A 288,358-nucleotide genomic window follows, 5' to 3' on the forward strand; every position below is an offset into this window, starting at 1 on the left:
GCTTCTCCCCTGGGGACTGGGACCCCTTCTCACCTGGGGACTGGGATCCTATTTCACCTGGGGGCAGAAACTCCATCTCCCCTGGGGACGGGGACTCCATCTCACCTGGGGGCAGGACTTCCATCTCCCCTCAGGAAAGGCACCCCACCTCCACTAAGAACAGGAACCTGATCACCCTGTGTGTGCCAACCTCACCGTCCTGCCAGATCATCCTGAGTGTGCCAACCTAACCGCCCTGCCTGGCGTGTCCTGTGCGAGGGCCCTCCTGTGAGAGCTCTTATCAGGATTTTACCCCACTGACTTCTCCCGCTACATGAATACATGGATGTGCTCCCACTACACGACTGACCCCTCTGTGTGCTCCCCCATATGTAAGGAAAAGGCTGCAGAGTATGATCTAAGGAGGAACTCTGATGTAAGGGGTGCACTTATATCAGAATCCACTGCATTCCCTGACTTCTCATACCCGGAACACATTAAAGTTTATCTGATCAGTACTCAGCCATTCATAGAAAGCGGTGTATGGTAGCAAAGAGTCAGAGGTTGTGACCTCATCAGCCTGCCTCTGTGACTTAGCTAATCAGAGGAAGCTTTGTGTATATTGCTAAAATAAATAGCTTTCTCTGAATGGATAAGCATCGATCGGATAGACTCTACTGTGTTCCGGGTATGAGACAGGAAGTCTTGGCTCAAACCTAGAACACAGTGCAGTATGCTGTATGTAGCCTCATCTACATACAGTTTATACAGCACATCCAGTGGCTTCACGTGCTAGTGAGGGACATCTCTCATTTGGGCCAAGCTGGTAACATGTATCAAAATCTAGAGTTCAGCTTTAGGCCCCTTTCACACTTGTGCAACTTGTCCTGCTACTTGGGATTGAAAAGTTGCATGACAAATCGTACCCCATGATTTCCAATGAGTACCATTCATATCTGTGCAACTTCAAGTCGCACCGACTTCAAAGTAGTCCCTGTACTCTTTTGGTCCGACTTTGATGAGAGGTGAGATCCATAGACCTCAAGTTTATGCAGGCATTCTCTGAAATCACGTCAAAATCGCATGACTTTGAAGTCGCAGTAGTGTGAAAAAGGCCTTGAAGTGACCCGACATGTCCCTATTCATGTAGTTACATGGTTAGTCAAAAAGACACAAGTCCATCTAGTTCAACCTACAGTATAAAAAGGGGGGAAAAAAATATCTATCTATATATATATATATATATATATATATATATATATATATATATATATATATACAGTATATATCATACAATCCCATATACACAATCCTATACCCACAGTTGATCCAGAGGAAGGCAAAAAAAAACCCCAGCAAAGCATGATTCAATTTGCTCCAGTAAGGGAAAAAATAATTTCCTGATCCCCGAGAGGCAATTGGATATTCCCTGTATCAACTTTACCTATAAACGTTAGTATCCAGTTATATTATGTACACACAATAAAACTTTGCTTTGAGAGTAACTTATTTTGAGAGCGTTTTGCAAGACAAGCAAAATTTTAAAATAAATGTTGACTTGATATACAAGCGATGTCTTGATATACAAGTAGTCACAACTGAGTATAAAAGAGAAGAGAGGTGCCTCTAAGTGTAGGAATATGGTTACATTTAATGAAAGTACAACATTTAGCAACATATTGCTACACTCAGAGCCAATTCACACAGAGGCACCCCGACTTGCAGCGCGACTCTGTAAGGCGAGCTGCACACGACTTCAGCGGCAGCTTGCAAAATGACTTCTGTATAGAAGTCAATGCAAGTCGCCCTGAAGTTTTCCCCAAGTAGTACAGGAACCTTTTTTTAAGTCGGAGCGACTTGAGTCGTTCCTATTAGAACAGTTCCATAGTACAGAACGAAATGTGACTTGTCAGGTGGCTGTCATCTGACAAGTCGCCCCTGCGTGAACCGGATCTTAGAGGAGCCTCTTTTCTCTTTTATACTCTGTAGCTCCTGTTGGATTTTGCTTCTAATCCCCTTGTAGAGGCTGACATTTGTGGATGGACATTTTATGGTTACACAATCTGGTCACTTTACGATAATCTTTTTATAACGACTATAAACTTAAGGATTTATGAATAAATGGTTGTGTAACGAATCATTTGAGTTTCCATTATTTCTTATGGGGAAATTTGCTTTGATATACAAGTGCTTTGGATTACAAGCATGTTTCTGGAACGAATTATGCTTGCATCCCAAGGTTTTACTGTATTATGTATTTTTAAGTATTTTTGTTACTTTTGCCTTTTTTTTCCATCAATATAAAAAATATGGCTTGCATTTCATATTATAATCTTAATGCATGGTGCATTCCTGCAGTCCTATGCAGCGTGCATTTCAATGAGCTCCAGTGCAGCTGCATGCATATCTCCATTTGCGCAGCAACTAATGTAGCAGCACTATCAAAGTCGATAAAAAAACGTAGGTGACTCTAACGTTTGCGTCATCTGACACAATTAGGTCACATACCATAAAACTTTTGAGGAGGAGCTTTCACTTGCCACAGTACAAGCACAATCCAGATGCAAGCAGCATTAAAGTTGCCACATTGTCACTCTCTGTGATATCCTCACTGCATGGAACAACCAAATACTGCTGTATTCCATTGTGTGCAAGCCTCATAAAAGCATCAGAAAGTGTTGTGGCAGCAGAAGGAGGAATCAAATACAGTATTAAGGTGAATATAGTGGAAAAAAAAAATACATCCTTCAGCGTTGCGGTTACCAGGGGAACATTACAGGATATAAAAATATACTTGTGCGAAAAATGAATCGATCAAATCCAAGTGCAGCGTCTCATGGTAACCATCCAGCGCTCTCGGAGAGACTGCCAGCGCTCTTCTGTATTGTGCACGCGTGTTACGTGTGATCTCTACATTATTACTCAGTGGAAGATTTGCAATGATTGCTGAGAGATTGTCTTATTAGGAAGATAAAGTTAATAACAGCTCCAGCGAGCTGCTGTCTCCGAGAGCTGTGCCTCTCTCTCTCCATGTCTCTCCCCCCTCTCTCTCTCTCTCTCCATGTCTATCCCCCTCCCCCCTCTCTATTTCTCTCTCCTCCAGTTCTGCTGCTCTGGCTCTGAGCATCACTCTGCATCCGACCACAGATATGGCGACAGTGGTCCAGCCCCTCACATTGGACAGAGGTAGGACTAGATCAGTACCTGCTACTGATGCTGCTGTGTGCATGTGTTTGACATTGCTGTGCATGATGGCCAGCTTCACTGGGAATGCTCTTATCATTATTCAATGGATCTAGGCAGAGTATAGTGTGAAACCATCTGTTTCTACAGCTCCTGAACATCTGAGTGTGTGTATTGCTGGAACAGTCACAGCCTGGAATCCATACTGGCCTGGAAAAGGGGATAAATGGCAGTGGGGAAGCTTTATTATAAGTACACCAGATGAAAGCAATCTGTAAATGATTACCTGGGAACAGGTTGCTCTCACCTCCAGCTTTTGTGGAGGGTGTTCTTTGCCCTATGACCTGATCATCAAAGATAATTATTTGAAAGAGCAGAGATGGATAGTGCTCTACATGTGTCTTGTATGACCAATAAGAAGTTGTGTTTTTTTTTTTGGATGTGCACTGGGTCAACCTAATTGACATTAGACGAGGGATTGGCTAGCCATCCAAGGTGCTGAAAGAGGCAGCAGCTCCTCCGCAGGAGAAGGATCAGCACCTGCAGAAGAAATGTGCTACCAGGAGCAAGGACAGACACAACCAGACTATGCCAGAAGGAAAGGGGAGGGAAGGCAGTTTTGTTGATCAGATGTTGCAACTGGAGCTGAAAACCATTAAAATTAGCGTAAAGAAGTTAGGAACGAAAAGCTCAAAGTCACAGTGAAGTATACAAGCTTCCAAAGGAGCTCAAACTGTAGAGTTGCCACCTCATCCCTTTAAACCCGAACACCTTTGAATTACGTTCTGAGGCTAATTAAATGCAGATAAGGCACCAAGTGAGTTTAATTACTACCTTAATCAGATATAGAACCTGTGTAATTAATATGTGTTCGGGGTTTAAAGGGATGAGGAGGCAACCATAGCTCAAAGTCCTGAAATGGTGTTTTGAGGCATCCAGCCAGGGAACGCTCATTGTTTAAAATGATCTTGACATAAACAAGGGCACCTGTGTTGGCTGTGCGTGCATGGTCATTATTATTATTATACAGGATTTAGCACCGACAGTTTATGCAGCGCTTTACAACTTGAGGGTAGACAGTACATACACAATAAACTTTAATACAGTAGGAATCAGAGGGCCCTGTCATGATGCTTTTGACCCTAGTTTTGGAAACGCAAAAGTGACCAGTGAGGAAAAATCTAAGTTGGGCTATCAGTTCTTTCTCTGAAAGCCTGGGGCTATGTGCACAAATTTAGTTCCTATAGGTATGAAATCATTTTCCGATCCTATGAAAACCATCTGAACTGGGTAATGACTATCTTCTGGTTATAGGATATGCTTAAGACACGTATAATATGTAGAAAAGCTTCACGTTATATTGCAAAGGTAATTGTGAGGTAATCTTCTACAGTAAGTAAAAATAAATAAATATGTATTATTAAAAAACTGATTTTTATGATATTTTCAGCCAAGTAAGGCACTTATGATACTTCACTTTACTTCATGCATTCAATACTATAAGCAAATGTAAATTCTGTTTTTTTTTTTAATCTGTCAAATAACAGTGTATTCATTAATTAATTCACTAACTATTAATTTATTTATGTAAAAATATGCAGACTTATTTTTGCAAAGTCTTTGCTCTTGTACACACGGTCGGACATTCCGACGAAAAATGTCTGATCGGACCGTGTTGTCAGATAATCCGACCGTGTGTGGACTCCATCGGACTGTTTCCGTCAGAATATCCGACCGACAAAGTTTTAGAGTAGGGCTATAAAATTTGGCAACAACGTGATCCGATCAGACTTTGTCCGATCGTTTGTAGAGAATTCCGATCGGACAAAGTGTCACTCATGCTCAGATCAAATTCCTAGATCAAAGCTATTGGCTACTAGCCTGAATGTAGTCCCGTTGTAACTAAGTAACGTCACCATGTTCCGAACGATCGGATTTCCCGCCAACTTTGTCCGACCGTGTTTATGCAACATCAGTTTCGGATTTTGTTGTCGCAATGTCCGACCGTGTGTACAAGGGCTTTGAGTGTAGCAATACAGCACCCATACTGCCATGTTATAAAGGTTACTTCACCTGGGAGCTTTGACTCTAGGGGGGATTTACTAAAACTGGCGTGTACAAAATCAGGTACAGCTCTGCATAGAAACCAATCAGCTTCCAGGTTTTATTGTCAAAGCATAATTGAACAACCTGAAGTTAGAAGCTGATTGGCTACCATGCACAGCTGAAACTGATTCTGAATGCTCCAGTGTTGGTAAATCTTCCCCTATGTGGCCCTATGCAGTTGTCAGAGATTTCAGTTGAAAAACTTCACGGACCTGTGATTGCCTATTGCATATAACTTGGCAATGGCGGCACAAATTAAAAATAATTACCAGTCTTTACTTCAACTTTGTGCACTTGCCTTATAAGAAACCGATTCAGCTTCAATGCCACTAATCATCTTTAAACTAAACTGTAAAATGTTGGTGTATGCTTTTAAGGAAGAGGTGTAGCTGACTTCTGAAAATGTGAGTTCTCCGACTGTCATGCTGATCTGATGGCTTCAGTACTTTCTAAGTTGCTGACTTGAGACAAGTATGCAAATCAGAAGTTGTGACTTTTCAGATCTGAATGATTGTTTCAGGTCAATTTTGAAGCCCTTAGGGTACAGAAAAAAGAAGAGCCTCCTACTGTTGATTTAGTGTCTTCTGTACCCCCTGAATCCCATTTAATGTTCCTCCTTGAGGCCCTTTTGTGAATAAGAGCTGTCTAACCAGGATTATACACTTCACTATAGATTTTTCCTTCCACTGCAGGCGCTAACATATTTTTTTAATCCAGTGCCTCCTACCTATACTTTAAAATGTGTTGAAGACATTTTTAAAAGACGAGGTTAGCATTGGCAGCATTAAGGTTGGATTTATGCTACTTCTGTTGCACTACTGTCTGTTGAAGTGCACTAAATGCACTTGATCTGACATACATTGACATCCTTTTTTGTTTTTTTTACACACTACAGTGTTGCTGTATATGCATATTTTTAACTTGTTGCATTCATGTGTGAGTTTTTGCACACAGCAGTAGCCAAAGTACATTATTTTTCTTTCCTTAACATGCATTGTATACAGTGGGGGTTATTTACTAAAGGTAAATCCACTTTGCACTGCAAGGGCACTTGGAAGTAAAGTCGCTGTAGATCTGAGGGGGACATGCAAGGAAAATAAAAAAACAGTATTTTAGCTTGCACATAATTGGATGATAAAATCAGCAGAGCTTCAACTCATTTCAGATCTTCCCCTTAGATTTAGAGCGACTGTACTTCCAAGTGCACTTGCAGTGCAAAGTGGATTTGCCTTTCATAAATAACCCCCAGTGTGTCACGCAGTGTTTATATGGAGACCATTATTTTTATACCCAGAACACAGCAATGCAATGTATTTATGTGCCATTATATGTATTTATAACTGAGCCAATTTTGGCATGTTATTGTATTTTGGTTATCCAATGCAGCCTAATGCACATGGTGTGTCTTGGGCCCTTAGGCTGGATTCACACCTATGCATTTTTTGTGCTTTTTGCATTTTGCAGATCTGCTCTACAGAACGTGTTCCATAGGTAACTATGTTAAATGGACTGCAGTGCAAATCTGAAAAATGCAAAAAGCACTAAAACTGCATAGGTGTGAATCCAGCCTTAGAGTTTTTCATGGTATAGTTTTCCTTGAAGTGAAAAACATTATTGTTAAAACAGCAGTTCAGATAAATGATAAATACTAGAGAAAGAATACTTATCTCGGTGAATGGAGTATTAGACCGATGCTGAGCTGTCCCCCGCCGTCTTTGCACTGAAAATCGAGCCACCAAACATCGCCAATGGCTTGGTTTTCACAGATCCCTGACAGGAGAGCTGCTGACTGTCAGTCAGTGTCTCTCCCTCCTCTCTGCTTCTCCATGCTCATTGGAGAGCTGAGCTGGGGAGGGGTGGGGAGTGTCTGTTTTAGCATCTCAGCAGCTCGATGAGACTGCCATCAGTCAAGGCAGCTGGCGGATCCAGACCTGGAAGTCGGGGTGACGTGCTGCCTTGACTGATGTCAGTGACGTCAGTGGAGAGTAGACTTCAGACCGCTCTTCGCTGAAAATGGGTCACAGGAGTACAAAATTAATTTACACTCCTGTGACCCAGAGGAGAAGCCCAGCCTAAAAAGCTCATGCTGGACTTCTCCTGTAAACCTTCATTCACTGCAACCAGACAGATGTAAGCTGTTTTTCTTGTGCAGACTATTTAATGAAAGCTCTTATCTACTTGACTGTTATAGATAATTCAGTTTTTCTTGTTATTGGCTTTTTTAATCAGCTAGTAAACAGTGTTGTCAACCTACCAGATTAAAATTTACTGACCTAAAATGTACTGGCACAGCCAAGTTTTTACTGGCATTTCCAAAAGTTACAAAATTGCAGTTTTAAGTGTAAATTACAGTATTTAGGCTAAAAACAAATACAGTATGCAATTGGCAATGTGATTTAAGGTACATAACAAGGCAAAAAACATATTTTTATTTTATTTTCAATCGAATAAGTAAGTAGCTCAGGAACAGGAATCAGGAGGGCAAGAAAGTAAAATGGGCGACACACACATAAAATTGACTCTCACAGTAACATGGACAGCAGTGTAAAGCAGCACAGATGATGATGATGATGATGATGACGAGACCTCACTAACACAACACATCACCTCCTGAGTCACAGTGACAGTTTCTCTCCAAGCCAAGTGGTCCATCCAGTCCAAACAGCAATAACAGTTCAGGTCCCAGCCCGCCTTGTTCCCATACCGCAGACCCGCAATGAGGCTCAGGCCACTCTGCTTGGCTCCATTACACCATAACATCACACGACATGCTCAGGTGCCGCCTCCGCCAGAGCCACCCGATCAAACTGTAGCAGGCACTCGAATGGTCTCAGCTGGCTCCGGACCAAGCTGAGAGTCACAGCCATATGTTTTACTAACAACCTTTTACTTTTACTGACAGGAGAAAATGGTGTGTTTTTTTTACTGGCTGGCAGTAAATATACTGACGGTTGCCAACACTGTTAGTAAAGTGTGTCCCAAAATGTTACATCCATAGACCAAACAATATAGTACTTTAAAACATTATATAAACTATGTTACTAAAAGTATTGGGATCCCTGCCTTTACACACACAAGAACTTTAATGGCATCCCAGTCTTAGTTTGTAGGGTTCAATGTTGAGTTGGCCCACCCTTCGCAGCTATAACAGCTTCAACTCTTCTCGGAAGGCTGTCCACAAGGTTTAGGAGTGTGTCTATGGGAATGTTTGAGCATTCTTACAGAAGCACAGGCTGGCTCGCAGTCTCCACTCTAAATCATCCCAAAAGTGTTCTATCAGGTTGAGTTCAGGACTGTGCAGGCCAGTCCAGTTCCTCTCTCCCTAACTTGGAGGGGGCATCCTCAAACTGTTCCCACAAAGTTGGGAGCATGAAATTATCCAAAATGACTTAGTGTGCTAACGCCTTAATAGTTCCCTTCACTGGAACTAAGGTGCCAAGCCCAACCACTGAAAAACAACCCCACACCATAAAAACCCCTCCACCAAATGATTTTAACCAATGTACAAAGCAAGGTCCAAAAAGACATGGATGAGCAAGTTTGGGGTGGAGGAGCTTGATTGGCCTGCACAGAGTTCTGACCTCAACCCGATAGCACACCTTTGGGATGAAAGAGAGCGGAGACTAAGAGCCAGGCCTACTTGTCCAACATAAGTGCCTGACCTCACAAATGCACTTCTGGAAAAATGGTCAAACATTCCCGTAGACATACTCCTAAACCTTGTGAACAGCCTTCCCATAAAAGTTGAAGCCGTTATAGCTGCAAAGAATGGGTCAACTCAATATTGAACCCCACGGACTAAGACTGGGATCTCGTTAAAGTTCATGTGCATGTAAAGGCAGGTGTCCCAAAACTTTTGGTAATATAGTGTATATTTGAATGGGATTGTGTCAATGAGGTATTGTACAGTTTACAAGTTTTATTCTGCTTTGAATGCCCCATGACTATAGTTTGGACTATAAAGGGTCAATACTGATCTACTTTCTGTCTTTCTACGTTTATGTAACATCTTCTTCCAAGCTTTCTGCTTTCTACTGTACATTCCTATACTTTTATAAAATCAATTATTAATGGCATAGAAACACTTGGTGTTGCAACGCTGAGCTTTTTTTTTAACACTGCTTCACCACTGTTTATATTTTGATGTGAAGGAAAATCAATACGAGTGAAATCAGTAGGCAACTATCCCATCATTGGAAAATACTCAAAGCATGTGTTACATCTCTTAACTTGCCCTGGGTCTTTTTCCTATACATCATTGTAGACTTCCATTTGTAAAACTATTGCTACTGTTATTACTAGATACTAGGTCATCAGTAATTTGCTAAAAAAAAGTACCCAAGTATCTTATTTGAACATATTCTGTTTTGTACCCAGGCAGAATCATGGTACCTGGTAACAAGTAAATATAGTAGATGTCTAGTTAACCTATTAGACCTGTGTAATGCTGCAACTTTATGTAACAAATACACCCATATAGCTGATTGCCTACAATTTTTTTCATCTATTGACATACTGAGAATAAATCTGCGGAGCTTTAGCCTGGATTCACATCTGAGCTGCATGCGGCTCACAGCAGGGGTCCGGTGTGTCCCAGTTCACTGTTTCAGGTCTGATTTCAGCCTGAATTTTTGGCTGAATTCGGACCCGAAAATGGACCAAAAGACGCACAGGACCCGGACCACTGGAGCTGCAGCGGAGAAATGAGAACTGGCGTCATAGAGAGCCAGTCACAATCTCCTGGTATTGCGAATTGGATGCGTGGAAACCACATCCAATTCGCACTAGTGTGAACCCAGCCTTATGCCCCGTACACACGAGTGGAAATTTCGTCAGAAAAAGTCAGCTGTGAGCTTTTGGTCAGAAATTCTGATTGCGTATGTGCTCCATCTGACTTTTGCTGGCGGAATTTTCGCCAGCAAAACATTGAGATCGGGTTCTCTATTTTTCTGTTGCAAAAAGTTCCTATTGGAAATTCTGTTCGTTTGTATGCAATTCCAATGTGCAAAATACCACACATGCTCGGAAACAATTTGACGCATGCTCGGAAGCATTGAACTTAATTTTTTCGGCCGTCGTAGTGTTGTACATCACTGCGTTCTTGGCGGTCGAAGGTTCAGAGAACTTTTGTGTGACCGTGTGTATGCAAGCCAAGCTTGAGTGGAATTCCATCAAAAAAACATCCAAGATTTTTCCAAAGGAAATTCTGCTTCTGTGTACGGGGCATAAGTTTTTTCAAACTGTTTTATTTCAGCATTGAGGTCCTGAAAAAAGTTCCTTCTGGGCTCAGTTTGCATAAAGTTGTTCTTAATTTTTTTTGCATTGGTTTTCTGTTGCAATCCAAAGTCACACTGGTAGGCAAGCTTCAGACAAACTGTTTGGTGTGTAATTTGTGTGTCTGTATGTTGTTGGTAAAGACATTAGATTGTGAGCACTCCCAAGTCAGTGCCAAAATGCAATGGTTCAGTATTACTGTAGATCCACCAGGGGTACAGCAGAGAAAGTATGGAGCCCAAGGTTCCATATTCCAATGTGCTGAGGTCCAGCTAAGCCTTTCACAAGGGCATGTGCATGTCTATCTGTCCCTTAAAGCGGGAGTCCACCGGGACTCCGCGTTTTTTTTTTTTTTTTTTAAAGCCAGCAGCTACAAATACTGCAGCTGCTGACTTTTAAAATAGTGACACTTACCTGTCCAGCGTGCCCGCGATGTCGGCACCCGAAGCCGATCTCTAGGTCGTCTGTCGGGTCCTGCCGCCGCCATCTTGGGTATGGGAATCAGGAAATGGAGCCTTTCGGCTTCATTTCCCGGTTCCCTACTGCGCATGCGCGAATCGCGCTGCGCAATAAGGACGCTCCCCGCTGCCTCTGGGATCTGTGTGTTTCCCAGCAGGCAGCGGGGCACTTGCGGGAAGGGGCGGGCACTTGCGGAAAGGGGCGTAAGTTACGCCCCTTTCCGCAGAGAGCTATCCCGGAAGTGGGTGCAGTTACCTGGATTATCCAGGTAACTGCACCCCCCTCCCCCTGAAAGGTGCCGATTGTGGCACCGGAGGGGGGGGAGGGTTCCGATGAGCGGAAGGTCCACTTTAGGGTGGACCTCCGCTTTAAGTGTATGCCTGGGCTCCTTTGGTTGGACATTGGGCTTTCAATCTGATAGTCTTGTTTGGCAGCCCATCAGCCAACTTTAGTGAGCAAATGCAGTATACTGAAAACACTACTGCATATTGATGAGGGTGGCCTCTTGCATAATTTCCCTCCATGCACCCCTTGTAGTGGGGACCGATTTATTTAATCAAAAGATGGGTACTTACAAAACAAAGGGATTAACAAGCATCAAGCATGGAACAGATCGTATGAAACCATCGATCCTTGACAATGCCCTGTGGGAGGGTGAAACATTGACGATCTGTTCCATGCTTGATGCTTGTTAATCCCTTCGTTTTATAAGTACCCATCTTTTGATTAAATAAATCGGTTTTTGATTGTACTTCACTATTATTTCCCCCTTTTGTTTGCTTCTGGGTACATGTCTATTTGGCTTAAACTCTTCATTGAGGAACCCTGGATCTGCTGACCTGGCTTTCTGCATACCATCATAAAGACATCTATACCAAGCCTGAATTGACCCTCCAGACTGAAAAGCTGGGGGTCATGTTGATCTGGTGAGTGGGGACTCTCAAGGGGGTGTTGTGCACCTGAAGTTTTTATTCACTTTGGATTGGAGCACTTTCAGTGATTTGTTCTTGGACTTCATGTTGGTTCACCTTATATATAATTTTTTTTTTTCTCACATATGTTTGCGAGCTCTGTATTTATATATTTTATGGTTTTCAAGTGATTAGCACTTTGTGTATAGCAGCTGCAATTGTTTTCACATCATTGATTTTGTTTGTATGCCATCAGCGCAAGTTTATATTTAGTTTATATACATTTTCCACTTCCTGACCAGGCCATTTTTTGAGATACAGCATTGCGCCATTTTAAACTGATGTCCTTTTTTTTCCACAAATGGAGCTTTCTTTTGGTGGTATTTGATCACCTCTGCGTTTATTTTTATTCCTGCTATAAATGAAAAAAGAGCGTCAATTTTGAAAAAAAATTAATTCTTTTACTTTCTGCTATAAAACATTTCCACAAAAAAAAAGTGAAAAAAACAAATGTATTCATCGGTTTAGGCCCGATATGTATTCGGCTACATATTTTTGGTAAAATAAAAAATCACAATAATATTGATTGATTTGCACAAAAGTTATCACAAAATCGGGGATAGATTTTTGGCATTTAAATTGTTTTTTTTTACTAGTAATGGCAGCGATCAGTGATTTTTAGCGGGACTGCAACATTGCGGCGGACAGATCGGACACCTAACTGACATTTTAACACTTTTTTGGGAACCAGTGACATTATTACATTAATCAGTGCTAAAAATATGCACTGTTATGCCCTGTACACACGGTCGGAAAATGTTCAATGGGAGCTTATTGTCGGAAATTCCGACTGCGTGTAGGCTCCATCGCACATTTTCGACACATAAAATTTGAGATCTGGATCTCAAATTTTCCGACAACAAAATCTGTTGTCGGAAATTCCGATCATGTGTACACAATTTTGATGCACAAAGTTACACGCATGCTCGGAATCAACCAGAAGAGCCGCACTGGCTATTGAACTTAAATTTTTTTTCGGCTCATCGTACGTCACAGCGTTCTTGACGTTCGGAATTTCCGACAACATTGTGTGATCGTGTAAACCCTTGGGAGAAATTGATTGACCGAGGAGGAGCGGGCAGACAGGGGATCTCTAAGATATATAGGACCTTAATATCTTTAATGGAGGATGAGGCGATACCGGCTTTTGGGAGGTGGGAAGGGGAATTGAATCAATCAATCCCAGAAAAACTGAAAGGGAAAGTTATAGACTATACCCACTCCACTTCAATAGATACGAAGATCCAAGAAATGAACTATAAATTATTGGTTAGATGGTATTATGTTCCATCGAAAATGCATAAGATTAACAAAGACTTATCACCCCTTTGTTGGAGAGAGTGTGGGAGGGAGGGAACCCATGCCCATATATGGTGGCAATGCAGTGCAATCCAGTTATACTGGGAAAAGGTGGTGGGTTTAATTAAAGAGATCGACGGGAAGGAAATAGAACTGGATCCCTGGAAATGTTTGTTTCACGCGGCCGAGGGCCCTAGGGAAAAATATAGAAGAGCATTAACTCCATTTTTGCTAAACGCAGCGAAAGTACTGATCCCGAGATACTGGAAAGTAAAGGAAACACCCGGGATAAGAGAATGGTTTAGGGAAATAGATAGATTGAGGATTATGGAAGAACTAATACACCTTCAACGGGGAGCCGAAATTAGATTCCAGGTGACTTGGAGGAACTGGATGGAATTTAGAAAATCCTCAATATATCTTGGAATTATGGGGGATGGAGAGGGCATCTAGGGGAGGGAGATAAGATGCATATACTTCATAGCCCCCTATAAAATTTTTTTATTTATTTTTTATAGGGGAGGGAGGAGGAGAGGAGGGAAGAAGGGAGGAGAAGGGGAAAGGATCCTTTCCCCCCCTTGGTTCTCCCCCCTTTTTTTTTTTTTTTTTTTTTTTTTTTTTTTTGCGTGGGGGGGAGGAGATGGGGGACCCCTTGTTCTGGGGCCCTTTAGGGGGTTTGTCGGGGGGTTTTTTTTTTTTTTTTTTTTTTTTTTTTTTTGTAGAAGGGAGTGGGGATGGAAGGAGAGGAATCCCCACCTTACACAAATCACAAATTGGAAGTAAGAAAAAGCGTCACGTGGGAGGGGTAATAAATATGGGTAAGATAAAATCACAAAAGGATAATTCTAAACACATGAAGAGAGGGGGAGGGGGCGGGCTTAAAACCTTTTTTTTTTTTTTTTTTTTTTTTTTTTCTTTTCCCTCCCTCTCTCTCTCCTCTTCTTCTTCTCCCCTTTTGGGATATTTAAGATCGATCCGGTTGGGCACCCAATGTGTACTTTTTTTTTTTTGACTGTTTGTTTTTATGTGAATGTTGAAAACACTGGAATAACATGAATGTTAGTCAAAGTGATTTTTAAAAGTATGTATAAGGAATATTTTGTACTGTTCTTTTTGTAAATGTGGAAAACGAAATAAACAATATTTAAAACATTGTGTGATCGTGTGTATGCAAGACAAGTTTGAGCCAACATGTGTTGGAAAAAATCCCACGGATTTTGTTGTTGGAATGTGCGATCGTGTGTACGCGGCATTAATGTACAAATGACACTGGCAGGGAAGGGGTTAACAGGGGAGATCAAGGGGTTAAATGTGTTCCCTGTTTATGTTTTCTGATTGTATGGGGGACTGTGTGACTGGGGAAACACACAGATCCATCTTCCTGCATTGCAGAAAGACAGGATCTGTGTGATCTCCCCTGTCAGAACGGAGATCTGCCTTTTGTACACAGGCAGATCCCTTTTTCTGTCACTGTGGGGAACAATTGTGGGTGGCCGGCGGACATTGAGTCCGCCATAACCGCTGATTGGCTGCTCTACTGGCCAATGGGAGCGCGCGCGTGCCCACAAAAGTGAGTTACCTCACTAATTTACAGCTATGGCGATTTGTGGGAACGAGCCACTTTGCCACAGTATAATGACGGTGGCTAGTCAGGAAGTGGTTAAAAAAGCTGCCAGGCACCAGGATCTTTGGGCACACTGGTGAGCATATGGGTGCGCAGAAACCCATGCATGCTCATGTGTATGCTCATGACTGATGTATTGCTGACTTCTGGGCTGCCATGACCGTACCTGTCTCCCACGTTATAAATAAGACACAACCACTTTAGAATGGATTTAAATGGCCATAGCAGCCTTTTATTAACAAACACATTTTAAACAATACATCTTTTATCACATTCCATGAAAACAAAACTTTACCCTGCTAATGTACATCAATAACAAACAATAAGACCCACATAGTACATTTCATGAATATCTAAAAGGATTATTTAAATCCAAATGGAATCAATGAAATTGCAATATTTATTAAAACGAATAAAATTAACATTAAAAAATATTATTAAAATATTAAGACTTATTAATAAAGGAATTAATATCCCAGTCGACGTTTAAGCCAAAAGGCACGTAGGATTTCATGTAAAAAATCCATCTAGTTTCAAGCCTGGAGATGGCTCTAACTTTATTTATGCCCCTCCAGTGGGGTTGAAGTTTATCCAAAGCTACAAAAAGAGTCCCTTTAAGTTTTTGTTTGTGGTATTTAGCATAGTGTCTAGATAAATTATGTTTACTAAAATCACGCTTGATGTTAACCACATGCTCAGAAAATGCACATGTAGAGCTCTCTTAGTGCGTCCAATGTATTGTTTGAAGCATGGGCACTGTATCATATACACCACACACTGTAATAAATGACTCTATATTATATACTTTATTTGTCCGAGTTGATTGAAAATCTTCACACCTCCGCCCTCAGAACGAATTGATTTGGCAAATGTCACATCTTCTGCACGGAAAAAAACCCTTCATAGTTTGAAAAATAAGAGATGGTTTTAGTAGGATCTTGATAATGTAGGGCGGCACAGTGGTGTAGTGGTTAGTACTCTTGCCTAGCAGTAAGAAGCATCGCTGGTTTGAATCCCAGCCACGACACTACCTGCCTGGACTTTGCATTTTCTCCCTGCGCCTTCGGGCATTTTCTCCAGGGACTCCGGTTTCCCCCCACACTCCAAAGACATGCTGGTAGGTTAATTGGCTTCTGTCCAAAAATTGGCCCTAGTATATGAATGGAGACCTTGGATTGTGGGCTCCTTGAGGATAGGGCCAATTGTAGACACTCAGGGTGGACTGGTGTCTTTATTCAACCTTACTAACAATGTAACTAATTTTAATAAATATTGCAATTAATTTCATTGACTCCATTTGGATTGAAATAATCCTTTTAGATATTCATGAAATATACTATGTGGGTCTTATTGTTTGTTATTGATTTAAATAATTTTTGTATAGGACTGTAAAGGTATTATGTATACTATGTGTTGCTCCACTGAACTTCTTACTTGCTGTTTTGTAACCCATCAGTTCATTATAATTTGTGGCCACAAGATGGCGAAAATCATTCCCTTTATTTATATGGCTTCCTTTTGTTTTGTCCATTCAGCTTGCCTAGGTAGCCAGCTGTTAATATGGCGGCGCCTCCAGGTTTCCATCCCTTTGTTTGGAGCGGGCAGTACTTAAGATTGGAGCCGCAGAACTATTTAAACCCCAAACATAATGACAGCGTCACTTGGCCAATCCCCAGACGACGTCTTATCACGACGAAACGCGTAGGGTGGAGCCTGTGACACTGACTTAATTATGTTTTCTTTTAGGAGATTGATGGGAAGCGAGCAAGCAGTAGGAAGCCTGTGGAGACGCCATGATCTCCATTTTTTGATCCACATTGTTACTACATTTATCTTTGTATGACATTTCTTGTAGTGCAACCCATTTTGCTTAACAAATTATCTTTCATGAACGATTACACTATGGGAATAATTTCTGCTTTTGTCTTTTGAGTGCCATGATTATAGCTGCAACTGTAGACGCCGGTATAGGTTCCTGGGAGACCTGAATTTCCCTGTGCCTGGTGAGACTACCTTAAGGTGGTCATCCATGGTCGGTAAGGAGTATTTATACTGACCCGGGTGTGTTATCATCTTGGATATAGGACCTGGTTTCACATACCTTCTTTTGGATTATTATCTTCACACTTTATTTGGACTTTTTTGATTCTTCCTTTTTTTTTTTTGCACTGTTTTTTATTGGAATGGAATTTTGTTTTCTTGTTTTTTTCTGTTCTTCAGTGATTTGTAAAACAGTTTTTCATTCATTCATTTTCATATTTGTTATAGACTTATTTTTTATGTTTTATCACTTATTATTTTCACTCATTTTATGTGGTATCTGTTTTAGTTTTGTTAGGTGAGAACTATTACCTTCATGCATCAGTTGATTCACATTCAATCTGATTTTCCTGTTCACTAGCCTATTAGAAACTATTGGTTCCTTACTCTGTAGTATTTTTGTGTGCGGTATCCACCTTAGTTTTCTCATTTGAGAGTTTGTTCACCATTACATTTTTCGATACAAGCATTTTTTTCCCAATTTTATTATATTAGCGCTGCATCTTTATTCATCACACTGCATTTGAGTTCTTGTATTAGACTTTTTGATGCTGGCTGCTTTTATTATTTATTTTCAATATATTTTGTTTTATTTCTAGTGCAGTATTAACCTTTGGGTTTTGTTTATAATAATATAACTATAACTTAGTTCTTAGTCATACCAATGGTGCAGAGCTGTAGCCAAACCTGGGTTCGGAGGTTAGGGGGATAGTTGTTCTCCGGGATTACACTGAGGCTCCCCATCCCTCCATCCACTCTGCCCCTGGACCCAACAAACCACTCACATCCATGGCAGCATTGGCCAATGCAGATAGACACCCAAGAGGATCCTTCCACCTGAGGACAGACATGTTCTTACAACCATTGAGACCTGTGGACAGCTTTTGGCTTACTGAGTTGGCAGAATTCATGTAAGTTTTAATTGATGTTCTCAATAAATCATTTTTAATAATCGAACTTTCAGAGGCTGTCATCAACTTGCGATATTGAGAACATTGATGTTTTTCTCACATATATATTTAACAATAATTAGAGTCTTAGCGCTTTATGGAACTTTCTGCTGTAGCAACTTCAATATTCTCCTTCCCAAGAGTCATTTCCAGCAGCTAAAACTCATTGATTTGTCATCTAAGTCTCTACAGCAGGCACCTGATCATTTTTGTTGTTTATTTTCCTATTTATGTAAGGCTACCAGTGAATATTATTTGAATATGACCTGCACAAGCAGAGGGACATCCCACCCAGCTACTGACTAGGTCAGCATTTCGTGTCATTGATGTACCACAACTACGTGGGACAGCAGGCAGGAAATGTTGACTAAACTTAATAAGTAAATACCAGCAGACAAGTGTTGGATAAAAAGTGTCGGTTCACACTGAGGCAGCACGGCTTGCAGCGCGACTGCCTCAGGCGACCTGGACACGACCGCTGCGGCGACTTGCAAAACGGCTTCTCTATAAAAGTCAATGCAAGTCGCCTCAAGTTGCCCCCAAAGTCGTACAGGAACCTTTTTCTAAGTTGGAGCGACTGATTAGAACGGTTCCATTGTACAGAACGGGACGTGACTTGTCAGGCGGCTAAGTCGCCTGACAAGTCGTCCCAGTGTGAACCGGCACTAAAGGCCGTGGTTGTTTATTATTGGTTTCAAATGTTTATAAATGAATTAAATCGATGAGGTTCACATATCATATATAAGCTTAAAGCTAACTTTAATATATATTTTATTTTATATATACATATATGTATATTTTTTTATTTTATTTTTTTAAACAAAGGTGACCTTGCCACATAATAACAGCCGTGACAGAAAATAAATAAGGTGGGGGTGGGGGGGTGGGGGGCACAGCTCCTCTTCTTAGGCAAATAACCCGCTGGCTACGGAACCCCTTTTTATAGCCCTAACTAGCTTAGTTCTATCCAGTTTAAACAGTTTTTTTCCCAGGCTTTTACACGAGACGTCACCTGTACCCCTCTCTAAGCCACGTGAGCCTACTATGTTCCCCCTGAGAGCGCCAGGCTCTGCACGGGGAACTTGAAACCGCTGCTCCCGCCGCTCTCTCATGAGGAAAAGGGGGGGCAAGAAACTGCCTTACCGCTTTTCCTATCATTTGTAACAAATCTTCCAGCCCTTCTCCTTAAAAAATATATATATATATATTTTTTGTCCTAGGTCAATGTACACTAGATAATATGTTCATGCTATATGAATTAATATTAATAATACCAGTAATTAAAAAGTAACAAGTTAAATATTTTATGAACAGTTGACTGCCAACTCTCGTCTTTACAGAAAAGCACTTTTTATAGTTGGCTATGCATCAAAGCAGTTGTTTATGGAGTCCTACATGTAGTGCTTTAGAATTAGCATATACCGTTTATCCTGAAATGTCACCACATGCATAATCCTCTTTTTCTCTCCTAATGCTAAGTAATTGACATGACATGCATTTATGAACCAGCATTTCATATATGCGTCCTTGTGGAATTATTTACTGCTTTCACTATATTTCCAAGTTTAAGAATTTCTTCACACAATAGACAGAAGGTTATTTATTGATAGAAAGATTTGTTCTTTTATAAATGTTACCCTGACATTTTCTTCATGTATTGAGCACATCTAAATATAAAGAGCTGTATATCCTATCTGTAGTCACTATTCTGCAGACTGCTAAATACCAAACAACAGCAGATTAACAAGTAGTGATATACATGTACAGACACACTATGTACACTATCTCACAAAACTGAGTACACCCCTCACATTTTTGTAAATATTTTATTATCTTGTATAACAGTGTAAATTTGCTGTCCCCTCAAAATAACTCAACACACAGCCATTAATAATAATAATAATAAACCACTGGCAACAAAAGTGAGTACACCTCTAAGTGAAAATGTCCAAATTGGGCCCAATTAGCCCCTTTCCCTGCTCAATGTCATGTGACGCGTTAGTGTTACAAGGTCTCAGGTGTGAATGGGGAGCAGGTGTGTTAAATTTGGTGTTATCACTCTCTCATACTGGTCACTGAAAGTTCAACATGACACCTCATTGCAAAAAATTCTCTGAGGATCTGAAAAAAATAATTGTTGCTCTATATAAAGATGGCATAGGCTATAAGAAGATTGCCAAGATCTTGAAACTGCAGCATGGTGGCCAAGACCATACAGTGGAACAAGACAGGTTGCACTCAGAACAGACCTCGCCATGGTCGAACAAAGAGGTTGAGTACACGTGCTCAGCATCATATCCAGAGGCTGTCTTTGGGAAATAGATATATGAGTGCTGCCAGGATTTCCGCAGAGGTTGACGGGGTGGGGGGTCAGCCTGTCAGTGCTCAGACCATACACCGCACACTGCATCAAATTGGTCTGCATGGCTGTCATTCCAGAAGGAAGCCTCTTCTAAAGATGATGCACAAAAAAGACCGCAAACAGTGTGCCGAAGACAAGCAGACTGAGGACATGGATTACTGGAACCATGTCCTGTGGTCTGATGAGACCAAGATAAACATATTTGGTTCAGATGGTGACAAGCGTGAGGAGTACAAAGACAAGTGTATTACAATCAAGCATGGTGGTGGGAGTGTCATGGTCTGGGGCTGCATGAGTGCTACCGGCATCGGGGAGCTACAGTTCATTGAGGGAACCATGAATGCCAACATGTACTGTGACATACTGAAGCAGAGCATGATCCCCTCCCTTCGGAGACTGGGCCGCAGGGCAGTATTCCAACATAACAACCACAAACACACCTCCAAGATGACCACTGCCTTGATAAAGAAGCTGAGGGTAAAGGTGATGGACTGGTCAATTATGTCTCCAGACCTAAACCCTATTCAGCATCTATGGGGCATCCTAAAACAGAAGGTGGAGGAGCGCAAGGTCTATAAATCCACCAGCTCGGTAATGTCGTCATGGAGGAGTGGAAGAGGACTCCAGTGGCAACCTGTGAAGCTCTGGTGAACTCCATGCCCAAGAGGGTTAAGGCAGTGCTGGAAAATAATGGTGGCCGCACAAAATATTGATATTTTGGGTCCAATTTGGACATTTTTACTTAGGGGTGTACTCACTTTTGTTGCCAGCAGTTTAGACATTAATGGCTGTGTGTTGAATTATTTTGAGGGGGCAGCAAAATTACACTGTTATACAAGCTGTACACTCACTACTTTACATTGTAGCAAAGTGTCATTTCTTCAGTGTTGTCACATGAAAAGATATAATAAAATATTTACAAAAATGTGAGGGGTGTACTCACTTTTGTGAGATACTGTATATATTTTCAGCCTTCACACATAGGTGTTTACCGATGTATTAGAAAGGAGCATTTACAGCAGGGGTGCTCAACCTTTTGAAGAGCGAGGTCCACTTAAGTAATTTGGTAGCCATCCGTGGGCCACAATGGAATGAAGCGATTCAGAATTTCCTATTTTTTATTATTAAATAGAATAATGAACGTTTTCCTCCTGCCACCACTGAATGCCATTGGGAGGGAGAGGAGGAGAAGACAACTTTTAGTAGTTACAAGAGGAAAATTGAGAGGATCAGTTCCTGTATACGCTGTCCCTCCTATCTAAGTATAAAACAGAATGAGACAGGGAGGTCACACATGTCCCCCTATAGCATGGGGCAGGGTCATTATTGATCCCTGACCAGTGGCGGTGTGTCCATAAGGGTGCACGGGCACCGCCCCCTCTCTCCAGCCACCCCTCTAGCACCAATAGATAGATTAATGCAACACATGAATCTATCTATGGCCGCCACTGCCACCCCATATTCAGGCGCCCGGCCCCTTTTCGGGTGTCCGGCGCCTGAGTTACAGCGACAGGGTTTTTTTTTTTTTGAAGCACCCGATTAGAGCCATAGGCTATAAAAGGCATCAAAAAAGGCGACCTGTGAGGGCGCTCGCAGGTCACTTGGCTGTGTTAGAAATGCAAATGAATATTTGCTTTCCTAACACTAAACCGCCATTCAGGTGCTCGGATCTGTTACTCGTCACCTGATTGGCTGAAACGACAGGTGCTGTGATTGGATGCCTAGGAGTCCTATCATAGCAGAGGGCGGGAAGAGAGGACTGGAGAAGACATCGAGGAGCTGTCCCACCGCCACCGAGACAGGGTAAGTACAGACGGCGGGCTGGGGGCACACTGACAGCATTTGATATGGCACAGTGGCTGCGTTTGATTGGGCACAGTGGGAGCATTTGATGGGGCACAGTGAGGCTGCATTTGATGGGAAACAGTGAGGCTGCATTTGATGGGCACAGTGAGGCTGCATTTGATGGGCACAGTGAGGCTGCATTTGATGGGGCACAGTGAGGCTGCTTTTGATGGGGCCAGTGAGGCTGCATTTGATGGACACGGTGAGGCTGCATTTGATGGTCACAGTGAGGCTGCATTTGATGGGCACAGTGAGGCTGCATTTGATGGGCACAGTGGCTGCATTTGATGGGGCACAGTGGCTGCATAAGATGGGCACAGTAGCTTCATAAGATAGGCACAGTAGCTGTATTTGATGGTACAGTGGCAGCATTTGATATGGCACAGTGGCTGTGTTTGATGGGCACAGTGGGAGCATTTGATATGGCACAGTGGTTGCGTTTGATGGGCACAGTGGTGGCAATTGATGGGCATAGTGGCAGCATTTGATATGGCACAGTAGCTGCAATTGATGGGCACAGTGGGAACATTTGATATGGCACAGTAGCTGCGTTTGATGGGCACAGTGGCTGCATTTGATGTTACTGTACAGTGGCTGCGTTTGATGGGCACATTGACTGCGTTTGATGGGCACAATGGATGTGATTGATGGCACAGTGAGGCTGCAATTGATGTGTTTTTTTTCCAGAATTTTTCAGTTTGTTTGCACCCCCCAAAATATTTTGAGCACCAACTGCCACTATCCCTGATGCTACACCAGTGGTTGGGGGGGTGTGGTAAAAACAGGTCTCAACTGTGGGGTTTTAGTGTCCCCCAAACAGCAAATAAAAATGAGCTCTTACTGTCTTGAGCCTCTGTAAGGCTACTTTCACACTGATGCACTGCAGTTTACCCAAACAGCAGGTGCAGCACAGTGCACCTGTGGTTTCCTGCAGGTTAGCTGCGCTTTGCAGAATTCTATTACATCTTGCAGGTGTGGTGCACTTTCTTAAAGTGCACTAAAATTACTGCATTCCGGAGTTTTGGTGAACTTTCAGAAAGTGCACCAAACCCACATGAATAATATTAGAAGTGTGCTGCCCTGGTTTGAGGTCGAGGGCCACACCAGAAGGCTCAGGGGGCCACATCAGGCCAGTGGGTTAAGGTTGAGCACCCCTGGTTTACAGGCTAAAAGTAAACCCATCACCAGAGTATTCAGGAGCAGAGCTTTTGGGCAGAAAAAACACTTGACATGTGTAAACGCATCTAAACTCGCTTAAATGCTAGAAGCATTTAGCGCTTGAGCATTCATTCATTCCAGTGGCCAGAATAAATAATTATTCCAAAAGTGCCTTTACACGGACAAGAAATTTAATGGCATCCCAGTCTTAGGCCGTAGGGTTCAATATTAAGTTGGCCCAGCCTTTGCAGATATAACACCTTCAACTCTTCTGAGAAGGATGTCAACAAGGTTTAGGAGTGTGTCTATGGAAATGTTTGACCATTCTTCCAGAAGCGAAATTGTGAGGTCAGTCACTGATGTGGCCTGGTTGACAGTCTTCGCTCTAATTCATCCCAAAGGTGTTCTGGACTTTATGGACCTTGCTTTGTGCACTGGTCCAAATAATTTGGAGGAGGGAGGATTATGGTTTGGGGTTGTTTTTCAGGGGTTGGGCATGGTGCCTTAGTTCCAGTGAAGGGAAAACTTAAGGCATCAGCATACCAAGACATTTTGGACAATTTAATGCTCCCAACTAAGGTTCCTAACACACATTTATACATTTACATACAAAGGCCAATTAACCTACCAACATGTCTTTGGAATGTGGGAGGAGACACAAGCAGGCACAAGAACATGCAAATTCTAGGCAGGTAGTTCAGTGGTTGGGATTCAAACCAAGGACCCTAGAGCTGCTAGGAAGAAGTGTTCACCGCCACTGTGCTGCACCTCTGTCAGACATTGTATTGCTGTCTCTGTCCTTTTAAGGAGGATTCACTCTCTCATTTGGTCCTGATGACCATTGTCTCCAATACAGAAAGTGATGGTTTTAAATTGTCAGGAAGTGTGCGGGCATCTTCCAATAGGCAAATCTGTTTTGGTTATATACTATGCAAATTTCAGCTGGTTCCTCATGAGCCGACTGGAAGTCACTGTTTGGGTGGCCCTGTCATCACTTTCTTGCCCGACATCCTTCGACTGAAAAATTGAAGGAGCTCTACTGTATAGAATGCACTGATGAATCTGTTCGATTGATTTATTTTTTGTTCGGCCCGCAGTCTGAAAGAAATAATTTAATAGCTTATGGCCAACTTAAGAGGGGGAATCCCCTTCTTTGGAGAGATCTCCTCTTACTTTAGCCTGCCCCTGGGGCAGGAAATTATAATAAATCTCCCTCACAGGACACGGAACTGTTAACCATTCACTACTCTATCTAAAACTAAAAAAAATGTTTTTTTGTCTTTGCATGCTTTTTAATTGTATTTTTATAATATGATACATGTAGTGCCAGCACAAATATGAGCATTTTTAAGTGTGTTTCTTTCTTTTTCAACTCATCTAGCCAAGTCCAGGCTTCGATCTTGCATAACACTATATCTGTTTTTAGGTGTATTCTCCAAAAGGCTTCATACTTACAGATTTTAGATGGCTTCTCCTGGTCATAGTCCACCATACTCCTAATCATTTAGCAGCTATTTGGGCATTTACAAATCTATGGTACCATCTGACAAGAGAAAGCTTCCTCTTTAAAGACCAACTTCGGGCAAAAGAAATGTTTTCCCATGCAGTATGGCTGTGTCTGCACTGCATGGGTCAGATGCTCATTTTTGTCTAGGGATTTGTAGAAAGCTTATACTCACCCAATCCTCTATTCTACCTGAAAAAGGTGCTTCCCCCACAGTCTAGCAGTAGACTGTTGCTGACATCTTCATGTCCAGAGCAGATCTTTGGGTGTGATGACATCAGGAACAGTCCACCACACAAGATCACTAGGCCACAGGGGGGTGCAGGAGCCACAGGGAGCGGCCTTGTAAGGGGAGGATTGGAGGATTAGGTAAGTAAATCTCCATTCTCCAATCCCCAAGACAAGAACAAGCAGTTAACCCGTGCAGTATGGGTCTGGAGTTGGGCTTTAAGCATTTTGTCTAAACCTTTAGAGCTTGCTTGCAGTAAAATTGTGTTTAGAGCAGGCAAGATACTGACAATTAAAATAGCCTACTCATTTCTTCAGTTAGCGTCAAATATGACTTATCATTTGAACTTGTTTCAGCATGTCTGATTACATTAATTTATCACTTACACTGTCACTAAATGGTATGGTGTCTGTGTGTGTTTATATGTAATTTTAAATGATTTACTTCTGCAATAAATACTTATCTTATGCAATAAAAAGTAAGTTTAGCTTTAATATAGTTATAAAATACGTGCAACAGTTTTGTCATTTTAATAACTTATTATGACATTGTTCTTTCCGATTATTGGTGAATGAGCCATTCCCTATGTAGAATACAATGGGAGTACGTGTCCTCTTTTAACCAGTATATATACTAGAATGAAATTTGTGGAAACCCTCTGCAATTAAAGTTAGTAAATGGGTAAGATCAAGTAGGGGTTGTACCATCATCCAGAAATTTTAGAAATAGAGGGGTTGGGAGCCTGGTGCCCAGCCAGGTCTCACCAAAGAAACATTGAATAATGCTGTCAGAAAACCCCAGCTGAAGAGGTCTCTTACCTCTTTCTGACATTTGGTTTATTGTTTCGTCCTAAATACATTTTTTGTCCCAAGTTCTTTGTTTCCGTTCAGACTATTTTGTGTAAAATTTACTCTGGGAAAACTCAGTTTGTGGTTGAAAATTCAGGAAAATCCCACCTTTTAGCAGAAGGCTTTTTCTGAACATTCTTGCATAAACATGTGGATTAGGTTTGCTTGAGGCTCCATGGTGTGCTGTAGAGTGTGTAAGGGAAAGAACCCGTTAGAACCCAGTTTAGCTACCATCAAGATTTTGAAATCATTTTTGTCACCAGAGGCACTTGAAAACACAGAATTTTCAGTTAATCAGCCAAAAAATATATGGCAGGCACATCAAAAGGAAAGGTGTACAAAGTTGAAAATTCTTCGGAAGGTTTTATTTTTTTGGAAAGGTGGCGTGGAATGGGAGGTTACTAATTCGGATGAGCCCCCAATATCTCCTGATACTGGATCATGGATATTCATCATCGACCATATGCTAAGTATGTTTGAGGTCATACAGCACCACTTAGCATATTAGGGTTCTGAAAAGGTAGACCAAAGCACCCTGAGGAAGTAGGAAAAACTGTTGTAACAGAAGGTAGGGAAGCTCGGAGGAAGCAGAAGGAACAGTGGCAGATGAAGTAGCAGAATACCTATTAGGAACATAAGGTAAACACCCCTCAAAAACTGCCTAAGGCGGAACTAAGCCAGTTGTGTGTGCTCTAACTGAACTGGTGACATGAACTGGTCAATTGCCTGGTTACATAAGTGATAAAACGTACAGAACCATGGTAGCTGCAGATCAGACATATGCTAAGATGGCAGCTTCCTTGGCGGTAAATTGTAGGAGGGTTTTACTTTCAATAGATTTTTATTGAAATAACAATGAAATACAGAACAACAGCAGATCTGTGCTCAAGGTGATAGCTTACAACAATGAGTTTCACATAGATAGAGAGCAAAGCATAAGGTTTGCTAAAACAAGTCTAGTATAATTGAGATGACTAAAGTAGGCATACAGACTAGTATACAAAAAGAATATCACGAGAGATACCTGCAGGGGTACATAACAACACTTGGGTATAAGAACCCATAATTCTAGCAGCTAAACAGTAGTGGAAGACCACTCGTGTCCGACACGCCAAATGGGATCACACTGTGTCGGACACCTGAAGGTTCAGACCCAATAAAAACAAAGAAAAAAGAATACCATAAGCCTGCAAATAACCTATCAACTGGTCTAGGTAGGGAAAAAAAAACCTTTACCTAAGCGAGTGAAAATAACTCGTATCAGGTAATTAAAGAGCTATTTGAACGAAAGAAAGGCAATTGCCATGAGAAAGTCATTAAACACATTTAGCATTGTAATGTTGTACTCTTATAGAGTATAGAAACCCATTGTTGAACCTAGATACGGTAGCAAAGAGAGCACTTGATATAGAAAAATAGTAAAGAGAGAGAAAAGATGAAGAATAGAGAGGAGAAGGAAAAGTAGAGATAGTAAGGAACAGTTGAGATAGAAGATACTAACGAAATGGACCGCTCTCACGTGGCTCATGGTCATTGCTCAGGAGTATGAAGACATTTGGTGGTGTATCTGATCCACGGATCCCATGTCGCTGAGTGTTTATCTACCTTGTCAAGGAAGATGCTCACTATCTTTTCTTGAACCATAATCCATGATATTTTCCTTTTTACCAATCCCAAGGAAACAGTGGGCTGCTTCCAGGCCCTGGCAATGGTAAGTTTGGTACCAATGAGAATAAATCTAATGAGATGTTGTGTTAATTTTGGAACACCCTGTAGAGGGAAATTTAGAAGGGCTATTTGATGCGTTTTGTGGATAGGCAAGGTTGTGATCTTCCGGATAATATGGAATACCTTATTCCATAGATTTCTAATTTTGGGGCACTCCCACCAAATGTGTACCATAGAGCCAATGTGACCACATTCGCGAAAACAGAGGGGAGAAGCGTTCGGGTATATTTTGGCTAGTCTCAGAGGAACCATATACCACCTCATAAGAACCTTTAAGTTAGCTTCAATAAGAGTTGTATTGAGTAAATCTTTAGCTGCCGCACGAGTTGCCATGTGCCAATCGCCTAAAGACCATTGCTGATGGAGATCATTTTCCCATTCCCGCATAAAAAGCGTTTTAGATTCTGTTTGGACAAGCGCACGATAAATCACAGAAATCCCCCCTCTCTGCCCCATGGCCTGGCCACCCCAAAGTTCATATTCAGTAATTGAGAGAGGAGAGCCTGAGGACAATCCTAGAGATTTGAGGAAATGAGAGATTTGTTGGAATCTGAATTTTTCCGAGACTGGCATGTGCAGTTTCCTCAGACAATGACTTAGAGAAAAAGGACCTGAGGGGGAGACTAGGTGGCCAATCCTATAAATGCCCTTATCGAGCCACCAACGAAATGCCTTAATGTCCTGGCCCGGAGGAAATAGAGGGTTCCTGAAAATGTGAGAGAGGGGGTTCCAGTTGGAGGTAATATGTGGATTTGCTTTCATGGAGTCCCAGAGAGCAATTGAGTGTGAGAGTGTAGGTGCTAGTATGGCTGGTCTGATCTTAGGTGCACACCAAAGAAGATAGTCAAGTGTAAAGTTGGGTACTGCCTGTCTTTCCATATTTACCCAATCCGGGTGAGCGGTTTTTAAATAAACCGTAGATAATTGGGAGAGTTGTGCCGCCTTATAATACCAGAGAATGTTGGGGACCCCAAGACCCCCTTGATTTTTCATACGGAACATAGTTTCCTTTGATAATCTGTGGCTTTTGGATCCCCAAATAAATTTCATAATTCTGGACTGAAAAATACGGATACGGTCCTTAGGTACAAGGATAGGTAGAGACCGAAAAAGATACAGAATACGTGGGAGAAGTGTCATTTTAACTGAATTCACCCTGCCTAACCAAGATAATTTAAGTGAGTCCCAAAAGACGAGATCTTCCTCCAATTTGCGAAAAGTCGAGGGAAAGTTAGCATTGTATAATTTGTCAATGGAGGCCGTCAGGTGTATTCCTAAGTAAGGGAGGGAAGAGTCTGACCATGTGAACTTGAAGCTAGATTTTACTCGGGAGACAAGTGATAATGGAAGGTTAATGTTAAGCGCGGAGGATTTAGCATAATTGACCTTAAGGCCCGAGATTTCACCAAAATCATTGAGAAGTCTGCAGAGAACTGGGAGCGATGTGGTTGGATAAGTAATAAAAAGCAGAACGTCATCCGCAAACAAGGCACATTTATGAGTTTGTGGGCCACACCGTACACCTGTAATGTCTGGGTTCGCTCTAATCGCTACTGCCAGAGTCTCAATGATCATGGCAAAGAGCAGGGGCGATAAGGGGCATCCTTGTCTCGTGCCCCTGAGAATCGGGAAAGGGCTGGAATAGTAACCCTGCATCTTAATTTGGGCTTCTGGGTTTGAGTAGAGGGCGTGAATGATATTCATAAATGACTTACCAAATCCCCATCTTTCCAGGGTAGAAAACAGGAAAGACCAGGATACCGAGTCAAACGCTTTCATAAGATCAAGAGAAAGGAGACAACCCTGTTGGGGGGGTCCCCCATCCCACTTTGAACCCAGGAGCGAAATTACGTCCACTGCCCTCCTAATCTGATCTGGTCCCTGTCTTCCCGGGATAAAGCCCACTTGGTCAGCATGAATATAAAGACTGATGAAGTTAGAGAGTCGATTAGCTAGGAGTTTCGTTAGGATTTTAAGATCATTATTGATCAAGGATATCGGTCTATAATTAGCAACACAACTGGGATCTTTTCCCGGTTTAGGGATGACCGTAACGAAAGCTGAGTTCAGGGCTTTATCCAGGGAAGAACCAGACCGGAGGTGATTAAAGAAGCGTGCTAAGTAAGGGGCCAGGACATGAGAAAAGTGTTTATAGTAATGAACAGAGAACCCATCCGGCCCAGGAGCGGAGTTGGTCTTTAGATTTTTGATGACCCCTTCTATTTCCTCAGCCGAAATCGGCGCATCCATTTCATCCCTATGGTGACCTTTTAAATTAGGGATTTGTATCGATTGTAGAAAAGAGTGGACATCATCAGGAGATGAGCAGGCTACCTTGCTACCGTAAAGAGAGAGATAAAAGTCGTGGAAAGCGGCCAATATTTTACGGGGATTCTGAGAGGGAGAACCGTCTTTCAATCTTATCTTGGGAAGAGAAAACAGTCTGGTTTTGGGGGTTAGTCTTTTAGCCAGTAATGTGCCTAATCTGTTACTTTGATGATAGAAGCGTCCCCCTTCCCATCTGAGATCTTTTTCCGCTACAGCTGTTAGTGCAAGGTTTAGATTGGTGCGGGTAGCATTAAGTTGGTCAGCAGTGAGTTTAGAGGGATGAGCTTTGTTTAATTTGCTTAAGGAGGAGAATTCCCTCTCAAGCCTGTCTATGTCTACTTTGCGAGCCTTGCGAAGTCTAGAGGAGATTTGAATAAAGGTACCCCTAATGGTGGCCTTATGAGCCGCCCAGAGCGACGAAGGGGAGATGTCGTCCACGTCATTGAGGTGGAAATAATCCTGTATGTGTTTCTCTATCTCAGTCACATGAACTGGGTTACTAAGTATGGAAGCATTCAGTTGCCAATGAAATCCAGATCGCGGGAGTGAGCCACCCTGGAGAGAGAGAAGAACCGCGGAGTGATCCGACAAAGCAGAGTCTTTAATAATTGCCCTTTGAACCAGCGGAATATGTTGTTGGAGGACAAAAAAGTGATCGATTCTAGCGAAGGTTTGGTGAGGACTAGAATAATGAGTATAGTCCCGAGTTCTAGGATTAAGTTCCCTCCATATATCGACTAGACCATAATGAAACAGTTGTCTAGCAACTTTCAGACTCTGCTTGGTCGGACGGACCCTATCCTTTCCTGGGGGACGTGATTTGTCAACACCACAGTCGAACGCAAGGTTAGAGTCCCCACCATAAATGACAATACCTTCTGTTATTGGAGCCAGGGTATTGAACATGGATTGAAAAAACTGCGCTTGTCCTTTATTCGGTGCATAGTAGGAAATAAGAGAATAAATTTGATCATCTATGAGAACCTTAACAAGTAGGAATCTGCCTCCAGGGTCTCTAAAAATGGAGACCTCCGAAAACTGAACCCCACGTGCAAAGAAAATAACCACCCCTTTCGTTTTATTGTCAGCGTTGGCTAAGAAAAATTTGGGAAATTTGGCATGAATGAAAGATGGTTGGTACGATTTAGGGAAGTGTGTTTCTTGAAGGAATAAGATATCAATTTTTTGGCCGTGATATTGTTGAAATTTTTTTTTACGTTTGACCGGGGAATTAAAGCCTTGGGCGTTATGAGAAGCTAGGCGTAAGGAAGGACCATCACTGGGGGGATTAGCCATGGAGCAGAGAGGTACCGAAGGCAGGAAATCTCTGTAAGCCTACCTTCGCGCTAAATGCCAGATGCGAGTTCCAGAGAATCCATGAAATCCACCAAGCGTCATTTTGTGTGTCACAGGTGAGAGGGTCCACTTCTAGAGCTGCAGAAAGGGAAGAAGAGAAGGGGTAAAGAGAGAGAAAATAGAAAGAAGAGATAAAAATAAAAGAAAAACAGTGGATCCGAGACGGAGGAAAGGACAGAATCCCTCCGCCCGAGGCCACCAACCACATAGTCCCCCCAAAGGAGGAATATCCCATCCTAGGTAAGAACACTCCACTAGGGAATTCCTCACCCGGGATAGAGTGAGTGCGCAGGAGGTACGCCCCAACCCCCACAACACCAATGAATAAGCATGCGTTAAAATAGAGAAAAACTGAACACCAATATTCAACATTTTAAAGACTAAAGACCAAATAATGCAAATTAAAGGCCTGAGATAAGGCCTGAACTGAGGTGTAATAATGACCAATGGGCAAAAAACCCATAATAAAAAAGAAAAAAAAAAAAAAGAAAAAAAAGGAGAATTTTTCAAAAAGTTTTTAACTGGCCCTGAGGCCCATGGTCAGAGTGAACTCTGCCCAAAAAATCTTGTTACAAAAATAGGAACCCGGGAGAGGAGAGTCTCAAATTCATGGAGGAAGTCCATCCTTCGCTTTCTTGTGCTTGGGCGAGATCCAGAGGGAGGTGAGCGGGCTAGATGGTGGTGGTCGCTTGGACATCCCAGAAGAGGAGGTCTGCATAGGTGAAGGAGGATCCGTGGGAAGAAGACACAGCTTTCGTAGCAAATGTTCCCCGTCCTGCAGTGAAGAGAAGCGATAAGGTTTACCATTAAAGTCAAATTTCAGACCAAACGGGAACATCCACCAGTATTTGATATTCTTCTGCGTCAGGATCGTTAGCAAAGGCTTGAGGGAACGCCGCTTTTGAATGGTGGAGGGAGAGATATCTGCGTAAATTTGTATTTGATGACCCATTAACAGAATTTGAGGCGAGGACCGGGTCCTCTTCATAACCTCTTCCTTAACGCTGAAGTAGTGAGGTTTGACTACAATATCGCGCGGGAGTCCATCTTTGCGGGGAGGACCCAGAGCTCTATGTGCACGGTCTAATTCCAATCTGTGTGATCTTATGTCAGGTATAAGGGACTTGATAAGAGAATGCACTGCTTCATGCACATCAGTGACAGACTCAGGTAGTCCTCTGATGCGAAAGTTCAGTCTGCGCGACCTATTTTCCAAATCATCAATTTTGGCGTACGCCCCTTCGAGTTGCTCATGTAATTCTTGAAATCGATCAGTATTCTGGTTCACCCGATCAACTGTGGCGTCCTATTTGAGTTTAATATTTTCAATTCGGTTCCCCAGCATATGAAGATCAGCTTTGATATCAGAAGTGATTACAGATGCAGTCTGTGCTAGCCCCCTGTCAAGCATTTCAGCAAATTTAGAAAAGAGCACTGACATGTCCTGTGCCTGAGGAGACTGGGATGGCTGAGGGATGAGCAGGGCTGCCTCCTTGTAAGACAGTGTATTCTGAATCCTGCCTGTGTGTTCCCCTCCAGGGGAAAGCCCCTGAATTTCCTCCAGCGTCTGGTTAAGCAGGGAGACAGTGGTAGCAGGGGATAAAGGCCCTCCCTGGGATAGGTGTGAGAGACCCCCTCCGCATACCTCCTCATGCAGTCTGTCACGCCAGGGAGATGAGCCTGAGGAGCCTGTGTGAGCCTCGTGAGGCGGCCGCTCCGCCGCCATCTTGGATTTTTCGACCGCTCCCGGGAGTCCCTCAAAACGGGAGCTTAAACCCCTCCTGACGGCCCCTCCGTTCATTAAAAAGTGCCCCCGTGTCAGCGGGCACCTCCGCAAGCAATTTGGTCCCGGTCCGCTGCGGTGTTCGGCCGCTAAGTGTGCGGGCTGGCTGGGGCGGTGCGGAGCCCTGTGTTCAAGCGTCCATCACAGGGCGCCGCGCATGCGCACTCTTGTAGGAGGGTTTTATTTCCAGATTAATCAACCATGTCACAAATGAACAATAATTCCAGTGACAATCATTGAATAACCTAATTACAACTAATGGATTTAAAGCAGGACTTTACTCATAAAAAGGTGTTTTCATGTAATGTTTAAATTAATTTAGATACCTAATGTTTTTTCTTTCTGAAAAAGCCGCAGAAGATCTTGGGTATCTGACATTTTATTGTTTATTTCTGAATAAGAAAACACCAGGAAGTTCTCTTATCTGTCACACTTTATAATGTCAAAAAGCTATTTTTCTTTTAGTTTTTAATAGTGCTGAAGAGTTAGAATTTATGGCAGCTTTTTATTGCTATCTATGTTTCAACTGGGCTGATTCACTATCTGTATCTGTCCTTGTGATTATAAGTGCCATTGTTTTTGCACTCTTTAAAGAAAAGCTGTACTGAGAAATTGTGAGATTTCTGGATTCTCCTTCTACAAGCCTTGCTGTTTGGCTGATATGCTGATCTAATAATGTCTTGCCCTAAGACAAGTATGCCAATCAGATGTTTATGGCCCAATTTTCAAAATAATATTTTCTTATGCTTTTACATCATTGGACCCACAAAGCAGGCCAACCAGGTATAGTATACCATCACAGTATTGGCATACATTTGATGCTTGCAAAGATGTGCACAGCTTTGACAGCATACATACATAGGTCTAAAAGTAAAAAAAGCTATAGAACATGCTTCGATAACCTAGGTTAATAAAGTACACTTGCCATAAAGTGCATGCATAATTAATTCAAGCTATAAAAACAGCCTTATTTTATGCTCAATAAACACTACAAACGGGAGACTCAGTGTATACGTTTTGGAGAAGTGTATTCTTCAAAAGATCAGTTAAGGGATTGTACACGAGCTGCACAAAGTTGTATTACGTATTTAGCACCCCTCACCCCACTCCAGCAGCTACTTGCTTAGCTAGTTCCCATGGCAGTGCCTATGCTTACACCAATGCCGCCTCCGTCGGACAATTCGATCGTGTGTGGGCTCCATCAGACCTTTGCTTGCCAAAAATCCGGCAGACTTTAGAAATAGAACATGTTTTAAATTTTCCCGCCGGACCCAGTTCCTATCGAGAAATCCGTTCGTGTGTATGCTAGTCCGACGGACAAAAAACGATGCTAGGGCAGCTATTGGCTACTGGCTATGAGCTTCCTTATTCTAGTACGGTCGTACGTCATCACGTTCAAATCCGTCGGACTTTGGTGTGATTGTGTGGGTCCAAGTCCGTTCATTCGGAAAGTCCGCCGGAACTCCGCCCAAAGTCCGTGGGGAAGACCGTCGGACCAAGTCTGTCGAAAAGTCAGGTCGTGTGTACGTGGCATTAGGTTCACACTCCACTTCCAAAAAGGCCTTGTCAGGGAACTCACACTTTGCATCATAAATTAGTTCTGTCAAAGGCCACACCACAAACCTGGCCAAAATATAAAAGGGTCACAGGTTAGAAGGCATGTGGTCCAGGAGACCTGTCATCACCACCAGACTAGCCAACCCTCTTTCTCCCTGACTAAGCCAGCTATTAGGTTCACTCTCTCCAGGATGTGTGTTAGGCCGCGTACACACGGGCGGACTGTTCGCCCAACTTTGTCCGCTGAACAGTGTTTCAGCGAACAGTCCGCTCGTGTGTGGGCTTCAGCGGACAGTTTCAGCGGACAGTCTAACGAACAAAGTTTTTCGGAATTTCCGTAAAACTGTCCGCTGAAACTTGGTTTGAGCGGACAGTCCGCTCGTGTGTAGGCTTGTTCGTCAAACTAAGTTCCGCGCATGCTCAGAAGGTATTTACACGCCGAAGGTTGCATTGCAGTGTATAGGACGTCGTTTTTCTAGTCCTGTCGTACGTGCCGTTCACGTCATCGCGCACGGTTTCAGCGGACTGTTCGTTCATCGTGTGTGGTCAAGTCCGCTCATGCTAATTTTGAGCGGACTGCTTGTCAAACTGTTTGACGAACAAGGTTGGGCGAACAGTCCGCGCGTGTGTACGCGGCCTTACTGTCTCCAAGAGACCAGATAACCAGTCCATAGTTTCATAGTTAGTAAGGTTGAATAAAGACACCAGTCCATCCAGTTCAACCTGAGTGAGTGTCCACAATTGTCCCTATCCCTGCACATTGCACTGTCAAGGAGGCCACAATCCAAGTTCCCCATTCATATACTAGGGCCAATTTTGGACAGAAGCCAATTAACCTACCTGCATGTCTACCTCCAGCATATTGAAAGGCAATTTTGCCAACTGTCTGCTGCCATACAGCAAACTAAGCCCATTATACTGAACAACTGAATGGCTCACAGACTAAACAGCATAACAAGTTGCAAAAACATGGTAGAATCTATAACATAAAAATGTCAATCTTGTATGTTACTTGGTCACGGTCAGGTGTCTCTGGAGGGGTCCTGTGGTGCACAAGATGCTATGCATGATAAACTGAGTACTTCACTGTACTCTTCTCTCCTGGACTGCAGACCTGAGGTCTATCTGCTTGTCCCAGAAGGGGACAAGTGCACACATGTCTGTTTATACATCCTCCCACCTATGACAGTCCAATTTGACTGATAACCAGGGACATTGCTCTCTTCCCTAGGGTGGAAGCCCACTAGAGGTCTTTTATATAGTCTTAGTCCTGCCCAGCCCACCAGAAAAAGTCTTACTGCATTGGGGGGCAGCACTGCTTCCTGAGAGGAGTGAACACTTGGGTCTTTTCACCACTCATATAGTACTGAGAGGTCCTTGCTTTCTTCCTTTGCAAGATTCACTGACTCCTCCTACCAGGTCCCTGTTTATCTGCCAAAGTCTGATAGACATATTGGCTATCTAGCAATGCCTAGGCGGGACTACCCTTAAAAGAAACCCAAAATAATTGCATAAGAGAAAACCCAGGATGATAGCATCCCAATACCCTATTGCAGGCACATATTTTTATTTTCTTCAGGAAATCGGGGCAGTGACTCAAACGTTGAAGTGAGAGAGTTAGGATTTTTCAATGACACATGGGGATCTTGGGGGGCTGTACACATTGTGATCCTGCAGATTATAATAACCACTGCTAGGGCCAGGACTAGAGGAGGGTAAGAGAGGCAACAGCCCTGGGTACAGTGTCTTTGTTGGAGGGGAAGCTGCAAGCTTGTAGAGCACATTCAACTTAGCTGGGAGCCATTCTTCGCTCATTTTATCCTTTACTGACCCACCCTGCTGCCATACCTGACAGAAGGAGCCCAAGCAGAAAGGCAGTGATGTCTCCTGTAGTGAAGACTATTGTCTGTACCAATGGTGGTCAGTGGGAGTTGCTGGTCAGTATCCCAACTTTTATTTTTATTTTTTTTAAGTAATGCCACATTTGACATGTCATTTTTTTGGGGGAGGAGCAGGTACCCTGTTTTTACAGACAGCCAGCTCCCACTTCTGGCAGCGCCAGAAAGAAAATCCATCTCTCCCCACTCCCTCTAATCTTCTGGGACATGTCACAGCATGCAGCGCGGCTCACACATGTGCAGTGCATGCCTGGCTGTGAAGCCACAGCCGGGCGCCCACAGTAAGAATCCCGGCACCTCGGAGAGGAGTGAGGCTTCCTGCACCCGCATCGCTCTGAGTGTCCGATTATTAAAAGTCAGCAGCTACAGTTTTGGCAGCGGTTGACTTTTAAATGGGTGGAACTCCGCTTAAAGTGGTTGTAAACCCTTACAAACCACTTTGACCTACAGGTAAGCCTAGATTAAGCCTATACGGTTTAGGAGATATTTACTAAAAGACAGTCACAGCTGTCTACCACGCATGTGCCATAGACAGCGGCGCACAGACGCACTATCGCTGTTAGCGGCATGCCGCTGCTAACGGTGACATGCCGTTAGTGGCGGCTCCCGTGCGCATGCGTGGGAGTGACGTTATCACTGCTCCGGCACTGTGAGTGGCCGAAGCAGCGATACCCGGAAGGAAGATCGACGCTCCGGACTACAGGGGACAGCGGTGACATCGCTGGCTCCTGTGTCAGGTAAGTGACACATAATGGGCTACTATGCAATGCATAGTAGCCCATTATGCTTTACCTTTGCAGGGAGACAAAGAGGAAGTAAACCCATCAGGGTTTACTTCCTCTTTAAGTTAGAAAAGTGTTTTTTACATACAATACAATATAGAAGAAGAAGAAGGGGGGATTCCAGATAGTGTAGCATTTAAATCCAATACTTTATTGTTAAAAAATCAGCTAAAGTACTCACAGCTCTATACATATCAAGATAAATACACCACAAGTGGCGAGCTCGTATGCTGACGTATGTCTGTCCCAGCGCATATTGGCACCGTCACGTGATTTCATTTTTTTAACAATAAAATATTGGATTTAAATACTACACTATCTGGAATCCCCCTTCTTCTTCCTCCTCTATATTGTACATATATTTACCGGGAGAGAAACACCATTGCCATCACCGGCCCCAGAGAAACAGATACATGCCATCACACTGAGAGTGTGTTATTAGGATATTGCAAACACTTCTGATATCCATTATATATATATATATATATACACATACATACACGCTGTTACCTTACAGCAGTAAGGTAAGAGGCCATCCTACACTGAGTGTGTTACACAGAAGAAGACAAGTCACTTTGCATCTATTTGCACAAAAGAGGACAAGTCACGTTATATGGTACACCTGTACCCAGCTGGAGAGGGAATCCAGCACCTGATCTTTTCTTTTCTTCACCGTATGTTATTCATTCATTTATTTTGTATATTTTATCATGTGCACACTGCTACTTTCAGTACTCTATTGACTTTTTCACTGCTGGATACTTTTAATGCATATTGCCTAGTTAGCATTCAGTACTTTTGCTTTATTTGGTCTGACTATTTACCTTTAATAACAGCGCAGCACCATCTAATAATCGAATAATCAAATTTTATATGACTTCCTATATTAGAGTGCCCTCACTCTGGATGAAGGCGCACAAGGGGTACTTTTTGACAGCAGCATTTTAAGTCTCGAGGAGGAGAGTGCTTGATGTACTAACCGATTTAGATGCACTAACAAATTGAAGTTCACACTCTAGCTCACACTGCAGTTACACAAGCAGTTCAATTTTATCTTTTGAGATAAAGGTTTTTACATGAATAAATAAAAGCTGATCATTGTAAGCACCCCTGTCAGTGGTAAATGTTTTTTTTTTTTTCAAACTGATACAGTTGAGAGGAGAGGGATTAGAACACCTGTCCATTTTATTGCTGTGTCCCCATTAGGGAGATTCACCCTCTCTATTTGTCCTGTTTACCATTATCATTAAAAGTGAAAGTAAAAGAAAATCCCAAATATTGGGTTGTCCCCAGAAAAACGGAGGGAGAAATCTTCCAATGGGGACACTAGTTCTGGTGACCTTGGGGTCCCTAAGGAATTCCCTTAACTATTTAGGCTCTCACACCTATTTACCCCTATGGACCAGACCATATTTTCATATTTCTGCTATGTGTTTATTCACCAGTCTATAACTTTGTAATTACTTATGATACAGAAATGACAAATGCATTTTTTTTGGGGGGGGGGGGAGTCTTTCGTTTGAGCATAAGGTCCTCTGAGGGTTTTCTTTATTTATTTGCATTTTAAGGGAAAAAAAGGTTAGAAATTTGAAAAAAAAAAAAATAATTTTCAAGTTTGATCAGTAATATTTTGAACACAAGTACCATTACTGTGGGGAAAACATATACGTTTTATTCTGCTGCTTGTCCTACTTACTGTAACATTAAATTGACATCTTCGGTACAAAGCATGTTAAAGTTATATAGTAATTTATAGTTCTTACTGATTTAAAATTAAATAGATATACTCTAAACCACATATTTTTTAACAGTAGCAATGTATATATGGGCTGTAATTTTTAATTTTTTCTAACAAATAATTTTAAATAGAAACCGGATATTAAACTGTTAAATAGTGCTTATACAGAGTAATCTAACTGAAATGAATAAGGACATGTCCTGGTAATTAAGAGTTAATTCCCTGTGCACACAATAAACATTCTTCTGTTAGCTGCAGCTCTCTCACTCACAGATACTGTCTGTTAGGGAACCAAGATAAGACAGCTAGTGTGTTACTTTTGTTATTGTTTACACTGAATGATCATTGTAATTGGCTGTCACAGTGATCAGTCAAGGAGGAAGACTTCTGAATGGCTCCCAGTCATAGGTTTGGGAGCTCATCTTTCTACAGACACCAGGTCTTACAGACAGGAGGGAGCAAGAGAGATAAGAAACTGCAGGCAGTCTGCTGGACATACAGTAGACGCCTTGTGTACAGAGGAGGGGGTTTTATGGATGTTTGTAACATGTCGAAGTTAGGCAACTGGTTAATTTGCAGGGATTTCGTCTAACTTCCTGTTTTGGCTATGGGACAGGAAGTGAAGAGAAATCTCTGCAATATGACACAGATAGTGAAATAAAATCTGACTGGGGTTATAACCCTCCCTTGCTCTATCCAAAATGAAAAAAAAAATGCCTATAGTTCTACTTTAGGGCTTTAATGCTTTCAGGGTCTTTTAAAATTTCAAAGCCATTGAATATTTTTATGTCCATTCTTGTGTGCACCCACTGCATCCATGTACAAGAATGACATGCTTCCTTAGAGCACTGATCACAGTTGGTTGGCAGTACAGATACAGCCTAATTATTTACTTCAAAGGAGCCAGGTCTGTTCTGTTATAAGAAGGCTCTGCTGTTCTTTTTCCTACTCACCATATCCTGTCTGCTTATATATTCTCTAAGCCCTTGTACACACGGTTGGACATTCCGACTGAAAATGTCCGATCAGACCGCGTTGTCGGATAACTGGATATAAAATTTTCCGACAACATGATCCGATCGGACTTTGTGCGATCGTTTGTAGAGAATTCCGATCAGACAAAGTGCCAGGCATGCTCAGATCAAATTACGAGACCAAAGCTATTGGCTACTAGCCTGAACGTAGTCCCGTCGTCACGAACGAATGTCATCACGTTCCGAACGATCGGATTTTCCGACAACTTTGTCCGACCGTGTGTATGCAACACCAGTTTCGGACAAAATCTTTTGTGGTCGGAATGTCTGACCGTGTGTACAAGGGCTAAGACCCCTTTCACACTGAAGCGTTTTAATAGCGCCTGAAAAGCATCTGTAAAGCGCTACTGTCACTACCCGAGGGCTTTCACACTGGAGCAGTGCACTGGCAGGACGTCAAAAAAAGTCCTGCAAGCGGCATCTTTGAGACGCTGTAGGAGCAGTGCATACAGCACCCCTGCCCATTGAAATTAATGGGTAGCACCATTGAAGCACCGCTAGTGGGGGGTCAAAAGCGTTGCTAAAGAGCCGCTAAAAATAGCGGCACTTTACTGCAGATGCCCCCAACACCCCAGTATGAAAGGGCTCTAAAATGTAAGATAAATGTAACATTAAAGTTTATAATTAAGTAATATACGTATAGGCCTTTCCATAGTTCTGGTATGCTATAGTCCCTTTTTTCTCAAATAAGGGCGATATGACTGTGGAGCCTCATTTGACTGTAGTTTTAAAACTATAATGCATATGATGACTTTTACTCATTTAGGCTGTATTCACACCTATGCATTTTTAGTGCTTTTTGCATTTTGCAGATTTGCACTACAGAACTTATTCCATAGGAAACCATGTTAAATGGACAGTATTGCAAATCTGCAAAATGCAAATAGCACTAAAACTGCATAGGTGTGAATCCAGCCTTATCCCCGTAGCAATGCTGTAGGAAAAACAGGCCAACCACAAGCTGTCCATGGTACTTGATTTCACCGTACCATGCTATAAATAGAGCTGGAATGAAACTATGTACATGAAATGAGTCCCTGAGATGTAGTCGTGTGGACTTTCAGAGAGGAAGAAAAATTGATCAAAAAACAATTTTGTCCAAAATACCTTCAAATGTGTATATTTACTGCCAATAAAATATTTGTGTCTAGCTGGAAGACTGACTACCGAAACATCGCATTAATAGTCATATGGTTCAAGCATTTGCGTTCTGGCTGCCTTAAGCAGGATCTTGTTTTTAAATTTCCATAGGAGCGTTCCGTAGACAAATGCCTCAGTACGACTTTGTATATTCCAAGGTGTATTATGTGTCATCTATTTTTGTTTCATGCTTTTGCAGACTACCCATGGATGTCTTGTTTTGAAAGTAAAATAGGCAGATTTGCGTGCAATTTGTCACCTAAAATGATGCTTTTTAAGAACTGCTGTGCATCTGCTACTAGATTACAAAAGTGGGACTCTTGTGTTATGCCAAGTCTAACAGCAAAACATAAATACAATCTGTTCATTATTGAATACTCTATGAATCATGAGAGAAGTTGGTGTGAAAAGAAAAATGTGCAAATTTCAGTGAGTTCACAGTTGTTTGTAAAGTTTTGAACTAATAATACTGGGGATCATGCAACAATGAATTATACAATATCCTTTGATTCATGAGTTCTTTGTTTGCCTTTCTCTTTTAGTTGCATCATTTGTTTGATTTTCAATTGAGTTACAATTACTAAACCCACAACAGTAAAATCAGCCTATATATGCAGTAAAGCATGCTTGTTATACTCACTGTGGGACCTAAGGGGTAAATCCTCTGCATTGTGTAAAAAGGCTATTTGATTCTGTCTTCTTTGATCCTCCCCTTTTTTTTCTGTCCACAATCCATCTCCTGATAGGTCAGAACCATTGTAGTCACTCTGCACATGCTCAGTTTGGTGTGTATTGCTAGAGGTTTTTTTTTTATTTTTTTCTTGGGTGGGTGCATGAGATCAGCACTGTTCAGACAGAGGGCCAGCGGTCCTGCAGCCTCATAGGGCAGTCAGAGGGGAATGGAAACTCCTCCTACAAGCTTTATCCAGACACTGATAGAAGTCATACGACTGCTATATATCGCTGATGAGAAAGGGTATTTAGCAGTTTAAATTTACTAAAACAATTGCATTTCCTGGAAGTGAATAAAACCTGTGCAGTCTTCTTTTAATAGAGTTACTTAGAAGGGTCGATAATACAATAATAAGGGGAAAGGTGGTGTATATAAGAAGGGGCAGGGATAGAATTTGATTGGAGAAGATATGCAAAGTGTGGATTTATACGGTCGGCGTGGTACCCGAACTTAAAAAGGCATAGCAATTCTGTGACTGTACTATATTAATTATGCTAGAGAAATTGGGAGGGGGGAGGGGGAGAGAGCGAAGGCAGGGAGGGAGGTGGGAGGGAAGTGGATTGCATGTATGTATGTAAATGCATTTTGATGTTTTTGTATCAAAAAATCTTTGGTATATTTAAAAAAAAACTAAATAAAAATATATGGAATAAAAAAATAAATAATAATAATTACATTTCAATCTTCTGTGTACTGTGGGAGACCAGATATAGTGAATGCAGGGTCCTGGGTTTAGTAACACTTTAAGATTCCAAATATACATTTTCTCATTTCTATGGACTAAATAGTAACTATTGTAATGCAATGGCTTTGAGCTTCAAAGAATGGCCTTAACAGAGCTACAGATAAAACATGAATTGTTTAAATTGTTTTTTAACCACTAGTTGACCAGAGCACGATAATATATGTTGGCACAATGGCACAGCTGGGCAAATGGGCGTACAGGTACGTCCCCTTTAAGACGTGGCATTGTGGGCGCGCGTGCCCGCTGCGTGCTCTGTGACCGTGCCCGCAGGTCCCGCTGACTCAATGAGCTATGAATAAGCACTGCTGTTAGTGCGAAACGTCAGCTATTTTTGCCTGCTGTGATTTCCATCTTTGATTTTTTTGATGTGAATTTTCTAAATAAAAGAAGGCTACTTTTTAAGAGTGCGGCTGTTCAGAATCTGTTCCTGTTTATTGCCCGCAATCGTGTCATGGAGCAGAAGAACGAGGAGAGGCCTATGTAAACAAGGCATTTCCCCGTTCTGCCTAGGGCCATGACAGAGATCACTGCTCCCGGACAGTGGAAGCCCATCCCCCCCTACAGTTAGAACACTTCCCTAGGACACACTTAACCTGTTGATCGTCCCCTAGTGTTTAACCCCTTCCCTGCTAGTGCATTTTTATAGCACTGATCGCTGTATAAATGACAAATGACAATGGTCCCAACATGGTGCCAAAAGTGTCCGATGTGCCCGCCATAATGTTACAGTCACAATAAAAAAGCAGATCACTGTCATTACTAATAAAATAAAATGAATAATAAAAATGTTTTCCGACAACAAGCTCACATCTAACATTTCCCATCATGAAATCCGACTGTGTGTACGCAGCATAAGTGGCCAACCTCTGCATTTTGGTGGAGACCTCCAACACATTCTGGAGCCTCCATATTCCCTTGTCTATTTAAGGACAGTCTATTAAATTACAGTTTAAGGAGTTCCAGCACATATATTCTATTATGTTGAATTTCCCACCAGTTTGACATAGCTGTAGAGCCGTGTATACATGATCAGATTTTCTGATGGAAAATGTGTGATGACAGGCAGTTGGTGGAAAATCCGACCGCTTGTACGCTCCATCGGACAATTGTTGTCGGATTTTCCGCAGATAAATGTTAGATGGCAGGCTTTAAAAAATTTTGTGGACAAATGTCTGTTTTCGGATTTTCCAAGCATGTGCACACAAGTCCGTCGAACAAAAGTCCAAAGTACAAACACGCATGCTCCGAAGCAAGGACGAGCCAGAAGTGGTCGGTCTTGTAAACTAGCGTTCGTAATGGAGAATTAACATTCGTGATGCGGCAAATTCTGAAATATCAAATGCAGCGCACATTCTCTTCTTCTTTAATGGGATAATAATGAAGCTGCTTTGATGGTGATACTGATGGAGTTATGGCAAATGTATTTTAAAAGGATTTTATTTTCTAGTGATATCAAGAATAATATTATTATGCTTTTTTTTTTTGGGCAAGTTACCACAACACCATTACCCCGTACTTTTTAAGATCAAAGATACAACTATGTTGGTGTTCTTTGTCAATTTTCCATGTATTTTTTTAAATGTAACTGCCTACTTCCAAACTGTCATTTTGAAGTAAAACACATAACCAGGTATTCTCCACAAGTTCTTTTTATGTACATTAACCACTTGACATCCGTGCTATGGCCAAATGACGGCCACAGCACGAATGTGAATTCCCGGGAGGCCGTCATATGATTGCCTCCCCTGTGCACGCTCCCTGCGTGTGGCCTACAGGGTGCACGTGGAGCACGCTGTGATCACTGAGTCACTGAGACTCGGGTGATCACTGATCCGAGTAAGGGGCGGGTCCTGACCCCTTACCACGTGATCAGCTGTCAGCCAATGACAGCTGGTCATGTGATCAAAACAAAAGCTCAGGGATCGCTTTTTTTCCCTCCTCGCGCTAACAGTGGAGTAGAAAAAAAAGACAATCACTGGCTCATCTTAAAGGGACATTGGTCCCGAAACGGAAGAGGCAATTATGCCTCATTTATGCCATATGAAAGTGCCCACAAGTGCCACCTATCAATGCCCACAAGTGCCACCTATAAATGCCCACCAGTGGTGCCAATCAGTGCCACCTAGAAGCGCTGCCTATCAGTGTAACCCATCAGTGCCCATCACTGCCACCCATCAGTGCCCATCACTGTCACCTATCGGTAAATATCAGTGACGCCTTATCAGCATACATCAATGACGGACAAAAATTACCCGTTTTAAAATTTTATAACAAAATAATAAAAAAAATTTAATTCTGCATTTTTCCATTTTTTTAACAAAAAATAAAAATCACACGGGTGATCAAATACCACCAAAAGAAATCTCCATTTGGGGGAAAAAAATTATAAAAATTTCATTTGGGTACAGTTTTGTATGACTGCGCAATTGTCATTCAAAGTGCATCAGCACTGAAAGCTGAAAATTGGCCTGGATAGGAGGGGGGTTTAAGTGCCCAGTAAGCAAGTGGTTAAAAAAAGAAAACAAATAAAATTACACATACTATCTGCCAATAGAACTTAACCAAAAAGTGCATTCTATGCATCCAAAATTATAGAAAATATACCAAATCAAATCATTATTCAACCAAAAAATAAAATAAAAGCCTCATGCATGTCTCCTGCTTCTTAATATAGGGGGCCAACAATGGCAAGCATTGATGAAAGCAGGGGTCCGTCACCTGGACATAATTCCAAAAATCATCCGGATTATTCTCCTGGAGCTCTCGCAGGAAAGGCATGTGACATAATAGGTCACGATTAATAAAGCAACCAATTTTTGGTACAAGAAATCCCCCTCCTCCTCTTCCTGGACTGGACTTGGGTCAAAGCAATAACTACAAGGCCAATAATAAATAACACGTTATTTCCTCCGATTCCGCAACATGTCTGGTTGATGAATGGCTGTTCAGAAACGAACTGAAAAGAGCAAAATGAAAAGCGCGAAATGAAAAGCGCGAATCAATACTCACCAAACTTCTACTAACACAAAATTAGCAGAAGGGGCCCAAAGGGTGGTGCTAAAGAGCTGAAAAACCACATAATACGTCACTATGTTCGTGTTTGTTGGCTGACAATTCCTTGCCTTTTATATGCAAGACAAAATCCAGGCACACACCTTCAGACAAAAGTCAGAGGTTTTGTCTGTGGAAAATCCGATCGTGTGTACGAGACTTAAGAGGTCAAACACAGCTTTTCAATAAACCCACTAATATAAAAAGCCTAAGTGATCTCTTTATATATTCCTAAAGAAAATACATGAGAGAACAGCATTCATGTGTCTTGAATGCTTTTTTTTTTTTAAGTACCTTATTGCATCTCTTGTCAAACTGCACACAAAATTATCATACATACTACCACCTGGTTAAAAAAAGACTCGATTCTATCAGGCACATTCACACTGTATCCAGATTTTTTTTTAATTACCTGCCATTTGCAGTAAGTATGTAATTGCTGCTTTATTTTGGCAGCTTTTGGTTGCTGCTTCAAGCTTCCTTTTTTAACAGCAGTTACACTGTATATTTTAATAACTCACATAACAGATTGGATTATAAACATTACCCATTTACTGTACATTTAAATATTTTATCAGTTTATTTTATTTCCAACAGTGGGCCTGAATTTCAAGCAGCAGCAGCAGCAGCAGCAATAGTGTTGAAAGTTGTGTAGTCGCACGCTAATGCGTTTTATAATCACATCTTATCAGAGGGTGAAGACGTGATGATGAAACAAGTTAGGGGGTGACTGCGCGACTTTCTACACAGTCTGCAGCTTGTAACTCTACTCGGGAATCGATCAGGAAATACCAGGGAGCAGTGTGTGTACATGTGAGCTGTACACTACCAGTTGTGATGATCAAAGCTTTGTTTTATATTCTGTTTTGTAAGTGCAATTTTAAGGGGGTGGGCATTGGGAATATTTTTTTATAACAGAATTACGGTATGTAGCTTGTTCCCCTTTTTTATGGTTTGAGAGAAACTCTGATGCCCCGTACACACGAGTGGATTTTCCGTCGGAAAAAACTTTTTCCGATGAAATTACACTCCAGCTTGGCTTGCATACACTGTCACACAAAAGTTCTCTGAACTTTCAACTGCCAAGAACGCGGTGACGTACAACACTACAACAAACTGAGAAAATTAAGTTCATGCGTCTAATTGTTTCCGAGCATGTGTAGGAATTCTGCACCTCAGAATTTATACAGACGATCGGAATTTCTGATCGAAAAATAGAGAACCTACTCTCAATTTTTGCTGGCTGGAATTCTGCCAGCAAAAGTCTGATGGAGCCTACACACGAATTTCTGACCAAAAACTCACATCCGACTTTTGCTGGCAGAATTTCTGATCGTGTGTATGGGGCTTGATTGGAGGAGGATTGTGCATTTGGTGAGACTTCATGCAAAACAAAAGGACCATAAATACAAGGTGCATTGTATTTGGAGATCTGGTGAGTTCATTACCAAAGGGGGGTGGACTTCCCGAGGTGTGGTGATGGCATTAAAACATCTTGCTTTTCCTTAATCATCCTCATTGGGATCTACGTTGTGTGAACTATCCCTGGGATACTAGCAATTATAAGAAGTTTTATATTTTGTACTGTCTATAAACACACAGAGTGTAAGACACTAGAGGAGCGTTGCTAATACTCATGCTTTTAGGCTAGGAAGCTGAGATCATTTTTATATTTTTTATCTCAGGCTTTCCAGCCTAGAGGGACTTATAGACCCAGATCTCGCTGTAAAGAGGACCTGTCATGCCCTATTCCTATTACAAAGGATGTTTACATTCCTTTAATAGGAATAAAAGTGATCAAAATAAAAATACAATTAAAGGGAAAGTTGAAAAAATAAATAGATTTAAATAAAATAAACAATTAATTTTTTTTTAAAGCGCCCCTGTCCCCTTGTGCTGGCACGCAAAAGCAAGCACATATGTTGGTTGCGTCTGCATATGTAAACGAAGTTCAAACCACACATCTGAGGTATCACCACGAATGTTAGAGGGAGAGAAAAAAGTCTAGCACAAGACCTCCTCTGTAACTCTAAACTAGTAACCTTTAAAAGATTTTTAAAGCGTAGCCTTTGGAGATTTTTAAGTACCAAAGTTTGGCATCATTCCACGAATAATTCCAGTATTAAAGCTTGACATGTTAGGTATCTATTTACTCAGCGTAACATCATCTTCCACACTATACAAAAAAATTTGGGCTAACTTTAGTGGGTTTTTTTTTTTAATTCATGAAAGTTTTTTGATTAAAAAAATATGGTGTTTGAAAAATTTCTGTGCAAATAGCGTGTGATATGAAAAATTCCAATGGCTGTCATTTTATTCCCTAGGGCAGTGATGGCGAACCTTGGCACCCCAGATGTTTTGGAACTACATTTCCCATGATGCTCAACTACACTGCAGAGTGCATGAACATCATGGGAAATGTAGTTCCAAAACATCTGGGGTGCCAAGGTTCGCCATCACTGCCCTAGGGTCTCTGCTAAAAAATATTTATAATGTATGTGGGTCCTGAGTCATTTTCTAGCAAAAAAAAATATGATTTGTACATGCAGGAGAGTAATGTCAGAATTTGCCCAGTATGGAAGCAGTTAAGTCACTATAGCCCTACAAAAAAGTTTCACAACCGCATAGAATAGGTGCTTTTTTCATTTTCGTGCTTCCTTGATGTTAGATGAGGTTTTATTTTCATAGTGGTGTGGGAGGTACAGCGTAGTACTGTGGCAGTAACTCACACTCAGTCCAGTTGCAAATAGAACTTTTATTTTAGTTTGAATATAACAATTCGCAACAAGTACAGTGGAAGGCAGCCCAACCGGGAATAGTCACAGGTGAACAGCAGATCGTAGCACAGTAAGTGCCCGTTCACACTACCGCGACTTGTCAGGCGACTTAGCCGCCTGACAAGTCGCGTTCCATTCTGTACTATGGAACCGTTCTAATAGGAGCGACTCAAGTCGCTCCGACTTAGAAAAAGGTTCCTGTACTATTTTTGGGGCGACTTCAGGCGACTTGCATTGACTTCTATACAGAAGTCATTTTGCAAGTCGCATCTGAAGTCGTGTGCAGGTCGCGTCTGTGAGTCGCGCTGCAAGTCGCGTCGCCCCTGTGTGAACGGGCACTAAATCTCATTTGAACTGACAGCACCTGTCATGAGGGGCAAAACGCGGCCTGGCTTGTCCAAGCCCGAGTGAGGGTGTTTCTTTCCCTGCTCATCTGAAACCTTTCCCTGTCACTATTACTGTCTCTGAAAGATGGTGAGGGTGACCTGTCCCTACATTACCCACACACTAAATTCTCACGCAACTCAGCAGCCAGGGTCTTAAATATACTCTGCCTAACCCAAGATGGCAATCAGTCTCACATGGGCTGTCAGTATCCAACCGGATCATTTCCCCAATGGCCCAGGAAACCATAGAGGAATCATGTTCCACTTGACTTACTCTTCCTCTGCACTGTTGCTGGGGTTGAGCACCACCTGCAGTGGAGAAAATAGACTGCACCTGCCTACAGTGGCATATACCCATTACTGACCTAAGGGTTCTGCCCTTATACACTAACACTGTGCTTTATCACAACACAAAGGTGTGAAACCAGCTAGGTTCACACACATGCATTTCCTGTGCACTGGGTTTGCGTAGCCCCTGCAGCTCTTTCATTTGAATAGGCTGCTGTACCTGCGGGGAAAAGGCCCCCAATCCTTTTCCCAAAATGCACACATAGGACAGCTGCATGGCACCATGCAGTTTCATGGTCCCAGAATGCTGCATTTTCCGATGTGTGGGAGTACCATTAAGAATCAATGACACCCCTGTGCGTCTGCTTAAAGGGATTGTAAACTCTCAAGGTTTTTCACCTTAATGCATTATATATATTAGGTGAAAAACTTTCTGTGCTGCAGCAGCCTCCCAGAGCCCCCCTTTTACTTACCTGAACCTGATTGTTTCAGTGTCAAGGATGAGCCCAGCAGCTCCAGCCACTGTCTCTGGTCCTCATTGGAGAGATTGATAACAGCGGGGGCCATTGGATCCCACTGCTGTCAATTAGATCCAGTGACACTTGAGCCGGGGGCAGGGCTGAGTCCTGCTGTTTGGATGCAGCAGCAGGACTCAGGAGCACTCCCGCACGGGTGCCCCCATGGAAAGCGGCTCTCTGAGAGGGCTCTCAATGAGGAAGAAGAGCCAGGAGCGCCACCCGGGCTCCCCAGAAGAGAAGGATTGGGGCTACTCTGTGCAAAACCCTTGCACAGAGGAGGTAAGTATGACATGTCTGTTTTTTTTAAATCACTAAGAGCAGCGTGTTTTGGCTATTGGAGCTCACTGATGTGGGAACGTATGTGTTTTACGCATCCTCCCGCACCCACAATAGTTTGTCTTTTTTTTTTAAAGAGGACCTTCAGTCCCCCCCCCCCCCCCCCCCAGTGCCACCATTATAACCTGGGGGCTCTGCCCAGCCCTCTGGCACATCCATGCACATGCAGATGATTTGCCGTGTATGCATAAAGACGATTAAATGTTGGGACCTCCCTAATAGCCTTCGGGGAAACTCGCGCATGTGTAGATGTGCTCGGGACCCAAAGTCACAGCACAAGTAAATGTAACCAGTTAGGAAAAAAAATAATTATCATTTATGGTGAAGGTCAATAAGAATTACAAACCGTTTCTACCCTCCCCTCTGTAAACTGACCACGGCATATCATGGCTTCTGAGCCCTGCCACCGTGGTCAGTTTACGTGCCTGTATTATCTGCAGCCTGCTATTTGCTCTCCTCTCTGCTCCTGTGTCCTCCTTCCCCATCCCCTCTTTGTCTGTGTGTGAGCCACCCCACCCCCCTCCTGCTGCTCTCATAACACTAGCCTGTATACACCATCAGCACTGCCCCCATTGCAGTGTCCCCCTCTGGGAATGATTCATAAATATAAATGCCATAAATACCTAATTTAAGAGACAATATTGGGATCACATGACCAGCCAGCTCTCTACTCTCCTCCAGACTGAAATCAGTGGGGGAATCTCAGCCCCTCCCACTGCATCTCTCAGAGAAGGAAAGGAGAAAGTTGGCTGGTCATGTGATCCCAATCTTGGCTTGAAAGTAGGTATTTGCAGCATGTATTTTTATAAATCACACACAGAGGGGGATACTACATTAGGAGGCAGTGCTGATGGTCTATACAGGCTTTAAAGCGGTTCTCCACCCTAAAGTGGAAGTTCCGCTCATCTGATCCCTCCCCCCCTCCGGTGCCACAATTGGCACCTTTCAGGGGGGAGGGGGTGCAGTTACCTGGATAATCCAGGTATCTGCACCCACTTCTGGGACGGACCACTGCAGATGCCCCCCCCCCCCCCCCGCTGTGTTCTGGGAAACACACAGTTCCCAGGACACAGCGGGGACCAGCAGAGACGCGCAGCGCGACTCGCGCATGCGCAGTAGGGAACCGAGCAGTGAAGCCGCAATGCTTCACTTCCCGATTCCCTCACAGAGGATGGCGGCGGGGGCAGCAGAGAGACGAGCGATCGCTCGCCATCTGCCGCCGACATCGCTGGACCCTGGGACAGGTAAGTGTGAATTTATTAAAAGTCAGCAGCTGCAATATTTGTAGCTGCTGGCTTTTAATATTTTTTTTAAAGGTGCAGAACCGCTTTAAGTCATTATCAAGTGAATCCATTTAGTTAGCATCCTGTTTAGTAAGCAAGCTAATATGTTTTTGTGTAATATAATTTTTAATAATTGTATATTTTTCTAAAAAAATCTCTGTACAAATCTTTAAACAGGAAAAACAAAAAAATATGTTTATGCTAAACCAACAAATTAAATGTATTCAAAATGATATCACAAATGCATGTAATTCTTTTCCATTTAGTTTTCAGACACTTCTGTCACTGCATCTTCCATCATACATGCCCTTTTGGGAATTACAAATATAGTAAGTGCACTGCACACTGAACCTTAAGCAACAAAGTTTATCCACTGCATCTGAGATTGACATCTGCTTAGATATAGGTCACTGACATTTGCAGAGACCGGAACAGTTGCTTCTTAGGTCAGAAAAATGCTGCCCAAGCACTATAGCCAGCAATAAGGGTTATTGGTGTACGGGGATTTAAAGTGTTAGTGCAGGAAGGTATAAAAATCTTTATCAAATCTGATTTGTGTATTCATTAGAAATTGCTGATATGCATTTTTAAATAGTACGTTAATCTATCTTTGTGCTAGCCTCCTATAATCCTCTATTTATTAGCATTCACACTGGGAAAGAAAGGAAAAGAACTGTAAGGCCGCGTACACACGGGCGGACTGTTCGCCCAACTTTGTCCGCTGAACAGTGTTTGGGCGGACAGTCCGCTCGTGTGTGGGCTTTCAGCGGACAGTTTCAGCGGACAGTTGGACGGACAAGGTTTTTCGGAAATTCCGAAAAACTGTCCGCTGAAACCTTGTTTGAGCGAACAGTCCGCCCGTGTGTAGGCTTGTTCGTCAAACAAAGTTGCGCGCATGCTCAGAAAGGATTTTCACGCCGAAAGCTATAATGCAGTGTATAGGACGTCGTATTTTTCGTCCCGTCGTACGTGCCGTTCACGTCATCGCGCACGGTTTCAGCAAACTGTTCGTCCGTCGTGTGTGGCCATGTCCGTCCATGCTAAGTTTGAGCGGACTGTTTGCCGAAACTGTTGGACGGACAAAGTTGGGCGAACAGTCCGCGCGTGTGTACGCGGCCTAAGCCAGGCAGGCTCTGCTACATTGTACATTGCTTGGAATCTAACAAATTACCAAATTGTTTAAGTCCAACTGAACCTTTTCATATAAATACATTCCAGGTGCATTAAAAAAAGGGTGTGCAGTTTATTTTCTTTAGAAGCAGCCACAGCCTGAATAGAAAGTCTGTCCCCTACCAGCATGCTACAGAGAAGGACCATTGCTCCATGTGTGAAAGCAGTGGTCTCCGTGCTGATATCTGACACACCCAGGGGTGTATCTACTGTGCGGCAAACAAGGCGCTAGCCGTGGATGGCACTTTAAGAGGGGCAGCGCCACCCCCAGGCAGAAGGGCAGAGGCTACACTTTAATCACCTTTTGGTGATTGTAGGCTGCAGCTGCAGGCATCGCCCTGGTATCATTTTTTAGAGCCGGTGGTCAGCGCCCTTGTAATAGCAATCAGAGTGGCGTACGAGCTGCTCGATTGCTATTACAAGCAGTGAAATGGGACGTACCCCCCTCCTGCTGCCTTCCACGGCTCTCTGTCTCTCTCGTCCCACCTGGAGACTTGAGCGACCAGCCGACACTTCAACCGGGTGGTCGCACAGCCAAGCAAAGCCGGGATTGGCTTTGATCAGCTGTTCATAACAGTAAACTGGAAGCGATTAAATAATGAAAATTTCAGTTTACTAGACTGGCACCAGTTTTTTTTTTAAATGACAGTATTCAAAAACACTGATCTTGGTGTTTTGAATCATTTAGTAAGAATAATAGTGCACTAATCCTTACAAATAGTGAATTAAAATACCCCAAAAAAGTACCCTGGAGTGAACTAATTAAGTTTTATCACAGAGGAATTTGCATAATAATTTTGGATTGCATGTGGGCTCATTATATATATATTTTGCACATCTTTTCAATATTATTCCTTACATTTTTTCGCATATTTGGCGCCTTTTTGTATATGTGGTACCATCTATTCACACAATTACCATATGTGTTTTGGGGTATTTTAATTCCCTATTTGTAAGGATTAGTGCACTATTATTCTTACTACATGATTACTATTGAATAGTTGCAGCTTCGCCATCAGACCCTGAGACAAGAACGGTATACCGCGCCTGGGGTAGGACAAAGTTAGATGGGGGTGGGACAAAGTTAGTCTTACCTAGGGCAGCACAAAACCAAAATTCACCACTGGACACACCCCATGCTGAGTCAAAGATAGAGTTCTCCAATCAAAAGGCCGCATGAGCTTTGCTGATTGGCAAGCTCTAGCTCTAATTCAGAAAGGGGCATCCAGCTCCTAAATTCATAAAGCAGAATATGAAGAAAGGATACAGGAACCACTGGGCTTGCACCTTGAGAATACACCAGATTGAGCGTGTGTGTTGATTGAATCAAGGTGTGGAGCTGCAGATGGAACATACACATGCCTAGAAACATCAGTTTAAACACAAAGGCCACATTTACACTTCTGTGTTCTGAAGTGGTATGTTAATGTCTGCGCATTATGACATGCGCCGATGTGCGTTGTGTTAAAACTGGTCATTTATTGGAATGGGTTGCTAATGTACTACAAGGGACTTAAAAACAAATCTGCACCGTTTTTACTTTAGGACATTAGAGTGTCATTAAAAATGAATGGCACCAAGGGACGTGTGCTGATGTGAGCGGCGGCGGATGTGTTTGTGAGGAGCACCAGGTATCCTGAAACTAATCCTCTGCCATCCATGCATCTGCCTACCTGAAACAAGCTGATACCCTGCCAGCCTGTTCCTCTCTGTCCCCTGTAGTGTCCTGGGCCAGTATTGTGGAGTGGCTCTGCCTGTGGTCGCCTGCACGCCATAGTCTCCATACACCTGTGGCCGCCGCCATCTTGCTGGCCTGTGACCACCTGGCAAGAATTGATCCTGGCCTGCCTGGAGGTAAGGGACTGTCATTCATCCTCACCTTCCACCCATCCACCTACCTGGCACGGTCCAGAGGCCTACCTGGCTGTCCTTGGCAGCCGCAGCTTAGTCCGGCATAGTGCGGCCTAGTGAGGCCTGGTGATCACTACCTTTCCTAAGCCGCTATCCCACGGGGGTGCGCCATGGCTGGTCCGGCCTGAGCTCTTGAGTGTGGACCTTTTGTCTCCATCCACACTGTCATCCCTCCATATCCCTGCCACAGCCTGATGTGCTGCCAGTGTGCTGCCAGAGACTGCTTGTCTGGGCGATAGTATCCTGGGGCCTAGTGTCTCCTGTCTTCTGCCACCCTACTGCCTCTGTCCCATTACACTGGGCCTTCCTTGCCCTTGCACTCCCTGCCTCACATCCTGACTACCCTGTCTCTGCCTGTGTGTCTGCTGCAAGGTGAGGGGCTGCTGGTGAACACTCACTGCCTGTCCAGCTTGTGATCTCCCAGGGCTAAAAACCTGCGGCTAGCTTGGGTCGCCCCTAGCTGCCTCCTGGATGCTCCTCTGGGCACAGACGAATATCCCCTCTAGTGGTCTGCCTTGGTGACTTATCAGATGTCCTCCTTCTCCAAAAAGGGGAAGAGGTATTCCAAAGCCTCTAAGACCTCTAATACCACCGCCCTTTTCCCCGTGAATGGATCCCATACTGGTCAGTCAGGTTCGGGCCTTGCTGGCTGACTTGGGAATGGATCCTAGAGAGACTCCAATGGCAGAGAGGTCAGCCCCACTGCCTCAAGACAGTACGGCCATGATCCTTGCTGAGAGCAGAGTAGGACCTCCCTGCTGGTGCGCATTTACCATCTTGCTGAAGATCTTTATTTCTTTAAAGAAATCAAGAAATATGAAAAAATCTGGCATCTGTGGACGGACTCAGAGTCCACAACAGATGATCAGCCTTCAGGGGATTAACCCAGATAGATTTCCTCTGTATCTACTTGACTCTGCTAAGAGCTGAGGTCCAGAACCCAGAGAGATAGTCGGAGGTGTAAGCCTAGAAATCAAAATAACCACACTTATTCTTAAATGTTCCAATAGCATCAAAGGCCGATACCTAAAAGAGAGATGTGGTCCTCCAAGAAACAATATCTCCTATTGCAATCCTAACATGTAACCTGAGCGATTATTGTGTTGTGTTTGATTAGGAATGTGTAGTTATTAAGGCAATCTGTTAGTTATACTTTGTCATGCACATGGCTATGTGCACCAGTATGCCCCAAAGGCACTGTTGAGGTACCTCAACAGCAAAAAAATAAGTTTTTCACAAAAGAGAATTAAAAATAAATAAATGAATGGCACCTAAACACACTGCACCATGGTTGCCATGCGTTGTGGTTACGTGCATTAAAACACATAAATGAAACCAATGAATATGAAGCTGGCCATAGAGAAGACTGCAAGAGCTACTTAGCTGTGAGCTGATCTTTGCACCTTCACGATGCAGTGACAATCAAGACTGAGCTATACTTATGAGACTACAATGAGAAAAAATAGGCATCTGATTCGGAAAAAAAAAATAGAAATAGAAAAACTGGCTTCACTTACAGATTTACAGATTTTTTTTTTATCCAGTAAGAAAATTCTCACTCACATTTTACTGCTGTGTATTTAGCTGTTTATCTAAACTTACACTTAAAGACAAAAGTGTTGGCAGATATAAAATAACAGTATTTCACTTAATTATGTATTCATTAAAAACATCCGTATTTTTAAACAGCATCTCAGCTTGCCTTTGTATTGTCCTCTTGTAGCTTCATGTACAGAATGAGAGGAAGATGCAGCACCGTAAGCCTATTGTAGTTAACTGCATTGCACAGTACACAGTAAGTTGGCTGGGAGAATGGAAGAGCACAGGGCTGACCTTACTAGTGTTGCTTCCTCTTTTTATAATGCAATCACAGGCTGGGGTGGTGTAGCACCCTCCTAACTAGGTTGCCAATAGTTTGACGCAAAATTAAAATGGAACTGCAGTCTGCTCACAAAATATGTAATTAAAACATCTTTGCCATTCTGAAGCTTCCCTCCAACCAATTTGCATATTATTTTATATATACTGTGATTCTGTACTTTTCAAATATGCTGCAGAAATCTCCCTCCACTGAGTCTGGCTACAGCCATTTTAACTGTGGGCAGCTAAAACTGCTGCCTGTTCACTTCCTGGATTTACACAGAGGCACACCTCCAGCTCTGCAGCTCTCATTGGCCCTCTTATGACTCACCCCCCCCTCCCTTCCTGGAAAACTCTCACGAGAGTTATGCTCTGTACACACGGTCTGACTTTCTGATGGAATATGTGCGATCGGACTGTGTTGTCGGAAATTTCGATCATGTGTGGACTCCGTCAGACTTTTTCCGTCAGAATTTCCGACACACAAAGTTTGAGATCTTGTTCTAAAATTTTCCGACAACAAAATCCGATTTTGTTGCCGGTTGCTTAAATTACGATGGTGTGTAGACAATTCCGACGCACAAATTGCCACGCATGCTCACAATAAATTACGAGATGAAAGCTATTGGCTATTGGCCTCTTTATAGTCCCGTTGTACGTGCTGTAAGTCACCTCCTTCTGAACGATCGTTTTTTCTGACAACTTTGTGCGACCGTGTGCAAGACAAATTTGGGCCAAAATCCGTCTGAAAAAATCAGACGGATTTTTGTCGTAGGAATGTCTGACCATGTGTACAGGGCATTAGAGTAAGAGAGCTGTGAATGATGTCATTAGCCTAGGCTTTTTACCAGACAAGAAACAGGAAGTGGGCTGTATAAGGTATTTACTGGCAGAAAAAAATCTTTTTACTATCCAAAGTTAAAAAGCAAGGGCAGAAGATTCAACAGATGAAAAGATGAAAGAATTACTGAAGTTCCACTTTAATTTGTTGGTTCCCCTGTAGCCAGTGGAGCGAAGTTTGATTGCTTTGGGCTGTTCTGGGGTCTGCAGGTTGTAGGCTCTGTTGCTTTCCCATGGATTCTGCTAAGTTCCAGAATTTAGTGGGTGGAGGAGGCAGACCCTTACCTGCACATTTATGTAGCCTTAGCCAATCCATGGCAGGAGGAATGGCCAGCAAGAGGTGTGTAAAAATATGCTGTGGCCTCGAACAGCAGGGTAATTGTTCTGTGGGAAGAGACCTAGCCTGGGAGCTGTGGCCCTCTGGGCACATACATAGCTGAAGTTTTGAAGAGGCCATCTGGATCCCAGCTCCTTCTAGAGCCAGGGGACCCATGTCCAGAGTTCCTAAAAGCAGTTGAAGAAGGAGGTACGGAGTACAGAAGTTGGCTGGTACTGGAGGAAGGCATTTAACCCCTCGAAGCCAGTGCCTCCTGGCCCATTAGGGATTTAGGATGCTATGAGATGGGGTTTGTGATCATGTGACTGCTGTGATTGGCTGTCATGGCGGTTACATGATCGGAAAGCTGCCTGCAATCAGGAACTTTTTGTTAACTACCGGCAACTGTGCCGGGAGCGGGCTCCTCTGATTTTGCACTAATGCATGCAAATATGCAGCCACCTGCCGAGAGGCCGCATATATGCATGCGGCCGGTGCTAATCGGTTAAGTACCCTGGGTGCAATGAGTACAAGTTTGAAAAGATCCTTTTTTTGCCAACCTTTGGGCAAGCTAATTCAAGTTGCCAGCTCAGGCTTTACTTTCGCAATGGAGTCCCTTGAGCTGTGGTTCACTATTCACTAACTTTAAAGTACCATACACACTATCAGATTTTTCTGCTGATTTTTGTCTTCAGATTTACCAAAACCATGTAGTGCAAGGGCCTGCCTGATTGCATACAAATTGAAACTCCTAAGGTTTGACCTCATATTATGTGGTTTTAAATGCATGGTTTTACATTTTGACCATATACTCTATATGCTTTAACAAGCACCAAAGAACTTTAAATTAGGTCATCCCTGACATCTAGCTGCTTTAAATGTGACGTTATTAAATCATCAAAGATCACAAGACTCTGAGGTTGGATTTCAGACAGTTTCAAGCAGCTTAGGGCTCAATCATCCAGGTACATAAATCCGTACACCCATGCAGAGGGTTGTGTTTATCTTCTGGGGAGGCGCAGGTGCTCTGTGCAGCCACGTGCAGCCATCCTGTTAATATAAATGACAATATGGATCTTCACGCACAGCCATGTGTGCCTCTAACCGATGTATGGCTTTGAGTGCAGTCTATCAGTCTTCTTAGGATAAGATGTTGTTATGATGAAGCAGATGTCTTTAATGGATTCCCCATCACTTTACCTAAAGCCCTTTGGGCTCGACCTCCCACTTCCACCCAGAAAGGGCCCCAGAGTAAATATGCATGAAATTATAACTGTCTTAACGACAAAAAAATTGCTTTTCTAAAGCTGACCCAACACAAAACATCTAACCGATTCTGACATCCACACAACAGAGCACTGATGGACATGTCTCCCGCTGTGGCTATTGTAGCTTGACAGCTGTCAAAATACTAGAACAGTGCTGACTGGATACAGACACTGTTCTACTGATAATTTTTTTTTGTGATGTTGGTTAGGAGGCGCTCAACGGGGTGACCCTCTGTGTAGACTCTTGGTTGGTTCATTAGGAACCAGCCAAAATTTGATGCGTGTATGGCCACGCTTTATTGAGATTCTAAACTCTCATTCCTCTTCTAATGCACAGACCCCAAACTGGTCCTGAGTTCTTTTCCTTAGTAAGTGCAAGCATCACTGCACACAGTAGCTTTTCAGTCTCTCGTCACAAGAACAAGGCAGAAAGTGTCTTTTTTTAGATTCTATGCTTATTAACCACTTACAGACCAGAAGATTTACCCCCTTAATGACCAGGCCATTTTTTGCAATACGGCACTGCGTCGCTTTAACTGAATTATTGCGCGGTCATGCAAAGCTGAGCCAAAACAAGATAAACTCAACCCTCTGCATGGGTGTACGGATTTATGTGCCTGGGTGATTGAGCCCTAAGCTGCTTGAAACTGTCTGAAATCCAACCTCAGAGTCTTGTGATCTTTGATGATTTAACAACGTCACATTTAAAGCAGCTAGAAATGTCAGGGATGACCTGATTTAAAGTTCTTTGGTGCTTGTTAAAGCATATAGAGTATATGGTCAAAATGTAAAACCATGTATTTATTTTTACATTGTATTTCAAGTATCTATAGGCTACACCTATTAATCTGAATGATCTTGTAGTTCGCAAACTTACTATGTGAATATCCCCACATATTCTTTGAATTTTAATTACAATGCCATGTAAGTAAGCACTGATATGTCACACATTTCACAGAGCCTGCCTTGTGAACTACAGAGGTGCGGAGAGGAGTTTCAGGAGACGGAGTCAGTACAGGTATCACTGCTTGCAGGCAGCAAGGTACCATGGGATATGTAGTCCTTAAAAATTGAGTAAACAGCAGAGGAGAAGCTGCATGGAACCCTGGAAGTTTCGGAGAGAGATGGCTGGCAGAAAGGCAAGGCTCACAATATGAAAGGGTATTTTTCAAGTAATCTTACATTGGATTGTCAAAAATAACTACTGTTTGTATGTTTATTACAATGTTGATATTATAAAATGAAAGTGCATGCTGTGACCATAGATTTCTTTTAAGAAGTTGTAAATAGATTATTGTCCATAGACTGGGCATATGTGCACCTAAAACAAAGTTCAACTCAAAAGTGAAACTTCTGCTTTAAGGACTCCTAATCCATTAACATGCCACATTTGGCATGTTATTTTTTTGACAGGTACCCACCTCCCACTTCTGCTCAGGCCGCCTAGGCAACTCGAGCGGAAGTTCTCCCTTCCCCCTCCCTCTCTGCAATCTTCTGGGACACGTCACAGATCCCAGAAGATTACCCATCCATTAAGAGAGAGTAGCGCGTCTCACACATGTGCAGAACGCACCCGGCTCTGGAGCCGCAATCTGTCACAGCCAGGTGCCCACACTTGTGATGCCGGCATCGGAGAGAACCAAGGGAGAGAAGCGAGGGTTCAGGCGACAGCAGCACTGGACCGTGGGACAGGTGAGTGTGTGTTTATTAAAAGTCAGCAGCTATACTTTTTGTAGCTGCTGACTTTTAATAAACACAAAACAGGATAGAACTTCACTTTAAAGCCTGCACTGAACTGCATGAACACAAATTACCTGTAATTCCTATATTTATGGGTTGCACATATATTGTATTATAAACATTATGATAATCTGGATTATGGATAATTCAATAGTATTAATGTTTTGTTTCCATACTTTTCAATAATGACAGGGTGTACACTTGTGCAGGCTACACTATGCCAGTAAGGCAGCCCTTTCATGCCAATAGGCTGCCCTACCTGTAGAAATGCAGAGAAAGAAGTCCCAGACTCTTTCTGAAAATTGTGCCACACTGAACTAATGGCAAATAAAACCAATGAAAATTCCCAACTTACTGATCAGTCTGCAGCCAACCAAAATATCCTGCCTAACTGTATGCATTAAAAACAGGGGTTTAGCTTACACACACAGCACTCCAATGCGGAGGCTCTCAAAATTTAGAGCTAGGACTGTAGATAATATTGGGGGGCCGTGAAGTGGCTCTGCAGCTTATGCACCTATTTGAAAATGTGTGCAAACTAAATCCCTGTTTTTAATGCATTATGTTAGATAGAATAATTTGGTTGGTTGCGGACTGGACGATAAGTTGAGCTGGGAATTTTCTTTGGTTTTGTTTGACATGTGTCGCCCTTACATTTGCTCCTTGCTGAAAAGGCCAGTTATAGGTGGGGCAGTGGCCATTTGTTTGTACTGTTGGAGCACGGAACTAATGGCACCCCCTGTGTTTCTGCTAAACAGCTGTTTCTCTTGCGTGTCGAGAATATGTGCGATTGTGCTTGCATGGCTATCACGCTATAGTGTGAACTTAGCACTCAGTTTTCATATATATTTTTTACTTGTTACTTTCCCTATAACATTTACTTGACTAGCTGAATGTTGTACAGTAAGGCTGTACAACTATAAAATGATAAATAATCTTTCATGCAGGTTATATAATATACTGTTAGAAATGATAAACTGATAAAATGCACAGCTTTAGTAAGAAGCCAGATAAGCTCCAAGCTGTAATATATCTCACCTGTACTTTTACTAAACATTGTATCCTCTAATTAATAAAGATGGCTTCATTATGGAGCATCTCTTTGAAGTGGAGGTTCTTCATATTAATAAAGCAATTTGTATTCTCTGCAGTGAAATCTCCCGAGTTTCTACTCACTCAACAAAGCAGTGTGCTATAAATAGATTTTTGCTTTTTTCCGTAGAACAGCAGTGTTCCAGAGCTCGTACACAGAAGAGGATAGTGTGATTATTGTCACATATTTTGCAGTGTACTAATGCGGTCCTGTGACCATCACAGTGACCGACATTGATGCCACGGAGAGTTCTTGGATTCAGACCAACGACTAGAATTGTAGAATGTTAATTACTGACAACATTGGCTCTTGTGGGCTTCCACTCTTTGAATGGACAAATATGCAAATTGCCTTACATGCCCTAAACCATTAACATTGGCATCTAGTTTTTTTTTAGTTTATTCCCTCATGTAGCTTAAAGGCATGCTTCTGTCAAAGTGAAAAATGAACATTGAAATACATACAGGGGTCACAGCATTTTTGCCTAGAGCTTTTGTCTTTTATTCGTGTGTTGCTTTAGCGCATTGGCCCATGAAATGTATGGAAAATACAGAAAATGGTAAATTGAGTGGCTTTTCTAAATTTTTGATTATTTACAGTGATTTCTAGACAGAATTAGCAGGTAATAAAATTATTTCAAAATAAAAGTGTGTTACGCTACAGTGTTTTGATATTACGGAAGAAATCCTTTTGTTGATGAAACCGGTTGGGCTGAGCTATTTGTTCCTGCTATCACATATTTTTATGTGTCTGGATGCTCTGTGGCGCCACCTATTTTACAATGCAATGCTATTTTCACTATGGATACTTGTAAGTGCAATATATTGAATTACAACCCTTGAGCCCTTGTACACACGGTCGGAAAATGTCCGATCGGACCGTGTTGTCGGATAATCCGACTGTGTGTGGGCTACATCGGACTGTTTCCATTGGAATATCCGACCGACAAAGTTTTAGAGCTGGGCTATAAAATTTTCCTACAACATGATCCGATCGGACTTTGTCGTTTGTAGAGAATTCCGATCGGACAAAGTGCGGCGCATGCTCAGATCAAATTCCTAGACCAAAGCTATTGGCTACTAGCCTGAACGTAGTCCCGTCGTAACAAAATAACGTCATCAGGTTACGAACAATCGGATTTTCCGACAACTTTGTCCGACCGTGTGTATGGAACACCAGTTTCGGACAAAATTTTGTCCGACGGATTTTGTTGTCGGAATGTCCGACCGTGTGTACAAGGGCTAAGAGGTTTTACCCTATCTAGCGTTTTATGTATTATTTGGATCTGGCTGCACGATCATTATTTGGGTGGAGTCCCCTGGATATTCTGGAACTGATCCTGACATGGTTCCTTTACACATCCTCTACTGATGAACTCTACTGGGATATATACATTAAGCCTGTTTGACCCTTAGTAATAAAGGGTCCAGACTCTCCGGTAAGAGTCCAACTTATTGTGGTGGTGGCGTGTTCACTTGATGAAGGAATTGGATGCATCTTATCCACAATTGAATCACAGAGTTTTGACCATTGTCCATCATGGTCCATCTGAGAGACTGATACTTTTTTTGGACTATTCATTTGTACTTTTTTTCAATATTTTTAATATCAAACTTTGTAGCGCAACACACTTTTATTTTATTTCTTTTTTAATACCTCACATTTCTGATTCTGCTTCTCTTCACACGGAATAATCTTTCACAAGCGCATTATTATTTTTGTACTATTCTCAAACTAAATGATTTCACCTCACGTCTTTAAAGAAAACTTGTGCATTGCCCATGCAGGACAAAGCTACAAGATTATTTTAAAGTGACACTAAACAATATCCTTATCCTTATATCCTTATCCTTATCTCCAAAAATAACCCACACACATCCTCTCCTTCCTAGCCCTTTAATATATTTTAATGAAATTGTTTCTTACTGTGTTTTCCTGCCTCCGTATAACATTTTCCTCTCCTTTTCCCTCTCACTTCTGTTGGTTTAGAACACGCAGTGCATATTAGTTACTGTTATGTGCAGGACTTTATGTATACTATAAACCCTTTAGTCCATAATTCATAGTCCATTTTAGGAGAGAGGAAGAGATGGTGGCTATTATTATTATTATTATTATGCAGGAGTTATATAGCACCAACAGTTAAGCTTCTACATACAGTGAGATTATGGAGAATTAATGTAGCCACCCTGTGTCAAGTACCTGGTGATGAAGCCATCTTACACCTCTGGCTCAGTACTCCTGGTAATGAGGAACAAAAGAGCTCGGAGTGGCATGAGTGCCTGACAGTTTTCACAGTGACAGATACGGATGAGTAGTCTGTTTGTATCTAGATGGAGGCTGGACTGTGGATGTCGAGTTGTCACTGGCAGACAGTCAGCAGGCATTTGGCAGGCTAAGGGATGGCTGAGGACAGATGAAGCCACACAGGTTCAGGTTACAGAGCAGAGTCAGGCAAGTCAGTAACTGGCAGGCAGGTCAGAAGCAAAACATATAGGAAAGTAATAAGAGTCCAAGCCAGACTCAATAACGATGAGATAAAAGGAACAGGCTGAAACCTGGTCCAGAGACAATCCACAGATTGATACAGGCAGAGTTCTAGCATGTTCAAGGCAGATTAGGTTGGAAACAGGAGATCAGATACAGGAACGGGTAGCAAATATGCAGGAAACTCTGTAGACCATAAGGTAAGGTTCTAGTGCATTAGTGCTGTTTAAATAGCCCTCTTGGCACCTTAGACATGCGCACTCTTACGCACTTGTGCATGAGTATGAGCATGGCCAACAGGGATTTTGTGCTTGTGTATACCTATGCACCTGAATGCTTTATGCCTCTCCTGACACCCTCCAACAGTGTCATGATCAGGGGTCGGGCTTGAAGACCAGTTACTATAGCAGTAGCGGGACTTCCACTGATCAGCAGGATAGGTATACAAGTGGGTCGCCCTGGTGGATGGCACAGGCTCACCTGAGGTGCAGATCCTAAGTACTTACCAGTGTTCACCAGAGCTCCTGATGGTGGAGACGGATTTAGCTACATGTCAGTACCAGGTGGTGGTCCTCAGGATCCCCCCACCAGGAGGTGAGCAAGCTGGGGTCCAGAAGCGTATATAGTAGGTAAGGATCAAACAGAAGCATAGCCAGTAAACAAACCTAAGGTCAGTAACAAGTAGTTGCAGGTTGAGCTCAGGCATAAATGTAGTAGAGAAACAAGCCATGGGTTGGTAACGATTGGTATCGAAGATAGGGATGGCAGCAGGGAAGACAGAGCAGGTTATTGGCTGGAGAGAGCACAATAATCTGGCAAACAGGAGAGACATGGCTTAAATCAGGAAGTTCATGGGAGGAGCAAAGAGTTCAAGGTTCAGCAGAAGTCAAGTCACAAGGGAGAGTTGTCCAATGGATCAGACGGGGTGCTGTCCAGCATCTCTGGTAGCTCAGAGAGAACAGTCGTTGACAGATGCAGCAGAGGTCCAAGGGTCAAGTCCAGGCTCTGACAAACAGGAAGTTAGATCACATCAGAAAAAAATAAATATGGACATTTGGAGGCAGCTGATTTGAAAGATTTTTTTTAAATTTAAGAATACATTTTTAATGTTTTTATTTTAAAATAGAGTTTAGCATCACTTTTTTGAACAGCACATACTTACCTTTCCTTCACGTCCCTGCCTTGCCATTCAGTTGCTAAGAGCAAACAAAGGAAGGTTTAGGTAGGGACCTATTTGCCAAAGGGACAAGACAACTTCCTCTTTTGGGTCATGCAGCATCCAATGCATGCATTGTCATATGCTCTGTGTCACATCACAAATGGGGGAATGCTAAGTAACAAAAAAATCTTGCAGCTGCATCAGTGAACTCTCTGTGTGTCTGTGAATGCTGTACCTGCTTGTATCTATCATATCTAATTATTGAATCTGCACCAGTGCTAGACTAAGACTAAGGGATTATGGGATATCTAGTTTCTTCATAGGAAGTGTCTGTTCTTAGAATAATGTACCGCTACCCCTGCAGGAGCCGCTGGTAAATATGGGTATCTCCCACCCTGCACAGCCAGGCACACAGAATTCCCCACACATGCTGGAGTCAGGAGTCAGTCCTTGAAAATTTGTTTGAGTATTTTATTTAGGGGAGTTGAACTTGGATAGGAGACAGGGTAATATTTGATGCCCACTTGATCAGCACAAAAATAATTCTTCAGGGGAACAAACTATATACACACACAGTATATACACTACTCCTTCTACCTCCAGCACAATCTTGCTTGTAGAACTACCAGGACCAGCCAGCACTGTCAGGATAATCCAACAAAAACTCAGTTAGATCCGTAGAAAATGCCGTTTGCAGGCAGGGACCGCGGGCCCCTTTGGTAGTGTAGCAGAAAAGACGTCCCAGTGCTTAGCTTTCCTATGTCTGTGGCTACTGATCCCTGTACCTCCAGTGCTCAATTTTCCCAGGCAGCCAAAATCCCCCAGTCTGGCGCTCGCTAGATCGATTGCCACATTGCTCACCCATCGCCTGCCAAGCCTGCTAGCTCTGCACTTACCCCATCCAGGTCGTGGCTTCCCCCTGCGTCTCCTCCCGAGTCCCAGTGCTCACTTCCCCTCCCGGCCAATCAGGACTTAGGACTTGCTTCCTGATTGGGCAGAAGGAGACACAGGAAGACATTAGCTAATATTAATTTGCTAATGTCTCATGACTGGGTGGGCTCTGCGCCTGGATCCCACCCTTTTTTGAAGCCAATTAGAGCCTCGGCCTCTAATCATGTGCTTTGCAAAAAAAAGAAAAACCCCATTGAAATCCATTTGTCTGGCACCCTACATGTAGATTAGGGGCCGGCGCATGGATTAGGGAGGCGGCGCACCTGCGCCCTGCATGAGCGGCTGTTACTGCTTCAAGCACTGCCAGCCCACCTGGCTGCAGCTGCCCCTTTCACTAGCCCTCCTGGCTCCCACAATCCTCCTAGCTGACTCTGCATCTATCCCAGACTGCTTGCACCCAGTCCCTTCAGGCATGCCTCTCAGTCCTCTGACTGTACACTTACCAGCCCACCTGGCTGTCTTCCTCCCTGGAGACTAGAGGGTTACTCTCAAAGGCTTCCGACAGCCTAGCACTCCATCTCCAGCTTCCACCCGACCCCACTGCCCCAGCTGGGCTGACCCTGAGTATTTGTGGGGGCCTGCCCCCTGCCAACCCATCTGTTGGGGAATTTTCAGGGCCCTCAGAACACTCCAGACAGCTCCACCTTACTTCCCCTCCCATTTTTCTAGAAGTCTCCAGTGAGTTCTAGAAGTAGGGGGGAGGTCCCAGGGATGCTGCCTGTGAGTCACCTAGACCTCCCTGGATTTCTGCCCAACCCAGGAAAAATACACAGGCTTGGCCAGCCAAGCCTGCACAAATGTATCCATCCTACCAAAATCTTAACTCTAGAACAATACATACAGATGTCAGTGGTGGCTGGTGCTCAATTTTTTTGAGGGGGGCGCAAACAAAGCCCCAACCAACCCCATTACCCCCCCCCCCCGTCACTCACCCACAATAGGGCCTACAGATAGATAGACACTGGTTGGGAGAGATAAACAGACAGATAGATATTGGGTGGGTGGGAGATAGATAGATAGATAGATAGATAGATAGATAGATAGATAGATAGATAGATAGATAGATAGATACTGGGTGAGATAGAGACATAGATAGACAGCAGTGTTGGTGTTCCCCTCCATCCAGCAGAACTTTTCCTCCCCTCCCCCCCAGCACTCACCTGGCAGACAGACCAGGACAGCCCAGCACAGCAGTGAGCCTGGCTCCATCCTTCTCCCTGTACACGACTGAGACAGCTCCATTCACCGGTGCTCTGCGGACATACTCCGGCTCTCTCACTCTCTATGGCTCCGAGGTAGCATTGTCTTAACTCGATGTGACTGTGTAGTCACACAGCAGTAGAGGAGTCCGCTCCTCATGCTTCCTCTGCTCAGGCACACTGGGAGATAAAAGCAGAAGTGACATCATAACTCGAATGTCACTCAAAGCACCAGATATAGTAATGTATATAATATAATATGCGGAAGCTACTCGGCGTGATGGATCATGTCACAAGGCGGGTTAAAAGCCCGTAATTGAAGCTCTGTGTCTGCAACTTTGTGATTGCATAGATGTGCCACTTCCTGTAGTGCACTGCGTCCGGCACCCGAACACAGTGCACTTATGGACCTTTTTTTCGATTTTTTTTTTTTTTTAAGGGACATTTTTTTTTTTTTCATTTTTCATTTTTTTATGTTACTGTCCGGGGGGGGGATGGAGCCACTGACAGAGGTCATGCATTAATCTGTGCAGTGCCATACGCCATACGGCATGCCTCATGTTTGAATGCAAAACAAAAATTGCTGGCAAAGAAATGTGAAGAATTACTCTACTATTGGCTGTACGTACAGAGAAACAAATAACACCATAAAACTACATGATCAATGCACATCTTATGCAAGTAAAAAACACAAGGTTCGGGTTTATAATGCCTTTGAAATAAGAGATTTACTAAAACTGGAGCATTCAGAATCTGGTGCAGCGGTGCATGGTAGCCAATCAGCTTCTAACTTCAACTTGTTCAATTAAGCTTTAACAATAGGCTGTAAACCTGGCTGTAAACTGGTTGGATTATATGCACAGTTGCACCAGATTTTGCATGCTCCAGTTTTATTAAACCCCCCTCTGTTTTGGGTACTAAGTTACTGAACAGAAACAAACATTATGATCAGGAAAGTCAGAGAAAATTCAGAAGTACTTTTCTGCATACTTCCCCTGGAACAATGACTAAAGCAAGTGGGTCAGACTTACAACCAGGTAGGGATGAGCTTCGTGTTCGAGTCGAACATACGTTCGTCTCGAACATCGACTGTTCGCCCGTTCGGTGAATTCCGAACGTTATGGACCGTTCGCGCCAAATTCGTGTGGTGCTCACGGCCCACAATGCACTGCGTCATCGCAGTGCATTGCTGGCTCATGATTGGCCAAGCATGCACTGTGACCCCGCATGCTTGGCCAATCACAGCGCCAGCAGCGAGGAGAGCCATGATTGGCCACAGGCAGGGTGCCTGTGGCCAATCATAGCTCAGGCTGTGTAGTACACGCCCCACACTATATAAGGCCGCCAGCGCGGCGGCCTAGTGTAGTGTGTTGGCGTCTGAAGCAGTTAGCGGGTGTTCTGTGTACCTTCAACACAGTACACACCGATCGTTTTCGGCCGATTTTCGATCTTGCTGTTGTGTAGTGGTTGTTGTCTGTGTGCCCTGACCGCAGTATACACCGCTATATTCACCTCACCTATATAGCTAGTGATCTATCTTTTATAATAGAGCTTGCAGTCAGTAGTGTTAGGAGCTTGTGCATGATGTCTGCGTGCTCTGTACCCAGTACACACCGCTATATCCACCTACATAGCTCTTCTCTATTTGAGCCCACTTGCCATCTGCAGGAGTTATTGGAAGTTGTGTGTGCCTCCAGCACAGCATAGTATACATCTGTATATACCCCTTTATCTCTGGTGTTCTATAAAAAAGGCATCTGCAGGAGTTAGTGGGTTTTTTGTGCCTCCAGCACAATATACACCTGTATCTACCCTTTATTGCTGTTCTCTAATAGAGGCATCTGCAGGGCTTAGTGGGTGTTGTGTGACTCAATTACAGTATACCCCTTTATCTCTGGTGTTCTATAATAAAGGCATCTGCAGGAGTTAGTGGGTTTTTTGTGCCTCCAGCACAATATACACCTGTATCTACCGTTTATTGCTGTTCTCTAATAGAGCCATCTGCAGGGCTTAGTGGGTGTTGTGTGACTCCATTACACTGCTGTTTTACCCAACTCCCTTCAGGCCATTACCATGTCTGGAAGGCCAGCAAGGAGAGGCAGACAGGCGCGAGCCGATAAAAGAGGGCAAGCAGGCTCTGTGTCTAGAGACAACAGTGCTGGTCATGGACGCGGTGCATTGTCATCAGCGCGTGGTCATGGGACACGCTTGTCCTTCTTTTCGGCAGCTGGACATGTTGAACCGCAACATGCCAACGACTTGGTAGAGTGGATGACCAAGCCCTCTTCATCCTCCTCATCCTCTCTCACCCAGTCTCAGGGTACTAGCAAAGCAGCTGCCAAAGCATCGTCTTCCCTCCTCTCAATGTCATCATCAGTGACTCCTTCCCTAGACCCACCACGTCCTCCTGAGGAGTCTCCTGAACTCTTTGAGCACAGTGTTGGGTACATGCTCCAGGAGGATGCCCAGTGTTTTGTGGGCTCTGATGATGACACTCAGCTAGAGGAAGGCAGTAGCGTGAGCGCAGAGAGAGGGGATGCTCAAGAAGGACAGCAATCTGGCAGTCATGTTCCACAAGCTGCAGCATACTGCCAGGTTTGCTACAGCGATGAAGAAGGAGGGGATGATGAGGGCACTGACTCCACGTGGGTGCCTGGAAGGAGAGAGGAGGAGGAGGAGGAGGAGGAACATGTCCAACGAGGCAGGATGCCCTCCGGGGGCCAGCTTAGGGGCAGCACACCGACTGAATCACACCGCAGAGCTCCGCCTGTGCAGGGCGCTGCCTCTGCGCGTTATTCTAAAAGTTCTTTGGTGTGGGCCTTTTTTGAGACGAGTGCATCAGATCGCACCGCTGCTATTTGCAGCATATGTCTCAAGCGTATCTCGCGTGGCCAAAACATCAGCCGCTGGGGCACCACATGCTTGACCAGACATATGTTGACCTGCCATGCAGCTCGTTGGCAAGCGTACCTCAAAGACCCACACCAAAGAACAAAGCGGACCTCTCCTTGCTCCTCATCAGCTGGCATCTCCAACCCCACTAGACCTTCAGTCCTCTCTGAAACCTGCTCTGAGAGGAATGAAGGTGTAGAATTAGGTGTGTCACAGCCAAGTGCTTCCGGGAACTCTTCTAGCGGTACACCCACGTCCGGTTATAGCAGGCAAATGTCCCTGCCCCAGCTGCTGGACCGGCGAAAGAAGTTCACTCCCAGCCATCCACATGCCCAGCGGTTGAATGCTAGCTTGGCTAAATTGCTAGCACTTCAACTGCTGCCTTTTCAGTTGGTAGACTCAGCCCCCTTCCGTGAGTTTGTACAATGTGCGGTTCCTCAGTGGCAGGTCCCCAAACGCCACTTTTTCTCACGGAAGGCGATTCCAGCTCTCTACCGGCATGTGGAAGGCAATGTCCTTGCCTCGCTGGACAGGGCGGCCAGCGGTAAGGTGCATATTACCGCTGACTCATGGTCCAGCAGGCATGGACAGGGACGTTACCTGTCTTTCGCGGCCCATTGGGTCACTCTTCTGGCAGCTGGGAAGGATGCAGGACAAGGTGCAGTAGTGTTGGAGGTTGTTCCGCCACCACGCCTCCAAAATGCTACTATTGGTTGTGACACACCTCTCTCCTCCACCCCCTCCTCTTCTTCTTCCTCCATGGCCTCTTCCAGTGCTCTGTCCTCAGAACCAGCGGTGCTCCGTAGGCGTTGCAGGGGCTACGCAAGTACGCAGGCAAAACGATGCCATGCCGTGCTTGCGCTGGTTTGTTTGGGGGACAGGAGCCACATTGGGGCGGATGTTTTGTCAGCTCTGCAGGGGCAGGCCGAGAGGTGGTTGACGCCACGCCAGCTTAAGCCAGGAATGGTGGTTTGTGACAATGGCACCAACCTCCTCTCCGCCCTCCGACAGGGACAACTGACCCATGTGCCCTGTGTAGCTCACGTCCTTAACCTGGTGGTGCAGCGGTTCTTGGGCAGGTACCCCGGCTTACAGGATGTCCTGAAGCAGGCCAGGAAAGTCTGTGTGCATTTCCGCCGATCATTTAATGCCTGTGCTCGGCTGGCTGAGCTCCAAAAGGAGTTGAACCTGCCCAAGAACCGCCTTATATGTGACATGCCCACCAGGTGGAACTCAACGTTGGCCATGCTGCAGCGGCTGCACACGCAGCAGAGGGCCATCAATGAGTACCTGTGCGACTACGGCACCAGGACAGGGTCAGGGGAGCTCGGTTTTTTCTCACCACGCCAGTGGGGCATGATCAGGGATGCATGCACTGTCCTGTCACCGTTTGAGGAGGCCACAAGGATGGTGAGCAGTGACAGTGCATGCATCAGTGACACTGTACCTCTTGTCCACCTCTTGGAGCATACGCTGCGTGGAATAATGGACAGGGCACTTGAGGCAGAACAGAGGCAGGAAGAGGAGGACTTCCTTGCCTCTCAAGGCCCCCTTTATCCAGACAGTGTTCCTGCTGTGCCACCCATCACACAGGAAGAGGATGAGGAGGAGGAAGAGGGGGAGGAGGATGATTGTGTCAGCATGGAGGTGGAGGCTGGCACTCAGCATCAGCATCAGCAGCAGCAGCAGCAGCAGTCTTGTAGGGATGATTTACAGTCCCAAGAAACCCGTGGACTTGTACGTGGCTGGGAGGAGGTAGCTGCGGATCATGTTGTCCTTAGTGACCCAGAGGACTCCAGGCGGAATGCCTCAGCTAACCTACGCTGCATGGCCTTCCTGATCCTGCAAAGCCTGCGGAAGGATCCTCGTATTCTTCGGATCAAGGAGAGGGACCATTACTGGCTGGCCACTCTCCTTGATCCACGGTACAAGGGTAAGGTTGCCGCCCTTATCTTGCCATCGCAGAGGGAGCAGAGGATGAGACATCTCCGGGAGGCCTTGCAGAAAGGTCTGTGCAATGCGTTCCCAGAGACTGGGAGGTTACAAACTCCTGGTCCTGGACAACGTGTTGCTGAGGCATCGGTCAGAAGGAGCGGTGGAGAAGGTGGCCGTCTGACTGATGCTTTCAGACAATTTTTTAGTCCGCAGCCCCAAGGTATGATCGGTTCCAGCACCCATCGCCAGCGTCTGATTTACATGGTGCAGGAATACCTAGGGGCAAGGTCAGACTTGGACACCTTTCCCACTGAAAATCCTCTGGCTTACTGGGTCTTGAGGATGGATCACTGGCCAGAGCTTGCATAGTATGCAATTGAGCTACTGGCCTGTCCTGCATCCAGCGTTCTTTTGGAACGCACCTTCAGTGCTGCTGGTGGCTTTGTTACCGATCACAGGGTGCGCCTGTCCACCGAATCAGTTGATCGACTGACCTTCATCAAGATGAATCAGTCTTGGATCACCCACAGCTACCAAGCACCTGAAGCTGATGTAACAGAATAATTTTTTTTGAAATATCACATCCCTTCAAGACTGCCTATGCTGATGCTGAGTGACTGTCCTGTTATGTTGATTGTCTATTCTCTTCCTCCTCCGCTGATATGTTGGAAGAACATTTCTGGTTCTGGGTGATGCCATCAGCCCAATTTTTCTGCCCCTGTTTAACAGGGGCGTTTAAGTACAATTTTTGATGCAATGCTTTGCAGCAGGGCTAATTCCTGCAATCAAACAAGAGTATATGGGAAAGGTTGCAGTGTGGTGGCACCAGCACCAGTGCCTAAGGCCCAATTTTTCTGCCCCTGTTTAACAGGGGCGTTTAAGTACAATTTTTGATGCAATGCTTTGCAGCAGGGCTAATTCCTGCAATCAAACAAGAGTATATGGGAGAGGTTGCAGTGTGGTGGCACCAGCACCAGTGCCTAAGGCCCAATTTTTCTGCCCCTGTTTAACAGGGGCGTTTAATTACAATTTTTGATGCAATGCTTTGCAGCAGGGCTAATTCCTGCAATAAAACAAGAGTATATGGCAGAGGTTGCAGCGTGGTGGCACCAGCACCAGTGCCTAAGGCCCAATTTTTCTGCCCCTGTTTACCAGGGGCGTTTAAGTACAATTTTTGATGCAATGCTTTGCAGCAGGGCTAATTCCTGCAATAAAACTATAGTATATGGAAGAGGTTGCAGTGTGGTGGCACCAGCACCAGTGCCTAAGGCCCAATTTTTCTGCCCCTGTTTAACAGGGGCATTTAAGTACAATTTTTGATGCAATGCTTTGCAGCAGGGCTAATTCCTGCAATCAAACTAGAGTATATGGAAGAGGTTGCAGTGTGGTGGCACCAGCACCAGTGCCTAAGGCCCAATTTTTCTGCCCCTGTTTAACAGGGGCGTTTAATTACAATTTTTGATGCAATGCTTTGCAGCAGGGCTAATTCCTGCAATAAAACTAGAATATATGGCAGAGGTTGCAGTGTGGTGGCACCAGCACCAGTGCCTAAGGCCCAATTTTTCTGCCCCTGTTTAACAGGGGCGTTTAATTACAATTTTTGATGCAATGCTTTGCAGCAGGGCTAATTCCTGCAATAAAACTAGAATATATGGCAGAGGTTGCAGTGTGGTGGCACCAGCACCAGTGCCTAAGGCCAAATTTTTCTGCCCCTGTTTAACAGGGACATGTAATTACAATTCTTGATATAATATTTCACAGGAGGGCCCCTTCTTGTGGCCACCCAGAGTAACGGTGAGGACTTATAGTGTTGTGGCACCACTACCACAACCACCAAAGGTCAATTTTTCTACCACTGTTCAACAATGGCATGTAATTACAATTCTTGATATAATCGTTCACAGCAGGGCGCTCCAGCGCCCACCAAGAGTCACTTTGAGGGCTTACAATGTTGTGGCAAAACCAACACCTTGTTCCGCCAGTTCTGCAGAGCATATAGGGCAGGCCCCTACTTTCAAACATCCAACTTACAAACATCTCCTACTTGCAAATGGAAGGAGACAACAGCAAGTGAGATGAAAAAAGATGGACGACAAAACAAATTATACAGGGGTGATAACCCTTCCCTATGATTTCCAAAAAGCTTAAAAATAGTTTTTTTGACTGGAGCTACACTTTAAAAATTTACCAGTTGAAAATTACAAACAGATTCAACTTAACACAACAAACCTACACAGTCCCTGTCTTGTTTGCACCGCCTGTATACTGCTGTTCTGAGTATATAGGGCCTGGGGGCCACACGCATTTCCTTTTTTTAATATGGGTACAGGGTTCCCCTTAATGTGCGTACAAGACCCAAATAGGCTGGTAATGGGCAGGGAGGGCTACCCATGCCATTTTTCTCAATGATTTTCAACCATATTGCAGGAACCCGATATAACATTAAAACCGCAAGCAGTTTTAAATGGTGTTATTTCCGTTTAATGTCATTTTGTGCAGGGACTGTTCTAAACACGGGAAACACGTGGCACTTCACAGGCATACTACAGACACCCCCCAGGCACCATATTTAAAGGAATATTTCACTTTTTTTTCACTTTAATCGTCATTAAAATCAGTGCTCCCGCCAAAACGGCCGTTTTTAAAACTTTTTTTGTATTGACCCATGTCCCCTGGGGCAGGAGTCAGGTCCCCAAACCCTTTTTAGGACAGTATCTTGCATATTAGCCGTTAAAATTAGCACTTTTAATTTCGAATGTTCGAGTCCCATAGACTTAAATGGAGTTCTAAAGTTCGTACGAATTTGGGGTCCGTTCGAAAGTTCTGGTGCGAACCGAACCGGGGGGTGTTCGGCTCATCCCTACAACCAGGCAACTTTTCAGAACTTTTCTTTATTTTTGATGACAGGTTTTCAGGAAACATGGTTGTTGGCATGGCTTTGTACAATTATAACTAAAAAGAAGTTTACAGCAAGTTTAAACCCTCAAAGTGCTTCTTGACGATAATAAATGTACAGTATATAAGCAGAAAATAAATAAAAATGATCTTAGATAAGACAAATTTTGCAGGCCAACATTTTGTCATCATAATTGATAGTTGCACTGCAAACAAATGTGGTTTAAAACATTAAGCAGAACCTATTGATTAAAAAATACATATACAATATAATTGTATCTGTCGATGAAAAGAGTGGCCAAACTATGTACCATTTTCTTATCATATTTCACATGCAAAACTGTCAGGATATAACAGGTAACTATTATTTTGGACTACTCAAAAGATATACATATTGAATGTGTATAACTGTGCGGCCACAAAGATCTGTAGTCATAGCAACGGCACGGAAAAAATGCCAATACATATTAGATGGAAGCTGTTTAATGCCTTTTATTTTGACAGACTCTGTGACAGCTGAGTAGAAGGGAGTGAATGAATGATTGCAGCGGTGAGGTCAAAGGAAAAGTCTATCGTCTATGTTAGAAACCTTCGTCTGATAGGCCATTGTTCTGCTGCGCCAGTGAAGAAAAACGCATGGTACCACAGTTAATAGCCTAAGCATATTCTCTGATTCTGCATATTTCTGGTTGAGAAGAAAAAGTATTTTAGGTGGTTTGATTTATTATCAACTTGTGCCCACAATCTAATATCTATAATATATAATGGTAGCTGAAACAGAATCCAGCAGGCCAGGTGAATACACCATCTCAGATGGAAGGCTTTAGTGAACGATGAATATACCTTTTTTTCTAACTTTTGTTATTAAAAAAGTTTGATTTGTACCTGATTTATCAACCACACTAATAATACTCTTATTTTAATGGATCAGACTGGCCTTCTCCAGCTGTTGTGTACATTGGCCACTTGGGTAACAGTAGAACTGGATGTTTCTTTTTCCATATGAATATGTACAGAAGCAAGTAGTAGTGTTCATGAATCAACTGACTCGCCAGGGAAAATATGAACTCAAATTCTCTGTGTGCTTACTGCAACTTCAGCCTAATGGGAGAATTTTAAGCATTCTTGAAAAAAGGAGGTTTATCAGTGAAAGATTGGAGAACAGCTATAGTGGATCTACATGTCCCTGTTTGACTCTAAAAAATACTGTTACCGGGGTAATTGTTAATAGTCCCTTATACACACGTAAAAGTCTATTCACAGCATGGTGGTAATCCCTGGGAAATTAAGCAAATTTGTTTCCATATTGTTCTTTTTGGAAAATTTTGTATGATACATCAACCCTGTGCAGCTCTCTGAGAGTCCATTCACACAGGGGCAACATGTGTTCCAGTGCGACTTTTGGAGGCAACTTGGACATGACTTGAGTATGAATAACAGCATGATTTGGAGTTCAACACGATTTGGGGCGACTTACAACACAACTTTAAGTCGCCCCAGGCCAGGCAACTTTGGCCGTGGCCAATCAGAGAATAATCAGCTCTCGAGGAGGAATGCCACGCCAAATTTTAAATAAAAAAATGGCATGGGTTCCCCCTCCGGGAGCATGCCAGGCCCTTAGGTCTGGTATGGATTTTAAGGGGAACCCCCTACGCCGAAAAAAACGTGTGGGGGTCCCCCCAAATCCATACCAGACCCTTATCCGAGCACGCAGCCTGGCCGGTCAGGAAAAGGGGTGGGGACGAGCGAGCGCCCCTCCTCCCGAACCGTACCAGGCCACGTGCTCTCAACATGGGGGGTGGGTGCTTTGGGGAAGGGGGGAGCCCTGCCCCCACCCGCCCTGCCCCCACCTTGTCCCCACCTTGTCCCCATGTTGATGAGGACAAGGGCCTCTTCCCGACAACCCTGGCCGCTGGTTGTCAGGGTCTGCGGGCAGGGGGCTTATCGGAATCCAAGAGCCCCCAGATCCCGGCCGCCTAGCCTACATTGTACCCCTACCCATTCACCTGGGGAAAAAAGTGTCAATAAAAAAAACAACACAGGTTTTTAAAGCAATTTATTAATCAGCCGGGTCTTCTTCTGACTTTGGGGGTCTTCTTCCGTCTTCTCCGCTCTGTCTGGCCTCTTCTACTGGTGTCTGGCCTCTTCTTCCGCTCTCCGGCGTCTTCTTCTGATACAAACAAACCCAAGAATAAACCGAGCAAAAAAACCAAGCCTTACTTACCACCAGCCCAGAGACTACCAAAGCACCTACCCCCCCATGTTAAGGGCATGCAGCCTGGTATAGTTCAGGGGGGGGGGGGGGCGCTCGCTCATCCCCACCCCCTTTCCTGACCGGCCAGGCTGCGATAAGGGGCTGGTATGGATCTTGGGGGACCCCATGCCTTTTTTTGGCGTAGGGGGTTCCCCTTAAAATCCATACCAAACCTAAGGGCCTGGTATGCTCCCGGAGGGGGAACCCATGCCGGTTTTTTATTTAAAATTTGGCGTGGAGTTCCCCCTCGGGAACTGATTATTCTGTGAGAGAGGCGACATTGTCGCTTCAATATAGATGAAGATTGGACTTGGAGGTGACTTCCATTGAAATCAATGGTTACAAGTCACCTAGAAGTCAGATTGAAGTAGTACAAGAACCTTTTCTGAAGTCGGAGCGACTTCAGTAGTGTGCATTAAGACGGCTATCATTCACGTACATTCATTTTTACATGTAGCGCGACTTGAGGTGACTAGGGGCGACTTGGGGCGACTTGAAGTCAGATACAAAGTTGCCCCTGTGTAAATGGAGTCTTATGGAAACAGTATTTCCACTTTTGCAGACTTTTTGTTTATTGTGGGATGCCAGCTGTGAGTCCTTGTGGCTTCACAGCCAGACTCTGACTGTGCATTTCCTAGTCTTGTTGAACTTTGTGAATTTTTCTGCAGCCTCTTGGGACCTGTGATGTGTCCCAAGATCCAAGATAATGCAGGCGGGGGGGTTGGAGAACTTCCAATAGCAACACCTACACCTTGTTGGGGGGGCGGGGGGGTTTTAAAAGAAAAAGTTCCCCTTTAGCGTGAAGTTTCCTTTTAAGTGTATGTCCAGCAAAACACTTTAGAGTGGAGTAGGATTGGAACCCCTTTTGAGTTCATACTACTATCCAGGATTTTGTTAGTTTCTGCACTTCTTTCTGTACTGGTGACAATGGTTTTCACCAGAAAGGTAGTGAGGGACAATCTGCAACATGGACAGGGATAAAGCAGTCAACCTCATCATTCACTGGGCATAAAAAGTATGTAAGTCATTATATATCTGTATTAAAATTTCCAACATAGAAAAAATCCACTAGAGATTGAAGGCAGTAGTGTTTCTTTAATTCTATAAAGTAGTAAAGTTAACATTGAGCTTTATTGTTGTGTCTCTAGATCGCATAGTAAAATCATAAAATAAAAGCGCAGAATATATAAACAATCTTTTTTATTGGTTTTCAACAACAGGAAAACATACAGAAGACTGACATGCTTTACACTCGCACAATTCAGTATAAATACAGAACATTCTTAAGTGTAAAACAATGCCTATGAATTATGTCATTCCAAAACATTAAAATAGGTCAGCCAGTTCAACTCAGTATAAAATGACTTGAAGGCCAGGGTAAGACGTACCACAGAGACTAAACAACAACCAAAGAGAAATAAAACACAAATAATCTTATATCAAATATCTTGGGTCCTCACTAATTGTAAAGGTAAAAAATGACCTTAGTCCCAAATTACAGTAAATTTTATAGTTAAAATTTAGTAACCAAGAGTTCATAGGAACATTGAACATGTAAACTCTCTAAAACTTCCGCTAGGGTTGATGCTATCTATCTATTTCCTCCACTAATCGTTATCATGAGTCGAAGTGCAATTAGGATATGTATAACCACCGTGTGGAATTGTTTAGGAAATTTCTCTATAGGCAGCCTGAGCAATGCCAGCCCACAGGAGGAAGGAGTAAAATCTTGTTATAGAGGATTTTAACTTGTGTTACTGAGCCCAGGACCCTGCATTCACTATATGGTCTCCCACGAACATGAAAAAATGCAATTATTTTAGTAAATTTAAACTGCTAAATGCTTTTTCTCATCAGCAGTTAGAGCTGTCTTGTGACTTCTATCAGTGTCCAGCCAAGCACTGGTTAAAGCTTCTAAGAGGAGTTTTCTAGCTGACCTATGAGACTGCAAGACCCATGACCCTCTGTCTGGACAGTGCTGATTGGCCCTATGCTGATCACATGCATCCTCCCAAGAAAAAAAAAAACTCCCTAGCAAAACACACCAAACAGTTTTTGCTGTTTTTTTAATTATTAGGAGTCAGTAGAAGGATGGGAGGATCAGAGAGGCCAGGATCAAACAGCCTTTTTTATACAATGTGGAGGATTAACCCCTTAGATTCCACAGTGAGCATAACGAGCATGCTTTACTGCATATACAGACTGATTTTACTGATGTGGGTTTAGTAACACTTTAAAAATGGATTTCCAAAAACTCACAACCAACATACAATACCATAATATATATGGAGTAAGTTACCTTGCTAACTACAATGTTGCCAACAATCAGGAGCGGTATCACAGTACATTAGTATGTTAGATAGGTAAGCAATCTTTAAGGCGGGGTTCACATTATTGCGAATTGGATGTGGGTTTTGCCAGTGAGAAACACAATGTGTGACACTATATGTGTATATAAAGGCATTATGATTGACCTAATTCCTCTTCCCATCTTATTAAAGAAGGGGATTATGTTAACTGGTCTTGATACTGCAGTTGGGTGTAGAAACTGGAAATTCTGCCTTTCATTTCAGACTCTGTTTGATAATAATGACGTGACCATTCATCTAATTGTATGAAATAAACTCCCAGTGAATGACTAAAGTGCTTCATTTGGATTACTTCATAGGCCTCTCTATGATCTAGGTCTGCAGAAATATCCGCTAGGTGATATACCCTTTAGCTAGCCAAGTTTGCACACAAAAGTACAAAAACTCACTGAGAATGAAAGTGTGCTCCTTGTTTATTTACTAAATGGCACCAGGCGTCTACAGTGGCTGCTAAAAAAGAGTGGTCCGGTAGTTGTAACGGTAGTTTCGTCACAACAGCTATTAATAAGGCCTGGGGTTCTCTACCCTGGACCATAGCCCTCTCAATGAGTACCCATTGTTTAACATGGGGGAGGTGCGAACAATGCTTTCAATTGGTCTAACAAAGTCGACCTATGATAATTCTGCAGCACAGGCAATCCAACCCCCTCTTTGGACTTGTGTTTAGTGAGAGTAGAGAAAGAAATTCTGGCAAAAGTGCAAAATGTAAAAAGGAACTTTTATATATCTTTCTGTTTTAATTATATTTATTGTTTTCAACAAGAAAAACAAACAGGCTCATGGCATGACAGATATTCATACGCATACCAAACACAGACTTAACAACTTGTCTACCAGGCCAATTATGACACTTCTCTCATATATGTAAAAATCTGTGAGTTTTTTTTTTTGCTAAAAAATTACACTAAAAAAAAAAAACATAATTTTTTTTTAGCAGAGGCCCCAGAGAATAAAATAGCGGTCATTGCAATTTTTTATGTCACACGGTATTTGCACAGCGATTTGTCAAATGCATTTTTTTTTTAAATACACTTTAATGAACTAAATAAAAAAATATGAAAAAAATGTAAATAGATACCTAACATGATACCCAACATGTCATGCTTTAAAATTGCGCAGGCTCATAGAATGACGCTAAGGTACGGTACTTAAAAATCTCCATAGGCGAAGCTTTAACAATTTCTACAGGTTACCCATTTAGAGTTGCAGAGGAGGTCTAGTGATAGCATTATTGCTCTAACACTGACGTTCGCGGTGATATATCACATGTGTGGTTTCAACACTGTTTACATATGTGGGCATGATCTAAGTATGTGTTCACCACTATACACAAGCACAGGGGGTGCGGGGCACTTTAAAAAAAACTATTATCGGGGGGGCGTGGCGACCGAGCGCTAAGATGGACGCTTGAGCTGAGAGCTCCGTTCGACCACCGGAGAGAACAACTCTATAACGACTCCATTGGTGACATATTTCCACATAAACCTATCCATAACGTAGGGTAGACACCTTCGCTTCTACCGAAGATGCCAAAAAATAGAAAGAGTCAGCAACCGCCGCGGAAACTTCCGAACCTTTTCAAGGCGCACGGAATCTCACAAAATGGCGCCGGTTCGTGCATGACTGAAAATCAAGAGCAGGCCTCGCAACAATCTCACCTCCGAACGACTTCCCTCAGCGATTCCTCCTCAGGAACGAATAGCCCCACGACTAGAAGCCCAGCCAAACAAAGGCAACGGATATCTTCTCCTGAGGTAAACCGAGCGGACATGGAGGTAAGCGGATCCGCTCCCATAGGCCACGCTATACATCCACCGGCATCCGACCTGATTGCGGCCTACCCCACATCCGATCGTCCGGTCTCAGATACGGTCCTTAAGGAGATGCTTATGTCACTCAAAGCCTCCATACAAGCTGACCTCACTGTAGAAATCACTAACTGCCATAGAGAAGTATTGGCACTAGGTAATAGAGTGGACCAAATGGAACGTAACATAGGGGAATGCACAACTTCTTTCAATACTTTAGTAGAGGCCCACAAATCCCATGATGAAGAAATAACATGGCTAAAGAGTAAAGTAGCAGACCTTGAGGACCGCTCTAGGAGGTGCAATATTAAAATCAGAGGTATTCCTGAAGCCATACCTCCAAACCAATTATTGCAGTATGTACACACGCTATTTTCCACCATTATCCCCACATTATCTCCTCAGGATCTGACCATTGACAGGATTCACAGAATCCCCAAGCCAGCATTTCTACCTGAAGGTACCCCTCGGGATGTTTTGCTCAAGATGCATTACTATCATATCAAGGAACAAATTATGACTGCGTTTCGTACTCGAGGCAACAACATATCTCAATATGCTGAATTGATCCTCCTCCCTGACCTATCAAGACATACTCTGCAATTGCGCCGAAACTTAGCAACCATCACTAAGGCCTTACGCAACCATAATATACCACATAAATGGCGTTATCCAGCGAAATTGTCCATCTCACATGATGGTACCACGCACACAGTTACTACTTTAGCTGAAGGTATCGCACTCCTGCGTCAATGGGGCATACTTCCACAACAAAACCCTCTGGAACCACCTACAACACAACTACGCCCTATTCCGGATGAGTGGCAAGTAGTTTCACACAGAAGAGCCCCCAAAAATGTCACTGATGGCAGTAAATAATCACACACCGTTGACAAATATGTTCTCTCTCTGGGCACAAGGATTTCTTCATCTTTCCTTGTTCTTACCCCTGACATTTGTCATTTTTGCAGCTTTGTTTGCATATGGATCGCTTATATGATTCTATTTTTATTGTTCTATATGTTATTGTTTATTTTTGTGGTTACACCCTTTGTTCCATTAGCACTGGACCTACACGTGATGGACTCTTCATCCCCTGTTCTACTACATCTCTAAATACCATAGCGGCATCTCTTCTGTCAATCGCCTGGAGCTCAGATGACTCTAATAATTCTCGAAGGATTCTGTGAGTACACTTACACATCTTTTTTTCTTACCTGAAAAATGACCATTACCTTTGTTTCCATTAATGCCAAAGGCCTCAACCACCCTGTGAAACGCTACTCGCTGTGGACAGAAGCTCAGAAATTAAAAGCGGATATTTTATGTGTACAAGAAACTCATTTTCAACAGGACAACCATCCTAAATGTACACATAAAAACTACCCACATATATTCCTGGCAAATAACCCGAATAAAAAAAGCGGAGGTGTCCTTCTTGCCATCCGTGACACGGTCTCCTTCCATCTCAAGAAATCCATCACAGCCGACAATGGTCGCTATATTATTCTTCAGGGTGATATTAATTCTAAACCGTACACCATTGTATCTTTATATGCTCCAAACACCCGACAGATTCGGTTTTTAAATAGACTACTCCGTAAAATACAACCTATCCAATACGGCAGTCTCATTCTTTGTGGCGATTTTAACCTCATTGTTGACCCACAACTTGACACTTCTAATGCTAAACGCAACAACAACAACTGCCTAAATACGATCCTGCACTCTGAAAAACTGTACGACGTCTGGCGATGCACACATGGCAACGAGAAAGACTTTACCTTCTTCTCCCATGTACATGGGTCTTATTCCAGAATAGACTTTTTTTTGTCCGATCAATGGACCTTACAAAATGTTTCATCCTCTGAGATACATGATATTACGTGGTCTGACCATTCTGCCATATCACTTTCTATACATGAGAAGGGTGTCTCTTCCTCTTCACCCATCTGGCGCTGCAGTGTTAGATTACTACAGGACCCCGATACCAAAGAACTGATTTCTAAAAACCTTAAAACATATTTCCAACAAAATGAACATTCAGTAGAGAGTCCCTTCACACTCTGGAACGCCCACAAAGCGTTTATTAGAGGCGTCCTTATCCAGCTAGGAGCTAGAGCTAAAAAAAAGTATACTGCAACCATAGACTCCATTACTTCCGATATCCACAATTTAGAAACCCTCAACAAAGCATTTCCCTCTCACCAGCGGACTACCCAAATAACCTCTCTTAGAGAAAAATTGAGAGATCACTTGGCCCAAAACTATGATTTCTACCTTAGACGTTTGAAGTTACGTACCTATGCCTGTGCGAATAGAGCAGGTAAATACCTTGCCAATAGGATTAGAGCAATACGCACCAAAACTAGGATTTCCCATCTGATACATCCTACATCCCTTCATAAAGTAATCAATCCTCAAGAAATCGCAAACCAATTTGCACAATATTATAGTGAGCTTTACAATCTTAACACCGACCCCCACACTCCTCAACCCACTGTTCCCAAAATACAGCATTTTCTCAAAGATTTAGATCTCCCTAAACTCTCCGAATCACAGCTTGAATTGCTGAATTCACCGTTCACAAACCATGAAATAACATCAGTCATTACTTCACTCCCTCATGGGAAATCCCCAGGTCCTGATGGACTAAATAATGAATATTTTAAAACCTTTTCCACTATTCTTTCCACATATCTCCAAAAGATGTTCACACAGGCAGCACACTCAGCATCCTTTCCAAATGAAATGTTAAAAGCATACGTGACCACTATACCCAAACCTGGTAAAGATCCCACTACCCCTAGTAATTTTAGACCTATTTCTCTCCTGAACACAGATATAAAGATCTACGCCAAACTTATCGCCCTTAGACTATCAGAGTTTATGCCTTCTTTAATTAAAAGTGACCAGATGGGCTTCATCAAGGGGAGACAAACTTCTGATGCTACAAGACGTATTATTGACATTGTTCATTATGCTAATTTAACTAAAACTCCTTCTCTGCTGCTCTCCATAGACGCAGAGAAGGCGTTTGATAGGGTGGAGTGGTGTTATATGAAGGAAGTTCTACAAAAATGTGGCTTTCAAGGTTTTATCTCTAACGCAATGTTGGCTTTATATTCCAATCCCTCCGCCCAAGTCTTAACAGCTGGAATGCTTTCTACACCTTTCCCTATTTCTAATGGCACTCGTCAGGGGTGTCCATTATCTCCAACCATTTTTAACCTTATGATAGAGCCTCTGGCGGAGGCCATTAGATCCCAGGCCGATATTGCTGGACACGTGTTTGGATCTCGTAACCACGTTATTAACCTGTTTGCCGATGACGTTGTACTGATGCTGACGAACCCGACCAGATCTCTCCCCTTAGTCCATGAAACTTTAAAAAACTTTGGTGAGATTTCGTACTATAAAGTTAACTTCGCCAAATCATTGATTCTAGATTTAGGAATTGACAAACGTACCAAACTCCAACTTCAAACCACTCTTCCATATGTATGGAAAGAAGATGGCATACCCTACTTAGGTATAACAATTACTAATTCCACGAAAACTCTAGTCTCCGTCAATATTAAGTCATTGCTTCTAAAGATAGATGAAACGCTCAAATGTATAGCCAAGACCGAATTATCCTGGATGGGCAGATTGGCAGCATGTACGATGTTAGTTCTCCCTCTCATATTGTATATGTTCAGATCCATACCTATACCTATCCCAACCCATTTCCTTAAAACCTTGTCTACTACTCTGTGGAAATTCATATGGAATGGTAAAAAAGCTCGCTGCTCTCCTAGCAACCTGATTCCGCATAACCGAGTAGGTGGAGTAGGACTGATGGAAGTTTCTGATTATTTATGGGCATCTAGACTGGACCAACTCCAACACTGGTTCAAAACTATAGATTCACCACCTTGGGTTGAGCTGGAAAGGCATATAGCCCCAATACCAGATCTAGTGGCATTACTCGCGAGTGATGTCTGGAAACCCTGGGCTCTCCATTCCATGGCTCCCACCCTTATAGCCTCCCTACAAGCATGGAGGTTCTTCATACATCATACCCATAACTCTCAAAATGCTGTGGAATACAAATTTCCGCTTAGCCTGCTCGAGCATAAAATCCCTATGCTGTCCCTAAAACAGTTCCCCAACCACGGTATACATACCATACAAGACCTATTGTCTAATGGTACAGCTCTTTCCAGCACACAGATTATGGTTCAATACAATCTCCCCAATAAGTACCAGTCTACATGTATCCAAGTGGCACATTTTCTAAAACGTAACCCTCCCCCTACTATAACAATGCCATCCAGTGCGTGGAACTTCTTAACTCGAGAACGCCCCACCAGGAAAGGCATTTCACTTTTTTACTCCCTTCTACATGCTAAACAATCTTTTGTGAAAACAAAACCGATTGCTAAATGGGAGACGGATTTAGGGAAATCATTTACAGATGATCAGTGGACAACCACATTTCGAGAAATCCAAAAAGCCTCCCGTTCTATTAATCATTGGGCAATGACTATTAGAATAATTAACAGGTGGCAATACACACCGTGTAGACTGGCAACATTTTTTCCATCTGCCCAAAATACATGTTGGAGAAATTGTGGACAGCTAGGACATCTACTGCACATGTTTTGGGAGTGTCCCAACTTGGTTAGTTACTGGAATCAAGTTTTCCAACTTATAACATCGCTCACGGGTATTGTCACTCGCCCCAATCCATCCCTAGGAATTTTACATATGGGTATTGAACAATTTCCGCATGATATGCGGATTGTTATTTCCAACATCCTTCTTTCTGCTAGATCCATGATATTACAACATTGGAAAACTGCCATGACGGTAAACATCTCTGACCTGATTAGAAGAGTGAACCAACACCACACTATAGAGCGTGCTCTTGCCATAAATGCATTGAAGTGCGATCTATTTGATAAGCAATGGAAAATTTGGACCAACAAATATAAGAATTCTGTGAACTAGATCTTAACCCTGATAAGATGTTTCCTGTGTAGTAACCAGTATTTGCATTACTGTTTATGTAACCACCTACTTACCCGTTTCTTTTTCACCCTTTCTTTCCCTTTCCCCTCTTCCCTCCCTCTATTACATTGACTGTTAATTACAATTGTAAATGTCAACATGTCCTGTACCACTCACCTTTGTATATCCTTTATAAACTAATAAAAATGTATTGAAAGAAAAAAAAAACTATTATCTATTCTGTTATTTTATTTTTATTTTTTTACACTGTCCCTTTTCATTTTTCTTTTTATTATTATTATTATTATTATTATTATACAGGTTTTATATAGCACCAACAGTTTGCTCAGCGCTTTACAACATGAGCACTTTTCTTCCTATCCCAAAGAAGGTAAACATCCCTGATAGCAATAAGCAGTGACAGGTCAATAAGACCCCATATCTCTCCTCTACAATGTAAAGCTTTAGAAAAAATGATCTAATGCCTTGTTTACAGTGGGCCGAAACCAGAAGTGACGATGGCGTCACTCTGGTCCTCCTAGACCATTGAGATGAGCGGAGGCCTTCCTTCCTCCACTCATCTCTGTCACCAGCCACTGTAACTGTTGTATCAGTTCTCGGGCTACGAATCATCCAGGTAAGCCTGGGAACCACCACTTCTAAAAGTGATCGAGCAGCTAATCAGCCTCTCGGATCACTTTTAGATGTTGGAGAATCCCCGGCTGAAAAAAAAAAATACCGGGGTTATGGCATTTTGCTGCAGCCATAACCCCAGTATTCCACTTCTGACTGAGGATGTAATTTGTCAATGTCCCAGTCGGAAAGTAGTTAACCCCGGACCATTTGGCTGGCCGAATACCAGACCACTTTTTGGGATTCTACACTGCGACGCTTTAACTGACAATTGCGCAGTCGTGCGACGTTGCTTATAAACAAAATTGACGTCCTTTTTTTCCCCACAGATAGAGCTTTCTTTTGGTGGTATTTTATCACCTCTGCGGTTTTTATTTTTTGCGCTATAAACGAAAAGAGAGTGCCAATTTTGAAAAAAAATCATTATTTTTAACTTTTTGCTATAATATCCACAAAAAATATATAAAAAAACATTTTTTTTCCTCAGTTTAGGCTGATACATATTCTTCTACATATTTTTGATAAAAAACAAAACAAAAACACAATAAGCGTATATTTATTGGTTTGCGCAAAATGTATAGCTTCTACAAAATAGGGGATAGTTTTATGGCATTTTTATTAATACTTTATTTTTACTCCTAATGGCAGCAATCAGTGATTTTTATCATGACTCAAGTCCTTTCAACCCCTCCACTCTTTTTGCATTTGAATAAGGCATTTAACTTGGATCTGTCTGGCTCTTTGAATGTAGGAATCTGCAACTGACATCTAAATGTTTACAAGAAAACTTGAAAAAATCAGATACAGAAACCGGCAGGAAACTAGCTTTTTAGAAATGTGAGCATCCGTAATTCTCCTATTACAGTCTATTACAGTTAGGATTGAGGAAATGTAGGGAAAAGTGTACTCAGCAGGTACACATTTGAATTGTTATCAACTGACTGGAATCTTTACATTGCTCTCCTTTGGTACAAGCCTTTCTATTCTTAAATGCTGATTAACCACTTCAGCCTGGGAAGATTTTACCCCCCTACTGACCAAAACACTTTTTGCGTTTCGCCACTGCGTCGTTTTAACTGACAATTGCGCGGCCGTGCAATATTACACCCAAACAAAATTTTTGTCCTTTTTTCCCCACAAATAGGGCTTTCTTTTGGTGGTATTTGATCACCTCTGTGGCTTTTATTTTTTGCGCTATAAACAAAAAAGCGCGACAATTTTGAAAAAAAAAGCAATATTTTTTACTTTTTGCTATAATAAATATCCCCCAAAAATATATAATTTTTTTTCCTCAGTTTAGGCTGATATTTATTCTTCTACATATTTTTGGTAAAAAAATTCACAATAAGCGTATATTGACTGGTTTGCACAAAAGCTATAGCGTCTACAAAATGGGGGATAGTTTTTTTGGCATTTTTTTTATTATTATTATTTTTTATTAGTAATGGCGGCAATTTGTGTTTTTTATCATGACTGCGACATTATGGCGGACACATCGGACACTTTTGACACTATTTTGGGACCATTGTCATTTATACAGCGATCAGTGCTATAAAAATACACTGATTACTGTGTAAATGACACTGGCAGGAAAGGGGTTAAACACTAGGGGGCGACAAAGGGGTTAAGTGTGTCCTAGGGAGAGATTCTAACTATGGGGGTGATGGGCTTCCATTCACATGACAGCGATCCCTGCTTCCGATGACAGGGAGCAGTGAACTCTTTCATGTCATTAGGCAGAACGGGGAAATGCCTTGTTTACATAGGCACTTCCCTCTTCTGCAGCTCCGTGACATGATCACCGGGACACCGGCAGACATCGAATCCGCAGGTCCTGTGGGCACAAACACACTGTATGCTAGCACCCGCTACCCCCGTCAATTAAAGGGGATGTACAGGTATGCCCATTTGCCCACTGTTGCCATTGTGCCGACGTATATCGGCGTGCAGAGGTTGGCAAGTGGTTAATCACTATAGTGTGAAAACTAGGGTTGCCACTTTTTCTTCAAGCCAACCCCGAACACTTTAGCAGTGCACAGCAATATTTTTTTTCTGTAGTATACACTATAGGATAACAGACCTAGGACACCTTTGGGCATTCCAAAGAGAACAGTTATGCGGCATGCATATTGCCCTCTCACCCTCCAGTCAAACACGGTTCTAAGCCATATTCCTGTCTGCGTATTGTGTCTGGGTTTCAGGCAGACTAAAACCCGGACACATGATTCAAAACCCAGACTGTCCGGGTGAATCCCGGACAGGTGGCTAACCTAGTAAGAAATAAGAACATGTGTTCCTGTGTATAAGCCATAATTATATGTACACATGGAGGCAGCCATATTGGCTCATTAGATAGTAAGCTCTGCTTACTGCTTTTGTACACAATGGATTTTCTTTACTACTTTTTCTCAAAATGCAAGTCTATAAGTGGGCTGGATTATTGTACTTATTATGTTATTGAATTTTAACAGGCAATAAGAAGAAAAGTTGAATGAAGCTGATTCAAGCATAGAGCTCACTCTAGTGGTCAATATACAAGTCTCTATATTTATTAAAGAAAAAAAAAAAGATGAAAGAGAAAGCAGGAAAAATCTCACATGAACATATATAGCGTGAAAGACACATCACTAGAAATAAAGCATACTCTTTTTTTTTGTATTATTTTTTACTTTTCTTTGTGTGTGTGTGTGTGTGTGTGTGTTTAACTTTTGTGAATGAGGCTGATTCAAACATAGAGCTCACTCTAGTCTATAATTTACAAATCTCCAAATTTATAAAAAAAAACAAAAAAATAAAAACGAAAGAGAACGAATGAAGAATCCCACGTGAACATGTATAGAGTGATAGATATAGCCCTGGAGGTAAAACACACTTTTTTCTCTAAAGTGCATGTAATTTATTTATTTTTTTGGATGAATTTGGATGCAGTGTGGAAGAGTTAAAAGCTCTGTCATGTTTTTGTTACTGTCTGTGTTACCTTCTCTATTTGATGGGATAGTTGTTAAACGATAGGATTTTAACCCCCGCTAGCGGCCAAAAAAGGGTTAAAACCACCCGCAAAGCACCACAGCAGCGGCGCTTTGCCGGCAGTATAGCTGCGCTGCCCCATTGATTTCTTTTTTTTTTCACAGTCAAAAAAGGTTTTATTGAAAGTATGTTCAGGTTTACAATTAGCATAGAATTATAAATGTTATCAACAATGGTATGTATACAAAAATTGATACAATTAGGTAGCATTAGTGTTGTAACTTAGTATCTCAATTAGAACGAAAAAAGAAAGCAAAGACAAATAGAGAAGCGTATAAACTAGTGATATCACAAGGTAGGTTATGTATTGGGGGAAGGGTGAAGGGGGGTACAGGATAAAGGGGGTTGGTAGTCACGGGGGGGTACCATCGCACTAGGGTTCATTTCCTTAGGTCCAGTGTGTGTCCAATAGAGACATGTATAACACAGCCCTCCTATTTCCTCCTTACTATTACCTTTTTCTCTGTAGAGTAATGGATAAGGGAAGTTCAGCTCATGAGTAATTGGTAATCTGGCGAAGTGTGTAAAGGCCAGCCAAGGTTGCCAAGTTCTATTGAAGGATATGCTGTTCTCTTTTTTCATTGCCACTATTTCCTCCATTTTAAAAATGTATTGTACCCTATTTAACCAGTCCTTAACTCCTGGGACTGTGGAGGTTTTCCAGTGGATGGGTATGAGCGTTTTAGCCGCCACTAGTAGGTGTCGAGAGAGTGATTTTTTGTAGCGACTTAAGGTAGTTGGGACTAAATTGATCAGGCAGGTGGCTGCGTTTACTTCTAGATTGGTTTCCGTTATATGTTTTATCCAGGTCTTAATTTCATCCCAGTAGGCGCTAATGAGAGGACATTCCCACCAAATGTGTAGAAGTGAGCCTATGCAAGTTTTACATCTCCAGCATTTATCTGAGGTGGGGAGAGACCATCTCCCAGCCTTTTGTGGTGTCAGATACCATAGAGTGAGGACCTTATAGGAAATCTCTTGGTATTTGGAGCTTAATGAGCATTTGTGTGTCAAAATACATGCCTTTTCCCATTGCTTTTCAGAAATGTTCATTTTAAGATCATGTTCCCACTTCCTTTTGTGTTTACTGTTATCGGCGTATGGCATACAAATTAGCCATGAGTATGCAAGGGATGTGGTGTGGGCTACCGGTGATCTGTTTAAGCATATGGACTCCAACTGCGTCAACGGGAGGCAGAATTTGGATTTGTGTTTACCGTTTACCACAAAGTCCCTTAATTGCATGTAAAACCACAGGCCAGGAAATGCCTCGCCCACCTCAGAGCTAAGTGCGTCAAATGTTTTGATTTTTGAGTTTGTCATGCAGTGGTGAATAAGGAGGTTATGTGGTAGTTTATGGTGCATGCCTGGTGGGAAATCAGGGTTATTGGCAAGTGGTGTCAGTGGACCTGGGATGGATGCGATTTTGTGTAGACTAGCTGTTTTGTGCCAAATAGTGATTGTGTTTTCAATCAGTGGGTGGCCTATCTGTTTATCTTTTTTGGACTGTTTGGACCATGGATAGTAAAGCGTTTTATGTAACGTTAAATTGCTTTCCAACTGGACCCAATCTTTGTTAGGGCCATGGCAGTGCCAGTCTATGAGTCTGGTGATATGCGCAGGCTGGAAGTATTTCTTAAAATCCGGGAGGCCTATACCCCCTTTGCTTTTGGGAAGCGTTAGTAGAGCAAAATTGATTCTGGGTTTTCTATCTGCCCAGAGGAAGTCTCTCTGTGGTTTAAGGAGAGTGCTAAAAAAGGTTTCCGGGATTCTTATGGTGAGGCATTAAATAGGTATAAAAGTCTGGGTAGTATCGTCATCTTCAGAATGGACGCTTTACCAAACCATAAGAATTTTTTTGGGTGCCACCTTAGTAGGTCTTTTGTTATAGTGGATAATAGTGGTTTATAGTTGGCGTTGTATAAGGCGTCGAGGTTGCTAGTTAAGTTTATACCTAGATATTTGAGTGCGGTTTGTTCCCATTTATAAGGGAAGTTGTCTTTCAATCTCTGGAGTTGGTCAGGGGGGAGGGTGAGGTTGAGTGCTTCAGATTTTGATTGATTCACTTTAAAATTGGAGATGAACCCAAAGGTTTTAATCACTTTCTGAAGATTTGGTAAGGATATATGTGGATTGGTGATGAAGAATAAGAGGTCATCCGCATATGCGGCTATTTTGTATTCTCTATTGTTTACTGTGAAGCCCTGAATATCTCTATGTAAGTTGATTGTTCTTATCAGGGGTTCTAGGGTGAGAATAAAGAGAAGTGGAGATAGAGGGCATCCTTGGCGTGTTCCATTGTGGATCGAGATGGGGTCAGATAGTGTGTTATTTACTTTAATATGGGCTTGGGGTTTTTTGTAGAGTGCTGAGATCCATGACAGCATGTTTTCCCGTAGTCCGATATGGGCACAGGTGTCCATCATGTAGTCCCAGGAGACTCTATCGAAAGCCTTCTCTGCATCTGTAGAAAGCAATATTCTGGCTGTTTTAGAGTTTTGGGCAAAATGGATTAGATTCAGCGCCTTAGTAGTATTGTCCCGAGCTTCTCTACCGGGCATGAATCCCACTTGTTCAGGGCCTATAATCTGTGCTAGGAGGGGTTTTAATCTGTTGGCAAGTATTTTGGCCAGGATCTTGAGATCAACATTTAGAAGGGAGATGGGTCTGAAGTTTGCGCATTCAGAGTGGTCTTTGTTAGGTTTGGGGATCACAGCTATGTGTGCCATTAGGAATGAGTTGGAGTTGTTTCTGTTTTTTTGCTAGGAAGTTAAAAGCAGATTGAAGGGGTTTCAAGAGAGATATTGTGTACATCTTATAGTATTGTGATGTAAAACCATCAGGGCCAGGGCTCTTTCCTGTTTTTAAGTCGGATATTGCGTCTGAGATTTCTGATATAGCTATAGGGTCATCTAGTTTGTGTGTGTCGTCGCTTGACAGGGAGGGTAATTTACTATTTTCCAAGAAGTCTTTGATTGCTTCTTGTTTTGTCTGTGTTATATGGGGTGGTTTGTGTTGAGCCGGCAGATCATACAATTTGGCATAATAATTGTGAAACAGGTCTGCCATTTCTTTAGATTTGTACTTCAGAGTCCCCTCTTTATCCTTTATGGCATGAATATGGCTTGATAGTGTTGCTTCCTTCAGGGCCCTAGCTAGTTGTTTCCCACTCTTATCCCCTTGTTCGTAAAAAATATTTTTTTTTTAAGAATGGATCTTTTGATTTTGAGATCTAGTAGAAGGCATAATGCCGTTCTGCATTCAGTCAGTTGCTCTTCTACCCTGAGAGATTGAGAATGTTTGTGTTGCAATTCCAAGTTAGCAATTTGTTGGGCTAATTTTGTAATTTCTCCTTCTCTTTCCCTTTTCTTCCTGGCGCCCCATTTTATAAGTTCACCCCTCACCACTGACTTGTGAGCTTCCCAATTATTTAGCGGGTTCGTGTCAGTGTCATTGTTGTTGTGAAAGTATGTATTAATCGTGTTGTGGATGTCATCTTTCACAATTTGATCAGTAAGGAGTGTAGGGTTGAGTCTCCAATTAAATGCAGGTTTGCGGTGTGCACCCAGTTCTATTGAGATAGCTGTGGGTGCGTGGTCAGAGAGGGCAATAATTCCTATCTCAGCTGCGAGTAAGTTGCCCAGGTCCCTTTGTGAGACAAAGATCATGTCAATTCTTGAGTATCGTTTGTGAGGTGCGGAGAAAAAGGTAAAGTCCCTCTCTGATGGATGCACGGATGTCCATGCATCAACCAGAGCCAGAGACTGTAGTAGCGATTTCATTCGTTTAAGAAGCCTATAACTGACATGGGTGTGTCCAGAAGAAGTATCCCTGAGGGGGGAAAGAGGGATGTTAAAGTCTCCACCCAAAAGGACACATCCCTCCGCAAACCATTTAAGTTCTTCAATTATTTTGCTACAGAATGGCACATGGGAGGTATTCGGGAAATACACATTAGCAAGTGTTACAGGGGATCCCTCCCAGGTGCCCTTCAGAAACAAATACCTTCCCTCGGAATCAGTAAGTTGGTGCTTCAGTTCAAAGGGTGCATCTTTGTTCAGCAGGATGGACACTCCTTTCGTTTTGGCAAGAGGGTTGGTAGAATGGTAAACTTTTGTGAATACATTGTCAGTGAGTTTAGGAATACTCTTGTCTTTAAAGTGGGTTTCCTGTAGAAATACAACTAATGGGCGCACTTTTTTAAGTTCTCTCAACAGTTTAGACCTTTTTTCAGGTATATTCAAACCATTTACATTATGTGAGATAATAGTTGGTGTCTTCCCTAAAAAAGCATATGCCATCTTGGCCGTTGGGCTAGGAAGGGTGTTTTCTGGAGAAGCTGCGTCTGTGAATGGTTTTCACAAGAGATATTGGTGACTTAGAAAGTGTTAGGGTGGAGTGTTTTGGGACTGAAAAGGAGAGTGCATACATGCGTGGAGGAGGAGAGAGAGAGAAAAAAAAAGGGGGAAATTGGGGGGGGGGGGGGGGGGGGGTAAAGTATGGGGGGAGGGGGAGGGAGGATGTAATTAGTTAAGGGATAAGAAGGAAAGTACCCACTAGTCACCAGTTGGTGGTGGGTCAATTTGGGATTTAATTAATGCGCATAAGTGTTATTATTTTCCCTTTGGGGGAGAGTGGGAGGTGATCAATGAGCAGTCTAACAGCGTATGTTTCCTTTAACTGCTCTGTAGCAGTAATGGAGGTGACCAATAGAGGAGCCCGGCACATCTCACGGTTCTAGACCCCATCAAGAGGTTAACTGTAAGCAAGGTGTCTGAGACCATCTATTGGCATTTATTATAGACTATAGAGGACTTGAGTAAGGGGGTGGAGGGAGGAGAAGGGGTTGTGCGAGTCACAATTAACCAGTTTGCAGAGGAAAATAACATTATAAACACTTTGTAAAACCGTTCCTAAGAAACTGTGGCCTAAGCGCCAAGCTGTATAACAGATATTAGCTTAAATAACTGTAAACTTTTAACCCATATCCTGAGCATTTAACTTCAACTCTCCTCAGCACATAGTGAGGAGTAGACACCCCTGTATATTTGAGGGGTAGTCTAGTCCCTATGCAAACGGTGAGTGTTCCACATCATGCAGGGGAGTCACGTGAGCATTAACAGGTGTGTCAATTTCTGCCGTAAGGCGCAGTTTGATTTCCGTCCCGTATAGGCCCTATCCACTCTTACAGTCTTAGAGCAAAATATATCATAGCGAGGCAGGGAGTGTTATCTACGTTAGTAGTTTCCGGGGCTGTACGTAGAAAGGTATAGACAAGGTGCATTAAATGGTGTCCTTAGGATTAGCCTGTCGCTACTTCCTGCGGTGAGCTTCTAGGATATGTCTTTCCCCTTTTTAATTTTTGGGAGGGAGAGGAATGTAAAGCGGTGTCTCGGGTAATGTTACTCACAGTTCCGCAGTCAATAGAGAAACACCATCTTGAGGGAAGTAGGGGAGTGTCATACGTGCAAATGGCGGTATTCAAGCCACTTAACAAATTTGCCATTCTCAGAACCTAAATAAAAGACAAAAGTTAGAGCATAACAGGATAGAAGTATACGGTGTTGCCGCAGGTTATTGTAGTCTCTCTGCAGGGTGCGGGATTCAAACCTAGTTTGGGGAAGAAAGAGGTAAACAAAAAACAAAAAGAAAAAAAAACCCTCATGTAGATAGGTTGTCATAGGTGCAGATAAAAGTCTCAAGGAGTAGCCTCAGAAGTTTAACTTTTAACCTTTAAGGTAGTGTGCCCCCTCGTTACCATAAAATTGTGACAGCCGTCTGGATGGGATAATGGGCGAGTTTTCCAAAAAACAAAACAAATGGGTTGCATCATAGCAAAGACCGGTATTGGGGAACTGGGTAACAGCAACTCGCATCAGGCCAAGATGTATATTGCAGAAGGTCTCGGGCTCCTAGCACTCTTAGAGGATGCCGGGGACTCAAAGTTGTTTCTGTCAGTACTTCTGCTATGCTTGCCTAGCTGGTAAGGCGATCGTGCGTGGTGGGGTTCCGCTGAGAATTGTGGGTTGTTAATTGCTGGTGGTGTGAGGAATTCAGCATACCAGTCCGGGAGGTCCATCGGTGTGATTTGTAGGTCCTCACAGAATTTTTTGAGGTCATCGGGGACTTTTAGCACATGTTTCCCCAGGAAGTTTGCTTGCAGTGCAAATGGGAATTTCCATCTGTAGTTGATACCTTTTTGTTTCAGCACTTCTAAAAGTGGACGTAGTGCTCTTCTATTTTTAAGTGTGATGGGTGAAAGGTCCTGAAAAAGTTGAATCGTGGCTTCCTCGTGCATTATCCTTTCTTTCATCCGCGCTTTTTGGAGGATATCTTCTTTCAAGCCAAAGTTAGATAGACAACATATGATGTCTCTTGGGGGGATTCCGTCTTGTGCCCTGGGTCTGAGAGCTCTGTGTGCCCTGTCAAAGTCGATGGGAGATTGTTCCGGCCGTTCAATGAGAGTATTAAAGATGGCTGTTAGAGCTGGTCTAATTTAGTCCGGGGGCACCGTTTCGGGCACTCCTCTGATTCTGATATTATTTCGTCTACCACGGTTGTCCAGATCTTCAATTTGTCTGTTCATATCGATCAAATGTTGGGAGTGCGAATTCGTAATATCGTCCAGTCTGACCAGTGCTCTGTCCCTCCTTTTCCCAGCTCTGTCTGAGATTGCCATTTGGTCTGTTAGTCTCATTAGCTCGGTTTTAATATCTGTTATTGCTGCCGCAAAAGAACTTTTAATATCAGCGGCAATGTCTGTCATAGCTGCGTAGGTAAGAAGTTGGTCTGTTTTACCGTTGCCAGCGGCTGAATCTTCAGATGCTGGTAGGGAGACTTCGTCGTCATCCATATCCTCAACAATATCGTTTCTTTGTGACAGTGCCATTTTGGAATTTTTACTCCCTTCACAGTATTTAAACTTGCTAAGGTTTGCTGTTGAGTTCTTTTTTTTAGTCTGGGGTGTCCCCAAAGAGCGGAGGATGTGGCTGTGCGTGCTTCTCCTTGATTGTGTTGACATATTCGTCTGTCAGGTCTGATTTCAGTGCACAGGCCCCTCTGGTCACCAAGGTTCCTCTACATTACAGTCATGTGCGCCGATCACCAGGCCACTTCCCCTGTAATAATGTTTGCCAGTTCTTGGGTAGTAGAACTGTACTGTTAGTGGGGTGTGCACCGGTATTGGGGTTATGCTGGGGTAAGGTTAGGTGATTACAGTTCGAGCGGGGCTAGTTAGGGAGGTGCAGGGTGTAGTTGGAGTAGCAAGATGGCCGCTGTCTCCAGTAGGTAGGCCGGAGCCTCAGGCTTTCCTAACTCTGGTGGCCGTATAGCTGCATTCCGCCCTATTTGCTTCCTATGCCCCCAGGCTCTGCCCCCAGGATCTGCAGGTGTGTAGGTTCCCACTAAATATAGTATAAAAGAGTCCGCTGTGAGGGGGGCGCCGTGGGTGTACTCACTGCGGCCTGTTGTTAGAATGGGCCGGTTCCTAGGCCTGGATGGTCGCGCCGTCCGTATCCGGGAATGTGCTGGATGCTGCGCCCTGCTGTTCCGGCCGTGCAGTCCCCGGGTGAGCGGCGGCGTGTGTCCGCCCAGAGTGCAGCCTCCTCGCTCCGGTGGCGCTGCGGTAGAGGCTGGCGCGGACCGTTGATTTCGTAGGCCGCAAGATGGCGCCGGATGATCCGCTATGTGGCCGGGTGTGCTTGCGCCGTTAAAGATGGATATATCCCATCCGATGGCCTCCGGGAGACAGCACCGCAATCCCCAGGTTCAGCACAGGTCTGGCGTGCTACTATCCTTAATTGTAAGGGATGGATGGCGGAGGATGGCGGTGAATTTCTCCCATCCGGTGTGGAGCTCAGCCGCTGCACGTCCTCCTTGCTCCGCGTCCGGACACGTCCCCTGATTTCAACCATTTCATTGTATTCACCGCTCCTTCACCGATCCAAAGATGCGGCTAGCAGGAATTTTTTTTACCGTCCTGCTAGCGCACTAGGCTTTCACACTGGAGTGAAAGGGGCCAGATTTTTTCAGGCGCCCCAGTGTGAAAGGGGCCTTAGGGTCTCAAGAAATTAAATGGGCCACCAGTACTTCAGGTGTGATCAATTTTCAGATATTGGCACCATAGTTTGTAGACTCTATAACTTTCACAAAGACCAAATAATATACACTGATTTGGGTTATTTTTACCAAAGATATGTACCGATATAAATTTTGCCCAAAATTTATGAAGAAAAATTACTAATTTACAAAATTTTATAACAGAAACTAAGAAAAAATTTGTTTTTTTTACATAATTTTCAGTCTTTTTTCTTTTATAGCGCAAATAAAAAAAAAAAAAACAGCGGTGATTGAATACCACCAAAAGAAAGCTCTATTTGTGGGAAAAAAAGGACAAACATTTCATATGGGTACAGTGTTGCATGACTGAGTGATTGTCATTCAAAGTGTGAGAGCACTGAAAGCTAAAAATTGGTCTGGTTAGGAAGGGGGTTTAAGTGCCCAGTGGTTAATACCACTTTAATTTGTACAGCCTTAAGAAAAGGAGGGGGAGGGGGAGGGGACATGATTAAAACCTTTAAATACGAGGTGTAAATAATCAAATTGTATTATGGCTTGCATGTACACACAAGATGTTTTCCCAACAGACCATTTTTGTCTGTTATTGGTATATACTGTACAACCAGCATAAAGGGCTATAGAAGGAAGTTATAAGGCCACTAGTATAAATGTGTTCTCGTATCCAAAATGCTTTTTTAATATTTAAAGAATAAATTTAACAGCCAAGGCTCAAGATAAATGGCAACCTACATAAAGTTTTACTGTGTCGCCCCCTCCTCCCCCCTATCTTCAACATGAAAAAATCTTGTTTCCTTTTATTGGAAGTATAGCTAATAAATTTGAATTACTTGAAACAGTTATTTGCACGAAGTACCACCTCATAATGGCTACTGTAACTATATTTTAAAAACTAATTTTCTTATACATGGTTACTAGTGTGGAAAATCAAGCAGTACATTTCCCCAAGAGAATGGCACCATGGGGTTTATTTACTAAAGGCAAATCCACTTTGCACTACAAGTGCACTTGAAAGTGCAGTCGCTGTAGATCTGAGGGGGACAGCAAGTAAAATAAAAAAAAACAGCATTTTTGCTTGCACATGATTGGATGATAAAATAAGCAGAGCTTCCCCTCATTTCAGATCTTTCCCTCAGATCTACAGCGACTGCACTTCCAAGTGCACTTGTAGCGTAAAGTGCCTTTAGTAAATCAACCCCATTATGTGATTACGTGTTCCAAGTTGCAATTTAGTGCAACCAGCTATGGCAGCTGCAACGGAGCTTCATTTTATGGCCAGCATGCTTTACTAACATCTTCAAAATCAGGGGTCTCCAAACTTTCTAAACAAAGGGCCAGTTTACTGGTTTTCAGACTTTAGGGGGCCAGATTGTGCCCAGTGGGAGTAGAAAATTCCCCATCTTTGGTATTAGGAGGGGAAATAGTTGGTGTCAGTAGGAGGAATAGTGTCCCGTTGTTGGTGTCAGTGGCAGGTATTATCTCCCATTGTGGGTGATATGGGCAGAGACAATGCCTCAAGTGCCAGATAAAGTTAAGCAAAGGGCCGCATCGGGCCCTAGGGCTGCAGTTTGGAGACCACTGTTCTAGATGATATTACTGTACAGCTCCAGCCATGCACTTCAAAATACAGTAGAAGCTCTCATATATGAAATTTTTTACCTGCCAAACGATATGCTACGTTTTTTTATTTTTTTTTATAATGGTCTATAGCATAGCAGGGGACATTTGCTAGTGGTAATAGTCTACTTCACTAATTACTAAGTCAGTGGATAACAGCTGGCTCCCAGAACAAAGTCAGGTAGGTAAGGTGACATAACTGTCACAGCCATCTGGCTAACCAAACCTCTAAGCTTTGAAACATAATATATGCCAAATGAATCCTCAGTGCAAGTGCTTGTAGTAGCAGGATTCAGAGGGAAAAGACTGAAAAATACATAAATGTAAGCACTTTTATTGTTAGTAATTATATGACTTTTGTGCTGCTTTACAATATATTCATTTTTCAATTTTCGGTAGCAGTTTATTCAAATATACTTTCAGCTTTTCGAAAGCACAGTCTGTGTGACAATTTGCATTTTGTGCCTCAAACTCTCTGTGTATAATCCATGAGTTATTGCGAATTGTAATCGTCTTTTCCTCTGTGCCAGTCTGCTTTGAAAGGTTCTATATTTGCTTGCTTGTGCATAGTAATTTGTTTCTTGGTTTATTCATTCAGATGTTACCCGAGCTATACAATTGCTGGAGAAACTGGAGACATCTGGGGAGGTGCCAGCACACAAGTTACAGAGTCTAAAGAAAGTACTCCAGAGTGAATTTTGTACCGCCATAAGAGAGGTAATTTTTGTATTTTATCTTTTTATTATTTCAATTTCTTTCATCAATATTCAATACATCAATAAAAAAGGAGAATCAACTTGCATAGAGAACAATGAAAAAAAAAAGGATATTTTCATGCCCCCCCCCCCCCCCAGAAAAAAAAACAAAGACACAAAAATACCCCTATCTCACCCCCCTCCATTCTTCCAACACCCACAGGATTATCTTATCTTCCATATTGATTGCAGGGTCTAGGCCTTCCTTCTGGTCCCCACTGTCCTAGCCTCGGTCCTCATTCTCAACTATCCAGCATATCAATATAGTCCTTAGATTTTTTTAAATTTGCCTATCTCTACCAGATCACAAGATACTTCTCCAAGGAGTCCTCCTCCCTATACATTGTTTCTTCAATGGCTCCAACCCACTCTACCTTTGCAACCCATTCCCGAATGCTCAGGACATCTGATATTCTCCAATACCTTGGTATTAGGCTTTAGGCTGCATTTAATAAATGCGAGATTAGAGTGGTCCTATATTGAGCTGCTGCCGTTTTTTCCATGTCATGGTTCAAACAGCACCATGGATCTGCTTTTATGCATTCACCTGTAATTTGATATATTGCCTTAAGGCTTCATGCACACGAGACGCAGATGCAAACGCTGCTGGACACATGTTGAAACCGGCGTTTAGAAACGCGCGTTTTGCCGCGATTTTTACCGCGATTTAGCTGCGTTTTACCGCGTTTTACCGCATTTGCGTCTAGAAGCGTTTAGTTAAGCTAACATCATAGACCCTCCCCAGCTCAAAAAAACTGTATTATTAACTATTTCAGCAATTTTGTGAGACCAGAGTGAGTAGCAGCAGCTGTGAGAGCTGCAGTGTACTTGTATTTAGCGTGTCACTTGCCACGGCACCTGCCACAAGTTGTGGATTGTCCACTTGCCACGTCACTTGCCACGTCATCTGCCACAAGTTGTGAATTGTCCAACTGCCACGTCACCTGCCACAAGTTGTGGATTGTCCACTTGCCACGTGACTTGCCACATCACCTGCCACGTCACTTGCCACGTCACCTGCCACAAGTTTTGGATTGTCCACTTGCCACGTCACTTGCCACGTCACTTGCCACAAGTTGGGGATTGTCCACTTGCCACATCACCTGCCACGTCACCTGCCACAAGTTGTGGATTGTCCACTTGCCACATCACTTGCCACATCACCTGCCACGTCACTTGCCATGAGATGTGGATTGTCCACTTTCCACGTCATCTGCCATGCCACCTGCCACAAGCTGTGGATTGTCCACTTGCCACGTCACCAGCCACATCACCTGCCACAAGTTGTGGATTGTCCACTTGCCACGTCACTTGCCACATCACCTGCCACGTCACTTGCCACATCACCTGCCACAAGTTGTGGATTGTCTACTTGCCACGTCACTTGCCACATCACCTGCCACGTCACTTGCCACGTCACCTGCCACAAGTTGTGGATTGTCCACTTGCCACGTCACCTGCCACGTCACCTGCCACAAGTTGTGGATTGTCCACTTGCCACGTCACTTGCCACGTCACCTGCCACAAGTTGGGGATTGTCCACATCACCTGCCACGTCACTTGCCACATCACCTGCCACAAGTTGTGGATTGTCCACTTGTCACGTCACTTGCCACGTCAGCTGCCACGTCACTTGCCACAAGATGTGGATTGTCCACTTGTCACATCACCTGCCACGTCACCTGCCACAAGTTGTGGATTGTCCACTTGCCACATCACCTGCCACGTCACTTGCCACGAGATGTGGATTGTCCACTTTCCACGTCATCTGCCATGCCACCTGCCACAAGCTGTGGATTGTCCACTTGCCACGTCACCAGCCACATCACCTGACACAAGTTGTGGATTGTCCACTTGCCACGTCACTTGCCACGTCACCTGCCACAAGTTGTGGATTGTCTACTTGCCACGTCACTTGCCACATCACCTGCCATGTCACTTGCCACAAGATGTGGATTGTCCACTTTCCACGTCACCTGCCATGCCACCTGCCACAAGTTGTGGATTGTCCACTTGCCACGTCACCAGCCACATCACCTGGCACAAGTTGTGGATTGTCCACTTGCCACACCACTTTCCACGTCACCTGCCACGTCACCTGCCACAAGATGTGGATTGTCCACTTGCCACGTCACTTGCCACATCACCTGCCAGAAGTTGTGGATTGTCCACTTGCCACACCACTTTCCACGTCACCTGCCACGTCACCTGCCACAAGATGTGGATTGTCCACTTGCCACGTCACCAGCCACATCACCTGCCACAAGTTGTGGATTGTCCACTTGCCACATCACTTTCCACATCACCTGCCACAAGTTGTGGATTGTCCACTTGCCACATCACTTTCCACGTCACCTGCCACAAGTTGTGGATTGTCCACTTGCCACGTCCCTTGCCACGTCCCCTGCCACGTAACCTGCCACAAGTGGATTGTCCACTTGCCACATCACTTGCCACATCACCTGCCACAAGCTGTGGATTGTCCACTTGCCACGTCACCAGCCACATCACCTGCCACAAGTTGTGGATTGTCCACTTGCCACGTGACTTGCCACATCACCTGCCACATCACTTGCCACATCACCTGCCACAAGTTGTGGATTGTCTACTTGCCACATCACTTGCCACATCACCTGCCACGTCACTTGCCACAAGATGTGGATTGTCCACTTTCCACATCACCTGCCATGCCACCTGCCACAAGTTGTGGATTGTCCACTTGCCACGTCACCAGCCACATCACCTGCCACAAGTTGTGGATTGTCCACTTGCCACACCACTTTCCACGTCACCTGCCACGTCACCTGCCACAAGATGTGGATTGTCCACTTGCCACGTCACCAGCCACATCACCTGCCACAAGTTGTGGATTGTCCACTTGCCACATCACCTGCCACGTCACTTGCCATGAGATGTGGATTGTCCACTTTCCACGTCATCTGCCATGCCACCTGCCACAAGCTGTGGATTGTCCACTTGCCACGTCACCAGCCACATCACCTGCCACAAGTTGTGGATTGTCCACTTGCCACGTCACTTGCCACATCACCTGCCACGTCACTTGCCACATCACCTGCCACAAGTTGTGGATTGTCTACTTGCCACGTCACTTGCCACATCACCTGCCACCTCACTTGCCACGTCACCTGCCACAAGTTGTGGATTGTCCACTTGCCACATCACCTGCCACGTCACCTGCCACAAGTTGTGGATTGTCCACTTGCCACGTCACTTGCCACGTCACCTGCCACAAGTTGGGGATTGTCCACATCACCTGCCACGTCACTTGCCACATCACCTGCCACAAGTTGTGGATTGTCCACTTGTCACGTCACTTGCCACGTCAGCTGCCACGTCACTTGCCACAAGATGTGGATTGTCCACTTGTCACATCACCTGCCACATCACTTGCCACATCACCTGCCACGTCACCTGCCACAAGTTGTGGATTGTCCACTTGCCACATCACCTGCCACGTCACTTGCCACGAGATGTGGATTGTCCACTTTCCACGTCATCTGCCATGCCACCTGCCACAAGCTGTGGATTGTCCACTTGCCACGTCACCAGCCACATCACCTGCCACAAGTTGTGGATTGTCTACTTGCCACGTCACTTGCCACATCACCTGCCATGTCACTTGCCACAAGATGTGGATTGTCCACTTTCCACGTCACCTGCCATGCCACCTGCCACAAGTTGTGGATTGTCCACTTGCCACGTCACCAGCCACATCACCTGCCACAAGTTGTGGATTGTCCACTTGCCACACCACTTTCCACGTCACCTGCCACGTCACCTGCCACAAGATGTGGATTGTCCACTTGCCACGTCACTTGCCACATCACCTGCCACAAGTTGTGGATTGTCCACTTGCCACACCACTTTCCACGTCACCTGCCACGTCACCTGCCACAAGATGTGGATTGTCCACTTGCCACGTCACCAGCCACATCACCTGCCACAAGTTGTGGATTGTCCACTTGCCACATCACTTTCCACATCACCTGCCACAAGTTGTGGATTGTCCACTTGCCACATCACTTTCCACGTCACCTGCCACAAGTTGTGGATTGTCCACTTGCCACGTCCCTTGCCACGTCCCCTGCCACGTCACCTGCCACAAGTGGATTGTCCACTTGCCACATCACTTGCCACATCACCTGCCACAAGCTGTGGATTGTCCACTTGCCACGTCACCAGCCACATCACCTGCCACAAGTTGTGGATTGTCCACTTGCCACGTGACTTGCCACATCACCTGCCACATCACTTGCCACATCACCTGCCACAAGTTGTGGATTGTCTACTTGCCACATCACTTGCCACATCACCTGCCACGTCACTTGCCACAAGATGTGGATTGTCCACTTTCCACGTCACCTGCCATGCCACCTGCCACAAGTTGTGGATTGTCCACTTGCCACGTCACTAGCCACATCACCTGCCACAAGTTGTGGATTGTCCACTTGCCACACCACTTTCCACGTCACCTGCCACGTCACCTGCCACAAGATGTGGATTGTCCACTTGCCACGTCACCAGCCACATCACCTGCCACAAGTTGTGGATTGTCCACTTGCCACATCACTTTCCACGTCACCTGCCACGTCACCTGCCACAAGTTGTGGATTGTCCACTTGCCATGTCCCTTGCCACGTCCCCTGCCACGTCACCTGCCACACGTGGATTGTCCACTTGCCACATCACTTGCCACATCACCTGCCACAAGTTGTGGATTGTCCACTTGCCACGTCACCTGACACAAGTTGTGGATTGTCCACTCGCCACGTCACTTGCCACATCCCCTGCCACAAGTGGATTGTCCACTTGCCACGTCACTTGCCACGTCCCCTGCCACAAGTGGATTGTCCACTTGCCACGTCACTTGCCACGTCACCTGCCACAAGTTATGGATTGTCCAATTGCCACGTCACATGCCAGTCACCTGCCACAAGTTGTTGATTTTCCACTTGCCATGTCACCTGCCAGGTCACTTGCCGCGTCACCTGCCAGGTCACTTGCCACGTCACCTGCCACAAGTTGTGGATTGTCCACTTTCCACGTCACTTGCCACTTCACCTGCCACGTCACTTGCCACAAGTTGTGGATTGTCCACTTGCCACATCACTTGCCACCTGCCATGTCACTTGCCACAAGTTGTGGATTGTCCACTTGCCACGTCACTTGCCACCTGCCATGTCACTTGCCACAAGTTGTGGATTGTCCACTTGCAATTGCAATTGTTTAAAATATTTTTCTAATGGTTTTTCATCATTTGCAATCATTTTTGAGATTTTTAATGTAAAAAAAAAGGTCACCTTTAAAAACACATATAAACGCAAACGCGGCTAAACGCGGTAGCGGCGTTTTGCCGCGTTTTGCCGCGTTTTGTGTCTGAAACGTGGAAATGTTTGCTTCTGAACGCATTTTTTTGCTTCTGGAAAAACGAGATTAAACGCAACTGCATAAAAACGGAAAAAAACGAGACTGTGTGCATGGACACATAGGATAACATTGAATGAGTTCAGGGGCAGTTGAAAAAACTGTCCAACTGCATCTGAACGCGCGTTTAACTGCGTCTCGTGTGCATGAGGCCTAATAATCCCCTCCCAGTAAGGCTGTATCTTTTTACATTCAGACTACAGATGCGCAAAGGTCCCCATATCATCATACCCTCTGCAACCTGTTGGGGGCGTGTATGCTCCAAACTTCTACGCCCTCTGTGGGGTAACATATCATCTCGCCAGGAGCTTAACGCACATCTCTGAGAAGAATAAGAAAACATGTTTTTAAGAGGAAAAATCTTACCAATTTGAAATTGATGATACCTTGTGTTAGATGGTGCTGCATATAGTCCTCCCCAGGCAATGGTTTCCTATGGACCGCAAGCTCTAAGTGCAACAGGTGGACAATTCATAGAGTAGGTCCTAAACATGTAGGTATACATGAACTGAATTATAGGTGTCATAAGTTCTAAGGCCAATAATGATTGCAATTAAACATTAAACTGATATGTTACACCTTTAAAAATTGACATTGTAAATGTACATATATATATATATATACATTTGATTCCACTTGCACACATGTCTGTAAGGCTGCATTCACATGAGTGTTCAGCCATGGTGTGAATGCTGCTGGGATTGACAACTATGTGTAGATACCAACCAAGCCAGTACACTTTAATGACAGGCTTTCAGTGGCCGCAGCTAGTCGTACTTGTTTGTGCAGCCATTGATCACCTGCATTGATCACAGCTGAACGCACATAACTATCAGTCCCATGTAGATTCCTGCCACTGGGATTTACACCATGGCCTGTACAAATGCAAGCTAAATCAAAGTCAAGATATCACCATCAGATCAGTCAATAAACATATACATAATATGTATAAGAATGTGCATGCAAAATGATACATTTTGTGGCGATCCATGTAAGAAGTAAATTCCCTATCATAAAGAGATATCCACAAGTCCTATGTATAGGTACAGTTGTGCTCATAAGTTTACATACCCTGGCAAAATGTATGATTTCTTGGCCATTTTTCAGAGAATATGAATGATAACACAAAAACTTTTCTTTCGCTCATAGTTAGCCCTTGTACACACGGTCGGAGATTCCGTCGTAGCGTTTTGTCGGATATTCCGACTGTGTGTGGTATGCATTGGACTGTTTCCGTCGGAATATCCGTCGGACCAAATTTTCCAACTTGCCGGAAATATTTTCCGACAAACTGCTCCGATCGGACATACTCCGATCATGTGTAGAGAATTCCGATCGGACAAAGTGCCGCGCATGCTCAGATCAAATTCCTACATCAAAGTTATTGGCTACTAGCCTGAACGTAGTCCCATCGTAACGAAATTACGTCATCACGTTCTGAAAGATCGGATTTTCCGACAACTTTGTCCGACCGTGTGTATGCAACAGTTTCGGACAAAATCCAACGGACAAAATCCGACGGATTTGGTTGTCGGAATGTCCGACCGTGTGTACAAGGGCTTAGTGTTTGGCTGAAGCCATTTATTATCTATCAACTGTGTTACTCTTTTTAAATCATAATGGCAACAGAAACTACCCAAATGACCCCGATCAAACGTTTTTCATATCCCACTTCTTAATACCGTGTATAGCCCCGTTTAACATCAATGACAGCTTGAAGTCTTTTGTGGTATTTGTGGATGAGGCTCTTATTCTTCTCAGATGGTAAAGATACTCATTCCTCTTGGCAAAAAGCCTCCAGTTCCTGTAAATTCTTGGGGTGTCTTGCATAAACTGCACATTTGGGATCTCCCCAGAGTGACTCAATGATATTGAGGTCAGGAAACTGAGATGACCACTCCAGAACCTTCACTTTATTCTGCTGTAGGCAATGACAGGTCGACTTGGCTTTAGTTTTGGATCATTGTCATGTTGGGAGGTCCAAGTACGTCCCATGCTCAGATTCCTGGCTGATGAATGCAAATGTTCCTCCAGTATTTTTTGATAACATACTGCATTCACCTTGCCCACAATTTTGACCAAATGTCCTGTGCCTTTGTAGCTCACATATCCCCAAAACATCAGCGATCCACTCCGTACCTTTCATCATAGGCCTTGTTGATTCCTCTCCAAATGTAATGTTTATGGTTGTGGCCAAAAAGCTACATCTTGGTCTCATCACTCCAAATGACTTTGTGCCAGAAGGTTTGAAGCTTGTCTCTGTGCTGTTTGGCGTATTGTAAGCGGGATGCTTTGTGGCATTTGCATAATAATGGCTTTCTTCTGGTGACTCGACCATGCAGCCCATCTCTCTTCAAGTGCCTTCTTACTGTGCCTCTTGACACAGCCACAACACATGTTTTTAGAGTCCTGTATTTCACCTGAAGTAATTTGGGTTTTTTTCTTTGCATCACAAACAATTTTCATGGCAGTTGTGGCTGAAATTTTAGTTGGTCTACCTGATCGTGGTTTGGTTTCAACAGAACCCCTCATTTTCCACTTCTTGATTAGAGTTTGAACTCTGCTAATTAGAATTCTCAATTACTTGGGTATCTTTTTATATTCCTTTCCTGTTTTGTACAGTTCAACTAACTTTTCCCACAGATGGATTCTATGACAATTCTTTTGCTTTCCCCATGACTCAGAATCCAAAAACGTCAGTGCAGCACTGGATGAAAGATGCAAGGGTCTGTCAGGAGTCCAAAAACTCAGTGACCTTTTATATACACACAATAATTACAAGCAAACAGATCACAGGTTGAGGATGGTTACCTTTAATAGCCATTCAAACCCCTTTGTGTCAACTTGTGTGCATGTTATCAGGCCAAAATCACCAGGGTATGTAAACTTTTGATCGGGGTAATTTGGGTCGTTTCTGTTGCCATTATGCTTTAAAAAGAGTAAACACAGTTGATTGATAATAAATGGCTTTAGCCAAACACTAACCATGAGCGAAAGAAATGTTTTTGTGTTATCATTCATATTCTCTGAAAAATGGCCAAGAAATCATAAATGTTGCCTAGGTATGTAAACTTATGAGCACAACTGTAATACATGCTTTCAATTGAAATATAACTGTTGGTTCCACTTAGGAATGAGGTTCGTGTATTTTTAAAAATAAATTTTAAAAACCATAATGCACTGAATAGCCTTTGAATTATGGTCAGTAGGTGTAAAGTTATCCATAAAAGGGGGGGGGCATAGGACAGCTATAGTGTTAATGTAATAGAAGTTTCTGTAAGAAATAGACATGGAAATCTGAAAAACAGCATCAGCAACCAATGAGTCATAGTCAAAATGACAGAACATCAATGCCATGTCAAGTTCTGTATTGTTGCAACCTTGCTTTTGTCCCTATTACAACTAACAGTATGTTTTAGTTGGTTCTCAGCTAAAAGACTGTTATGTGCAATCGTAAGCTTGTGCCTTTGCCATTGTCCTAAATAAAGAATAAACAAAAGAAAAGAAAACAGGCATAGGGAGAGATTAGGGTCATTTAGAAAACTGTACACTAATTCTGATTGATAACTCTTTGGCCAATCAATTCCTTTGTTGTATTACTTGTTCATTTTATTTTGTGGTTGATGTTTGATCAGCGATCACTTTTAGCTGCAAGGCATTTGATTTTTTTTAAATTCAACTTTTGTTTCAGAGGGTGGTATTTTGGGTTTTTACATTTGTTTTCATTTTGTTATTTTATATTGATATTTATGTTGGGTTAATCTGTTTTTTTTTTTTTGTTGTTTTTTGCTGCACGGCTTCTATTTAGAAAAGTAGGATTGTGTTTCTGGGGTGGTATTTTGGGTTTTGTGGGATTTTACTTTTTTTTTTTTTTATGTTGATAGGACCTTTTTATGTTTAGGATGCACACATTTAAGTATTCATTTGTTGCTGGTCATATAGTCTTGGAGCTGTCTTGTTCATAACATGCTGCTGCATCTTTTAAAAGAAACAGGTGTGTGCACCTAAAACCCTAAACCACCTCACATTATATCACCCACATTCAACGCACACCTCGATCCCCTAACCCCCCCCCCCCCCCAAGTCCATAGATAAGATAACAGTTAGACATAAACTGCATATTGTCCCTGATTAAAGCTGTTCTGCAGTTTGCCAGTTTTACACTGCTGTATCCTCTGCTATATTTTACTTCTTGCAGTAAAACCCCAGCCTAGGCTCTTTTATCTATAGTAGATTGAGCCCTAGCATTTCCCATTAAAATTGTCCTGCTGCAGGACAATTTACCCCTGCTTGATCATCTAAGTCTCATAATTCATAGAGTAAAACATCTGCCAGTACTCTTTGTCACTAGTACATTTTGACCTATTATTTCTGATTAATAATGTCCTGCTACTGATCAAATTTCCACTGTTGTATTCTCTGCTATAACTTAAATCATGTATTAAAGTTCTACCCTGTGTTCTATGTCCCTATTCAATTTGAGCCTAACCTTGCTATTTAAAATTGCCCTGCTGCTAGCCAATTTTATAATGCTGTATCCTCTCTAGTATCTTAATTCTCTAGTAAATTTCGGCCAATTAAAGATATGATGGTATTGCGCTGCCCCTATATTAAATAACCCTCCGAGGGTGATAAATATAATGCCTAGTTACATAAATCAATAGTGTAATATAAAAATATATATATAAATGTCTACTGAATAATATCAAAAAGTGCAAAGTGCTACATTAAATAAAATAAAATAAACACACCCACAGAGGTGATAGAATCCAAATAAATGAAAATCAAGTGAACAAAGGTAAGTAACTAAAAACAGTCTCTTAACCACTTAAGGACCGCCGTATTGCCATTATACGTCATCAGAATGGCACAGGCAGGCACAAGCACGTAGATGTACGTGCCTGCCTTCCAGCGGGTGGGGGGTCCGATCGGACCCCCTCCCGCTGGATACGGCGGTCCGTTTCCCTCCAGCAGCGATCCGTGATGAGGGGATGGCCATTGGTTTCTGGCCACCCCCTCTGGATCGCTCCTGGCCAATGACGAACTTCCTCCCACTGTGTATTGTTTACACAGGAAGGAGGAAGTGATGTCATTCTCCTCGGGGCGGTCTTTTTGACCGGACTACGAGGAGAAGACTAAAAGTAAGTGTGCACCAACACTACACTGACATGTAGGTACACACAGGTACACAAACCCCCCCCCGCTAGGTACCCCGATATACTACCCAATAATGGTTTTAACATCCTGATTGCCCCTAGTTAACCCTTTCACCCCCTTTTGCCAGTGTCACTAAGCGATAATTTTTCTGATCGCTGCATCAGTGTCGCTACTGTCGCTAGGTAGCTAGTTATTTTTTTAGGTTCACCGCCAGGTTTTTATAGCGCTAGGTACCCCGATACACTACCCAATAATGGTTTTAACATCCTGATTGCCCCTAGTTAACCCTTTCACCCCCTTTTGCCAGTGTCACTAAGTGATCATTTTTCTGATCGCTGCATCAGTGTCGCTACTGTCGCTAGGTAGCTAGTTATTTTTTTAGGTTCACCGCCAGGTTTTTATATCGCTAGGTACCCCGATATACTACCCAATAATGGTTTTAACATCCCAATTGCCCCTAGTTAACCCTTTCACCCCCTTTTGCCAGTGTCACTAAGCGATCATTTTTCTGATCGCTGCATCAGTGTCGCTACTGTCGCTAGGTAGCTAGTTATTTTTTTAGGTTCACCACCAGGTTTTTATAGCGCTAGGTACCCCAATATACTACCCAATAATGGTTTTAACCCCCTGATTGCCCCTAGTTAACCCTTTCACCAGCGATCACAGTATAAGTGTCACTGGTGACGCTGGTTAGCCAGTTAGTTATTTAGGTTCCCCGTCAGGTTTTTATATAGCGCCAGGGACCCCCATATACTACCTAATAAAAATTTGAACCCCCTGATTGCCCCTAGTTAACCCTTTCACCACTGATCACCGTATAAGTGTTACGGGTGACTCTGGTTAGTTTGCTTTTTATAGCATCAGGACACCCACCATTTATTACCCAATAAAGGTTTAACCCCCTGATCACCCGGTGGGTGATATCAATTAGGTTTTAGGGTCAGGGTCTGCGTCGCCCCAGGCAGCGCTAGGTTAGTGCCAGTACCGCTAACACCCACGCGCAAAGCATACACCTCCCGTAGTAGTATATAATCTGAACAGATCAATATCTGATCTGATCAGATCTATACTAGCGTCCCCAGCAGTTCAGGGTTCCAAAAAAACGCATTGTTAGCGGGATCAGCCCAGATACCTGCTAGCACCTGCGTTTTGCCCCTCTGCCCAGCCCACCCAAGTGCAGTATCGATCGATCACTGTCACTTACAAAACACTAAACACATAACTGCAGCGATCGCAGAGTCAGGCCTGATCCCTGCGATCGCTAACAGTTTTTTTTGGTAGCATTTTATATTTAAATCCGGAAGGCAGTGCTTGGTTTTCGGGGTCCCGTACGTGGCTAGGCTCCCAAAAAGTCCCCCACATGTGGTATTCCCGTACTCGGGAGAAGCAGCAGAATTTATTTTGGGGTGTAATTTGACTTCTGCCCATAGCATGTGTGAGCAATATATCATTTAGTGACAACTTTGTGCAAAAAAAAAAAAGTTTGTAATATTCCCGCAACTTTTGGCAAAATATAAAATATTCCATGGACTCAACATGCCATTAAGTAAATAGCTTGGGGTGTCTACTTTCCAAAATGGGGTCATTTTGGGGGATTTTGTGCTATTTTGGCATTTTATGGCCTTCGAAACTGTGATAGGTAGTGAGAAGTTAAATCAAAAATTTGCACCCTTAGAAATCCTGAAGGTGGTGATTGGTTTTCGGGGTGCCGTGCGCGACTAGACTCCCAAAAAGTCCCACACATGTGGTATCCCCATACTTGGGAGAAGTAGCAGAATATATTTTGGGGTGCAATTCCACATATAACCATGGCATGTGTGAGCAATATATCATTTAGTGACAACTTTTTGTAAAAAAAAAAATTTTTTTTATTTTTTGTCATTATTCAATCCCTTGGGACAAAAAATTTTTTTTCAATGGTCTCAACATGGCCCTCAGCAAATAGCTTGGGGTGTCTTCTTTCCAAAATGGGGTCATTTTGGGGGGTTTTGTGCCATCTTGGCATTTTATGGCCTTCAAAACTGTGATAGGTAGTGAGGAGTTAAATCAAAAATTTGCACCCTTAGAAATCCTGAAGGTGGTGATTGGTTTTCGGGGTGCCTTATATCACCTCTGGAGAGTGTTTACTTATTTGCACATTTATAAGACGCACTTGGCACTTTATGATCAATTCGCTGTTTTTTGGCTTTGCACTCAATTGAAGCAGTTGTGTTTCCGTGGAGGTTTTCAATTGACTTTGTAGTGCGTTTATTTTTTTTTTATATTTTTTTTGCATTTTCTCTGCACTTTATCAAAATAGTAATTTCTTTAAGAGACTGTTTTTAGTTACTTACCTTTGTTCACTTGATTTTCATTTATTTGGATTCTATCACCTCTGTGGTGTGTTTATTTTATTTTATTTAATGTAGCACTTTGCACTTTTTGATATTATTCAGTAGACATTTATATATATATATATATATATATTTATATTACACTATTGATTTATGTAACTAGGCATTATACTTATCACCCTTGGAGGGTTATTTAATATAGGGGCAGCGAAATACCATCATATCTTTAGTTTCATATTAAGTGGATACGGTGTGATCCATTCCGGTAGTAGCAGCAGCCCTTCACATTTGATAGATCACCAGTGGTAGCGCAGGAATAAAACACTATCATTTCGGCCAATTCCCCCTCATGAAATATGTACTGCCGCTGGTCAATTTTACACTGCTGTATTATCTACAATCTCTTAATAGGAGCTTGATAAAGGTTAGCCAGTGCCTGGAAGGTTTTGCATTAGCAAAAACAGCCACAGCAAACCACTGCCCAATTTCTATCTGACGGTCAAAGCAGGTCTGTTACCATTTGACGAAAAAGCAATCCTATGTACTAAGTAGTCCCTAAATGACCTAACTCTCCTATTCACAATCTTAGGGGTACTGGAATAATCTTGTCATGTTTGAATACCAATGCCAATTTCATATCTCATGTACTTTGTGAGCAATAAATTCTAAAAACTCAATGTATCCATACCAGGATTACATCTTGGACTGATGATGTTCTCTCATCAGCAAATAAAATATATTCCTATTCTCAGAGATACTAGTTTGCATATTCAGGGGCATTGTTTAAACCCACTACTGTTCCTTGGATAATAATACTCATTTCCAAAGTTAAAGGCGAAGTTCACGTTTTAGAAAAAAATAATAAATTAACATATTTCAACATAAATCATTTATTATTTATTTGTGTAGAAGACTAGACAACATTGCACCTGTGATCAGTAGATCACGGGTGAAATACCAGGCTACTACAGACTCTCAGCTGTCTGCCCATACCGCCCATACTGGAGGACAGCTACTAAGGAGCAGGAAGAACAATGAACTATAAGAGCACTCTCCAGCACCCTGACAGTTCATTAAGAACTACAAGCCGCCTGCTGCAATAGCAAATAGTAGTAGTTGTAGTTTATTAATTCACAAAACTCTGTGAAATAATGATATGGCTGTGTGGGCAGAGCCCTGCACAGACATGCTGTTTTTAAATTGTGACAGTGCCTGTGGAGAAAAGAACCCTTGCCCGCTGTTATGGGGAGGGGGGCATGTTACACCCTAAACATGGATGTAACATGTGCCCAAAGGTGAACTGATCTTTCCTCTAAGTGTTTTGTGTCCATTTTTGGAGCCTCAACATGGGTAGACAGTTGTAATATATGCCTCACTTGGGAGGGTAATGCTATGGCAAATAATTGCAAACGTGGTTCTGTGGGGGGGGGGGGGGGATTCCTGACTGATTAGGATAGGATGGACTGTCAACACACCCCAGTGCACAGGTAACTACACCCTTTTTTTGAGTTTGTAGCCTCTTGAATGTTGAAATGTAGGTATGTTGCCTTGTGCGTTGGTGTATGTGTGTAGGGGGACATTCATGGAACCAAAGCTTACATAGCGTGGATTTCCACATTGCTGTTTTGAAGGGTTAATGCAACACAAATCTATCATCCAAGTCTAATGGTGTGTTTCACTTATTGGTAGGGTCATGTTAAAGAACCCACTTGTTTAATTTATAAGTGACTACACCAGGGGTCTCAAACTGGCAGCCCTCCAGCTGTTGCAAAACTGCAAGGCCCATCATGCCTCTGCCTGTGGGAGTCATACTTGTAACTGTCAGCCTTGCAATGCCTCATGGGACTTGTAGTTTTGCAACATCTGGAGGGTCCGCCAGTTTGAGGACTGGACTACATGCTTTCAGACAGAAACTTTATTTTGGTGTCCTATAAAATCGACATATTGCAGCATAACATTTTTACTTTTACTTTATAAAATTATCTCTGGTCCGTTATTTTGGCTTTATAATGCATAAGTTCCTGAAACCCTAATCAATGTATCTCCTTTATCCCCCGTGCACATTTATTTATTTATTTTAAGGTTTTTTTTTTTAAAGAAAATTGAGATATGAGGCTGCAATTCAGCTTTGGGTATCACCCTGGCTGTAAATATATTTGATTTTATTGGTTTAACCAGAACTATAGGGCACCAGGGCTACTCCTGGCATATTACTAATTGTATCATTATTTTAGTTCATTTCATAAATTCATATCACAGCAGACATGCTGTAATTCTTAAGTTCTAATTTTCGTAAGCAAAATGTGAAATTGTAATATCCAGGCCTTGGGGCAGTTAGGGGCCATGTGTCAGTTTCCTATAATCCAACATGCTGCCTGAGCTGTCATAAACAATGTAGAGTACAAGACTGGTAAATAATATATTTGATAGAAGCAGCATTTTGTTCATATTTAAAATCTTAAAAATGCTGGAGCTACTAGTCATTCTGTCCATGGATCTAAAAAACTGTAAATAATTTTATTGTGTGGGAGCTAAGGCAAGGTCTATTGAAGAAATCTCTGTACTGCTTGGATGTTTGCTAGATCACTGATTGTTTTCTAATGCACTGACTTCACAACATAATGAGTCACAATAAAGAATAAACAGCATCCCGTACGTTTACTATGTTCTTTTTTGCCGTTGAAACCTGAAATGTAAGGTCCTTCTTTAAAAGGTTCTGCTGAAAAGGAAACATCACAATTTGCTTGCAATTATCTTTAATAGACAGAAAAAGCTTAAAGCAGTATTAAATTGAAAAATAAAACAATATTTTATTGCTTTTTTTAGGCTTGTTTTCCTTAATTTCACCTGGTGATCCAGTCAGTAATACACTACCACCCCTAGCCCCTGTGCACACGGTCGGAAATTCTGACAGAAAAGGTCCGATCGGACCATGTTGTCGGATAATCCGACCGTGTGTGGGTTACATCGGACTTTTTCCGTCAGAATGTCCGACCAACAAAGTTTTCTGACAACATGATCCAATCAGACTTTGTCCAATCGTTTGTAGAGAATTTCCGATCGGACAACGTGCCATGCATGCTCAGATCAAATTACGAGACCAAAGCTATTGGCTACTAGCCTGAACGTAGTCCCATCGTAACGAACGAAACGCTATCACGTTCCGAACAATCAGATTTTCCGACAACTTTGTACGACCGTGTGTATGCAACACCAGTTTCGGACAAAATCCGTTGGAAAAAATCAGACGGATTTTGTTGTTGGAATGTCCGACCGTGTGTACAAGTGCTTAGGGTGTCTGCATTCTGGATGAATTAGTAAAGCAGACATCTTTGGACAGCAGCACTGTCAGTCTGGAAAGAGAGCAGACTTTTGCCCTGTACACATGGCCGGACATTCCGATGACAAAATCCATCTGATTTTTTCCAACGGATTTTGTCCCAAACTTGTCTTGCATGCACACGGTCACACAAAGTTGTCGGAAAATCTGATCTTTCAGAACGCGGTGACGTACAATGCGTATGACGGGACTATAAACAGGCCAGTAGCCAATAGCTTTCGTCTCGGAATTTATTCAGAGCATGTGTGGCACTTTTCGTCGGAATTGTCTACACACGATCGGAATTTAAATGATCGGATTTTGTTGTCGGAAAATTTTAGATCCAGCTCTCAAACTTTGTGTGTTGGAAATTCCAACGAAAAAAGTCAGATGGAGCCCACACACGATCAGATTTTCCGACAACACGATCCGAACGCACATTTTCTGTTGGAAAGTCTGATGCCGCCTACACACGACCAAGCTATCACCTGGTATGGACTTAAAGGGGACGCCCTATGCTGAAAAAATGGCGTGGGGGTCCCCCAGGTCCATATCGGACCCTTATCCGAGCACGCTACCCGGCCAGTCAGGAAAGGGGGTGGGGACGAGCGAGCGCCCCCCTCCTGAGCCGTACCAGGCTGCGTGCCCTCAACATGCGGGGGTGCTTTGGGGAAGGGGGAAGGGGGGCCCCAAAGCACCTTGCCCCCATGTTGATGAGGACAAGGGCCTCTTCCCGACAACCCTGGCCCCCTACCCTATGTGAATGAGTATTGGGGTACCATGTACCCCTACCCATTCACCTGTGAAAAAAAGTGTAAAAATAAAACACAACACATGTTTTTAAAATGATTTATTGCACAGCTCCGTTGGTCTTCTTCCATCTTGGGGGGTCTTCTCGCCGGACTCCTCCGCTAACTTCTGCTAGCTCTTTTACTAGCAGAGGAGCCCGGCCTTCTTCTTCGTCGCTGCCCGGGGGTCTTCTTCCGACTTTGGGGATCTTGTCCCCCTCTTCGGTTCTTCTTGCCGGCCTTCGCTCCTTCTTCCAGCTCTTTTACTGGCGTCTTCTGTCGCCGCCTTCTGTTTTTCTGTTCTTCTCGCCTTCTTCCTTGAGATGTTGACTCGTCACTGTCTCTGGCCGGCATCATGACATGACTACAGTTTGTTTGCAAGTGATCGCTCCGTCAGGGCCGCCACTCCGGAGCTAGGCCGAAGCTGCGGCCTTTCCTAAGGCCGAGGCAGCGGAGCGGTCCGTGGATCGCAGGGTGTGCCGATCCAAACAGGTTGACCCGTTCGGATTCCGGATCGGTGACGATCCATTGCACCCCTAGTTCCAACTACCATCAAGGGTAGTATTGAAAAATAAAAATGATAAATGTGGCTAAAGAACCAATACACAGCAGATTAGCATTAATCACACTCCTATAATCTGTGAAAAAATATATAAATAAAATAAAATGCAGCGATATTAACCTTACTAGTGTAAATATAAGTATCAATAAATTATACTGTGAACAATTACATCCAGGTTATGAGAAAAAAAATAATGTATACACCCTGTTCAAAATTATTATGCCAATGATATTTTTCTCATTTACCTAAATTACTGATGTAAACAGTCATCATAATTCTCATGTTATCAACTAGAGTACAATTCAAATTTTATTGAACAAACCTCCTAATGATAACAGGTTTAAAAAAAAAAAAAAAAAAAAAAACTTACAATGCACTGTTCCAAATTACCATGCACAGTAAGTTTCAAAACACTTTATAGGTTGTAAAGAACTGAAAATTGTCATTTGCAGCATATTTACTGAAATCAAAAGCTATTTCAATCAAACTTTAAACAACATTTTAACTTTTTAAACATTTTAACAGGTCACGTTACATTTTAACATAGGACCCCTTATTTGATAGCAGCTTCACAAGTCTTGCATCCATTGAACTTGTGAGTTTTTGGACAGTTTCTGCTTGAATTTGTTGTTGAAGATGTCAGAATAGCCTCCCAGAGCTGCTGTTTGGATGTAAACTGCCTCCCACCCTCATAGATATTTTGCTTGAGGATGTTCCAAAGGTTCTCAATAGGATTGAGGTCAGGGAAGGATGGAGGCCACACCATGACTTTCTCTCCTTTTAACCCCATAGCAGCCATTGATGCAGAGGTATTCTTTGCAGCATGAGATGGTTCATGGTCATGCATGAAGATGATTTTATTATGGAAAGCATAGTTCTTCCTTCTGTACCAGGGAAGGAAGTGGTCGGTCAGAAACTCCACATACTTTGCAGAGGTCATCTTTACACCTTCTGGGACCCTAAAGGGGCCGACCAGCTCTCTTCCCATGATTCAGGCCCAAAACATGACTCCACCACAGCCTTGCTGATGTTGCAGCTTTGTTGGAACAGGGTGGCCGTCCACCAGCCATCTACTACTCCACCCATCTGGACCATCCAGGGTTGCACAGCACTCATCAGTGAACAGGACTGTTTGAAAATTAGTCTTCATGTATTTTTCTGCCCAATGCAGCCGTTTCTGCTTGTGAGCATTGGTTAGTGGTGGCCGAATGGAAGGTTTATGCACAGTTGCAAGACTCTGGAGGACTCTACACCTTGATGTTCATGGGACTCCAGAGGCACCAGCAGCTTCAAGTGCCCTGAGACACAATGCCATCCATAAGTTAAACTGAAAAAAAATATTTAATCTTTGTGACACTGAAATAGAATTTGCATAATAATTTGGAACAGGGTGTAAATAATAAAAAAAAAAAACATCTTTGTGTCAAGCAAGTTCACAGTGAAATAATTCACTAATATTGTATCATCAAATATCAAAAAATTCTCAATTTTCAGCAAGTCCACAGTCAAAAAGGTATATATTGAAATAATATATATTGAAAAAATAAATCTAATAATGTCCCATAAGGTAACTCATGTGATTATGATCCAGGTAATAAGATCTGTGACTTCACACATGTGCCCCCCCCCCACACCCCCCCCCCCCCCTGTGTGACCAAGGCCTACTTCAAGGTGTGTGACCGCACAATCAAGTTTGGTCTACAAATGCAGCCAAACCACCTCTAGGCTTAGCTGGCTTTGCAGGGTCCCCCAGGTATAATCCAGAGATGTTGTCCTCAATTTAAAGTAAGAAAGAGGCTGGATAGTGCATTATCATTTGAGTATAAATGTATTATAGGTAAAAAAACATCAGGGCACTCACATTTCACAGGTGCTACCAGTGCACCAAACTATAGAAATCATTCAGTATAAAAACCCTCTCCAAACGGCTTGCAAACTTGTGTGTATCAGCACCTTAATCAGAGAGCATGTAACTGTCTTATCCACCGTCCTGGCCCCTCCCCTGTGCATAACAACACATGGCTAATCATGTGTCTTCCTCAGGGGGATCTGATTGGATGGTGAAAGCTGCTGGAATATATACTGTGTTGGTGGCCATTAAAGTGAAGCCACGATATGCACCATTTTGTTGTGGGTCTGTCTGAACAATAAACTACAACCGTGGCTATGTTAATGGAGGCGCGGACCACCAATAGTGTTGCTGGCTACAAACTCCATAGAAACACTATGGCAGCCATGATATTGAAGCCCCAACATGTGCCATATGATTGTGGGATAGCTCAATGACCCTAGATCAATCTAATGCAATAATATCACCATAAATTGTGACAATACCAATCATATAACCAGGAGCATGGAGGGAATAAACAAACACAGAGTCACCTCACTTTAACGATTACTTAGAAAGCACTGGAGGTCAAACTCCTTGTTCAGACCTCCCGCCATTGAAGACCCCATTTGGTATATCCATCAGGACTCCCTCTTACTAATTTCTCTAATATAATTACAGCCTCTCCAAGGATGTTTACGGGCCTCTATCCCCCAAAATTGCATCCCTTATTGTGCTTATCCCTAAAATGAATGGACAGATGATGTTTATCAAATCCGTTTCTTATATTCCTTATGTGTTCTTCCATTCTAATGCCGCATACACACGATCGGAATTCCGGCTAGAAAAAGACAGATGAGAGCTTTTCATCGGAAAATGCGACCATGTGTATGCTCCATCGGAATTTAGCTGTCCGAATTTCCCCCAGCCAAAAATTGTTAGCATGTTCTCAATTTTCCAGACGGAAAAACTTTCTATTGGAAATTCCAATCGTGTGTATGCAATTCTGACAGGCCAAAAATCACGCATCCTCAGATTCAACTACGAGATGGAAGCTATTGGCTACTGGCTATTGAACTTCCTTTTTCTAGTCCCATGTGACCATGTTTAGGCAAGACAGCTTGAGCGGAATTCCGTCGGAAAAATCATCAGAGCTTTTTCCAACAAGAATTCTGATCGTGTGTACGTGGCATGACTTTAAAAGCCCTCTTTGTTCTACCATGTAAATTAAGTTACAGGGACGTTTGATGGCATAAACTACTGGTTTCACAGGAAATGAAATCCCTAATGGTATATACATGGTCATTTTTAGGATTGATAAAGGTCTTTACTTTCTTAATACTCTTTGGGACTCTGACACAACTATAGCAATGATCACATCCATGAAAGCTCTTGATGTCCCAGAACATCAGTGGTCTGGACGGTGGGGTTTATACCACGTTGTGTATAATCCTGTCCCTCAAATTAGGGGCCCTTTTATAAACAATCTTTCGTTTATCAGACAAAGAATTACATAATAATGTATCCTGCCAATACTTAGTAATAATCATTTCGACATCCTTATTTTGTAGGTTATAATCTAAAACCAAACAGGTCTCATTACCTAGATTCCCCTCTTTACCAATACTGTCCTCCAGTAACCTTTCTCTAGCCATATCCCTAATTTTGATCCTTTCTCTCTCCAGAAAGTTGGCTTCATACCCTTTATCCCTAAACATCTTGGTTAATTTGTCTGTTTGTTTATCAAAATCTCCAACCCTTGTGCAATTCCTCTTTATTCGCATATACTGTCCCCTGCGGATATTGATTATCCAGGGTTTATAATGTTAACTCATCGTGGGGATATAAGAATTTTGATCTGTATCCTTAAAGTATGTGATCGCCTCTATACCTTGTTGGGTGTTCCTGATCTCCAAGTCCAGAAAATGTATCTTTTGTTCACTAATTTCCCCATGTCATTCTTACATCTCGATCATTATAATTCATTGTTATTTACAGAGATTCCACATCTTTTTCCTCTCCTTCCCAAACAATAACAGATCGTCAATAAAAATGTTTGTATAATAAAATTCTAGGGTCTGGGTTTAATAAGACACCCTCCTCCTCCCACTCTGCCATATACAAGTTAGCGATTCTGGGTGCAAACTTTGCCCCCATTGTGACCCCCCAACCCGTAAATAATAAATATTGTTGTACCAAAAATAATTATGTGTCAAACAGAACTTTAAACACTTTAAAATACAATTTTGTTCCTTCTGTTCAAAATTCTGACTCTTTTTTAATGCCCACTTGACAGCTTGTAAAGCTCCCTGGTGGTCTATATTAGTATATAATGATGCCACATCGAGCAATATTATACCACCTCCTGCATCACATTTTTTGAGCAACTGTAACGTGTGTTTGGTATCTTTGAGGAATGCTTTGGAGACTCTCATTAAGGGCTGTAAATGGGACTCAAGCCCACTAACAATGGGTCTACCTGTGGGGTTCACCTTGTACTCATGAATTTTCGGAATATAATATACAACTGGAGTTCTACATGCAGTGGGTACTAAACAATTTTCCTCATCCTTTAGTATTTTTTTAGTTTAGTTTTATGTTTTTCCCTACTCCATATTGGACTAGCTCTTCTAATTCTTTCTTATATTGCTTTATAGGGTTTGTATTTAAAACTTCATATGTTTCCCTGTCTTCCAATATTTTGTTAGCTTCTTGTTTATATTGGTTAATAGATAATACCACAATCCATTGTCCGCTGGGCGAACAACAAGGTCTTTTCCTGTCTCCAATAGTTTAACACCTTTTATCATGTCCCTATGTTCATATTATACTTTTTTTAATCAGTAATTTCTCCAAGTCTGCTGTGACCAGACGTTTAACCACTTAACAACTGGCCCATAGCTGAATGACGGCTACAGGGCAGTTGCTTAACTCTGGGAGGACGTAATATAACGTCCTCCCAGAATTCCACTCTCACGCTCCCCCTGGGGCGCACACTCGAGAGCATTTGTGACCTCAGATCACGGTAAACAACCGCTCATTGCGGCCATTTACCAGGTGATCGCTCTGTCAAATGACGGAGCGATCACTTGTAAACAAACCGCCGTTCGGTACAGTGAGAGGGGAGAGATCAGTGTCAGCAGTGCTGTGGGCTAGATCTGCAGTGCCCACAGTGCTGCTCGCCGACAATTAACCCTGCAATTCCCTGCCAAAACTCCGTAATACCCAGCAATGCCCTGCCAATACTCTGCAATACCCTGCCAATACTCTGCAATACCCTGCCAATACTTTGCAATGCCCTGCCAATACTCTGCAATGCCCTGCCAATACTCTGCAATGCCCTGCCAATACTCTGCAATACCCAGCAATGCCCTGCCAATACTCTGCAATACCCTGCCAATACTCTGCAAGGCCCTGCCAATACTCTGCAATACCCAGCAATGCCCTGCCAATACTCTGCAATACCCATCAATGCCCTGCCAAAAACTCTGCAATACCCAGCAATAATCTGTAATACCCAGCAATACCCACCAATAGCCTGAAATACCCTGCCAATACTCTGCCATAAATTGCCATACCCAGCAATACCCAGCAATACCCAGCCATACTCGGTGATACCCAGCCATACTCAGTGATACCCTGCAATACCCAGCCATACTCTGCAATACCCAGCCATACTTAGTGATACCCTGCAATACCCAGCCATACTCTGCAATACCCAGCCATACTCAGTGATACCCTGCAATACCCAGCCATAGTGGGTGATACCCTGCAATACCCATCCATACCTGGTGATACTCTGCAATACCCAGCCATACTTGGCCATGCTCAGCCATACTCTGTGATACCCTGCAATACTCAGTGATACCCAGCCATGCTCGGCCATGCTCAGCCATGCTCGGCCATGCTCAGCCATGCTTGGCTGTACTCAGCCTCTGTATGTGGCCAGGCTGTGGAAGTCTCACACACGTGTTATCTCTGTACTCAGTAGGAGAATCTATTTTGGAGTGTCATTTTTGGTATGTACATGCTATGTGTTAGAAATATTGTATAAATGGACAACTTTGTGTTAAATGTGTTAGATGTGCCAAGCTAGTCTTCATAAGAAAATTAACATTTCCTTATGAAGAAATATATATATATGTATTATCAGTATTTGTATTACATCATACATGCATACATTTGCTACACTGTTGTATTTATGTCATAGTATAATTTTTATATATGCACTTTTATCTTTGTATACAATAATCATAATTTAAAATCTATTTCTGTGTACTTTGTTATCACTGTTTATACATTCTCTGGATTGTTACTAGGTGATGTGCTTGCATGCCAGAATATAATATAGAAACATTCCAAATACACAGTTACACATAGTTTTTACCTTAACTCATTTAGAAAAAAAAATTAAAATAAACATTTTTAAATATAATTAATTATATAACTAATAAATAATTAGTGTAAGAAATAGGCCCCAGTCTGCTTGATAAACAGTACACAATATTTATTGAAACTTTATTTTCGTCAGGATGATGTTATCAATATGCTGCAGAAATTGAAAAAATTATAATGAAACTGTTACATCATTAATTAGACAAAATATTGTGCCTAAATAAGTGTCAGTAAATCTATTAATGAACACTAATCAGAGAGGCCAAAACAATTATGTTTGGGCAAGTTTGAAGCTAATTTGCCATGAAAGCCAAACAACATCTCTCCAACTGGATTTCTGCCCGTATTTCCTAATTTGAAGCCCTTTCCAAGCTTTGCTAATCAGTTAGAAGCCTGATGCCTAGTTGGTCAACAAACTGAACCTGCTAAGCATTATTTTTGTGTGCAACATCTATTCTTATAATTTGGTTCTGCTCCTGAAAAATTTAAAATACAGAAAAACTGGTTTTGTAAAATAAAAAAATGTATAAACTGCCACCAAATAATTTATTTTTATTTCTCATGACTGAGATCAGTTTTAATGTGAAAGAAACTTGGATATGATTCATGTTTAACAGTGCATGTACAAGAATCCTGTACCAAGACAATATGTACTCTTGCTGCATTGCCATACTGAACCTCCTGCTTTACTACTTATGCCCCGTACACACAATTGGACTTTCTGACAAAAAAAAACAAGGATTTTTGTTCGAAGGATGTTGACTCTAGCTTGTCTTGCATACACACGGTCACACAAATGTTGACCAACAATTACGAATGTAGCGACGTACAAGACGTATGTGATCTCTCCATTATGAATGCTAGTTTTACAAGACTGAGCGCTTCCGGATCGTTCTTGATTTCAAGCATGTGTGATCTGAAAGTCCGACAACAAAGTTTTGTTGGCGGAAAATTTGAGAAGCCGCTAGCCAACATTTGTTGGCAGAAAGTGTGACAACAAATGTTCGATGGAGCATATACACAGACAGACTTTCAGCCAACAAGTTCACATCCAACATTTCCCATCGGAAAATCCGACCGTGTGTACGCGGCATAAGAGTTACTTTACCTGGAACAAGTATTCTGTTAAGGACTTTGGACTTTTTTCTGACTTTGCTTATCTGAATTTTTATTCTTGGCCAGAGCCAGTGGGTCAGTATAACAATCAAGCAACTATAATTTTTCCAAATAGCAATAGAAACTCCGGTATTTTTATAACTTTAGGGCAGGCTATTGACAAGTAGAAAAATGTATGATCTGTCAAACTAACATTGTTTTGATATTTCCTACAATTGTGCCATGATTTCAGCAAATTTCATGAATTTTTTAGTTTTGGAATTTTCCCTGCACAGTACGTGCAGTACGTTGCAGGTGGGCAGTCCCTAAGTGGTTAAAACAATACTGTGTGGGTGACCAGATATAGTGAATGCGGGGTCCTGGGTTTAGTAACACTTTAAGCCTTAACTTTTAGTCCTAGTTGTACTGACTGCTTTTCTGTACTGAAATGACACACGGTCGGACTTTCCGACGGAAAATGTGCAATCGGATCTTGTTGTCGGAAAATCCGACCGCGTGTGGGCTCCATCTGACTTTTTCCGTCGGAATTCCTGACACACAAAGTTTGAGAGCAGGATCAAAAATTTTCCGACAACAAAATCTGATCGTTTAAATTCCGATCGTGTGTTGAGAATTCCGACAGACAAAGTGCCACGCATGCTCAGAATAAATTACGAGACAAAAGCTATTGGCTACTGCCCTCTTTATAGTCCTGTCATACGTGTTCTACATCACCGCATTCTAAACGATCGGATTTTCTGACAACTTTGTGCCACCATGTGTATGCAAGACAAGTTTAGGCCAAAATCCGTCAGAAAAAATCAGACGGATTTTGACGTCGGAATGTCTGACCGTGTGTATGGGGCACAACTCTGATTTCATTGCACTTTATCAACTTCTTTGAGTGCGCAGTAGAGCTGCAGCCAAAAGTCAAATATCGTTTGACACATTTCCTGGCTGGAGGGCGTCTAGCATTATCTGGTCCTTTCTACTCCAGCCTGAATGTCCCTGCCCCCTTTTCCATGTCATTCATTGGATTTCAGTTATTTCAATCCTAGAGGTTAAACATCACATGTGAGTTGTTACCACAGCTTCCTGTTTTCAAAGTCCTTCCCACCAGCCATGATCTACTTGCATTGCATAGAGAAGCACAAAGACCTAGCAATGACATCGCTGGGTCTAAAATAAGGTATAAAATGAAGATGGAACTGTTTTATTGAATCATTTTGTTTAGCATGCGGATGAGACAGTAACAAAGGTAGCAGGGGGGGGGGGGGGGGGAATATAAATTTCGACGTGTTCTTAAAGTAAAGCTGTAAAAGACGGGCAATTCAAAACAAGCATATTATGTAAAATGCCTAACCTTCAGGGAAAACCACATGTGAAAATAATTGATAGATTTGGAGACATGGGCAACTGAGTATATATGCAAAACTTTCCTTTTTAAGAAGCTGGGTTTAGTCCAGGCCATCACACCTCCTGAGCCTCCTTATTGTTGTTTTATTGACCACTGGCCAGTAGGAATGCTCAGGAGATGGGTAGGTGCAGAGGCAACTTAAAAGGGTTCAGGTAAATGTTTTGATTTTCATATAACTTCAGCTGAAACATCATATGTGTTACTATAGGACCACTTTCACACTGCAGCACTTTTCAGACATTTTAGTGATAAAAATAGTGCCTGAAAAGCGCCTCTCAAGCCACCCCAGTGTGAAAGCCCGAGTGCTTTCACACTGGGGCGGTGCCCTTGCAGGACGGGAAAAAAAGTCCTGCATGCAGCATCTGTGGGGCAACACGGAGCGCTTTTAACTCTTTCTTCGGCCGCTAGCGGAGGTTAGAAGTGCCCCAGTAGTGGCCGAAAAGCGCTGCTATAACAGCGGTAAAGCGCCGCTAAAACTAGCTGCCCTTTAGCGCTAACGCCCGCACCGCCCCAGTGTGAAAGGGGTCTAAATGGCAACATCTAATACATATTGTTGACAAAAATGTACACAATGTATAGGTGTTAAAAGTTCTTGTAATGAAAATGTTTAACTTTGAAAGCCAAAACATTTTCATAATAACATGCATATAAAAAAAAGAAAGAGGGCTTGGCAGCACAGGACTTGGGTTACGATGGTAAAGGAAAGTGAGTTTAGCATCATCTTTTCCAAAATACAATAACACTTTATAATAGAAACCACACATCTTCCTTCCTACTTACCATGCTCCGCGTTTGCCAGTGCATAACAGATGCACTTTACTTTTCATTAATGTTTGTAAGCATAGATAGTTTCTACGTCGGTCCACTCAAGTGAATCAGTAGACACCAATACAGAATAAAGAGAACATTTGCTCTTAAAATTTTTATATTCTTTTACTGTTTCCTGTTTCAGGTTTACCAGTACATGCATGAAACTATTCCTATAAATGGCTGTCCAGAATTCCGTGCTCGGGCCACAGCAAAGGTAAGATACTAAGCTCATTAGAATTGTTATTATAAAAAATGGCTAATTAAATATTCAAACTGTATTTATTCAAAGCCCAGCAATATCATATTTGAATGATTTCAAGACCTGGATCCACACCATCAACTACTTGATTTCATATCACGCTCATCAAACTAAAGAAAATCATTGTATACCATTAAATAATTTAACGAATTAATAGGTAAAATAGATAATGTAGCATGAAGCTTAACTGTTGAAAATCTGTTGTAAAAGATTGATTTTAGCACTCAAGTTACAGAGTCTATAATAGGCTATCTTTAGTTCATCCACATACAAAATGTATAGTGAGATCCAAGAAAATATAATTATTATTTGATAAAAAGTAAGGGGATGAGAACAAATTTAAATTATTATTATTATTCAGATACTTATGATAAGTTGGCAAGGCTTCTTGTGGACCCTTTTGAATCCAACCATAATCACCACCTGCCCTGGATTTGGTGGGTCATGTGTGTTAACACAGTAAGAACCCTTTCACACTGGAGGCATTTTTCAGGTGCTAAAGGGCTAAAAATAGTACCTGTAAAGCACCATAAAATGCCTCCGCTGCAGCCCCAGTGTGAGAGCCCAAGTGCTTTCACACTGCTGCGGTGCGCTTGCAGGTTGATAGAAAAAGTCTTGCAAGCAGCATCTTTGGGGCGGTGGAGGACACCACTCCTAAACTGCCCCTGCCCATTGAAATGAATGAGCAGCGCTGCCGAAGCACCTGAAAAGTGCTTTTGGCAGCGGCTCTACACGGGCGCTATTAACCCCTTTCTTCGGATGCTAGTGGGGTTAAAAACGCCCCACAAGCACCCAAAAAGCGCTACTAAAATGACAGTAAAACACAGCTAAAATGCCGGTAAAGTGACTCTAAAATGAAGGTAATACGTCTCTAAAACTAGCAGTGCTTTACCGCTAGGGCAGAGTGATACCAGTGTGAAAGGGGTCTTAGGGGAAAGTTCTCAGTGTTATGCAGAAGTGCCTGATTTTCACAGGAGCACCCAATGGGGGTAATGGAAGATCCTGCAGAACAACTCCTATTGTCTGACACCTCAGAATTTCCTAGCTAGGGATAACTAGCAATTCATACTGGACCAAGCGACATACCAAATAGGGAGAGTCGTAGTCACATCAGGCCAAAGCTGGTGGCAGACAAGCCAAATCAAAGAATCCGACAAATAGTCAGGCTGTCTCAAGCCAAAGCATACGAAGGGATAACTGAGAAAAGGGAGTTGTCAAAAAGCAAGCCAATTTCAAACAAGAGCTGAAGGTGAGGTAGGGGGATGTATCACAGCTACCTTTTTTTAGACACTTAGACTACTTTCAGACTGAGGCGGGTGTTGGCGGTAAATATATATATATATATATATATATATATATATATATATATATATACATATACTATACCAATATATCGTAATTTTAACGGCGCTATTCGGCCACTAGCGGACGGATTTAACTCCCGCTAGCGGCCGTAATTTGCCACTGCTTCAAAGGTTTGCCAGCGATTTGGCAGCACTGCCCCATTGTTTTCAATGGCAGGGGTGCTTTAGGAGCAGTGTATGCACCGCTCCTACAGTGTTGCAAAGATGCGGCTTGCAGGACTTTTTTTTACCATCCTCCAAGTGCACTGCTCCAGTGTGAAAGCACTTGGAGAGCACTTGAAGAGACAGCAGAGGCTCTTTACAGGCTAATTTTAGAGCCTGTAAAGTGGCTCAGTGTGAAAGGGCTCTTGGGCATTGTAGTGAGCCAGACCTAAAGTGGACCTGTACTCAAAAAGTAAAGATTGTTAAGTTATACGGAAGACCTAGAAATGTTTATTGTTCCTAAACAGGGCCCTAAAAAAAACATTTTGTACAGAATTCCTGAAATTCTGGGCCCTTTCTGTGCATAGGCACTCCAGAACCCTTTGAGTTAAATAGCTGTATATATGCAGTATAAAATTCTAAGGCACTGTATGCCTGAGACTGCTAATTTCACAAGATGTGGAATGAGATGTGGTGATGCCACTACTGTGCTGCTCATTTCCTTCTGTGAATCTGTACTTTCTGAACCTTTCCTGCTGCTTGATTATTGCTCCATCAGTCAACAGGAAAATAAAAGTTAGACGACATACAAGGGATAGCTCTATTATCCCTAAATAAAACGGTCCTGCTGCTGGTCAATTTTACACTACTGCATCCCTTTCAGTATCTTACTTCTTGCAGCAAAGCACCAGCCTGCAATCATTGTCTCTAGTAAATTGGGGCCTAACATTGCTCATTAAAATTGTCCTGTTGCTGGACAATTTTAAATTTCTGCATTATCTGCAATCTCTTAAAACAGTGGTCATCAACCCTGTCCGCAGGGCCCACTAACAGGCCAGGTTTGCAAGATAACTGAAATACATCACAGGTGATATAATTTGCTGCTCAGTGATTGCTGTATTCTAGTCTGCATCTCCCCAAGGTAGTACATAAAACCTGGCCTGTTAGTGGGCCCTGAGGACAGGGTTGATGACCACTGTCTTAAAGTATAACTAAAGGCAAAACTTTTTTTTCTTAAGCCGCGTACACACGGGGCGGACTGTCTGGCCAACTTAGTCCGTCAGACAATCCGACGGACAGTCCGTCATACTTTCGAATGAATGGACTTGACCACACACACCACTTTTTGAGCGGACTAATACGGCGTACCAGCGACGTCTCCTTCGTGGGCCCCGCCTACCTGGATACCCGCTCGAAATGAGCGGACTTTTCTCCGGGCGGGAAAAGTCCGCTCATTTCAAAAGTACGGCGGACTGGCACACACACGGGCGGATTGTCCGCCGAAATGCGAGTCCGACGGACAGTATTACGGAAATTCCGAAATACTTAGTCCGCCAGACTGCATGCTGAAAAAGTCCGCTGAAGCCCACACACGAGTGGACTGTCCGCTGAAATGTGTTTTGGCGGACTAAGTAGGCCAGACAGTCCGCCCGTGTGTACGCGGCTTTAGTTTTGGATAGAGTGCAGGGGGATAAGAACGCTTGTCAGTTTTTATTGCTGTCTGTGCCCCCATTAAGGAGATTCACCTTCTCTATTTGTCCTGTTTACTATTACTATTGAAAGTGAAAGTAAAAAAAAATCACAATTTTGGGTTTTCCCTAGAAAAGTAATAAAGGGGAAGTCTTAGGTCCCATTGGGGACACTAGTTCTGGTGCCCTGGAGGACCCTACAGTGTTCCTTTAATTTACAGGGACTTCATCTCACTTCTTGTTCAGCTATGAGACAGTAAGTAAAGGGAAATCTCAGCAATGGGACACAGATGGTGAAAAAAAAAAAAATCTGACAGGGATTATAATCCTTCCTTGCTCTATCCAAAATGAAAAAAAAAGTTTTGCCTATAGTTCTACTTTAGTTCTTGTAGTAGAACACCTGCATGCACTCCGATTACTCGATCAACTTGGGTACAACCAGGCTGCTGAATTCTCTTATTGCTAGCTGGCTGCCACCCACCCCACCCGCCAGAAGAAGACAATAGCTCGGCAGGAGGGATTCCCGCATCAAGGTTGTCTGTTGATGGGGGAATCTAGCAAATGTCTTTCCTGCAACCTGTGGTTGAAGAAAAGAGATTTTCTCCATGTATGGCCAGAGGACTGGCAGGAACACCAGCAATTTCACCCAAAGGAAGCAATACAAAGAGAACAGGATACTTTTTTCATACAAGTACATGGTACAACTAGTACATAACAAGAATAAGTAATATTGGGTTTTTAATGTTGCCCTGAAAGCAATACAAAGAAACCTTCTCCCCTCTGTACTGTATTTTTTTCTCGCACCAGTACATGTTCTGGCAGTCCAGCAGAGTCCAGCCTTTTATATTTTTCTTGTTTGTTTATTCACGCTAAACATGGAAAAAGTTAGAATTTAACCCCCCCCCCCCGCACACACACACACACACACACGCACACCTATAGATTTTTGTAGCATTTACATCTAAATATGGGTTCACAGAATTCCAAACAAGATTTGTAGAACCTTTGGTAAATCGAACTGGACAAATTTTTCCCTTAACTAGAAATGACTAGGATCATTTACCATGGAAACAGACAGACCACAAGTTATTATACTACTGTCATACAGGATCCTTAAAAAAAATAGCCTAGTTAACAAAGAGACAGGATAATATGTTTTAGTGAGATGTAGTAAGCCTTGAAATAATAAGGTAGTCTGAGGTCTACATTCTGACACAATGAAAATGTTAATATATTGTTCTACAATTAGGTTTTTAGAAAAAAAAGAGTACTAACTACAGAAGTCTGTTAAAAGTATAGTTAAGTTTCAGTTGTAGAGGTTGCTATGATTAAGTATGATTGGCACAATGGTATAGACCTAAAGGGACCTTGGAACTATTCAAATGAATATATGTTTCTGGTTCACAAAAAAGCATCTGTATAGAGACATTTGGAATAAACGGAGACGGTTTTAATGGTAAGAACACAATTATAAAAGATTTTAATAACAGGCTGCACATTTCAGTACAGTAGTTCTGCCTTTTCAAGTAGAATTCATAAGAATCATAAAAAATGAATGTTGAGAAGCTTTTTGCATCAGAAGACTGTGGAGAAATATAGTGTATGACAGAGTTTGAAAATAAATCTCACACTGAAAGCTATAATTGGCAATTTATAAAGTGATACATTTGCAATTATCTTAAATAACATGAAGGCAGGACAAACGTTAATAAAGTATATCTTAATGTCATTGAATGTAAGTTTCCAGAGTCCCACTGGCATACTTTCTTTTCTGTCTAGAATTTCTTTTCACAGAAAATTTCACTTAATTACTAGGGAACAGGTGTGATACTGTCTTTGTTGGAAAAGACTATTATCTTACATTTTGCATACATCTTCTCATTTCTTTGTTAATCACGTACAGTAGCAGCACAGGAGCTCATTCAAAGTAGCTCTAGTTTTGTTCTGTGGTTTAAAAAAAAAATTTTAGAATGGAAATGAGCAATTGATCTGCTTTAAAGTATAAATGTACTTTTAAAACATCTTAGATTTTTTTAATAGCCAAGCAAATCAACCAAATTTGTAAATGTAACATTTCCCTTTCTTCTGCTGCTCTTAGTGAATTGGACACATCCTTCCGGTTCAAATTGTGAGCTTGCTTCTTGCTTCTTTGTGAGCATGTTTCTGCAATTATAACTTACTGACAAGACCATTGGTGGTTAGATCTAGGTTTCTTCCTATTCTTAGCAATTAGTATGACCTTTAAAGAAGTAAAAGGATTAAAACGTGGTGACATGTAACACAACATAACAAGTTATTTAAGCCTAGCAAGTTCATCAACTTGTTGTTTGGTAGTTTATTCTTTTCATAAATATGAATGGAAGGGCAACTTTTTTAAAAGAAGCAGTATGGTCCTAAAATGAAATTCAACTAGTAGAAAGACTCTCCTTTGCAAGTGTTCGGATACATTTCATAATCTATTTCATATTTTGTATACTCATGCCATACTCTAAGGCCTTGTCCCATAACAGAAAGGTAAAGAGATTTACTGGTAATAGAGTTCCCACTCAACCCTGGAATATTGCTGGTAGAAAGCCCTTTAAGGTGGTATGATTATTTCAGATTTTAGCTGCTGAAAGCGGTACAATTATTTTGCATGAAAATTTGGCGTTTTATATTGTAGTCCTGTAATTCTTAGGAGTAACTCACTTAAATCTGTCCATACCAGAGTCTAGCAGACATCCCGGGTATGATAAAGTTTGAAAAATAAAATCATAAATTATAATATAATAAATAACTATAAATAATTATACCAAATAATAATATAACAATAATAAAAATTATTCAATAATGTAATCAAATCAAAAACACTGAAATTTGCTCAGTTGCAGAATTGTCACTGTCATTACTTTTCAATATTTGATGACGGATCTTCCCACAAATCACTATCGCTCAATTCTGCGAGTGATTCCAATTTATTATCGCTGTTTTCTAGCTGGTCTAAAATCATTTTTGATGTAAAGGGACAGTTTTGGTTGCTATGGACAATCTCCAGTTTCCAGGCATAAAGAACAGTTTTTATAATATAAAACTGCATGCAGGGCACCGGGCAGACCACTAGGGACAAAGGGGATGTGAAATTATTACATACAGCAATGTAATCTATAAGATTACATTATACTGTATGTGTACTGTGTGTTTGACTTTTTGGATTTGGCGCCGTTCTCCATCCCCGTGCGTTGCAACGCTCGCAGGGAACGGAGATCGGCTCCGTGATGAATCGAGCAGAGGACGAGCCGCTCGTACAGCGGGGGGACATCGCGGATCCAAGGGAGAAGGTAAGTAAACCTCCTCCTGCATTCAGCGATGTGGTCCCGAGTCTGGCTCGGGGTTACTGCTTTTGGTATAAAACTTCAACCCCAAGCCAGACTCGGGAATACCGCCAGGGGGGTTAATACTGCTGGTGTGCTGGCTTCACTATCACTTATAATTGTATATGTGGTGCCTCCACTGAAGTGTGATTTCCTATCTGCACTGAGGTTTGTTTGGTAAGTACTTAATAGGACCTCACAACAAGGTAACTGGTCAGTTCAGGAGTTCTAGTCCTGGAAGAGTCACACAGCAAGGGACACGTGATGTGACCTTTAAAATCAAAGTTGCAAGAACAGGTTCCTGTTACCCTCTAAACTAGCTCTTAATATAGTCAATTTTGTATTATTATTGTAACTGTTATGCAACACATCAATCCTATATGAGTTTTTGCCAGTGCTGGATTTATTTTATATTAAAAGTGTTATCTGTGTTTTTTTTTAAATCTTTCTTGAATTCTGACTTCTTATCTAAAGGAGTTATTCATACTAAGCATTTTGCATGCTGATTGCCTTTTATGGATACTCTGATTCTTAGAAACGTAATTTACCACATTGTTGAAAGAACATCACCTGCCGTGAAAATCTTCGACACATTTACTAACTGAAAATAAAATGTCATTACCATTGTATTCTCAGAAATAACCCCACTCAACCTACAGAAAACATTAGTACTTTTTTTTTAAAATCTTATCATTAGTATGTAGAGTGCTAGGCTTTGTAGTGTTTAAGGTGTCTAAGTTTTCATGACAGATGTTTTGGTGCAACATTTTAATTTTATGTTGAGATTAATGAAAGGTACATCATAGGGCTTTGTTGATTACAGATCAATGTGTAAAGTTGGATGCATGACTTGCTGGCTTGCAAATAGTTTGACTGGTGTCGCTGATTAAAGTAGTTCTAAACTAATTTACAAAAATGTCATGTAATCGTAAACTTGTCAGTTGTAAATTTAGAAGGTGCTTTCATTCATTTTACATAAGCAGCTTTCATTAAAATAATACCAAGTGATCCAGCTAGAAAAGTCTTTTTCTGTTAAATGGTGACAGCTCTCTTCCAATTGTCACTCTGATTTAGACTACAAAGGACCATTCATTACATACTACACAGTCAACTTTTATTGTCACTTTTAGTAAACGGGGCCAGACCTATAATATGCAGATAAAGATGGAGCTTTGCATGAACACATGAATGGTCTGCACTGAGGTACAGTGTTTTAGCAAGTAAATGTATTACAGTTCGTGGTTGAATAATCTTTAGGAAATTACTGAATAAAAGTTGTTTCCTAGCTTTGTTGGAAATATAATGTGAAAAGCCACTAATTACTCTTTAGGGTCTTTAAAGGTTTTGTCCATCTAAAAATGATGCCTTGCTTATGAATGGAATAAGGTGGTCACCTGCTTCTGTTGTAACTTAAAGTAGAACTATTGTCAAAACTTATTTTATTTTATTTTTATTTTGAATAGAGGGGAGATCATAACCCCAGTCAGTTTATTTTTTGCCTTCTATGTCTCATTGTGGAGAATTCCCTTCACTGCCTGTCCCATAGCCAAACTAGAAAACCAGAGGAAATTGCTGCAAATTAAGGGATTCCCTTGGGGACCCCCAGGTCACCAGAACTAGTTTCCGCATTGGAAGATTTCCCCTCTATTACTTTTCTGGGGACAACCCAAAATTTGGAATTTCCTTTTACGTACTTTCCCTTTCAATGATAATGGTAAACAGGACAAATATAGAGAGTGAATCTCCTTAACGGGGACACAGATAGCAATAGAAAGTGATAAGTGTTCTAATCCATCTCCACTTTGTCCAAAACTAAAAAAAGAGTGGTCCCTTTACTTTAATGACTCAAATGGCAAGATCTCTCCCTGCCACAGTTTCATGCTTTCTGTGATCATATCCCCTTGTTGCACATTTTTGAAACAAAATAAAAAAATTCAACAGGACAGTGGGGACTGCATTATATGTGTACACCTAAAGAACTTACAGTGTTTCTAAAAGGTAAAAATAGTTTTTTTTCTTGCAAAAATAACAAATGTGTTATACATACCTGCTGATATGGTATTGCACAGAGCAGCCCCAACCCTCCTCTTCTCGGGTCCCTTGTCAGCACTTCTGGCTCCTCCTCTTCTTCTAGTGCCCCATAAGAAGCTGCTTCAGCATCTATAGACACAGACAGCAGGGAAAAGCCCCGCCCCCCACTCCCTTGTCACAAAATGTGATTGACAGCAGTGGGCGGGAATGGCTCTTGCTGCTATGGGTCTGCCCTGTGAAGAGGGATAGAGCTGAAAGAGACGCTGCTCTCATGCACAGCGACTGGATAGCGATGGGGCTCAGGTAAGGGGGGACTTTGGAAGGGAGGTGGATACAGAAGTTTTTTTTATTTTCATGCATAGAATGCATGAAGGTAAAACATTTCAGCCAGTTTAACAACTTTAAGCATAAAGACCTCAGCACTGGCGTTCTTAGGAGGCATGGTACAAAGTTGGGGGCTTTAACTCCACCAAACATTGAAATATTTTGTTTCGGTGGACTGACCCTTTAGCCTCTCGATCAACACCCTAATAACATTACTTTTGTAACTTTTGATAATCCTAAATTTGGAGTCAAAGCCTTTCATAAGATGCTCTAGATAAAAACCCAGCCCTGAGTCATTTGTATACAAATAATTTTATTTCAGGCTACAGTTGCTGCATTTGCTGCTAGTGAAGGCCATTCTCACCCTCGTGTTGTGGAGCTGCCAAAAACTGATGAAGGACTTGGTTTTAATGTCATGGGAGGAAAGGAGCAGAATTCCCCAATTTACATCTCTCGCATCATTCCAGGAGGAGTAGCAGAGCGTCATGGAGGACTCAAGAGGGGAGACCAGTTGCTTTCTGTGAATGGAGTGGTATGGCTAACTTACTTTGTTTTTTATTTTAATTATATTTTTTATGTATTTCTTGTAGCCATTAGCAGTGGAGAGCATACACCAGACATTAGTGCTATTCCTATACAAGTATTCAGTCTTTCTGCATGTCTACAGGTATTACTTCATCTTTGAATGTCCTTAGGGGATCAGCTCATTTCTGATAAATCCATATTGTTCCTGGTATCAGCACTCAAGGGCCCACTCAAATCAGCCATTCAGAAGAACAAGGGCTGTTTAAAAATGTTCAGTAATGATGTAATGAACACTTTACTGGATGCCATTTAGTATACTTTTCAGATACAAGTACATGCAAGCATTCATACAATCCATTAGGACTTCCATGCTTATATTTTGTCCATCATGTGGCTTAAAGTAGACCTCTCAGTAACTTCAAAAGTCTAAAATATATAAAATATTTTCCTGTGCAGCTACCCAACACTACAAATTTCCTGTTTGTAGACTTAATTAACACCAAAAAGCACATCACAAATAAATTAAGTCTACCGGTAATTTATAAAATAAACAAGTGGAACATTCAACTTCTTAAGTCGCGTACACACGAGCGGACTGTCTGGCCAACTTAGTCCGTCGAAACACATTACAGCGGACAGTCCGCTCGTGTGTGTGGGCTTCAGCTGACTTTTTCAGCGTGCAGTCTGGCGGACTAAGTATTTCGGAATTTCCGTAATATTGTCTGTCATACTTTGGTTTCAGCGGACAATCCGCTCGTGAGTAGGCTAGTTGGACGGACTAAGAATGGCGCATGCTCAGAAAGGATTTACACGGCGGAAGGTTGCATTGCTGTGTATTGGGCTTCCTATTTCTAGTCCCGTCGTACGTGCTGTATACGTCATCGCGCAAGCTTTCAATGGACTGTTTGGCTATCCGTGTGTGGTCAAGTCCGTTCATTCGAAAGTATGACGGACTGTCCGTCGGATTGTCTGACGGACTAAGTTGGCCAGACAGTCCGCCCGTGTGTACGCGGCTTTATAGTGATGATATTAAAATGTACATGTATATGCACCAAAAAAATAACTCCTAAATCTCTAAACTAAAAACATTTACATCAAATAAATCACTATAAATTCCTGACATGTCACAACATAAAGCAAAACAGCTCTTTAAAAATATGAACCTTTCACCACTGGAAAACAGTCCTTGGGCTCTAGTCAAGTTGCTTTGATAGGCTGAGACGGTCTCATCATTCGACTGCAGGCAGAAGGAAGCCTTTATTCAGTCAACCCTTTAGCAGTGATCAGACTGCAACATTGTAACTTTAAAGCAGGTCACAATGTAAATGCCTGCTACAAGGGAATAATCCTTCTAAAACAACAATAAATGATCACAGCCCAAAACTGTATAGCCCCAGCCCCCCCCCCCCCCCCCCCCCCCCAGCATTTACATAATTGTGTCATCTCTGAGCCAGCAAGTCCACAAAATAGATGGGGACCTTGGATAGTTCTTGAACAAAGTTGGTTCCATCTTTCATTGTCAAGGGAGTAGTGTGATAATAATGACCTGTAAGTGGTCAACTTACACATTACATGCACATACCTAACACAAAAAAAAACTGTTGCTAGGTTTGTTTTAATGGTAAAGGAGAGCTCACTGAATAACTATATATTCTGGTGGATGTCTCAGTGCCCAAACATGGCTCAATCTGATTGGACGCAGGCATTGTTTGGCTGGCAATTTTCTACAGAGCTCTTTCAATTTTTCTCTCAGGCAGAAAGGTGCTGACATGGCCACCCAAGAAGCACATTTGCGGCTCGTTCTGATGCATTTGATTAGTGTATTGCCAGCTTTACAGATAATGATACTGTATACTAAAACTGATTTTGGTAAAACATTTATTACAGAGGAATTTATACTTTACTGAAACATTCCTTTTCTGACTACCTAGAAAATGTGTTAATTGAACTAAGTAATGCCAGTTGTTTTCTTCTCATGTATGCAGAGTGTGGAAGGAGAACATCACGAGAAGGCAGTGGAGTTGCTGAAGGCTGCAAAAGACAGTGTTAAGCTGGTAGTTCGATACACACCTAAGGTGTTGGATGAGATGGAGGCTCGTTTTGAGAAGCTGAGGACTGCTAGGCGCAGGCAGCAACAACAGTTATTAATTCAACAGCAGCAACAACAGCAGCAACAACAGACACAGCAAAATCATATGTCGTAGGTGAGAGTTTTCATTGCTTTCACTTCTTATCTGAGAAAAGCTGTATAAAGGTATATCATGACTGGGAATAGTGGATAAGATACATTGACTGCTGTCGTAACCCACCTGATATACTGCATATTTGAAGCCCCTTGCAACATATTCCAGGTGGTTTATGACTTGAGTAACTCAGAGGAAATGTATTTCTCTTTTATTCACTGCAGATTGTAAAAGGAGCTCTTAAAAAGTTTCTTGGGCTTACTTTATACTATGTCTTAAAGCATATTTCCATATTTGCATTAAATTTTGAGAACATCTCACTATATTTTCGTTGTGTTCCCATTCACACAGCATACCTAAAAGTGTTTTTTTTTTTATATATTTATTAGTTGCTTCTTTGGAGCAGGCCTTTGGGTAGACTGCATGCAATCTGAACAATTCCAAAGTGCAATAAAGAGAAACATACTGGGGACAGACGGTGTTTCCTCTCATTAACATGCAATGCAGAACCTAAGCCCTAAGATCTTAAACTCTTGGCTAGGACAGACAGCGGTCACAAAAAGTGGAAAGTTTCAGTTGTGGAGTTTACAGAAAACAGCCAAAAAATAAATATATATGTGTATATATATATATATATATATATATATATATATATATATATATATCTACAGTATATATGCACAGTATCTCACAAAAAAGAGTACACCCCTCACAGTTTTGTAAATATTTTATTATACCTTTTCATGTGACAACACTGAAAAAAATTACACTGTGCTACAATGTAAAGTAGTGAGTGTACAGCTTGTATAACATTGTCAAATTTCTGTCCCTTCAGAATAATGCAGCACACAGCCATTAACGTCTAAACCACTGACAACAAAAGTGAGTACACCCCTAAGTGAAAATGTCCAAATTGGGCCCATTTAGCCATTTTCCCTGCCCGGTGTCATGTGACTCGTTAGTGTTACAAGGTCTCAGGTGTGAATGGGGAGCAGGTGTGTTAAATTTGGTGTTATCACTCTCACTCTCTCATACTGGTTACTGGAAGTTCAACATGGCACCTCATGGCAAAGAACTCTCTGAGGATCTGAAAAAAAGAATTGTTGCTCTACATAAAGATGGCATAAACTATAAAAAGATTGCCAATACCATGAAACTGAGCTGCAGCACGGTGGCCAAGACCATACAGCGGTTTAACAGGACAGGATCCACTCAGAACAGGCTTCACCATGGTTGACCAAAGAAGTTGAGCGCACGTGCTCAGTGTCATATACAGAGGTTGTCTTTGGGAAATAGATATATGAGTGCTGCCAGCATTGCTATTGAAGTTGAAGGGGTGGGGTGGAGGGGTCCGCTTGTCAGTGCTCAGACCATATGCTGCACACTGCATCAAATTGGTCTGCATGGCTGTCATCCCAGAAGGAAGCCTCTTCTAAAGATGTTGCGCAATAAAGCCTGCAAACAGTTTGCTGAAGACAAGCAGACTAAGGACATGGATTACTGGATCCTGTGGTCTGATGAGACCAACATAAACGTATTTGGTTCAGATGGTGTCAAGTGTGTGTGGTGGCAACCAGGTGAGGAGTACAAAGACAAGTGTGTCTTGCCTACAGTCAAGCATGGTGGTGGGAGTGTCATGGTCTGGGGCTGTATGAGTGCTGCTGGCACTAGGGAGCTACAGTTCATTGAGGGAACCATGAATGCCAACATGTACTGTGACATACTGAAGCAGGGTACGATCCCCTCCTTTTGGAGACTGGGCCACCACAGGGCAGTATTTCCACATGATAACAAGCCCAAACACACCTCCAAGATGACCACTGCCTTGCTAAAGAAGCTGAGGGTAAAAGTAATGGACTGGCCAAGTATGTCTCCAGACCTAAACCCTATTGAGCATCTGTGGGGCATCCCCAAAGGAAGGTGGAGGAGTGCAAGGTCTCCAACATCCACCAAATCAGTGATGTCCTCATGGAGGAGTGGAAGAGGACTCCAGTGGCAACCTGTGAAGCTCTGGTGAACTCCATGCCCAAGAGGGTTAAGGCAGTGCTGCAAAATAATGGTGGCCACACAAAATATTGGCACTTTGGCCCCTTTCACACGGAGCTGCGGACAGATGACGTTATATACCGCAGCTAAATGCACACAATGCTTTCCTATGGCCCCATTCACACACTGCGTTTAGTGACAGTTTTGTTACATGTGATTTTGTGCAGATAGAAAAAATAAAGTTGACTGCGTCCAGGAACGATTTACTGCAGCTATCTGCACATAACTGCAGGTAATCGCAGTGTACTATTTTTCCTACAGATAGCAGCGGCAACAAGGAAAGAAAAAAAAAATAGGAAGCACATCAGAAATGGCAAGAATTTTCCAAACGCAGCTAAATGCAGACGCAACTGCAAGTGAACGCTGTGCCAGGATTCTCTGAATTTCAAAATAACAAAACATGCTTTTAACAGCGGCAGAACAGCCGTCCGTGTGAAAGGGGCCTTTGGGTCCAATTTGGACATTTTCACTTAGGGGTGTACTCATATTTGTTGCCAGCGGTTTAGACATTAATGGCTGTGTGTTGAGTTATTTTGAGGGGACAGCAAATTTACACTGTTATACAAGCTGTACACTCACTACTTTGTAGCAAAATGCAATTTCTTCAGTTTTGTCACAAGAAAAGATATAATTAAATATTTACAAAAATGTGAGGGGTGTACTCACTTTTGTGAGATAATGTATCTATATGCTGCCATTTTCAAAAATGTTTATGTTATGCAATGTGAATGAAAACATGTAACAAATATAAAGTAGGTACTATCCCAATTTGACTGCAAAAGTGAAAATACACTTTATAGTTTTCATGCCGATTTACACTAGGATCAAATTAACAGAAAACTAAAAAAAGTTTACTATCAGCCTTGCAGCAAGCAGAATTGAAGAGTTGTTAACCACTTAAAGACCTGGCCTATTTTTCAAACTTGTTGTTTACAAGTTAAAATATTTTTTTTTTTTTGCTAGATAATTAATTAGAACCCCCAAACATTATATATAGATTTTTTCAAACACCCTAGAGAATAAAATGGCGGTCGTTGCTATACTTTTTTTTACACCGTATTTGGGTAGCGGTCATAAAAGTGCAATTTTTGGGGAAAAATACACTTTTTGGAATTAAAAAATAGGACAACAGGAAAGTTAGCCCAATTTGTTTTATATTGTGAAAGATGTTACGCTGAGTAACTTGATACCCAACATGTCAAGCTTCAAAGTTGAGCCTGGTCGTGGAATGACGACAAACTTTTACCCTTACAAATCTCCATATGCAGCTTTTTAAAAATTCTACAGGTTGCATGTTTTGAGTTACAGAGGAGGTTTAGGGTTAGAATTATTGCTCTAACGATCGTGGTGATACCTCACATGTGTGGTTTGAACACCGCTTTCATATACGGGCGCTACTCACATATGCGTTCGCTTCTGCACACAAGCTCGATGGGATGGGGCGCATTTAAAAAATGTTTTCTTATTTATTTTCCCTTTTATTTTTTTATTTTTTCACTGTTCTTTAAAAAAAATAAAAATAATGGTGTCACTTTTAGTTCTATTGCAAGGAATGTAAACATCCCTTGTAATATAAAAAAAAGAATCACAGGACCTCTAAAATATGAACTCTAGGGTCAAAAAGACCTCTGACCTCATATTTACACTAAAATTCTATTAAAAAATTGTTGCTTTAAGAGCTATGGATGAAAATGATGCTTTGACATTGCTTCCGCCCTGCAATGGTATGGAGGCGGGTGGGGGCCATCTTCCCCTTACTCAGCTCCATACCTGACACGGAAGAGGACTCGATTGTCTCCGCCATTGCCAGCGGCTCCGGTAGGCGGTAGAGGGCACCGAAGCATGCCAGAAGGGGGCCCTCTCCCACTACCAATAAAAGTGATCTTGTGGCGAATTCGCTGCAGAGACCAATTTTATCTGAAAGTGGACCACATGCTGAAAAAGAAGATACCGGGTTTATGGCAGCTAGCTGCTGCCATAACAATTATATTCTGTATAATGACAGTGGTCAGTCCAGAAGTGGTTAAGAAGAGTTTGGCTGGCCCAGAGAGATGATGAGAGTGACATCACCAGCTCACCTGTATAGATTAGTGGGCAGAGAAATGGTACAGTATGGAAAGGAACTGTAGTGTAGTGCTGTTACGGTGCTTAGTCTATATAGCTGTGAATTCACTATACAGGTAGTTCCCGAGTTATATAAATCTGACTTGCATAAGACTCATACTCACAAACGGAGGGAGACAACAGGAAGTTAGAAGAAATCTACCCGAAGGAAGGGACATTCACTCCTGTAAGAGTCATCATGGAAAAAAAGGTATCTCCAATGAAGCTTTATCACCAATCCTTTCCATGACAACCCCAAATTTTCAAAATCCAATTGTCACAGGAACTAAACGTGAGGTGTGTTCTTCTGAACAGGGGCACAGGCAGCAAAAACAAACATTGCAGGGGTGTTAACCCTCCCTATGCTATCCAAAAAACTTCAAATTAAGAACAAACCTACATAAACAATCTTGTTTGTAACCCTGCCTGTATGATGAGATAGACTGATGGGTATGCTTAATATTTTGTATTCTTCAAACTACTCTTTAAACATTTACAGTTAGGTATATAATAGATATATAAGTGGTGAGTAGTTAGAACAAATTTCAGATTTATATTGCTGTCTTTATGCCCTTGAGAATCATTTCCCAGAAATGAAGGGTCAACGAGATAGAAAGTGAGGGTAGAGAACTAGGCAAAAAAAATATTGAGTGGGAAAGGGTTACAACTTCTGCTAGATTTTTGCTCCTGTGGATGTCCCCATTGGAGAGATTACCTCTGCTTTTTCTCCAAGTGACAGCAGTCACCAGCAGAAATTGAGAGCAATTAAGGAGACTTCACTGTAAACGGGACCTAGATAGCATTAACAAAAGTTCACTCAAAAAAAAAATCTTTGTCTGTAGTTACAGGCAGTGCTGTGACAAGGTCATACGGTGCCCAGGGCAAAAATGTGAAACCCCCGGAGTGTAAAGAAAGAGTCAGTGTAATTTCAAAACAAGAAAACAAAGAACAATACACACATTTTAATTACTGTATATGTATTTTTATTAGAGCCACTTAAAGTGTTTTGAAATAATAATGCAGCAAATGTACTTGTAGAAAGGCCCTTTAACAATTTTTTTCGGTCAGGGCCCGTGTGAACATACTAAAGTTTTCAGTTTGCATTTTTTTTGCATAAAGTAGTGCCCAAATATTCACAAAAAATTTTGAAAAATGCAATTTGTACCACCCAAGGCATCCGTCCCTTCTGCCGCTGCCTTGTACCGGCCCTGGTTACAGGTTCACTGCAGCTTTATGTTTGCAGCCAAATGAACTGTGTGGTTAGGATGTGTTGAATCAAACCACCCCCAGGTAATGTGCATTACATCTATTGAAGTATGTGTTTACTGTACATAGTCTTTGGCTGTGATAACTAAGTTTATTCTTCTATGGTAAATCTGATGTCAGAGGGACGAGGAAGGTTGATGTTGCTCCTTTCTCTGCTGCCTCAGCTGCACAAGGCAGTAAATGAATGGGAAGTGCTCTGTGCTGAGTGCTTCCTGTCCATTCACAAACTAAACACAAAGTAAATAGTAAAACAGTTTACTATACTTCAGTTATGAATAGACACAATGAACGAGTGTGTTCTCTGTATTCATTTAGAAAAGGAAGGGGCTGGTAAATTACATATTTTCTAGTCCCTTCCCCTACTCTCCATCCTGAAACATACTCCACAGCATCAGGGAGAGGAGAGAAGCCAGCAGCACTGCAGGGTGGAGGGGCCAACAAGGGGGGGGGGGCAGTAGGGGGAAGCGTCATGAAACATAGTGATTAGGGTGTGCCCAGTCACACCTGGCACACCTCCTGCACACGCCTATGGTTTGCATGTTAGTATTTCATGCATTGATTTGTTTGGTAGTGTTCCTATGGTTAAAAAAACTGCATAAGGCCGTGTACACACGGGCGGATTGTCTGCCCAACTAAGTTCGTCAGACAATCCGACAGACAGTCCGTCCAACATTTGAATGAACGGACTTGACCACACACGATGAACAGACAGTCCGCTGAAAGCTTGCGCGATGACGTGTACAGCACGTACGACGGGACTAGAAAAACGACGTCCAATACACTGCAATGCAACCTTCGGCCGTGTAAATCCTTTCTGAGCATGCGCCATACTTAGTCCGTCCAACTTGCCTACACACGAGCGGACTGTCTGCTGAAACCAAGTTTGGACGGACAAAACCAAGTTTGGACGGACAAAATTACGGAAATTCCGAAAGACTTAGTCCGTCAGACTGTCCGCTGAAAAAGTCCCCTGAAGCCCACACACGAGCGGATTGTCCGCTGAAACACGGTTCAGCGGACTAAGTTGGGCAGACAATCCGCCCGTGTGTACGCGGCCTAACACTTAACTGCAAACAAATACAGAACACATAGGCCTTCACTACAAACTTTGGGGGAGATTCACTAAAACTGGATCATGCAAAATCGTGCGCAGCCGTGCATGGTAGCCAATCAGCTTCTAACTTCCACTTGTTCAATTAAGCTTTGACAATAAAACCTGGAAGCTGATTGGTTTCTATGCAGAGCTGCACCAGATATTGTACTGTCCAGTGCTAGTAAATCTCCCCCACTGTGTCTCTTCAAAATATAGGTATAACTTGTGAAAACAAAGTAAAAGCTGATGCATCAATGTGATGGCATGAAATCTTTAGGTCTCTGGAAACTATATGCAGTTCAAAAATATATGTTGTAGGTGTCCAACAGGAAGCCAATGAGAATAGTATGGTGACTAATACACACTATTGTTATTGAATATACATTGTAAACTATGTGATCATGTCATGTTCACTTTGTGTATATAAGCCATAAAGCATTCCCCTACACTCAACAACACCAATCACTGCCTAATCTGACCAACAGGCCTACCCTATTCCTTCGGATCAGATCATTTATAGCCACACCCTTCAATAGCATAGTGCCCACAATGATCAGCAGACAGCAGTAATTTGGTGTATAACACTGCCCACTGGTTTCAGAGACTATTGGCAAGGTCATATTTTAAAAAATCACATTCTCAAAGTCAGTATGGACTATCTATATCTATATAGGTTGCATTGAGGATTGCAAACTCCATTCTCTCCTGAGTGAAGTTGTAGGATTGTGTCCAAGTACCACTGCAGATACAGCTTGCCAGGCAGCTTCTGTTTGATCTTGGCGGTCTCATATTAATGTCTGACATTGCTTTCAGAAGTAGCTTAACCATGAGCCAGCTTGAGCTAACGTGGAGTCACATGAAAAAAGTGGAATGAAAGGGTGATACAGAAAAGACAGGATGTATGGGTATGGATAAAGGGTAACCTAATAGAATCCTGAACAAAAGTAGGGTGGCATGAAATGACATATCATTGGAAAATGTAAAGGAACTGGAATAAAAGTGTGTTGACATGAGATAGAAGAACAGAGTTATAGGATTACATTATGGAAGGCAGAATTAAAGGACATGACATGGAAGAAATGAACTAGAAATTGGTTTAGAATAAAGATGACAAGGTAATGCAATGGAAGTAGAATGCAATGGAGTTCTATGTGATGGCAACTAAGAACCCCTAAAAAAAGTTTCAGGGTCCCTTTCTTCTGTTCCTGTTTATGTTTCTGTGGGACCCAAAGTCTGATGATATGTTTATATGATGTACGCTCTGTCATTTCTAAATCTACTTTGTTTAATTTCCACTGGCTGCCACAGTGGCATCTGTCGGGTATGTAGAAATATGCACATCACTTTTGTGTTTACAAGGCACAGTATATTCTACTGATGTTACACTTGTTTTTGAAAAAAAACAATAGGCTCCAGGTTCTGCTAGTGTATGTCTTGTCAATGCATTTATAATATTTGCATCCAAAGTGCCAACTAAGATATTGTACAGTGGTGTGAAAAAGTGTTTGCCCCCTTCCTCATTTCCTGTTCCTTTGCATGTTTGTCACACTTAAGTGTTTCGGAACATCAAACCAATTTAAACAATAGTCAAGGACAACACAAGTAAACACAAAATGCAATTTGTAAATTAAGGTGTTTATTATTAAAGGTGAAAAAAAATCCAAACCATCACGGCCCTGTGTGAAAAAGTGATTACCCCCTAAACCTAATAACTGGTTGGGCCACCCTTAGCAGCAACAACTGCAACCAAGCGTTTGCGATAACGTGCAATGAGGCTTTTACAGCGTCCTGGAGGAATTTTGGCCCACTCATCTTTGCAGAATTGTCCTAATTCAGTTACATTAGAGGGTTTTCGAGCATGAACGGCCTTTTTAAGGTCATACCACAACATCTCAATAGGATTCAGGTCAGGACTTTGGCTAGGCCACTCCAAAGTCTTCATTTTGTTTTTCTTCAGCCATTCGGTGGTGGACTTGCTGGTGTGTTTAGGATCATTGTCCTGCTGCAGAACCCAAGTTCGTTTCAGCTTGAGTACACGAACAGATGGTCGGACATTCTCCTTCAGGATCTCTTGGTAGACAGCAGAATTCATCGTTCCTTTTATCATGGCAAGTCTTCCAGGTCCTGAAGCAGCAAAACAGTCCAGACCATCACACTACCACCACCATATTTTACTGTTGGTATAATGTTCTTTTTATGAAATGCAGTGTTCCTTCTACTCCAGATATACTTGGACACACACCTTCCAAAGAGTTCCACTTTTGTCTCATCGGTCCACAGAATGTTGTCCCAAAAGTCTTGGAGATCATCAAGATGTGTTGTGGAGAAATTGAGACGAGCTTTGATGTTCTTTTTGCTCAGCAGTGGTTTTCTCCTTGGAACTCTGCCATGCAGGCCATTTTTGCCCAGTCTTTTCCTGATGGTGGAGGCATGAACGCTGACCTTAACTGAGGCAAGTGAGGCCTGCAGTTCCTTGGACGTTGTTGTGGGGTCTTTTGTGACCTCTTGGATGAGTCGTCGCTGCGCTCTTGGGGTAATTTTGGGCGGCCGGCCACTCCTGGGAAGGTTCACCACTGTTCCATGTCTTCGCCATTTGTGGATAATGGCTCTCACTGTGGTTCGCTGGATTCCCAAAGCTTTGGAAATGGCTTTATAACCCTTTCCAGACTGATAGATCTCAATTACTTTCTTTCTCAATTGTTCCTGAATTTCTTTGGGTCTCGGCATGATGTGTAGCTTTTAAGGATCTTCTGGTGGACCTTACTGTGTCAAGCAGCTCCTATTTAAGTGATGCCTTGATTGTGAACAGGTGTAGCAATAATCAGGCCTGGGTGTGGCTAGAGAAATTGAACTCAGGTGTGGACAACCACAGTTATAGTATGTTTTAACAAGGGGGGCAATCACTTTTTCACACAGGGCCATGATGGTTTGGATTTTTTTTCACCTTTAATAATAAACACCTTCATTTACAAATTGCATTTTGTGTTTACTTGTGTTGTCCTTGACTATTGTTTAAATTGGTTTGATGTTCTGAAACACTTAAGTGTGACAAACATGCAAAGGAACAGGAAATGAGGAAGGGGGCAAACACTTTTTCACACCACTGTATTATATTTATTAAAGTAGAACATTACCCTCCCCACCACCTTTATATCAATCTCATCCTGCCCCCTCCTCTAACAGAATTGGGTGTTTAAAAAAATGAAGATGAGAAATACATTTTTTGGGAAACCTCTTCTCGCACTTCTTTATTTCTGGCCGGGGGCAGAATTATGTGTACATTGCCTACAGGCGTGGCACATGCGAATCATCGCCTGGCTGCTGCACAACTCAAAAGGGACACCCGACACCCCCTGGTGATGGTAAAAGAAAATGGTGGCATGGAACTACATGTGTTGTAGTGAAGTGGCCCCCTGGTGACATTAAAAGAAGATGGTGGCATGGAACTACATGTGTTGTGGCAAAGTTTTCTCTCCCCGCACTTCGTTTTTTTTCTGGCTTAGGCCATAGTGGCATGTATAGTTCCCTCAGTCTGCTAGGATGCCCATATCACAGGTCGCAGGAGGCCATGCAGTACTCTACAGTGCATGTGCCATGCCATGTTTTCAGGGGGCTGACTATCTATTCATGTTTTTGCAGCTACCCCTTGATGTGCATTATTATAGTAAAAACAATCTGATAGGGGTTTTAACTCTTTCCTAAACTATCCAAAGAGTAAAATGTCTTTAGATATTCTTTAAGGCATTAATTACATTTTTTTCATGCAAGAGTCATACAACTTTCACCCAGGATTCACACAAGTTTCCACTTGAATCTTGTAAAGTGTGTGAATCTTGGGTGACAGTTATGTGAATCTTGTGTGAAAACATTTATAAATACATTATATTTATCATTATGTATACATGCATAATGATATATAGAATGTATCTATTATGAAGAAGTGTTCTGCCATTCCATACTCCTCAGTCAAAGTAGTAGAAATCTAAAAGGTTGCATAATTTTTTTCAAGTGTGCTAGACATGTGTAGCTTAAGTGTTAAACTGGAAAAATCTCACCAAGGTAAGTAAAGCTTCCAAACCTTTTACTGCATTCAGGTCCATTCTTATCCCTACTGTGTTTGATATGAAAACATTTTTGCCAAAGCACCGGAGGCAGGGAGTCTATAACACTAGCAGTTCCGAATGCACTGTCAGAATCAAAATAACACTAAGAAAATAAACTCAAAAACGGCAAAAAATATTATACTATTGATAGTAGAATGCTTTTTACTATTTCAGAGCTGTCTTTCTCTTCTCTCAAAGACAGCTCAGTTGCAACTAAAAAAGTCAAAGTCAAAGTCAAAAGTCAAAGTGGTCTTCCTGCAACTGATCTATTATGACTTGTTTATATTTGCATTGTCCTCTGAAGTGTGATCTGCAGTGATGTTTGACAGGTGGCTGGGAAGTGATATGACATTTCCTATCTGTCTGTTTTAACCCTGTAAATCCTGAACTACTGTGCTGCAAGGTTGCAGGGTGGAGGCGGCATGGCCCTATTCATGCTGGGTGCATAATTCTTGCCACTGTGGCAAGGCAAAGCATCACAACATCGGTATGTGTACATTCCCCTCTGACCACTGTGTTTAGTTAAGGGAGTGGTTGGAAGGCAGTAAAAACACAATTTTTTTACCACCCCTTCCCTCCAGCCACAAGTGTAAACTAGCCCTTACCATGTCTTCTTCTGCATTGTTTTCCTTCGTGGAGGTGGCCATCTTGGTAGAGGCAGGGCTTTGATTCCGCATGTCAAAGCATCCAGTAAGGAGAACAATGAGCAGGAAAATGGTCACACCACCAATTTTCGCTTCAGGGCATCAGGGCCAGTCTCACACTTCAGAAATACAAGTATGACAGAAGTACGCAGACATCCACACATGCTAGGGAATGCATTGCTTTTTCAGGTGCCTGTTTCATGGTACTGCTTATGCACAACTAACTTTATTAAATGTTCAGGTCCACTTTAAAGGATATCTAAGCCCAAGAACAAAAATGCAATGTAGTTCAGCTTACAGTCCTTAGATGTGGTGGCTACACTAGTTTCCGGGCCAGAAACATTTTCAGCAAGTGTGGAAAATACCTGTTGATCCTGCCCTAAATACAACATCCTTGTCACTTCCTGTGAATTGCACTAAAAGTTATATCCTTTCCTATTTGTAAACTACCACATTGCAGAGTAGTGCAGTGGTGTACTTACAATGTAGGAAGGGAAGGAAGGAAGAACTAATAAATTAATAAATTATTGAGTTATATTCAATCATTAATTTCAGATTAGAATATCAGTGGATCTCAAAGGTGAGATATAATTTTAACTCTTTCAGCCCCCTCCTTTCTGGTATATACAGTATCCTATCTTTGCAGTGGTCTGTATATTAACCCCTTCACCTTCCTTGTACTATACATTTGTGCATTATCCCTTTTTCCTACATCCCCCCCACTGTATGTGATCGGAACACTAACCCCTTCACCCCCCCCCCCCCCCCTTCCCATGTATGATCTGCATATATAATGTGACTAGTGTACCATTACTGAGCAGTATCCTTTACCCCTTTAATACCAGAATGTTTCTTCATTTCCCAAAAAATTGTGGCAACAACTTAGATTGGGGTGTCTACTTTTCAAGAAGGGGTCATTTTGGTGGTTTACATTAAGTCCTGCTACTTTTATTTGATATGTTTTATAACAGAAAGTAAGAGAAATATTTTTTCTTTCATTTATGTTCTTTTTTTCTTTTATACAGTAAAAAAAAAAAAAAAAAAGGTGCTCATTAAATACTAACAAAAGAAAGTTCTATACTTCATATAATGACATATAATGTATTTGGGTACAGTATTGTTACAGTAAATTGCCAGTCAATAAAATCACTGCACTAATAATAAAGGGGTGTTGCAGGCTAGTACTCACTTGGTTAGGAAAATAATGGGGATTCACCAAAATGGGCGCACACAGAATCTGGTGCCAATCAACTTTAACTTCAGATTGTTCAATTAAAAGGGTAACTCCACTTTTGTGGGGAAAAAAATAGCAAATAAAGAAAAAATAATATAGCGCGTACAATTGCGATACAAGTCATATTGTAATCGAATGTTATTAAAAACGACCTTTCTGTTTCAATCTGCAGCCGCTGTAATTTTATATAAATGTAATGCAATATGGCTACATGGAGTTGTTCTGTACACAGAATGTCCACTCCCCAGAAACATAATTTCTGGCTTGTGTGATTGGCTCACCAATTTTCTCAGAAGTCTGCCTAAGATACAAGTCAGATTTCAGGCATTCCCTTCAACAAAAATATAATTTTTGGTGAGATATTTCCAATAGGAACACGTCTAAAGGGATGCAGGTCCAGCAGCTTTCCTTATTAGTTCCCTGCAGGTACACAGCTGATTGATAATTATGAAATCACTCCCATTAGACCCACTGAGCACAGAGGCACAGGGGAATAAACAGTGACTTCTTCAGAATAGCAAAAGGTAGGAACTGAAACAAAGGTTGTTACAATCGTTTGAATGTACATAGATCACCCGGGGGGGGGGGTTTCTTAACAAAAGTGAAGTTATGCTTTAAACTTTAACAATAAAACCTGAGCTGATTTGGTTACTATTCAGAGCTGCACCAGATTCTGTGTGCACCAGTTTTAGTAAATCTCCTCCAATATAATTTTACTTGGAACACTTTAAAAAAACTGCTTTTAAATTATAGGCCAGGAATATGCAATTAGCGGACCTCCAGCTGTTGCAGAACTACAATCCCATGAGGCATAGCAGTACTCTGACCGCCACAAGCAAGACACCCAGAGGCAGAGGCATGATGGGAATTGTAGTTTTGCAACAGCTGGAGGTCCGCTAATTGCATATCCCTGTTATAGGCTGCCAAGTGCCAAATGCACAAACATTTAAAAAACAACAACAAAAAAAACTGATTGTTTTAGACCCCCCCCCTTTCACACTGAAGCACCACTATAATGGTGCTAAAGTGCTGGTCATTTTTGAAGTGCTTTAGCGGTGCTTTTGCAGCACCTTTTGGTTTTTTAAGGTCACGTGATAACATGATAAAAAAGGAAAAAATACCCTTTTTGCGGCACTTTCAAAGCAATGCAATGAATGGGAGGCAGCTTTCAGGCACTTTTCAGAGGCTATTTCTAGTGCTAAAATGCCTGAAAACTTCCTCAGTGTGAAAGGGGTCTTTACCTTTTTTTTTTTTTTTTTAACCGGTTCCAGACCAGCGCAGGCTGATGTACATCAGCAGAATGGCACGGACAGGCAAATGGGCATACCTGTACGCCCCTTTAAATTTGCCACCCTGCCATCGCGAGCGCGTCGCCGGCGGCACGCTCGTGTGCAGGTCCCGCGGACTCAATCGCCGCGGGGATACCCACGATCGTCTCACAGGGCGGCTGAACAAGGAAATGCCGTTGTAAACAGCACCTCCCCGTTCTGCTTAGCAACTAGTGATGCTAATCTCTGCTCCCTGTGATTGGAGCAGAGATCAGTGTTCACCAAATTAAAGCCCAGCCCCCAACAGTTAGTAACACACCCCTAGCAACACTTAACCCCTACACTGCCACCCACTGGTTAACCCCTTCACTGCCAGTGTCATTTACACAGGAATCACTGCATTTGTATAGCATTGATTGCTGTATAAATGACAATGGTCCCAAAAATGTGTAAAAAATGTCCGATGTGTCCGCCATAATGTCGCAGTCACAATAAAAATTGCTGATCGCCGCCATTTCTAGTAAAAAAAATAATATTAATAAAAATGCCATAAAACTATCCCCAATATTGTAAATGCTATAACTTTTGCGCAAACCAATGAATAATCGCTTATTGAGATTTTTTTTACCAAAAATATGTAGAAGAATACGTATCAGCCTAAACTGAGTGAAAAAAAATATTTTTTAATATTTTTGGGGGATATTTATTATAACAAAAACTAAAAAATAATGTGTTTTTTTCAAAATTGTCGCTCTATTTTTGTTTATAGCACAAAAAATAAAAACCGCAGGGGTGATCAAATATCACCACAAGAAAGCTCTATTTGTGGGAAAAAAAGGACATCAATTTTGTTTGGGAGCCACATCTCATGACCGCGCAATTGTCAGTTAAAGCGACTCAGTGCCAAATCTCAAAAAGTGGTCTGGTCTTTGACAAGCAAAATGGTCCAGAGCTGAAGTGGTTAATTATAATTTAGATGGTGGTTGACAGTTACTCTGTTAATACATAGCACCTCAGAGGAACACTGCAGCCAGAAGATGGCAGTGCAGGCTGAAGGTTTTCATTTTTATTAGTGGAGCCTTCTTATTGGTTTCTGATGCTGCCGATTCCTATCTTTACTAGCAAAGATATATATTTATGGGTAAAATTAACTACATCTTTAATATGCCATGTTTTTGTTCTCTTGTTCATACACTTAGTAAAACTCAGTAAACCTATAAATCCTGCATCTTCTTCATACTGCTAAATTGCTTCTAGAGATAATATTCCAAGATATCATTATAACTAACCAACATCCTTACTTTGAGATAAGGGCAGGACTGAAGCTTTATGCCGCGTATACATGACCAGACTTTTTGGCAGACTAGGTCTGACGATCTTCCCGACAGAATTTCGGTGGCGTTCCGACTGACTTTCAGGACGGACTTGACTACACACGAAAGGACTAGGTCCGTTCAAAAGTCTGTTCGTTTTGAACGCGATGACGTAAGATGGGACTAAAAAAGGAAGTTCAATAGCCAGTAGCCAAAAGCCTCCCTTGCGATGGTTTTCCCAATAGGAATTGAGTCCATCGAACAGATTTGAATATTTCTAGGTCAGTTTTTTTAATGAAAAATGATCGGATTAGCCCACACATGATCGGATTATCTGACGGACTGATTCCGTCTGACCTAGTCTGCTGGAAAGTCCAGTCGTGTGTACATGGTATTAGGCCCCTTTCACAGGGGACGGATCAGTAATGATCCGCCGCATGATGATCCGCTTGCTCAGCGGGGATTGCTCCGTTGTCCCCGCTGAGCCGGTGGATAACAGGGTGGTCACAGCACACTATGCAGGGACCGCCCTGTCAGCTGTCCACTCTCCTCTATGGGGGATGGGCTGAACACAGACCGTCTGTCCGTGTTCATCCGATCTGCTCTGCAGACGGATAGAAAAATAGGATTTTCCTCCGTCTGCAGAATCGGACAATAGCAGAGGCGGACGATAGCGGTGTCTGCGGACACCCGCTATCCCATAGGGATGCATGTATGTCCACATTTCATTTGCAAACGGATGGATGAAATATGGACATAATGTCCGCATGTGTGAAAGGGGCCTTAGAGTATCAAGGAGGAATATCCATGGCATAGAAAGAAAGAAAAAAAATGTACTCTACCATGTTAAACTGGTCCATTAAAAACAGTCCAAGGGAACTGCTCAATTGGCTTTTCATACAGTAAGATGTGATAGAAGAAGTAGAAGAATAAGTGATAATATGCAACAACCCAAATTGTTTTTTGAGATAATATTCCAAAATATCATTATAGCTAGGGTCGCCAATATTTTTAGTTTGAAATGAGGGACAGGACTGAAGCTTCGGAGTATCAAAGAGGAGTATCCATGGCATATAAGAAAGAAAAAAAATCATTCTACCATCCTAGACTGGTCCTTTAGTATTTACTATTAACTATTTACTATTAATATTCACACTATTGCAAATGTGATGCAATTCACATTGCAGGAGATTGCTCTCTATGGGGCCAGTTCACACATCTCCGCAGCGGCTCTTGTGTGAATTGCACATGGGTCCTGTGCATCTTTTGGTCCATTTCAGGTCTGAATTCAGCCAAAGGTTTAGGCGGAAATTGGACCTGAAACGGTGAATGGGGACATCCTGGACCCTTGCTTTGAGCCGCAGCATGCTACAGTGTGAATCCAGCCTTAAATCTTAAACTTCCAAGAAAACTGGTGAATTGTTCTATCATAAAAGAAATGTTATAGAAGAAGTAGAAGAATAAGTGATAATTTACAGCAAATTAAAGCATCCAATCAGGATAATAAAAGATGAATTCTGCTTAGTTGCTATAATGTATTTTAGTGGGCATTTTGTCCCATTGAATCAGTAATATTATCATCTGTTCATGTTAGCTTGTTTTATCGCATTTATATTTAGTTCAGGAGCACAGTTCAATTTTCTATGTATTATTTTTGTTCACACAGCCAACAGTACTTCACTTGTTTTCCTGCTAGTTTGAATCTCACACTGGCAATTTATTCTTTTGCTCTCAGTTCTTTTGCTCTTCACCTCTATTGCAGGATTTTCTCAAGAAAGAAACGCCACTAGAACAATGACTATGGAGCAATGCCATCTCCAGGAGCCTGCATTCCCAAGGATCAGACAAGATTTAGTTCCCGTTATCCAGCAAACAGGTGGATGAGCATCCTTTGGTGAGGCTATTAATAAGTTTTCCCTATAGAGGTGATGTTTTTGGTAGATAGGAAAACTTCTTTGTTTTGGACTTCCTTTCCAATATTTAATGTACCCATTTAATTTAGTATTGTGTAAAGAGGATTATAGAGTCCGTCACCGTCACTGATGAGTTTATTCCTCTAGTTGGGTCTAAATGCCTGGGATTAGGTCTAGAATTCTTCATTGTTCACTGGACACAGAAATGCGTCTGCTATCTAGGGCACTAACAGATCAGCACTTGTACACAATGAATAATACAATTCTGTACTGTAAATTGTATAATTTACAACTTGTTGTTTGTAATAAGATTTAATATTTTTTCCTTACTATAGTAAGTTATACATTTATACGGTTTTATGTTTTTAGACACAGCAGCATTATTACCTTTTGTGTTTTGTATGTTGCACTCGAGCAATGTTAGGTACTGTAGCTGCTGCTGAATTAGAAATTGAAACTTGTATTTTACATATGATGATATATGTAGCATTATTATCCATATTGTAAAAGAAAGAGATATTATTTGTCCTTGCGTGCTGTTAAAGGTTTTTTTTTTTTCATATTTTTTTTGTTTGAAGAACTGCTACTTAATTATTTATACACTTTGTTATATTAAAGTTTATCCAGTGTTTATAGTACTCATTTATTGTCAAAATTAAATATTTTCTAATAAACTTGCCTCATGTATTAATTTTAAAATGTTCAGATAAAGAAGCACAAAGCAGTTACATTTAATTAATTTTTATTTCTGAGCATGAAGAGGTATTGATAATATCCATGTTCAATTATCTACATCAGCCTTTCTCAACCCTTTCAACACAGAGGAACCCTTGAAATAGTTCTTCAGTCTTGGGGAACCCAAGAGAATCTACAACTCCTGATACATTAGTGTGATGGTCAGTGAGAAGAATGGTCCTTACATTTGTGGTCATTGGGAAGAATTACCTCCTTACAGATAGCTAAAAAGATCAATGGTGTTGGTGGGAACTTATCCGAGAGGCAGAAATTGCCCAATGCTGAAGGAGCCCCTAGCAACCTCTGGAGGAACCCTAGGGTTCCACGGAACCCTGGTTGAGAATCACTGATCTACATGATATTTTACCACACTGATTACTTTGTATATTTGTAGGTATTGATAAAAGTGGAATGACTGGAAAACAACTAATTGCATTGTGTGCATATATTGTGAACTGTTTTGCCTGGCTTAACTAGGTAGATATCCCCTTCTTTTCTTTTGGAAGACGAAGTCATAAGAAATCTACAATCTACAAGTACACAAAAAAACAAGTTTTTAGGAGAGGGATAAAAAGCCCTGGTATGTAAACAGAAGAGTTAGCTCTTTGGTTTCAAAGGTCTCAGAAGTTTTTTTGTTTTTTTTAATAACTGGTGAATAGGCAAGGGAGGAGATGGTATAGAGGTATTGAAGGAGAAATACCTTCCTGTGGACATGGACTTTAACCACTTGCCGACCGCCGCACGCCGATGTACGTCGGCAGAATGGCACGGGCAGGCATAAGCACATACATGTACGTCCTTTGCCTCCCGCGGGTCGGGGGCCCGATCGGGCCCCCGCCCGGTGCCTGCGGCGGTCGGTTTTCGTTCGGGAGCGATCCCGGACGAGGGGACGGCCATTCATTCATGGCCACCCCCTCGCGATCGCTCCCGACGAATGGAAATCCCCGGTGACATCACTTCCTCTCCTGTAATGTAAACACAGGAGAGGAAGTGATGTATTCTCTCCTCCGTGTCGGTATTTTTCGTTCCGACACGGAGGAGAGCGGATCAGTGAGTTGCACCAACACATCCCACACACAGTAGAACATGCCAGGCACACTCACACCCCCCCTTTACCCCCCGATCACCCCCCCAATTACCCCTGCCCCCCAGTCACAGTGACACCAATGTCATTTTTTTTTTTTTTTTTTTTTTTTTGCATTGGTGTCATTTGTGACTGTAATAACTGTTAGGGCAGTTAGGGTTAGCCCCCTTTAGTTCTAATGTACCCCCCTAACCCCCCCAATAAAGGTTTAACCCCGTGATCACCCCCCGTCGCCAGTGTCACTAAGGCTGGGTTCACATTGCAGCGGTTTATGAGAACGAATGTGATTCGCACCGCACTGCAGTGCAAATCACATCCGATCTCTGTGCGATTCGAGTTCAGCCATTCGCCGCACCCGCCGCACCCGCCACACCCGCCGCACCCGCCGCAAATTCGCACGGGACCCTTTTTTTGGCCCGCAGCAGAATCGGATCGCATGGGTGTTCACACCATGCGATCCGAGTTTGCAGATCGCACTGCGATATGCGAACTGATCTGGGGGTGTCAGTAACATTTCACTGACACTCCCAGCAGTTCGCATAGGGCAGTGTGAACTGCCGCCGGGAGGCATGCAATGCGGGAACCCGCCGCGGATTCGCGGCGTTTCCGCATCGCTCCAGTGTGAACCCAGCCTAATAAGCGATCATTTTTCTGATCGCCGTATTAGTGTCACAGGTGACGCTAGTTAGGCAGGTAGGTATTTAGGTTCGCCGCAGCTTTTTATAGCGCTAGGGACCCCCATATACTACCGCATAAAGCCCCCTGATTGCCCCCTAGTTAACCCTTTCACCAGTGATCACCATATAACTGTTACAGGTGACGCTGGTTGGTTAGTTATTTTTTTATAGTTTCAGGGCACCCGCCATTTATTACCTAATAAAGGTTTAACCCCCTGATCACCCGGCAGGTGTCATTTGTGACTAATAACTGTTAGGGCAGTTAGGGTTAGCCCCCTTTAGTTCTAAGGTACCCCCCTAACCCCCCCAATAAAGGTTTAACCCCGTGATCACCCCCCGTCGCCAGTGTCACTAAGGCTGGGTTCACATTGCAGCGGTTTATGAGAACGGATGTGATTCGCACCGCACTGCAGTGCAAATCACATCCGATCTCTGTGCGATTCGAGTTCAGCTATACAGATAGTATGGCTGAATTCGTGTCGCACCCGCCGCACCCGCCGCAAACTCGCACGGGACCCTTTTTTTGGTCCGCAGCAGAATCGGATCGCATGGGTGTTCACACCATGCGATCCAAGTTTGCAGATCGCACTGCGATATGCGAACTGATCTGGGGGTGTCATTAACATTTCACTGACACTCCCAGCAGTTCGCATAGGGCAGTGTGAACTGCCGCCGGGAGGCATGCGATGCGGGAACCCGCCGCGCATTCGTGGCGTTCCCGCATCGCTCCAGTGTGAACCCAGCCTAATAAGCGATCGTTTTTCTGATCGCTGTATTAGTGTCACAGGTGACGCTAGTTAGGCAGGTAGGCATTTAGGTTCGCCGCAGCTTTTTATAGCGCCAGGGACCCCCATATACTACCGCATAAAGCCCCCTGATTGCCCCCTAGTTAACCCTTTCACCAGTGATCACCATATAACTGTTACAGGTGACGCTGGTTGGTTAGTTATTTTTTATAGTTTCAGAGCACCCGCCATTTATTACCTAGTCTCACTAGTGTACCCCTAAATTTAGGGGTGTCTACTTTCTAAAATGGGGTCATTTGGGGGGGGGGGGTTTGTGCCATCTTGGCATTTTATGGCCTTCAAAACTGTAACGCCCTTAGAAAGCCTGAAGGCGGTGCTTGGTTTTTGGGGCCCCGTACGCGGCTAGGCTCCCAAAAAGTCCCACATATGTGGTATCCCCGTACTCAGGAGAAGCAGCAGAATTTATTTTGGGGTGTCATTTCACATATGCCCATGGCATGCGTGAGCAATATATCATTTAGTGACAACTTTGTGAAAAAAAAAAAAAGTTTGTAATTTTCCCGCAACTTGTGGCAAAATATAAAATATTCCATGGACTCAACATGCCTCTCAGCAAATAGCTTGGGGTGTCTACTTTCTAAAATGGGGTCATTTGTGGGGGTTTTGTGCCATCTTGGCATTTTATGGCCTTCAAAACTGTAATAGGTAGTGAGGCGTGAAATCAAAAATTTACGCCCTTAGAAAGCCTGAAGGCGGTGCTTGGTTTTCGGGGCCCTGTACGCGGCTAGGCTCCCAAAAAGTCCCACATATGTGGTATCCCCGTACTCAGGAGAAGCAGCAGAATTTATTTTGGGGTGTCATTTCACATACGCCCATAGCATGTGTGAGCAATATATCATTTAGTGACAACTTTGTGTAAAAAAAAAAAAAAAATTTTTTTTTTGTCATTATTCAATCGCTTGAGGCAAAAAAATAAAATATTCAATGGGCTCAACATGCCTCTTATCAATTTCCTTAGGGGGTCTACTTTCCAAAATGGGGTCATTTGGGGGGGTTTTGTACTGCCCTGTCATTTTAGCACCTCAAGAAATGAGATAGGCAGTCGTAAACTAAAAGCTGCGTAAATTCCAGAAAACGTACCTTAGTTTGTAGATGTGACAACTTTTGCGCAAACCAATAAATATACAATTATTGACTTTTTTTTTACCAAAGACATGTGGCTGAATACATTTTGGCCTAAATGTATGACTAAAATTGAGTTTATTGGATTTTTCTAATAACAAAAAGTAGAAAATATCATTTTTTTTCAAAATTTGCGGTCTTTTTACGTTTATATCGCAAAAAATAAAAATCGCAGAGGCAATCAAATACCATCAAAAGAAAGCTCTATTTGTGGGAAGAAAAGGACGCAAATTTTGTTTGGGTACAACATTGCATGACCGCGCAATTACCAGTTAAAGCAGCGCAGTGCCAAAGTGTAAAAAGACCTCTGGTCATTTACCAGCAAAATGGTCCGGTCTGAAAGTGGTTAATAAGGAGATACAATTTATACAAAACCAACCACTATGGATTGCGTTTTGAGCCTTTCCCTATGTATTAGTTTGATTGACGTTTTAATTTTTTTTTAATAAATTAGGGCTAGCACTCTGTTGTAGGAACCCTATAGTACAGCACCACGACTGACCTTTTAAAGATACTAGATGACTGTGTCTTGAAAAAAGCTTGCAGCAAATAAAGTCAAAGTGAAGACAGAATCCTGATTGCTGTATTTATTCCAGGTCAGTGATTTGGAGGTATTAAAGCCACTAGATAAGCAGTGACAGTCAAGTAGGTTGCTTTTTTTTTCTTTTTTCTTTTTTTTAGTATCATTGCCTGTGATGTCCAAATGTATTAAACTTTCTAAAGCTTATGATTTTCTGTAAGCTTTGATAGTCACAAGCAATGTTCAGTTTTTAAACGGAAAAATATTTCCAGAACTGAAGGTGTATTTGGTGCATATCTATGAGAAATATTGTATGGCTTTTACTGATTAAAATTTTCGTGTTCGATAATTTTTTTTTTTTTTATCGATTAATCGACTAATTTTGATTAATTATAACACACATACAGATCCAACTACTTTTAGCTGATCTCCTTGCATTAAAACTCTGCATTAGTCAGTGGTAAATGTGGTATACACTATATACAATCACCCGACACTAGTTAGTTTCCACAATCCATGACTTAACTTCATAGTTCACACAAATACATTTTAAATTCAAACTGTAGCAGATGATACCAGAGTAGATACCAGAGAGAATTCTGAAATAAAGTAACCAAGGGTGGAAGGTGAGATGATTTTCCATGACTGTGAATCCACCTCTCTGATCACCTACCAACAGGCTGTCATTGATTATAAAGGAGTCAATGGGACACATGGACCCAGGCCATGCTGAACAATAAGAGAGAAGCACCAGTGCAGCCTGCAACCATCTCTCCATATACAATCATCAGGCTTCCCCAACTTTTCTCAATGCATGCTGATCCCCCCTCAGTTCATTTCAAGGCTCCTCCATACACATGGGACCGTTTGCAGAACTTCATGCCATTCACAGAAATCAGCTCCACGATGAGTCCAATGGATCAGCTAGAAATGCATTGAAAATCCCACTGATCCCAGCAGTGTTTACATCCCGAGTGGAGCCCAATCAGCCCCAAATCTGCCCTACTGCTGAAATGTTTGATAAATAAAGCAGTATTCGGTGACCCTCCCCCTACTGTAGAGCATTTTGCAGGAAATGAGTGCATTGTGTCTGGATCAGAGCCTGAGAATGCACAGAACCAAGAGTAGGGGAGGAGAAAAGCAGAGAAATGCAGGGGGGCGACCCTAGTGCAGACACTTACCTGGGCACAAGACACAACTGGTCTGACTATGCACATCTCACTACTGGAGGAGCCACTCTTTGTTACCATACCCTGAGGGAAGGGGGGAGGAGTCCAGTGATGTCGATGTCTGCAACGTTACCTGATCTCTGACGGAACTCCCTGAAGACCCGGAAGCTGGCGGAGAGGTGAGTACCGATCAAAAGAATTTTGATTGATCAAAAAAATTAACAATTAATCAAGGAATTAATCATTAATTTCCGCAGCCCTAAAAAATTGTCATAAAGCTTCAGGTCAAATAATTCAAAAGAACATTTACTGAACTAAAATGATGCTTATGCAATACTGGTCTATTAAAAGGAGTAAAATAATGATAAATTCAACCTAAAAAATGTATTTCAAAAGCTGTCAGTTTTTGTGTATATTTTTGACCCACTGACCACCCACAGTGATATTTAACACATTTAGTTGAAGTCTCTTGTTATTCAATTTATGAAGTCTTCAGGTATTTTGGATGTATTTTTCCATTAGTTACAGTACGTTTGCACATGGCTTTTTTGTAAGCCTTTGTCGTTAGAAATATTTTTCCATTTAACTTACAATTAATTCAGATTTGAAAGCTGGAATATAAGAAGAAAAAAACACCTACATTGTCAGCAGGCATCACAATAGCTGTGTCCAAATTCTTGATGTATAATTGAGCGATGAGTCACAAGAAAAATATTTAAGTACAATGGTTAAATATAACAGCACATCTTCTAAAAAGGTCACTTGGGTGACTTTTAAGACCTTAAGTGCAGATAACAAGATGAGTCAGAAAAGGGATACAGACTAATCTAATGAAGGGGTTCAATTTTGAACATGCCATGTTTGTAATATGTTTCCTTACACCTTTCTGCCACAATTCTTATCACCACGGGGGTTATAACAGTATGCAGAAGTAAGAGGATGCTCCTTCTCTGTATTATTCACATTGTTTTGCAAATTCTGCTTTATTAAAAGAGAGGAATCTTTTCTTTTTTTTTTACTTACCTAAGTGGATGCAGCATCGGTCCAATGCTGCATCTGTACCCCGGCACCTCTAAAACTGCCAAAACCACTGATCAGTTAATTCTCACAGCTGCATAAGCAAAGAGCTGCTGGCTGTCAGTCAGCAGCTCTCTGCTCTGCCCCCTGCGCTCACTGGAGTGCTGGGCTGTGAAGGGGGCTCAGGCTCTTAGTGGTTTGAGCCGGGTGCCAGTCCAGGCATGGGGACTCCAACTCCATTGTCCTGATCTTGCCAGCTCCGGGACATCAGCCGACAACAGGCTTCAGCATGCTGGCTGCTGAAAATGGGTCACAGGAGTAGGGATGAACCGAACACCCCCCCCCGGTTCGGTTTGCACCAGAACTTTCAAACGGACCTAAAATTCGTGTGAACTTTAGAACCCCATTGAAGTCTATGGGACTCGAACGTTCGAACTAAAAAGTGCTAATTTTAATGGCTAATTTGCAAGATATTGTCCTAAAAAGGGTTTGGGGATCTGTCTCCTGCCCCAGGGGACATGGGTCAATGCCTAAAATGTTTTTAAAAACTGACTTTTTCGAGGGCACTGATTTTAATGACTATTAAAGTGAAAAAAAAAGTGAAATATTCCTTTAAATATCATGCCTGGGGGTGTCTATAGTATGCCTGTGAAGTGCCACGTGTTTCCCGTGTTTAGAACAGTCCCTGCACGAAATTACATTTAACGGAAAAAAAAGTCATTTAAAACTGCTTGCGGTTTTAATGTAATATCTGGTTCCGGCAATATGGATGAAAATCATTGAGAAAAATGGCATAGGTAGCCCCCCTGCCCATTACCAGCCCCTTTGGGTCTTGTATGGATATTAAGGGGAACCCCGTACCCGTATTAAAAAAAGGAAAGGCGTGGGGCCCCCAGGCCCTATATACTCAGAAGAGGCGTATACAGGCGGTGCAAACAAGACAGGGACTGTGTAGGTTTGTTGTGTTAAGTAGAATCTGTTTGTAATTTTGAACTGGTACATTTTTAAAGTGTAGCTCCAGTCAAAAAATCTATGTTTAAGCTTTTTGGAAGACATAGGGAAGGGTTATCACCCCTGTATAATTTGTTTGGCCGTCCGTCTTTTTTCATCTTACTTCCTGTTGTCTCCTTCCGTTTGCAAGTAGGAGACATTTGTAAGTTGGATGTTTGAAAGTAGGGGCCTGCCCTATATGCTCTGCAGAAATTTGTGCCTAAGGTGTTCTAATTTGCCTAAGGCTGTTCTATTTGCTGCATAAGGTAAGCCCTCAAAGTGACTCTTGGTAGGCGCTGGAGAGCCCTGCTGTGAATAATTATATCAAGAAGTGTAATTACATGCCATTGTTGAACAGTGATAGAAAAATAGGGCCTTTGGTGGTTGTGGTGGTGGTAGTGGTGTTGGTGCAACAACACTGTAAGTCCTCACAGTTACTCTCGGTGGGCACAGGAACGGGCCCTGCTGTGAAATATTATATCAAGAATTGTAATTACATGACTCTGTCAAACAGGGGCTGAAAAATTGGGCCCTAGGCAATGTTTGCTGTTGCCACAACACTGCAACCTCTCCAGATACTCTAGTTGGAGTGCAGGAATGAGCTCTGCTGCAAAGCATTGCATCAACAATTGTAATTACATGCCCCTGTTAAACAGGGGCTGAAAAATTGGGACTATACACTGCAACCTCTCCCATATACTCTAGTTGGAGTGCAGGTATTAGCCCTGCTGCAAAGCATTGCATCAAAAATTGTAATTACACGCCCCTGTTAAACAGGGGCTGAAAAATTGGGCCTTAGGCACTGGTGCTGGTGCCACGACACTGCAACCTCTCCCATTTACTCTATTTTTAGTGTAAGAATGAGCCCTGCTGCAAAGCATTGCATCAAAAATTGTAATTACACGCCCCTGTTAAACAGGGGCTGAAAAATTGGGCTGGTGGCATCACCCAGAACCAAAAATTATCTTCCAAGATATCAGCGGAGGAGGAAGAGGATAGACAGTCAACATAAGAGGACAGTCACTCAGCATCAGCATAGGCAGTCTTGAAGGTATGTGATATTTAAAAAAAAATTATTCGGTTACATCAGCTTCAGGTGCTTGGTAGCTGGTGGTGATCCAAGACTGATTAATCTTTATGAAGGTCAGTCGATCAACCGTGTCGGTGGACAGGCACACCCTGGGATCGGTTACAAAGCCACCAGCAGCACTGAAGGTGCTTTCCGAAAGAACGCTGGATGCAGGACAGGCCAGTAGCTCAATTGCATACTGTGCGAGCTCTGGCCAGTGATCCATCCTCAAGACCCAGTAAGCCAGAGGATTTTCGGTGGGAAAGGTGTCCAAGTCTGACCTTGCCCCTAGGTATTCCTGCACCATGTAAATCAGACGCTGGCGATGGTTACTGGAACCGATAATACCTTAGGGCTGCGGACTAAAAAATTGTCTGAACGTATCGTTGTCCAGGACCAGGAGTTTGTAACCTCCCAGTCTCTGGGAACACGTTGCACAGACGTTTCTGCAAGGCCTCCCGGAGATGTCTCATCCTCTGCTCCCTCTGCGATGGCAAGATAAGGTCCGCAACCTTACCCTTGTACCGGGGATCAAGGAGAGTGGCTAGCCAGTAATGGTCCCTCTCCTTGATCCAAAGAATACGAGGGTCCTTCCGCAGGCTTTGCAGGATCAGGGAGGCCATGCACCGTAGGTTAGCTGAGGCATTCGGTCCGGAGTCCTCTGGGTCACTAAGGACAACATGATCCGCAGCTACCTCCTCCCAGCCACGTACAAGTCCACGGGTTTCTTGGGACTGTAAATCATCCCTACAAGACTGCTGATGCTGAGTGCCAGCCTCCACCTCCATGCTGACACAATCATCCTCCTCCTCCTCCTCCTCCTCTTCCTGTGTGATGGGTGGGACAGCAGGAACACTGTCTGCATAAAGGGGGCCTTGAGAGGCAAGGAAGTCCTCCTCTTCCTGCCTCTGTTCTGCCTCAAGTGCCCTGTCCATTATTCCACGCAGCGTATGCTCCAAGAGGTGGACAAGAGGTACAGTGTCACTGATGCATGCACTGTCACTGCTCACCATCCTTGTGGCCTCCTCAAATGGTGACAGGACAGTGCATACATCCCTGATCATGCCCCAATGGCGTGGTGAGAAAAAACCGAGCTCCCCTGACCCTGTCCTGGTGCCGTAGTCGCACAGGTACTCATTGATGGCCCTCTGCTGCGTGTGCAGCCGCTGCAGCATGGCCAACGTTCAGTTCCACCTGGTGGGCATGTCACATATAAGGCGGTTCTTGGGCAGGTTCAACTCCTTTTGGAGCTCAGCCAGCCGAGCACAGGCATTAAATGATCTGCGGAAATGCACACAGACTTTCCTGGCCTGCTTCAGGACATCCTGTAAGCCCGGGTACCTGCCCAAGAACCGTTGCACCACCAGGTTAAGAATGTGAGCCACACAGGGCATATGGGTCAGTTGTCCCTGTTTGAGGACAGAGAGGAGGTTGGTGCCATTGTCGCAAACCACCAATTCTGGCTTAAGCTGGTGTGGCGTCAACCACCTTTTAGCCTGCCCCTGCAGAGCTGACAAAATATCTGCCCCAGTGTGGCTCCTGTCCCCCAAACAAACCAGCGTAAGCATGGCATGGCATCATTTTGCCTGCGTACTTGCGAAGCCCCTTGAACGCCTACGGAACACTGCTGGTTCCGAGGACAGAGCACTGGAAGAGGCCATGGAGGAAGAAGAAGAGGAGGGGGTGGAGGAGAGAGGTGTGTCACAACCAGTAGTAGCATTTTGGAGGCGTGGTGGCGGAACAACCTCCAACACTACTGCACCTTATCCTGCATCCTTCCCAGCTGCCAGAAGAGTGACCCAATGGGCTGTGAAAGACAGGTAATGTCCCTGTCCAACACTGCTGGACCATGAGTCAGCAGTAATATGCACCTTACCACTAACCGCCCTGTCCAGCGAGGCAAGGACATTGCCTTCCACATGCCGATAGAGAGCCGGAATCGCCGTGGTGTTTGGGGACCTGTCACTGAGGAACCGCACATTACACAAACTCACGGAAGGGGGCAGAGTCTGCCAACTGAAAAGGTAGCAGTTGAAGTGCTAGCAAATTAGCCAAGCTAGCATTCAATCGCTGGGCATGTGGATGGCTGGGAGTGAACTTCTTTCTACGGTCCAGCAGCTGGTGCAGGGAAATTTGCCTGCTACAATCGGACGTGGGTGTACTGCTAGCAGAGTGCCCGCAAGTACTTGGCTGTGACACACCTAATTCTACACCTTCATTCCTCTCAGTGCAGGTTTCAGAGAGGACTGAAGGTCTAGTGGGGTTGGAGATCCCAGCTGATGAGGAGCAAGGAGAGGTCCGCTTTGTTCTTTGGTGTGGGTCTTTGAGGTAAGCCAACAAGCTGCATGGCAGGACAACATATGTCTGGTCAAGCATGTGGTACCCAAGCGGCTGATGTTTTGGCCACGCGAGATACGCTTGAGACATATGTTGCAAATAGCAGCGGTGCGATCTGATGCACGCGTCTCAAAAAGGGCCCACACCAAAGAACTTTTAGAATAACGTGCAGAGGCAGCACCCTGCACAGGCAGAGCTCTGCGGTGTGATTCAGTCGGTGTGCTGCTCCTAAGTTGGCTCCTGCCTCGTTGGAGACATGCCTCCTCCTCCTCTCTCCTACCAGGCACCCACGTGGAGTCAGTGCCCTCATCATCCCCTACCTCTTCATCACTGGAGCAAACCTGGCAGTATGTTGCAGCTTGTGGAACATGACTGCTAGATTGCTGTCCTTCTTGAGCATCCCCTCTCTCTGCGCTCACGCTACTGCCTTCCTCTAGCTGAGTATCATCATCAGAGCCTACAAAACACTAGGCATCCTCCTGGAGCATGTACCCAACACTGTGCTCAAACAGTTCAAGGGACTCCTCAGGAGGACGTGGTGGGTCTAGGGAAGGAGTCACTGATGATGACATTGAGACGAGGGAAGAGGATACGTTGGCAGCTGCTTTGCTAGTACCCTGAGCCTGGGTGAGAGAGGATGAGGAGGATGAACAGGGCTTGGTCATCCACTCTACCAAGTCTTCGGCATGATGCGGCTCAACACGTCCAGCTGCCGAAAATAAGGATAAGCGCTTCCTATGGCCACGTGCTGATGACGATGCACCACGTCCACGACCAGCACTGTTGTCTCTAGACACAGAGCCTGCTTGCCTTCTTTTATTGGCTCGTGCCTGTCTGCATCTCCTTGTTGACCTTCCAGACATGGTAATGGCCTGAAGGGAGATGGGAAAACCAGCAATTTGGGTAGTGTATATTGTGCTGGAGGCACAAAATACCCACTAACTCCTGCAGATGCCTTTATTATAGAACACCAGCAATAAAGGGCAGATACAGGTGTATATTGTGCTGTGCTGGAGGCACACAACACCCACTAACTCCTGCAGATGCCTTTATTATAGAACACCAGCAATTAAAGGGTAGATACTGGTGTATACTGTGCTGTGCTGGAGGCACACAACACCAACTAACTCCTGCAGATGCCTTTATTATAGAACACCAGCAATAAAGGATTGATACAGGTGTATATTGTGCTGTGCTGGAGGCACACAACACCCACTAACTCCTGCAGATGGCAGATGGCTCAATTAGAGAAAAACAATATAGGTAGCTACAGGTGTATACTGCGCTGGAGGCACACAACACCAACTAACTCCTGAAGATGGCAGATGGCTCAATTAGAGAAGAGCAAAATAGGTAGATACAGGTGTATACTGCCCTGAAGGCACACAGAAAACACCCACTAACTCCTGCAGACGGCAGATGGCTAAATTAGAGAAGAGCAATATAGGTAGATACAGGTGTATACTGTGCTGGAGGCACACAACACCAACTAACTTCCACAGATGGCAGATGGCTCAATTAGAGAAGAGCAATATAGGTAGATACAGGTGCATACTGCCCTGAAGGCACACAGACAACACCCGCTAACTCCTGCAGATGGCAGATGGCTCAATTAGAGAAGAGCAATATAGGTAGATACAGGTGTATACTGCGCTGAAGGCACACAGACAACACCAACTAACTCCTGCAGACGGCAGTTGGCTCAATTAGAGAAGAGCAATATAGGTAGATACAGGTGTATACTGTGCTGGAGGCACACAACACCAACTAACTCCTGCAGATGGCTCAATTAGAGAAGAGCAATATAGGTAGATACAGGTGTATACTGTGCTTGAGGCACACAACACCAACTAACTCCTGCAGATGGCAGATGGCTCAATTAGAGAAGAGCAATATAGGTAGATACAGGTGTATACTGCGCTGAAGGCATACAACACCAACTAACTCCTGCAGATGGCAGATGGCTCAATTAGAGAAGAGCAATATAGGTAGATACAGATTTATACTGCGCTGAAGGCACACAGACAACGCCCACTAACTCCTGCAGATGGCAGATGGCTCAGTTAGAGAAGAGCAATATAGGTAGATACAGGTGTATACTGCGCTGAAGGCACACAGACAACACCCACTAACTCCTGCAGATGGCTCAATTAGAGAAGAGCAATATAGGTAGATACAGGTGTATACTGTGCTGGAGGCACACAACACCAACTAACTCCTGCAGATGGCAGATGGCTAAATTAGAGAAGAGCAATATAGGTAGATACAGGTGTATACTGTGCTGGAGGCACACAACACCCACTAACTCCTGCAGATGGCAGATGGCTCAATTAGAGAAGAGTAATATAGGTAGATACAGGTCTATACTGCGCTGGAGGCACACAACACCAACTAACTCCTGCAGATGGCAGATGGCTCAATTAGAGAAGAGCAATATAGGTAGATACAGGTGTATACTGTGCTGGAGGCACACAACACCAACTAACTCCTGCAGATGGCAGATGGCTCAATTAGAGAAGAGCAATATAGGTAGATACAGGTGTATACTGCGCTGGAGGCACACAGACAACACCCACTAACTCCTGCAGATGGCTCAATTAGAGAAGAGCAATATAGGTAGATACAGGTGTATACTGTGCTGGAGGCACACAGACAACACCCACTAACTCCTGCAGATGGCTGATAGCTCAATTAGACAACAGCAACAAAGGGTAGATACAGGTGTATACTGTGCTGAAGGCACACAGACAACACCCACAGACTCCTGCAGATGGCTGATGGTTCAATTAGAGAAGAGCAATATATGTAGATACAGGTGTATACTGTGCTGAAGGCACAAGACAACACCCACTAACTCCTGCAGACGTCGGAACACTACACAAGGCCATCATGCTGGCGGTCTTATATAGTGTGTGGCGTGTACTACACAGCCTGAGCTATAATTGGCCACAGGCATCCTGCCTGTCGCCAATCATGGCTCTCCTTGCTGCCGGCGCTGTGATTGGCCAAGCATGCGGGGTCACAGTGCATGCTTGGCCAATCATGAGCCAGCAATGCACTGCGATGGCGCAGTGCATTGTGGGCCGTGAGCGCCACATGAATTTGGCGTGAACGACCCACAACGTTCGGTATTCGCCGAACGTGCGAACAGCCGATGTTCGAGTTGAACATACGTTCGACTCGAACACCAAGCTCATCCCTACACAGGAGCACAGAATGAACTGCACTCCTATGATCCAAAGGAGAAGTACAGTCAAATGAGCTTTGGCTGTACTTCTCCTTTAAGGACAATTTTATACAGCAAGTGAAAGAATTCAGTAGCAACCTATGCATTCATTAAATAAGAGAAGTTAGAAGGTTCCCTTAACTTTTTCTCAAAAAAGGATAAAGTTTAGGTTTACTGCTACCATGAGTTTGTAGGGGATCAGGTAGATTCAAAATGTACTGTCCCTGCAAATTAATGTGTAAATTCACCAGAACAAATTATTTTTGCCAACTGTTTGCTGTATGCCAAACAGACAAACTAAACGACAGACAAACTAGTCCATTCACCTTGCCTGAACCTATGGCCTATGGCTGTTGCAGTCTGCTGGCTCTTTTCAAATTGAAAACAAGCCAGCAGGTTATAACCATATTTGGTCAGTGATGGCAGTCAGCATTTCCAGTTGGTTTGATGACATTCTGCTGCTGGCCAGGTTGCTGTCATTTGTGGCTAGAGCCCGGGAGAGGGTTGGTGTGGCAAGAGGTCATCATGTTTGTGTGAGCAGGTTGCTTGTTCATTGTAATTTATGATGGATCTACATCCCTGGTCGATAGTATTGATGATGGATTTACATCAGGGGACATGTATTTTATTTAATTAAAATGTTATCCTTTCTTTCTCTACTATCCACTTATTTTAAAGGTTTCGGATTCAATTGAGTCCCTCCCCCTCCACGTAACCCCCCATATATATTGGGCCAGGGATGTGGGGATGGGGTCCTTGCCCCCATTAGTTTTTCTGTTGTTTTTGTGGGTTCCTTTAGAAAATCATTTTAAAGAAAATAAAAAAATGTAGCAAGGGGATCCAATGCCATTTTTTTGCTTCTGTTGTATGGAGTTCCCCTTAAAATCCATACCAGACTCCTTACTAGAATATTTCTTCTTTTTTTGCAGGGCATGTGATCTGGTATGTTTGAAAAGGGGAGGGAGGGCTTGCTGCCCCCTCCTTTCCTGGCTAACTAGGCTGCATGTCTGAATAAGGGCTTGGTGTGGGTTTATATGGGGGCTTCATGCAAAAAAATAGTGTTGAGTGTCCCCCAAAATCACTACTGTACCCTTATCCTAGATGAAAGTATGGTATAGATTTTTAAAGGAGACCTACTCAAACACAACAAAAAAAATGCCATGAGGTGCTTGGTATGGATTTTGCGGGGACCATGCCAAAAAAATATAGCATGAAGCCCCCCCAAAGTATATACCAGACACTTATCCAGGCATGCCTTTATGTAAATCCATAGACTTTAACTTTAACACATTAGTGGTGTGTTGGGAACAATGTCAAATGCTTTTGCAAAATCCAGGTACAGTGGTGTGAAAAAGTGTTTGCCCCCTTCCTCATTTCCTGTTCCTTTGCATGTTTGTCACACTTAAGTGTTTCGGAAGATCAAACCAATTTAAACAATAGTCAAGGACAACACAAGTAAACACAAAATGCAATTTGTAAATGAAGGTGTTTATTATTAAAGGTGAAAAAAAATCCAAACCATCATGGCCCTGTGTGAAAAAGTGATTGCCCCCCTTGTTAAAACATACTATAACTGTGGTTGTCCACACCTGAGTTCAATTTCTCTAGCCACACCCAGGCCTGATTATTGCCACACCTGTTCACAATCAAGGCATCACTTAAATAGGAGCTGCTTGACACAGTAAGGTCCACCAGAAGATCCTTAAAAGCTACACATCATGCCGAGACCCAAAGAAATTCAGGAACAATTGAGAAAGAAAGTAATTGAGATCTATCAGAAAATCTATCAGACAAAAAATCTGGAAACTGATTGGCTTCTATGCAGAGCTGCATCAGATTTTGTACTCTCTAGTTTTAGTAAATCAATTTAAATGGTGTCACATCCTACAGCAAGAATGAAAAACAGTTGTTTAAGGTCCTCCCCAAAAAACATACCAGACCCTTTCAGTCTGGTGTAGATTTAAAGGTGATACCTCAGTCAAAAAAGAAAAGAAAAATGCATGAGGTCCCCCAGGGAATCTAAACCATACCCAACCTTAACCCAAGCATGCAGCCTTCCTGGCCAGGACAGGGTAATGCATGTACCCCCTCTCCATTTTGAAGGGGGGGTCATGCATTCTCCCTTCCCTGTCCTAGCCAACCAGGCTGCATGCTCAGATCCACATGTCCTTAACATGTGGTAAAAATTCTGGTCTCTATGTCGATGAGGACAAGGGTCCCCTCTCCATAACCCTTGCCTGGTTGCTGTGGGGAGCTTATTGGAATCTGGAAACCCCCTTTGATATAAAGGGGCCCCCACCATGTGAACGAGTACAAGATACCCTACTCATTCACAAAGATAAAAGATGTAACTTAGAATAAAACTTCTTTAAACAAAATATAAAAATTCCCAAAAATTGACCCTCATAAATCCATCATCAATCACCATCCTATTGGTAAAACTAGCTGAATGATAACTTCCCAAGCTGTCATCAGTTATATAAGGGAAGAGGCAGGGATAGTGTTCATATTCGGACAGTAATGCCACAGTTATCACCTCCCCCTTGCTTGAGAAAAGTGGGGATTCCCCATAATGTCAGTGATTCCTAGGGACTTACTTAGGAATCAGTGACAGCAGGAAGTCGTCATAAAAATATGGGGTAGAAATACTGTTTCTATATGTAATGCACAGCTCCCAACAGAGGGTCAAACTGGCTAAAGTTCAAGCATTTGTCCGAATGCCCATACAGCCAAAATTGGCTATTCTCTCTTGATGAACAATGTGCCTCCAAACCTCTGATCCTTGAAAGGAGAAGCAGTGGCATTGGTAGGAGCAGTGGTGATGGTTGCCTTAGCACTGCTTTTCAGAGTTTTTTTTAACTACATTGGCCAGGTCTGACTGCAGCAAGTACTCACAGGCAGCACTTGAGCCACATGATTGCTGGCTACAACAGCTCCAGGTGGACACTCTAAAGCCCCATACACACTATCAGATTTTCTGCAGATTGTTTCCTTCAGATTTACCAAAACCATATAATATGAGGTCAAACCTTAGGAGTTTCAATTTGTATGCAATCAGGCAGGCCCTTCTACGACATGGTTTTGGTAAATATGAAGACAAAAATCAGCAGAAAATGTGATAATGTGTATGGGGCTTAAGAAGTGAGGATCATGGACTTTTGAATGTCAAGGCTGGATTACTGGCCAGAGCTTGCATGGTATGTGTTGGAGCTTCTGACTTGCCTGGTAGCCAGTGTGCTGTCTGAGAGTGCCTTCAGCAAGCCACAAGGTTTTATTACAGAGAGACCTGTCCCCTGATAGTGTGTACTAGCTCACATTCATTAGAATAAACCAGTCTTTAGTTATCAATTACTATAAAACCCCTACTGCTGGTGATAAACTTCCAGTTTTCATCCGACCCCCAAGAGAAAATGATACCTGCCACCATTAACAGCTCCTGTCACCTCTTTTGCCCTATTCCAGTGCTCCAGCACTGTAAATGTGCCACACCTATGTTTCTGAAGCTGGACCTCCCCTGCCAAATTTCTAGCATTTGCTGGAGATTAAATCCTGCTTTGTGTCTCAAACTTTGTAGCCTATTCCGGTGCTCCAGCACTGTAAAAGTGCCACACAGGGTTTCCGCAGCTGGATCTGCCAAATTTCTAATATTTGCAGCAGCAAGTGAAACACAATGTTTCTGAAGTTGAACCTCGGCTGCCAATTTTCTATTGTTTGCAGCAGGGTAAAAACCTGTATGTGTCTCAAAGATTGTGGCCAATTCCAGCTCCTAGGCATGGTAAAGGTGCCACACAATGTTTCCATAGCTGGACTGCAGCTCTCAAATTTCTAATGTTTGCTGTAGGGTAAATATTGCTTTGTGTCTCAAACTTTGTGGCCTGTTCCAATGCCCTGGCACTTTAACCACTTCAGCCCTGGAAGATTTTACCCCCTTCCTGACCAGAACACTTTTTACAATTTGGCACTGCGTCACTTTAACTGACAATTGCGTGGTCGTGCAATGCTGTACCCAAACAAAATTACACAATTTTTTCCCCACAAATAGAGCTTTCTTTTAGTGGTATTTGATCACCTCTGTGTTTTTTATTTTTTATGCTATAATCAAAAAAAGATCGACAATGTTGAAAAAAAAAACATTATTTTTAACTTTTTGCTATGATAAATATCCCCCAATTAAAAAAAAAAAAAAAAAAACCTCTTCGTCATTTTATGCTGATATATATTCTTCTACATATTTTGGTAAAAAAAAAAAAAAAAAAAAAAGCATATATTGATTGGTTTTGCACACAAATTCCCATACTGGCGCTCGTGCATGCAATCACACATGGCCGGCAACCATACGGGATTTAGCCCAGGAGAATGATTCTGCCGCAGTATATCTGGGTGAGCCGGTCGGGAACCGGTTAAAGGTACCAACCTAAAAATAAAAAATTATTATTATTCCCAAATGCCAGGAATTTTGCTAAGCTATCAGCTCAACCACTCATGGGGAATGTGAACGGTGCAGTTAAAAATAATCCATAAAATAATAAACAAAGACAGTTAATACAAATCAAAATGGGGGAGGGGGGGCTTTATGAGCAGGTAGCCCTGCTAACAAAGAGAGGGAAAGGGAGAGAAACAGTGCGACCACTCTGGTGTAGTAAGTTCCAAGAAGGTTTAATTACAAAGAAAAGTTAAAAATGAATATTCAGCTGAGAAAGAGGAAGGTCCCTTGAAACGTGTCTTGTGATCCTGGACCCCAGATGGACATTACCATCCATTGGCCATTGACACCAGGAGCGACGGCACTACACATGCTTACTAGGCTGTAGGAGCCATTTCCCTATTAACAGAGATCCAGACTTTGTGCCTGTAGCAGTTCTTCATCCATCTATCCCTTTTAGGACTGTACCTCCACCACATGCTTACACTCTCCCTTGGACTCATATACACATGTGTTTTTTATACTTTTGTGAGTATTCATTTTTAACTTTTCTTTATAATTAAACCTTCTTGGAACTTACTATACCAGAGTAGTCATGATGTCTCCCTCCCTTTCCCTCACTTTAAAGGTACCACACAAATTTTCTGCAGCTGACCTCAACTGCCCAATTAAAATTTTTTGCTGCAGGGAAAATCCTGTGTGCACCTCAAAATGTGTAGCTCATTGTGTTTCTCCAGTACTCAAATATATTTGCGGCTGTTCTCTCTCAGATAATAGACTTCAATGTTTATTTTGTGATAATACCTGCCTCAGTTTTATGCAAGATAAAACCTGCCTTGCATCTACCCTGACACATCTGAGTGCTGCTGGCGCTGTCGTGAAGGACGGGGCACAATTTTTCATGTTTTTTGGTCCTGCCCTAAGCTTTCGGAGTTCTGGGCCGCGGTCCGGACCATATCTCAGAAATTTACAGAATGGCGGATCCCTAATGACCCAGCCTTTTTCTTACTGCATGTTTCGGACATACCCCCTAGGACATACGCACGATCGATACTGCGTCACTTAACGAATGCGGCCAAGTCCTGTATCCCCTTGCTTTGGAAACAGCAGACGCCGCCTTCGGTGGCAATGTGGGTGAGGAAGGTGGAGGATATAAATAAAATGGAAGACCTGGTGCTTACAGCCCATGATCGGCAGGAGACTTATCGAAAGACTTGGTCTCTCTGGAACGTGTTTGTATATTCTGATGAGGGCAAAGCTCTATTTGGCCGTTAATTTACTTGCCACTGGGGTCTGACATGCCGCGTAGGAGAAGCTGATCCCGCCCTGCCCCTCCCTCCCCTCCCCCCCCCCCCCCTTACCCACCACCTTTTCCCCTCATCTCTTCCTTTCCCCCCCCCCCCCCCCGCCCCTTTCTTCCTTTTTTCTCTTTTTTCTGTTTTTCTTTCACTTTTACCTTAATCTTCACTCTCTGTTTCTTTTGGCCGCGTCTCCGATCATGCTTCCAATGACCTTATGCCGAAGCGCTAGGTTAGGCTTCGGCGTGATCGCTTCCTATAAAGAGGCGGGGGCATCTTTGCCGGTCCCGACCTGGAGGGATTGGCCTCCAAGGCCAGTGAGTAGGACATGTTTTGCTGATATTCTATATGTTCCCATGCCAATACCTGTATAGCGTGTCTGTGAGGCTGCGACCTCTTTTGTCTCTCCTGTTGTACTTACTGTTCTTTGTTTTTGGGCTTTCCCAATGTATGTTTTCTTTGTTCAAAATACTAATAAAACTATATTTGCAAAAAAAAAAAAAAAAAAAAAAAAACCTGCCTTGCATCTATATCTTATATTGTAACATTACCTTTTATTTCTTATCTTGTATTAGCTTACCAAAGTGGCTAACATACTGTCCCGCCACTGTACAATATTTTTTGGCTTATCTCTCTTAAAAAATACACAATAAGGATTAAAACCAGCCGCTTGCATTTTGCCCTCCCGAAGCTGCATATGTACTATTAAAGTGGATATAAACCTATTTTTTTTAAATTAAGGCTTCTACCTTGTACAGTATGGGATTTCATGTCATCTGGGCCCAGTCTTACCACAAAGAGTTAATCCAGCTCTGTGTGATCCTCTTATGTTTTTTCAGTGAGATTAAAACGGTCAGAGAAAAAGATGTCTGTTTCTCCTCCTTGCTGTGAGTGACAGGGGATTTACATGTCTCATGCACGAGTGTGAGAGAGGCATTCTGTGTACTTCCCATTTCCCCCTCCTTTCTTATGGTTGTTAGTGATCATGGGGCATAATCCACAAGACCAGCAGAAGTTCAGTGTAAGAAAAACACAGGAGAAAATGCATGTTGACAAGGGGAGGGTAGAGGTGGGCGGGCAGTCTACTGACATCACAACTCCACCCACCGAGCTCCAGACAAGAGACCTGCACACAGAGTATGCAGTTTTTTGGGTCTCATAACAGACAGAGGGGAGATATTTGACAGGTGGGGATTCATGCAGGCGCCATGTATATCCTTATAGATAACCACAATGGCAGTAGTTTAGAAAGGATGAGAGTGGGTTTACATCCACTTTATTTCAATATTTGTGGCTATTGTTTCACTAACTATGCACTATAATATTTATTTCAAGAGAAAACCTGCTTAATCTTTGCTTCTAATATTGTGGCCTCACCAAGCTGTTTACATACTGGATAGTCATTGAACATTATTTGTGGGTATTGTCTCTCAGTTAATATGAGATCATGTTTATTGAAAGATAAAAACTGCCTTGTCTCTTTCTATTTGCTTGCTCTTGAAGTGCTAGTATACTGTCCTAGGTTAAATAATTTCTACTATATTTCTACTAATTTCTACTATTAACACATACCTGAAGTCTATATTTTGCATATTTGGCTAAAAGTTGGGGGTACAGGGAAGGGAGTGGGATTTCAGAGTGGGGGTTTAGAGAATGTGGGATTATTACGTTTTTAAGACAACGCAGTGTGGTACAGCAAAAAAAAAAAAAAAAACGGCTCATAAGTTGTAATATTAAACTGCTTTGCCATTGGTCAGTTTGTACAAAATGTAGGTATTTTTCTTTATTTCTTAAGTGTAAACTTTTGTGTAGCTTTCAGAACTGCTGTAGTTGCTTTCACGTACCCAGCCTAAGGCCAATTTGACAAGAGGGCTTCCCTTGTAGCTAAGTGCCAAGTACCCCTGTAGGTGAGAACAAGGAGTGCTAGGCTCTGTTTAGGTAGATCTGCTGGAAGCTGCTTGAAGCACAAAAGAACTGGATTGCTGTCAGCTGGTTTGCCAGGACATATAGCATGGCCAATGTTGCCCCTGGAAATGTAGTGGGACCAGGGCAACCACCACAGGCAAGGGGGCACCTGAGGAAGAAGTAGGATCAGGCTGGCTGGGACCAGACAGAAGAATCATAGTAGGATGGTAGCCAAAGTCATATACAGGAGGGAAGTCAGGGAGTAGGCAGGAGCGTGGTTAAGAACAGAGTCAAGGTTATTCACAGGGATCCAGTGGAGCAAGCAGAAGAGAAGTCAAGAGCAAGCCAGTGTCATGTATGATAGAACAAGAAAAGCAGAGTCCTAGAGCAAGCCAGGGTCAAAATCAGGGATCAGGCAGCCAGAAGGTCCAGAGGCAAGCTGGATTGGTAACAGGTAATCCAAGGAATACAGGGAACACAGAAGCAAGTAGTATTGGTAGCTGAAGATCATCCAGTGCAGCCACTTATATAGGGAGTTTGGCAGCAAATGTGCATGAACGTGTATACATTTGTGTGCATGCTCTCATTTCTGCACATTTTCCTCAGCACATGCACATTTTTATTCTGCTTTCTCCTTTTCAGCACATGCTCATGTTTGCTCTGAATAGCACCCTGACACAGGTACTCCCCTTGGTCAATCTATGCCTATCATTGCTTTATAAAAAATCATGTGCTGCAGTTAAAATATCTAAAAAGCCTTTTTATCAAATTGAAATAAATCAAGTTTGGAAGATGCTGTTGTATTTAAGCCAAGGTAAATGTACAGTAGCAGTTAAAAAATCAGTTACATATCAAAACATATGATGCCAGAATACAGTGTTGCTAAAGCTGTGTATAAAAACTTTACTGTTCCAAAACAACAAATGCTGATTAAAGACTTTAGTGGGATTTGTATGTTCAAGTTTGAAAGACTTTAAATGAAATTCACCAAACCCTTTGGCAAATTGATTCTGGGAAGATCCTCCTTCATTAATCTCAGTTCTCTGTATGCTCCCGCACAATAGGTGCACACAGCTCCAATTTTACCTGAAGCTTCTTGCATCACCAATCACATTACAACACACACGCCAGGTCTGACTCTGATTGGTGACTCTGATAAGCTTCTTAGTACTGGCAATTTTTACATCATGCATTGGTTGTATGCAAGACAAGAGGATGCAAGAAGGGTGTGCCAGCATCACTCATGGGTATGATCCAGTATCATAAGATCACTGGCAAGAGGGGCATCATTTGATAACAATTTTTCTGTATGCTTATAAGGACATTTGCCATCTCTGCAATAGAACTGATGTACTTATGGAATAATCGTTTTTTTAGATGATTTACAATAGTTTTTCCTACAGACATGCATGGGTGATTGCATGTGTACATTCATAAGATACAGTAATATGAGACCCAAAGGGTCCAACAATCAGTTGATCCAGCAATACACCAAAGATTTATTTAAGGCATAATTTGAGAATGATCTTTATTGCATACTTAAGCCGGGTAAATGCTGCAAGTTTTTATTCGTTCATCCCGATGACAGATCGCCATACCAACCCAAGTGATGTTGGTGTGGCACTCTCCCCCGCTGTGCTATTGTATTCTGACAGGGGGACTCCTCCCTCCCGACCAGCATACACTGATTAGTGCTTGCTGATCGCATGCTGGTTTTCCAGTACTTCCCTTTGTAAAAAGAAAGTCGTTAGTCTTGACTGTGCCAGCCGTATGCTTGGCAAAATTTAAGTATGCATAACTCATACCTGATGAACCACAGGGTGAGCTGATAATCACTGTAGTAGTCAGAGCTACCACTGGGATATCCATAATTTTCTAGGTTCTATGAGCAGCTTTCCCTTGTATACTGGCCACAAGTGCCCCAGTTGTGCCCCAGTAGTAAGTGAGTCTAATGGTAGTGGCTTCATAATTATCAATCAGCTGTTCACCTGCAGAGCCCTAATGAGGAAAGTTGCTTGGCCTGCATCCCTTTAGACGTGTTCTTATTGGGAATATCTCTCCAAAAATGAAATTTTTGTTCAGGGGATGCCTGAAATCTGAAGCCGCGTACACACGGGCGGACTGTATGGCCTACTTAGTCCGTCGAAACACATTTCAGCGGACAGTCCGCTCGTGTGTCGGCTTCAGCGGACTTTTTCAGCGTGCAGTCTGCCGTACTAAGTATTTCGGATTTTTCTAAATTCTGTCCGTCATACTTTGGTTTCAGCGGACAATCCGCTCGTCAGTAGGCTAGTTCGACGGACTAAGAATGGCGCATGCTCAGAAAGGATTTACACGGCGAAAGGTTGCATTGCTGTGTATTGGACTTCCTATTTCTAGTCCCGTCGTACGTGCTGTACACGTCATCGCGCAAGCTTTCGACGGACTTTTTGTGCATCCGTGTGTGGTCAAGTCCGTTCATTCGAAAGTATGACGGACCAAAAACATCCAGTGACTAATCCCATAGGAGATCTGCTCACCATCACAATCGACCCCCCAAGATGAATGGAAGATCTGAAAGCACTTTGCATAATCCACTCCAGACTGCCGTCCTCATATATTAATCTGGATCACTGATAGGTACATAAGGATGGAATTCCATATGCATGGAAAAATAGGCTAATGATAGTGAAGTATCACTTATTAAAAAGTGAAAAAATTACATTCACATAAGCAGAAATGTGTCAGCATGTCATAAATTATACAAAACACTACAGACTGATACTCATTAATACAAACTAGGCACTCCCATAGCTCAAAAGTGCCCAAGTGTGATGATGGCATTGGGAACCCAACATACACTTATTGTCTCATTGTCAAGTTTTGTCTGAATGACTTCCCCATTGAGAGACATTTTTGTCCTTGAAAATATCTCTGATTTTGATCAATGATCAACTTAATAAAAATTCCTGTTTGTTCAAATTTTACATTCAGTTCTTGCAGTCCATCATCATTTCTTGGCTTGTAGGTGTATTTGTAATTAAAAAATAATTTGAGACTAAAATGTAATAAATGTGCAATGAAGAAATTATAGTGTCCTCTGACTCTCCGAAACAAAGCCACAAATTATAATTGGTACACCATTTTGGCAACCTTATGTCCCTTGCAATTATTTTCAAACATTGGCAGCTATTGTTGTAGTTATCTCTAAAACAGTATCATCAGCATATATACTGTTAATTACTCATTTTTTTTGTAATTTATTTTTAGAGATACACATGCTGCAGTGAGTGAACACGGCTAAAAAAGCAGAGACTGTCAACTGGCGGTGATATATATGGGGTGGTGGCTGTGAAATAAGCTGGCAGGGGGGAACTTACTGGTAGTAAACATGTTGATGGGCTGATGACTGTGAATGAGAGGGAGTACCTTGCTGCAAAAAGAGGGGTGTCGGTTGTGAATTGAGATGTTAGCTGTTGCTATTTAAGGGGGGACATGGTTGTAAAAAGCTTACAATTTAAATCGCAGGTTGGAGTTTTCTAGTAGCTAGAGCTGACCAAGAATCATAAAAGACAAGATTAAGGAATTTATCGTAAGGAAGAGTGACCTACCCAGAAGTTCTTGGTGAAGAGGTTGCACTTGGAGCAAACTGAGTAGCCAGATGACTGCTCTTGACATCTCCAAAATTTCTATTAAATACATTGACCTATATCTGTTTGCCATAGTCTGTAATGACAATTGTTTGTGCCTACAGCACACTTGATAATCTACCCCTGTAAAGTTGCTATAGTTTCTCAAGTTTACACAAGCAACTTTGCGGATTTTGGTTTTAATGTGAGCCATCCTTCCAAATCATAGACGTGTGAAGGTAAGTTACACAGTCCAAAGAACGCTAGGTCACATAAGGGTTGATTTACTAAAACTGGTGCAGCTCTGCATAGAAACCAATCAGCGTCCAAGTTTTTTTTTTTTTGTCAAAGCTTAAATTGGTTGTAAACCCTTACAACAAACTTTTTGCTACAGGTAAGCCTATAATAAGGCTTACTTGTAGCTACCCTGGATATCTCCTAAACCTGAACGGTTTAGGAGATATCCCCTGTATTTGCATGTGCCGATATTATCGGCACATGCGCACTGAGGCAATGGCACATACGTGCTGTTGCTTCAGTGAGTGCGCCATTACTGGCGACTCCCATGCGGCTCCGGCCAATCACAGCGATGGAGCCCGCTATACTTGGAAGTAACTCCGGGAGCGATGTCGGCCACCGGAGTGGTGTAAGAGGATGGCTGCAGGGGCTTCACTCTCAGGTAAGTAATTCATAATGCTATGCATACTAGCTCATTATGCCTTTGTCTTGCAGTTTTTTTTTTTTTCCTAGGGTTTACAACAACTTTAATGTGCTACTAAACCCAGGACCCTGCATTCACTATATCTGGTCTTCCACAGTACACTGAACATGTGAAATTTTTTTTTTTTGTAAATATAAACTGCAAAATAAATTTTCTCATGAGCAGTTACAGCAGTCTTGTGACTTTTATCAGTGTCTGGTTAAGGCTTGTAGGGGGAGTTTTCATTCTCCTCTGACTGTCCTATGAGTCTGCAGGATCCCTGGATCTTCTCCCTGGACAGTGCTGATTGGCCCTGTGCTGATTACATGCACCCTCCCAAGGAAAAAAAAAACCTCTCTAGCAATACATACCAAACTGAACATGTGCATTGTGCCTTCAAGACTCTGGAAAAGGGGAAGGGTCAGAGAAGACAGGATCAAATAGCCTTTTCACAAAATGTGAGAGATTACCCCTTAAGCCGCGTACACACGGGCGGACTGTATGGCCTACTTAGTACAACTCATACAATCCGACGGACAGTCCGTCATACTTTCGAATGGATGGACTTGACCACACACGGATGCACAAACAGTCCGTCGAAAGCTTGCGCGATGTACAGCACGTACGACGGGACTAGAAATAGGAAGTCCAATACACAGCAATGCACCTTTCCGCCGTGTAAATCCTTTCTGAGCATGCGCCATTCTTAGTCCGTCGAACTAGCCTACTGACGAGCGGATTGTCCGCTGAAACCAAAGTACGACGGACAGAATTTCCAAAAATCCGAAATACTTAGTACGGCAGACTGCACGCTGAAAAAGTCAGCTGAAGCCCACACACGAGCGGACTGTCCGCTGAAATGTGTTTCGGCGGACTAAGTAGGCCACACAGTCCGCCCGTGTGTACGCGGCATTAGGTTCTACAATGAGTATAACAAGCATACTTTACTGCATATACAGACTGATTTTACTGATGTAGGTTTAATAATGCTTTAATTGAACAAACTGAAGTTAAAGCTGATTGGCTACCATGCAGAGCTGCACCAGATTTTGCACTCTGCTATTTTAGTAAATAATCCTATGTCACTTGAGCTGCCTTTTTCTGCACACTATAGACCTGAACACTATAGCATCCTGTTCACACGATACATGTGTGGTGGTATGCAAATAAATGCAGCTTAATGGATATGGTGTGAGCAAGTATTTCCTGGACTACATGGCTTCCCTTATGCTCATTTGACAAGACAGAAAGACTCATAATAATAACAATATCTCAAAATGTTTAAGTCGTTTGTTTTGTTTTCAACCCAGCACAATCACAATGTGATTTGTTTGTATGAATAAACTAACATGGGGGAATTATGACCATTTGCAAGCACGTGCCACAATCATTTCATTGTTTGTACTTGAGACATTGACAGCTTCTCTGTGTGCAGATGAGGTTTACTCATGACTCACTTACTTTGACTCACAGTTTAGAATCTTAAAGTGATTGTAAAGTCAATTTTTTTTTAAAAATAACAAACATGTTATACTTGTTATACTTACATGGATTTGCACAGAGCAGTCCGGATCCTCCTCTTCTCGGGTCCCTCTTCACTGCTCCTGGCCCCTCCCTCCTGTCGTGTGTCTCCACAGCAAGGAGTTTGCTATAGGGGCACCCGAGCCGAGTCACTGCTCAGTGTGTCCATTCAGACACATGGGGACCCAGCTTCGCCCCATCTCTCCCCTGATTGGCTACCTGACTTTGATTGACAGCCACGGGAGCCAGTGGTGCTGCTGCTGTGTCTCAGCCAATCAGGAGGAGAGTCCAGATTGGTCAGACACTCGTGGACATTGCTGAAGAGAGATGGGGCTCAGGTAAGTAATTGGGGGATGCTGTGGAGGCTGCTACACACAGAAGGTTTTTTTATCTTAAAGTGGTTGTAAACCCTTACAACCAACTTTGACCTACAGGTAAGCCTAGATTAAGGCATATCTGTAGGTCCAAGAAATATTTCCTAAACCTACACGGTTTAGGAGATATTGGCCGAAAGACAGGCACCGCTGTCTACAGAGCGAGCTGCGGTCAGCGGCGATATGCCGCGAGTGGCGGCTCCCGTGCACATGCGCGGGAGTGACGTCATCGTGGCTTCGCCGCATGACAGCGGCGGAGCGGCGAAACCCACCGAGAAGATGGATGCGCTGGACTACAGGGGGCAGAGGTGACTTCGCTGGCTCCTGTGTCAGGTAAGTGACACATAATGGACTACTATGCGATGCATCGTAGTCCATTATGCTTTGCCTTTGCAGGGAATGAAAGAGGAAGTAAACTCATCAGGGTTTACTTCCTCTTTAATGCATAGAATTATGATCAAACCAGCAGGGCCTTCTGATCTCTCTTGTACCAAATTGTATTGTAACTGTAATGTCTGCCTTCATTTTGTAAAGCAAGGCACAGACTGTTAGTGCTATATAGATAATATATATAATAAAATAATAATGAAATATAATAAATAATAATAACTCAAAAATCATTTTCTTTACTGCTAGAACTTAGGTTAAAGGCTATCTTTTACCAGCACAGGAATGCATAGGTGTTGTCTGCCAGCAGTCCTATAAATGTCTATTAGAACCCATGTCTGCACAGACACAGCCACTGACATTTGTGCGGGTGTGGGTGCACAGCTCCAAACCCATCCAGATAGACATCTATGGGTAAAAAACAGCCTTCCACAGGGCATGTGTAAATGGGGCCTAAAAGTCCCGATCCGTCCCCACCCCTTCCAACATTATATATCAGCATGCAAGAGTAATTCACCTTGTTGTATTTACCAATAAAAAAATATCTAAATTATTTGTTTTTTTTTAAGACACTTAACCCCTTCAAGCCTAAGCCTTTTTTCTGAGATGTGTTGCTTACAAGTTAAAATCTGTATTTTTTGCGAGAAAATTACTTAGAACCCCCAAACATTATACATATTTGTTTAGCGAGGGCCCTAGAGAATAAAATGGCAATAATTGCAATATTTTATGTCACAACTTATTTGCACAGCCGTCTTTCAAATGCAATTTGTTGGGAAGAAATACACTTTGATGAATTAGAAAACAAAACAGTAAAGTTAGCCCATTTTTTTTTTTTTTTTTGTATAATGAGTAAGACGATGTTACGCTGAGTAAATAGATATCTAACATGTCATGTTTTAAAACTGAGCACACTCATGGAATGGAGACAAACTACGGTACTTAAAAATCTTCATAGGGGTCGCTTTAAAAAATTTTAATGGTTACCAGTTTAGAGTTACAGAGGAGGTCTAGTGCTAGAACTATTGCTCTCTATTGCTATAATGATCATGACGTTACTACACATGCGTGGTTTGAATACAGTTTACATTTTCAGGCGTGACTTACATATGCGCTCTCTTCTGCGTGTGAGCACGGAGAGATGGAGCGCTTACATTTTTTTTATTATTATTTATTTATTTTATTTTTTTATACAATGTCCCTTTAATTTTTTTTAACACTTTTATTGCTATCACAAGGAAAGTAAACATCCTTTTTGACAATAATGGGCAGTGACAGGTACTCTTCATGAAGGGATCTGGGATCTATAAGACCCCAAATCCCTCCTTTGCACTTAAAAGCATTCAAAAATTTAAGTTTGGCTGTTTTGAATACTGTCATATTTTTAAATCTGGCATCTTTAAGGCTTTAGTAATGATCCGAGACCCGATTAAAGCTGATTCCAGTTTTTTTGGGTTTACAGGCAGTCGGCAGACATGCCGGCTTCGGCCGCCTGGTGGGACGGGAAAGCCCGGGTGAGCCATGGAAGGCGGCAGGAGGAGGGGGGATGTCCCCTCCCATTGCTTGTAATAACAGCTGAGCAGCTGATTAGCTGTACTGGTTGTTATTACAAGAAAGCTGACCGTCGGCTCTAAAAAACAGTAGTTGGATGAGCTACAGGCATCACCCTGGTACAACCCCTTGAACCCAAAGGCTGCATATTTGCGCTACGGTGGCGTGAAAGGGGTTAACATAGCAGTCTGCCTTAAAAATGCCCATTCATTACTCTGAAATGAAAAAATGATGACCTTTAACATGGTCACCTTGCAAACATGGACCACTTACAAAATTTGCTGTGTGATATATATGTAGTTCTGGTTTTACAATGTTGAAGGTGATGTGGCCCTCCAGCTGTTGTGGAACTACAAGTCCCATCATGCCTTTGCCTTTGGGAGTCATGTTGTAACTGTCAGCGGCTTGCAATGAGTCCAGCAACAGCTAGAGTGCTCCTTCACACTGGGTGCATTGCGCTGTGTTGATCAGCACTGAAGACACAGCACACAAGGGGACCTAGTAAACAAATATTTTCTATGTGCTCTGTTCATACCATGCATGTGTGGTTATGTACGTTGTGTAAAAATTCAGCATGTCACTGCATGTCAACACACCGCAGAATGGTGAAATTTCATTTTATGATCTTTAACTTCTTGACATCCGCGCTATAGCCTAGTGACGGCCAAAGCACGGACCTGAATTTTCGGGAGGCCGTCATATGACAGCCTCCCCTGTGCACGCTCCCTACACATGCCCTACAGGGTACGTGCAGAGAGCGATGTGATCACTGAGTCACTGAGACTCGGGTGATCACCGATCCGCGTAAGGTGCCGGTCCCGGCCCCTTACCATGTGATCAGCTGTCAGCCAATGACAGCTGATCACATGATCAAAACAAAAGCTCGGTGATCTTTTTTTTTTTTTCTCCTCACGCTGACAGCAGAGGAAAAAAAAGCCGATCACTGGCTCATCTGAAAGGGACATTGATCCCGAAGAGGAAGAGGCAATTATGCCTCATCTTTGCCACCTGACAGTGCCCACAAGTGCCGCCTATCAATGCCCACATGTGCCACCTTTTAATGCCCACCAGTGGTGCCAATCAGTGCGACCTAGAAGTGCTGCCTATCAGTGTAACCGATCAGTGCCCATCACTGCCACCGATCAGTGCCCATCATTGCCACCCATCAGTGCCCATCACTGCAACCTATCGGTGCCCATCAGTGCCGCATCATCAGCGTACATCAATGATGGACAAAAATTACCTGTTTTAAAATTTTATAACAAAATAAAAAAAAATAATAATAATAATTTTTTTTAAAATTCGGTCTTTTCAATTTTTTTAAACAAAAAATAAAAACCTCAGAGGGGATCAAATACCACCAAAAGCTCTATTTGTGCAAAAAAAATTATAAAAATTGAATTTGGGTACAGTGTTGTATGACCGCGCAATTGTCATTCAAAGTGCATCAACGCTGAAAGGAGGGGGGTTTAAGTGGCCAGTAAGCAAGTGGTTAAATAAAGTTACAAAAGGCGAGCAGTGTAATGCGTTGGGTTTGGATGGAGCGGGGAAGGCTTAAAACCTAATTCATGCTTTGATAGCTGCTTAGGCCTGATGTGCTAAGAACTGCATGCTTTAAAATGTACATTCCTTGTGTACTGTATTCACAATTAGCTTGATGAAAAAGTGTGCTGTCTTGATTTCCACCGCGATCAGCCATTCGAGTTTTTCTACTCAATTCCTTTTGTTATTTTGACAAAAAGCACGGGGCTTGATTTATTTCATAGCTTTCAAAAGCCTTACAAATAATTTGATATACAGGTGGAAAGATAGAGCTTTTAACAAATTAGATGTTAGTGCCAATAAAAAACCTAAAAAAACAGATTATAAAAATGCAAATAACAACCACTAGAGGGTGATAAAACATCATTATCATTAGCTTCAGAGCTAACAAGTCTGTAAAAAAGTTGTGCTGTGCAGTTTAAAAGACTTTTCATCTTTCTAGTCACAGACAATCAGTTTACAATATATATATATATATATATATATATATATATATATATATATATATATATATATATATATATTTTTTACAATGCAAGGCTGAACCAAACACAGCTACTTTTCATGACTAGGGTTATTATATATATTTTTTTTTGCAATTTCAAAATCACAAAGATAATCAAGTATGCCTGGAAAAACTCTGAGAGTGATATTGAAGCATTCTTGTAGCAAATAAGTGCTCATTATGCAAAACCTTAGTAAGACCTCATCTGGAATATGCAGTTCAGTTTTGGGCACAAGATCACAAAAAAGAAGGCTGCAGAACTGGAGAGCTTGCAGAGGAAGAACTAAATTAATAAGGACATTAGCTAATAGGGAAGATTAGCTGAACTTAATTTATTCTCCCTTAAGAAGAGGTGATTAGGGAGGATGTTATTATCTTGTATAACTATATAAAATATATTATGTTTAATGTATTGTGGAAAGGACATTACCAAATGTATGTGTTGCCAGTTTTATTTGACACTTGACTATCTATGTATATCTATCTATCTATCTAAAGTTGTAAGTAAAGCGCTACGTAAACTGTTGGCGCAATAGAAATCATGTATAATATATGTATCTATATATATATATATATATATATATATATATATATATATATATATATATATATATATATATATATATATATGTAGGAAGGCCAGTATGGTGGCCTGAATTTATGGGAGGAGCCCGGAGGGTATTTAACCAGCCCGCTCGCCTGTGGTCTTTGTCGGTTTCCGGTGCGCGGCACTACGTCACTAGGCCGACGGCTCGTGTTTCGTTTCCATGCGGACAAAACGTCTCTCTCGTGGTTTTCTTTCCCGTTCGTTTTGTACAACATCGCCGGCTCTGTACAACGTCGCCAGCTCGACTGCCGCAGGTAAGGGTCTCGATTGACCTTCCTGTACTATTTTTAGTGTCGTTAAAACCTGAAATATCGAATCGTTCGTTATGATACCGGTTGTTATCACTCAATACGCTCCAATTTCGCAGCGCCCTTCATTTCACGGGCGTCATTTCGGTAGATATTGCTGGTAGGAAAAAACTGCACTGTTTTAGTACTTGTTATATAGTCTCGTTACCGTGTTCCACAGTCAAAATCGTTGCCAGTCGTGTCCCACGGCACAGCGACTCATACCTCTGCCATAGCTGGCTCACGTAGGTCATTTCATCATTTCACTCATTTCTGTCACGCACGGCGCTCCGATTCGAAACCAGTCGCATCCGCTAAATGCACCGTTTCGTTCTGGTGTGCCCCTACTTGCTCGGCCTCATTTCGGTACATGCTCCAGAGCCCGCTCGTTGTTAAAACGACCCGGGTCTCTGTCATGGGAGTCATTTCACCTCACCTATTACGTTCGAATCGAAACCAGTCGCTTTTCGCAAAACGCGCAGGTTCGATCGACGTGTCCCAGTTGCGTTGGCCTCATTTCGGTACATGCTCTAGAGCCCGTTCGTTGACGGTGGCAGGTTGCGTCCTCTCCGATTCGTAGCTCTATCATGGGAAACATTTCATTGTCACATACATTTCATTGTCACATGAATCCGGTCGCATCCCCGTGCATCGATTCGTCTGGACGGCCCCAGGTATTTTTCGGCCTCATTTCAGTACATGCTCCAGAGTCTCGTTCGTTGTCAGTCGCAATCGCGGCATGACCGGTTCGGGCCTCTGTCATGGCAAACTTTTGTCACTCATTTCACTGTCACCTACCGCGCTCCGATTCGAATCTAGTCGCATCTATGATGCACCAATTCGTTCCGATGTGCCCCAGTTGTTACGGCCTCATTTCAGTACATGCTCCAGAGTCATGATTCATTGTTGGTTGCAGGTTTCGGTTCTCTGATTCATGTCTCTGTCATGGGAAATCGGTTCACTGTCACGTATCACGCTTCCGATACGAATCCAGTCGCATCGTGCGCTAATTCGTCTCGGCGCGTCCCAGGTATTTCAGCCACATTTCAGTACATGCTCCAGAGCGTACACGGTTAACGGTCAGTCACAATAGCGACATGATCGATTCGTGCCTCTGTCATGGCAATCAAAATAATTTCACCGCCACGTACCGCACTCCGTTTCGAATCCGGTTGCATACGTTATGCACCGATTCGTTACGGTGTGCCCCAGTGCTTTCACCTAATTTCAGTGCATACTCCAGGGTCCGGTTCCTCATCAGTCGCAGTCGCGGCACGATCGACTTATGCCTCTGTCATAACACATATTTCATTAATTTGACCGTCATATACCGTGCCCCGATTCGAGTCAGTCGCATCCGTGAGGCACCGATTTGTTCCGGTGTGCTCCAATTGTTTTGTTCCGAATTGGCTCGGTCGCATTTCGTTACATGCTCCACAGTTCATCTCATCACTTTTCGTCTGAAACGTCGGTTATCGCAATCAGCCTATGTCACAGCAAACATTTCACTCATTCACTGCGCACTCTTGTCACTTGAGTCTAATCCACTCATACCAACAATACATTGGTTCGCACCCGTCATGTCAGCATTATAGGTATCGTTCGCATGTTGCCTGTCATTCCTCCAAGTCCGACACTCACTATAGATCGATCCTTCGTGCTTCGAATTTCAGCCAAGGGTCTCGATTCGTTCGTTAAAACCTTCACCTCACTACTACTCCCCCTGATAGTCGCACAATCCAATGCATCTTGGTTTCCTTTCATACATCTTACGATCGGTTCCTATCAGGATTGTTACATATAGATACAAAGATTCGTGTCAGTTTCATTTTCATACACGCTACAACCCGTTTCAATTCCAGTCGCCCCAGCGCCAAATTGATTCGCACCGGGTTCATCCCGTACTCTCCACAGTCTCTTATATATTAGATTAAATTCATACACTCTAAAACGGATTTTGTCAGATTAATTTCATGCGATCGGCTCATATAAGATTCGGTTTGTTCGACCGATTCATATCGGATTCATTCCATACACATCCAAGAAACAACTTCTTGCAAATCACTGCTAGCATGCACCCAAGCATACGCTCCCTGCAATCATTGCAAACATGTTCCAGGCGCAGATTTCTTGTAGTCGTTGCAAGCGCGCGTTCAAGCATGGACGTCTTGCAATCGTTGCAAACACGCATCCAAGCATAGACTTCGTGCAATCGTTGCAAGTACGCATCCAAGCATAGACTTCTTGCAATCGTTGCAAGCACGCATCCAAGCATAGACTTCTTGCAATCGTTGCAAGCACGCATCCAAGCATAGACTTCTTGTAATCGTTGCAAGCACGCATCCAAACATAGACTTCTTGCAATCGTTGCAAGCACGCATCCAAGCATAGACTTCTTGCAATCGTTGCAAGCACGCATCCAAGCATAGACTTCTTGCAATCGTTGCAAGCATGCATCCAAGTATAGACTTCTTGCAATCATTGCAAGCACGCATCCTAGCATAGACTTCTTGCAATCGTTGCAAGCACGCATACAAGCATAGACTTCTTGCAATCGTTGCAAACACGCATTCGAGCATAGACTTCTTGCAATCGTTGCAAGCACGCATTCGAGCATAGACCTCTTGCAATCATGGCAAACACGCATTCAAGCATGGACCTCTTGCAATCATTGCAAACACTCATTCAAGCATAGAACTCTTGCAATCATTGCAAGCAGATGTCCAGGCACAAGCTTATTGCAATCATTGCTAGCAGGCAGTTCTGACTAGCTCAATAGATTGCTTTAGGAAAGCCTGGATACTTTCCTAAATGTACATTATATAACGGGGTACTTATGTTTATAGGTAAAGTTGATCCAGGGAAAAATCCGATTGCCTCTCGAGGGATCAGGAAGGAATTTTTTCCCCTGCTGTAGCAAATTGGACTATGCTCTGCTGGGGTTTTTTGCCTTCCTCTGGATCAGCTGTGGGTGTAGAATTGGGTATGTTGGGTTGTGCGATACTTTGTTTATTTGATTTGTGGTTGGACTGGATGGACTTCTGTCTTTTTCAACCTGGCTACCCATGTATCCTATCATAACTCCTTGCTATCGTTGCAGGCACGCATCCTGGCATAACTCCTTACAATCGTTGCAGGCTCAAATCCTGGCATAACTCTTTGCAATCGCTGCAAGCACCTATCCTGGCATGACTCCTTACAACTATGGCAAGCACGCATCCTGGGGAACTCCTTGCAGTCGTTGCAGGCACGCATCCTAGCATAACATCTTGCAATCGTTGCAAGCACGCATCTTGGCATAACAGCTAAGCAATCATTGCAGGCACGCATCCTGGCATAACTTCTTACAATCATGGCAAGCACGTATCCTGGTGTAACTCCTTGCAATCGTGGCAGGCACGCGTCCTAGCATAACATCTTGCAATCGTTGCAAGCACGCATCTTGGCATTACATCTTGCAATCGTTGCAAGCACGCATCCAAACACACGTTCAAGCACAACTCCTGCAGTCTTCGCAAAGCACATGCGGTAACACGAATTTCTCAGAGTCACTACGAACACATCTCCAGTGACAAACTCCCGTGCCATTGTCGCAAGCACATGTTTAAACACAACTTTTGCAATCGTGCCAAGGCTCGCGACTTAGCATAACTTCTTGCAATCATTCTTTTGCTAGCACATTCTCAGTGGCCCACAAACTGGCTACACGTTGTTTTCAGCAGCACTTAATTGGCCACTTGTCTTCTGTGGCTTTTCTTACAAGCCATTCACCGTTCCCTGTCTGTCATCTCTCCCTTAGGACAGTTGAGTTCAACTTCCGTCCTGCACCGGGATCGTGTTGACACACGCAACTGGCTTCTTCTTGTTACACAGTCAGGCTATACCTAGCCAGCGTTCAGCATTTCTTATCATTACAGGACTCGGAGAGCCATCTGTCTTTACGGCCCATACAGTAAGATCCCCACTACGAGGCATCTAGAGGCATCAGCCCATAGCCAACGGCATACACTCGCCCATCACATCTGCCATCTTTAGGGACACATAAAATCCTCGCACATTCCCCAGTCTGGTCGTCCAAGCGGCCATCTACCGGGCCCTTTGTGGTTTTCACGGCCTACCCAGTTTACCGTTAGTAGCACTGGCAGCCAAGTTCTACACAGACACCACCTGACGAATGGTCAAAATCTACAATACGGACCATCCCCCAGGGTCAATCTTTATGTCACGCCTCCTGGTCTCCCTCTCACGGACGCAGGACCCCGCTTAGATCCTTAATTTAGATGCCGTAGCATTAGCAGTCCTATCTATGTCGGAAGGTTCCTTACTGCATGGATTGGTATAGCGATGTTTATACCATCTACGATGCCCTGTCACCCCTGGTAGTGACGGATGCCGCAGCCTCCACAGGCTTCGCTGCAATTTTTGGCCACCACTGGCTTACAGAACCATGGCATCAGGGATACTCCTAAACCCCGGGTTTACCTGGACTTCCTCCCTCTTCAAGCTATACCCGGTCATGACAGCCTCTCGACTCTGGGGTCATGTCAAGACAGGACAGGCCATGGCGTTCACCACCGACAACTGGGCCGAGGTTGATCTTGTTGATGAAGCTAGGTCAGGACCGCTCTCGGTTAGGTCCTTCTACGCAGCCTACACCTCGACCCCGGTCCATAACGTGGTCACTCTTTAGTATTTGAGCACCCTTGGCAGCATGTTGGCCTGGGTCCCAAATCACGTCATTGAGAGACTAAGCAGTTGGAACCCTGCCTACCTCGCCCAGTACATCCCCAATCCTCGTGCGGAAGTGGCACAAGCATTCACCAAACTCGCTCATCTAATTTAGCTAAAACGAATAAAACTACACCCCTACCTGAATGTTTTTGCCCCCTTATTTTGGTATACCGACCATCAGACCAGGGCACACTTCAGGTCCATTTCATGTTGTTAATCCTATGGTAAAGTATATTGGTTCATATCCGTATCGGCCATAGGGCTTCGACCATAAGTAGGAAGGCCAGTATGGTGGCCTGAATTTATGGGAGGAGCCCGGAGGGTATTTAACCAGCCCGCTCGCCTGTGGTCTTTGTCGGTTTCCGGTGCGCGGCACCCACCCTCCCATCCCCTTTTCAGGGCATTTCTCAAATTCATTTCTCTTCACAATATATTAATTTCTAATCTAGGGTATGCCCCCTTATTTTGGTATACCGACCATCAGACCAGGGCACACTTCAGGTCCATTTCATGTTGTTAATCCTATGGTAAAGTATATTGGTTCATATCCGTATCGGCCATAGGGCTTCGACCATAAATATATATATATGTAGCACTAACCCCCGAAGGAGCTGCTGGTTATTTTTGGGCTTACCATTACCTTCCACTTCTCCTTGTTGCAAGTCTAGGGGATGTCCCATGGTAGGTGACCCACTAACTTGAGACTGACAATAGATCCAGTTGAATGGATTTTATTTGCAAACTTCAACAATTGAACAGTCTTTAACTTGGGATCAGAGGGTTGGAAAGGGAAGTTCAGGTACTCTCAATGGCAAAGTCTATAAACTTTAAGGAACTTGCTTACTTTGACTGCATCCAGAGAATAGCCATTTGCAGCTGGATGGACACTCAGGTTGGACAGTCCCTCTCTCACAAGGCCTAGCAGCCAACAAGGTGCTTACTCAGGAACAAAGTCTTTGTCACAGACGTTGTTGCAGAACACATAGGAAACTAAGCTATAGAACACTTGTAGGATATATGGATCTTTCAGCCTGCTTGGCAATATCCTCAAGACTGTATTCTCTCGGTTACTTCAGCCCTTCTAGGCTCTTGTTAAGAAAACCAAACTCACACGTGGTGTTCTTCTAAAGAGTCCTCCCCTGGAATGCTCGAAGTCCAATGGGTCTCTCCCGAACCGGAGACGGCATCCATCCACCTCAGAATCCTCCTCTAGTTTCCATGCCTTGGACTAGCCAGCCCCGAGGCATTAAAGTCAGGTGGAACCGCACCCCAGGCCATAGCCTTCCTGGGGGCTGGACAGGAGGACCAGGACCATGTAATCAGCACTTCATACTGGACCGGAACCCGGACCACGTGACATCCGTATCTTAAATACCATCTCCCAGAGAGCACAGCGAGAGGGCCACTCCCACTGACCTGGCTCCGAAAGAGAGTAACCTAAATGCCTGACCAGACCATAGTTCCACGCCTGCCACCAGAGACAGTGCCCCCTGTGGCCAGGCTGAACATCTCGTGATCCAGTCAGACTGGCACAGAAGTCAAATTTAGACAAATAGACCCAAACCAAACTGTAGTTTGGGTAAAGTATCAACTTTGAAAAACAGCGCGTGCTCTTCAGGAGCCCCGCGGTACATATATATATATATATATATATATATATATATATATACAGTATATATACAGTATAGATATATATACTGTATATACACACATACATATATATATATATATATATATATATATATATATATATATATACTCACTGTGTTCAGAAACATTTACCAGCCCCTTCCCCGCTCCTGAGAGGAGAGAAGGGAAGGGAATCTGGCAGCACTACAGGACGAGGATGGGAATCGGGAAATCAGCACCACATGCAGTGATTAGGGTGGGCTCCGGCACACCCTGTGCCCATGCCAATGCTTGTAGTGAAATTAGAGAATCAGCAAAAAACATCACAGTGGGGGGTGGTTTGGGGTGGGATTAATTTTTTATTTTTTTTGGGGGGGGGGGGGGGAACAAGGGTGGAAATAAAGGGGGGGAGATGAGAAATAAGAAGATAACAATAAAACTTTGGCCTGGCTGGAAATAGTACCAACCCAGGACCAGACATAGGGTATGTGGGACCGAATTCAGAGGGAGGAGTTTCCTCGACGTCGTCCCCATACATTACCATCAACTTAGCTTTTTTTTTTTTTTTTTTTTCCTTGGATTTATATAGTACACTATAAGGGAAGCAAGAGGTAAAGGAAATAGAAGGAATTGTTATGTTTTTCTTTTTACTATGTATAAATATGGAAATTCGATGTATGATATTCAGACTGTTTATGTAAAATTCCATTCTTGTTTATATGAAGGAAAAAAGGGGAAAAAAAAATAAAGAAATTAAAAAAAAACATCACAGTGCTGCAATACTATGTAAGAATGAATTGGTTGATTCACTGGGCCACACATGTAAATTGCCACCATTCCTTGGTAACACATAGAATAAACCTCAAAGATTTGGGATTTTGTGGGCAATAGAAAAAATATAACATTTCTTATATAGAAAATTTATATTTATTATAGAAAAATTAAATAAAATCTCATATTGGAAATACAAAACATTGCATCAATGGTATTATCAATATTGCACAATTGACTGTTAGCCATAAAGTGGTCCCCATCTACTCGCTATTCCCTTCATCATTAATGGTGCCGAGGAATACAGCCGAGAGGAGTATATAATAATATAATATAATATACATGTGCGGTTCGTTTCGTATGAATCGAAAATTCGTGCAAATTTCCGAAATGTCCTCCATTTGGAAGCATCCAAAATACGAATTTGTATGCTTCCGAATTTTGTACGAAATACGAAATTTCGTTGATGTTCGGAAACGTGACTGGTGTTTTGTTGACCAATCAGAGGTTTTCTTCTGCTGCTGAGTGAGAGTTCGGAAAATTACCTTTTTTAATATGGGAGTGGAAGACTTGTACTGGTAGTCGATGGGAGATTCAGAATCAGACAAATTGAGAATGTTCGTTAATATTGCTTTATTATTGTCATAATAATTATGATTATTCGTTATGATGGCGTTAAAAACCCAGGAAGTCAGCACAGCACAGCGATGGTGGGAACCCCTCATAATGAGCACAGCACAGGGATGGTGGGAGCCCCTCATAATGAACACAGCACAGGGATGGTGGGAGCCCCTCATAATGAGCACAGTGCAGGGATGGTGGGAACCCCTCATAATGAGCATAGCACAGGGATGGTGGGAGCCCCTCATAATGAGCACAGCACAGGGATGTTGGGAGCTCCTCATAATGAGCACAGCACAGGGATGGTGGGAGCCCCTCATAATGAGCACAGCACAGGGATGTTGGGAGCTCCTCATAATGAGCACAGCACAGAGATGGTGGGAGCCCCTCATAATGAGCACAGCGCAGGGATGGTGGGAGCCCCTCATAATGAGCACAGCACAGGGATGGTGGGAGCCCCTCATAATGAGCACAGCACAGGGATGGTGGGAGCCCCTCATAATGAACACAGCACAGGGATGGTGGGAGCCTCTCATAATGAGCACAGAGATGGTGGGAGCCCCTCATAATGAGCACAGCACAGAGATGGTGGGAGCCCCTCATAATGAGCACATCACAGGGATGGTGGGAGCCCCTCATAATGAGCAGAGCAGGGGTACAAACCCAGGAAGTCAGCATATCACAGGGATTGTGGGAGCTCCTCATAATGAGCACATCACAGGGATGGTGGGAGCCCCTCATAATGAGCAGAGCAGGGGTACAAACCCAGGAAGTCAGCACATCACAGGGATGGTGGGAGCCCTTCATAATGAGCACAGCACAGGGATGGTGGGGGCCCCCCATAATGAGCATAATGAAACGACGACTGCCATATTGAGAAAGGTATTTTTTTTTTAATTCATCATAACGAACGTTCGTAATTGTTCAGAAAAGAACGAAAATTTGTATTTCTTACGTATCCAAATTAACGACTAATACAAAACGGACCTAAACGAAATGAAACAAATTTATTGACGGCGCACATGTCTAATAAGTAACACATTTTACTGCCTCCATGGATAAATATAATTACAGAATATTCACAGAAAAAGGTGCAAACATCTTCTTATTGGGCGTGCTTGAATATGTTAGTGTTTAAAATGCATTGACGCTGTATAAGTGGACATTTTAGAATTTTGTAGTGCTGATTATTTACATGGAATCAAGTAGCTAGTTCTACTTTTGTGTTTAAGATCTTGGTAGAGGTCACTATTGTGAGACTTGAGCTGATCAATTTTTGTATATCTATATAGGCTGTATTTAGGTCTGCAACAGGGGCGGACTGACAACTCATGGGGCCCCTGGGCAATAGGAGATTATGGGGCCCCCGGGCAATAGGGGAAGATTATGGGGCCCCCGGGCAATGGGAGAAGATTATGGGGCCCCCAGGCAATAGATTATGGGGCCACACAGTATACACACATACACACACACACACATACAGTATACACACACAGACACACAATATACACACACACACCTGGTTTTATTGAGGCTGGCAAACCTGATGGGGCCCCTTAGTGGCATGGGGCCCCACGGGGCAATGCCTGAGTGTCCAAATGGTCAGTCCGCCCCTGGTCTGTACATCTATATAGAGCAGTGGTGGCCAACTTGAAAATAACAGAGGTTTTGTGTCCGGCCTGAACACTTCCAGAGGGTCGCACAATAGCAGCATGTTGTTGTGTGCGTTGAGGTGCATTGTGTTGAGTTAGGCAACCCATTGAAAATGAATGGTCAAACGCTCATGCAGCAGCTCTCTCTCTCCCCAGCTAGCCTGGGACTTTATGTTTTGTAAGACAGAGATGACTCTATCTTATAGTACTATCTATTTTAGTGCAGGAACACAGAGAGCTTTTCAGCAATTGGCAACCTGCAGGTGCTGTGCAAAGTTCACAGATGCCCAAGAGATGGTAGACCCAGCCTAGGACACAGCAAGCCCTCACAAGGCTAGATGCAATAGATAGACCAGTTATTCACTATCACTGTTGGCTGTGTAGTAGGACACTTGCTATCTCTGCAGTTGTCATACTTAACCACTTTCAGACCGGACCATTTTGCTGGCTTAAGACCAGACCGCTTTTTGCGATTCAGCACTGCGTCGCTTTAAGACCCCATTCACACCTGAGCGTTTTGTAGCTTGAAGCCTGAAGCTACAAAACACTAGAGGGGAAAAATTATATTATTCTCAATGGAGATGGTTCACATCTCCACTACATGTCGCCTGAAGCCGAACGCCTGAAGCTCAAACAAGTTCCGGACCCTTTTTTGTCGCTCAAATTGAGCATATTTGGGCGTTTTTCTTCTTTTAACATTGGTGACCTTTTCCCCTGCACAAAATAGCGGCAAATCGCGGTAAAACGCGGTAAAAACACAGCGAATCGTGGTAAAAAATGCCCCAAAAAATGCTTGAAAACGCTACGCTCAGGTGTGAATGTAGCCTTACTGACAATTGCGCGATCGTGCAACATGGCTCCCAAACAAAATTGACATCCGAAGGGCCTGGTATGGATTTCTGGGGGGATCCTACGCCTTTTTTTTTTCTTAATTCTGTCATAGGGTTCCCCTTAACCACTTCAATACACTGTATTATATATTCTGCACTGCACTATATACCCTGCACTGTATTATATATAGTACACTGACTGCACCATATATTCTCCACTGTATTATATATACTACATTGACTGCACTATATACTCTGCAATGTATTATATATACTGTATATATATATATATATATATATATATATATATATATATATATATGTATATACTACACTGATGGCAATATATACTCTCCACTGTAATATATATGCCCAGAGGGGCTGCTGAGTGTTGTGGCCCACCTGTCACTCTCCCCAGCTTGGCATTCAATCCTCAGTCACTCCAAGGCAATAAACAATCCAGTGGCTTTGTTTTTATTTTTGAGGGGATTGAACTTGGATAGGGTATAGTAATTATGGGATGCCCAGTGAATTTTAGAATCAAATTGGTGAATCAATCAATTGGTGAATTTTAGAGCAATAAATTGGTGAATGTTAGAATAATCAATTGGTGAATTTTAGAACAATCAATCTGGACAAATTATATACTCTCAGGTAGGGATGAGCTCAGGCGTGTTCGCATGGTCCACGTGCTGAGCCCGCCAGGAAGTCGGCGCAGCGCTGTGCTAATCACAGGCAGTGAGACATTGCCGAACTCTGCAGCCTCACATCGGGGCAATGTCTCACTGTCTGTGATTAGCACAGCGCTGCACCGACTTCCTGGTGGGCTCAGCACGTGGACCAGGCGAACACGGCTGAGCTCATCCCTACTCTCAGGTATATACAGGCCTCTCTTCCTCCAGCACAACTCTGACTGCAGACTATTACTCCTCAGCTCCTCCAGCACTCTACTTGCATGAGCTTCCCGGCACAGCTAGCACTGCGTGGTTAGGCCTGACACTGGTTCAGCCAGGCCTTTGCAATTGCCCTTTACAGGCAGGGACTGCGGGTCCCTATAGTGTAGCAAGTTAGAAAGTCTCTGGTGCTAGCTGTCCTACATGTGGCTACTAAGCCCAGTAGCCATATTCAGGCCCTGCCAGCCCTTCTTGCTGCAGCTGCCCTTCTCCACTGCCCATGACATATTAGTCCATTCCTCTGGCTCTGCACCATCCCAGAATGCATCCTCCTAGTCCTCTCAGGCATGCCTCCCCAGTCCTCTCAGGTCTGTGGATGTTACTCACCAGCCCTCCTGGCTGCGACCAGTTGTTCCACTCCCTGGAGACTTGCCCGGCAGTGCTGTCTCCTGCTGTCCTTTCTTGCCCCTCCTGTCCAGGACATCCCTGTGGTATGTAGGAGGGTCCCATCCACACCCAAGCCCAGTTCCAAGGTCACCAAGAACACTGTAAACCCTCCCAGTTACTCTTGCTGGGCGCAGAAACGGGCCCTGCTATTAAAAATTTGTGAAAAATTGTGAAATTACATGCCCCTGTCATGCAGAAAAATTGGGCCCTGGGTGTTGCAGCCAGCTGAGCACTGGCATTGTATGACTGCCAGAAATGCCCACAGATTTTTCTGGCCTGCCTCAGAAGATCTTCTAAGCCTGGGTACCTGGTCAAGAAACACTGCACCACCAAATTCAGGACGTGTGCCAAGCATGGAACACGTGTCAAGTGTCCCTGTTGGAGGGCAGAGAGAAGGTTGGTGTCACTGTCCCATACAACCATTCCTGGCTCAAGCTGCTGTGGCGTCAACCACCTCTGAACCTGCCCCTGCAGAGCTGACAGAATCTTTGCCCCAGTGAGGCTCCCGTTCCCTAGACAGACCAACTGAAGAACTGCATGGCATCTTTTAGCCTGACTGCTTGCGTAGCACCTTGAAAACATAGGGAGCACTGCTGGTTCAGAGGACAAATCAGCAGAAGATGCAATAGAAGAAGAAGAAGAGTTGGGGGTGGAGTAGACAGATGTGGCACAATCGCCACCAGCTTTTTGGAGACATGGTGGCAGAACAAGCTAAAGACAATGAACCCTGTCCTGCATCCTTCCCAGCTGCCAGCAGAGTTACCCATTGCGCCGTGAAGGAAATGTAACATGGTGACTGACTCACGGTGCCTGCTGGACCATGAGTCAGCGGTAATATGAACTTTGCTGCTGACCGCCCTGTCCAACGAGGCCAAAACATTGCCTTCCACATGACGGTGGAGAGATGAATTTTCCTTTTCTTGAAAATAAATGTATTTTTGAAACCTGCCACTGTGGTACAGCACATTCCACAAATTAACAAAAGGGGGCAGACTCTACCAGATGGAAAGGCAGCAGTTATAGTGCTAGAAATTTGACCAAGCTAGCATTTAGATACTGAGCATGTGGGTGGCTGGAACAGTATTTTTTTATGAATCGGCAACTGGGGTAGCGCAATTTGTCTGCTGAAATCAATAGGTGGTGTACTGCTAGCAAATTGTGTACACCACTAGAAAAGTAGTAGAAACTGTCCACACTGTATTAGATACTGTGTACACTGCCTGAAGTGTATTAGGAACTGTACACACCACCAAAAACAGAACACTACCGTATGCACTGTAGATATAAGCTACACTGGATGCAGAGAGTATATGTGTGTGTGTGTGTGTGTGTGTGTGTATATATATATATATATATATATATATATATATATATATATATATATATATATATACTGCCTGCACTGCCTGGATATCGAGTAAACACTGAATATATAGTCTATGCTAAATGCAGAATATATATATATATATATATATATATATATATATATATATATATATATATATATATATATTAGACTGATTATATATATATATATCAAATACACTGCCACTAACTGAATAACCTGCCTGCTTAATCTAGCACAAGCTATCTCTCTGTCTATTTATCTCACCGTGTAAGCAGCCTTATATAGTGTGGGATGTGGACACCCAATGCAAACACCCAATGTTCACGTCAAACTTATGTTTGAGTCGAACTTATGTTCGACCCCAACATCGACCTCGTCCCTAATCAGTAAGGTTGAGAACTACTGCAATAGGCTGCATACAGTATATACCGGTAATCAGCAGAACATAAAGCTCATAGAAAAAAAATTCCATTCTCTGTGAGGTTTAGAAATCCATTGAGTAGTGTGCATGTAAACTCTATGTACACTTTGAGACAGCACACAGACTGCACATGCCAGACATGCCAGACAAATGAATGTAGAATTCTGGAGCCTGTCAGTTCATTTTTAAAGCTGAGAGCCAGGAAAAATTTGCTTCCATAGACAACAATAGAAATGGCTCCAGAAATGGAAGTGGAATTGAATCTTATTTTAAATGCATTGGGTTTGACCGGACAGGGTTAGCTGATTTAAAAGCCACGCTGATATGTCACAGGCCCAAATAAGCAATGTGTGGATTTTTGATAACAAAAGAAAAAACAAAAAAGGGTGCAAGCAACCTCAAGCATTAAAAACATGTTGGGCTCAATCATAAAGAAGTGTCCCCACAATAGCCATTTAGATATAGCCTGCAATATCCTAATGGTCTGATTTAAATATAGGAATCTCAGGCAAAGGCTTTAGAGCTCAGTGGCCTTCAATGTAGATTAATAGCAGGTGCCAGGGAGTTTCCAACTGAACTAGGCAGCGTGCAACCCCAAGTGGCCGCAGACCTTCACCAAACCCAAGGAAGCTAAATGGAGATAGGAACACAAGGGGGCACAGTATACTGCATTAAAAAATTACATTTTAACAATAAAAGGGGCTTAAATGTAATAAGAAATAAAAATGTATCGCTAGTGATTAGACAGTACTAGTATACTGTAAAGTACATGAATACCATGTTCTCATGACAAATACTTATTAAAATGAAATACATAAATAACCATCAACATAAATGAGCGGGTCAAATACAAACATAAGTAAGGAAGGAAAGGAAGGAAATGTGAGAACTAGAAATGAGTCCCGAAAAGAGTCGGTCCCAATAATCAGTAGGTCTACCACAGACACAGTGGTTCATAATAAAAAACCAAAGGTGGTTGAATGAATGTCTGAAGACAATGACATCAATGGTATGATAAAGCCAATGGACCTGGGTGACAGCGGCACCAGGTCAAACGAGCATAAAAGGATGGAACCACGATTATACAGGAACAATGCGACAGGTCACAGAGGATCCCTCAATCGGTATGGTGTCCCCAGGAAATCCAGTCCTCTCTCAATGGAATCCAGATAATGGGAAAGTGGCCACCAAACAATGAATCACCAAAGGGGAATCAAGCAAGCTCATAGAGCAGGTGATATGCAAAACAAAAGGAGAAGGGCTTCCACTGGTGCAGGTCAAAAGAAGAGATGGCTATTTATTTTCATAAAGACCAGCATACAAATAAAATAAAATAGTGATCATGATATATAAAAGCAATATGGGGAGCAGAGAAACCAGGCCCTATGCGTTGTGTCCTAAGGGGACTTCTGCTGGGGCATATGGTTATTGGGACTGACTCTTTTCGGTACTCATTTCTAGTTCTCACATTTCCTTTCACGGACTTATGTTTGTATTTGACCCGCTCATTTATGTTGATGGTTATTTATGTATTTAATTTTACTAAGTATTTGTCAGGAGCACATGGTAGTCATATACTTTACAGTATACTAGTACTGTCTAATCACTAGCGCTGCATTTTTATTTCTCTTTACTTATGAATTTTGTCACATTCATATATAGCAGCTTTTCTTTGGTTTTCACACAGGTTAGCGCAATAATTTTTTACACTTTACAAGGTATGTAATAGTCATCCAGGGAGATGTAAAAGCCTCCCGTCCGGTATAGATTTATGATATCTCACAACTGTCCTCTAATGTACATGCATAATTTTAAATTGAATATATCTTAAACTTGCACTTTCTCACCATTATATGCTGTAAAATGGAATTAAACTTACAACAGTGGTCCTCTTTAAAGCAGTGGCAGCCCGTCAATAGGGGCGCTCGGGCGCCTCCCCCCCCCCCCCCCCCAAGCTGGACATGGAAAAAAAAGGGTCACTTTAAGAGCGTCCGGTCACCAGACACAGAGCCATCCACTAGAAGCTTGACTACTGCACGCAGGGCTTTTTTTTTCTCAGGGAATAGGTACAGGAAATCCCCCTTTTGGGAGTTACCCATCATTTTTGCCCCTACCTACCTCTGAGCACCAGTCTTTGGTTTCACCCCCTACCCACCTCCCAGCACTGCCCCTTTTAGAGAATACAGAACCAAATAACATTTGTGGTACTAAGTAATTTGTATGGAATTTGTTATTGATAACAAGAAAAGCTGTAAAATAGACTCCCCACAGCCAACAACAATAGACCCACCAGCAACAATAGATACCTGCAACAATGGACCACCTACAACAAAATACCCCCAGCAACAATAGACCCTCTAGCAGCCAACTATAATAAACTGGTCCCTCAAAAGCAGATCCCTCTCAGCAACCTCTGACCCCCCAGCAACAAAAGACCCACTCCAGCAACAATAGATCCCCACCAGCAACAATGGACCTCCCCAGCAGCAATCATCCCTCCAGCATCAATAGATCCACCAGCAGACAGCAGCAATAGACACAGTAGCACAACCCAGCACTCCTTGCCATTACATACATTCAGTGCTGGAGGTGACGAAACTGCGTTCCCCCACGTTCCCGCTGAAAAAAAGCCCTGGCGATATACACCCACATTTTCCTTCCTGACTGTATATGGAGACCTTCCTTCATCATCACTGTGACTGCATATATACATTATCTGTCCTGTTACTGTGTATATAGCTGTGTACAGGACAGATGATGTATACCTGCAGTCAGTGATGATGGAGGAAGGTCTCTATATACAGGAAGGAAGATGGTGGGTGTATATATAGCTGTATACGCCCACCTTTCTTCCAGTATATACTAGAGACCTTCCTCCATCATCACTGACTGCAGGTATACATCATCTGTACCTCCATCCTGTACAGGCTGCTGCATATTATGGGCACGGTGAGGTTGCATATGATTGGCACGGGTGAGGCTGCATGAAACAGACACAGTGAGGCCACATATGATGGACATAGTGAGGCCGCATATGATGGGCATAGTGAGGCTGCATATGATGGGCATAGTGAGGCAGCATATAATGGGCATAGTGAGGCCACATATTACGGGCACAGTGAGACCGCATATTATGGGCACGGTGAAGCCACATATGATGGGCATAGCAAGGCTACATATGATTGACATAGTAAGGACACATATGATTTGCACAGTGTGGCTGCATATGATTGGCACAGTAAGGCCACATATGATTGGCATAGTGAGGCCGCATATGATTGGCATAGTGAAGCCGCATATGATAGGCATAGTGAGGCCGCATATAATTGATACAGTGAGGCTGCATATGATTGGCACGGTGAAGCTAAATATTATGGGCACAGAGAGGCTGTATATTATGGGCACAGTGAGGCTGTATATGACGGGCACAGTGAGGCTGTATATTATGGGCACAGTGAGGCTGCATATTGTAGGCACAGTGAGGTCACATATGATTGGCACAGTGATGCTGTATATTATGGGCCCAGTGGCTGCATTAGATGGGCCCAGTGGCTGCATTTGATGGGCACAGTGGGTGCATTTTATGGGGCACAGGAGCTGCATTTGATGGGCAGAGGGGCTGCATTTGATGGGCACAGGGGCTGCATTTGATGTTTTAGAATTTTTCAGTTTGTTTGCGCCCCCAAAAATTTTGAACACCAGCCACCACTGCTGTAAAGTATATACATTATGTTAACCAATACTGACAATGCAGTTTTTGTTAGACAGCTCAGTCCAAAGTTTCAAGAGGATAAACTGTGCCTTAAAGCAAGCAGCTTTGCAGTACTGTCTCTTAAGCTAACTCTTAGTGCCCTGGGAATTACTTGTCATGTATTATATGTTATTTGTAAAGCTAAGATTGCACATATATAGTAAAGCAACCCAGATGCAAAACAACATATTTTTAAAGCAATATCATTTAGTACATACACAGCCCAGGAATGTATTTATGAGGGTGAATCTTAAGTACATTTCATGTAGGGATTTTATGGCATGCTAGTGTTTATGACAGAGGTTTTCATGCTTTGACTGTGCTGTAAGCAATGTCTATGAACTTTAAGCCTTTTTTTTAACACAATGTAAAAATAGAAACAGATGCAATAGGGTTCATTTGATAGCTGTTTGCCACAGATAAACAAATGAGGTTTGTTTATTGCAGCCAAGTGTATGAAGACATTTCTGCACATGTTAATATCCTTCAAAGTCACCTAATCACTTGATAAGACCACATAATTTTATCTTTGTATCTCTATTCTATCTATCTATCTATCTATCTATCTATCTATCTATCTATCTATCTATCTATCTATCTATCTATCTATCTATCTATCTATCTATCTATCTAGCTATCTATCTATCTATCTATCTATCTATCTATCTATCTATCTATATATCTATCTATCTATCTATCCCAAGTATCCATACATATGTTTTTAACACTCAATTTCAGGCAATACATCTGTTTGTAGAATATTGAGGTTGGATTTTTTTTTACCGTTGTGTTTTTCTCCTTTGGGAGATTTTCACTTCCTATTCAGATTGCAGGCATGGGAAGTGGTAGAAAATCTCTCCAATGGGAACAGAATTAAACACTTGCTCAGTAGGGTGGAACCTCTGTGTGGTTTGATTGCTGTCTATGTCTTCTTGTTCCAGTGACCCCCATTCCCTTTGTTTCTTATATAGGTTCCTTCTTGGGCATATACACAAATGCATTTGTAAACACTTATTTTCACCATATTCAAAGATTAAAACATGTTTACCTTGTGTTGGGCTTTAACAAATAAATTGGAATATTTGTATTTATTTCCACCTCTGGGAAAGCCTACCTTAGTAAAAGTCAACTCTTCTTGCTATAAACCTTTAAGATTCCCAATCTATAATTACAAATCTTTCTCCCCAACCTCACAAACTATATTACATTTCCTAAAAAGTTCCATGGCCCTGCTATATCTACTTTATCCTGCCTACAGATTTACTCTTCCACTCTTCCTGACACACGCCTCCTTCTATGCTATGGACATTTAACTTTTCCATGACCTTGTTTCATGCTTGATCAGCCTCTTGTTTCATGCTCCAAATGTTCTCGTTTTCCTACAAGAGTAGGGCAGTCCTAAACGGCATCTACATTCCTTGAGCACAGTTTAGCCTTTGTGGTTAGTATTTGGAGCCACAACTCCCAGCATTAACTGAGCTGCAGATTTCTGGCTATGGCTATTTCTGGAGCTATGAGAGTTAGCATGTTGGTACCTGTAGTTCTAAAATAGGCTACTATACAACCCGCAGATTGATTACTAAGATTGGACTAGGTAAGCTTCCTGTAGGATTGCTCATCAAAACATATTGGTACTTGCAGTTCCAAAAAACATTGCCATGTTCTAACTGTTTGGTATATGAGAGTGAGAGGTAGAAACATGTAAGATATGGGGTGGGGGGCAAATACATTTAAAAGCGGAATTATTAACTTCAGGAAGAAGAGTGTTGAGCAAGATAGGAAATGATAAAGTGTAATAACAGTGAGAGAGAAGGTAACTTTCCTAGAAGTGGTAGAAGGTGAGACTACGGTGGTTTTGTGGAGGGATGAGATCATTTTCCTGAGACAGAGTTTAGGAAGAGGAATGAGGAAATGTGTATCTTTGCAAGGAGACATAGGGGTAGTTAAAGAAATAACTGCTGGACAGAAGGGGTATGTAAGTATTTTACCTTTGGGGGTGAGAGATATCTTCTCAAATAGTGAATGACTAGCATAAAAAATGTTGTTGTATGTGGGCCAAATTACAAATGCATATGACATGTGTACAATAACTGCTATTGTTCCCTGCATTTGCATAGACCTTGAATTGTCCGGCCTATTGTGCTGGAAATGAATGAATAAATGGTGCAATCTGGTTTCTTAAAAAAAAATGTTGTCACTATATCAACCTTGATCCCCCTTTGTGCTAACCTTTTACACAGATCTGTGAATGAATGGACTACAAGTCACATCTTCCACCGTGGCAGACGACTTGTGGTTCTCAATAAACTGCGGAGACGCCGGTGAGAGCTCTCATAGTTAATTTCTATCCCTACTCTTCAATAACTGTCTGCCCATACAGGAGGCACAACAGACAGCTGTACTGAGTGTCTGCATGAGCCTGACATTGCACCCGCGATCTGCTGATTGCAGGTGCAATGTTCTGCAGGCTCCTAGGAAAACATATAATGAATTAACGTTTTTTTTTTACATGCAAAAAAAGTGCATTTTTTTTCAGTTTTAATTGTTTTTATTGAAGATTTTGACAAAAAGACAAAGGATAAACAGGTTGCAAAAATTAAGCTGAAGGCAAGAGAACTTACAATAAAGCAGATTCCCTGTTGTATGGAATACATGCATAAGGAAAACACAAAAAAACAAGGGGAAAAAAAAAAAGAAACACGACCCATAGAAGAGAGTACCTAGGCACTGTTATTTTGAAAAGGAGGGGTGTGCCAATAATTTGTTTAGATATAAGGAACTGCATTCTCTATACCACGGGTTCTCAACTTGAATCCTCAGAACCCGCTAATAGGCCAGATTTTAAGTATTACCTTTGAGAGATGCAGACTAGAATACTGCAATCACTGAGCAGCAAATGATGTCATCTGTGATGTATTTCAGTTATCTTGCAAACCTGGCCCGTTAGTGGGTCCTGAGAACAGGAGTTGAGAACCACTGCTCTATACCATTGATCTCACTCAAGTAACGGTGGTATTGTCAGGGACGTGGCATGCGCAGACGTGCATTTGCAGGTACCTGTCTTGCTGGGCATAGGCTAATGCCTATGCGCATGCGTGGGAACATTAGTGCTAACAGGCGAACACATATGCGCATGCATGAACATATGCAGGCACGTTAGCTATTAATGCTGCCGTCAAATGGCCTATATAAAGACAGCAGCTGCACTAGTGCAGTGCTGTTTAATCTGCAGTTTTACCTGTGTCTGATCCTGTATCTGCATCTGATTACCTGTGTTTGACCCGGCTTCCTTGACTACACTTGCTTATCTCCAGTCCTGACCCCGTCTTGCATTAAACTTGCTATACCTGCTATTCTGCCCGACATCCTGCTGCTAACCTCTGCCTGTCTACTGAACAATCTCTGCTTACCACTTATGCCATATCTGATTAACTGTGATTGACCTGGCTTGTCTGGCCGTGCTCCAGTCTTGCTCCACCCTGCACCATCCAGTACCTGGTGACGCTGTCCTGCATCTGCTGTGTATCTGCTGTGAATCTGTGGTACCCCAGATGACGTATTTTTATGACGAAACGCGTCGGGACTTCACTGCAGCCTGATTTTACATTGAAAAGCGCTTAAATCTTCTGTATACATGTGAGTTTAATAACCTTTTATTAAATTATTTATATGAAAACGGAATTAAACTATTGTGGTCCCTGCTTCTCTTTATATGTGCTCTATTATCCATGTGGATCCATATGGCTGGAGATATGTCATCTTTCTGAATGGAATAGCCACATTTGAAATCCCTCTAGAAAGTGCAATATCGAAGGAGTCTACATATATGTACAAGCTTATGTGATCCTCCAAATATAAATTTGAGTAGGATCCACTAAATCCGGTAAGCGCCCATTTCGCTTGGTGGAGGGATCTCACGTGGTGACTGCACGGTCTTTCTATGGAGGAGGTGTAGGATCTTTTTCACATATTTGTGAATCATACACGGACATTTAAGAGACTTTTTCTATTTTCACGTCTTTATTTTTTACCCACTTTTTTGATTTTGATTTTTTTAGCTGTATAATTGTATATAGCAAATAGTATTTTGCATGGTGTGTGCACCAGTTCACATTGAGATTATTTGTTGAACATATGTATTTGTAATACTGGCAGTAAATATGCCATGTCTTTAAAGCGCTACACTTTTATATAATATTTATCATGTCACATTTCATACCTTGATGTTGTGTTAGCAGCTGTTCATATACCCCTTATATATATATAAGAATAGCGCAGTGTTTTCTTTCCAAAAAGTATCTGCTGTGAATCCGCACCTGCTGCTTCTGCTGCCACCTGCAGCTCACCACCCAGCATGGTCTGGCGACTCATCAGCTGCACATCTCTACTGTCAACAAGGAATTCTGCAGGCACTCACTTCTACCTCACTGCACTCTCATGGCCACTGTCACAACTCCAGTGGCCCTTGACCAGGGCTGTAAGAGAGGTCTCCTTCTACACGTCAGGCTCTGTTACAAGATATGTGACAGGTACATTTCCATACTCATTATAACATATTTTCGTCTGCAGTGCTCACAGACTATACATGTATCTAATTGAACCTTATTAAGAGATCGGGTCTCTGGTTCGATCCTGGAATTCACATGTCATATGCTCTATGTAGCTTGGCCTCCTTCTTGGGGGGACAATCGCATTATGTGAACCACAAGAACAAACCTGTTCCCTGAGTTGTCAAAAGGAAGAAGTATAGGTAATAATGGAGAAGAGAGGTCGAAAAGGGCAAGAAAAAGGAGGATAAAAGGAGGACAAAGGAGAGGGGGGGGGGACCCCATACTCCAACCCTCACGGCCTAAGAAGCAATCTAAGCAGGTATGGTATGGTAATCAGTAGTCAGATAATTGATCCATTGGTCCCATATTGTCGCAAACAATTTCATTTTGTCTTTTAAGATTGCTGATAAATGCTCATTTATCATAATCCAGCAGAGTTTATGTTTGAGCTGTTCAAAAGGTATGACTATTAGGGATGGGTTCAAGTCTAACATAAGCTGTTGGTTTGTTCATAGAGCAAACGAACATATGGGGCGTTCGCAGCAAGTTCACCCGCCTCAGAGTGTCCCATAATGCACTGCAAGATAGCATAGCTTGACCAATCACAGCGTGATGTGCTGTGAGAGCCATGTAATGTATGTGTAGTGTATATATAATACAGTTCAGAGTATATAGTGCAGTTAGTGTAGTATATATAATACATTTCAGAGTATATAGTGCAGTCAGTGTAGTATATATAATACAGTGGAGAATATATAGTGGAGTCAGTGTAGCATATATATAATACAGTGGAGAGTATATAGTGCGGTCAGTGAAGTATATATGCAGCACCGGCTCCTGAAGAGCACGCGCTATGTGTTTTTGTCATTTAACTTTACCCTTAAACCGCAGTTTGGTTTTGGGTTTAATTGTTCTAAATTTTGACCTCAGTACCATTCTGACTGGACTGCAGGGTGTTCTGCCTATTCATAGGTGGTGTTGTCACATTTGAAAAGTATTCAAACACAGTCAAGTTGGGTGCATTAAGATTATTCTTTCTCTGAATCAGCCCAGTGGGAGTGTCTCTCTTGCTGTGCTTCCTGGGAGAGGGTACTTAAGGTGCGGATGTCACGTGTGTCGAAGATCCAGTCCAGAAGGGGTTTCTGGCTGATGGTCCTGGTCCTCCTGACCAGCCCCCAGGACTTCCATGGCCTGGGGTGCGGATCCACCTGATTTTATGTCCCAGGGCAGCCTAGCCCGAGGCGAGGAAACTGAAGGAAGGATTCGGAGGTGGTCCGGTGCCGCCTCGGTTAATGAAGAGGCCCAGCAACTGTGAAGGTATCCAGGGGAGGACTCTTTGGGAGAAGGCCACGCAAAGATTGGCTTCTCAACAAGAAAAAATACTGGGAGGGTTTTGCACTTTAAGTGAGACACATGAAAAATGTGTCTCCATCCCTAATTCAACACTTAAAAACGGGAAAGTTGGGACTTTAAATGAGGACATGGACAACGTGTGGGTTAATTAACTGCAAATTGTATATTTATTGAAAATAGAAAAATGCATGAGACATACCAATTGTATAACTACATATAGGAAGAACATTATAGTGAATGCTGTTCCATAAATCTACACACCATATAAGTATGTGCGCATGCAGATGACATCAAGGGTACATAAAATATATATCAACTCAACGCCACATAGTTGTCACAACTGATAAATAAACACACAGACAACAAATTAATTTATATACAACATAAAAGCATAATAAATTAGGTAGCACATGTAGAGTAAAAAATTGGTAGACTATGATTGTCAGGTATAAAAATATATTCCATATTTGATAGTAGAATATAACCATAAGTGTGCATCATCCATTTCCCGACATGCGCTTCGTGTAAACCACTCATCAGGGGCAAATGCTAAGGAATATCTATAAAATATAGTAAGATGAAATTAGCCTAAATGTATCTAATAAATGAAGGGGCAAAATTGACTGCCAAAATAGATCTAAAATAAGAAAATCCATTATCAGTATATCATAGTGTACCAATGATTAAGTTGCCAACCTAAATGTCAAAAAGGGAGGACTGGCTGGCATAGTAGTAGGTGGAGTACCCCTGCAGTCACTTACATATGTCCCGTAGAAAAAAATCAAAACGAATCCTAGACGGGAGCGGCGTCCTGATTGTATGGCGCGCTGACTGTGTGAGGGGAGGCCATATATATACCAATCCAGCCCCTGTGCACGCCGACCCACACCAGCGTCACGCAAGCACGGCAGGGCAGGGAGGGGCCTCCACATAGGCGGTTAGCACCGCCCATGGAGACCAACCATATTACCGACCTGTCGACTAGCTAGATAACTCACGCTGCACACCATGGCGCCAAACAATGATGACACAGGTGAAGCCAGATGTGTGGCGCCGATGCACTGTGGGCACCCACCCACCCCCTCTACATCAAGTCCACATCCCCCAAGAACCCCCCAGGGCAGGGGGGTAGGGGAAAGAGGAGGAGAGAGAGGGGAAATCCAGAGCGCATCGCAGCTCCCGGACGTCAAACAACAAAACGACTCCAAAGTCCATAGAATCACATCTGAATCCCTGAATGGTTGTGTGTATCACAATGGTGCTATATCATCTCTAGGGCACGGAAAAAGGCTGTGTTCCGATAAGACCCAGACATGGTATTAGCCATGCAGGTCATCAAATCTCACCGCCAGCCTTGACTATAGACCTCCATTCCTATCAGAGAAAATTCTCAACAAGAGCCTGGACAAGTTTAAATACCCAAGTGAATTCAATCTCGTGTGTTATCGCCAGACCAGCTGCAAGATACTGGTACCATACGAGGGCTCTACAAATTTTCAGTTTACCAAAGTGATCTACATTAAGTCTGTGGCAGAGACTTGTTCTTGATCTGAGCACCCTATTGGTTGCTAGGCCTGGTGAGAGAAGGACTATCCATAAGGGTGAAAATCAAGCTGTAAATGGCTATTCTCTGGATTTGCTGATACGAGAGACTCTTTCTTTGTTACACTAGCACTAAGAGTACCTGGATTTTCCCTACTGAACCCTCTAACCCTAAGTCGAGAGACTGTGTTGTTAACTATTTTTCGCAAATAAAAATCCCTTCAAGTGGATCTGGCGTCAGTCTCTACAGTTTTTGGGCCATCTACCTTGGGAAACCCCTAGATGCACACGAGGCGAAGAAGGTAACGGTAAGCCCAATAAAATCAGCCACTCCTTCGGGAGTCAGTGTTACATATAATACAATGGGGAGCATATAGCGCAGTCCGTGTAGTATATATAATACAGGTCAGAGTATATAGTGCAGTCAGTGTAGTATAAATAATACAGTTCAGTGTATATAGTGCAGTCCATGTAGTATATATAACACAGTTCAGAGTAGTGCAGTTAGTGTAGTATATATATAATACAGTTCAGAGTATATAATGCAGTCAGTGAAGTATATATAATACAGTTCAAAGTATATAGAGCAGTCCATGTAGTATACATAATACAGCTCAGAGTATATAGTGAAGTCCGTGTAGTATAGATAATACAATTCAGATTATATAGTACAGTCCTTGTAGCATATATCAGTGGTCATCAACCCTGTCCTCAGGGCCCACTAACAGGCTAGGTTTGCAAGATAACTGAAATACATCACAGGTGATATAATTTGCTGCTCGGTGATTGCAGTATTCTAGTCTGCATCTCCCCAAGGTAATACATAAAGCCTGGCCTGTTAGTGGGCCCTGAAGATAGGGTTGATGACCACTGGTATATTTAATACAGTTCAGACTATATAGTGGAGTCTGTGTATTATATATAATGCAGCGGAGAGCATATAGTCAAGTCGGTGTAGTATATATCAGTGGTCATCAACCCTGTCCTCAGGGCCCACTAACAGGCCAGGTTGTATGTATTACCTTGGGGAGATGCAGACTAGAATACTGCAATCACTGAGCAGCAAATGATATCACCTGTGATGTATTTTAGTTATCTTGCAAACCTGGCCTGTTAGTGGGTCCTGGGGACAGGGTTGATGACCACTGGTATATATAATACAGTTCAGAGTATATAATGCAGTCCATGTAGTATATCCACTTTCAGACCGGACCATTTTGCTGGTCAATGACCAGAGGTCTTTTTACAATTTGGCACTGCGCTGCTTTAACTGGTAATTGCGCGGTCATGCAATGTTGTACCCAAACGAAATTTGCGTCCTTTTTTTCCCACAAATAGAGCTTTCTTTTAAAGGTATTTGACTGACTCTGCGATTTTTATTTTTTGCGATATAAACGTAAAAAGACCGCAAATTTTGAAATAAAAATGATATTTTCTACTTTTTGTTATTAGAAAAATCCAATAAACTCAATTTTAGTCATACATTTAGGCCAAAATGTATTCAGCCACATGTCTTTGGTAAAAAAAAAGTCAATAACTGTATATTTATTGGTTTGCGCAAAAGTTGGCACATCTACAAACTAAGGTACGTTTTCTGGAATTTACGCAGCTTTTAGTTTATGACTGCCTATCTCATTTCTTGAGGTGCTAAAATGGCAGGGCAGTACAAAACCCCCCTAAATGACCCCATTTTGGAAAGTAGATACCCTAAGGAAATTGATAAGAGGCATGTTGAGCCCATTGAATATTTTATTTTTTTGCCTCAAGCGATTGAATAATGACAAAAAAAAAACTTTTTTTTTTTTACACAAAGTTGTCACTAAATGATATATTGCTCACACATGCCATGGTTATATGTGGAATTGTACCCCAAAATACATTCTGCTGCTTCTCCTGAGTAAGGGGATACCACATGTGGTCGACTTTTTGGAAGCCTAGCCGTGTACGGGGCCCCGAAAGCCAAGCACCGCCTTCAGGATTTCTAAGGGCATACATTTGTAATTTCACTCCTCACTACCTATCACAGTTTTGAAGGCCATAAAATGCCAATATGGCACAAAACCCCCACAAATGACCCCATTTTAGAAAGTAGACACCCCAAGCTATTTGCTGAGAGGCATGTTGAGTCCATGGAATATTTTATATTTGGCACAAGTTGCGGGAAACTTACAAACTTTTATTTATTTTTATTTTTTTTTCACAAAGTTGTCACTAAATGATATATTGCTCACACATGCTATGGGCATATGTGAAATGACACCCCAAAATAAGTTCTGCTGCTTCTTCTGAGTACGGGGATACCACATATGTGGGACTTTTTGGGAGCCTAGCCGCGTACGGGGCCCCCGAAAACCAAGCACCGCCTTCAGGCTTTCTAAGGGCGTAAATTTTTGACTTCACTCCTCACTACCTATTACAGTTTTGAAGGTCATAAAATGCCAAGATGGCACAAAACCCCCACAAATGACCCCATTTTGGAAAGTAGACACCCCAAGCTATTTGCTGAGAGGCATGTTGAGTCCATGGAATATTTTATATTTTGCCACTAGTTGCAGGAAAATTACAAACTTTTTTTTTTTATTTTTTTTTTCACAAAGTTGTCACTAAATGATATATTGCTCACGCATGCCATGGGCATATGTGAAATGACACCCCAAAATAAATTCTGCTGCTTCTCCTGAGTACGGGGATACCACATATGTGGGACTTTTTGGGAGCCTAGCCGCGTACGGGGCCCCGAAAACCAAGCACCGCCTTCAGGCTTTCTAAGGGCGTAAATTTTTGACTTCACTCCTCACTACCTATTACAGTTTTGAAGGCCATAAAATGCCAAGATGGCACAAACCCCCCCCAAATGACCCCATTTTGGAAAGTAGACACCCCTACATTTAGGGGTACACTAGTGAGACTAGGTAATAAATGGCGGGTGCCCTGAAACTATATGTAGCGGGGTCTCTTTAAGAACTATAAAACTACTGTTCCCAGAACCCAGCTGGTTCCCAGGATGCTTTGAGTTATGCCCCAGAGACTTATGGGGGAGGAAATATAAGGAGGGGGAGAGGCCTAGTTCTTCCTCTTTGGACACCCCCCTCTCTCCTAGCAAGAGGAGATCTGTGCTGAACTGCTGAGGCACGAGGCCTAAAGCCTGGGCCTTGTGCTCTTTTCCAAAGAGCCCTCTGCCAGCCTAGTTGCACCTGAGAGGCATCTTCTCATCTTTGCTGCAGTACACCAGAAGGATTGAAGACTCGGAGGTCGGTGGATTCCTGTTCCTAGACGAATCGGCAGAGAAACCGGACTTGGACTTGTCCGGGTGGTGAGAGCTGTTTAAAGACAGATGCTTTATCTTTATTATACGTTTGGATTACAAAGTTGTTCTTCAAGTGCACCACCGAAAGATTGCTAGCGAATATTGTTTTACTGGACTTCCATCTAGATCAGTCAGGCCTGACTGCATAGGTAGAGAGAGCTGGGTGTTAGTTTACCCATGCGGGGAAGTAGCTGAAAAAGGGCAGCACTAGAGTTGCATAGAAATACTTTATTATGCTGATTACTCTGTTTATCTTTATCACTGGTTACTGCAGGGACCTGTTTATGTGTTGCAATCCAAATGTTTGATTCATGTTATTCCTTTTATAAAAACAATAAGTAAAGTCAGTTATATACTTTCAAGGATTGTCTATGAGCTTGAGTTATCCACCCACGCACACACACATATTTAGAGTATAAGTGATTTAATGTGTATTGCTAGATACTAACTGTGCCAAAGTGGGTAGTGCAGATTGCCGGGGGGTTGGCGGAGCTGTGCTCAGGACCCAAACCAAACTTGCGGCCCTCTTAAGTGAGGGTATCGCTATACGTGGGGGCTCGTAAATCCGGGATTTCTGAGACAGCGGTAAACACTCCAGAGGTACCGGCATGGATCCACAGGGAGTCAGAGCGTGGTGTGAAGCGGCTAAGGCCGACCCAAGTCAGTCAGTGGTCATTAGCCTCCCAGGGGAGGAGCCATCGCCAACGGGATCACCGCAGGCTGGGGCCCGTACCTCACCCGAGAGTCTCAGATCAGCACCGGCCACCCTTAGCGCAGAACTGTGTGCTGTCCTGGGGGAGATTGTGGCCCAGTGCAAGAAGGATCCCACAGATTACCCGATGTCGGGGTACAGAAAACTCTGGATGTTTTCAGGGAGGAAACCTGTACCTTCGGAAGAAGAGGGATTTGAAGATTGGTTAGATAGTGCAACTCAGGCACTAGAGGAATGGGAAGTTCCAGAGCGCAGAAAGAAGCAGAGGATTGTGGAAAGTCTAAAGGGGCCTGCTCTAGAGGCCGTACGCAACCTGAAGATGAGCAGGACAGACTGTAATGCGCAGGAGTACCTAGATGTACTACAGATTGTGTTTGGTGGGACAGAGAAAATCTCTGAGCTTGCTTATCAGTTAGAGCATTGCTACCAGAAAAAGGGTGAAAAACTATCAGACTACATGGGACGTTTAGATAAAATCCTGCATAGGATGATCCTAAAGAAGGGGATCAGCCCAGGAAAAGTAGATGAGGCCCGTGCTCAACAGGTACTGAGGGGAGCTCAACCCATGGATCCTATTGCATGGACACTGCGTGCCCGACTGGATGGGAAGAATCTGGAGTACACTGACCTCATCCGAATGATCAGAGAGGAAGAGGCCCTACTGGAAGAGAAAAGGGAAGAACATCTCACCGAGCCCGTCAAACAACCGGTAGCAATAGTTACACCGGCCATGACTACCGCTAGAGATAAGGAGGTGGACACTTTGAAGTTACAGATGTCCCAGGTGATGGAGATGTTGACTGCTATGATGGCGAAAGGTCAAGGGGGAGCCGAGAAACCAAGTCCTAGGAAGGAGTTGTTTCCAGATACACCAACACCAAGCCCCACTCGAGACCGAGAAGAGACGCTATGCTACAACTGCGGGGGCAGTGGCCACTTCGCCAGTAGATGTTCCAGTCCCAAGAAGAAGAAGATAGATAACCGCCAGCCGGCGGGAAAAGCCAGAGGGCCCCGGTGAGGGAGTCAACCGGGTGCCCATGCCTTTCAGTGAACTCCAAACTGAATAGAGGGAAGAGGAAGAGAGAAAACCAGACCCCTCAGAAGGAATGTCTACAAATAAGAAACGATAACATCCCTCAGCGGGTTTATACTCCCATTACTGTGGGGAGGGTCAATGCATACAAGACTCGAAAGAGAATAAAGTCTAAAACCAACTGGATGAAGACGGGTCCCCAGAAGAGGGTGGCCTCAACCCGGCCCTACCCAGAAGAATTGGTCGGCCCATCCCCCACTGTCTCCATCCAGGTGGAAGTAGTCTACACGAAGGCCCTCCTGGATACTGGAGCTCAAGTGACTTTGTTGTACAGAGACTTCTATGATAGGCACTTGAGCCATTTGCCTATACAGAAGATATGGGGCCTGGGAACTCAGAGTTTCCCCTACGATGGTTACCTGCCCATAAAGCTGACCTTCGATCCATCTGTGGCGGGGAAAACAGAGGTGTTTGACACCCTGGCAGTTGTGTGTCCTAGACCGCCCGGGGCCAGTAAGATGTCCCTCATCATAGGGACCAATACGGATCTGGTGCGAAGACTTCTGACCCCTCTAGTGGAGACGAGAAACCATCAAGATCCCAATATCCATCCCATGCTGAAGACAGCCTACCAACGGTTGGTCCTAGAGCAGAAGACCCCAGGAGAGGGGATAGGGAAGGTGTGGAGACTTGGGAGAGAGGGAGTGGTGCTGCAGCCCGGAGGGGTAGCCTGCCTCAGGGCCACGGTGAAGCTTACCTGGGAGCAGCCTGGCCCCTTTGTCATGCTGGAATCCGATCCAAGGGAGGACCACTCAGGCCTGGAAGTGATACCGGAAGTGATTTCAATCAAGGCCCTGAAGAAGGCTCGAGGAAGAGTCCCAGTGAGTGTCAGAAACCCTACGGAGAGACCCATAGAGATCCCTGCCAGGATGCTGTTGGGGCAGGTGAGTCCTGCGGCCCCAGTCAGCTGGTCAGAAGTAAAAGGAACGGGTGAAGGAGGAGATGTTTGGGAGAAACTTTCCATGGAGAACCCTGACCTACCTGGAGCCTGGAAGGAGAGAGCCAAGGCCCAGCTGACTAGATGGGAGAGGATTTTCTCAAAGGATGAGTTTGATGTGGGATGTGCCAGGAGTGCCACCCACCGAATCCGCCTCCAAGAAGACAAACCCTTCAGGGAAAGGGTTAGGCGGGTCCCTCTAGCTGATCTGGAGGATCTGAGGGAGCAGCTTGCGGAGTTGAAGAAGACTGGTGTGATTCGGGAGTCTAGAAGTCCCTATGCCTCCCCCATAGTGGTGGTCAGGAAAAAGAATGGGTCTTTGAGGCTTTGTATTGACTACAGGACTCTCAACAGGAGGACCATCCCTGACCAGTATACCACACCGAGAATAGAGGATGCCCTACAGAGTTTGGCTGGTGCCAAGTGGTTCAGTGTAATGGACCTCAAGAGTGGGTACTACCAAATCCCCATGCACCAGGAAGACCGAGAGAAGACAGCCTTCATAACCCCAGTGGGATTCTTCGAATTCAACAGAATGCCTCAGGGCCTGTCTGGAGCCCCTGCTACCTTTCAACGCCTCATGGAGAAGACCGTTGGAGACATGAACCTCATAGAAGTCCTTGTGTACTTGGACGATGTCATTGTCTTCGGGAAAACTTTGGAAGAACATGAGGCCAGGTTGGAGAAGGTGTTGAGAAGACTCAGCGAAGAGGGACTCAAGCTTTCTCCCGAGAAGTGCCGGTTTTACCAATCCTCTGTGAACTATCTGGGACACATAGTGTCTGAAAAGGGAGTGGCTACAGACCCTGAGAAGTTGGAGGCAGTTACCTCTTGGCCAAGACCAACAACAGTCACAGAGCTCAGATCTTTCTTGGGGTTCTGCTCCTATTATAGAAGATTTGTGGATGGGTTTGCCCGGATTGCCAAGCCACTAAACGAATTGCTCAAGACTGAAGGAGAAGAGGATGGCTTGGGACCTAGGAGGGCCGGTGAGTCGGTTCAAGATCAGTGGAACCCAAGGTGTGAAGAGGCTTTCCGAACCTTGAAGAGGAGCCTTACCACGGCCCCAGTCCTGGCCTATGCCGACCCCACCAGACCATATGAGCTACATGTCGATGCCAGTCATGAGGGCCTAGGCGGAGTGCTCTATCAAGAGTATGAAGGGCAGCTGCGACCAGTGGCCTATGTGAGCCGGAGCCTGACTCCCTCGGAGAAGAACTACCCCACTTATAAATTGGAGTTCTTGGCCCTCAAATGGGCAGTAGTAGACAAACTGAAGGACTATCTCTATGGGGCGGAGTTTACCGTAAAGACAGATAACAATCCTCTGACCTACCTCTTCACTACTGCAAAGTTAGATGCAACCGGACACAGATGGTTGGCTGCATTATCCGGATTCAACTTCAGTCTAAAGTACAGACCAGGGGCTGGAAATAGGGATGCAGATGCCCTGTCCCAAAGATCTCATGTCATGGTCAATGACTGGGAAGACTGGACCCAGGTAGCACCGGAAGGAGTGCGAGCACTCTGTCAGGGTGCTGAGTTTCAAGCAAGAGGGGGCCCCAGAGCAGAGGAGATAGGAGTCACCGCAGTGGGAGTCCCTCGACCCTACTGTGGGGTAACTCAACTAGCAGAGGAACTCCTGCCAAAGCTGTCCAGAAAGGAGCTGAGCTATGACCAATTGGAAGATCCCATGGGGAGATTGGTCCTTGAAGCTTTGGAGAACGAGAATCCAGAGGGACTTCGACATCACCCTTCCAAGGAGGCTCGCCTGCTGAGGAAAGAGTTGGATAAGCTGCAAGTGCATCAGGGAGTGGTCTACCGAAGGGGCCCCTCTGATAACTCAGAAGATAAGTGGCAGTTGTTTCTCCCAGAGAAGCACCGAGAGACGGTACTAATTGCCTTACATGACCAGCATGGCCATCTAGGGGCGGAGAGAACTTTCCAGCTTGTCAGAAGCCGGTTCTATTGGCCCTGTATGAGGGCAGAAGTGGAGGAATATTGCCGTTCTTGTGCACGATGCATCCAGAGGAAGACTCTACCCCATCAAGCTGCCCCAATGGGCCACCTACAGAGTCAGGGTCCAATGGATCTGGTGTGCATTGACTTTCTCTGCCTCGAACCCGATTTGAGTGGATTGGGAAATGTTCTGGTGGTAACCGATCATTTCACCCGTTATGCCCAGGCTTTCCCCACCAAAGACCAAAAGGCCTCCACTGTGGCCAAGGTGCTCATGGAAAAATACTTTGTCCACTATGGATTACCACAGAGAATCCACTCAGACCAAGGAAGGGACTTTGAGAGTCGTCTGATCCGGAACCTACTGGACTCATTGGGAGTAGAGAAGACCAGGACTACACCTTATCATCCACAAGGAGATGCCCAACCTGAGAGGTTTAATCGGACCTTACTAAACATGCTTGGAACTCTAGAGACAGAGAAGAAGCAACACTGGAGCCAACACATATCAGCTCTGGTGCACGCTTACAACTGCACCACAAGTGATGTGACGGGTTACTCCCCCTACCGGCTCATGTTTGGGAGAGAAGCAAGATTGCCGGTGGATCTGGCCTTTGGCATTTCCCTAGACCATGCCTCTGCTACCTCCCACAAGGGATATGTGGACCGACTTAGACACAATTTGAAAGTGGCCCATGAACGAGCTCAGGCGGCCTCGGACCAAAGGGGAGCCCGCAACAAGAGGAACTTCGATCTGAAGGTTCGAGTGCAAGACCTGCAGCCTGGGGACCGTGTACTGCTACGCAATCTGGGGATCCCTGGGAAGCACAAGCTTGCTGATAGATGGAGATCTGAGCCCTATGTCATTTGCAGAAAGCTACCTGGATTGCCTGTGTATAAGCTAAAACCAGAGGGGGAAGTGGGGCCCTTGAAGACTTGGCACAGGAATCATTTGCTCCCGCTTACTGAAGCAGTCAGAATACCTCCAGTGAGAAATCCACCTGAATCTGTTTCCATTCTGGATACCCCGGGACCCAGCACTCGGTCTCAGACCTCCCGGGTTAGAGATGGACAAGATCCCCAACGAGGTGAAGGTGGAAGAGGAGAGCTTGAGTGGCTATGGCCTTCATCAACTCCAGAAAATTCTGCCATAGATCTCTCACCTACTGAGGATACACAGGATGGGACACTGAACCCAGAAGCTACAGAGTTCATTCCATCTAGTGGTGTGCCTGAAGGCTGGGAAGATATCCCTAGCATTTACTCAGAAGAGGAAGGAACCGATGTTCCAGAACCAGTGATGCTGTCAGAATGTGTTCCTGAAGTAGAGCCTGTGGCACCAGAGCCTGAAGTCCCAAGAGAACAGAGAGCTCGCCGAGTTGTGAGACCCCCCAAGAAGCTAACCTACTCTCAAATGGGGGAGAGCTCTGAGGACTCTGTTGTGACTGCTAGAAGAAGTGCTGAACACTCTAATCCTTCCACTGACCATTTGGTGGAGGGCAACCCCAGCTCACTCTCTGGCACAGTTAGGCAGGCCACTCATGTCAGTGTGACCTGTGGGACAGGGAATCCCACCTCTGAGTTCTGGTGGAAATTCCCTGTACCAACATCATACCCAGCACTTTCAAAATTGGTACAGGATAGGTGTTAAAAGTTTATCTTTGGGGACCAAAGAGTTTAAGTGGGGGGAGTGTGTAGCGGGGTCTCTTTAAGAACTATAAAACTACTGTTCCCAGAACCCAGCTGGTTCCCAGGATGCTTTGAGTTATGCCCCAGAGACTTATGGGGGAGGAAATATAAGGAGGGGGAGAGGCCTAGTTCTTCCTCTTTGGACACCCCTCTCTCTCCTAGCAAGAGGAGATCTGTGCTGAACTGCTGAGGCACGAGGCCTAAAGCCTGGGCCTTGTGCTCTTTTCCAAAGAGCCCTCTGCCAGCCTAGTTGCACCTGAGAGGCATCTTCTCATCTTTGCTGCAGTACACCAGAAGGATTGAAGACTCGGAGGTCGGTGGATTCCTGTTCCTAGACGAATCGGCAGAGAAACCGGACTTGGACTTGTCCGGGTGGTGAGAGCTGTTTAAAGACAGATGCTTTATCTTTATTATACGTTTGGATTACAAAGTTGTTCTTCAAGTGCACCACCGAAAGATTGCTAGCGAATATTGTTTTACTGGACTTTCATCTAGATCAGTCAGGCCTGACTGCATAGGTAGAGAGAGCTGGGTGTTAGTTTACCCATGTGGGGAAGTAGCTGAAAAAGGGCAGCACTAGAGTTGCATAGAAATACTTTATTATGCTGATTACTCTGTTTATCTTTATCACTGGTTACTGCAGGGACCTGTTTATGTGTTGCAATCCAAATGTTTGATTCATGTTATTCCTTTTATAAAAACAATAAGTAAAGTCAGTTATATACTTTCAAGGATTGTCTATGAGCTTGAGTTATCCACCCACGCACACACACATATTTAGAGTATAAGTGATTTAATGTGTATTGCTAGATACTAACTGTGCCAAAGTGGGTAGTGCAGATTGCCGGGGGGTTGGCGGAGCTGTGCTCAGGACCCAAACCAAACTTGCGGCCCTCTTAAGTGAGGGTATCGCTATATATAAAAAAATAACTAACCAACCAGCGTCACCTGTAACAGTTATATGGTGATCACTGGTGAAAGGGTTAACTAGGGGGCAATCAGGGGGCTTTATGCGGTAGTATATGGGGGTCCCTGGCGCTATAAAAGCTGCGGCGAACCTAAATACCTACCTGCCTAACTAGCGTCACCTGTGACACTAATACAGCGATCAGAAAAACGATTGCTTATTAGGCTGGATTCACACTGGAGCAATGCGGGAACGCCACGAATCCGCGGCGGGTTCCCGCATCGCATGCCTCCCGGCGGCAGTTCACACTGCCCTATGTGAACTGCTGGGAGTGTCAGTGAAATGTTAATGACACCCCCAGATCAGTTCGCATATCGCAGTGCGATCTGCAAACTCGGATCGCATGGTGTGAACACCCATGTGATCCGATTCTGCTGCGGACCAAAAAAAGGGTCCCGTGCGAATTTGCGGAGGGTGCGGCGGGTGCGGCGTGAATTCAGCCATACTATCTGTATGGCTGAACTCGAATCGCACAGAGATCGGATGTGATTTGCACTGCAGATTTGCACATCCGTTCTCATAAACCGCTGTAATGTGAACCCAGCCTTAGTGACACTGGCGACGGGGGGTGATCACGGGGTTAAACCTTTATTGGGGGGGTTAGGGGGGTACCTTAGAACTAAAGGGGGCTAACCCTAACTGCCCTAACAGTTATTACAGTCACAAATGACACCAATGCCAAAAAAAAAATAAAAAAATGCAATTGGTGTCACTGTGACTGGGGGGGCAGGGGTAATTGGGGGGGTGATCGGGGGGTGAAGGGGGGGTGTGAGTGTGCCTGGCATGTTCTACTGTGTAGTGTCATGTTGGTGCAACTCACCGATCCTCTCTCCTCGGTGCCGGAACGAAAAATACAGACATGGAGGAGAGATTACATCACTTCCTCTGCCTGTGTTTACATTACAGGAGAGGAAGTGATGCAATGCTTCACTTCCATTCGTCAGGAGCGATCGCGAGGGGGTGGCCATGAATGAATGGCCGCCCCCTCATCCCGGATCGCTCCTGAACGGATACCGACCGCCGCTGGCACCGGGGGGGGGCCCGATCGGGCCCCCCACCCGCGGGAAGGCAGGGACGTACAGGTACGCCCATATGACTGCCCGTGCCATTCTGTCGACGTATATCGTCGTGCGGCGGTCGGCAAGTGGTTAAATAATACAGTTCAGAGTGTATAGTGCAGTCAGTATAGTATATATAATACAGTTCAAAGTATATAGTGCATTCAGTGTAGTATATATAATACAGTTAAGAGTATATAGTGCAGTCTGTGTAGTATATATAATGCAGTTCAGAGTATATAGTGCAGTCAGTGTAGTATATATAATACAGTGAAGAATATATAGTGCCACCACTGTAGTATATATAATACATTGCAGAGTATATAGTGCAGTCAGTGTAGTGTATATATAATACAGTGGTGAATATATAGTACAGTCAGTGTAGTATATATAATACAGTGTAGTATATATAATACAGTGAAGAGTATATAGTGCCATCAGTGTAGTATATATAATATATTGCTGAGTATATAGTGCAGTCAGTGTAGTATATATAATACACTGGCGTATATAAAGTGCAGTCAGTGTAGTATATATAATACAGTGCATGATATGTAGTATAATGCAGAGTATATAATACAGTGTATTAAAGTGGTTGAGGGGATTCCTATGAGAGAATTAAGAAAAAAACGCCATGGGGTACCCCACAAAATTCATACCAGGCCCTTTGGGTCTGGCATAGATTTTAAGGGGAACACTAAGCCAAAATGTAAAAGCAAAAATTGGTGTGGGGTCCCCCAAAATCCATACCAAGCCCTTATCTGAGCATACAGCCTGGCAGGCCAGGAAAGGGAGGGGATGAGCAGGCGCTCCCCCTTGAACCATACCAGGCTGCTTGCCCTCAACATGAAGAGGGTGCTTTGGGGTACCCCCCAAAGCACCATGTCCCCATGTGATGGGGACAAGGGTCTCTTCCTGACAACCCTGGTTGGTGGTTGTTGGGGTCTGCAGGTGGAGGGTTTATCGCAATCTGTAAAGTTCCCCAGATCCCACCCCCCCCCCCCTATGTGAATGAGTATCAAGTACACGTACTCCTACCCATTCACCAAAAAAGTGTCAAAAAGTAAAAATCACAACAGACAGTTTTTGACAATATCTATGTTACCAAAAAGAAAGTGTCCCGCAATGTCCATCAATCACGCCACCCGACGGACCCAAAAAATAGAGACTGCTGTCTTTTGGCTTTGACGGCTAATATAAAGGCAAGTCAGGCCACCCAGTGACATCATAGGAGGTGGGGGTCATCCAGTTACGGCAACAGGTGTCCCCGGCCTTGCCTATATAAGAGCTGTCAAAGTGAAAATACAGCAGTTGCTGGGAGGTCTTCCACGGAGGAGGAATTTTTTTGTTTTTCCTATTTTTCAGGTCTCTTGGGCGGCATGATTGACAATGAATTTACATTGTGGGACATTGTAAAAAACTATTTTGTGGATTTTACTTCTTGACAGTTTTTTTGTGAATGGGTAGGGGTACAATGTAGCCGATAAACATTCACATGGGGGGGCAGGATCTGGGGACCTCCTTATTAAAGGGGGCTTCCAGATTCCGATAAGCCCCCCATCCGCAGACCTTTAAACTATCAGCCAGGGTTGTCGGGAAGAGGTCCTTGTCCCCATCAATATGGGTACAAGGTGCTTTGGGTGGATGTTGAGGGCATGTGGCCTGGTATGGTTCGGGGGGGCTCGCTCGTCCCCCTTCTATCCTGAGCTCCAGGCTGCATGCTCAGATAAGGTCTGGTATGGATTTTGGGGGGCACCAAGCCAATTTATTTTTACATTTTGGCATCGAGTTCCCCTTAAAATCCATTCCAGACCAGAAGGTCCTGGTATGGACTGGGGAAGATCACACTTTTCATTGATTTTTCATCTATGTTGCTGGGAGTCGGCAATAAATACGTTACAGCCACAAGAAAGTTTCAATTAAATTTTTTTCTTCTAGAAATGTCATTATTGCTGCAGCACTGTTCTACACATTGCACAGATGCATCACTTTACTGCCAGACTAAGGGTACCCCCAGGCAGGATATTTAAATCAGAGTTCCACCCAGGAATTGAACTTCCGCTGATCAGATTCCCCCCCCCCCTCCGGTGCTTTCAGGGGGGAGGAGGAGCAGATACCTGTCTAATCCAGGTATCTGCTCCCACTTCCGGGCATTGATCGTTGCAAAGTGCTACTCAATGTCCAGCCTCTCCTCCCACCCACTGTCTTCTGGGAGATACACAAGTCCCAGAAGACAGCAGGGACCATTCAAGATCGCGCAGAACGGCTCGCGCATGTGCAGTAGGAAACAGGCTGCAAAGCTATAAGGCTTCACTTCCTGTTTCCCTTAGTAAAGATATCGGTGCCTGCACCCGGAGCCGAGGGAAGTGTCGGCTTCGGGTAAGGACATTGCGGGCTCCCAGGACAGGTAAGGGTCCTTATATTAAAACTCAGCAGCTGCATTATTTATAGCTGTTGACTTTCCCAGGCGGAACTCCCCTTTAAAGGAACATTTCCTTTTTACTGCTCCTGAAAAAAACAATTGTTTTAAAAACTTTTTTTGCATTGATATATGTCCTCTAGTTCAGTACCCGGGTCCCCATACACTTTTTTTATGGCAATAACATGCAGATAAGCCTTTAAAATTAGAACTTTTGATTTTTCATGTTCGTGTCCCATTTAATAAGGTTTGCATGTTCGCTAGAACTTTTTTCCTGTTGGAGGTGTTCTGGTGCAAACTGAACCGGGGGGTGTTTGGCCCATCCCTAATGATGACTTCCAGGACTTGGCAATGGTGATTTTAGCAGACAAAAATATGTAAGTGATAAGTCCTCTCTAATGTCTCTGGCCTTCCTCCACCACACTGCCTAGTAAAGCATGTTTCAGGGATTTGGTCAAATTAACGTGGGCGATGTTAAAAATGAAATTATATACTCTGTTAATTTTTTTTTTTTTTAAAGTGTTTGTAAACTCTCAAGTTACACTTTAGCTCATTGCAATCTACACTGATAAAGTAAGTGCCTGTGAAACGTCACTTACTTTTACAGTCTCCTCACAATCCATCCTGCAATGTTTGATAACGTCCCCAGGGCATGCGCAGTCCATTGTTTCGTTCACGGCACGCTATGTGTGCCGTTTCCATATCCTCAGCATGCCGGGTCAGTTCTTTCCACTCTAAACGGCACAGCACGGAAGCCTTGTGATAGTGTGCCCTCCTCCTCAGCTTCCTGGTTCTCCCCTTGTGACTGTATGAAATGTCACAAGGGGGGGGTGAACCAGGGCATCACAAAGACATCCATCCGAGCAAGCAGCTGCAGCTGTTCTAATACTGGGGGCCATACAAGCCATTCTGAAAGAAACTTTTGCTAATTTAAGTAAACCATTGTTTTTTCTAAGAAAATAATGTTCTACATTGTGGTTAAAAAATATTCTTTTAAATTTTTTTAATTAATTAAAAAATATATATTATTAAACATTTTTAATTAATAATATTACATTAAAAAAGCAAGTGTCATGAAATAAATACATTGATTAATATGTTATTATTCTAACAATAATAATGTTTAAAATGAAATAACTGACTTTTTTAACCACTTTAAGACCGGACCATTTTGCTGGTAAATGACCAGAGGTCTTTTTACACTTTGGCACTGCGCTGCTTTAACTGGTAATTGCGCGGTCATGCAATGTTGTACCCAAACAAAATTTGCGTCCTTTTCTTCCCACAAATAGAGCTTTCTTTTGATGGTATTTGATTGCCTCTGCGATTTTTATTTTTTGCGATATAAACGTAAAAAGACCGCAAATTTTGAAAAAAATGATATTTTCTACTTTTTGTTATTAGAAAAATCCAATAAACTCAATTTTAGTCATACATTTAGGCCAAAATGTATTCAGCCACATGTCTTTGGTAAAAAAAAAGTCAATAATTGTATATTTATTGGTTTGCGCAAAAGTTGTCACATCTACAAACTAAGGTACGTTTTCTGGAATTTACGCAGCTTTTAGTTTACGACTGCCTATCTCATTTCTTGAGGTGCTAAAATGGCAGGGCAGTACAAAACCCCCCCAAATGACCCCATTTTGGAAAGTAGACCCCCTAAGGAAATTGATAAGAGGCATGTTGAGCCCATTGAATATTTTATTTTTTTGCCTCAAGCGATTGAATAATGACAAAAAAAAAATTTTTTTTTTTTTTTTACACAAAGTTGTCACTAAATGATATATTGCTCACACATGCTATGGGCGTATGTGAAATGACACCCCAAAATAAATTCTGCTGCTTCTCCTGAGTACGGGGATACCACATATGTGGGACTTTTTGGGAGCCTAGCCGCGTACGGGGCCCCGAAAACCAAGCACCGCCTTCAGGCTTTCTAAGGGCGTAAATTTTTGAGTTCACTTCTCACTACCTATTACAGTTTTGAAGGCCATAAAATGCCAAGATGGCACAAAACCCCCACAAATGACCCCATTTTAGAAAGTAGACACCCCAAGCTATTTGCTGAGAGGCATGTTGAGTTCATGGAATATTTTATATTTTGCCACAAGTTGCGGGAAAATTACAAACTTTTTTTTTTTTTTTTTTTTTTTCACAAAGTTGTCACTAAATGATATATTGCTCACACATGCCATGGGCATATGTGAAATGACACCCCAAAATAAATTCTGCTGCTTCTCCTGAGTACGGGGATACCACATATGTGGGACTTTTTGGGAGCCTAGCCGCGTACGGGGCCCCGAAAACCAAGCACCGCCTTCAGGCTTTCTAAGGGCGTAAATATTTGACTTCACTCCTCACTACCTATTACAGTTTTGAAGGCCATAAAATGCCAAGATGGCACAAAACCCCCACAAATGACCCCATTTTAGAAAGTAGACACCCCAAGCTATTTGCTGAGAGGCATGTTGAGTCCATGGAATATTTTATATTTTGCCACAAGTTGCGGGAAAATTACAAACTTTTTTTTTTTTTTTTTTTTTTTCACAAAGTTGTCACTAAATGATATATTGCTCACGCATGCCATGGGCATATGTGAAATGACACCCCAAAATAAATTCTGCTGCTTCTCCTGAGTACGGGGATACCACATATGTGGGACTTTTTGGGAGCCTAGCCGCGTACGGGGCCCCGAAAACCAAGCACCGCCTTCAGGCTTTCTAAGGGCGTTACAGTTTTGAAGGCCATAAAATGCCAAGATGGCACAAACCCCCCCCAAATGACCCCATTTTGGAAAGTAGACACCCCTAAATTTAGGGGTACACTAGTGAGACTAGGTAATAAATGGCGGGTGCCCTGAAACTATAAAAAAATAACTAACCAACCAGCGTCACCTGTAACAGTTATATGGTGATCACTGGTGAAAGGGTTAACTAGGGGGCAATCAGGGGGCTTTATGCGGTAGTATATGGGGGTCCCTGGCGCTATAAAAAGCTGCGGCGAACCTAAATACCTACTTGCCTAACTAGCGTCACCTGTGACACTAATACAGCGATCAGAAAAACGATCGCTTATTAGGCTGGGTTCACACTGGAGCGATGCGGGAACGCCACGAATGCGCGGCGGGTTCCCGCATCGCATGCCTCCCGGCGGCAGTTCACACTGCCCTATGCGAACTGCTGGGAGTGTCAGTGAAATGTTACTGACACCCCCAGATCAGTTCGCATATCGCAGTGCGATCTGCAAACTCGGATCGCATGGTGTGAACACCCATGCGATCCGATTCTGCTGCGGGCCAAAAAAAGGGTCCCGTGCGAATTTGCGGCGGGTGCGGCGGGTGTGGCGGGTGCGGCGAATGGCTGAACTCGAATCGCACAGAGATCGGATGTGATTTGCACTGCAGTGCGGTGCGAATCACATCCGTTCTCAAACCGCTGCAATCTGAACCCAGCCTTAGTGACACTGGCGACGGGGGGTGATCACGGGGTTAAACCTTTATTGGGGGGGTTAGGGGGGTACCTTAGAACTAAAGGGGGCTAACCCTAACTGCCCTAACAGTTATTAGTCACAAATGACACCCGCCGGGTGATCAGGGGGTTAAACCTTTATTAGGTAATAAATGGCGGGTGCCCTGAAACTATAAAAAAATAACTAACCAACCAGCGTCACCTGTAACAGTTATATGGTGATCACTGGTGAAAGGGTTAACTAGGGGGCAATCAGGGGGCTTTATGCGGTAGTATATGGGGGTCCCTGGCGCTATAAAAAGCTGCGGCGAACCTAAATACCTACCTGCCTAACTAGCGTCACCTGTGACACTAATACGGCGATCAGAAAAATGATCGCTTATTAGGCTGGGTTCACACTGGAGCGATGCGGAAACGCCGCGAATCCGCGGCGGGTTCCCGCATCGCATGCCTCCCGGCGGCAGTTCACACTGCCCTATGCGAACTGCTGGGAGTGTCAGTGAAATGTTACTGACACCCCCAGATCAGTTCGCATATCGCAGTGCGATCTGCAAACTCGGATCGCATGGTGTGAACACCCATGCGATCCGATTCTGCTGCGGGCCAAAAAAAGGGTCCCGTGCGAATTTGCGGCGGGTGCGGCGGGTGTGGCGGGTGCGGCGGGTGCGGCGAATGGCTGAACTCGAATCGCACAGAGATCGGATGTGATTTGCACTGCAGTGCGGTGCGAATCACATTCGTTCTCATAAACCGCTGCAATGTGAACCCAGCCTTAGTGACACTGGCGACGGGGGGTGATCACGGGGTTAAACCTTTATTGGGGGGGTTAGGGGGGTACATTAGAACTAAAGGGGGCTAACTCTAACTGCCCTAACAGTTATTACAGTCACAAATGACACCAATGCAAAAAAAAAAAAAAAAAAAAAAAAAATGACATTGGTGTCACTGTGACTGGGGGGCAGGGGTAATTGGGGGGGTGATCGGGGGGTAAAGGGGGGGTGTGAGTGTGCCTGGCATGTTCTACTGTGTGTGTAGAGTGTTGGTGCAACTCACCGATCCGCTCTCCTCCGTGTCGGAACGGAAAATACCGACACGGAGGAGAGAATACATCACTTCCTCTCCTGTGTTTACATTACAGGAGAGGAAGTGATGTCACGGGGGATTTCCATTCGTCGAGAGAGATCGCGAGGGGGTGGCCATGAATGAATGGCCGTCCCCTCATCCCTGATCTCTCCCGAACGAATGCCGACCGCCGCAGGCACCGGGGGGGGGCCCGATCGGGCCCCCCACCCGCGGGCAGGCATGGACTTATATATACGCCAATATGCCTGCCCGTGCCATTCTGCCGACGTATATCGTCGTGCGGCGGTCGGCAAGTGGTTAAGGAATAACAATACTTTTTTTTTTATAAACAATAAATATAGATGAAAAAAATTGAAAAACGATACTATAAGTGAGATGGAGGACACTGCACGCCCCTAATATGGCATAGATAGGAAAAGTTCCCCATGGGGTTTTGAGTTGCAGCAACAAAATACGAAATATGAAAAATATACTTTTATTTAGAAAAATAGTTGCATCAGAGAGACATTTGTTGAAGTTAAAACATGAGCTCTGCAGTTAAGGCTAATACATGTACATAAAAGTTACAGCCATTGAGTACAAAAAAGGAAAGGAAATGCCATATGCCATATTGTGCTATGTTTACCTTCTTTGTACTCAATGGCTGTAACTTTTATGTACATGTATTAGCCTTAACTGCAGAGCTCATGTTTTAACTTCAACAAAAGTCTCTCTGATGCAACTATTTTTCTAAATAAAAGTATATTTTTCTTAATTTCGTATTTTGTTGCTGCAACTCAAAACCCCATGGGGAACTTTTCTAGGGCTGTGGAAATTAAAGATTAATTCCTTGATTAATCGATACATTTTTTTGATCGATCAAAATTCTTTTGATGAGTACTCACCTCTCCGCCGGCTTCCGGGTCTTCAGGGAGTTCCGTCGGAGATCGGGTAACATCACTGGACTCCTCCCCCCTTCCCCAAGTGCCTCCATCTGCTAACGAAGGGAAGGGGGGGAAGGAGTCCAGTGATGTTGAAGTTCTGATTGAACGTAACGCGTACGGGGGGGAGATACGCGAATGATGTCACCTGCTGCTGCCCTACAGAACTAACACAATTGTCGGCTTTACATGCTGTGTTTTTATCATCTTTATGTGAGTAGTTTGTGTTTGAATACAAAAATTTAATCTTATGCTTAAGCGGTGAGATCTAAGGAGACGTGAGAGAAGTTTATGGTCCGTGTTAACCCTTTTGATACCCGCTTGCATGACCACCTGTTTGCACAGGGGTCCATGCCATAAAGTGAGAGTGATTAGTTAGACCAGAGGCGGAGGGATTGTCACGCTACTGTGAAAAAAAAAATTCTTACGTCAGTGCTACAGTTTGAATCTAAAACGTATTTGTGTGAACTGTGAAGTTAAGTCATGGATTGTGGAAACGAATTAGTGTCGGGTGATTGTATATAGTGTATACCACATTTACCACTGACTAATGCAGAGTTGCAATGCAAGGAGATCAGCTAAAAGTAGTTGGATCTGTATGTGCATTATAATTAATCAAAATTAGTTGATTAATTGATTTAAAAAAAACGATTAATTGAACATGAAAATTTTAATCAGTAACAGTACTAAACTTTTCCCATCTATAGATGAAAAATATATTAATGAAATATGGCAATAATTAAAATATAATTAATTAACACCTTAATTAATAATACATATTGTTTTACACAAATACAGTTAAATTGAATATTAATAAATAACAAATTAAATAAATTATATACAGATTAATTATTTTTTGTTTATTTATTATTATTATATGTTAAACTGTCAACATTTGTACATTTGAACCTTCTTCATTATAAATTTGTGACTGTAATCATGCTTCTCCAACAGGTATATATATATATATACCGAATCAGCAATGCTGTTCACTATATATAATACCTCTATGGAAGTCATTGGACAGCTATGAACAATGTAATTCAGTAACGGCGGCTGAGATAGAGGCTTGGATTACACGCTATCGCGCATGCGTGAGATTTAGGTATGGGAAGGGGGCAATTGACGTCCACACAAGAGACAGAGATCAATAGTAAAGATGGAGCTGCCAATTCGTGGAAGAAGATATATTTTAGCAAATAAAAAAAAAGATATTTGCAAAAAAAAAAAAATCCAGGATTTACTTCCTCTTTAAATGTGCACTCATCCTTTAACCAATGCAGTCACATTTTGGGTCTGATTTTGGTTACCTGAGCAGACTGACATGTTCTTTTGTTTTACCTGCAGAATAATTTGTAATTGGATTGGTTACTCTTATGGCGCGTACACACGGTCGGAGAATCCGTCGGAATGCGTCTTATCGGACCGTGTCGTCAGATAATCCGACTGTGTGGGGTATGCATCGGACTGATTCCATCCGAATCTCCGTCGGACCCAATTTTCCAACATGTTGGAAATATTTCCCGACCAACTGGGCCGGTCTGACGTAATTCGATCATGTGTAGAGAATTTTGACCGGACCAAGTGCCACGCATGCTCAGATCAAATTCCTACATCAAAACTATTGGCTACTAGCCTGAATCTAGTCCCATCGTAACGAAATTACGTCATCACGTTCTGAAAGATTGGATTTTTCGCCAACTTAGTCCGACCATGTGTATGCAACAGTTTCGGACACAATCCGTCAGACTAAATCTGACGGACAAAATCCAACGGATTTGGTTGGCAGAATCTCCGACCGTGTGTACAGCGGCTTAGGTTTTACAGACTGTACAGCCAAGAAAATGCCTCAGCTACTTCTTAATCAGCGTTTCTACTTCCTAGCTCAGGTTTACTGCTTTCTGGATCACTTCTCAGCTAATTAGCAAACTAAAGGGCAGAGAGGTGACACACAAAGTTTTACTGATGAACCAGGAAATGCATCATTCACACAGCCGTGAAGTGTGTCATACCTATGACAATCATACTTATGACGATCATACCTATGACGATCATACCTATAACGATCGTACCTATGACGATCATACCTATGACGATCATACCTATGACAATCATACCTATAACGATCATACCTATGACGATCATACCTATGACGATCATACCTATGACAATCATACCTATAACGATCATACCTATGACGATCATACCTATGACGATCATACCTATGACAATCATACCTATGACGATCATACCTATGACAATCATACCTATGACGATCATACCTATGACGATCATATCTATGATGATCATACTTTTTTACCACTACTATTCTTTTATACTGGAAATGTACAAATGCAACAATTTAGAAATTGTATGTAATGTTTAGCACTGATAAACACTTTTTGAAAGATAAAAAGTAAATTTTATGTACAACTGTATAGATCAGATCAAAATGAAGGGCCGATGAGAAGGAATGAAGGACAGAGGGACTTTGTTCCAAATCAAAGATAGTCCCTCGAAATCAGGGACAGTTGGGAGGTATGGTACTATATGTATTTAAACTGTGTGTTTAGCTGGTTTTCTGATGTTGTGATGTAACTGCACATTTTCTCAAGTAATCTCTTGTACGAGATGTTTTTGAATTATTGGCCAAACGTGGCAATAATGAAACTGACTCGGTAACCCCGGGTCTATTTAAGTAAATAGGTTTTTACAGACAAAATCTGTTATGCCGCATGCACACGATCGGAATTTTGGTCAGAAAAGCTCTGATGGTTTTCCCGACGGAATTTCCGGCAGGATTTCACTCAAGCTGTCTTGTGTACACACAGTCACACCAAATTCCGACTGCCAAGAACGCGGTGAAGTACAACACGTACGACGGGACTAGAAAAAGGAAGTTCAATAGCCAGTTGCCAATGGCTTCCATCTCGTAGTTGAATCTGAGCATGCGTAAGTTTCTGCGCATCAGAATTGTATACACATGATCGGATTTTCCAATAGAACGTTTTTCCGTCTGAAAAATTGAGAACATGCTCTCAAATTTTTGCTGACAGCAATTCGGCCAGCTAAATTCCGATGGAGCATACACACGGTCGCATTTTCCGATGAAAAGCTCTCATCGGTCTTTTGCTGGCCAAAATTCCGATCGTGTGTATGCAGCATTAGGCCCCATTCAATCTGTACATTGCAATAGAGTGCGATAAAAAATGCATTTACTGCAATACATGATAACCCAAGATCTATGATGTGGTGCATGACGGTATCATTGGTTTTAAAGGACACCCCAATGTGCCCTTCCAGTAGGCCCTAATGCACATGTTTTATATCAGACCACAGTGCATCTACATTAACCATCCATGTGCTGTAGTGTAGTGCATTCAAAAAGGGTGCAGATACAGATTTTTATGCACTGAGATGGGCTGCCAGTCCATTCAGAATAAATGGACTGCTTTAACGCAGCATGCCTTAAAGTAGAACTATAGGCTAAACTTTTTTTTTTGTTTAGGTGATACCCCTGACATCTCACCAATGACCCCCCCCCCCAACAGGGTTGAATAAAAAAAAAAAAGAGACATTGTAATAAATAAATATTCTAAAGTAAAATAAATTAACCACGTCAATACTGGGCACTTAAACACCTTCCAGACCAATTTTCAGCTTTCAGCGCTATCGCACTTTGAATGACAATTGCACGGTCATGCTACACTGTACCCAAACAAAATTTGTATCATTTTGTTCATATATATATTAAATGAGTGACATGATGACACTCATTTAATATATATATGCCTTCTGTTCAGAACAACGATTAGCTATGAGTAAGCGCTAAACGTGTCAGCATTTTTTGCTCTGCATTTTTCTTTTCCCTTTGCTGTTGTGACTTGTGTGATGTGAAGGTTTCTTAGTTGAAACAATAAAGGCACAATTCACCTTATCTGATCCGGAGTGCGGCTATACAGAGTTCTTCTGTTTCTTATCTATTTGGCTAGTGCAATTAGCCTGCACCTGGGAACCCTATCTGTTTGGAGGAAGAGCAATCAGTTTTCCAGTGGATTAGCCTAGGAACGGTGGATTTTCTTTTTTCCCTTTGTCGACTTTCTAGATCCTCTGGTAAAGAGTCTCCGTTGGAGACTCTTTACCGAGATCGTAGTTGCGCGGTGTCAGACTGACACCCCGCAACAACGATCGCCACGATGTGCGCTCCCGGGGACGCGCAGCGGCTCAATATCCTGAGGGCGTCATATGACGCCCAGTCAGGATTTTGAAACCACTTTGCCGCCGTCATTCTGCTACAGTCCGATGGAGCCCACACACGGTCGGATTATCCGACAACACGGTCCGATCGGACATTTTCCGTCGGAATGTTCGACCGTGTGTACAAGGGCTTAAAGAAGTGGTATCAGGATAACCCTGATTATAACTCCTGTTGGTTTATATTTTTGCCAACTGTGTCACGATTTTGAGATTTACTTTCACTTCCTTGCCCATTGCCAAAACAGGAAGTGAGAGGAAATCCCTGCAAATCCATTGGGAACCCCCAGGCCTTTAGGACTAGCGTCCTCGTTGGAAGATTTCCCTCTATTATTTTTCTGGGGACAACCCAAAATGTGGGATTTTTCATTTATTTTAATTTTTAAAGTTAACAACTTGCCGCCCGCCCTATAGCAGAAACACGGCGGCATAGTGGTTTCAAAATCCTGACCGGACGTCATATGACGTCATCAGGATTTTGAACCGCTGCGTGCCCCCGGGGGCGTGCATCGCGGTGATCATTGTTGCGGGGTGTCAGTCTGACACCCTACAACTACGATCTCGGTAAAGGAGACTCTTTACCGCGTGATCAGCCGTGTCCAATCACGGCTGATCACAGTGTAAATAGGAAGAGCCAGTGATCGGCTTTTCCTCACTCGCGTCTGACAGACGCGAGTAGAGGAGAGACGATCGGCTGCTCCTCTGACAGGGGGGGTCTGTGCTGATCGATTATCAGAGCAGCCCCCCCCGAGGATGCCCACACTGGACTACCAGGGACGCCACCAGACCACCATGGATGCCCAGCACCAGGTATGCCACTCTAGACCACCAGGGATGCCAGGCAGTGCCCACAATGAATGCCAATCAGTGCCCACAATGGGCATCACTGATTGGCATGTATTATTGTTTGGCACTGATTGGCATCCATCAGTACAGTATAATAGAATACAATGCCCATCTGTGCCGCCAATCAGTACTCATCTATGCCACCTATCAGTGCCCATCCGTGCCACCTATCAGTGCCCATCCATGCTCATCCGTGCCGCCTGTCCATGCCCATCTGTGCCGCCTATCCATGCCCACCCATGCCGCCTATCAATGCCAATCCGTGCCAGCTATCAGTGCCAATTTGTGCCGCCCATCAGTGCCACCTACCAGTGCCGCCTATCAGTGCCACATATCAGTGTCCATCAATGCCACCTCATCTGTGCCACTTCATTGGTGCCACCTCATCAGTGCCCATCAGTGCAGCGCCATCAGTGCCCATCAGTGAAGGAGAAAACTTACTTATTTACAAAGTTTTGAAACTGAAACAAAAAAACATATTTTTTTTCAAAATGTGTGGTCTTTTTTTATTTGTTTAGCAAAAAATAAAAACCGTAGAGGTGATCAAATACCACCAAAACAAAGCTCTATTTGTGGGAAAAAAATGATAAAAATGTAATTTGGGTACAGTGTAGCATGACCGCGCAATTGTCATTCAAAGTGCGACAGTGCTGAAAGCTCAAAATTGGTCTGGGCAGGAAGGTGTTTAAGTGCCCTGTATTGAAGTGGTTAATGATAAGCAGATCAAATACAGAGGATGAATCTTCCTAATGGGGGCACAGACAGCAATAAAAACTGACGTGTTCTAAGCCTTCTCCACTTTATCCAAAACCTAATGAAAGGTTTTGCCTTTAGTTATACTTTAATGGACACAAATTGTCTGCCTTAAAGTGGTTGTAAACCCTTACAAACCACTTTGACCCACAGGTAAGCCTAGATTAAGGCTTACCTGTAGGTCCAAGCAATATCTCCTAAACCTATATGGTTTAGGAGATACTTGCCCGAAAACGGGCACCGCTGTCTACAGCGCATGCGCCGTAGACCACGGCGCGCAGGCGCACTGAGCGCGGCAGTTCCAAGAATGGAGCTGCCGCATTTGTCGACTCCCGTGCGCATGCGCGGGAGTGACGTCATCGCTGCTTCGCCGAATGACAGCGGCGGAGCTGCGAGACGCCACCAGCAAGATGGATGCGGCGGACTACAGGGGACAGCGGCGACTTCGCTGGCTCCTGTGTCAGGTAAGTGACACATAATGGGCTACTATGCGATGCATAGTAGTCCATTATGCTTTACCTTTGCAGGGAAAAAAAGAGGAAGTAAACTCATCAGGGTTTACTTCCTCTTTAATGAATGTGTTTTATGCCAATGCATGGTCTGAATCTTGTGTTTTTGTTTTTAATTGTGTTCTTTATACCAACAGTTCTATTATCTGTTGAGGCGTATGCCGTTTAGACACGACCAGACTTTCTGTCAGAATAAACTCTGACGGTCTTTACGGAGTTCTGACCAAACGGACTTGCCTACACACGATCATACCAAAGTCAGTTTGTTTCTAAAGCGATGACGTAAGACGGGACTAGAAAAGGAAGTTTAATAGCCAGTAGCCAATAGCTGCCCTTCGTCGTACTTGGCCCGTCGGAATAGCATACAGACGAACGGTTTTCACCGATAGGAATTGATTCCACCTGAAAGATTTAAAACATGTTCTATTTCTAGGTCTGTCAGACTTTTTGAAAAAAAAAGGTCAGTTGAAGCCCACACACGATCGGAATAACCAATGAAATGATTCCGTCTGACCTTTTCTGCCAGAAAGTCCAGTAGTGTGTACGCGACATTAGAAAATCACTATGCAAATCAATAATACACTCACTAATGCCCTTTCACCTGTGTATTTACCACTGCGCTTCCAGCAAAAGAACCCTTCCCCAATAAGCAGCCACTTAAAATAATGTGTAATTTCTGTGTATTTGTTCCTATTATAAATAATTGAAACACATGACGTGACGCTAAACCAAGTGACTATTACACCACTAAATATTATCCCTTTCATGACTAAGCCTATTTTTGGAATTTGGTGTTTACAAGTTAAAATCCATATTTTTTGCTAGAAAATTACTTGGAACCCCCAAACATTACATATATTTTTTTAGCAGAGGCTCTAGAGAATAAAACGGCGATTGTTGCAATATTTTATGTCACACGGTATTTGCGCAGTGGTGTTTTAAACGCAACTTTTTGGGAAAAGGGACACTTTCATGAATAAAAAAAAAACAAAACAGTAAAATTAGCCCAATTTTTTTACGTAATGTGAAAGATAATGTTATGCCGAGTAAATAGATACCAAACATGTCACACTTTATAATTGCGCGCACTTGTAGATTGACGACAAAGTACGGTACCTAAAAATCTCAATAGGCGACGCTTTAAATTTTTTTTACGGTTACCAGGTTAGCGTTACAGAGGAGGTCTACTGCTAGAATTATTGCTCTCGCTCTGACGATCGCGGCGATACCTCACATGTGTGATTTGAACACCGTTTACATACGCGGGCGCGACTTCCGTATGCGTTTTTTTTGCTTCGCGAGCTCGCGGGGACGGCGGGCGCTTTGAAAATTATTTTTTTATTTTTTTATTTATTTTATTTATTTTAAAATGACTAAATTGTTTTAAAAAAATAAAATAAAATTTGATCACTTTTATTGCTGTCACAAGGAATGTAAACATCCCTTGTGACAGTAATAGGTGGTGACAGGTACTCTTTATGGAGGGATCGGGGGTCTAAAAGACCCCCCACCCCTCCTTTACACTTCAATGTATTCAGATCGCCGAAAACAGCGATTCTGAATACCGGATATTTTTTTAAAACCAGCGCCATTGGCAGCCGAGTAAACGGGAAGTGACGTCATGACGTCCCTTCCGTGTTTACGATGAGGAGACTGGAACGAAGCCGCTTACGGCTTCGTTCCAGTTCCTCCCCAGCAGCCAGAGCCGACGGATCGCTAATCGGTGCTCCCGATCGAGCGGGAGCACCGGTAACAGCGGCGAGAGGCGGCGGGAGGGGGGGACGTCCCCTCCCGCTCCTCCGGCATAACAGCCGAGCGGCTTTTAGCTGCATCGGTTGTTATGGCTGGAAAGCCAATCGCCCGCTGTAAAAAACGGTACCGGGATGATGCCTGCAGGTGCGGGCATCATCCCGGTATACCCCCCGAAAGCCGAGTACGCAGATCTGCGTACGCTCGGCGGGAAGGGGTTATACTCGGCGGGAAGGGGTTATAAGTGCATCAGATATAGCTCAAAAAAAATTGTATACATAAATGAAAAATTAAAAATTAAAAAATTATTAATAGTAAATAAACATTAAATAAAATAAATAACCCAGTGAATAAGTGATAGTCCACACTATACATTTAAACACTCCTCAGGGAGTATTGCAAAGCATATGCAGTGTTCATACAATGTTGCAAAAGTCAGTGAGTCTCCAAAACATATTTCACTTTAACAAGCACTGATCAATATTGCTTATTAAAGTGAACTATGTTTTGGAGACTCACGGACTTTTGCAACATTGTATGAACACTGCATATGCTCTGCAATACTTCCTGAGGAGTGTTTAACCACTTGGGTACCGCGCTATTGCCAAATGACGGCATTAGCGCGGACCTAGATTTCAGGGACTACGTCTATTGACATCGTCCCGGTTACGAGCGGCCTGCGCGCCCCCTGAGGGGCGCGCGCGGCGCGCTCTGTGATCGGCGAGTCCGTGAGACTCGCCTGATCACCGATCCGTGTAAGGGGTCGATCCCGACCCCTTATCACGTGATCAGCTGTCAGCCAATGACAGCTGATCATGTGATAGAACGGAGCCGGTAATCGGCTATTATTCCTCCTCGCGCTGACAGCGCGAGGAGAAAAAAAAAAAGCCGATCACCGGCGGCCGTGATCGGGACATCAGTCCCGATCACGGCCAGCAATGAAAGTCACCACATGCCACCTGCCAGTGCCCACCTGCCTCCCGCAGTGCCATCCTGAAGTTTAACAAAGTAAAAGTAAGTGCCCCTCGTCTGTGCCCACAGTGCCACCCACAGTGCCACCCACAGTGCCACCCCACAGTGCCACCCCACAGTGCCACCCACAGTGCCACCCACAGTGCCACCCAATCTGCCTCAAAGGTGCTGCACCCCAGTGCCGCCCATCAGTGCCCAGCAGTGCCGCCCATCAGTGCCCAGCAGTGCCACCTATCAGAGCCACCTATCAGTGCCACCTATCAGTGCCCATCAGTCCCATCTATCTGTGGTACCTATCAGTGCCCATCCGTGCCACCCATCCATGCCACTTATCCGTGCCACCCATCCGTGCCATCTTATCTGTGCCCATCTTTGCCCATCAGTGCCGCCTTATCTGTGCCCATCGGTGCCGCCTTATCTGTCCCTATTAGTGCCGCCTTAACTATGCCTATCAGGTCCCACCAGTGCAGCCTATCAGTGCCCACCAATGCAGCCTATCAGTGCCCACCAATGCAGCCCATCAGTGCCCACCAATGCAGCCTATCAGTGCCGCCTTATCAGCGCACTTCAATGAAGGAGAAAAATGACCCGTTTGCAAAATTTTATAACAAACTATTAAAACATGATTTTTTTTTTTTTGCATCTTTTTTTGTTTGTTTAGCAAAAAATAAAACTCCGAGCTGTAACTAAATACCACCAAAAGAAAGCTCTATTTGTGGGAAAAAAATGATAAAAATTTCATTTGGGTACAGTGTTGTATGCCCGCGCAATTGTCATTCAAAGTGCATCAGCGCTGAAAGCTGAAAATTGGTCTGGGACTGAGGGGGGTTTAAGTGCCCAGTAAGCAAGTGGTTAAAGAGGAAGTAAACCCTGATGGGTTTACTTCCTCTTTGATTCCCTGCAAAGGTAAAGCACAGTAGTCCATTATGTGTCACTTACCTGACACAGGAGCCAGCGAAGTCACCGCTGTCCCCTGTAGTTTCGAGCGTCCATCTTCTTGGTGGGTCTCCGTGTGTCTCACTACTTTGGCACTGTGATTTGCCGGAGCAGCGATGATGTCACTCCCGCGCATGCGCACGGGAGCCGACACTCGCGGCATATCGCCGCGATTTGCAGCTTACCCAGTGCGCCGTAGACAGCGGTGGCTGTCTTCAGGTAAATATCTCCTAAACCATATAGGTTTAGGAGATATTTCTTGGACCTACAGGTAAGCCTTAATCTAGGCTTACCTGTAGGTCAAAGTGGTTTGTAAGGGTTTACAACCACTTTAAATGTATAGTGCGAACTATCATTAATTCACTGGGTTATTTATTTTTATTTAATGTTTATTTACTATTAATAATTTATTTATTTTTTATTTATGTATACAATTTTTTTTTAGCTATTTTTGATGCACTTTGTAGTATAATATTTAGTGGTCTAATAGTCACTTGGTTTAGCGCCACGTGTTTCAATTATTTATAATAGGAACAAATACACAGAAATTTTAGAATCACTGCCTTGATCTGTTGGGTTATGGCTTGAGACACTGTCTAGGGATGTGACAGCTGACACGGTCATTTATAAATGAAACCTGCTCATCAGGTGCCCAGGAACTGAATCAAATGACACGACTGCAGCCAGAGGCCTCTGCTGACAGTCTAGTTTCAACAGTCAGAGGAAGGGAGAAATACTTGCAGTCTGCCATTGTGACAAGACATTCATAAACATCCTGCCAGGCTTCATTGAAGTTTGACACTATGTTTTGATCTGTGCAAAGAATGGCAACTGCTTAAAAAGTTTTGATGAGACTAATTTGCATCTAATTTAGGGGTTAATACACCGTGACATTTCCAGCCTTACCTGGAGTGCATTGTGATGTGGTCACAGAGAACTATCCATCACCCTTTTACAAGCTGTGAGATGAGTCTATATACTTTTATCACTAGTAAACGCAATTAAAATGAAGTTTAGGTGAGATATACAGTAGATGCATACAATAGGAGCACACAACATAGAAGTACAACAAACTGAAAGCACCCCCAATATGTGCAAATACTTTTGCAATGGCTGGTGTTTACTTCCACAACCCAGTCATGCTAATAAGTGCTTATTCAGTCATTTTAATGTAGAGAAATATATTAGAGACTGCTAAAAATGTTGGGACCACAGTGCAAGATCAAATTGTGTATATAAAAAGTAAAAGGCTAAATGCTTTAGGCAGTGATTTTCTACAGAATGTAGAGCCTTCGATTTATTGACAACACTGGGGACCTAATTTAATAAAGCAAATGCACACACATAGCACATCAAATGTCTGCGGAGAAGCGAATTATAGCCTTGGACAGAAAGTGTGTTACTGACAGGAGAAAAAAAAGGTAACAATGCCTGAAAGAAATGAGAACAAATTCCACTACCACATCTAAGCCCCCATTCACACCGGTGTGACTTGACTTGTGATTTGATAGTTCCAAATCAAATGACAATTCGCACCCCATTGCCGGCAATGGAACCATTCATACCACCATGACTCATGTGGCAGCGATTATGAAAAAGGTTCCTGCACTACTTTTTACTGATTTAACCACTTCAGCCCCGGGAGATTTGGCTGCTGAAGGACCAGAACATTTTTTGCGATATGGCACTGCGTCACTTTAACTGACAATTGTGCAGTCGTGTGACGCTGTACCCAAACAAAATTGACGTCCTTTTTTTCCCACAAATAGAGCTTTATTTTGGTGGTATTTGATCATCGCTGCGGTTTTTATTTTTTGCAATATAAACAAAAAAAGAGCAACAATTTTGAAAAAAACACAATATTTAGTATTTTTTGCTATAATAAATATCCCCAATTTTTTTTAAAAAAAGCTAGTTTTTTTCTCACTTTAGGCCGATATGTATGCTTCTACATATTTTTGGTAATAAAAATCACAATAAGCGTATATAGATTGGTTTGCACAAAAGTTATAGCGTCTACAAAATAGGGGATAGATTTATGGCATGTTTATTATTATTTTTTTGCTAGTAATGGTGGCGATCTGCAATTTTATCATGACTGCGACATTATGGCGGACACATCGGACACTTTTGACACATTTTTTTGGGATGATTGACAATTATACAGCGATCAGTGCTATAAAAATGCACTGATTACTGTATAAATGTCACTGGCAGGGAAGGGGCTAACACTAGGGGGCGATCAAGGGGGTTAATTGTGTTCCCTGACTGTGTGTTCTAACTGTAGGGGGAGGGGACTGACTAGAGGGGATGACAGATCTTTGTTCCTAGCTATTAGACTATGGCAGAGGTCTGCCCGACTTTTGAAATGAACGGACTTGCCCACACAGTAAGTAAAGTCCATTCATTTTGAACGTGGCTCCAGGTAGACGGAACTAGCGAAGGAAGTCAATGACAACTCGCTAGCCCCGTCACCTGGCATGGATATAAAGGTGAACCCCTACGCTGAAAAAACGGCATGGGGTCCCCCCAAAGTTCATACCAGACCCTTAGCCGGTCAGGAAAGGGGGTGGGGATGAGCGAGCGCCCCCCCTCTCCTGAGCCGTACCAGGCCACGTGCCCTCAACATGGGAGGGGTGCTTTGGGAAAGGGGACCCTGAGGCCCCCCACCCTAAAGCACCTTGTCCCCATGTTGATGAAGACAAGGGCCTCTTTCCGACAACCCTGGCCGTTGGTTGTCGGGGTCTGCGGAGCCCCCTTTATCGAAATCCGGGCCCCACACCCTATGTGAATGAGTATGGGGTACGATGTACCCCTACCCATTCACCTGGGGAAAAAAGTGTACATAAAAAAACACAACATAGGTTTTTAAAGTACTTTATTAGACAGCTCAGACAGACAACTAGCAGAGGAGCCCGGCTTTCGCGTTCATCATCACCGCCGTCCGGAGGTCTTCTTCCGTCTTCGGGGTCTTGTCCCATTCTTTGGTTCTTCTTGCCGGGCCTCCACTATCTTCTTACAGCTCTTTTACTAGCGTTGGCCCAGTCTTGTCGCTGTCGCCGCCACTGCCTTCTTCTTCTTTACTCCTTCTTCTCCTTCTTCTTCCTTTCCGATGTTGACATCGGACCCCATACTCATTCACATAGGGTGGTGGGGGGCCGGGATCTGGGAGCCCTCTTATTAAAGGGGGCTCCCGGATTCCGATAAGCCCCCCGCCTGCAGACCCCGTCAACCAATGGCCAGGGTTGTTGGGAAGATGCCCTTGTCCTCATCAACATGGGGACAAGGTGCTTTGGGGTGGGGGGACGCAGGGCCCCCTTTCCCCAAAGCACCCCCCATGTTGAGGGCACATGGCCTGGAGGGGGGGCACTCGCTCATCCCCACCCCCTTTCCTGACCGGCCGGGCTGCGTACTCAGATAAGGGTCTGGTATAGCTTTGGGGGGACCCCCACGCTGTTTTTTCAGCGTATGGGTTCCCCTTTAAATCCATACCAGGTGACGGGGCTAGCGAGGTGTCAATCTCTCCGATAAAGGCGGTGACATTGACTTCCTTCACTAGTTCCATCTACCTGGATCCACGTTCAAAATTAACTGACTTTTCTCCATGCGTGGGCAAGTCCATTCATTTCAAAAGTCCGCAAGACTAGCACACAGACGGGTGGATTGTCTGCTGGACTGCCGAGTTTGGGAAGAAAAAGTCCGCCTGAGCCCACACATGGGCAAATTGTCCGTCGGACTCTGGTCTAGAGGATTCCTTCAACAGAAGAACCAATAAAAAATTTTGTCACCGGAATCTTCTCAACTGAATGGCTTGCTGTCTTCCTGGTGCCAGGGTTTGGCATGTAGTGGACAAATTACAGGGCAAGTCTGGACATGATCATGTTGGAATCATGCAGAATACATGGTAGATGGAGGATCTTTAATAATATATTTAGAGATATAGGCTGTAAGTTGAAGGGAATTACCTCTAAGGATATATTATATAGACATGTGCACACTGAAATATTTTGTTTTGGAATTTCGTTTCCGTCCGAAAAATAAATTTATTTAGTTTCTCCCGAAATTCGTTTTTATTTATTTAGTTTCGTTAATAAATGCATGTGTCCAAAAATCCAAAATAATTAAGGTCGAATCTGTCATTGAAGGTTTATGCTGCATACACACAACCGGACTTTTCGTCGGACTAGGTCCGACGGTCTTCCTGACCGACTTTCGGTGGAGGTCTGATGGACTTTCTGAATGAAACAGACTTGGCCACACACGACTGGACTAAGTCTGTTCGAAAGTCCGTTCGTTTTGAACGTGATTACGTAAACTGGACTAAACAAGGAAGTTCAATAGCCAGTAGCCAATAGCTGCCCTTGCGTCGTATTTGGTCCGACGGACTAGCACACAGACAAACAGTTTTCCCGATTTTTACTCAAGTCCTTCGGATAGATTTAAAATATGTTTTATTTCTAGATCCGTCTGACTTTTGGGGAAAAACAGTCTGCTGGAGCCCACACACGATCGAATTCTCCGACGGATTCCGGTCCACCGGGCCAAGTCTGCCGGAAAGTCCGATCGTGTGTATGCTGTATAATGGTGTCTGTCGAATGTTCTAAGAAGATTCGACGGAGCTTTAGTAGAATTCTAATGTTGTATGACACTAGTAATAGTTATATTTATTAAAGTGGTTGTAAACCCTTACAACCAACTTTGACCTACAGGTAAGCCTAGATTAAGGCTTACCTGTAGGTCCAAGAAATACACGGTTTAGGAGATATTTGCCGAAAGACAGGCACCGCTGTCACTGAGCGCGCCGCGGTCAACGGCGATATGCCGCGAGTGGTGGCTCCTGTGCGCATGCGCGGGAGTGACATCATCGCGGCTTCGCCAAATGACAGCGGCGGAGCAGCGAGACCCACCGAGAAGATGGATGTGCCGGACTACAGGGGACAGCAGTGACTTCGCTGTCTCCTGTGTCAGGTAAGTGACACATAATGGATTACTATGCGATGCATAGTAGTCCATTATGCTTTACCTTTGCAGGGAATGAAAGAGGAAGTAAACTCATCAGGGTTTACTTCCTCTTTAATTATTATTACTAGTCAACCAACATTAGAATTCTTCTATAGCCTATGGGTGGAGCATTTGACCATAAATATCCACTCACAGCGACTGCTTCGTCAAATCTTCATGTCAAATCTTTTCTCTTTGTCGAATAATCTTGGACTAATAGAGTTAGGTTTGGCACATTCGACCATAGGTTCGATGGACACAGATCGTATTGTCAGCGCCATGTCAAATCTCCTATCTATATCAAACTGTTGCAATGAAAACGAAAATAAAGCATTTGTTTATGTCAGATATTTCGGTTTTCGGATTGTGCACGTCCGTTATTGTTTGTTAAAACGATAAAGAAAATACCCGAAATTCGGACAAAAATGCATTTGGACGAAAACGAATGCACATGTCAAATATTATATGGAATATTGCCATTGCCATGCACAACACAGGAAACACACAGGAAACTTATAGCTAAATGCATGACTGCAGCCTTGGTGTAATGCCGCGTACACACGGTCGGAGAATCCGTCGGAATGCGTCTTATCGGACCGTGTCGTCAGATAATCCGACTGTGTGTGGTATGCATCGGACTGATTCCGTCCGAATATCCATCGGACCCAATTTTCCAACATGTTGGAAATATTTCCCGACCAACTGGTTTGATCGGACATACTCCGATCATGTTTAGCGAATTTTGATCGGACCAAGTGCCACGCATGCTCAGATCAAATTCCTACATCAAAGCTATTGGCTACTAGCCTGAATGTAGTCCCATCGTAACGAAATTACGTCATCACGTTCTGAAAGATCGGATTTTTCGCCAACTTAGTCCGACCATGTGTATGCAACAGTTTCGGACACAATCCGTCGGACTAAATCCGACGGACAAAATCCGACGGATTTGGTTGGCAGAATCTCCGACCGTGTGTACAGGGGCTCAGAGGGAAAGAGTTGGATTCATAGAGCACTGGGCTGACTTTTCATTGGGGCACAACCTATATGCTAAAGATGGTTTGCACCTAAATGCAAGAGGGAGTCTACTGTGCTAAGGGTGAGGTTTATGGATGTCACAGGACATTCTCTTTGGGAAAATCCTATGCTGGTGTCTATGCTGGTGTTGCATCTATCTGTTTCTCACTTAGGCTCTGTACCTGCTATAGCTTCCACTTCCCCTGTGAAATGGGCTTCCTCCATTGAACCATCTGTCAGTTTAACCACTTACAGACTGGAAGATTTTCCCCCTCGATTACCAGGCTAGGCCATTTTCTTAGATATGGAGCTGCGTCGCTTTAACTGACAATTGCGCGGATGTGCAATGCTGTACCCAAACAAAGATCACGTCCTTTTTTTCTCCCACAAATAGAGCTTTCTTTTGGTGGTATTTGATCACCTCTCTGCTTTTTATTTTCTGCGCCATAAACAAAACAAAGCCACAATTTTGAAAAAAATAAAATATTTTTAACTTTTTGCTATAATAAATATACCCCCAAAAAACTTTAAAAAACAAATTTCTTCATCAGTTTAGGCCAATATGTATTGGTCTACATATTTTTGGTAAAAAAATCACAATAAGCATATATTGATTGGTTTGTGCAAAAGTTATAGCGTCTACAAAATAGGAGTTGATTTATGCCATTTTTATAATTTTTTTTTTTTTACTAGTAATGGCAGTGATCAGCGATTTTTAGTGGGACTGTGAGTGTGACAGGGACTGTGGCTTAAAGATCATACACTTTTGACACTTTTTTGGGACCACTGACATTTATACAGCGATCGGTGCTATAAAAATGCACTGATTACTGTATAAATTACACTGGCAGGGAAGCAGGCCCGTTGCAACAGGACAAAATAAGCAATTTCTTGGGGCCCTGGGCTGGCCCGGGGCCCCAGCCTAGGGTGCCTGCCTGTCACTGTCCCGGATTGCCTGCACGGTGCACCTGCCCTGGGTCGATCTAATGCATCGTCTCTGACAAAACTTTGCCCAATCAGGGCTTAGGATGCATTGTGCAGCGCGCAGTGCATTGTGGGGAAAAAATTTGGGTGTTCACCAAACGGGCGAACATGTGATGTTCAGACCAAACATAGAATGCATTAAGGTGAAAAAACATTTACCTTTACAACCCCTTTAAGTCATATTGAGAAAACACCAGTGATATTGTGCAAAGGTGGTACTATTCCATAAATGTAGTCACCACGTGAGTCATCACCATTGTAAAGGCCCGTTCACAGATTTTCTGCAGACATTTGTCTTCAGATTTACCAAAACCATAAAATATATGTCATACCTTAAGAGTTTAAATTTATATGCAATCAGGCAGGCCCTTGTACTACATAGTCTTGGTAAATCTGAAGACAAAAATCTGCAGAAAATCTAATACTGTGTATGAGGGTTAAAAGCCCGTACGCATGATACAAAAATTGGATAGAAAAATGTGTACGATGAACTGTCTGCCAATTTTCAGGATCGTTAGTACGGTGCTTTCAACAGACGATTTCACTTTTTCGTCAGACAAAAGCTGGAAGTGCAGACTATGAAATTTTTGTCAGATGTATACTCAACGTCTGACTTTCATTTCATTAGTATGGTTTTCGTAAGAGCAAGACTACGCTTGCTCAGAAACGAAACAATACATACAAAACTATTCAACACATTACCTCACTTCTGACGCTGTATTCTGTTGTATGAACATTTTCGTATTTTGAGTAACCTCTTCACTTTCGACATAAGACTGGCATGCCACAAAAAAAGGTTCGGTCGTCCGACAATCTAAGTGTTTGTATGATGCTTTAGAAAAGCACTTTTACCAGACTGAAATGACCCCACTACAGAGTCTGATTTGCCTGTTATAAATACTTCCAACAGGAACATTCAATTCACACTCATTGGTTCCAATATGTCAGGCTGGCTTCCTCCCCAAGATTAGTAGGCAATGGTGACCATATATACAATGCCTTGAAAAAGTATTTATACCCCTTGACATTTTCCACATTTTGTCATGTTACAACCAAAAACATAAATGTATTTTATTGGGATTTTATGTGATAGACCAACACAAAGTGGCACATAATTGTGACGTAGAAGAAAAATGATAAATGGTTTTCAAATTTGTTTTACAAACAAATATGTGAACAGTGTGGCGTGCATTTGTATTCAGCCCCCCTTTGAGTCAATACTTTGTAGAACCACCTTTCACTGCAATTACAGCTACAAGTCTTTTTAAGGATGTCTCTACCAGCTTTGCACATCAAGAGAATGACATTTTTGCCCATTCTTCTTTGCAAAATAGCTCAAGCTCTGTCAGATTGGATGGAGAGCGTCTGTGAACAGCAATTTTCAAGTCACAGATTCTCAGTTGGATTTAGGTCTGTACTTTGACTGGGCCATTCTAACACATGAATATGCTTTGATCTAAATCATTCCATTGTAGCTCTGGCAGTATGTTTAGAGTCATTGTCCTTCTGGAAGGTGAACCTCCATCCCAGTCTTAAGTCTTTTGCAGACTCTAACAGGTTTTCTTCTAAGATTACCCTGTATTTGGCTCCATCCATCTTCCCATCAACTCTGACCAGCTTTTTTGTTCCTGCTGAAATAAAACATCCTCACAACATGCTGCTGTTACCACCATGTTTCACGGTGGGGACGGTGTGCCCAGGGTGATATGCAGCGTTCGTTTTCCACCACGCATATCATTTTCCTTTTAGGCCAAAAATATACATTTTGGTCTCATCTGACCAGAGCACCTTATTCCACATGTTTGCTGTGTCCCCCACATGGCTTCTCACTAACTGCACATGGAACATCTTATGGCTTTATTTCAACAATGTTTTTTTTTCTTGCCACTCTTCCATAAAGGCCAGATTTGTGGCGTGCACAACTAATATTTGTCTTGTGGACAGATTCTCCCACCTGAGCTGTGGATCTCTGCAGCTACTCCAAAGTTACCATGGGTCTCTTGGCTGCTTCTCTGATTAATGCTCTCCTTGCCTGGCCTGTCAGTTTAGGTGGAAGGCCATGTCTTGGTAGGTTTGCAGTTGTGCCATACTCTTTCCATTTTCAGATAATGGATTGAACAGGGCTCTTTGAGATTTTCAAAGCGTGGGATCTTTTTTTTTATAACCTAACCCTGCTTTAAACTTTCCACAACTTTATCCCTGACCTGTCTGTTGTGTTCCTTTGCCTTCATGATGCTGTTTGTTCTCTAAGATTCTCTAACAAACCTTTGGGGCTTCACAGAACAGTTGTATTTATACTGATAATAAAATACACACAGGTGAACTCGATTCACTAATTAGGTGACTTCTGAAGGCAATTGGTTAGGTGTATCAAGGTAAAGGGGGCTTCATACAAATACACTTTTCACATATTTATTTGTAAAAAATGTTGAACAACTGTTGAAAACAATTTATCATTTTTTTTTCCACTTCACAATTATGTGCCACTTTGTATTGGCCTATCACATAAAATCGCAATAAAATACATTTACATTTTTGGTTGTATCATGACAAAATGTAGAAAATTGCAAGGGGTATGAAAACTTTTTCAAGGCACTGTATAATCGAATATCCACGTGTAATCAAAGCAAGGAAAGCCACATAGTATAAATTGGTTAAGAACTTTAATGCAAACACATGACAGACATTCTACTCACATAATAAAAAAGGGTAAGCGCATAAAAAGTCTCGATTTCAAGCTGTACAGCAAATGTTCCCACTCAGAAGAAACGTGGCAGTGCCGCGTGCGTAGGCTCGGTCCAAGTGAACATTTTCGAGTTCCTTAGACTCTGTACCTTGTGGGGGGGTTCAACACTACTGTGACAAGGGGTAGTCTTGCATTTAAACTAGAATGAAGGTATGAGGGTGTTTTTTTTAATAAGAATTGATCAGATTTGTCAGACAGAGGTCAAGCACTAATGAAGGGGACAAAAGTCAAATGAGCGAAATGGGAGAGCAAGAACTTTGGTTTAGGAAGAACACTATAATTAAATTGGTATTACAGAATCTTGGATTGATTCTTCACATCCTTTGGCTGCTAATATTTCTGGCTATGCTCTTTTTTAGAAGGACAGTGTAAAACATAGAGCCTATGGTGTCTGTCTCTATGTGAAAGATGATCTTGATGAAGAGCGGGAGTGTGGTGGTAATAGGTCATTAGAGTTTGCATACTGCTAAGTTATTTATTGGGGTATGTTACAGGTCCCCCAATATTAATGAGTAGGTAGAGATTGAGTTCCAAAATTTAAAAGGGCTGCTCAGGCTGGGAGAGTCAAAGTAATAGGAGATTTAACTCCAATGAAATTGACTGTTGTAATGGCATTGCTCGAACAGTAAAAGGCTGAAAATTAGACAATTTATGGACATTTCTGAAAACACAGGTTTCTATTTTTTTTTCTGCTGGTTGAACTTGAAGGACATGTCTTTTTTTTAACCAGACAGGCTATGCAACAATGTATTATGCAGATGGGCAAATATTATGTAGACTCCAGCTAATCAGGTTCAGGGATGGCTGTTGGGGAAACAGCAAAAATGCAATTCTATTCTTCTCATCTTGATCGTCAATGTGTGCCTTTGATTAACACTTTGGTGGTTTAATAATTTTAAAGGTTGTAAAGCCACTTTGTCATGTTCATACAATCCCCTCTGTTAAATAACATTATGTACCCCAGTGTATGTGCTTTATAAAAAATATGTTGTTTTGTGCCTTATTTCAGAGTGTCTCTTGGCGCTCATTTGACTGCTAACTGCTCTCCTCTCCAGATCTGACACCTATAGTGGGAGGGGCCGAGAACTCCCTCTGAGGTCAGCCATGAGGTGGGAAGGAGAGGAGGAGAGTGGCGGGCGGTCACGTAAGCGACGAGAGGCACTCTGAAATTAGGCACAAAATGGCATATTTTTATAAAGCACATACACTGGGCACATAACGTTATCTAACACAGGGGATTGTATGATCATGACAAAGTTATGATAGCAGCAGGAAGGAAGGGCCAGGGAGCAGAGTAGCACTGTCACTAGCTGACAGGCAGGGAGGGAGGGGGAGAGGACAAAGGAGAGACAGTGGGATGACAGACGCAGGTAAACTGGCCACGTTATCAGGGGCTCGGCAGCCATGATGAACATGGTCAGCTTACAGGGGGGTGGGCAGCACCAGGCAGGATCAGCCAGGTATTTTAGATTATGCAAGGGGCCAAATTACACAGCACAAGCACTGTGCTGAAATTCATGCTTTAAGGGAACAGTTTCATTTCATTTTTTTTAGGGTTACAAACACTTTAATTTCGCAATTTTGACAAAATAACATTGGCAGATCTTAGTATATATACGATTTCCCCGGCTCAGTCCTTAGAGGCAGATATGAGCCATAATTCAAGGAAAAGAACCCCACTGGCACAAAGACAAAGTGAGATCAATGTCTTTGCTGGGGAGCTCTTCTTTTCACAGCTGCAACTGAGGTGTGAATGGAGGGCTTTTATACAGAGTACATATACTGAACCATTCATTTTCTTTTGTCTGAAGAAGGTAAGAATATGAAAGATGTCAAATCACTGATTCACTAATTTGCTTGTTTTATTAAAGCAGGTCATGGACAAGTCAAAATCTGGGCAAAAAGTATTGCCGATCCTCAGGGCATTTACTTTTCACATCATTAATGTGCCATCTGTGACACAAGATTTTCATTCTGCAATCGAAAATGCCTGATCTAACATGCTGGCTTTGTTTTTAGAAAAATGAAACAATAGATGGCACAATCATATATGGCATTTTTGTTTTTCAGTCAACAGAACGTTGCATTTTTCAAATCATCTATGGCCGGCCTAAAACAGTGCTGCCCCACCCCTTTCCCTTATTCAGAGTAGTTCAGGGTACTATAAGAGGCATTCCTAAACCTGGGGCACTTTTGTCAGGCATGCCTTATGATAAAGGCAGTCTTATCATCTGTGATATGTTTCAGTAATGTACCGCAAAAAGCAACCAATGAGAATGACATTTAAAGATAGATTACTTCTAATTGGTTCCAATTTGCCTACTAGACATTGTACACTAAATAATCCTGATAGGTTGAAAGTTGAAAAATTATCTTTGAATTAATTCACAACACTTTTTCTCAACAATAAGGAGCTTTAGTTTTAGGCTGGGTTCACACCTCCGACGGATGCAGCTCGCATCAAGGGTCCGTTGTGTCCCTGTTCTCTGTTTCAGGGACAAATCAGGGCCACATTTTTGCCTGAATTCAGCCCTGAAACAGAGCCAAATGCGCACAGTGTTCCTATGCATTCCGCTCCGCAGCCGCAATGGGGATATGAGAACCGGCTCCATAGAGAGCCGCTCACAATCTCCTGTCATGTGAATTGGATGCAAGGAAACTTGCATCCAATTCACATAGGTGTGAACCCAGCCTTAGTCATATGATAGTTTTTTTCAAAATCTCATTGGACTTAACTGAAAATAACTGTCACTTAAAGTGGAGTTCCACCCAAAAGTGAAAGTTCCGCTTTAAGGACTCCTCACCCCCTTACATGCCACATTTGGCATGTAATTTTTTTGGGGGGGAGTAAGTACCTCGTTTTGACAGGTACCCAGCTCCCACTTCCGCTCGGTTCGCCTGGGCAACTCGAGTGGAAGTTCTCCTCTCCTCCTCCCTCCCTGAAATCTTCTGGGACAAGTCACAGGTCCCAGAAAATTGCCTGGCCATTGAGGAGGCTCGCGCATGCGCAGTGTGCACCAGGTTGTGACAGGTGAGTGTGTATTTATTAAAAGTCAGCAGCTACACTTTTTGTAGCTGCTGACTTTTAATAAACACAAAAACGACTGGAACTCCACTTTATAAATTTAGCCTAGTCTCTATATAAAATAATACTTCATTTGTAAGAATTTCTGTTCCCTTTTTAAAAGGAGCATATTTAAGTACATTGAGTCTAAGACAGCGTACTGAAGCGTTATAACCAAAACTGCAGACCAAAAAAAGAACTGAGGCTAGTAACCTGTGATTTTGATTTCTACAGCCTTCTATGGTATATTCTACAAATGAGCATGAAGCAAAGCAATGGATACTTATGCCTAACATACATGACTTGAATTCAAAATACATTATGAAATTTGAGCCGTGGATGCCCTGTCGGCACTACCCTTTTCACCAAAGTAGATTTTCTGGCTGGATTCATACTGCAGCATGCTTCAGCTCACAGCAGGAGTCCAGTTTCAGGTCGGATTACATGGATGAAATCGGACCTGAAATGGACCAGAAGACGCACAGGACCCCTGTGCAATTAGCCCCCGAAGCAGCTCTGGAGATGTGTGAACCGGCTCCATAGAGAGCAGGTCACAATCTATATCCGCACCCAATTCGCAATAGTTTGAACCCAGCCTCAATCCGCTTTATTCAGATCCAAAGCTTTATTCAGTGATCACATCCTAGTTACAGAAGTAATGTTTCAGAGCCATGCAGGACTCCTTCATCAGGTATGCGATGTCCGATGAAGGGGTCCGGCATGGTTCCGAAACATTGCTTCTGTAACTATGATGTGATCACTGAATAAGGCTTTGGACTCATTTTGGAGATCCTTGGTCTGCTGGTGACATACTTTTCACCCTCTGAAGAATGAAGAAGGGGGATCGCTTTCCAGAGAGCATTTGACAGAGGGTGATAAGGCGTTACGTCACCTCCTCACAGCCGGTGTCAACCCCTAACCACCACAGTGGTTGTGGAGTGCCTCTATTCAGTTACATGGGTTGCTTTCAGGGGGATAATTCTTGCAGCACTGTAACACAGGTGTTTATCTCCATTTGCTGCCTTGCAGCTTGAGGGGGAGCAGTTGGGGTGCTGTAAAAACGCAACCCTACTGTGTGTTTTTATTGTCCCATAGCCACAGGTGTGAACTTAGGCTAAAAGTGTGTGCTAACTCTAAAAATAAATGAAGAGATAAATGGGTTCTTACACAAGTTCTGAAGATGACCCTGACAAGATGGGGTGATTAACGGGAATATATTTAATTTTAACTTTATCAGCAAACCATAGAACTCAATTCTTTTTTTTAGCAATATGTGTGATTACATAATTATAGCAGTTCAGCTGAAATGGTTTAACCTTTCTTGTAAAATTGTGAAATTTATGTTCAAAATCAAATAGAGAAACCTTAATTTAGATTAACATTTTTATTAATAAAAGTAATAGAAGAAAAATGATGTGCAAAACATTATCTGCAAATATACATTAGAGAGCTTCCATACACTACAACGATAGAGGCAATTGGAAAGATGTACTTGATAAGGCCAATATTATCATAATGCTTTTTACTTAATTAAAGCAAAACACAGAGCAATAGTTATGTGCAATTATTCATAGCAACCAGTTCAGTTTAGTGAAAAGGATCTGTAAAAGAGGAATTTTAAACTGGTTGCTATGAGTTACTGCCTCAACTTGTTTGATCTTCCCCTTTATGGAGGGGATTATTTAGCTATTTATTGCTGCAATGTTATGCTGTTTTTTCAGCCTTTGTTGCAGATATATACATCTTAAAAACAGTTTTTTTTCTATGTTTAGGACACTTGAAGCAGTGGCAAAAAAAAACTTTTGTACTTCTGCATTGTCATTCATAAAAATTACATCAGTCCACAATGTGTATGTAGCTCTCATCTTAGAATATAAAAACGTGTAAAAAAACAAAACAAAAAAAAAACACTTATCAAACTCTCATAGACGTTATGCTAGACCGTTTTGTTAAAAATTCCCATATCAAAATGACAAAAGTGCGCTAAATGTCATTTAAACATAACAAGGAAGAATATTTCAAAAAGTCATTTTTAACAAGAAGCTTGTGTAGTTTTCTTTTCATCAAAGTAAATACCACCAAGAATAAAGATTAGATAAAGTCCAGTTAAATAGGATTGGTAGCAAAGGAAAAATATAATTTAGCTTTGTTAAAAAAAAAAAAAAAAAGTCCTTATATACACATTTTATTGCAGTCCATATAAAAGGCTGATGACCCTTTGAATATTAGGAAATGTCTCGTTGCAATTCACATGTTGTTTAATGCTGATGTCACTGAGCTTAAAGCACATGATACACAGGTCTGGAATCTGGGGTCTCAGGGGTGCTCGGCAAGGAGTCAGTACTGTTGGATGGAGATAAGGAGATGGAGTCTTGCAGAGGGAGAACACATTGCTCGGAAGAGGCAATGCGGTCCACTATACTAGACAGGCAGTCAAGGCTGGAGAGTGCTGAGAGCTTGTTTGAAGGAAAAGCTGTAGAGCAAACACATATAAAATGTTAGAGTTGTATATTGTATCTAGATATTTGCATATTAGTTAGCTATTTAGAAAGCATTACTAGTTGATATAGAGGGCATGTGGTCTTACAGCTACTGTGAAACTACAAGTCTCAGCACACCATATAAATATATGCCAAGACTTGTAGTTTAATAATAAAGAATAAGTAAATAGTAGTATTTGAAGTTTTCATTACTAAACATCAACTCTGTGCATTTTAAATACTTACATGTTGGTAAGTCAGAGCAGTAGGCACTTTCGAAGCCTCCATTTCTTCTCCATTGTGGGCTGATGCAATCTGCCTGGAAAAAAAAAACACAAGAAAGGGTCCCATAAAACCACTGATTCAAAGGGATGTGCTTTAAAGATCATTGACTATAACTGTCTGTGAGCCACATTAGTAGTATTCTGTGTGACACCTTGACCGAGAGCGTCGGAAAATCTCACAAGCTTTTATGACATCAACTGGTGCTAATTCAGAGGTTTCGTGAAAAACGAGCCGCATGGCAAAATTGAAATCTCACAAAAATGTGTAACATGTTAAGCATGAAGAATGGATTGAGGACGGGGGAGGCCACACTAATTTCACTGTAGATCTGTTTCCCAGTGTTGTTCACAGCCTGGAACATGTACACTAAAGGGTAACAGTAGACAGCTTCTAAGAGCCAGTTTAGATGAGAAAGAATTGGGAATTCTTAGTTTGGGCTTTGAGTACATACAACCTAAACACATTACTTTTTGAGTTTCTTAGAGTCATCTATAGTATTTGCTTATATGCATGAATAAGTGAAAGTGAAACCTGCATTGTGTTTCCAGAATTCATTAATATAAAATATCATATTACAGTAAACCATATTATACCATTGAACAACACATTATTTCAAATACAGAGGAGCTGATTTATGAAACCTGAAAATAGTAACTTAAGTGGTTACCCATAGCAACTAGTTAGGATTCAGTTTGCATGTTTTACTTTCAGTATTACACTGAAAATAGACAAAATGAATTTGGTTGCTATGGGCAACAACTCCACGTTTGTTGCTGTTCTTATACATCAGCTCCACCATGCAGCAAAGATGAGTGACACACAATGAAAAGCGATAGGTTTGTTGAACTCACCATGCCTTCTGAGCAGCTGGATGATGGACTGTTAGGCTCAGAGCAGATTTGTCCCGGGAGACTGTAGTAACTCTCGACTTGTTCTCTTAGAAGATCTTGGAGACTTTCAATGTATTTGATGGCATTTCTTAAAATCTCCACTTTGGGCAGCCTTTGGTTGGGATTTGCTGTGGTGCACCTTTTAAGGGTTTCAAAAGCATGGTTCACTTTCTTCAGGCGCCTTCTCTCCCTCATTGTAGCTGCCTTCCTTCTGTCCATAGTGGATGACTTTCTTTTGCAGGCTTTGCATGCCCACATGAGACAGTGGCCAGCCTGGTGATGACCGGTGGGTGCTCTAACATGTTCCTCTTCATCAGATTCCTGGAAGCCTTGCTTAGGAGCACCATAGACAGACATCTCATGCTCAAAGTCATCTGTAAATTCTTCCTCCGGAGAAGGGATGCAGGAGCTGTCATAGAAGAATTCAGATGGGGAAAAATGGCAACCATCTACTATCTCCATTCTCAGTGTGTTGCTGGGGATGATGAAAAGATGCGAGCTCAGGTTTAAGTGATCAAGGCTCGGGAAATGGCTTTGGAGTAGCTTTGGCTGATTTCCTCAATAATTAGTAAACCTAGGTTAAGTGTTTCTGTGGTGAAGCACCAGCTTTATATATATCACCTTTAAAGGAGGTTGGTCCACAGAGACTAATAGCCATTAGCATATCCCACATCATCCCCCTACAGGGGCTGTCTAAGTGAGCCCCTCCTTCCCTCAATGTCTGGTTTCAGTTTAATGGCTTTTTGACACTTTGCTATTTGTTTTAGGTAGTTTTATACGTATAAGGAAACACATCATATGGTTACCTCCGACTTGCACAGCTATTGTGCTTTTCAAAAAATGACCTCCAAAAGGTATTTACGCAAGCCTTTTTGTAATCTAAATTTAGTTTGTAATCAAAATGATTTTTTGTTAATTATCTATGTAATTTTTCATTATTGTATTTGTTTTTACCTATATCTATTTGGACAGAGTAAATAATATAAAGCAACAGACTGCGGGGCAGAGGCACTAGGTTGTAACTTTTAAGCAACAGATGCTTGCTGGCATCACAATTCATAATAATATTAATAACGGCATTTATTTTCAAATATTGAAGTGGCATATAGCTGTTCTACCATTTTTACAAGAAAGCACAGCTGTAAAAGAATCCATAGTTGTAATAAGACTAACGTGGCCCTAGCTACAGAAGAAAATGTAATTTGAATGTGATTATACATGTTTTTTTCTCCATAATCCTGCATTGAACCTGATCCTTTGGTGTCACAACAGTAGCCAGTCCCTGCTTCCTTGTACAGTTCCAGATGGATCCCAGCTGCTTCAGGATTCTCCACCCCTGGCTCTCTCAGCAAGTTCACACAACTCCTTGACAAGTCTCCCAAAAGCTGCAGCACATCACTGGATCTCTTAGGGGTAATTAAAGTGGTAATGAAGCCATTAGCAGGCTTCTGCCAAGGTGAAGCAACACTTGGGTCATACTGAGCTGGCAGACACATTTGGTTCAGGAAGGAGGAAGGTAAAGAGGATGTCAGTAATTCAGTGGGCACACTTTTCTGGATGTTTTTCTCACTTAGCAAGCTTTAATGTATGCCCATCAACATTATAAAACAAATAGTCACTCTGCATAATGGATTTTAAGTTGCAAAATGACTTTTTAGGAAGAAGCTGATAAAGTGAATTTGCAAACTTTTGATGTTTGAGGTCCTTAGTGGCTACCAGGACAGTGGCAGGATTCTAAGGTTGTCTGTTTTGTCACCCTCAAGATTTAGATTTTGTATGAATTAAAGTAATGGTGGGAACAATGGACTGTTAGCAAAATTCAATAGCATCTTTTATTTATTTGCACATTTGCTTGCTTATTGACAAAAGAAGTCTATGCTTATTTTGTGAATTTGTGCAGTAACTTTTTTTTTTGTCAGGTGTATTCTATGGTAATAATGGGCTTTCTTGTTATCCGATTGATTTGTAAATGGCTGCTCATTTAAATGGCTCTAAATACAAGGCAGCTATCTGTTTACAATTATGGGTAAAAGCATAGTTAATTCATATGCAGTGTCTTATTATAAGTTGCTAGTTGGTGGAGCCAGTAAGCTATAGGATAATAAAAAGAAAAAAGCATTCGCAATAAAAAAAGATTATGGACATCACTGTGTATTATATGTAAAATTAATAATTATCTTATACTTTTTTTTTTTTACTTTGAGTTTAGTCATTGCAATATTAGTTGCAACTGAATTATATGTTTCTATCTTATCTCATTTCTCATTATTTTTTATTATTGACATCCTTGTTTTTGCTTTTTCTTCATTTTTAGGTTCTTCATAATTTGAAAGCTATATGGTCTGGTTCATTAAAACTAGAGAACAGCAAATGAGAACAAAAGGGAAGTTGTTGCCAATAACAACCTATCAGGTTTCACTGTTCGTGTTACAGAAAAAAAGAGTCCTGATTGGTCGCTAAAGGTAACAACCCCCCTTCTGCCCTCATTTTTTTCTTAGGTTTTAATGAAGCAGGCCATTTGCTTTGTTATTATTGACTAGGCTTTTTTTTTGTTTTAGTGCTTTTTTTTTTTTTTATAAAAAACTAAATTAAATATAATAATGGAATTCCATAACTGTGGAATATTATAGAAATGCATATTTACAATTGTGATAACCTTTATTGCAAATAATATTAATGAGTTTCATTAGCTTTACAAATTTACACATTTTGCCTTTTTTTATGAACAAAATTGCACGTTTCAAAAAAAGAAATAATAAAATATTGATTTAAAAAAATAAAAAAAAATTTTTATTCCAACATTAGTCATACTGATGGTTGTCCTCTTTTTTTAGTTTTCTTTTGTGTAAATAGTTGAAAAAAAAATAGTTGAAAAAGCAATATTTCTTTTCTAAGTAAGAGTGCAGGTTATGAGCTGGTATTATGTTTGAAGCTCTCACTGAAGCAGAAAATCTGTGTCTTCTCTGAGTGTCACTGGTTTATGTGTGGAAACTATCCCTGAGGGATTACACTTTTCTTTTGTAAACCGATCTCCAAACAAATTAAGCACAACTAAAGCAATAGGCAAGTGGAACTAAATGGGGCGAAGGAAAACACCAACTACAAGGTCAGTTAATGGGGCAGCAAAGAATCTACGCCTCTGGGATTTGGGGATTGAAGTGCTGAAAATGGGATCACAGTGCACCCAAACAAGGTCTGGAAGGGACTCATGAAGCCTGTCACAAGATGTATTGACATGCCATCAAAGGACCGACCCTTAACCAAACTACTAAGCAGCACGTACATATATACCTTGTATGGAAATGTCAAGCAATAGCAATGATTGGTAAAGCATTAAAATAAACTTCACTTGTTACCTAGTTCCTAACTGGCAGAATAATTGTACAACTTTTATTGGTAATGTGACCTGCCCATATCATAACCTTTTAGCAATTGTTAAAATGAATTCTGGGACTGAATCATGCTGTATCATGAAATCAACAGCCTTTACGCAATGACGTAGGTTAACTTGCAGCCATATTCAATTAAAACAAGTATTCAGGTATCTGTATCAGGATACACATACATATATGTTTCTAGTTGGGATGTTTGTAAAAATTCACGCCTAAGATTTTCACCTCTGAGTTCCAAATGCTCTTTGGTAGGGCAAGTTTAAATTCAGTAGACCAGTGTGAATGTGTGTGTGTCCCTGGCGCAAGGCGTTAGAAGGCTCTGGGCTCTGGGAACCCTGCACACTTAAGCAAACAAATGACTACCTGCTAGAGCTGCAGGATGAATATGTGTGGAGGACAGCTGAAGAAGACATTGGTTTCTGCTTGGGGTTTGACTCCCAAGGGAGATCAAAGAGATGAATACTTTTAGCAGCTCTGGGAATACAAGAGGCTGCTAGTTCCTGCTACATTGGGAGGAAACAACACGGACAAGAGTGGGGTGAAGGAAAACCTTTACATAACCCTTCTCCAGGCCATATCCAAAGTTTATACATTAGTGTGAAGTCCTTAGAATTATTACAATATGTGTCGTCTTTAATTATGGTGGCAGTTGTAGTCATAAACACTCACACTACCTGTTTATATAGATAGCTAGATATGTTAACAAGAAAAAATATAATTTCTAGCCATGTAGACTGTTTTAAAAAATATCAATTGTTATTGTAATGTATCATTGACATGTTCTTATTCTGACTTGTTCTCATTTTTTAAATCAATTGTAATAAAAAAATAATAATAATAATAAAAATTATAACATTTAAAGTTACTTATTAAATACAATCATTCACTTGCCAAAGTGTTTCTTTAGGGATAACACAAAATCAGACCTAATCTGACCGTTGGGGTTATTTACTAAAACTGGAGAGTGCAAAATCTGGTGCAACTCTTCCTGGAAACCAATCAGCTTCCAGGTTTTATTGTCAAAGCTTAATTGAACAAGCTGAAGTTAGAAGCTAATTGGCTACCACGCACAGTTGCACCAGATTTTGCACTCTCTAGTTTTAGTAAATCATCCCCGTGTTTCTCTTAGAATATCACAAAATCTGACAACTGATTTATTTGAAATTTTTCCACAGCTTTGTGTTTTTACAATATAGTATATTGGTTATGTAGAGTAGATGAACTGAAATGTGGAGTTGCCATTATGCACTGGACTTTTGAAGGCAGAGGTTCTGAGGATGTTGCTTTCTTTACTACCTAGTACATCGCTGATCCGTAACATGTATGCACCCAGTTAAGTCTGAAAAATCTGCATGACTGTAGCAATTTGATAATTATGTAAATTAACATCCTTAGCGTGTTTTTCAGCATCCATATTAAAGTTCCAATGTTATAATATCTTCCCTGTGGGTTTTGCTATGTCATTCTCTGTATTCAGGCAGAGAACAGTGCTGAGACGAAGCTGCTTTACAAATGGCATGTTGCTCTCTGTAAAAGTGTCAATGATTTAAACAGAAGGCGTCAAGACTCTGATTTCCACTGCCAATTAGTAGGCAATGACATTACAAATTTGAGAACTGAAATTGGCTTCTGCAGTATCCTAGACTGCTTTAGAGCACCGCGATCTTCCTTGTGATGGGTTCAGTTTAACAAATATCAAATTACAATAGAGTTTTAGAAAATAAACATTTGAGAAAAACAGTAATGTTGTTATTTCAGTTTTTTTTTTTTTTTTTTTATAAAATAGCTAGGAAAAAGCTAATAAAAATAAATAGCACAATATTATCTACTCTAATCCTGGGATTGGTTCAACCTCAGTAATAAAGCAACAGATGATAAAAAAATAAGTGATAGGGACCGCTCAAGGGAGAAAAATATATAGCAAAAATAATATGCAAAACAAAACTGATTTCACCATCACAATTTCTCAACAATCATGAAAAACCAACTATACTTATTAAAATGTTATTTTGTAAGTTAATTAAAAAAATACACACATATTACTAATCATGGCATGACCACTAAATTAAATAGTATAATAATATTGTTCAACATTACAATAAATCCCATTTAAATATTATCATTAAACAATTTTATTTTATTTATTTTTTTCACCCTCACAGGCTGGATAGGTGAAGCCACAATTATATACAAGTTCATCAAATCCACCTTCATGAGTGTAGATCAATTTATCACAAGCCCTGTAGTCTAAACTTATAGAAACTCAGTCATCAACTGCAAATGTCCAATGAATACATGCATATATAATATACTGGAAAATAAATCAAGAGAAGTACAATTCCTTGTTTTTATAACAATAGCCAAATGATTTTCCTTATGTGACAGCTTTAGGACCGCAATATATCAGACTTGATGGCTTACAGCAAAGAGACAGTCCTAAGATCTTTGGAAAGAAAATGAATAGGACCATGATATTCCAGTTCAGTAAAAAGGTTACCATTGGCTTCTAGGGCAAGTATGTTGGCTCCTCATATATGTCCTACCAACATGTCACTACTCACAAAGCTAAAATGTGACATGTGGCTGCATCCATGAAATAACTGGCTGTTGAGTATAAAGAAGGAGCATGTAAATGGACATAAGGAATACCTTTCCTTAGAATTCATCATCTACTCTTCATTTCTCAGATTTTAACTAGTCAGACCTTTTTATGGCTGATATGATTATCAGATATCATTGTCTGTGGTTTTAAATAAAGCCCGGTGTGTATATATTGTGGTTGACTTACAAAAGGAGTAGAGTTTTTCACTTTACAATGTAAGTGCTAACTACTGTATACACAATTAACTGGTTCTAAATGCAGAAAGCAATCTATGCATTCGGTAAAAAACTTCTTCATACAGCTCCCCCCCCCCATAACTTACCTGAGCCCATTCTTGATCCAGTAATGTGCACAAGATCAGCAGCTCTCTTGGCTCTCTCTCTCCTCATTGGACAGAGAGGCAAAAGTGGAAGTCAATGGCACCTGCTGCTGTAAATCCCAGCCAGTGAGTGAGGGGTGGGACCAAGTTACGCTCTGTGCGCCAATGCACACAGAGTGGGAAGCTCTTGCTATGGGGGCACTTGGCAGAGGGAGGGGGGAGGAGCTGCTCTATGCAAAATCATCACACAGACCAGGTAAGTATAACTTGTTTTTTATTTTATAAAAATATTTTTTTTGTCTTTAGAATCACTATAATGCTCAGTTAGCTGTAAAATGAAATGAGGTGAAGCTATATTCATTTTGAATACCCAATCATAGGAAAAGAGAAATAAAAAAAAAAAAGGATTTTTGCTTGTGTATGATTGGATGATTGATTTACAATCATCCAGCCACCGTCATTATACTGTGGCAGGTTGGCACAGCTGCGTGAATCACCATAGGTGTATGTTCAATGGCTTAAGAGCTCTAGGGAGCGTGCATGTGGCGCAACGCCGGAGCCGATGCGACGGCGGCCACAATGTCCATAAATTCATAGTAAGAATGGTTTCAATCTATCCCCTAATTTGTATATAACTTTTGGGCAAACTAATCAATATACGCTTATTGCGATTTTTTTCCCCAAAAATATGTAGAAGAATACATTTTGGCCTAAACTGATGAAGAAATTTGTTTTATTTTTTTTAATTCATTTTTTGTGATATTTATCATAGCAAAAAGTAAAAAAAAAATTTGATTTTTTGTTTAAAATAAAACCCACAGAGGTGATCAAATACCACCAAAAAAAAGCTCTATTTGTGGGGAAAAAATGACATACATTTTGTTTGTGTACAGTGTCGCACGATCGCGCAATTGTCAGTTAAAGCGATGCAGTGCCGTATCGCAAAAATGGCGTAGTCATTAAAGTGGGCAAATCCTTCCGGTCCTTAAGTGGTTAAACACAGCTTCACCTTATTCACTAAAAACGACCACACACACAGAGCGAATATCTTTCCTGCAACCAAGAGTTTCAGGAGTTGCAAGAGTTGCAGGAAAGATATTCGCTTGATTCCTAGACAGTGTTGATGCGGGAATCCCTCCTGCAGGGGCATTGTCTTCTCCTGGCAGGGGAAGGTGGGGGAGGATGAGGGAAGCTGACCCCACTGGGAGATGGCCGTAGCCATTAGCGATAATCACAAGTAAAATCTGGCAGGCTGGTTTTACCCAAGTTGATCAATCAAACATCTTGGTACATTCAGCCTCCCCATTAACAGTTGGAATCAGCAGTAACTGGCCAAGATTTGAACTGTGTATCGCCAGCCTAGGCTAAGTGTACATTTGCTGACATAAATAGCAAATTTAACCAATAGTGTACAAACAGTTTCATATAAAGTTTTGAGCAACATAAAGGCATTTCTAGTTTGTATTTTTTCAAATTTTATTTTTGAAATATAACATGCAACTCAATTTTGATTTCCATATATATTTGTCTTGCTTTTATGGTATAATGTAGAATTAATATTTAACAATCCCAGAATGTTTTATTCGGTAGAAGTCAAGCCACTGTTTACTACACATTTATAATCACACTATCTTCCTATTCAGAGATGGCCAAGTTTTTAAAGTATTCTTCCACTCCTAATACACCAATGAACTTAATTTCAGCATCTATTTTATTGTACTTTAACTAAGCAAAAAAAATACAAAATCAAATTATTACCAGTTGCCACCAATCTGGTTTTACCAGATTTACCAGAATTCTGCTTGGTCACAATGGGCAAAAAGAAAAACAGGTTTGTGCTCCTATTTATTTTTCCAGTTTTAATTAATGTCTGACAACGATGTGTGCAGGAACATAGGCATGCTTTCACAAATCTCTTTCATGCCTCCTGGTCAAATTCTTGTTAATTGAATTAGTTCATTCATCTTTTCACTGGTTGGCTGTTTTTGTTGGTAGATGAGGTTAATACCTTGCTTGATTAATCTATAAATATATAATTAGTAGCACCTCTGCTTTTAAAGTTGATAGCTGCCTGGCTGTTATGCTGATTCTGTAGCTTCAATATTATCTGAATTACTAACCCAGAATGAACATGCACATAAAGAGTTACAACTTCTCTTTGATGCCGCGTACACGCGATCTGAAATTTGACCAGCAAAAGACAGATGAGAGCTTTTGGTTGGAAAATGCAACCGTGTGTATGCTCCATAGGACTTTTGCTGGCTGAATTCCCGCCAGCAAAAGATTGAGAGCAGGTTCTCAATTTTTCAGTCGGAAAAAGTTTCAAACGGAAATTCCAAACGTCTGTAGCAATTCCAACGCGCAAGATTCCTACGCATGCTCAGAAACAGTTCGACGTATGCTTGGAAGCATTGAACTTAATTTTCTTGGCTCGTTGTAGTGTTGTACGTCACCTCGTTCTTGTCGGTCGAAAATTCAGCGAACTTTTGTGTGACCGTGTGTATGCAAGCCAAGCTTGAGCGTAATTCCGTCAGAAAAACCATCCAAGATTTTTCAGACAGAAAATCCGATCGTGTGTATGTGGCATTTGACTTTCTAATAGGCATGATTGTTCCAGGTCAGTGAAAATGTAAAATAGTGAAGCCACATACTACCAGGCAACTAGTATTTTCAGAAGGAGTTCAGCAGGATGGCAGTTTTCATATTCCCTCAGTACAGGTTTCCTTACTGTATCATCTGTAGAGTTTGCCACATAGGTGCACAATAATCACCCCAATGCTCTAACTCCATGACTCTTGTACTACTTTAATGTGAGAAAAAAGTCCTAGTATTGTACTGAGTTGATCTTCTAAATTCTCTAAAGTGCTGTAGAACATGATGCTCCTGTATTGCAGAGCAATGTTGATTATGACAACCTTTATGTAAATATCGCAAGAAGTAATGCATAATGATATTAACATAAAAAATGAAATAAGTTATAGGTAGTCTGCCTATTTTATTATTATTATTGTTATTTATATTATTATTATTATTATTATTATTATTAATGTATGTTCCACTCAGCTATGAAATCTACAGCAGGAAGCTATCCTATTTTCTATTTAGCAAAAAAAAAACATGAAAGGAAGGTATAAAATATCACACATAAAATACCATTAATTATTTATGAATTAGCCATCAACTTGCTAAAAGCAATGGAATCATTGGTAAGAATCCACTGGAAAAGTTGTAAAGGCTGCAGAGCAAAAATAGTAAATTTAAAAATAGTAAGAGATTTTAATACTTAAATTGAAATTGCAATTACAAATTACGTTTAAAAGTTCTCCAGTATCTAGTGTTAACTACATAAAAAAAAAAAAAAAAACTAAAAAAACTTTCAATTGATTTATTTCCAGTAGCTGCATATTGCAGCTACTGGAAAGAAATCAATTTAAAGTTTTTTTTTTGTTTTTTTTTTTATGTAGTTAACACTAGATACTGCTTTCTCCATATTTTTTATTTTTTTTTATTCCCTGTGTGTTGCTGTTGCTAAATTGTCCTTCACATCTTCTCTGTAGAAACTGTTTTCACTGAGACAGTAAGTGAAATGTCTAACAGAGCCTTGGATAGCAAAAAATAAATAAAAAAATAACAGGAATTCTAATCTTTCCACGCTCAATCTTACAAAAATAAAATGAAAAGTTTTGCATGGCAATTGCTTTACAATTTTGGTTCCATCTTTAACCTAGATTTTCACATTTTTGTGGCTTTTCCAATGGATGTAATATTGTAAACATCATGAAATATCAAGCACATGCTATATTTTTGCACAATGGATATATGTATGATATTGCATATCTCATGCTGGTGGTTGGGATTCATTTATTATGGTGCATATGACACACTTGAAAAGCCACTATATGATATGCTTTGGACAATGGCCAAACAGCAAAGACTATTTATCACCCCGCCCAATCACTTGTTACTAGAGTTGGAGAACAGATGGAGGCACCCCCTGAATGAAACTGCAAAAGTGTGGTAAATGTTTTGCACACAGATATTTAAAGATCATTAAGGATGTGTAAAGGCGAGAAGAAAATCACTTGTGCTGATTAACATATTTCACCTAGACTTTCATGTTTTTGTCAGTGCTTCCACCAGGGGGCAATATGTTTTATAAAACACAGCAAGGTCTATTCATTAGTGACTTTTTTGTCTTGTGAATATTAAAGGTTATACGCAGGCAGATTGGTTATCAGCAGAAAAAGATCCATGTAGATCTAATCCCAATTGCTAAATTCTCATTAAACCTTTAACACAGCATTTAAATATTTTTGAAAATCGTTTTTAATCTTTTTAAATCTAAAGCTTTTCATTGAAGCACTACTTGATACTCCTGCAACAAACACCCTCCTTTAGGGAGTCCCTGTTATGTGTGACAACAATCTCCACAGTGTGCTGCTGCTTTGTCAATCTGTCACATGTACCCAATATAGGCTAAACGTATGGATGAGTCCAGCTCTCCCCCTGAGTGCTGTGGGAGGGCCCAAGGAGATTTTCCCCACATTGGACCTGCTTGGTCATTGTCATGAGCCGAACACCCCCCACCCCCGTTCGGTTTGCACCAGAACACGCGAACAGGCAAAAAGTTCTAACAGACATGCGAACCCTATTAAAGTCTATGGGACACGAATATGAAAAATCAAAAGTGCTAATTTTAAAGGCTTATATGCAAGTTATTGCCATAAAAAGTGTAAGGTGACCTGGGTCCTGCCCCACAGGAAACATGTATCAATGCAAAAAAAAGTTTATAAAACAACAATTTTTTCAGGAGCAGTGATTTTAATAATGCTTAAAGTGAAACAATAAAAATGAAAGATTCCTTTAAATATCATGCCTGCGGGGTCACCTTAGTTTGCCTGTAAAGTGGCATATCTGTGCGATGTACAGAACAGTGAAATTTACATTTCTAAAGGAAACATTTTTATTTAAACTTGCTCGACCTCCCAGCAATATCGATAGAAAATCAAGGAAATACCTTCGGGTATGGTATGGATAATAAGGGGAACTCCATGTCAACATTTAAAAAATGTTCCCTATCCCAAAAAATTGGCCCTTATACCAGACCCTTATCCAAGCATGTAGCCTGGAGGTCAGAGGGGGCAAGCGAGCGCCCCCCCAAACCATACCAGGCCACATGCCCTCAACATGGGCATGTGGCCTGGCCCCCCCCTAAAGCACCTTGTCTTCATGTTGATGGGGACAAGAGCCTCTTCCCGACAACCCTGGCCATTGGTTGTCGGGGTCTGCGGGCAGGGGGCTTATCAGAATCTGGAATCTGGAAGCCCCCCCTGTGAATATGTATCGGGTAGATTGTACTCCTACCTGTTCACCAAAAATACAAAAACCACAAAAGACAGTTATTGACAATTCCTTAATTAAATAAAAAGTGTCCTGCAATGTCCATCCATCACCAATCACTCCACCCGATGGACCCGAAAATTGAAAAAATATATAAATAAAAAACTCTGCCTCCATAGGAGGGCTCCCGGCGACTGCTGTCTTTTGCCTTTGACAGCTCTTATATAGGCAAGGACAGGGCCACCCACTGATGAAACCAGAGGGGGTGGGGTCACTCGGTTACATCACCGGGTGGCCCCACCCTTGCCTATATAACAGCCGTCACAGCCAAGAGACAGCAATTGCCAGGAGAACTCCCATCGAGGGGGAGCTTTTTTATTTCCTTCTATTTCCTTCTATTTTTCGGGTGATTGAAGATGGATGGACATCGCAGGACACTTTTTAATTTTTTCCGTTTTTAACAGCTTGCCGACCAGCTGCCGTCATTATACTGCTGCAGGTTGGCACGACTGCAGGAATTCGCCATAGTTGTACTCTGGCTGCTTTAAGAGCGATAGGGGGCACATGTTTGCTGCAACACCAGAGCCGATGTGCGTGGCCGGCGGCCATGATGTCCGCCACCCACGCTTGATTGCTCCACAGAGAGCTAGAACGGGGATCCGTGTATGTAAACAGACAGGTCCCCATTCTGACAGGGGAGTAGAGAGAGATCTGCTGTACCTAGTAATCAGGAACAGCAATCTCTCTCCTCCTCCAGTCAGTACACTCCCCCTACAGTTAGAAACACCTCCCTAAGGAACACTTAACCCCTTGAACACCCATTAGGGTTAACCCCTTCCCTGCCAGGGACATTTATACAGTAATCGGTGGTTATTTTTAGCTTTGATCTCTGTATAAATGTCCCAAAAAGTGTCAAAAGTGTCCGATCTGTCAGCCGCAATGCCGCAGCCCTGCTAAAAATCACAGATCACCGCCATTACTAGTACAAAATAAATAAATAATAACAATTACATAAATCTATCTCCTATTTTGTAAGCAAAGAAATTGTAAAGTATACACTAAAAGCCAATACATACCCAAAATAAACAAATTACCCCAAAAAATACCCCCTGCAACACAAGCTCCCTTTTTAAAAGAGAAGCCTTGCTGCAAAAAAGCAATTTCACCTAAAATAAAGGCCCTACCAAAATAATTAAAACTCCATATACTTCCCCTGAAACAAAAAGCCCATATTTATAAAGGAAGGTCTTGCAGCAAAATAAAAAAAAGGTCTGGCATGGATTTTTTTGGGGGGACCCCATACCAATTTTTTTAAAGTTTTGGTATTTAGTTTCACTTAAATCCCCCCCCCCCATCTGAATGTGTATCGGATACAGTGTACCCCTACCCAGTCACCAAAAAAAGTGTTAAAAACGTAATAACCACAACAGACAGTTTTTGACAATTCCTTTATTAACCACTTAAGAACCGAAAGGATTTGACCCCTTAATGACCAGGCCATTTGTATGTTGACAGGGCCAATTTTAGGTTTTGGCTTTTTTTTGCTGCCAGGCTTCCCTTGGAGCTTTGTTTTAGGGTTGGGTAGGCCACATATCTTTCAATATTACAGGGGTTCTTTGACAAAAAAAGAGGTGGAATCTGGAGGCTCCCTATTTTTATACATATACACACTTCCAAAACACATTTTATTAACATCCCCAAAAGTACATCAGTCATGGCATCCAGTCATGTAATCCAATCGCAGTGTCCAGTGATGTAAATCCAGTAGCAATCATGAAGACCTGTCACCAGCCCTCCCCCCTTTAAAAAGCCCCCTTGTTCCACCCTTCACAAGGGCCTCTTCCCCACCTCTGGTACAACTGATGTAAACTACTGACATAAACTGATGTAAGCTGAGGTAAACTGAACTGAACTGAACTGAATATGGATGTGCAAACTGATATAAACTGAATACATTTTTTTCTTTGAAAAGCATGCTCAGTTCAGTGAAAAAAGACTTCATGTGTGTACCTAACATCAGACAGAAGGGTCAACATCTGATGGCAGGTGGAGCATGCAAGCCATTCATATCTTTGGCTACCATCTCCAAGGTGCCTAAAGCATGGATTGGCAGATTTGAGATCTGGGTAAATCTAAGATCTTAGCATCCTTTAATAATTTAAAACTAACAGCCAGTTTTATGGAGGAGGCATCGATTGACATCATTAAGTCTCTTTCTCACGTGATGCTAAATGCATCCACAGGAAGGGAAGCTCTGTGGTTTATGCCTTGGGTGGCAGACCCATGACCAAGACAAGGATGGTGTAAAATCCCATTCAAAGGTCAGTCCCTCTTTTGGAATAAATTGGATTCTCTATAGCCAAAGCAAAAGGTGGGAAATCTAGCTTCATCCCACAGTATGGAAGACTGCTATGGCAGAGGATCTGTTAAAGCCAGCAGCAAAGATTCAAGGGCCTATAGGTTGGATAGAGAGTTTAAGAGATCCTAAAACAGTTCCGGGGCAGGGAAAAAGTCCAAGAGGGCAGCTTCCACTTTGGGGCAGGAGTCCTAAAAAATGCTTTTGTTGTTACGCCCGCCCATGTTTGGGCTGCACAAGTTTTGGTAGGTGTGGGTGCAAAAGATAGAAAATCGCTGGGTCCTGAACACTGTTAGATACAAGCACTTTTGGAAGTTCCTCAAGCACGCAGGGACATGTCTTCTATACATTAAGGTAAAAAACCTTCTGTGCTACAGAATCTCCCCTCACCCCCTTATACTTACCTGACCCTGATTTCAATCCAGCTCTATGCCCAAGAGCAATGGCTCTCCCTGCATTCACCTTCTCACAGGGCAGATTGATAGCAGTGGGAGACATTGGATCCTGCTGCAGGCAATCAAATTATGCACAGACAGAGTTTAGGACTGAGCCCACATGATTACCCACATGCAAAACGTTTTTCTATGGGGGCACTTGACTAAGAGGAGGAGCCAGGAGTTCCGGCTGTGGGGGACCAAGGAAGAGGAGGATCGGGGCTGCCCTGTCCAAAACAATTGCACAGAGCAGGTAAGTATGACGTGTTTATTATTTTAATGAAAAATAAATAAATAAAGCTTTACAATCACGTTAAAGTTAGCATTGCTTCACGTTGTTCTTTTAGTCAGTTAACCCCAATAAATATGTGTTATACCAATAATAAAACAATACATTTATAATTTTATTCTGATTATCTTGATTAAACTTTAATTGAAAAACAAATATGTTTATTTTAGAATAAATATGTTAACATAATATATGACAAAAAAAGAAATATATGATATGATGCAAAAAAGAAAGACATAGCCCACAGCTGAATCCCTTAGTAACTCAATCTCCCCATGTTTGCATGTTTGGAAGCTCACTCATGTCTTAAATGAGCAGGGTTTACTCCTGACCACAAAACGTTTGACAGAAAAAAATGGCATATTTGACATGTAATTAATTCTCTGATACACTAGGCAAAACAAGCAGGGAAATTTTCTGATTTGTAATTAAGAATATAAAACTGTCTTTGCATAATGCAAAACAAGGAATGAATTTGTGCTGAATGTGAAGGAAATGTTAATATTTTTTCCAGAATAATTTCAGACCTAGATCTTTGCTTTCAAAAATGCAAATATCCTAAGCAGTACCTATTATTATAATTATTATTAATATTTAATTAGGCAGCACAGAGAGCAATGATGGTCTGTTACAACGCAGAAAAACCAAATTTTCAGTTACAGCAATGAATGATGTTTCCTGATTGGGTGCTATGGGTTCCTGCATTTTGCACTTTGCATTTTGCCTTAATAATTAAGGTTGAAAGTCCACCTTTATTTTTATTTTTTTGCAAGTAGTGCCCATTTAATGACACAATTGACTCTTCATGTTGGCTGGCATGCAGATTCTATCAAATGGGGTTACTGTTGTCCACCAGTTCTTGAATATTGCATGGGAGTTTCGGCTCTTCAGATGATATACTGTCCACAATAGAAGAAAGACACTGGAGGCTGCTGGAAGCTGAGGACTCATGAATAGATCCTTCTGAAAAACAAATGTCAATGCAAGTGACAGATGCTGTAACTGTGTTTCCTTACAGCTAATTTAGCTCGTAACAATCATATGTTAGTATAAATCTATGTTAGTGCTTTGCAAAGAAAGATGAGCTAAAGCTGCTCATAGACATATGTTTTAAAGCCCATCTCCAGGCTCCAGGATTCTCTCAACGCCATAGATGACTCTCTATCCTGGTTGGTTCCAAAGTGGGTACCACCACTTAGAAGGTGCCCTGCTGCGACATGCACCCAGCACTGAAAGAACAAAAATATTACAGTGCACACATGCAAAACTAACATTTTCCTCCAGCAAGGCTTTTTAAAAACACCTAGACATTTTCAAAAAACATTATCAAAAAATATGGGGATTTGGTCACACCATTTTGCTATACGGTGCTTAAGCCCACTTACTGCGACAAAGTACCCCATGATTAGTGGGTCCTACACTATCCATAGACTAAGAGATCCTGCTTCTCTGAACCATGGGAGCTATACTCCTCTATATGGGAGCACCGTATAGCAATATGATGTGACCAAATCCCCATATTTTTTGAATATGCTGGGGGGTGGGGTGGTTATTTTTACAGCCAGATATTGACTGTCAATGCATGGGGGTGTGTGGGTGGGTTTATTTTTACAGCCAGCCATTGACCACCAAAACCACCAATGCTGGGGGAGGGGGGTTATTGTTACAGCTAACTAATAACCACCAATGCTGGGGGAGGGAGATATTTTTACAACCAGTCACTGCCCACCAATGGTGTGTGTGTGTGTGTGTGTGTGGGGGGGGGGGGTGATACAGACAGACTAGCCAACAATACTGAGCGGTGATTACTTTTACATTGTGCTAAAGGATTTAGATAACTACCACTGACCACCAATGAAGGGGGGGATTATTGAGGCCACTTACACCAGTTCTGGCGGTTATTATTACTGCCAATTACACCAGTGCTGGTAGGTAGTTACTATTACCGACACTGAAACCAATTTTGGGGCTTATTTAACATCCACAGTACAAGTGATAGTCACTGCTTGATTGGTCACACCTTTGGGTGCTCATTGGGTGGCACACTAGGAGCACCACTTTTTTCTTTTTTACTATCTTGAATATTTGGCTCCGGTTTTTAAATGTTGGTAACTATGCCAGAGATAGTGTTTCTGTGCTTGTGCACATTGGGCCGATTGATATGCTAAGTTCAGTATCTCTGCATAAAATTGCAACTGTGCTTACAGCTGCTGCTGCTTGCCCTACACCAGCTATTTCTGCTCCCACCCCTAGCATACATGATGTTTCATTTCATAATGATTTCGAAAAACAATTGTGATATATTGGGGGTATTAAAATATGATCCATCCCAGGTGCCAAATATGCTAGGTATGTCACTGCCTACTGGCAGTATATTTTGCCTTTTTTATACATTTTTAGCTGTCTCTAGGCCTTTCACAGGACACAGAAGGTTTTCTTTCTCATTGGATCTCCTCCTATGGTGGGTGGTCCTCAATGATGTTAGCACCACTCTCTGCATAATTATGTGTGTGCATATAGCCACGTGTGCCCTGAAGGGCACTGGACCATAATATCCTGCAGTCAGAAGATTTTCTCAATCTTCCAGGTTGAATGACATTTGTCAACATTTAAAAGTTGAAGACATCTAGTGGCAGAAAATAATTACTGTTGGTACAGCACCGGAGAGCATGTAAGTTTTGCAGCCAGTGCCTGGAGTTAAGCTTTAGCTTATTGATTGCAATACTTTCATTTTAATTTGCCTTTTAAATAACAGTCAAGTGTTGCTTTTTGTTTGAAATATTTGACAATAAAATAAATAAATAAATAATAATAAAAATAATAAATAAATTGTATAACTGACTAGCCTACACATTAGGCTTGTGAGCAATTTCTGCTTCTCAGATAAGACATTTAGACACTGACACCAATGATGTTTTAGCTATCTGTAAGCCTAAGTTCACACTGATGTCGGTTTGAACTTCAAACCGGCATTGCAGTCCGATTTTGGGGGCGATTTGACAGACATCTGTGTGGGTTTTTTCACAGATGACTATTCAAATCGCCCCCAAATTCGGCAAAAGCAGTACACTTGTGGGAATCAGTGCGGTGCCACAAAGTCGGCCTCACACTATTTGGGGCAGTGCCATTGCCAGCAATAGCCGACGATTTGGCATGCGATTTGGCAGGGGGTCCCTGAAACCTGAAAGTTATTTTAAGTGTCTCTTTGTGTTAAAAAGGTTGAGAATATATGAAACATCACAGTATAAAGCCATGCACAATGTTTGGGTTTACCTTCTTTAAGATTGACATCTGAAATTGCGGAATGATTTGGAATTTTGTGCCAGTCACTATGGCAGCTACTTAAGAAATCTTCTCTCTGCATTAGGGGAAATTATAAAAAAATAATACGTTACAATAAATATACATGAAAATCATAATACATTGTTCTCTGCTTTCCCGGCGTTTTGTTCTGCTACTGTATACAGAGCCATGTCTATGCTGTTTCTTGACAATGGAAACAAATCTAAGACAGTTTTTGCTTTCAGGTTTTATTTTAACTAAACTCCAGAGAATCCTAAGTCATTATTCGTTTTTCTATTTGGTCCACTTCAAATATTGATTCTAATGCTAATCATACAAAAAAATGAACTTTCGTCTGGCAAAATATCAGATGCTCCTTAGGCCGCGTACACACGGGCGGATTGTCTGCCCAACTTAGTCCGCTGAACCGTGTTTCAGCGGACAATCCGCTCGTGTGTGGGCTTCAGCGGACTTTTTCAGCGGACAATCTGACGGACTTAGTCTTTCGGAATTTCCGTAATTTTGTCCGTCCAAACTTGGTTTTGTCTGTCCAAACTTGGTTTCAGCGGACAGTCCGCTCGTGTGTAGGCAAGTTGGACGGACTAAGTATGGCGCATGCTCAGAAAGGATTTACATGGCCGAAGGTTGCATTGCAGTGTATTGGACGTTGTTTTTCTAGTCCCGTCGTACGTGCTGTACACGTCATCGCGCAAGTTTTCAGCGGACTGTCTGTTCATCGTGTGTGGTCAAGTCCGTTCATTCAAAATTTGGACGGACTGTCTGTCGGATTGTCTGACGAACTTAGTTGGGCAGACAATCCACCCGTGTGTACGCGGCCTTATTCTTCAAAGAGTTTCAAAGAACATTATAGCCTCTGACTTATTTTCTAGACTGTTTATATTATTGATGATTTTATTTTTATTATATTATTATTATTATTTTCTGGTTTTCCAGGTGCATTTTGGAAATTATAAAAAAATAATACATTACAATAAATATACATGAAAATCATAATACATCGTTTTCTGCTTTCCCGGCTTTTTGTTCTGCTACTGTATACAGAGCCATTTCTATGCTGTTTCTTGACAATGGAAACAAATCTAAGACAGTTTTTGCTTTCAGGTTTTATTTTAACTAAACTCCAGAGAATACTAAGTCATTATTCGTTTTTCTATTTGGTCCACTTCAAATATTGATTCTAATGCTAATAATCATACAAAAAAATGAACTTTCGTCTGGCAAAATATCAGATGCTCCTTATTCTCCAAAGAGTTTCAAAGAACCTTAAAGCCTCTGACTTATTTTCTAGACTGTTTATATTATTGATGATTTTATTTTTATTATATTATTATTATTATTATTATTTTCTGGTTTTCCAGGTGCATTTTGGATCCTTGTTTTGGCTAAGCACCTGCATTCATTTACAAACCCCCCAACTGCAGTTTCCTACAGAATTCATATGAAAGATTTTTTTAAGATCGGACACAATTGGCAATAGAAATATAAGATTATTGCTAAAACCTTGACTGCTTCATCTGTAAAATTTCCTAGCTCTGGCCAAAATTCTTTCTGAGGGCTGGTTCATACCAGATGCAATCCAGTGCATTTTTATTCTGTTTTAAGACAGTGTTTTTAATATGGATTTCAATGGTCCTAATTCACACCAGTGCAGTGTGTTCCATTGCAGTCAACAAAAGTAGAACATGTTGCATTTTTTCTATATGTAGTACATCTGGAATGTGATAAAACACATTAAAAAAATGCAGAAGAATGTACTGGAAGGCGTAAGAACGTATCGAAATGCACATGTCCTTAATTGATATGAAGAAAAAAAGAGGAAAAAAACACACCAGAACACATAAAAAACATATATTCAGAAATGCAACTGGAAAGCAGAAATTATGGTGTGCCCTGAATGGTTTCTATGGCTTACAAGGTCCATGTAATATAAATAATTTGAATAATATAAATGTATCTCTTACAGGCATCTAAGGTTCTTCTTATTTACTTGCAATTACAGACCTGATAATATTACTTTTAAGTTTAATTATTAATACATATGATGCCTATTTTTAAATCTATGGCATTCATATAAGCATAAATGGTTTGTACTTTTGCTTGTAGCTTGCCAACAACATTACATTATCACAATATGCATTTGAATACCCTTTTTATGTTTCCAAATTAAAGTGTTTTTCACTAGTTCACTTATAAATATATGTATTAGTAACACTGCTGTTTGTGGACAACAATAGCGAGAAAGGGACTTTTTACTGCAGAATATATTCTGTATACTAATCTCAAGGAGACTGTTACGGTCTGGCTGTAGGACAGTTCGTGCACTGTTCTTTGGCTATTTGTGCTATAATTGACAGGCTTGACATAAGTTTTCAAGACAGCTGCAGCAACACTTAAATTCTTGGCTGAAAAACGGCTGAGCATTAACATGCACTTCTCTTTCATGGTACAATACTACATTTCAGTTTTTAGAACTGCGTTTTATATTTTGCTGTCTGTTCATTTTTGTTAATAGGTTTAACGGGATTCTAGATCTCATATTTTTGCTATTCTTCTTAAATAATTATTTTATTGTATTTGGAGTACTGGCAAATTATGTAAATGGTGTTTGCTGGTCTACAGGTGACCCTCTTACTCCTCCAATAGAGCCAGTTCAACAACTGAGGCCCCAACATGTTCCATAGTGCATAAGAATTGTAATTCTTTAGCTCATATTGTAGCTGAATTGATCTGAGTTACAATTCTTTATAAAATGTCAGAGATTAAATATTTAAGCATTAAAAAACAGCTTAGGTGTTTTTTGTGTTTGGTGTTAGACAGTTCTGAAGTGGTTTTTATGAAATTCAACTGATAAAACGGAAATCCAAACTTCTTTTAAACATAGAAACCACCAGATTATACTGCAACGAAATATTGAAGTGTTAAACAATACTGATTAGATATTTTTGCACTTGGATAAATGTGGAGCAGTTGAGGTAATGCAGCCCTTTACAGAGTTACCCTATGGTTATGCGCACTCTTTAATTTGAGTTCAACATGTTGTACTATAGACTGCACCTCAGTCCTCATGTTTATTCTATCCATCATAACCTGGTGGCTTCTATGTTTAAATGCTGTGTGAATTTCAGATTTATCAGTTAAATGTCTTAAATACTATTTTAGAACTATCAGCAATGCTCTCATCAAACACACTCGATTGCTTACACTGACATCCTTGGGGTTATATGAGAAAGGCGCATCGTCTTTCTGGGGTTTGTCCTGTTGATCCAAGCTGTGAAGGAGATCCTGGAGCCTCTCTATATAATTTATTGCGCTGCGAAGGATTTCAACTTTTGGAAGTCTCTGGTTTGGGTTGGAAACTGTTCTTCTTTTCAGAGCCTCAAATGCTTCATTAATTTTCTTTAATCTTCTCCTTTCCCTTAAAGTAGCTGCTTTCCTCCTGTCTGTTGGTGCTGACTTCCGCTTGCAGGTCTTACAAGCCCAAATCAAACATTGTCCAGGACAGTGGGGTTGTAGGCCAGGTGGGGCAAACACATGCTCCTCTCCACTGCTGTCACTTCCAGCGTCTCCTGGTATCTGATCCTGACAAGGGGACAACGTACCATCGCTACCTGGATACAGAGGAGAGCCATCTGTCATTTCCAGTTGTTGTAGGGCCCCATTATCTCCTTCAAAATAAAAGAAATAGGAATTGGTTTCAAAAAGGTCCATCATTATGCTTTGCTCTTGATTACTGAGGCTGCCTGGTTGGAAACGTGTGCTCAAAACAGCACAGCCCTAAGGAATTTAATTAGTACAGTGACATAAGTCTCAGTCTTTATATAGCTACTGAAACTCTATCCAACTTTTATCTGTCGCAGTGCATCACCCTCCAAAACTGATTTCAAGAGTCTCCTGGGTGTAGCCTTCTCAGCTGTAACAGCTATGGATTTGAAATTTCCCTTCAAGGTTATCAAGGAAGCATATGGAAATTGCAACATTCAGGGATAACATTAACTTACTAAAAATAATCAATCTGACAAACTTTTATCCACCTACTGTGTGTTTTATGAAATATATATTTTTTATTCCTGTGAGAGAGGCCTGCCAGATCCAGGTGCCAGGCCTTGTTATTTACCCCTGTGTTGTATAGTAGATATATTTATATATTTTTTCTAATTGGTGCACTGCACACAGATCTCACTACAATACAACTTCTTAGAAAATCAATGCCACAAAAAGAAAATGTTGAAGAAAATTTTAAGGTGTCCCAAAGAATAACACGCAAAACACATCCCATCTAAAACTTTATTAACGCAACAATAAAAACTAGACAGAATTTAGCTAATAAGTTTGCAATACACAGAAATCAAGAGAGTTTTTTGGAATATACTATAGAGACTACAATATATGGGAATAAAGTTGAACATTACAACATTATAAAAGTGTAGATAGGTTCCTCAACATGTTTCGCAGGTTAAAATGCCTGGTTTTTCAGGTGGCCAAGTAGTCTCTGCTATAAAAAAGAAAAGTGCATTTATACAGTATATGTACCTGTATATATATATATATATATATATATATATATATACTGTATATTGAAAATGTATTCATATCCCTTGAAATTTTCCACATTTTGTCATGTACAACCAAGAATGTAAATTTATTTTGTTGGAATTTTATGTGATAGAACAACACAAAGTGGCAGATAATTGTGAAATGTAAGGAAAATGGTTTTAAACCGTTTTTACAAATAAACATGTGAAAAGTGTGGCGTGCATTTGTATTCAGCCCCCCTGAGTCAATGCTTTGTAGAACCACCTTTCGCTGCAATTACAGCTGCAAGTCTTTTTAAGGATGTCTCTACCAGCTAGAGAGTGACATATTTGCCCATTCTTCTTTGCTAAATAGCTCAAGCTCTGTCAGATTGGATGGAGAGCGTCTGTGAACAGCAATTTTCAAGTCTTGCCACAGATTCTCAATTGGAGTTAGGTCTGGACTTTGACTGGGCCATTCTAACACATGAATATGCTTTGAAATAAACCATTCCATTGTAGCTCTGGCTGTATGTGTGGGGTCGTTGTCTTACTGGAAGGTGAACCTCCGCCCCAGTCTCAAGTTTTTTGCAGACTCTTATGCCGCGTACACACAATCGGAATTCCGGCCAGAAAAAGACCGATGAGAGCTTTTCATCGGAAACTGCGACCGTGTGTATGCTCCATTGGAATTTAGCTGTCTGAATTTCCGCTGGCCAAAAATTGATAGCATGTTCTCAATTTTCCAGACGGAAAAACTTTCTATCGGTAATTCCGATCGTGTGTATGCAAAAAATCACGCATGCTCAGATTCAACTACGAGACAGAAGCTATTAGCTACTGGCTATTGAACTTCCTTTTTCTAGTCCGGTCATACGTGTTGTACGTCACTGCGTTATAAACTATCGGAATTTGATGTGACCGTGTGTAGTCAAGACAGCTTGAGCCGAATTCTGTCGGAATTCCGTCGGGAAAACCATCAGAACTTTTTCCCGATGAGAATTTCCGATCGTGTGTTCGCGGCATAACAGGGTTTCTCATAAGATTGCCCTTTTTTTGGCTCCATCCATCTTCCCATCAACTCTGACCAGCTTCCCCGTCCCTGCTGAAGAAAATCATCTCCACAACATGATGCTGCCACCACCATGTTTCATGGTGGGGATGGTGTGTTCAGGGTAATGTGCAGTGTTAGTTTTCCACCACACATTGCATTTTGCTTTTAGGCCAAAAAAGTCTATTTTCATCTCATCTGACCAGAGCACCTTCTTCCACATGTTTTCCATGTCCCCCACATGGCTTCTTGCAAACTGCAAACAGGACATCTTATGGTTTTCTGTCAACAATGGCTTTCTTCTTGCCATTCTTCCATAAAGGCCATATTTGTGGAGTGCATGACTAATAGTTGTCCTGTGGACAGATTCTCACTCCTGAGCTGTGGATTTCTACAGCTTCTCCAGAGTTACCATGGGCCTCTTAACTGCTTATCTGATTAATGCTCTCCTTGCCCGGCCTTTCAGTTTAGGTGTACGGCCATGTCTTGGTAGGTTTGCAGTTGTGCCATACTCTTTCCATTTTTGGATGATGGATTGAACAGTGTTCAAAGCTTGGGATATTTTCTTATAACCTAACCCTACTTTAAGCTTCTCCACACTTTATCCCTGATCTGTCTGGTGTGTTCCTTAACCTTCATGATGCTATTTGTTCACTAAGGTTCTCTAACAAACTTCTGAGGGCTTCACAGAATAGCTGTATTTATACTGAGATTAAATTACACACAGGTGGACTATTTACTAATTAGGTGAGTTCTGAAGGCAATTGGTTCCACTAGATTTTAGTTAGGGGTATCACTGTAAAAGGGGCTGAATACAAATGCATGCCCCACTTTTCAGATATTTATTTGTAAAAAAAATTGAAAAACATTTTAGATAATTTTCCTTCCACTTCACAATTGTGTGCCACTTTGTATTGGTCTATCACATAAAATCCCAATAATAATAATAATAATAATAATAATAATAATAATAATAATAATAATAATACATTTTCGTTTTTGGTTGTAACATGACAAAATTTGTAAAATTTCAAGGAGTGTGAATACTTTTTCAAGGCACTGTATATATATATATATATATATATATATATATATATATATATATATATATATAGTATTTCACAAAAGTGAGTTACAATGTAAGGTAGTGAGTGTACAGCTTGTATAACAGTGTAAATTTGCTATCCCCTCAAAATAACTCAGCACACAGCCATTATTGTCTAAACCGCTGGCAACCAAAAATGAGTACACCCCTAAGGGAAAATTTCCAAATTGGGCCCAAAGTGGCAATATTTTGTGTGGCCACCATTATTTTCCAGCACTGGTTGCCACTTTAGTCCTCTTCCACTCCTCCATGATAACATCATGGAGCTATTGGATATTAGAGACCTTGCACTCTTCTACCTTCTGTTTGAGGATGGCCCACAGATGCCCAATATCAGGTCTGGAGACATGCTTGGCCAGTCCATCACCTTTACCCCCAGCTTCTTTAGCAAGGCAGTGGTCATCTTGGAGGTGTGTTTGGGGTCGTTATCATGGTGGAATACTGCCCTGCAGCCCAGTCTCTGAAGGGAGGGGATCATGCTCTGCATCAGTATGTGACAGTACATGTTGGCATTCATGGTTCCCTCAATGAACTGTAGCTTCCCAGTGCTGGCAGCACTCATGCAGTCCCAGATCATGACACTCTCACCACCATGCTTGACTCTAGGCAAAACACGCTTGTCTTTGTACACTTCACCTGGTTGCCAAAACACACGCTTGACACCATCTAAACCAAATAAGTTTATGGTTCCGGTAATCCATATGCTTAGTCTACTTGTCTTCAGAAAACTGTTTTTGGGCTTTCTTGTGCATCATCTTTAGAAGAGGCTTCCTTCTGGGATGACAGCCAGGTAGACCAGTTTGATGCAGTGTGCGGTGTATGGTCTAAGTACTGACAGGCTGACCCCCCAGCCCTTCAACCTCTGCAGCAATGCTAGCAGCACTCATATGTCTATTTCCCAAAGATAACCTCTGGATATGACACTGAACACGTGCACTCAACTTTTTTGGTCGACCATGGCAAGGTCTGTTCTGAGTGAAACCTGTCCTGTTAAACTGCTGTATGGTCTTGACCACCGTGCTGCAGCATCTTGGCAATCTTCTTATAGCCTAGGCCATCTTTATGTAGAGCAACAATTCTTTTTTTCAGATCTGCAGAGAGTTCTTTGCCATGAAGTGCCATGTTCGACTTCCAGTGACTAGTATGAGAGAGTGAGAGTGATAACAAATTTAACACACCTGCTCCTTATTCTCACCTGAGACCTTTTAACGAGTCCCATGACACTGGGGAAGGAAAATGGTCAGTTGGGTCCAATTTGGACATTTTCACTTAGGGGTGTACTCACTTTTGTTACCAGTGGTTTAGACATTAATTTCTGTGTGCTGAGTTATTTTGAAGGGACAGCAGATTTACACTGTTATACAAGCTGTACACTCACTACTTTATATTGTAGCAAAGTGTAATTTCTTCAGTGTTATCACATGAAAATATATAATAAAATATTTACAAAAATGTGAGGGGTGTACTCACTTTTGTGAGATATTGTATATATCAAAAATTACACATTTAATACACATGATATAAACAGAACAAAAGTAATACATACAATCAGACAAGTGTAGTTGGAGACTGCTCCCAAAAAAAGTACTCCTGTATGATAGCCGGACCTAGCACACAGGGAAGGCCTAAGGCTCTGTTCACATCTAGGCATTTTTGGGAGTTTATCTGTTGTAAGCCTCAGCTCTAAAAGAACCCAACAAGACAAATCCCATTCATTTCAATGGCCCCTGTTCACATCTGCACGTTTTGTCATCTGAAACAAAATGTATGACTCTCAAAGAAGTACAGGAGCTTATTTTTTTACAGGGGTTTTCTGCTTTTTACATTGGTGACCTTTTGAACTGTAAAAAATTGCAGCAAAATCGCTGTAAAAATCATCTAACTTTCTACCTGAAAACAAAACACCTAGGTGTGAACAGAGCTATCTGGGATGCTTAGACACAGGTGTCCCCCACATGCAGGTGCAGGTAGCACAGGAGATCCCCACCAATTACACAGCATCAAAGCATAAAGCCATTCTTTGATTATCTTTCGATGCGGTGCCCTTTGCTGTTCCTATACACACCCAATACCATTATATTTCTATAAAAAAAAAATTATATTTCTATAGAAAATATGGGACTTTTTAGTCACCACTTACAACAAAGCTAAAAACATGGCTGACACAGTGCCACATTTAATCACCAGATCTTTCTTTATACATTCTTAGTGTTCCCACATCAATGTCAATATCCCTAGGAATTGACATTGATGGTGGAACCATGGAGAATGTATTAGCCCTTGTACACACGGTCGGAGATTCCGTTGGAATGTGAATCCGATCGGAGCGGTTTGTCGGATATTCCGACTGTGTGGGGTATGCATCGGACTGTTTCCGTCGGAATATCCGTCGGACCAAATTTTCCAACTTGCTGGAAATATTTTCCGACAAACTACTCCGATCGGACATACTGCGATCATGTGTAGAGAATTCCGATCGGACAAAGTGTCACGCATGCTCAGATCAAATTCCTACATCAAAGCTATTGGCTACTAGCCTGAATGTAGTCCCATCGTAACAAAATTACGTCATCACGTTCTGAAAGATCGGATTTTCCGACAACTTTGTCGGACCGTGTGTATGCAACAGTTTCGGACAAGATCCGTCGGACAAAATCCGACGGATTTGGTTGTCGGAATCTCCGACCGTGTGTACAAGGGCTGAAAGAGCTGTGTCAGCCATGTTTTTATGTTAACAATTTTTTAATATGAATATATCAATAAAAAAAACTTTTTAAATTATATTTCTATGTTTCAAGTAGAGTCCATATTTTCTAAGATTTTGTATTGTGGATAGTACACATAGTGTGGGATATTGGTGCCATCGTAACTATACCTATCACTTCTTAAACAAGTAATCCATAAAGATCTCATAACAGAGATCAAAGAAAGACTTAGAAAGAGAAACTTAGAAAGAGAAACTTAGAAAGAGAGAGGTTCCAGTCCATGCTAACCTTTTTCAGTCCAGTGGCAGGATTTTTAGGGGATATTTTTCTTCTTGCTGATGCCAATAGTTACTCACACTCTGGCAATAACACAAATGAAATACTGCAAGTTGCATCTAGCAGCCTCTAAAATCTCAATAAGCATTGATATCTGTGGATACCAGAATGAAGAATCATATCTTTCATACAATGTTAAACCTTTTGCGTGTGGAATAATTCTGTTTGTTTGTTGTTTTTTTTCAAAAAAAGTTTTCAG

The 288,358-nt window shown here is 42.5% G+C and overlaps 3 protein-coding genes across 8 annotated transcripts; 1 reads left to right on the forward strand and 2 right to left on the reverse strand.

The window, feature by feature from the left end:
- Positions 1-2,990: 2,990 nt before the first annotated feature.
- On the forward strand, positions 2,991-156,994 carry LIN7A (lin-7 cell polarity scaffold A). Of its 6 annotated transcripts, none has more exons than XM_077471938.1 (7): positions 2,998-3,165; positions 100,386-100,504; positions 127,834-127,905; positions 136,952-137,161; positions 139,140-139,358; positions 140,173-140,219; positions 156,170-156,994. In XM_077471938.1, exons 1-5 carry the CDS (start codon positions 3,129-3,131, stop codon positions 139,356-139,358), a joined length of 657 nt encoding a protein of 218 aa, XP_077328064.1. In that variant the 5' UTR covers positions 2,998-3,128; the 3' UTR covers positions 140,173-140,219; positions 156,170-156,994. The 6 variants fall into 6 exon arrangements, with proteins under 6 accessions (XP_077328067.1, XP_077328064.1, XP_077328065.1 ...); XM_077471939.1 differs by lacking the exon at positions 140,173-140,219 and adding an exon at positions 151,148-151,172; XM_077471941.1 differs by lacking the exon at positions 140,173-140,219 and having other exon boundaries at positions 2,991-3,165; positions 139,140-139,354.
- A 101,136-nt stretch (positions 156,995-258,130) lies between these two features.
- On the reverse strand, positions 258,131-261,012 carry MYF5 (myogenic factor 5). The gene is made up of 3 exons (XM_077471944.1): positions 260,378-261,012; positions 259,488-259,560; positions 258,131-259,234 (listed from the first exon to the last, which is right to left on the reverse strand). The coding sequence occupies exons 1-3, from the start codon at positions 260,876-260,878 to the stop codon at positions 259,041-259,043; spliced, it is 768 nt and encodes a 255-aa protein (XP_077328070.1). The 5' UTR covers positions 260,879-261,012; the 3' UTR covers positions 258,131-259,040.
- Positions 261,013-275,113: 14,101 nt separating this feature from the next.
- On the reverse strand, positions 275,114-282,237 carry MYF6 (myogenic factor 6). Its single transcript, XM_077471945.1, has 3 exons — positions 281,653-282,237; positions 278,422-278,506; positions 275,114-276,111 (listed from the first exon to the last, which is right to left on the reverse strand). The coding sequence occupies exons 1-3, from the start codon at positions 282,160-282,162 to the stop codon at positions 275,978-275,980; spliced, it is 729 nt and encodes a 242-aa protein (XP_077328071.1). The 5' UTR covers positions 282,163-282,237; the 3' UTR covers positions 275,114-275,977.
- Between the last annotated feature and the right edge of the window lie 6,121 nt (positions 282,238-288,358).

The sequence above is a fragment of the Lithobates pipiens genome, unplaced genomic scaffold (assembly GCF_037356315.1).
Source record: "Lithobates pipiens isolate NorthernLeopardFrog02 unplaced genomic scaffold, aLitPip1_a1.2 Scaffold_8, whole genome shotgun sequence".
Taxonomy (NCBI): Eukaryota; Metazoa; Chordata; class Amphibia; order Anura; family Ranidae; genus Lithobates; species Lithobates pipiens.

Coding starts and splice junctions, on each gene's coding strand:
- LIN7A (XM_077471941.1), top strand. CDS start 3,129: ATGGCGACAGTGGTCCAGCCCCTCACATTGGACAGAG. Junction 100,505..127,833: donor TTTGTACCGCCATAAGAGAG/GTAATTTTTGTA, acceptor TTCCTGTTTCAG/GTTTACCAGTACATGCATGA. Junction 139,355..156,169: donor ACACAGCAAAATCATATGTC/GTAGGTGAGAGT, acceptor CCTCTATTGCAG/GATTTTCTCAAGAAAGAAAC.
- MYF5 (XM_077471944.1), bottom strand. CDS start 260,878: ATGGAGATAGTAGATGGTTGCCATTTTTCCCCATCTGAATTCTTCTAT. Junction 259,561..260,377: donor CCAGCTGCTCAGAAGGCATG/GTGAGTTCAACA, acceptor TTTTTTTTCCAG/GCAGATTGCATCAGCCCACA. Junction 259,235..259,487: donor CTGCTCTGACTTACCAACAT/GTAAGTATTTAA, acceptor TTTGCTCTACAG/CTTTTCCTTCAAACAAGCTC.
- MYF6 (XM_077471945.1), bottom strand. CDS start 282,162: ATGATGGACCTTTTTGAAACCAATTCCTATTTCTTTTATTTTGAAGGA. Junction 278,507..281,652: donor ATAACCCCAAGGATGTCAGT/GTAAGCAATCGA, acceptor CCCCTAATGCAG/AGAGAAGATTTCTTAAGTAG. Junction 276,112..278,421: donor AGATGTCAATCTTAAAGAAG/GTAAACCCAAAC, acceptor TTTGTTTTTCAG/AAGGATCTATTCATGAGTCC.